Consider the following 288,358-nt stretch of genomic DNA (forward strand, 5'->3'; position numbering starts at 1 on the left):
GGGGGGGGGGGGGTTTTGGGAGGTGCTCATGGCTCCTGACTCTTGCTCAGGAAACTTTCCCCAGTGGTGCCAGGGGTTGTGCAGGGTAATTAGTACTGTCTCACCCGCAGTGCTGATCTCTAGGACCCACCAAGAGATCTTTTTTTTTACAATTGGATCAGTAACACTGTTAGCAGTTTTTGTTTCTTTGTTTGTTTTATCATTTTTATTTGGTTTTTGAGGACAGCTCTATCTGTCCAGGGCTTACCTCTGACTCAATGCTCAGGGTGAGGTCAGGGGACCAAATAGGATGTGGGAGATTGAATCCTGATGGCCAGCCCCTTCCACAAGGAATCAGTGTTTCATGTCTACAAAAAAAAATCCAGATGTTACTTCTACCACCAACCTTTAATGTCGTTTTAATTTCTTCACTTTTAATGTTAGCAAAAATTGATGTCATTTTTCATTAACTTGTTTATTATCTGTCCCCTCCCATCTTTTTTTTTTTTTTTTTTTTTTGGTTTTTCGGGCCACACCCGTTTGATGCTCAGAGGTTACTCCTGGCTAAGCACTCAGAAATTGCCCCTGGCTTGGGGGGACCGTATGGGATGCCGGGGATCGAACCTTGGTCACAATCTTTCCTTGGCTAGCCTTGCAAGGCAGACACCTTACCTCTAGCACCACCTTGCCGCCCCCCCCCCCCCCCGTCGCATCTTTGATTTGTTCATCATTCTATGCTCAGCCCCTAACAGTGTCTAACACAGTAGATTCCAAACGGGCATGGACTTTGATTTATATTTCGTTGTGCTTTTGGCTGGGTTTTTTTCTCTTTTTTTTTATTTCTTTTTCTTTTCTTGCAGTTTTTGGGCCACACCTGCAAGGCTCAGGAGTTACTCCTGGCTCTGCACTCAGAAATCACTCCTGGCAGATTCGGGGGACCACATGTGATAGCAGGGATCGAACCCAGGGGCCTCTGCATGCAAGGCAAATGCCCTAACTCTGTGCTATCCCTCCAGCCCCCTGCTTTTAGCTGTTGGAGGCACCCACAACAGTTGCAGCTCAAGGGGCTATTCCTGAGCCTGTGTTCTGGGACATTTGTGCCCAATCTATTTACGATAGCCCTTTAAGCTATCTGCCCCATCTGGACAGGTATTTGAAGAAAAAAAAATGTTTAGGAGCGTGGAGTGATAACACTGCTAGTGATAGCATAGCTGTAGGGTGTTTGCCTTGCATGCATGCGCGGACCCAGGACGGATGGTGGTTCTAATCCCGGCATCCCACATGGTCCCCCGTACCTGCCAGGAGATTTCTTTCTTTCTTTTTTCTTTTTTGGGGGAATCACACCCGGCAGCACTCAGGAGTTACTCCTGCCTCTCTGCTCAGAAATCATTCCTGGCAGGCTCTGGAGACCATGTAGGATGCTGGGATTTGAATCACAGTTCTTCTGCATGCAAGGCAAATGCCCTACCTCCATGCTATCTCTCCAGCTTCTGCCAGGAGATTTCTGAGCGCAGAGCCAGGAGTAACCTCTGAGCACCACAGGGTGTGACCCAAAAAAAATTAAAAAAAAATTTTTTGGGGCCGGGTAGGTGGCGCTGGAGGTAAGGTGTCTGCCTTGCAAGCGCTAGCCACGGAAGGACCGAGGTTCGATCCCCCGGCGTCCCATATGGTCCCCCCAAGCCAGGGGCGATTTCTGAGCACATAGCCAGGAGTAACCCCTGAGCGTCAAACGGGTGTGGCCCAAAAACCAAAAAAAAAAAAAAAAAAAAATTTTTTTAATTGGGGCCAGAGAGATAGTATGGAGGTAGGGTGTTTGCCTTGCATGCAGGACGGTGGTTTGAGTCCCCGGCATCCCATATGGTTCCCCGAGCCTGCCATTTCTGAGCGTTGAGTCAGGAGTAACCCCTGAGCACAGTCATGTGTGACCCAAAAACAAAAAAAATAAAATAAAATAAAGAGCCTGAATTACCCACTGATTCAAATCAGCTGCCAATGTTGGTTTAAATTTTGGTATCAGATAGTTTCCAGAGACGAGCCAGAAGTGATCCTGAGCATGGAGCCAAGGGTAAGCTCTAAGAGTGGCCAAAAAAAAAAGCAAATAAAAAATAAAATAAAATAGGGGCTGGAGAGATAGCATGGAGGTAGGGCATTTGCCTTGCATGTAGAAAGACTGTGATTTGAAACCCGGCATCCCATATGGTCCCCCAAGCCTACCAGGAGCAATTTCTGAGCATAGAGCCAGGAGCAATCCCTGAGCACTGCTGGGTTTGATCCAAAAACAATAAGTAAATAAATAAATAAATAAATAAATAAATAAATAAATAAATAAAATAAAAACATCCAACTAAGTTGTAGCACAGTGACTGTAGAATTAAGACCACTGAACCTCCTGATAGGGACTCCAGTTTGAACATCCTCCAGCCTTTCTGAGGGTGGGACAGGGTCTCAAGTGATCCTCAGGGGACCAGAGGCCACTCCCAGGGATACCCCATCAACCGGGTCAGCAGTTTAGTGCTAAGTCTCTAGAGTGATGCTGCTAGGATTCTGTGATGCCTACTGGGAGCCACCATGGTCACCCAGGTGGTACTAAGAGTCCTACAGGGCTATACCAGGTAATGTAGTGTGTCATATGATCATGTGGATCCAGGAACTGAACCAGGGTCTAGACCATGCCCAGCTCCTGTCAAACCTCTCCCCAGTGCCTCCTCTTTCTAATTAAAAAAAATTTTTTTACAATAGGGTTAATGTTGTTTGGTTCTCATCTCTTTACAATTCACATTCTTCCCTTTCCTGGTCACCTCAGTTGCTGTCATAAATAATCCAACAGGCAGAGAGATGGTACTGTAGGTAAGGGATTTGGCCTTGCATATGGCCAACCCACATTTGATCCTGGGAATTCCATATGGTCCCCCAAGCCCACCAGGAGTAATTCCTGAGTGCACAGCCAGAAATTAGCTTTGAATACTGCTGGGTGTGGTCTAAACACTAAAAACCAAATATCAATGGTGTAAGACTTCTTTCCTTCCAATCCTTTGTACTATTGCCCCCTTGTCCCATTTTTTCTTTTATTTTTTGGGGGGTGGGGCCACACCCGCAACACTCAGGGGTTACTCCTGACTATGCGCTCAGAAATCACCCCTAGATTGTCATATATGGATGAGACGCTGGGGGATAGAACTACAGTCCGTCCTAGGTTAACGCATGCAAAACAATCGCCCTTACTGCCTGTGCCAATGTCCCGGCCCTCCTTTGTCCCATTTTTTAATATCTAAGTGAGGTAATTGGGTATCTGTTCTCTAATTTATTGAACATACTTGGCTATGCTTTGGGCTTGTTCTAGGCGCTGTGCTCAGAGATCACTTCTGCTGCTTGGAGAATTACATGCAATGCTTGGGACTGAATTCAGGTCACCAATATAAAGCAAGCACCCTATCCTCTGTCCTATATCTCTAGTATCTCCCTTCGATTTTTTTCTTACCATAGTAACCTCTAGTTCCAGCCGAGTAGCAAGAGACAGGATTTCATCTGTTTTTATAGTTAAGGTAGTAGTCCATTGTGTATATATACTTGTTTCTTTTCTTTTCTTTTCTTTTTTCTTTTTTTTTTTGGAAGGGGGGGTGGAAGTTGGCACTCAGCAATGCAATGCTCAGGGGTTACTCTCAGCTCTGCATTTGGGAATTATTACTGCCAATGCTTGGGGAACCATATGCTATGTGGGAATTAAACCTGGGTTGACCACATGCAACGTAAGCACCTTACCAGTTGTAATCTCTCCAGCCCATACACCATATACCTCAATTTTATTCTTTGCTTTTGTGCTCAGGGATCACTTGTTGTGAGGTGTAGGGTTCCATATGGTGTGCTAGGAATCAAACCCCAGTATACTATAGTATATAGTATATACTATAGTATATATAGTACATAGTATATATATATAGTATATATAGTATATAGTATATATAGTATATAGTATATACCATACTTCAGTTACTTTACCCACTCATTTTGTTGTTGAGCATTTGGATTGTTTCCAGGTCTAAGTTATAAATAATGCTGCCAAAAACATAGGCACATAGTATCTTTTCCAATAGATTTGTTGTGAGTTATTCCATATTTTACTTTTTAATTAAGAAGTGGTCATAAAAAGCCTTTTCAAGATTTTACTGCCGGGTGTGACCCAAAACCAAAACAAAACAAAAAGCCTTTGCAAGATTTTACTTTTGGGAGGAGAGGAGGGTTTGAATCATTCTTGGCGGTCCTCAGGATTATGCTCGACTCTGGTAAAGTTCAGGGATTACTCCTGGCTCTATATCAGCGTTCATTACTGGCGGGGTTTGGGTTCATATGGAGGGCCAAAGTTAGTGATGGTGGATAGGACCTGGGTCAACCATGCATAAGTTAAGTGCCCTGCCTTACCATCTCTCAGGCACTACATTTTTTCCTTTTTAATTTCAAGGGGCCACACCGAGCTGCATTCAGGATTATTCCTGGCTCAGTGCTCAAATACCACTACCGGTAGTGCTAGGGGAGCAGTATGTGGTGCAGCAAAACAAACTAAGCATGGCCATGTGCAAAGCAAGCACCCTGTGCACTGTACTCTCTCCATTATCCCTATATTATCTGTGAAAACTGCTGCACATTTTCTAGGTCACTTAGTTAAGGAATCCTTCCATATAAAACCACCACAATTATTAATTGCTATTCGATTTCTGAATCCTTAGTGTGAAAACATTAATCACATGAGGCTCTATCCTTCCCTGCCCAGCCTACACAGCTCTTCTTGGTGACAAAACAGGGACTAGGGCTGAGCTCTTGCATGAGACATGAGGTCAAATGTTCAGCTTGTGGATTTAGCTGAATTTCATCCTGGTTTGAGACACATGATAGATCTTATCTGCCACCCTACAGAGATTTCAATATTACATAAGAAAGTTACCACAGTCATTGCTTTCCCTAACCAGAGTCATTTGTTGTTTGGAATGCTTGTAAACCTCTTGAAGTGCTTACTCCCAGGAATGGTCATTGCACTTTGCAACAGGAAATTAGGGTTTGAGTTGACCACCCAAGTTGGCACCGAGAGTCAGAGATCACCTCCAATAATGCAAGATGTAAAAGGAAGTTTATTCCACTAGTCAAGGTCCAAGTCTTATCAAACCAAGGGAGTCTTGACAAGGACCCTGAGTTAAATCTTCAAGCAGTATATATATAGAATTTTGCAAGCTTCAAGCTTCAACAACTCAAGCATTTCATTGGCTGATATAATAATGCAAGCATTTTATCCACCTGAACAAAAATCATATCAAAAATCACATCATGGCCGAAGAGATAGCACAGCGGTAAGGCGTTTGCCTTCGATGCAGAAGGATGGTGGTTTGAATCCCGGCATCTCCTATGGTCCCAGGAGCGATTTCTGAGCATAGAGCCAGGAGTAACTGCCTGAGCGCTGCCAGGTGTGACCCAAAAACGAAAAAAAAAAAAGTGTTGGGGCTGGGCGGTGGCGCTAGAGGTAAGGTGCCTGCCTTGCCTGCGCTAGCCTAGGACGGACCACAGTTCGATCCCCCGGCGTCCCATATGGTCCCCGAAACCAGGAGCGACTTCTGAGCGCATAGCCAGGAGTAACCCCTGAGCATCACCGGGTGTGGCCCAAAAAACCAAAAAAAAAAAAAAAAAAAGTGTTAAAAATTTTGGCCCGGAGAGATAGCACAGCGGTGTTTGCCTTGCAAGCAGCCGATCCAGGACCAAAGGTGGTTGGTTCGAATCCGGTGTCCCATATGGTCCCCCGTGCCTGCCAGGAGCTATTTCTGAGCAGACAGCCAGGAATAACCCCTGAGCACCACCGGGTGTGGCCCAAAAACCAAAAAAAAAAAAAAAAAAAATCACATCATGCTTAGAGTGGATGTCCTAATTTATTTCTGACTCAACTTTGTGTTAAGGGGTCCTTGTCTGGTGGAACATGTTCTTATCTGGTGGAACATTTGAACCCCCTAATTTCTCTATTTCAGCTAAACAAGGTGGGTCCTGCTCTTTTGTGTGTGTGTGTGTGTGTGTGTGTGTGCGTGCGTGCGTGCGTGCGTGTGTGTGTGTGTGTGTGTGTGTGTGTGTGTGTGCTTTTTAGGTCATACCCGGCAGTGCTCAGGGGTTTTTCCTGGCTCCATGCTCAGAAATTGCTCCTGACAGGCACGGGGGACTATATGGGATGCCGGGATTCGAACCGATGACCTTCTGCATGAAAGGTAAACGCCTTACCTCCATGCTATCTCTCCGGCCCCGGGTCCTGCTCTTTACAGGGTACATTTTACGTTTTTATGTTTGGATTAACACTCTCTGCCTATGGGGAAGTTATAGAGTATAAAAATATTTTACAGTGGCTTTACTGGGGTCTTAGGACCACCTTGGTCCTAGGTCCCGGGGGCTTTGGTTCTCAGTCAGTTAAGGAATCCTTCCATATAAAACCACTACAATTATTTAATAGCTATTCGACTTCTCAATCCTTAATTAATGCACATGAAATTCTATCCTTCCCTGCCCAGCCTACATTGCTCTTCTTTGACAAGACAGGGACTAGGGCTGAGCTCTTGCATGAGACATGAGGTCAAACGCTCAGCTTGTGGATTAAGCTGAATTTCATCCCGGTTTGAGACACATGGTGGATCTTATCTGCCACCCCACAGGGATTTCAAGATTCCATCAAGAAAGCTACCACAGTCGATGCTTTCCTTAATCAGGGCCATTTGTTATTTGGAAGACTTGTCAGCCCCTTGCAGTGCCTATAATCAGTGGTCCTCAAACTATGGCCCGCGGGCCACATATTGTATTTGTATCTGTTTTGTTTCTTCATTGCAAAATAAGATCTATGCAGTGTGCATAAGAATTCGTTCATAAGTTTTGTTTTTACTATAGTCAGATCCTCCAATGGTCTGAGGGACAGTGAACTGGCTCCGGGTTTAAAAAGTTTGAGGACCCCAGGATGGGCATTGATTGCACTTTGCAACGGGGCTCTCTGGTCTTTTGAGGGACAGCTCGTCCAAAGGCGCCCTGCTGGGGGCTTTCCCTAATTTGGAAATAAAGCTCTAGGCGGGCACCGAGCGACTTGGAAACTTGAGGAAGGAAAAAAACACTTTCCCTCGGTCTCAAGGCCCAGTAAATGGGAAAGGCGCCGGAAGCCCCGGGAACGGGCAGCCACGCGTGACGTCCCACCTCCAGCGCGAGTCCCGGATGAGGAAGTGGCGTAGACATCGAGTTGAGACGGAGGCCAGGCCAGAGCGGCCCGGGGCTGATGGGCGGACAGGGGGCGGGGCTTGGTGGGCGGAGCCAGCGAGGCTGCGCGGGTTCGCAGGTGAGCGCGCCGTGGCCGAGGCGTGCTGGCCCGAGCCGGGGAGCTGGGGGCCGGCGGCGCGGGGACTGCGAGGGCATCTAGACAAGGCGCGGGGGGACCCTAGAAGGGCTCCACTTTCCGGGCCCTGGGCTGAAGCGGGAAGGGACTCTGGAGCTGCGGGTGAGTGGTGCTCTCCGGGCGGGCCCGGCTTTGGGGAGCCCCAGGGATGTGGAACCGTGACCCCTGGTTCCATCACACTGACCCCTCCCTGGCTGTGTGTGCTTAGATCAGTCTCCGTTCCTCTCTGAGCTTCTGTGACCTTAGCTGCTCAAAGGGGCTGGGCTTGGGGTCCAGGGGAAAGAACTGCTGAGAATTTGTGCAGATGGAGGTTCAGTAAAGGAACCTCTTGTCTTCCTCTGATTTGTCAAAATTTTTCTTGCTCGGGATACTGATGGCCAAATCTAATTTAGTGGGAGTGCCTTCTCCCTCTCTGATTGACCTTGGGCAAGTCCCTTGCTCTTTGCAAAATGAGTGAGCTAACTTCTTGGAAGATCTATTCTGCAAGTTTGGGGTTTTTGGATGACTCTTCAGGGCCCCAGTCGCTAGAGCTTTTTCTTTTAGGAGGAAATAGAGAATAGCCTTCTTGCAAGGTGGGTTGTACCCTGGCCCAATCTAACCTTTGCTTTTTGGGTTCTGTAATTCTCTTTGTTTTCCATCCCTCCTTGCCACAGAAGTGATTTCATCCAAGGGTTTGGTGCTGCCTCTGCTGACTCTTATCAGTATTTTTACTTAACCTGAAGTGAAAGAGCAGCTCCATGGAAAAACTTGTCATTGCAGTCTTTGCATTTGTGTTTCAGTGGCGGAGAGGCAAGATGACTTCTCTCCCCCAAGCTTGGAACAGCTGAAGGAGACACGGGAACAAAATGAGAACAACAAAGGTCTACAAACTGGTCATCCACAAGAAGGGCTTCGGGGGCAGTGGTCAGTATTGATTGGTTCTGTCAGTTGTTGGCAGAGGTTCTGGTGTGTCCAGTAACTTAAAAAATGACACAGTGACTCCAGTGACATTCTAGGCAAGCCAGGAGGCACCTGAACTGAGTGATCTGGCAGATACCGTGATAGGAAGGAAGATAGGACCAGAGAACATAGGACCGTTTAAAAAGCATTCTGACTTTTAAGGAGCATTATGAATGCAGCTAGGTTACTACCTTGTGATTGCATTTTATTACACATTCGCTATATGAAGTTTCAGTCTGCCCTGGTTTGGCAGATAAGAGGAACTTATATTCAGTAAGAGAAGTAGTCGAGAGCCCGCAAGCCAGAGGATCAAAGCCTGAACTGTTGCCTGGCTCTCTTGCCTGGAGAGAAGAGGCAGGACACAGCACGTTGTCCAACACCAAACCAGAATCCAGAGTGTCAACTCTACCTCTGACACTGCCTTTGATCACTAACAACCCCCATCATTTACCTTATTGAAGAGGTCAAGCTTTAGAACAAATTTTTTTTTTTGCATTCTCATAAGCATTTGGGGTGTGTGTGTGTGAAGATAGGAAACACCTAGCCATATTACCTTTTCTGTTTGTTTGTTTTTGTTTTGGGGCCACACCCTGTAACTCTCAGGGGTTACTCCTGGCTGTGCCTTCAGAAGTCACTCCTGGCTTGGGGGACCATATGGGACACTGGGGGATCGAACTGCGGTCCGTCCTAGGCTAATGCAGGCAAGGCAGGCACCTACCTCTAGCGCCACCACACTGGCCCTCCATGTTACCTTTTTTATTGTTTTGTAAAGGAAGAATTTTTTCTGTTTGAAGAAACAAAATCTGGAAACTAGTCTTACACATGTGTATTTTTGCGGGGACCACCTAAATAGTGCTTGGGAGGGTTACAGAGGCTACTCTCTGCAATTCTCAGCCAAGCAGCTGGGTGGTTTAGGGCTAGGGCCTAAAGATGCTTTGGCCCTGTGGTGCATGACTATGTTAGTAGGGGTTGGGGCCCTTAGTACTCTCCCAATTAGTACTGAGAGGAGAGATTGTTTTGTTGGGGTTTGGACTTTGACCCCTGTACTTGTAAATCGTGCTCCCAGCTACCTAACCACACAGTTCTTTAAAACATTGTATTTCATGGTCTGGAGAGATAGCACAGCAGGTAGGGCATTGGCCTTTCATGTGTTTGACCTGGGTTGATACATGGCATCCCATATGGTTCCTTGAGCTTGCCAGGAGTGATTTCTGAGCATAGAGTCAGGAGTAATGCCTGAGTGCCTCCAGGGAAACAACAGCAACAAAATTGTATTTCAGGACTGGAGAGAAAGTACCATGGGTAGAACATTTATCTTACAGGCAACTGAACAGGATTTGATTCCCTGGTATCATTCCAGCCTCTGTATAAATCTTATTAGGAATAAGATTTTAACTGTGGACTGGAGATAGCACAGTGGTAGGGTGTTTGCCTTGCATGCAGCCAACCCAGGACAGACTGTAGTTTGATTCCCGGCATCCCATATGGTCCCCTGAGCCTGCCAGGGGTGATTTCTGAGCCCAGAGCCAGGAGTAACCCCTGAGTGTCTCTGGGTGTGACCCCCCAAATAGGAATAAAAACTGCCCAAAAGGGAAAACAGTATTTGTGCGTGTAATGTATATATGTATATATTTTGTTTTGATTTAGTGCCACACTGATGGTGCTCAGGAGTTATTCCAGGTTCTGTGCTCTGACATCACTCCTGGCCAGCTGAGGGATTCACTCCTTGTGGGCTTGGGAAGCCATAAGGGGTTTCAGGGATTGAACCTGTATTGACCATGTTCAAGGCAAACCTCCTACCCATTGGTTATTGAAAAAATTGATTTTTACCACACCCAGCAGTGCTCATAGATTACTTCCAGCTCAGTCTCTGGAGTTGTCCCTGGTGGTTCTTAGGAACTGTGTGGTGATCATCACAGTTTCTGGCATGTAAGACATTTGTAACTTCCTGTTGAACTCTCCAGTCCATTTTATGGTGCTCTGGGAATTAAGTAAGGGGATGTTTGTAAAGTATTTAGTAGAGTACCTGCTGATTTGTGCTACTTAATGTTGGAGGCTGTTAGAGCTAGAGAGCAAAATGGAGTTTTTGATGTCTCAGTCCACCCTGCGGGCAGGGTCCTAGGGGGTCGCAACTTAAGATATTCATTATATTGGGACCAAAGTGATAGCACAGCAGTAGGGCATTTGCCCAGCATCCCATATGGTCCCCTGAGCCTGCCAGGACTGATTTCTTAGTGCAGAGCCAGGAGTAATTCCTGAGCACTGCTCGGTGTGTCCCCCAAACAAACAAGCAAACAAAAACATCTATTATAATTACCAGGATAAGGATATACTGAATTTTACTATATTTAAAGCACAGTTTCTATCAAAACACAGGTTTATTTTACATATTTTATGACCTAATGTTGCCTGCACTTTTATGGAATGAAATTGAATAGATGGGGACGGTGAGGTGGCGCTAGAGGTAAGGTGCCTGCCTTGCAAGCGCTAGCCAAGGAAGGACCAAGGTTCGATCCCCCGGTGTCCCATAGGATCCCCCCAAGCCAGGGGCAATTTCTGAGCACTTAGCCAGGAGTAACCCCTGAGCATCAAACGGGTGTGGCCCAAAAAACCAAAAAAAAAAAAAAGAAATTGAATAGATAATTGAAGTTACTTTTTTGTTTTGTTTTGCTTTGTTTTGTTTTGGGGCCTCATCTGGTGGTGGCACTCAGCAATCACTACTCAGAAATCACTCCTGGCAGGCTCTGGTACCATATGGAATGCCAGGGACTGAACCACCATTCGTCCTGGGTTGGCAGCTTGCAAGGCCAACACCCTAAAGCTGTGCTATAGCTCCAACCCTAGAAGTCACTTTTTTTTTTTTTTTTTTGGTTTTTGGGCCACACCTGGTGACGCTCAGAGGTTACTCTTGACTCTGTGCTCAGAAATCGCTCCTGGCTTGGGGGACCATATGGGATGCTGGGGGATCGAACTATGGTCAGTCCTAGGTTAACATGTGCAAGGATGCCCTAGCTTGCACCATTGCTAGGGCCTCCCTAGAAGTTACTTTTTATTGTTTGTTTTTTTTTTTTGTTTGTTTTTTTTTGGGGGGGGTCACACCCGGAAGCGCTCAGGGGCTACTCCTGGCTCTACGCTCAGAAATCTTTCCTGGCAGGCTCAGGGGACCATATGGGATGCCGGGATTTGAACCACTGTCCTTCTGCCTGCAAGGCAAATACCATACCTCCATGCTATCTCTCCAGTGCCTAGAAGTTATTTTTGACAGGTGGAAGGATGCAGAGATACAGTTTGTCCAATTGTATACACAGTACGGGCAGAAGAGATAGCACAGTGGTAGGGCATTTGCCTTGCAGGAGCCCAACCCAGGATGAATCTGGATTCAATTTCCCACATCCCATATGGTTCCCTGAGCCTACCAGGAGCGATTTCTGAGTGTAGAGCCAGGAGTAAACCCTGAGCACAATTAGGTATGGCCCAAAACAAAGAAAGAAAGAGAGAGAGAGAGAGAGAGAGAGAGAGAGAGAGAGAGAGAGAGAGAGAGAGAGAGAGAGAGAGAGAGAGAGAAGGAAGGAAGGAAGGAAGGAAGGAAGGAAGGAAGGAAGGAAGGAAGGAAGGAAGGAAGGAAGGAAGAAAGAGAAAGAAAGAAAGGAAGGAAGAAAGAGAAAGAAAGAAAGGAAGGAAGGGAGGGAGGGAAAGAAGGAAGGAGGGAAGGAAGGAAGGAAGGAAGGAAGGAAGGAAGGAAGGAAGGAAGGAAGGAAGGAAGGAAGGAAGAAACCCAAAGTAGACAGGTTTTCTTTCATGTGTGTTTGGAAGGGAGCTAGTTGTCACCAGCCTTCTGCAGAATTGTAAAGGAAATCAATAAATATTCAGGGCAACCCCTTCCCTGACCTAACCATTCCAAATATGACTAGGTCTCTCATCCTGAAGAGTTTATAGCTTGATGACACAAATCTACAGAAAGGAAACGAGTTGAACAATTTGCCTTGAATGATAGAGCACAGCAGGTGGAAGTCTTGCTTGAGATGTATCCTGGGCCCTGTACCTATATCCAAACACCAGAGAGTGTGGCTCCTTCATCCTCCAAAAAAAAAAGAAAACTATAGGAAGGTGTATGAGCTCAGAGAACTTAGTTCTGAACTAAGTTCAGTGCTCTACCACCATGCTATGTAACCAGTCCCAGTACAATTTTTATTTTGGGGCCAAACCACTACATTGCTCAGGGGCTACTATTTCTAGCTCAGTTCTTAGGAGTCATTCCCAGAAAAGATCAGCGAGTCACAGTGCCTGGGACCGAACTTGGAACTCCTGCATGCCAAGCATGCAGTCCTTTGAGTTTTCTCCCCAATTCCCCACTCTGATAAAACTCTTTTATTTTTTTCCCCATCAATAAACTATTCTCTCTCATTTTTGGGCCACACCTGGTGGTGCTCAGGGGTTTCTACTGGTTCTGTGCCCAGAAATTATCCCTTGAATTAGCATCGATTTTAGATTCATTCAGTGCTTCCCTTTATAGGCTGAAAAATATTTTTTTGGTCTGATTATATTGGAAATGTTCATTTAATTTATTTGTCCTATTTATTTTTTATTTTTTTATTTTTTTGGTTTTTGGGCCACACCCGACTGTGCTCAGGGGTTACTCCTGGCTATCTGCTCAGGAATAGCTCCTGGCAGGCACGAGGGACTGTATGGGACGCTGGGATTTGAACCGATCACCTTTGGTCCTGGGACGGCTGCTTGCAAGGCAAACATGCCACTGTGCTATCTCTCAGGCCCCTTATTTGTCCTATTTTAAGCATACTAAAAGCTTGTGTTTTTCCCCAAAAATTTATATAGAAAAATCACTTTGTCTTTATGGTCCTGAATTTTTTTTTTTTTTTTGGTTTTTGGGTCACATTCGGCAGCACTCGGGTTACTCCTGGCTCTATGCTCAGAAATTACCCCTGGCAGACTGGCAGACTCAGGGGACTACATGGGATGCTGGGATTCAAAGCACCGACCTTCTGCATGCCTTACCTCCATGCCCCCAGTCCTGAATTTTTAAATTCAGACAAATCTGTCCCCTTCCCACCAACATGTATGAGGGTAGTAGGTAGTAGGTAACTCATGAATCCATATCTTTGTTTTATATACATGTAATATATATAGAACATATATATTTTTGTTTGTTTGTTGTTTTTTTTATTTTGAGTCATACCCAGCATCGCTCAGGGGTTACTTCTGGTTCCATGCTCAGAAATCGCCCCTGGCAGGCACAGGGGACCATATGGGATGCTGGGATTTGAATCACCATCTTTTTGCATGAAAGGCAAACACCTTACCTCCATGCTATCTCTCCGGCCCCTTGGTTTAGTTTTGGGGCCACACCCAGTGGTGTTCAATCAGGGCTTACTCTGGGCTCTACATTTAAAAATATGCCTAGTGGGACTCAGAGAACCGAATAAAACCCAGCTCAGTTACATGCCAGGCAAATGTCCTACCTGTTGTACCATGTAGTGTTGGGATAAAACCAAGCCTCTGGGAAGCAGAGCTTGTGTTCCAGCCTTTCAAGCCGTCTCTTGCACTCTGCTTATTTTAAGGATCTCTGTGCAAACTGATAGCCTAAAGTTTTCCCTTATCAGGCACCTGCCATCCAAAGTTCAGTGCCTTTTATTTGGCTTTTTGGCTTTGTTGTTGTTGTTGTTATATTGAGTTTTTGGTCACACCTAGTGTTTGCAGGGGAAGAGGTGCTATTTTGCTCCTTGGTTCTGCTCGTGTGTGTGTGTGTGTGTGTGTGTGTGTGTGTGTGTGTGTGTGTGTGTGTGTGTGTGTGTGTGTGTGTGTGTGATGCGATGCTCCCTGTGTGTGTGTGTGTGTCATGCTCCCTGTGTGTGTGTGTGATGCTCCCTGGTTCTGGTTGTGTGTGTGTGTCTGTGTGTGTGTGTGTCTGTGTGTGTGTCTGTGTGGCTCCTTGTGTGTGTGTGTGTGTCTCAGGCTCCTTGGCTGTGTGTGTGTGATGAGCCAGTTATTTAGCTCTATACCCGTGGGCAAGTCACTGTAGCTACTATGTTATTTCCTCCTTTTACTCTGATCCAAAGATTTTTGTGTGAGTGTACTTTATGACCCAATACTTGGGGAAAAAAAATTTTTTTAGCCACTTCAGCGGTAGGACTCTGTGCTCAGTGATCACTTTTGGTGGGGTTGGGGGGAACCATATGGAATGCCGGGATAAAACCCAGGTCAGCTGCAAGCAAGACAAGTGCCTTACTCACTGTACTCTCTCTCCAGCCTCAATTCTTTATTTTTTGGAGTAGGGGGTGGCATATGTAGTACTTCCTAGGGCTTAACTCCTGTCTCTGTGCTCAGCGATTACTGCTGGTGGTCATTGGGGGACTATATGCCAGAGGCATAGTTCCTTCAGCACTGTACTTGTCTCTCTAGGCCCTGGAAATTCTTTAAACTATAAATGTATATATAATGATTATGAGATCCTGTTTTTTTTGTTTGTTTGTTTGTTTGTTTTTGACTGGTAATAGATTCACATTGTTTGACAGTGTGAAGGACTTACCTAGAGGCTTAATTTCTAGTGAGCTATGGGTCACTTGTTAGAAGCATTGAGGTAGAAGCATTGACGTAGAAGAAAGAGCATAGATTCTGGAGATAAAAACATTGTATGACTGCTGGCCACTTGAGCAACCCACTAGCATTGCTTTCTTGGGCAAATCTAGGCCATCAAAATAAGTTTTTTTTTTTTTTTTTTTGGTTTTTTGGGCCACACCCATTTGACGCTCAGGGGTTACTCCTGGCTATGTGCTCAGAAATCGCCCCTGGCTTGGGGGGACCATATGGGACGCCGGGGGATCGAACCGAGGTCCTTCCTTGGCTAGCGCTTGCAAGGCAGACACCTTACCTCCAGCGCCACCTACCCGGCCCCCAAAATAAGTTTTTTATTTTTTTTCTTATGTGCGGGGCATGATCTGGGAGGGCCACATTTATCAGTGTTCAGGGCTTCCTCCTGGCTCTGTCCTCTGAGATCACTCTTTTTTTTTTTTTTTTTTTTTTTGGTTTTTGGGCCACACCCAGTAACGCTCAGGGGTTACTTCTGGCTATGCACTCAGTTGCTCCTGGCTTGGGGGACCATATGGGACACCGGAGGATCGAACCGCGGTCCGTCCAAGGCTAGCGCAGGCAAGGCAGGCACCTTACCTTTAGCGCCACCGCCCGGCCCTGAGATCACTCTTGACTGGATCAGAGCACTATTATGAGGTGTTGGAGATCAGATCTGCATCATCCGTTTACAAGGCGAGTGCCCTACCTGCTGTACTATCATCACTCCAGCCCTCTGAAATGTCTTGATTAGAAATGAGCCTTAGGGAACAGAATGATACATAGTGGGTAGGGCCTTTTCCTTGCATGCAGACCGGGTTTGATCTCCAGCATCCCATATGGTTCTCAGAGCCTGCCAGCAAGGATTTCTGTTTGCAGAGCCAGGAGAAACCCGAGTGCCACCAACCAACCAACCAACCAACCAACCAACCAACCAACCAACCAACCAACCAACCAACCAACCAACCAATCAGTTAATGAAACCATATCCTCAAGAGGGAGTAGTAATACCAGCCAGATGAGGTTGAAAACTTGCGCCACAATCAGTCACTCAAATGGTAGTGTTTCATGTCTGAGTCTGCTGAATTCCCTTTCAGATGATGAGCTGGTTGTGAACCCCAAAGTGTTTCCTCACATCAAGCTTGGGGACATTGTGGAGATTGCTCACCCCAACGATGAATACAGGTGAGACTCTCTGGAATCCAGGGAATGAACTGGGTAATCTTCAGTTTTCCATAGAATTTTGCTTAAGAGGCTTTGAAAAGCAAGACAGCGTTTGGATAGAAATGCTTTTGTAAATCCCTGTCCTTCAGGCTTGGGAGGGTCTCTCTCTCCCTTCCTGGAGCAGGATTTTTAGCAGCACGGGCGGGCAGCTGGCAGACCTCCGCATGTGCCAGCGGCCTTTTGGCCTGGCCTAGGGTAGGGGGTCCCGGACCTGGGTCACCCGGCCCCCCTCTCCCCCTTTCCTCCGGATCTCCAGGTGGGTTTCTGGGAGGAGCTGATGGGGCACCCTGGGTTTTTCCCCACTCCCAGGCCGGGTCTGGGGACCGGCCTAGGTTGGGCTTAAATCCCTGTCCTTCAGGCTTGGGAGGGTCTCTCTCTCCCTTCCTGGAGCAGGATTTTTAGCAGCACGGGCGGGCAGCTGGCAGACCTCCGCATGTGCCAGCGGCCTTTTGGCCTGGCCTAGGGTAGGGGGGGCCCGGACCTGGGCCTGACCTGCTCCAGGGTTGGCTTATAGGGTGGCGTTTGATCTGGGTGGTGGCAGATAATTGCTCAGCTATACTCAGGCTGTCACTGGCAATTTCATACCAGTCTACATTTTGAAACCGCGCGGGGGCTAGTGCCCCCGCGCGAACTTATGCTCCTCCCAACCACCAGTACCCCTGATTTACACTTCTTACCTTCAGTAACAAACAGTTTTAATCTCTGTCCAAAGACATACAGTAGATCTTACAAATCTCAGAACTATTTAGAAGGACATAAATCGAACACATATTGAACACATATATATTTTGAATATTTTATGATTATTTTCTTTAACTGCTGTAACTCTCTATATATTCTTCTACCATCATTTTTCTATCCACTTTTCATCTTGTCTTTTCTTTGTAAGCTGTATAGTAAGGATTGTTGGTGGAACTGTCCCTCAGTTTGATGCCTATGATTGAACTATGTCCTGGAAATTGCTGGTCTTGTTCCTATTGCCTCCAAATGCACCAATAACGCTTCATGGCATTGATCCTTGTTTGCATAGACACATTAAAATGGGAAAACACTATACATACAGATTAGTTATTATCTAATAAATCTCATTACAATGTACCTTACACCCTGAACATTGATATAATGACCTGGCACAGGCCTCAGATGAATGGGCATTCTCCATTCACACTGGAACCAGGCACGCTATCTACGAAACATCCAAGGTCTTTTATAGCAACAGTTGGAAGCAGTCCTCTACCAGGAAAGACACTACCAAGGGTCTGACATCGACCTCCTAAAAAGACACCTCCGTTTACACTGAGAAGACGTGACAACAACAATGACCTGCTCTACAGGACATGGTTCTCTCTATTGCCCCTTAAGTGTGAGATGAAACGAGAGAATGCTCTGCATCATCCTGACTGCTATAGGAGACATGTAGACTCCAGGATCTTTAATACAGAAGCATGATACCAACAACAGAGACTATGTGAGGAATGGAGGTGTATTGCCACTACAGACGATGACTTGAATTGGACAAACTAGTTTGCCTGGAGCCTAGAGTCAGTCCTGTGCCAGGAAACTTCAGGGGTAGGGTCTCCATCTATTTAGACCATAATTTGTCTTTCCATGTCCCTTATGTTTTGGTGGGCCTATGCAAACAAATGCCACTTTAATATCGTTTTTTACTATGGTCCCTTGACTCCAATCCTTAAGAAAAACAACCCACTAAAACTTTTGAGGTTAATTTAAACTAGTAAGCATGTGCATGGATCTAGATAAATGTACTTTGCCCTCAATGTTTAAAGAGTTACATAAGTCTAATATCTTTAGATTATATGGTGTGCTGCTAAGAAATAATATGTACTACAACGGGGGATTTGAGGGACAAAGTAATTGTATGGTACATGGGTTCAGTTTTGTTTTTCTTAATGTTCTTTGGCTGAAAGTATAAGGCTGGGATAGCATCGATGGGACTACTGAGAATCCTGTTTATGGGTGATTGGGCTTCCACTGTAACTTTACCCTGTCCTCTTTCTTTGCATCTTTGTTGTCATAATTAAAATAAAAAAAATAAAAAAAATAAAAAAAAAAAAAGAAATGCTTTTGTGCTCTTGGATTTGATAAACCAAGATTTTTGTCTGCTTTTGAGGCTACTCTCTCAGTGCACAGGGAGTCCTATTGGCCAAATTTTGCCATGGTGAGGGTTTTTATTACTATTATTATTATTTTATTTTTTATTTATTTATTTATTTTTTGGTTTTTGGGCCACACCCGGTAACGCTCAGGGGTTACTCCTGGCTATGTGCTCAGAAGTTGCTCCTGGCTCAGGGGACCATATGGGACACCGGGGGATCGAACCGCGGTCCATCCAAGGCTAGCGAAGGCAAGGCAGGCACCTTACCTTTAGCGCCACCGCCCGGCCCCTTATTTTTTTTTATTTTTTATTTTTTTTTGGTTTTTGGGCCACACCCGTTTGATGCTCAGGGGTTACTCCTGGCTATGTGCTCAGAAATCGCCCCTGGCTTGGGGGGACCATATGGGACGCCGGGGGATCGAACCGCGGTCCTTCCTTGGCTAGCGCTTGCAAGGCAGACACCTTACCTCCAGCGCCACCTACCCGGCCCCATTGGCTTCTTATTTTTTATTTTTTATTTTTTTGGTTTTTGGGCCACACCCGGCGGTGCTCAGGGGTTACTCCTGGCTGTCTGCTCAGAAATAGCTCCTGGCAGGGACCATATGGGACACCAGAATTCGAACCAACCACCTTTGGTCCTAGATAGGCTGCTTGCAAGGCAAACGCCACTGTGCTATCTCTCCGGGCCCATACTATTATTATTTTTTAATTTACTACAGTTGTTATTTTTTACAGATAAGTTGATAATGATTGAGATACAGTCATATAATGTCTAATAACCTTCACCAGTGCACATTTTCTGCTAGCAGCAGTGGTAAGGGATTATTTCTCCTGGCTTTGCTGAGTCTGTGCAGTGCTGCCATTCAAGCCTTGTCTCCCTGCCACTATATAGCCCTTTTGCTTCCCTGGTACTAATTGTATTTTATTTTGTTTTGGGGCCACACTGGGCGGCACTCAATGGTACTAGTGACTCTGCACTCAGAAATCACTTCTTCCGGGAAGTGTCCAGAGATATGGGTTCTTTCCTTCGTCTCTCCCTCCTTCTCTCTCTCCCTTTTTCCTTCCCTCCCTCGTGTAAGAAAGTTTGTTAGCTGCTTTAGCATCCCATTCCCCCTTTTTTTGTTTTTTGTTTTTTAGGCCACACCTTGCAGGGCTCAGGGGTTACTCCTGGCTCTACATGCAGGAATCACATTGGCAGTACTAGGGAGACCATATGGGATGTCGGGGGTTAAACTTGAGTTGGGTGCCTGCGAAGCAAGACCCTACCAACTGTACTGTCTCTCCAAACACCCTCTCTTTTATTTTCTTTTTCAGTCCTCTGCTCTTGCAAGTCAAGTCACTTAAGGAAGATTTACAGAAAGGTAAGAATTCTATTTTCTCTAAGATATTTATACTTATTGGCTCATAAACTACAAATAAAATCCTATTATCACAATATCAGGGAATACAATATAGTAGACCATTTACCTTGCATATGTGAGGTTCTTGGTTCAAGTCCTGACACTACGAATAAGTAAATATCCTGACACAAATGGATAAAAAAGACAAGAGGCGGGCCGGAGAGATAGCATGGAGGTAAGGCGTTTGCCTTTCATGCAGGAGGTCATCGGTTCGAATCCCGGCATCCCATATGGTCCCCCGTGCCTGCCAGGAGCAATTTCTGAGCCTGGAGCCAGGAATAACCCCTGAGCACTGCCGGGTGTGACCCAAAAACCAAAAAAAAAAAAAAAAAAAAAAAGACAAGAGGCGCCCGGATGGATAGCACAGCGGCGTTTGCCTTGCAAGCAGCCGATCCAGGACTAAAGGTGGTTGGTTCGAATCCCGGTGTCTCATATGGTCCCCCGTGCCTGCCAGGAGCTATTTCTGAGCAGACAGCCAAGAGTAACCCCTGAGCACCGTCCGGTGTGGCCCAAAAACCAAAAAAAAATAAATAAATAAATAAAATTGGGGCCGGGCGGTGGCGCTGGAGGTAAGGTTCCTGCCTTGCCTGCGCTAACCTAGGACGGACCGAGGTTCGATCCCCCGGCGTCCCATATGGTCACCCAAGAAGCCAGGAGCAACTTCTGAGCGCATAGCCAGGAGTAACCCCTGAGCGTCACAGGGTGTGGCCCAAAAACCAAAAAAAAAAAAAAAAAAAAAGACAAGAGGCAGAGTAATTTTTTCCTTATTAAAAGTGGTCAGAGGGGCCAGAATGATAGCACAATGGGTAGCGCATTTGCCTTGCAAGCATTCAACCCAGGTTTTTTTTTTTTTAAATTAATATCTTTATTTAAACACCTTGATTACAAATATGATTGTAGTTGGGTTTCAGTCATGTAAAGAACACCCCCCCCTTCACCAGTGCAACATTCCCATCACCAATGTCCCAGTCAACCCAGGTCTGGTCCCTGGCATCTCATATGGTCCCCTGAGCCTGCCAGGAGTGATTTCTGAGCACAGAGCCAGGAGAAATCCCTGAGTGCCTCTGGGTGTGGCTCAGAAACAACAACAACAACAACAACAACAAAAGTGGTCAGATTTCAAAGCTGCCACAGAAAATCTCGTTTGTTAGCATTTTGTAGGCACTGAAGCGATTATCATTAGTGTCACCTGGGTTTATCTTACTAGGTCAAGCTTTATGCTTCCAAACTTAGTGGCAAAGTGTACTTTCCTAAATGCTGTATAATTTGGGGGGAGAAGAGGGGTTGTTTGGATCATCCCTGGCAGTGCTTAGGGGTTAGGTTATTCCCAGCTCTGGTGGGGGTTGCTCCTAGTAGTGCTTGGGGACCACATAGTGCCAGGGATCAAATTGAAGTTGTACTGGGGTTGGCTGCATGCCAGGCTTGTAAATCCCTGTCCTATCACTCTGTCTTCCTCTTTTTTATTTGGACCTTCCAAGTGCTGCTTAGAAGGCCTGTAGTCCTGCTGTGGGGATTCTTGGCCAACTAGACTAGGGATTTAGTGCAAGGACCTGAGCATGGGATACTGCTCAAGCTCTGCAGTGCTGAGGATATCTGGGCCTCTCAGAGGCCCAGGGTTATGCTCAGTTATGCTGGGGACCTACAGGGGTGCACCTAGTGATTCATGTGGTTCTGGGAATACCAGTTATACCAGTTAACTACTATACTCTTTCCCAGTCCTTGGACCCCTTTTATATTCAAATTGATGGCACAACATTGTAGAAAGCATTTCCTGTGAGTTTCCTATAGTACCAGAGTTCAAAGATCATTGAAAATTTTCCTTCCTTCCTTCCTTCCTTCCTTCCTTCCTTCCTTCCTTCCTTCCTTCCTTCCTTCCTTCCTTCCTTCCTTCCTTCCTTCCTTCCTTCCTTCCTTCCTTCCTCTGCTTTCTTTCTTTTTCTTCTTTCTTTGTTTCTTTTCCTTCTTTCTCTCTTCTTTCTTATTTCTTTGCTTCTTTCTCTTTCTTTCTTTCTTTCTTTCTTTCTTTCTTTCTTTCTTTCTTTCTTTCTTTCTTTCTTTCTTTCTTTCTTTCTTTCTTTCTTTCTTTCTTTCTTTCTTTCTTTCTTTCTTTCTTTCTTTCTTTCTTTCTTTCTTTCTTTCTTCTTCTTCCTTCTCTTTTTTTTTTGGGGGGGGGGTCATACCTGGCAATGCTCATGGGTTACTCCTGGCTCTATGCTCAGAAATTGTTCCTGGCAGGCTCAGGGGACCAAATGGGATGCTGGGGATCAAACCCAGGTTGGCCACGTACAAGTCAAAAGCCCTACTCTCTGTGCTATCTTTTAGCCCCCCAATTGTTTTTAAAACATTTTCTTCCCACTCTTCCTCCCTTCCTTTTTTTTTTTTTTTTTTTTTTTTTTGCTTTTTGGGCCACACCTGGTTATGCTCAGGGGTCAGGGGTTACTCCTGGCTATGTGCTCAGAAATTGCTCCTTGCTCGGGGGATCATATGGGATGCCAGGGGATTGAACCGTGGTCCATCCTAGGTTAGCGCTTGCAAGGCAAACACCCTACTGCTTGCGCCACTGCTCCAGCCCTCTCCCTTATTTTTTATATAGGGGCCTCTCCCATTGGTGCTAAGGGGCTCAGGCCTGTTCCCCAGGTGCTTGGCTAACAGAATATTTCTGGCTGTGTGGTTCTCTGGGGAGACTCGGGGTATATCTATAGGGCTCAGGAACCCTGCAGTATTGGGGATTGAGCATGCTAAGCATGTGCTCTACTGGTTGAGCTATCACCCTAGTCAAATTCAATTTTTTTGTGGGGGTTGGGGAAGCTATATCTATTAGTGCTCAGGTGATATTTCCAGCTCCAAGGTTCGGAGTTCCTCTTAAGTGCTTAGGGGACCTGTACCTCCTTCCTGCAAACCATGTACTCCATTTCATTGAACTTATTCTCTGGCTCCAATTGTTTGCTTTTAGTTTGGAAGCCACACTCAAGAGTACTCAAGGGTTATTCTTATTCTAGTTTCTGACACTGCCTGGTGACCATATGTGGTGCTTAGGGTTTGAACCAGGGTTGGTGGGATTTAAGGCAAGTGTCTTATTCACTAGGTAAGACTCCAGGACCCCGTTTTTTTTTTTTTTTTTTTTTTGGTTTTTGGGCCACACCCTGTGACGCTCAGGGGTTACTCCTGGCTAGGCGCTCAGAAGTTGCTCCTGGCTTCTTGGGTGACCATATGGGACGCCGGGGGATCGAACCGCGGTCCGTCCTAGGCTAGCGCAGGCAAGGCAGGCACCTTACCTCCAGCGCCACCGCCCGGCCCCAAGGACCCCGTTTTTAAAATTTTTTTTTTTTTGTTTGTTTTTTGGGCCACACCCGTTTGACGCTCAGGGGTTACTCCTGGCTATGCGCTCAGAAATCACCCCTGGCTTGGGGGACCATATGGGACACCGGGGGATCGAACCGCGGTCCATCCGCTTGCAAGGCAGACACCTAACCTGTAGCGCCACCTTCCCGGGCCCCGTTTTTAAAATTTTTAAAAAAAATTAGCCTCAGATCTCAGACATTTGAAAAGCAAACTCTCTATAAACATTTTTTTGGGGGCCATACCCAGCAGTACTCAGGGAACATTCCTGGTGATGCTCAGGGCTAAACCCTATGTGGTGCCAGGAATCAAGCGTAGGTTTGACTTGCTGCTGTGTCTTACTTGCTATACTATTTCTCAGGCCTCAAGCTTTCTGAAATATTTTTTAGGGGCCTAAACCTGGCTGTGCCTTAGGTATTACTTCTTTTTTTTTTTTTTTTTTTTTTTTGGTTTTTGGGCCACACCCTGTGACGCTCAGGGGTTACTCCTGGCTATGCACTCAGAAGTTGCTCCTGGCTTCTTGGGGGACCATATGGGACGCCGGGGGATCGAACCGCGGTCCATCCTAGGCTAGCGCAGGCAAGGCAGGCACCTTACCTCCAGCGCCACCGCCCGGCCCCGTAGGTATTACTTCTGACTTATCAATCAAGAATTATTCCTAGGGGCTGGAGTGATAACACTGTAGGTAGGGTGTTTGCCTTTCATGCAGTGATCTGGGTTGGATCCCTAGCATCCCATATGGTCCCCTGAGCCTGCCAGGAATAATTGCTTAGTGCAGGACCAGGAGTAATCCCTGAGTGCTGCCTGGTGTGGCCCCAAACACAAAATTAAATAAATAAACAAACAAATACATAAAAGAATTACTCCTGGCTGTACTTGGGAATCATATGGAATGTTGGGAATCAAATGCAGATTGGCCACTTGGGAAGGAATGCACCCTGCCCACTCTACTGTGCTCCATCCCCCCACTCTCTAAATTTTTTTGTTGTTTTGTTTTGGCCCACATCTCGGTGTTCAGGGGTTACTCTTGCCTCTGCACTCAGGGACCACTCCTGCCGGTCGTTGGAGACTATAGGGGTACTATAGATGAAACCTAGGTCAGCTGCATGTAAGCAAACCCTATCTATTGGACTATCTCCCCATTCTCCTTTATAAATTTTTAATTCTTGAAAGATAATTTGTCTTGCTAATGGCAAATAATCAATTAGGTTGCTTGTTGAAAGTCTGAGTATTTATAGATTAGAATATATTCACCTTCTTTTTAGAATGTTATCAAATCCAGATTTGTATTTTATTATTATTATTATTATTATTTTTTTTTGGTTATTGGGCCACACCCGGTAACGCTCAGGGGTTACTCCTGGCTATGTGCTCAGAAGTTGCTCCTGGCTTGGGGGACCATATGGGACACCGGGGAATCGAACCGCGGTCTGTCCAAGGCTAGTGCAGGCAAGGCAGGCACCTTACCTTTAGCGCCACCGCCCGGCCCCTGGATTTGTATTTTGTTTCTTTTTTTTTTCATTTTTGATTTTTGGGCCACACCTAGCAGTGTTCAGAGGTTACTCCTGACTCTGCACTCATGGATTATTCCTGGTAAGCTCAGGGGACCATATAGAATGCTGGGGATACAACCCAGATTGGCTCCATACAGAGAAAGTGTCCTACTCAACCGTTTTATCACTCTAATACCCTGATCCCGGTTTTTGCCTCTCTTACAGAAACTATCAGTGTGGACCAGACAGTGACTCAAGTGTTTCGTCTAAGACCTTATCAAGATGTCTACGTTAATGTTGTAGACCCTAAGGTATAAATTTATTTATTGTTTGTTTATTTGTTTTGGGGGAAATACCCCAGCAATGTTTAGGGATTCTTCTGACTTTGCATTCAGGAATTATTCATGGTGGTGCTCAGAGAACCATAAGGGGTGTCAGAACATACACACATGTTGGCTGTGTGCAAAGCAAACACAATGTAGGCAACGTAGTTCCTGTTATCCTATCTCTCCAGCCCAGCTATATCTTTTTGTTTTTGGTTCTTTTTTTTTGGGGGGGGGTTCACACCCAGCAACGTTCAGGGGTTACTCCTGGCTCTACACTCAAAAATCACTCCTGGCAGGCTTGGGGACCATATAGGATACCAGGATTCGAACCATTGTCCTTCTGCATGCAAGGCAAATGCCTTACCTCCATGCTATCTCTCCAGCCCCCTAGCTATATCTTTATTAGGACTTGCAGATTTTTTTGTTGTTGTTTTTGTTTTTGGACCACACCTAGTGACACTTAGGTGTTACTCCTGGCTATGAGCTCAGAAATCGCTCCTAGCAGGCAAGGAGGCCATATGGGACACTGGGGATTGAACCGAGGTCCGTCCTGGGTCAGCCATTTGCAAGGAAAACTTCCTATCACTATGCTATTGCTCCGGCCCCAGAATGTGCAGATATTTTTGAACTGATTAACATCCTTCTTCAAGATTAGGTCTGTATACTTAGGGGTTACTACTGGTCTTCAACCAGGAATCATTCATGGTGAGCTCAGGCGACTATCTGGGATGCAGGGATTGAACCCTGCTTGACTGCATATAAGGCAAGAGTCCTACCTGATATATTATCAGTCTGGTTCCGAAGGTTGCATTTAAACCATTAGAGGTGGGGAAGTTAGTAAACAAAGTTATTTTCACCTACCAGCTGTGCTATTACTCTGGCCCCATACTTTCAAATAACTCTTTAATTATTAAAAATGTTCTGTTTGTTTTATGCTTTTGGTCCAAACCTGGTGGTTATTAGGGCTTATTCCTAGCTGTACCACTCAGGAACTTCTGGTGGTGTTTGGGGGACCAGATGGAATGCCCAATATCAAACCTAGGTCAGCTGCATGCAAAGCTAGTGCCCTGTCTACTACACTATATCTTAGTCTTCCAAAAAGTTATTTTTAATTTTGGCACACCAGGAGTTGCTATGGGACTTATTATAAGGCTTCTGCATGCAAACATGTGCTCATCCTATTGAGCTATCTGTCCTTACCCTAAAAAAATATTTATTTTCTGTTTTTTTTTTGTTGTTGTTTGTTTGTTTTTTTATTTTTGGGCCACACCCGGCAGTGCTCAGGGGTTACTCCTGGCTGTCTGCTCAGAAATAGCTCCTGGCAGGCACGGGGGACCATATGGGACACCGGGATTTGAACCAACCACCTTAGGTCCTGGATCGGCTGCTTGCAAGGCAAACACCGTTGTGCTATGTCTCCGGGCCCATTCTTTTCTGTTTGTTTTTGGCTTCTGATTTTGGGCCATATAGGTATTGCAATGCTAGAGAACACTCCTGGAGGGAATCATATGGGATGCTGAGCACTGAACCCAGATCTGCCATATGTAAGACAAGTACCTGACCTCTATTTAATTAGATAAAAAATATTTTTTTTTGGCCAGACATGGTAGTGCTTAAAAATTATTCCTGACTTTACTTAGAGGGTCATCAGTGATGCTGCAGATTTGATCTCTGGATTGGCTGCTTTATTTTATTTTATTTTATTTTATATTTTGTTTTTTGGGTCACACCTGGCAGCACTCAGGGGTTACTCCTGGCTCTACGCTCAGAAATCGCTCCTGGCAGCCTCAGGGGACCATATGGGATGCTGGGATTCAAACCACCGTCCTTCTGCATGCAAGGCAAAATGCCTTACCTCTATGCTATCTCTCCAGCCCCTGGATTGGCTGCTTTAAAATAAATTTTTTTGTTTTTGGTTTTGGTTTACACACTGGTATTTAGGGTTTATTCCTGGCTCTGCACATAGGAATCACTTTTTTTTTTTTGGTTTTTGGGTCATACCCAGCAGTGCTCAGGGGTTACTCCTGGCTCTGTGCTCAGAAATCTCCCCTGGCAGGCACTGGGGACCATATGGGATGCTGGGATTCGAACTACTGTCCTCCTGGATGTAAGGCAAACGCCCTACCTCCATGCTATCTCTCTGGCCCCAGAAATCACTTTTTTTTTTGTTTTTTTTTTTTTTGGGCCACACCCGGCTATGCTCAGGGGTTACTCCTGGCTGTCTGCTCAGAAATAGCTCCTGGCAGGCACGGGGGACCATATGGGACACTGGGATTTAAACCAACCACCTTTGGTCCTGTATCGGCTGCTTGCAAGGCAAACACCGCTGTGCTATCTTTCCGGGCCCAGAAATCACTTCTTGATAACTCAGGGGACCATATGGGGAACTGGGTCAAGCTGGTGCAAGGCAGATTCCCTTTGCTCTCCTGTCATTCCAGTCTTGTGGATTTGTTGCTTTTAAGGCAAGTGTCTTATCTGCTGCCACTACCTCTCTGGGCCAACTAAACAAAATTTCATAGGCACTATTCCTCCTAGTTCTCAGGGACCTGGGCCACTTCGGCAGAGCTAAGAGCTAGTAGTGGTGCCTGGAAACTATCAAGCCTAGACCTAACAAGGTTAGGGATCACTAGGGTTACACCCAGGGTAGGGGTGCTTTGATATGAAGTTTGGAGTCTTGCACTTCATAGCCTTATGGTCTTCTACTTATTTGCTCTTAACAACCCCCTTTTTTTTTTAAGCCTTTTTGATTTTTTTTACCCCTCATTTGCCTCTTCCTTTATAATGTTTTATTAATTCAGTTTTGCTTTGGGGCTATACCTGGCAGTGCTCCATGCTTATTAGTGGATCTGTACTCAGGAATCACTCCTAGTAGAGCTTAGGGAGCCATATGGGGTGGTAAGAATTAAACTGGGGTTGGCTATATACAAAGCAAGTACCTTGTTCCTTGTATTATTTTTCAACCCCATCCTCTTCTTTTTTTTTTTTTTTTTCCATCCTCTTCTTCTTTTCAATTTTTTTTTTTTTTTTTGGTTTTTGGGTCACACCCGTTTGACGCTCAGGGGTTACTCCTGGCTATGTGCTCAGAAATCGCCCCTGGCTTGGGGGGACCATATGGGACGCCGGGGGATCGAACCGCGGTCCTTCCTTGGCTAGTGCTTGCAAGGCAGACACCTTACCTCCAGTGCCACCTACCCGGCCCCCCACTTCTACTTTTTTTAAAAAAAGAAATTTGTTGGGGCCAGAGAGATAGTATGGAGGTAGGGCATTTGCCTTGCATGCAGAAGGACGGTGGTTCGAATCCCAGCATCTCATAGGGTCCCTCAAGCCTTGCCAGGAGCAATTTCTGAGTGTACAGCCAGGAGTAACCCCTGAATGCTGCCAGGTGTGACCCAAAAACGAAAAAAAGAAAAAAAAAGAAGTTTGCAAAGGCTGCTCTCTATAGCAGTTTGTATGTTTTTCTATTAAAATACTAAACTTTCCTTATTTTAATTTTCAAGGAATGACATAGCAATAACTGAAAAATAAAATTGTGGTTTAAAAGAAATGTTGGCATTATTTAGAGGAATAAGCACACTTCTCAATGTCCTATTTGTATGACAGAATTAAGACTTTAATACAGGGTTGGCACTCAGGTACTAATTGAACTGAACTATGATACAGATGCTGTCACATCTGATTGTACTCTTATCATCTCATTAGAAAGCTTCTTTTTTTATTTTTGGGCCATACCCAGTGATTCTCAGGACTTATTTCTTTCTTACTCTGGCACAGGAATCACTCCTGCCAGTGAGAAGAGACCATATGGGATATTCAGGATTGACATGTGTTGGCCAAATACAAGGCAAATACCCTACCTGCTATACTCTATCTGTCACTAGTCTTAATTTTTTTTTGTTTTGTTTTTTGGGCCACACCCGGTGATGCTCAGGGGTTACTCCTGGCTATGCACTCAGAAATTGCTCCTGGCTTGGGGGATCATATGGGACGCTGGGGGATGGAACGCGGCCAGTCTTAGGCTAGCGCTGGCAAGACAGACACCTTACCTCTAGTGCCACTGCGCTGGCCCTCCTAATCTTAATTTTTGATAGCACAGCGGTAGGGCATTTGCTTTGCATGCAGCTGATCCAGGATGGATGGTGGTTTGAATCCCAGCATCCCATATGGTCCCCCGTGCCTGCCAGGAGCGATTTCTGAGCCCAGAGCTAGGAGTAACCCTTGAGCGCCATTGGGTGTGGGCCAAAAACCAAAAAAAATTATTTTTTCATCATGAGTGCATTTTATCCTTTGACTATATAGTATGGCAAAATAATAGAGATTTGTATTTGTTTGTATTTTTTAGGATGTGACACTTGACCTCGTGGAATTAACCTTTAAGGATCAATATATTGGTCGTGGGGATATGTGGCGATTAAAGAAAAGTTTGGTATGATGTAATTATTTTTTGAATCTGTTAGCTTTTTTCTTATATTCTTTCTTTTTTTGTGTGTGTGTTTTTTTTCTTTTTTTCTTTTTTTTTTTTTTTGGTTTTTGGGCCACACCCTGTGACGCTCAGGGGTTACTCCTGGCTATGCGCTCAGAAGTTGCTCCTGGCTCCTTGGGGGACCATATGGGACGACGGGGGATCGAACCGCGGTCCGTCCTAGGCTAGCGCAGGCAAGGCAGGCACCTTACCTCCAGCGCCACCGCCTGGCCCCGTGTGTTTTTTTTCTTATATTCTTTTTTCCTGCCTGCCTTTTTTCCTTTCCTCCCTCCCTCCCTCCCTCCCTCCCTCCCTCCCTCCCTCCCTCCCTCCCTCCCTCCCTCCCTCCCTCCCTCCCTCCCTCCCTTCCTTCCTTCCTTTCATTTATTGTTTTTTGGGCCACAGCCAGCAGTGCTGAGAGGTTACTCCTGGCTCTGTGCTCAGATATTGCTCCTGGCAAGCTCAGAGACCATATGGGATGCTGGGAATAGAACTCAGGTCCATCCTGGGTCGGCTGCATGCAAGGCAAACACCCTATCGCTGTGCTATCTCTCTCGGCCCACCTTTTTTCTTTTCTTTTTTCTTTCTTTCTTTCTTTCTTCTTTATTGGTGGGGGGGGGGGGAAGCTGGGAATTAAACACAGGCTTCACACATTCAAGGTAAGTGCTCTAACACTCAGCCACATTCCTGGCCCTTGTAAGCATTTTTATTGGTTTTGGGGACATATCTAATTTTTTTTTGTCTGTTTTGAGACCATGCCTGTCAATGTTAAGAAGTTACTCCTCAGGGCCCGGAGAGATAGCACAGCGGTGTTTGCCTTGCAAACAGCCAATCCAGGACCAAAGGTGGTTGGTTCGAATCCCGGTGTCCCATATGGTCCCTCGTGCCTGCCAGGAGCTTTCTGAGCAGACAGCCAGGAGTAGCCCCTGAGCACTGCCGGGTGTGGCCCAAAAACAAAACAAAAAAAAAAAAACAAAAAAAAAAAGAAGTTACTCCTCGCTCTGTGCCCAAAAGTCACTCCTGGGGCCCAGAGAGATAGCACAGCGGTGTTTGCCTTGCAAGCAGCCGATTCAGGACCAAAGGTGGTTGGTTCGAATCCTGGTGTCCCATATGGTCCCCCGTGCCTGCCAGGAGCTATTTCTGAGCAGACAGCCAGGAGTAACCCCTGAGCACCGCTGGGTATGGCCCAAAAAACAAAAAACAAACAACAACAAAACAAAACAAAACAAAACAAAAGTCACTTCTGGCAGGCTCAGGAGACCATATGGGATGCCAGAATTCGAACCGGGTCCTCTGTTGGCCGCATGCAAGACAAACACCTTACCACTGTGCTGTTATTCAGCCCAATTTTTTTTACTATTAACAAAATTTTATTTAAAAAATGTTCGTTTTCGGGGCCGGAGATATAGCATGGAAGAAAGGCATTTGCCTTTCATGCAGAAGGACGGTGGTTTAAATCTCGGCATCTTATATGGTCCCCTGTGCCTGCCAGGGGTGTTTTCTGAGCATAGAGCCAGGAGTAATCCTTGAGCGCTGCCAGGTGTGACCCCCCCCAAAAAAAAAAAAAGTTTGTTTCTTTTCTTTTTTTTTTTTTTTTTTGTTGTTTTTTTGTTTGTTTTTGGGCCACATCTGGTGATACTCAGGGGTTACTCCTGGCTATGCGCTCAGAAATCACTCCTGGTTTGTGGGACCTTATGGGATACCAGGAATCAAACTGAGGTCTGTCTTGCGTTAGTTGCGTACAAGGCAAATGCACTACCACTGTGCTATTGCTCTGATCCTGTTTTTTTATTTTCTGATGTTAAAAGAAAAAGGTTAGGTAAATGTGTTTAACCAGCTAGGGACTGCTGTATTGTAAATATACTTAGACCTCTCAGGCTGGTTGTTCCCAGCCACAGTCTCCTCTTCTTTTCCTCCTCTAAAAACTAATGTGTGCCTTAGGGTCATTTCCTGAATGTAAAACCATATCTGCTATACTATTTTTCTGGTCCCTGTGTTTGTTTATTTATTTAATTTTTGTTTTTGGGCCATACCTGGTGATGCTCAGGGGTTACTCTCCTGGCTATGAGCTCAGAAATCACCCCTGGATAGGGCCGGAGAGATAGCATGGAGGTAGGGTGTTTGCCTTGCATGCAGAAGGATAGGGTTCGAATCTTGGCATTTCTTATTTTTTCTTTTGGTTTTTGGGCCACACCCAGCGGTGCTTAGGGGTTACTTCTGGCTGTCTGCTCAGAAATAGCTCCTGGCAGGCACGGTGGACCATATGGGACACTCGGGATTCGAACCAACCACCTTTGATCCTGGATTGGCTGCTTGCAAGGCAAATGCCACTGTGCTATCTCTCCAGGCCCGAATCTCGGCATTTCATATGGTCCTGAGACTACCAGGAACCATTTCTGAGCATAGAGCCAGGAGTAACCCCTAAGAGCTGCCGGGTGTGAACCAAAAACAAAAGCAAAAGAATTGCTCCTGGCTTGGGGGACCAACCATATGGGATGCGGGCAAAGCAGACACCTTATCCCTGTGCCAGCACTCCAGCCCCAACCCTATTTATTCATTTATATATTATTTATTTTATTTTGTTTTATTTTGGTTTTCCGGGCCACACCCGTTTGATGCTCAGGGGTTACTCCAGGCTAAGCGCTCAGAAATTGCCCCTGGCTTGGGGGGACCATATGGGACGCTGGGGTATAGAACCGCGGTCCTTCCTTGGCTAGCACTTGCAAGGCAGACACCTTACCTCTAGCGCCACCACGCCGGCCCCCCAGTATTTATTTTTAATTATATTTTATTTTTTGGTTTTGGGGTCATACCTGGTGGTGCTCAGGTGTTACTTTTGGCTCTGTGCTCAGAAATCACTCCTGGAAAGCTTAGAGGGACCATATGAGTTGCTGGGGATCGAACCTGGGTCAGACACATGCTAGACAATTGCCCTACCCACTGTGCTATCCCTAGGGCCCCATGTGTTTGTGGTTTCTTTTTTTTTTTTTGGTTTTTGGGTCACACCCGGCGGTGCTCAGGGGTTACTCCTGGCTGTCTGCTCAGAAATAGCTCCTGGCAGGCACGGGGGACCATATGGGACACCAGGATTCGAATCAACCACCTTTGGTCCTGGATCGGCTGCTTGCAAGGCAAACACCGCTGTGCTGTCTCTCCGGGCCCCGTATTTGTGTTTTTTTTTTTTTTTTTTTGGTAAAAAGGGTTCCAGGGGCCAGCGTGATAGCCCAGTGGGTAGAGTGTTTGCCTTGCAAGTGGCCAATCCAACTTCAATCCTCGGCATCCCATGTGGTCCCCCAGTACCACCAGGAATGACTACTGGGGACAAGTGCCAAGAGTAACCCTTGAACACCTCTGGTCTGACTCCCCCAAACAAAACAAAACAAAACAAAACAAAAGGTCCATTTTCTAAAATGAGAAGTTAGTGTCCTGTATTTAAATAAGAATGTCAATGTAGCTATGTGTGCAAACATAGGTAAAGCTAAGTACATTACTGAAGTTAATCACTTATTAGTCTACTAGTCTTTACTGTTGTTTAGACTTGCCAAGCTCTTCAGATCCTACTATTGTATCTGCCCCAGCAGGTTTTCCCATGGAACAAACTATGACTCTCAATTAAATTTTGGTTGTTAGAAGGAATAGATTAGAAAGCTAAAAGACTTGCTTTGTGGAAAATAATTTTGTGTGTGTATGAAATGCTTTATGGCCTTGATATGTTATTGAATGTTTCTCTCTCATCCCTTAGGTCAGCACATGTGCCTATATCACTCAGAAGGTGGAATTTGCAGGCATCAGGTAGATATGACATGTCTCTTGACTTACTACTTTAATAAATGGGTGTTGGATTTAGTGCAGCAACTGACTACAGCAGGTATTCAAGGCATTTGGTTATCCTTCATGAAATACTACTATGACTTAGAATGTTAGATCATTGAAGTTAAAACATACTCAACAAGAAATAAAACCCTTGCCTTGCAAGTAGCCGATCCAGGACCAAAGGTGGTTGGTTCGAATCCTGGTGTCCCTTATGGTCCCCCTTGACTGCAAGGAGCTATTTCTGAGCAGACAGCCAGGAGTAACCCCTGAGCACCGCTGGGTGTGACCCAAAAACCAAAAAAAAGAAAAAAAAACCCAGAGACCAGAGTGCATTGTGTTAGGTGTTTGCTTTAACATGGACAAATCCCAATTTGATTCCCAGCACCATGTATGCTTCTTTGAGCTCTCTCAAGAGTGATCCCTAAGTTCAGAGCTAGGAGTAAGCACTGAACACTGCTGTGCATGCCCCCCAACCAAAAAAAAAAAAAAAAACTAAACAGAAAACCAATTCTTCAAAATTTTATTTTAGATGGGCTATATATTTTTTTAGAGCTCAGCAATTATAGTCTAAGAAGTGACCAAGACTTAAGGAAAAGAAAATGCTACTTGAGTGATCCCTCCCAATACAAGCTGATCCCTCTGACCTGGTAGTCCAGAAAGTTCTGTGCTCAAGCATCACTTTTTTTTTTTTTTTTTTGGTTTTTGGGCCACACCGGTGACGCTCCAGGGTTACTCCTGGCTATGCGCTCAGAAATTGCTCCTGGCTTGTGGGACACCAGGGGATCGAACCGTGGTTCGTTCTAGTCTGGTGCGCTCAAAGCAGATGCCTGAAAGCTTACGCTGCTGCTTCTGCCCCTCAAGCATCACTTTAAATAGTGCTTCAGGGACCATATGGGATGTGCTGGGAATCAAACTCAGGTTGGCTGTATGCAAGGCAAGCAAGCACCTTACTATCACTCTAGCTTACATTCTCTTTTTTTGTTTTGTTTTGTTTTGTTTTGGGGCCTCACCTGGTGATACTCATTCCTGACTATGTGCTTAGAAATTGCTGCTGGCTGGGGCCAGAGAGATAGCATGGAGGTAAGGCGTTTGCCTTTCACGCAGAAGGTCATTGGTTTGAATCCCGGCATCCCATATGGTCCCCCGAGCCTGCCAGGAGCGATTTTTGAGCATGGAGCCAGGAGTAAACCCTGAGCACTGATGGATGTGACCCAAAAACCAAAAAAAAAAAAAAAACCAGAAATTGCTTCTGGCTTGAGGGACCTTAAGGGATACTGGGATTGAACCCAGGTCAGTCCTGGGTCAGCTATGTGTAAGGCAAATGCCCCACTGCTGGACCATCGTTCTGGCCCCCCCTTTTTTGGGAGGGGGCTCACACCCGGCAGCGCTCAGGGGTTACTCCTGGCTCTACGCTCAGAAATCGCTCCTGGCAGGCTTGGGACCTTAGGGGATGCCGGGATTCGAACCACCATCCTTCTGCATGCAAGGCAAACACCTTACCTCCATGCTATCTCTCTGGCCTCCTTTTTTTTTAAATTTGTTATTTGGATCACCCCCTGTGGTACTCAGGAGCTACTTCCAGCTCTGCTCAGGGATTGCTGTTGGTGGTGGATCATGCAGAATGTTGGTGGTGGAGATCATGCAGAATGGGGATCAAAACTGGGTCTCCTGTGTTCATTACACCTATCTCTCCAGCTTTACATTCTCACTCTGCAATGCAGGTGATTCACAAAGTGATGACAATTGGGCAGGTCAGGGAACCTCTCTGGTCAGGGAATCTCTCCTACTCCTCTTGTAAAATGAAAAGAAATGGTTGTTTTCCAATATTGCTGTGTAAAGGACCCGATAGTACATTTATTTAACTTTAGGCCACATTGATCTCAGATTTCTCTTATCAGTAATTCTTTTGTTTTATTTTGGGGCCACACTTGGTAGTGCTTATGGTGATCCCTGTGGTACGGAAGGGTCCATATGATGCTAGTGATTGAACTCAGGGTTCCTGCATGCAGAACTGGAGATATCTTTCAGTTTCCAGAAACAATATACTTATTATTATCATTGTCATTATTATTGTTTGGTTTGGGGGTCACACCTGATAATGCTCAGGGATTACTTCTGATTCTGAACTCAGGAATTACTACTGGTAGTGCTCAGGACTATATGGGATGCCAGGGATCGTACCTGGGTTGCCTTTTATAAGGCAAATACCCTACCTTCTGTACTATCTTTCTGGCTCTAAACTTTTTATTTTAATAGAATTGCAAGATAAGCATTTAGGAGGCACAAAGATCTCTGTTCAGTTGAGTCATTCTACTGAAGGTTTTTTTTGGTGGGAGGAGGGACTCACCTTACAGACTTTGTAGCTATTCTTCGTTCTGTGCTCATGCATGACCCCTGGCAGTACTTAGGGGCCATATGTGGTGCCAAGGATCAAATTGAGGTCTACTACATATGAATTCTTTATTTTAGGATCAATTTATGGACTTCTCTCTTGAAATCTCCGACCAGCTAATTTCTTTGGCTGTAAATAACTTAGCTACCTTGAAGTCACCTGTGTTTTTTTTGTGAATTTTAACAGTTGTTATAACTTGTGTGTGTGTATGTGTGTTTTTTTTCAGGGCCCAGGCTGGTGAGCTGTGGGTCAAGAATGAGAAGGTCATGTGTGGTTATATCAGTGAAGATACAAGGGTAAGGTTGCTTTTTGTTTTTGTTTCATTCTTTTCACAAACCATCATGTCTAAGTTCTGAAAGAAAAATAAAAGAGGCCAGTGAGACAGTACAGTGGGGCCTTGCTTGCATGTGGCTGATCTTGGTTCAATACCCTTCATAACATCTGGCTCCCCAGTCCTACCAGGAGTGATCTCTGACTGCAGACAGGTGTGACCCAAAACCAAACCAAACAGAAAAGCAAAGCAAAGCAGAGAAACAGACACAAAGCATAGTAATCATGACTACCCTCTTTTCAGGTGGATAACATTGGCAGGGACTCAGGCAGGTCTTTATTTGACAGTGAGTCTCTCCAGTTTGGGCTTATTCTTAATTTTATTTCCATCCCCGTTCCCCTCTGTCCTTTCCTGTCATTTTTTTGTTGATGTCCAATGGTCACATACCTGGTTATGCTGCAACAGAGATCATCACACATATGGTGTCACATTGGGACCACAAAATGCTGATGGGATTCTTACTTAGTGATGGAGTCCGTGTTGGGACTTGAACTCAAAGCAAGACAGGCACCCCAGTTCCCTGCTTTTCATTTTCTTCTTAGCAAGGGGTCTGTTTAATATCAGAAACAGTGGGCCCGGAGAGATAGCACAGCGGTGTTTGCCTTGCAAGCAGCCGATCCAGGACCAAAGGTGGTTGGTTCGAATCCCAGTGTCCCATATGTCCCCCGTGCCTGCCAGGAGCTATTTCTGAGCAGACAGCCAGGAGTAACCCCTGAGCACCGCCAGGTGTGGCCCAAAAACCAAAAACCAAAAAAAAAAAAAAAAACAAAAAACAAAAAACAGAAACAGTGTCCAGCTTTAGGCTTCCAAGTCCATTTGCACATGATGACTATTTCCACGATCAGGATGGGAGGACATCGCAGAGAAAAGGTTCCAAAGTTTTTAGAAGAATCTCCTCTGGCTCTCAGTTTTGCTTGGAAAATTCTAAGCTGAAGCTCCAAGAACATTTCTAATCTGGTGGAACCCCCTCTCTGTCTTCCTTTGTTCCCATTTCCCTGCCTCCCTGAAGGTTTGAAACCAGAGGTAAATTTCCCTCCCTGGATTCTTTGGGAATGTCTTTGGGCTTTTGCTACTGTATGATGTGTAGAGGATGCTGCTAAAGAAGCTACAAATTATAGGACAGCCCTGTAGAATAGAATCATCTGAGCCTGAATCACGGGAGTATTGTGGGTTGTGGGGCAGCAGCACTCGGGATGCTCCAGCTTTTTTTTTTTTTTTTTGGGCCACACCCGCTTGACGCTCAGGGGTTACTCCTGGCTATGTGCTCAGAAATCGCCCCTGGCTTGGGGGGACCATATGGGACGCCGGGGGATCGAACCGCGGTCCTTCCTTGGCTAGCGCTTGCAAGGCAGACACCTTACCTCCAGCGCCACCTACCCGGCCCCAAAAGAATTAGTATCACTTGTATTTTTTTTTTGTTTGTTTGTTTGTTTTTGGGCCACACTTACTCCTGGCTGTCTGCTCAGAAATAGCTCCTGGCAGGCACAGGGGACCATATGGGACACCGGGATTCGAACCAACCACCTTTGGTCCTGGATCGGCTGTTTGCAAGGCAAACACCACTATGCTACCTCTCCGGGCATCCAGCTTTTGAGCTTCAGTAGATACCCCCACCTCCTTTCCCCAGGAAGTCATGAGAACCAGAAATTCACCAGACAATGCCAGATGTCTTAGAGGGCCAAAATTAATCTCCAATTCAGAATCAGTGACCATTAGAGATAACTACTCTGAATTTACTTTTTCTGATTTCTTTGATGTTTACATATTAATAACATATCTGTGTATAATATTGTAATCCTAAATATTATCTTGTTTTGCTTTTTGGAAGGATGAGTGGAAATTTTCCTTTGTTCTTATTTTTGTTCTTGGGTCTTCTGATGTTCAGGGATTACTCCAGGTGGACTTGGGTGACCATTTGGAGTGTTGGCAATAAAACCTAGATCAGCTGCATGCAAGGCACTTACCCACTGTACTATCTCTCCAGCCCTCATACCTTTTATATGAAGGTAGCACCCATTCTCAAAGGGTGTATGGTCCACTTCTAATGATACTCAGCCATCCAAATTAGGTAAGGTGCTGAGGAATACTCAGGGCAATGCCAGTAATGTTCAGGGGGCCATGTGGTGTTACGATTTGACTTCTGGTTCTGGTTCTTGCCAGGTATATGTCACTGACTTACCTCATTGGTTCCTGATTTTATTTATTTTGTTTTTCTGTTTTGTTTTGTTTTGTTTGCTTTTTGGGCCACACCCGGTGATGCTCAGGGGTTACTCCTGGCTATGTACTCATAAATTGTTCCTGGCTTGGGGAACCATATGGGATGCCAAGGGATCGAACCATGGTCTTTCCTAGGTTAGCCCCATGTAAGGCACATACCCTACCGCTTGCTTGTGCCATTGCTCTGGTCCCTATTTTTGGGCCACACCTGGAGGTGCTCAGGGGTCTCCGCTCAAGAATCACTCCTAGTGGTGCTCAGGGGATCATATGGGTTGCTGAGGATCGAACCTGTGTCAGTCATGTGCAAGGCAAATGAAAATTTGTTTGATATATGTTGATGTTTGGCATCACTGTTGATGTATGGCAATTGTACTTGGACATGCCCCTAGGGAGCTTCTGTGGACACCAGCAGTGTGGGCCCATATCTGGCAGCTTGGCTTTGACATTCTATCACATATCCCCCCCCCTTTTTGTGTTTTTTGTTGTTGTTGTTGTTGTTTTTTGGGGCCACATCTGGTGGAGCTCAGGGCTTATTTTTCATTCTGCCTTCAGGGATCACTTCTGGCAGGCTTAGGAGACCTCAGTGGATGTTTGGGATTGAACCCAGGTTGGCTGCAGGCAAAGCAAATGCCCTACCTACTGTTCTATCTCTCTGGCTCTCCCAGTTTTTTAAAATACCAGTGTCTGGGATAAACTCTAGAACATCACACAGGCAAGACATGTGCTCTACCACTAAGTCACACCTTTGCCCCATTTTGCTTCTTTTTGAGGTCTTTAATAGATAGTTTTTTTTGTTTGTTTGATTGATTTTTGGTTTTTGGGTCACACCTGGCAGCACTCAGGGTTACTCCTGGCTCCAGGCTCAGAAATTGCTCCTGGCAGGGGACCATATGGGATGCCGCGATTCGAACCAATAACCTTCTGCATGAAAGGAAAATGCCTTACCTCCATGCTATCTTTCCAGCCCCTCTTTAATAGATAGTTTTTTGTTTGTTTGTTTCCTTGAGAATGTGCTTGAAAAATAAACCTTATCTAGTATATTGGGTTTTGGTACAACAGCATTTCAGCTAGAAGCAGCAGTTGTGATGGATGACGTTAGTGGTAACACAGGAGACAAGCAGGGACACTGACATCAGTTATGAAGTTATGAGATAGGATCTATCCAAGTCATGGAGGGTTGTGAGGGCCATTATATCTAGTTTTGAATTTATTCTAGGGGCCGGAGAGATAGCATGGAGGTAAGGTGTTTGCCTTTCATGCAGAAGGTCAGTGGTTCGAATCCCGGCATCCCATATGGTCCCCTGAGCCTGCCAGGAGTGATTTCTGAGCCTGGAGCCAGGAGTAACCCCTGAGTGCTGCTGGGTGTGACCCAAACACCAAAAAAAAAAAAAAAAAAAAAAAAAAGAATTTATTCTCAGAAAAGTTGAGAATCAACTAAGGACTTTTTTTTTTTTTTGGAACCACACCTAGGAATGTTCAGGGGTTACTCCTGGCTTTACGCTCAGTAATTACTCCTGGTAATACTCAGGGTCAGCCTTGTGCAAGGAAAACACTCTATCCGCTCTGGCCCCATCAACTACGGGATTTTAAGTGGGGGAAATAATTCGAGAATTTGGATCTTGTTATTTATTTGGCTTTTGGAGGTTCACATTCAGCTGTGTTCAGGGCTTACTCCTGTCCATATGCTCAGTGATCACTCAGGAGTGCTTGGGGGACCATATGTGGTACTAGGTATCAAAGTGGAGTTGGCCATAAGCAAGTCAGGTGCCTAAATCCCTGCACCATCTCTCTGGCAAGAATTATGTAATTATTGGATCAGTAACATGAGCCTACCAGGAGTGATTCCTAAGTACACAGCAGGTATGGCTGAGCATTGCTGAGTGTGGCCCAACATCCTGCCCCCCCCCTCCAAAAAAATTAATGTAATTATTTTGTTTCTGGTTTTTTTTTTTTTTTTTTTTTTTTGGCTTTTGGGTCACACCTGGCCTCGCTCAGGGTTTACTCCTGGCTTTACGCTCAGAAATCGCTCCTGGCACGCTCAGGGGACCATGTGGGGTGTCGGGATTCGAATCACCGTCCTTCTGCATGAAAGGCAAATGCCCTATCTCTCCGGCCCCTTGTTTCTGGTTTTATTTTTTTTGTTTATTTATTTTTGGTATGGGCCAATACCTGGCAGTATTCAGAGTTGACTCCTGGCTCTGCACTCAGGGATTACTTGGGCAGGGCTTGGGATGCTGGAAATTGAACCTGGGTCAACCTTTTAAAAATCTACTGGGGCCTGAATAATAGCACAATGGGTAGGGGTAGGACACTAACCTTGCATGCAGCTGACCTGGGTTTGATCCCTGGCACCCCATATCATCCTTTGAACCACCTAGGAGATATTCCTGAATATAGAGCTAGGAGTAACATTTAAGTATCACCAGGTGTGGCCCCCCCAAAAAAAAGTACAGTTCAGGGGTCAAGAGATAGCTCAACAGATAAGGTACTTGTTTTGTAAGCAGCTACCAGGTTCATTCCCTGGCAACCCATATGGTCCCTGAGCTCCACCAGGAGTAATCCCTGAGTTACAGAGCCAGGAGTGAGCCCTGAGTACCACCAGATGTGGCTGAATTAAAACCAAAAAGAGAAAACAGAATACCCAGTTCAGGGATTGTGAAGATAATACAGGTTTAGGTGCCTGACCTATGTTCAATTCCCGGTTACCACATGGCTTCTTGAGATTGCATTGCTGATTTGGTTCTGTAGACCTCTGAGCACTGCCAGGGTGGCCCTTGTGATCCCCAGCACTGCAGGGTTATAATAGGATCACATCCACGGGCTCCACACTGAATAACCAGCTGGACTGTTGAAGCATTGCTGAGAGGGCTGAGCCCCCGAGTACTGCTTGGGAGGCCCAAAAATAAATTAATAAGAAAATGTGCTTAGTTCAGTGGTATATCAACATTGTTGTGAAAAGTTATATGTTATGTTTTCTTTTGTGTATATGTGTTATATTTCATAACTTATACTCCAGTGATTATATGCAATGATATTTTTATTTCAGGTGGTGTTCCGATCTACATCAGCTATGGTTTACATATTTATTCAGATGAGCTGTGAAATGTGGGACTTCGATATTTATGGTACTGGTCCTAAGTGCTGGTTGTAATTGTTACCATGGAAATTTTTTGGTTTCTGCCAAGTTGGTATCTTTTTTTTGTGTGTAGGGTCATACCTAAAACATAATGCTCAGGAGTTCCTCCTGGTTTTGCACTCAGGGATCACTCCTGACCTGGGATTAAATTTATATCTTCTGTTTGTAAGGCAAGTGCCCTACCCACTATACTGTTTCTCCAGTCTAAGTTGATATCATTTTATTTCTTTATTTATATTTGGTGGCATACCCTGGTGGTGCACAGGGATTACTCCTGGCTCTGTGCTCATAAATCACTTCTGGCAGGCTCAGGGGACCATGTAAGATGCTGGGGATTGAAACCTGGGTCAGTTCCAGGTTGGCCGTGTACAAAACAAATGTCCTACCTGCTGTGCTATCACTCTGGTCCAGTTGATATCATTTTTTTTTTTTTTTTTTTTTTTTTTTTGTGGTTTTTGGGTCACACCCGGCAGTGCTCAGGGGTTATTCCTGGCTCCAGGCTCAGAAATTGCTCCTGGCAGGCACGGGAGGACCATATATGGGACGCCGGGATTCGAACCGATGACCTCCTGCATGAGAGGCAAACGCCTTACCTCCATGCTATCTCTCCGGCCCCCAGTTGATATCATTTTAAAGGAAGCTCTTATATTCTCTGAAAATGTATCCTATGGGTGAGGGAGATAGATCAAAAGGTGCTCTGTTTATGGGAATCCTGTGTTCATTTCTTGGCACCTGAGTTTTGCTGGAGTGACTCCCCAGTAGTGAGTCACAAGATACCCCATGTACTATGGGATGTGGTCTCTGAAACACAAAAAATGTATTATAATATTTTTACAAATCTGAGGCCAGAGTGAGAGTACAGTGAATAGGGCATTTACCTTGCAAGCCGCTGACATAGGTTAGATCCTCGGCATCTCATTGGTTTTCTGAGCACAGAGTGCAGAACCAGGAGTAAGTCCTGAGCAAACACTTTACCTGTCATACATACATTCTCTCTAGCTTCCTGTTGTTGTTGTTGTTGTTGTTGTTGTTGTTTTTTGGGTCATACCCAGCGGTCCTCAGGGGTTACTCTGGGCTCTACGCTCAGAAATCGCTCCTGGCAGGCACAAGGGACCATATGGGATGCTGGGATTTGAAACCGTCCACCCTGAATTGGCTGTGTGCAAGGCAAATGCCCTAATGCTATGCTGCGCTCTTTTCGGCCCTCTCTCTAGCCTCTTGACCTCTTTCTTAATGGCTAAGAGAGAAATTAAATTTAATTCTATTAAAATGTATACATTCAAGATTGGAGATAGTACAGTGGGTAGTTTGTTTGCCTTGCACACAGCTGGCCCGGGTTCCATCTTCCGCATCCCATATGTTCCCCAATAACTGTCAGTAATAATTCCTGAATACAGTGCCAAGAGTAACCCCTGAGCTTCATTGGGTGTGACCAAAAAGCTCAAAAGAAAAAAGTATACTACATCCAAACTATTTTTATAAATTTAGATCTTATTATTATTTGAAAAATATGTTATTAAACATTTTTTGGGGTAGTAGAACCTACCTTTTTCTCTGATCCTATTTCTGTTACTTTACTGAAAAGAGAAATTATCAGTAAGAAATAAAGGTTATCTTCACCCTCTCTTATTATTTCTTTTCAGGGGATCTGTATTTTGAGAAAGCTGTGAATGGTTTCCTTGCTGATCTTTTTACCAAGTGGAAGGTATGTTTCTTCTTATATATAAATCTCTTAAGTAAGGGCCTGAGAGAGAGCATGGAAGTAAGGCATTTGCCTTGCATTCAGAAGGTTGGTGGTTTGAATCATATGGTCCCCTGAGCCTGCCAGGAGCGATTTCTGAGCATAGAGCCAGTAGTAACCCCGAGCGCTGCCAGGTGTGACCCAAAAACCAAAAAAAAAAAAAAATCTCTTGAGTAAACATAACTCTGTAGATTTCAAAAACACACTGTTTGGGGGGGCAGGGTATTAACTCAATGTATTCTAGAGGTCTAATTTTGATTCCTGGCAGGGCACAGTCCCATAAGCACTACCAGGAATGACCCCTGAATACTGAGCAAGGAATAGCCTTTGAGCAACTTGATGTAACTCCAAAACCAAAAAAAAAAGAGCTAGCACAACAGTGGGGAGTTTGCCTTGCAAAAAGCCGATTCAGAACAGGTGTGGTTCAAATCCTGGCATCCCATATGGTCCCTGTGCCTGCCAGAGGCAATTTCTGAGTGCAGAGCTAGGAGTAACCCCTGAGCACTGCCAGGTGTGACCCCCCCCCAAAAAAAAAGAAAAAATAAGAGAGAGTGAGAGTTAAGTTGCCCTTAATTAAGATACCTTAGTTAAAGCCTAGATTTATTAGACTAGATTTAATAACCTGAAGATTAAAACAATAATTTGTGAAAAACTGACAGCTAATATTAATTTCCAATGAAAGCCTGACAACTTTGCCACTGAAAATCAGGAGCAAAGTAAGATGAGAGTGCCCAGACCTAGCAGTGGTTACTCCTAACTTTGTGCTCACAAATTACTCCTGGCTGTGCTTGGGAGACCATATCGGAGCTGGAGATTGAACCTTGGTTGGCCTTGTGTAAGGCCTACCTTGTGAAAGTACTACCTGCAGTACTATCTCTTCAGCCCCCCCTCTTTATTTTTTATTTTTAAGAATCAAGAAAGGGGACCTGGAGAGATAGCATGAAGGTAAGGCATTTGCCTTGCATGCAGAAGGATGGTGGTTCAAATCTTGGCATCCCATATGGTACCCTGAGCAAGGCAGGAGTGATTTCTGAGTGTAGAGCTAGGAGTAACCCCTGAGCGCTGCCGGGTGTGACCCAAAAACCAAAAATCAAAAAAAAAAAAAAAAAGAATCAAGAATTTTGGGCTTGGGATGTAACTGAAAGTGGTGTTGTACAGACTTTATATATCTGATGTCTTGAGTTCAGTCTCCAGCAATGCAAAGATTCATTGTATGCATCTCCAGCAGTGCCTTGAATTTAGTGTACAAGGCTACTGCATGGTCCTCTGTACTACTATGTGTGACCCTCGAGATAACTAACAAAACCCAGCAAAATTCACAACAAAAAAGAATCAAAAACTTGGTTTTAAGGAAACAACTCTGTTTTTTTTTCTTTTTGGGGCCACACCCTGTGACGCTCAGGGGTTACTCCTGGCTGTGTGCTCAGAAATAGCTTCTGGCTTGGGGCACCATATGGGACGCTGGGGGATCGAACCTTGGTCAGGTCAGTCTTAGCATTAGTGAATGCAAGGCAGACGCCTTCCCTCTTGCACCACCGCCCCGACCCAAAAACTTGGTTTTAAAGAAAGAAAAAAAATGAGTCGAATCTTGGGCAAAGCTGTTAATTAAGGAAGTTTGGTGAAGATTGTTTACTCATGTAGTCTATTGAATAATTTTAAGCTAATAAAATACAGTGGATAACAACATCAGCGTGGAGTTTAAGACATCCAAATCTAAAACAGGTGGTGGTAGAGATAATTTCAGTGTCAGTTAATATTTATTGACCATCTTGATCATACCAGGTATTGAAGTACAAGTATTTCAGCCATGTAATCTCACTTTTTACTTAGATACCTGATACACAGGCAGAGAAAATGCAGTTTATAGAGACTGGAGTAACTTTACCATGATTAATAACCTGTGAAAGCAGAAAAAGGTTGCAAATCTCAGTTTATCCTTCCATTCAGGGAAGTTCTGAGAATATAATATTTAGACCAGGGGTCTCAAACTCAATTTACCTGGGGGTCTGCAGGAGGCAAAGTTGGAGTGATCCTTGAGTGCAAAGTCAGTAGTAAGCCTTGGGGGCCGCAGGAAGCAAAGTTGGGGTGATCCTTGAGTGCAGTCAGTAGTAAGCCTTGAACATTGGGGGGTGTAACCCAAACAACTAAAACAAAACAAAACAAAAAACGATTCCTCTAGGGCAGGGCCACAAAATGTTGTACAGAGGGCCGCAAACGGCCCATGGGCCTCGAGTTTGAGACCCCTGCTTTAGACTGTTCTTTGCTTCTGTAATCCCAGGCTATGTCAACCACCATTGAATTTTATCTCTGATACAAATGAATGGTGAAAGTCTCACCAACCACTAATAAGGCTTTTAAAATGAATATCACTTACATCATTATTTGTCTTGTTTTGGGGCAATTATTGGCCATTACTCCTGGCTCTGTCCTAAGGGATTGTGGAGAGTTTGAGGGACCAATGGGTTACCAGGGTTTGAACCCAGGTTAGCTACATGCAAAGCAAGCACCTTTCTCATTCTACTGTCTCTTTAGCCTTGATTATTGCTTATATCAACATCAGGTAAATTTAGGACTAAATTTGAAATACTGGGAATCTGATAAATTAGTAATATGACATTTAAAAAAAATATGTAGTTCCAGGCTTCAATTCAGGTTTCTTTTTTTTTTTTTTTTTTTTTTTTTGGTTTTTGGGCCACACCCGGTAACGCTCAGGGGTTACTCCTGGCTATGCGCTCAGAAGTTGCTCCTGGCTTGGGGGACCATATGGGACACCGGGGGATCGAACCGCGGTCCGTCCAAGGCTACCGCAGGCAAGGCAGGCGCACCTTACCTTTAGCGCCACCGCCCGGCCCCCAATTCAGGTTTCTTTCATAATAAACAAGACTTACTCTTGGGTCACATCCCCAGCCCCTAATGGTTATTGAAGGGTAGTTTTTTTTTTTTTTTCTAGCATGTGCTTTTATATTTATCTAGCAGTGTACTTGTCTTATATTTAGGAATTTTTGTCCACTTGAGATATTTATCCTTGTAAGAAAATAGGATGGTGTGTAATATTATGGTAAATGCTAAATTTTGGAGTTTGTAAGTGCAGTTGAATCAGAGAGGGGGTTGGTCAGTGTAGGATGTTGTTTTTAAAAACCAAAGAGGAACTGAATCTGAATTTTCTGACTCAGTGGTGTAAGCCATTATTTCCTCTGTAAATACCCTACTTCCTGAACTCCATTGACACCTAAACTCCATAATAATGCCTGTTCTCACTAGTCAAAGGTCCCCTGACTATCCCAATTCATTGTTGTTCTTTGTCCTGGCTTTGATCCTATGTTTCTCAGAATTTATCCTCATCCTAATGACAATGATAAAAGGTTGGAGAATTTTTGATTTCTGTTTTTGATATTTCCAACCAAAACCTTTGTCTGGGTTCTTGATGTCTATTCCCAGCATGGTGTTGGGGTGGACCACTTGGTGACAAGGATCAGATTCAGGCCTCCCACAGTTTCACAATCAATTCAAATTTTCTGATCCTAGAATGTTCTTTCCACTGTAATATACAACTTACATGTGCATATGGTAACATTACTGGTGATATACCAGATAATGTGATGTTACCAGTATTGTATACTTCCTCAGAGCCTCCTAAAGTTGAGGATATTATATTTGTGCAGTTGCTTCATGGTAAATTAAATGAAATAAATCTTTTTTTCTACTCATGCTTAGGAGAAGAATTGTAGTCATGAAGTGACTGTGGTCCTGTTTTCTAGAACTTTCTATGATGCAAAATCTCTTGGTAAGTAGTCTTGTAGTTAATTTTATTAAGCCTTTTCATCTCACCCCTATCTGCATTCCTTGTCATCTTTTCCTTTACACTACTTCATCTTTTTCAACTTTTCTGTTGTGAAGACAAGGTTAAAAAAAATAACACAGTCTACCTTTGGATATAAAAAGTCTGTGACTGATCTTAAAACTAATTTAAAGGTTACATAATTATACTTATTATCATTTTGTATATGTATGATAAAAACCTTTAATAACCAAGAAAGGTTAACAGATATTAAATTTTTTTCAGTTTAATCTATGTGCTGTTGTCTATTTCAGATGAATTTCCTGAAGTAAACCGAGCCTCAATTCGACAGGATCACAAGGGTCGATTCTATGAAGATTTTTATAAGTATGTTTTAGTGCTTTGATATCCTTTTGTTCTTTTTTGTTTGTTTGTTTGTTTTGGGCCATACTCATTTGACGCTCAGAGGTTACTCCTGGCTATGCGCTCAGAAATCTCACCTGGCTTGGGGGGACCATACGGGATGCCAGGAGATCGAACCAAAGTCCTTCCTAGGCTAGCGCTTGCAAGGCAGATGCCTAGTACCACCGCTCCAGCCCTGTTTTTTGTTTCTTTTGGTTTTTAGACCACACTCGGCATTTCTCTGGACTTAGTAGTACTCAGGGAATATGCTACTAAGAATCAAATACTTTCCACTAGCATGCAAAGCATGTCTTCAACTTGTTGAACTATCTCTCTAGCCCTTTTTGTTTGTTTTGTTTTGTTTTGGGGGAGGGTCATACCCGGCAGCGCTCAGGGGTTACTCCTGGCTCTCTGCTCAGAAATTGCTCCTGGAGATAGCACAGCGGCATTTGCCTTGCAAGCAGCCGATCCAGGACCTAAGGTGGTTGGTTCGAATCCCGAATCCCGGTGTCCCATATGGTCCCCCGTGCCTGCCAGGAGCTATTTCTGAGCAGACAGCCAGGAGTAACTCCTGAGCACTGCCGGGTGTGGCCCAAAAACCAAAAAAAAAAAAAAGAAATTGCTCCTGGCAGGGTCAGGGGACCATATGGGATGCCAAGATTTGAACCACTGTCCATCCTGGGTCACTGTGTGCAAGACCAATGCCCTACCGCTTTGCTATCTCTCCAGCCCCCCTTTTTTTTCTTTAAAATGTCAGCCTTTTTTATTTCAGAATAATATTTGATTTGTAGCAAACTTAAAAAAGTTAATTCAGAGTTTTCATATATTCTTCACCCTTTTTCCCTATTAAAAGTTTCATCATTGATCGTTGACACTGTATGATCTTCCCAAGCATTGTCAGGTGTGATTCTAACAAACAAAAAAAACTTTGCAGAACCAAGATCCATTTATGAAAACTATGAAATTAGGGAGATGGCTCAGAAAGATTGGCGTGCATGCATTGCTTGTGAGAACTCTGGGCTTGATTCCTGGCTATACACTGAGCATCATTCTGGAGCATTGTTAGGTCTACCTAAGACAAAACAAAGAAACAGACTATGAGATTAGCATTGGTGTACTATTATCAACCCAACGTCAGACTGATTCTCGATTTCACCATATTTTTTCCCACATATGCACATTTTGCAGGTTCAAATTCAGTTCAGGATACCACATTGTATTTAAGCCTTCCAGATTTTGTGTTGGAAGAACATCAATCTCAGAGGAAAGAAGGAATAGAATGACTGTTTTCTTGAAACCTGGATTTAATGATGGTTGCCTTATTTGCTTAATATTTTTCAGATTCATTTTATTTCATTATTCATTTTATTTATGTTTTGTTTTTGGACCACACCTGGTGGCACTCGAGTTACTCCTGGCTCTGTGTTCAGAAATTACTCCTGACTGGGTTGGCATAATAGTGCAGCAATAGGGCATTTGCCTTGCATGCGGCAGATCCAGGACAGACCTAGCTTTTTCCCCGGTGTCTCATATCCCCCGAGCCAGGATTAATTTCTGAGTGCATAGCCAGGAGTAACCCCTGATCTTCACCAGGTGTGGCCCAAAAATCAAAAACCCCCCCAAAAAAAAAAAAATTCCTGGCAGACTCCGGACCAAATGCCTGGAATTAAACCTGGGTTGGCAACATACAAGGCAAAAGCCCTACTGTTGTGCTATCGCTCTGATTCCTTTTTTTTTTTTTTTTTTTTTAACCAGATACATTTTCTTTTCTTTTTTGTTTTGTGGGCCATACCCTGTGACACTCAGGGGCTACTCCTGGCTATGCTCTCAGAAATCACTCCTGGCTTGGGGGACCATATGGGATGCTGGAGATTAAAACCAGTTCCATCCTGGGTCAGCTGCATGCAAGGCAAATGCTCTATTGCTGTGCTATCGCTCTGGCTCCCAGATACATTTTATTTTTGAGTGAAATATAAATAATATAACATGTTACTGTTCATAGTTAAAGAATAGGGCATTTTTCACATATAACCATAATATCAAGCCAGAGATTGAACCCAGGTCGGCCATGTGCAAGTTAAATACCTTACCCGCTATGCTCTCTTTGGTCCCCATGTTTATTTTTTTATATTATTTATTGTTTTTTGGGGGGTGTTGGGCTGTACCTGGTGATGCTCAGGAGTTACTCCTGGCTCTGCACTCAGAAATTGCTCCTGGAAAGCCAAAAACAAACAAACATAAAAAGGTGCCAGAGCAATGGTGCACACAGCTGACCCAGGACAGACCGAGGTTCGATCCCCCGACGTCCCATATGGTCCCCCAAGCCAGGAGTAATTTCTGAGCACATAGCCAGGAATAACCCCTGAGCATCACCAGGTGTGGCCCAAAAACCAAACAAACAAAAAAAAAGGCATTGCTCTTGGCACGTTCAGGGGACCACATGGGATGCTGGGAACCAAACCCAGGTCTATCCTAGTCAGTCGCATGCAAGCATGCAAGGCAAATGCCCTGCTGCTAATCAATTGCTCCAGCCCCCACTTGTTTGTTTTTTATTTTGGGAACATATCAGGTGGTGCTCAGGGCTTACTCGTGGGGAACTCAGGGACCATGTGGAGTGTCATGGATTAAACCCAGGTCAGCTGTGTGCAAGGCAAATGCCCTACCTGTTGTACTGTTGTTTCAGCCTCTGGAAATAGTGTTAAGGTACTGTTGTGAATCATTTTAGGAGGTCTAGTTTGGGCTTGGGATGCTGTTTGTCTTAACCATCATCTGTGACTAGCAATTCAGCAATATCTAGAGACAATTTTTGTTTTGTTTTTTTTTTTTGAGTCAGACCTGGTGATGATCAGGGTTTACTTTTGACTCTGTGCTCAGGGATCACTCTTAGCAGGGTTTGGGGAACCTGATAGGGTTTGGGGATTTATCTGAGTCAGTTGCATGCAACCCTACCCACGGTACTATTATCACTTCAGCTCTAAGGGACAATTTTAATTGTCAAAATAGTGGAAATTTACGGGGCTGGAGTGATAGCACAGTGGTAGGGCATTTGCCTTGCATGCTGCCAAACTGGGGCCAACCCGGGTTCGATCTCTGGCATCCTATATGGTCCTCCGATCCTGTCAGGAGTGATTTCTTAGCGCAGAGCTGGAAGTAACCCCTGAGTGTCACCGAGTGTGGCCCAAAAACCAAAAAAGAAAGAAAATACAATATCTGGGGCCAGGGCTATAACATAGTGGGTAGGATGTTTGCCTTATACACGGCCTACCCAAGTCTATCTCTGGCATCAAATATGGTTCCCTGAGCCTGCCAGGAGTGATTTCTGAGTGCAGAGCCAAGATTAATGTCTGAGCACCACCAGGTGTGGCCCAAAAACAAAACAAAGAAAATACAATATATTTCTTTTTCTTCAGTAATAGAACTAAGGTATCTGATTGGTGGTGGAGGTGGGGGCAATACCTGGTGGTACAGGTACAACACAGTGCCAGAGAATGAACCTGGGACTCCTCTATGCCAAGTGCACACTCCAGCACTTGAACTTTCTCCCCAGCACTCAGGTGTTTTGTTGTTGTTGTTGTTGTTTGTTTATTTTGGGACCACCCCTAGCTGTCCTCAGGACTTACCTCTGGCTCTGACTTGGAGATCACTTCTGACACCTAACGGGTGTCAGGTATCAGGAATTAAACCTGGGTCAGGTGTTCTTTACATGACTGTAATCATACAACTATAATCATATTTGTGATCACGGTGTTTAAATAAAGATAATTATAAAAAAAAAAAACCTGGGTCAGGCTTGTGTAAGACAAGTACTTTACACACTGTATTAGCTCTTTAGCCCTAGTGGGTATTTGATTTTTTTGATAGAGGCCACACTCTTCAATAGCTGAGTGGGGCTCTGCATGTGTGTGCATGCTTGTGGGGTCACTGTACAGTAAAGGTGAGGGGAATATGCACTGTTAGATTGAACTTAGGATCTCACACATTCTAGGCATGTGCTCTACCACCTCAGTCATATTTCTGACCATAATCAGATGTTATCTTTTACAAATATTTTTCTCCCAATATATAACCTTTGTTGTTGTTTTGGGAGGAGGGTCATGCTCATGACTTACTTTTGGCTCTCTGCTCAGAAATCATTTCTAGGGGCCGGAGAGATAGCATGGAGGTAAGGCGTTTGCCTTTCATGCAGGAGGTCATTGGTTCGAATCCCGGTGTCCCATATGGTCCCCCGTGCCTGCCAGGAGCAATTTCTGAGCACGGAGCCAGGAATAACCCCTGAGAACTGCCGGGTGTGACCCAAAAACCACAAAAAAAAAAAAAAAAAAAAAAAAGAAATAATTTCTAATGGTGCTTGGGGGACCTTAGGTAGTATCAGGAATAGAACATGGGTTGTCCACATACAAGCATACTCTTTAATCACTGTACTAATTTCTCCAGCTCATCAGTTGCTTTATTATTTGTTTTTGTTTTATTTGAGGGGCCACACCCAGCTGTGCTTGGGGTTTACTCCTGGCTCTGTGCTCAAGGATTACTCCTGGCATGGTTTGGGGTCCTCCTTGTTGGTCTTCTCCAACCACATCAGAGGTAATCCCTGAGACAGAGCCAGGAGTAAGCCATGGGTACCATTATATGTGGCTCAAAAGTTTACATTTATATATAATTAATTCATTTATGTTCTTATGGGAACATGTGGGACCATAGATCAGTAGTGACGTCTATTAAAAAGAAAACTGAAGAAAAAAATCCTTATCTTTATATATTATAAAAAACTTTAATTTTTTTTTGTTTTGTTTTGGTTTTTTTTTGGGTCACACCCGGCAGCACTCAGGGGGTTACTCCTGGCTCTATGCTCAGAAATCGCTCCTGGCAGGCTCAGGGGACCATATGGGATGCCAGGATTCGAACCACCGACCTTCTGTATGCAAGGCAAACATTAACTCCATGCTATCTCTCCGGCCCCATAATCTTTAATTTTTAATAGCTGTAGCTTCTTGTATAATTTTTTGTTTATTTTTGTTTTGTCTTGTTTTGGGGTCACACCTAATGGTAGGGATTGAACTTGAGATTGAACATGGAAGGCATGTGCCCTACCCTTTGTACTATTTTGCTCAGGCCCTATAATTTCGTTTCTTTGTTAATGCTTGTTAAATGTATTTGTTTCATTACTTACTATCACATGGCAAATTCTCTATCATCTTCTTTCTTTGAAATTGTAAAGGCTAAAGACTCTACTGTCCTATATGTAATAGCTACTCAATTTTCTATTTTCTGATAATTCTTTCAGAGTGGTTGTGCAGAATGAGAGGAGAGAAGAATGGACGTCACTGCTTGTTACTATTAAAAAACTCTTCATTCAATATCCAGTGTTGGTTCGACTGGAACAGGCAGGTACTATATCCATGTGATAGGAGGTGTGGCAGGGAAGGATGTATCTGCTGGAGACTAGGAAACCAAGAGGTTCATGTTTGTTCCTTCCATTGCCATGTAAACTTTCTGCTGGTGAGGTTTCTTTTTCTGAGTGGGTCCAATTGTTTATTATATATGTATTCAATTCAACACTGTCCCTCTTAGGGGTGGAAAGGCTACAGAACCTGGCACTTCCCACTCTATTTTTTTCTGATTTTATCTTTTTCTGAAATAGTTTTTCTTTTTTTGTACCTTTTGCTTCAGAGGGCTTTCCTCAAGGAGATAATTCTACCTCAGCACAAGGAAACTACCTAGAGGCCATTAATCTGTCATTCAATGGTGAGTAAGAAACCCACTCTCCATAGTGAGTAGCCATTCTGCTAACCTCTCATGGTTTTGAACTTCTTTTTACTAATGTCCAGAGCCTGAGACCTAATGAATAATGCCTCCTGCACTTATCCCCCAAATCAAAAATACTACCTTTTCTGTTTTTTGAGCCATTCTCAGTGGTGCTCAGGACTTACTTCTGGTTCTGCAGTCAAGGATCACTTCTGACAGAGCTCAGGCATACATGGGGTTGTAGGAAATTGAACCTGGGTCATCCACATGTAAGGCAAGCACTTTGACCCCTGTTCAACCTCTTTAGCCCCAACAGTATTAACTTCTGATTGAATGGTTTTCATTGCCAACATTCAATCTTGTTTTTCTCATCTGTGTCTTTTGTTTGGGATCCACATATGGCTATTCTAAGGGCTTACTTCTGGTTCTGTGCTCAGAACCTGGCAGTACTCAGGGAAACTATATGGGGTTCCAGGTCTTGAACCCAGAACATACACATACAAGGCAAGTTTCTGATCTTGTTTATTAACTTCCTGGCCCTGTGTCTTTTAAAAAACATTTTTATTTGAAGTACTGTGATATACAGTAGTGTTAGTGACAGGGTTTTATATATTCACTGTTCTTACACCATACTCTTCAGCAGAGTGTCCTTTTCCCTCCACCAGTGTCTTAATGTCCCCCAGTCCTGTCATCTGTAACTGGTGGCCATCTCAGAATAAAGAGCTGAGGGAAACTCCCATTAATAATTAGCATACTAAAAGAAACTTTATTCTTAGTATTTTTCATTCAATTCTCAGTATTTTTTAGGTGTTTTTGTTTTTGGTGGGCCTCTCTTAGCTGCTCTTAGCAGTGTACAGAAGACCATGTGTCACCTAGGATGGTATGTGGGACTTCCACATTCAAATATCTACTGCAGTCCTTTGAGCCCTCACCAACCCCTCTTGGTGATATCTTGAGAACTTGTTTGGAGGTTCTAGCAGGGGTAAACAGCTATACTCTCAATTAAAGAATGATCCATCTTTAATTGGGGAAGGACATACTCTTTTTTTATCCCCCTATACCCCCCCTTTTTTTTAAGGGGTTACTCCTGGCTCTATGCTCAGAAGTCGCCTCTGGCAGGCACATCCCATATGGGATGCCGGGATTCGAATCACCATCCTTCTGCATGAAAGGCAAATGTCTTATCTACATGCTATCTCTCTGGCCCAGGATGTCCTCTTTGACCAAGTGCATAAGTTCAAGAGGGAGCACAGAGCAATGAGAGAGAAAGGGGTCACCCATTTAGCCAGCCAAAGCAGCCAGATCAATCCTAGCAATCAGTGGGTTAACAGATATCATAGCCAGATCACCCTTATATCCAGCTCTTGCTTATTTCTTGTTTTTGTTTGTTTATTTGTTTTTGCGGGGACACATCTGGAGGTACTTAGGAATTACTCCTCATTCTGCACTCAGAAATCATTCCTGGCTGTCTCGGGGACCATATAGGATGTTGGGGATTGAACTGGGTCGGCTGTGTGCAAGGCAAATGCCCTACCGACTGTGCTATTGCTTCAGCCTCATCTTGATTATTTTTTAATATACTATTTAAAAATTATCAAAGGGAACCTATGTTTCCTGAACTCAGTGAGTAAAGAGGTATAACATAAAAATGGGACTGTTGGGCCCGGAGAGATAGCATGGAGGTAAGGTGTTTGCCTTTCATGCAGGAGGTCATCAGTTCGAATCCCGGTGTCCCATATGGTCCCCCGTGCCTGCCAGGAGCAATTTCTGAGCATGGAGCCAGGAATAACCCCTGAGTGCTGCCAGGTGTGACCCAAAAACCAAAAAAAAAAAACCCACAAAAAAAAACAAAAAACAAATGGGACTGTAGCCCTTCCCTTCACTATCAGTCTACTTCTTAGACTTATATGAACTGTGTGATGTGTTATCTTCTAACAGTTTGGCCTTGCATTTAGTGTTAGTTAAGCAAATAGCAGAAACCTATTGAAATCTTGCAGACTAGAAGAGAAACTAGCTCTAAGAATAAGAGTTGGTGGACAGCTAAGAAAACTCATTTACCATATTAAGACTGTCAGGATGGGGATGACTTTGCAAGATGCAGCAGAAGAATTTCCTAGAACAGCATTCAACTTCCAGCTCTCAAGCTCTCTTTAGCATTATACCTCTACAGCTGATTGAGTTCATTCATTTGGAGCAGCACTGGCAGTGCTTCTCACGTATGTTTTTGAGGCGCTAAGAATTCTTAAGGTAGGGTCTTTATTTAGTAAATCTTTTTTTGCAGGAGTCACACCAAGGGGTTCTCAGGGTTTACTACTAGCTTTGAACTCAGAAATTACTCCTGGAAGGACTTGAGGGACCATGTGGGGTTCCCGGGATCGAACCTGGGTCAGCCACATGCTAAACAAGTACATTACCTATGATACTTATATTCCAACTCTGATGGAAGATAAGCCATGCTGGGGATTGATCCTTGGCTGACTGTATTCAAGGCAAACACCTTACTCAAATTAACAACTTTTAGGTGGAGCAATGGTATAGCAGGCACGATGCTTGCATTCTAAGCACTGACTTTCTTTCTTTCCCTGGCAGAAAATAAGTCTTTTGTCTTATTTTGAAGGCCAAACCCAGAAGTACTCAGGATTGATTTCTAACTTAGTACTCAAGGCTTACTTCTCTAGGTTCATGGGACCATATGGAATGCCTGGGACTGAATATTGGTCAGCCACGTACAAAACAAGAACCACTATAATATCTCTCCAGCCCCAAAGGCATTTTTACCTTTTCTTTTTTTTTTTTTTTTTAAATATGGAACGCTTCACGAATTTGCGTGTCATCCTTGCGCAGGGGCCATGCTAATCTTCTCTGTATCGTTCCAATTTTAGTATATGTGCTGCCGAAGCGAGCACGATTTTTACCTTTTCAAGGTATTTTTCAAGCACTTCTCAGGGACCTCCCAGAAGCATACATAAGTGGTTTTTTTTTTTTTTTTTTTTTTTGGTTTTTGGGTCACACCTGGCAGTGCTCAGGGGTTATTCCTGGCTCCAGGCTCAGAAATTGCTCCTGGCAGGCACAGGGGACCATATGGGGCGCCGGGATTCGAACCGATGACCTCCTGCATGAAAGGCAAACGCCTTACCTCCATGCTATCTCTCCGGCCCCACATAAGTGGTTTTTTAAAAAAAAAAAAAAAAAAAAAAACAACAAAAAAAATTTTGGAGCCACACATGGAGATAGTCGGGGTTTACTCCTGGCTCTGTACTCAGGAATTAGTCCTGGCAGGGCTGAAGGGACTTTCTGGGGTGCTGGGATTGAACCTAAATCAGGTACCTGCATGGAAAACACCTTACTTGCTGTACTATTGATCTGATTTCTGTTTTCTGAGTTATTGCTGTACCAAAAGTATGATAAGTTTACATTTAAGCAGTACCTGATATTGAACAGAAGGACAGGTATGCATAGGACTATCTTGATTTCAGGTCAGAATGTGGTAGGGGCTATAACAGAAAAATAAACAAAATTCCTTCAGAGGTCCCTGAGCAGTGTTGGAAGTAAGCCCTTAGCTTCATTGGGTATGGTTCAAGTCCTCACTCTCTTTCCTGATCTCTGTGCACCATGCTGCTCCCTTTCTTCACCCCCATGTGCTGAAAACAGAGGTGCTTGCCTATGATTGTTTCTGAAAAGCTGTGGCATTGCCATTAAAACATTTTTGCTTTGTTTCAAGTGTTTGATAAGCACTACATCAACCGCAACTTTGACCGGACTGGACAGATGTCTGTGGTGATCACACCTGGGGTGGGTGTGTTTGAAGTGGACCGCCTACTCATGATCTTGACCAAGCAGCGGATGATAGACAATGGTAATGACTTTGGGTTCCAGTGTTCTCTGTGTGTTCATAGCCCGAGTCACCTTATGTAACTGAGTTTTTCTTGATCCTTAGATTTTGAAGAGTTCTGTGGGTACTCTACAGAGTTCTATAAAGATGTAAAAAGTGTCAGGTGGCAAAAATAGATCCATGGGGTTGGAGAGAGAGCAAAGCGGTAAGGCATTTGCCATGCACACAGCTGATCCAGGATGGATGGTGGGTTGAATTCCAGCATCCCAGATGGTTCCTCATGCCTAGGAGCAATTTCTGAGCACAGAGCCAGAAGTAACTCCTGAGTGCCGCTGGTGTGACCCAAAAACAACAACGGAAAAAGATCTATTGTCTAGTTAGTTTGGAAAGTGATAGTTAATGTAGTTAAGTAGGCTCCTAATTGCAGGCTTTAATTTAATAGTTAGTCTTGTTTGTTTCTAAAGGGCATCATTGATACTGAGTTTCCTAAGTAAATTTGACCCTGGAAGTCCCTGTTGGTGGGGGTAGAGTTGAAATTCTTTTTTGGGGGGGTCACACCCAGTGACACTCAGGGGTTACACCTGGTTCTGTGCTCAAATCTCCCCTGGTAGGCACAGGGGACCATATGGCATACAGGGATTCGAACCACCATCCATCCTGGGTTGGCTGCATACAAAGCAAATGCCCTACTGCTGTGCTATCTTTCCAGCCCTCAAGTTTTATTTTTTTTTCCTCAAGGAACCACAGCCCATTAGCCCATCTTGGAAAATGCTATCAGAACATTTGGTGTCATCCTTCCTTCACGATGTGCCATCTTTCTCCAAGTCTCAGTTCTATTCTCCCCAATTTGGTTTATATATGCTATCTCTCCGATCCCTGGTTTATATTTTAGTAACAAAATGGATTTGAGAATGATAGCCCAAAAAAAATTAAAGTTTTTGTTTACTGGATTGTTTTGCTTTTGCTTTTGCAAAGATTATTTTATCTTTCTTTTTTTGTGTGTGTGTGGCTTTTGGGCCACACCTGGTGACGCTCGGGGGTTATTCTTGATTATGACCTAGAAATTGCTCCTGGATTGGAGGATCTGCCAGGTCTGTTCTGTGTCAGATGCGTGCAAAACGCCATATCACTCCAGCCCTTATTTGATCTTTCTTTTTTTTTTTTTTTTTTTGGCCACACCCGGTGGTGCTCAGGGGTTACTCCTGGCTATCTGCTCAGAAATAGCTCCTGGCAGGCACAGGGGACCATATGGAACACCGGGATTCGAACCAACCACCTTAGGTCCTGGATCGGCTGCTTGCAAGGCAAATGCCACTGTGCTATCTCTCTGGCCCCAATCTTTCTTTTCTTTTTTTAAAAATTACATTCAATAGTGCTTAGAGGGGCCGGAGAGATAGCATGGAGGTAAGACATTTGCCTTGCATGCAGAAGGACAATAGTTCAAATCCCGGCATCCCATATGGTCCCCTGAGCCTGCCAGGAGTGATTTCTGAGCAGAGAGGCAGGAGTAAACCCTGAGCGCTGCCGGGTGTGACCTCCCCCACCCCAAAAAATAGTGCTTAGGGAACCATGTAGTAGAATCTCTGTCTCTTTTTTGTTTTTTGAGCCACACCTGTTGATGCTCAGGGGTACTTCTGGCTATGCGCTCAGAAATCGCTCCTGGCTTGGGATGCCTGGGGAACGAACGCAGTCCGTCCTAGGCTAGTGTGCGCAAGGCAGACACCTTATGCCCTGTGCCACCACTGCTCTGGCCCCAAAATTTCTCCTTTAATTGAACTTCAATAACAGAAGCTTGGTTGTCTTTTGGCTATATCATGATCTGCAAGATAGTCCAAAGCTTTTTAACACCAAATAGTACAAGTATGATGGAATTTGCTAAAGAATGACATAGACAATCTATATCTGGTATTTCTGTTATACAGACAACCTTTGGTAGGTGTAACAAACACCCTTTCTCCTGTTCTCACTCAGAAACTACTCCAACCAAATGGGACATTCTGTAATGGATTTAATAGGACAAAACAGGTAGGAAGGGAGGGCCAGGTTCTTACAGCAATGCAATACAGAAATTCTAGCCAGCCCTCAATACTATTGCCAATATCACTCCAACCAATAAAACTCCAACCAGGAGCCGGAGAGATAGCATGGAGGTAAGGCGTTTGCCTTTCATGCAGAAGGTCATTGGTTCTAATCCCAGCGTCCCATATGGTCCCCCATGCCTGCCAGGAGCAATTTCTGAGCATGGAGCCAGGAGTAACCCCTGAGCACTGCCGGGTGTGACCCATAAACCTCAAAAACAAACAAACAAACAAACAAACAAACCTCCAACCAGTTACTCTCTACCAATAACTCTCCACCCCATGGTATTCCAACAAAGATTCTTAGGCACGCAGGGCGATTGCTTCGCAATTTGACACAGGGTTTCTAATTGAGTGGACCCTTTGCTCTTGATGTGACAGACCCCTTTCTTGGGATCAGTCTCCAAGAGGTAGGTATTACAGTGTATGTCAAGTCAGGTTTGTGGCATAGCCTAACCCAATTAAGTTCCATCCTTAATAGATTGGGGTACAGCTTTCTATTCAATGAATGTCTAATAGATACATGGCTCTTTTCTTCCACCCCTTCCAATGTTTTCTTCAATCTTTGTGTTTTTAGGAATTGGTGTGGACTTGGTATGCATGGGGGAGCAACCACTACATGCAGTTCCATTGTTCAAGGTAATTAGATTTGGGATTTGTTTACTGAAAGTACTGGGTTATAGATTGATCATGAGATTTATTTATTTATTTTCCTGCAAGAGAATAATTTAATAGAATAGAATAATAATAATAGGTTGGAGAGATAGCTCTGCTGGCTGAGTGCTTGCTTTGCATGTAGGAGATCTTTCTGGATCTCAACACTGCACAGTCCCCTATGCAAGCGACCCTAGAAAATAGAATTAGGAATAACGCCTAAGCGCTTGCTGAATGTGACCCCACAACAAACAAGCAAAAATAAGAACAATTTAACAAAAGGAAAATTGGAGCAGTTCACTATCCTACTTTTGTTTCTTTTGGGGGGGGGTCATACCCATTGATTTTCTGAGGTTTTCTACTCCCTTTGTACCTGAGGACCATGAGTAATTTGGACCTTCTAGGGGCTGGAGAAATAGCACAGCAGTAGGTTGTTTGCCTTGCACATAGCTGACCCAGGATGGACAGTGGTTTGAATCCTGGCATCCCATATGGTCCCCTGTGTCTGCCAGGAGAGATTTCTGAGCGGAGAGCCAGGAGTAATTCCTGAGCACCACTGGTATGACCCAAAAATAAACAAACAAACAATGGACCTTCGAAGTGCAAAGCAGATGCTCAACCCTTTGTGCTATCTCTCTGACCCTCTACATCTTAATTTTTTAGTTGATCCATTGTCTCATATTTTTTCTCCTTTTAGCTACATAATCGAAGTGCACCTCGAGATTCCCGTCTGGGCGATGACTATAATATTCCTCATTGGATAAATCATAGGTGGGTGTAATCCTGATTTATAGTGGGTGAAGAATTTCCTTTTTTTCTTTGTATGTATATATAAGTGTGTGTGTCCATATCCCTAAATATATTAGGGGCATTTAGGGATAACTCCTGGCCCTGTAGCTTAGAGGCAGCTCCTGCTGGTGATTTGCTGTGTCAGGGATCAAATTAGGATTGGCTATCTGCAAGATAGGCAACTTATCCCCTTATTTCTTCAGCTCTTTCATGCCATTTTCTCTTCAAGTCATTTATTTATTTATTTATTTATTTATTTATTTATTTATTTATTTATTTATATTTTTTGCTTTTGGATCACACCCGGCAGCGCTCAGGGGTTCCTCCTGGCTCTGTGCTCAGAAATTGCTCCTGCCAGGCTCGGGGAACCATATGGGATGCTAGGATTCGAACCACCATCTATCCTGGATTGGCTGTGTGCAAGGCAAATGCCCTACTGCTGTGCTATTGCTCTGGCCCCTTTTCTTCAAATCTATACCATAGGGGCTGGGAAGGTGGCGCTAGAGGTAAGATGTCTGCCTTGCAAGCGCTAGCGTAGGACGGACCGCGGTTTGATCCCTTGGCGTCCCCCCAAGCCAGAGGCGATTTCTGAGCGCATAGCCAGGAGTAACCCCTGAGCGTCAAACGGGTGTGGCCCAAAAACCAAAACAAACAAACAAACAAACAAATCTATACCATAAAGTCTTCATTTAAAAAATGTGGGCATTGGGGTCAAAGTGATAGCACAGCAGTAGGGCATTTGCCTTGCATGTGGCCAACCCAGGACAGACCTGGGTTTGATTCCCGGCATAGTATATGGTCCCCCGAACCTACCAAGAGTGACTTCTGAGTACAAAGCCAGGAGGAATCCCTGAGTGCCACTGGGTATGACCCAAAAACCACAAATAAGTAAATAAAATGCATCTTTAGAAAAAAAATGTGGACATTAAGGACCATCAATGTAACTCAGTAGTAGAACACTTGCCTAGGATATGTAAGGTCTTGGGTTTTATTCTAGCACTACAAAAAGATGAAAAAGGAAAGAAAGGAAAATTTGGAGACCAAAATTTTTTTGTTGTTTTGGGGCCACACTTGGCTTACTCCTGGCTTTGTGCTCAGGAATTACTCCTGGAGGAAATTGGGCTTCCATATGTGGTGCTGGGGCTCAAAACTGGGTTATCTTATGTGCAAGGTCTCATCTCTTCAGTATTGGAGACCAAAATGCTAACATTTGTTTAAGTCTTCACTATTATACAAAGCAGTAGAAGAAATGAAAGAACTGTTTTCTGAGGAAAAAACTAAAAGCAAATTTTGGGGAGTCTCAAGAGAATACAGAGGATTAGGCATTTTTCTTGCATGCAGCCAACCCTGGTTTGTTCCCTGGCACCACATATGGTCCCTTGAGCATGACTAGGAGTCATCACTGAGCACAGAGTCAGGAGTAAGTCTGAGCACAGGTACTTGTGGCTCCCAAAAATAACATTTAAAAAAGCAAATTTTGGAGGGCCTTTTTCAAGCATATTTCAAACTTTTTTTTTATTTTGGCTTTTTGACTTTTAGGTCACATCCGGCAGTGCTCAGGGGTTACTCCTGGCTCCAGGGCTCAGAAATCGCTGCTGGCAGGCTCAGGGGACCATATGGGATGCAGGGATTTGAACCAACGACCTTCTGCATGAAAGGCAAACGCCTTACCTCCATGCTATCTCTCCGGCCCCATATTTCAAACTCTCAAGACCACAGACAACCAACTTTGTATCTGATCACCTCCATTTGTAGGAAAGTTGCTTTGCCTTTTCTTTGGATTGAGGTGAAACCTTGGCATTCCTGTTGATTCCTACTCAGGAATGTTATCTATAATTCCTCTCCAGTGCCAGGGCCTTGACCTGATCCTCAGTTTTTGAACTACTGCAGTTAATAGTATTTGTACTGGGGCTGGAGAGATAGCAAGGAGGTAAGGCATTTGCCTTTCATGCAGAAGGTCATCAGTTTGAATCCCCATGTCCCATATGGTCCCTGTGCTTGTCAGGAGCAATTTCTGAGCGTGGAGCCAGGAATAACCCCTGAGCACTGCCGGGTGTGACCCAAAAACCAAAAAAAAAAAAAAAAATTTAGTATTTGTACTTCTAGATTTAGTTCAGTTTATCCTTGATTTTTTTTTTTTTTTTTTTTGGTTTTTGGGCCACACCCAGCAGTGCTCAGGGGTTACTCCTGGCTGTCTGCTCAGAAATAGCTCCTGGCAGGCACGGGGGACCATATGGGACACCGGGATTCGAACCAACCACCTTTGGTCCTGGATCGGCTGCTTGCAAGGCAAACACCGCTGTGCTATCTCCCCGGGCCCTTATCCTTGATATTAGGTTTGGCCTGAATCATTTTTGTTGTTTGGGGTGGGGCTGTCCTGCACATGGTTAGTTGCATCCTGGGCCTCCACCCAGTACTTGCCAACAGATGCATCCCCTGTTGTAATAGCTAAAACTGTGCAGACCTTCACTATATCCTCTGATTAACATAAATCCCTTCCACTCCATCTCCTTTTCTTTCTTTCTTTTCTTTTTTTTTTTTTTGGTTTTTGGTTTTTGGGTCACACCTAGCAGTGCTTAGGGTTACTCTTGGCTCTATGCTGTGCTATCTCTCCAGCTCCTCTTTTTCTTTCTTTTTTGTTTTGTTTGTTTTGGGGGGCCATTCCGGGTGGTGCTTAGGGGTTACTCCTGACTCAGGAATCACTCCTGTTGGGCACTGGGACCATATGGGATGCTGGGGGTGGAACCCTGGTTCTGCCATGTGCAAGGCAAACACCCTACCCACTGGACTATCACTTTGTCCCTTAATTCTTTTCTCTTTTTTTCTTTTTGGGCCACACCTGGTGGACTTGAGTTACTTCTGGCTCTGTTCAGAAGTTACTCCTGGCAGGCTTAGGGAACCATATAGGATTCTGGGGATTGAACCCAGGTTGACCATGTGCAAGGCAAATGCTCTGCCCGTTGTGCTTTCACTCCTTTTAGCCCAGTGGTTTTTCTTTTCTTTCTTTTTTTTTTTCTCCTTTTATGCCACATCCAGCATCACTTGAGCCATTCTGGCATGTTGCTTAGGGGCCATTTTAATTTTTTTGTTAAATAATAGAAGCATTTTTTTCTTTTGCTTTTGAATCACACCTGGTAGTGTGACCCAAAGGGCTTATTCCTGGCTCTCCACTCAGGAATTACTCTTGGGGGGTGTGTGTCAAGTAACCATATGAAGTCCTGGGACTTGAACCCAGATTGACTGTGTGCAATGCAAACTTCATACCTGCTACACTATGACTCCAGCCCTAAAAATAGACTTTATGTGAAGTTTCACATGGAACCCCAATATATAAAAATGAACAGAATTAGTGTTCTCTGCTCTTCTATAGCCGGATCTGATGTAGCATCCAGGAACCTCAAGGATGTGGGGTCCAGCATCTGTTACCACTGCTAGACATAGTAATCAGTGATATTTTTTTGGGAGGAGGACCAAATCCTCATGGTAGCCCCCATTCCTCGTGCTGAGCTTGCTAAAAATGAAAGCATTTTACATATGAAGATCTCTTATACTGTTTCTCTTTCATTCTACATAACTGACATCTATATTTCACTTTGACTTTCTGCCTAGCAGTGACTCTTTACCCTTCCTTTTCTTTACCTGTTTTTCCTCTAAGATATAGCCCCAACATGTTTTTTTTTTGTGTGATTTCAGACAGCCTATGGCTTCTTTCTTTCCTGACCTTTTATGATAGTGTTCCCTTCTTTGTGTTGTCTGCATGAAACCTAGCATTCATAGATGGCAGAGTACCACTTGGCTAATGCCTAAAGCTCCACTGACCTTTCTGCTCTTCATTTCTGTTTCCTGGCAACTCTGCTTAAGACCAGCTTGAAAATTTATCACAAAAAATGGATTTTAAATTTGAAGTAGATCTTTATCTTTTATCATCAGACATATTGCCTTCGTAGGATTGTTTATTCATAAATGAAGAAACAGGAGCTGGAGAGATCGCACTGAACTCATGCTTTGAATGCAAAAGATGAAGGTTAACTAAAACAAACTAAGTGAAGAATCAGTTTCATGAGCAAAGAAATGGTCATTTGGCTAGCTGTGTAAGGATGGGGTAGTCGCGTTATAATAATTCTTTGCCATCTATTTTTCTCTAAGGGAGTTCTATAAGATACCCTCTGAATGGTAATCTGTTATGCTTGTATGTGACTATATGTGACTAGTGATGCTCATCTTTGCGTGTTTGGTTTTTGTTTATTTGGGCCAGCCACATTTGACTATGCTTAGGTCTTACTTCTCTGTCTTTGCACTCAGGCATCAGTCTTGGTAGGACTTGGGGACTATCTGTGGTGCCTGGAATTGAACCCACATTGGCCATGTGTAAGGCAGGCACCCTACCCAGTGGGAGTATCACCCTGACTCCAATTGTGTATGTTGTCGTTGCATTTCCAGATAAAGTCACTTTAAGAAAGAGTGATTAGGGGCCGGGCGGTGGCGCTGGAGGTAAGGTGCCTGCCTTGCCTGCGCTAGCCTAGGATGGACTGTGGTTCGATCCCCCAGCGTCCCATATGGTCCCCCAAGCCAGGAGCGACTTCTGAGCGCATAGCCAGGAGTAACCCCTGAGCGTCAAATGGGTGTGGCCCAAAAACCAAAAAAAAAAAAAAAAAGAAAGAGTGATTATTGGTATATTCTTTCCCATAGAGATTCTCCCAACTCCATTTGAATTATGTAATTCCTTTCTTTTACTTTATGGCACATTATCTACCTTGGAGAGAGGCCCATATCTCAACCTGAGACTTATATTCTTGTGGCTTTTTTCCCACTCTGGAGAAGCCTGTATTTTCTCTTGAATATATATGTATCTCTCTTCTCTCACGTTTCTCTAAATTATACTATTTTAATTCCAAAAATAAAAGGAAGAAAGAATTAATTCACAAGATGCCTCTAGAATCTTTGTAATCTTGTGCTACTGTTATTTTTAAACTTTGGTTCAGACAGCCAGGGGTGTGGCTTAGCTGTAGAGCACATGTGCTTTGTATGTGTATGATCCTAAACTTGATCACAGGTTGATTTTGGGGGGTGGAGGGTTACACCCAATGATACTCAGGTGTTGCTCTTGCTCTGTGCTCAGAATTACTCCTGGTGGTATACAGGAGGCCATATGATGGCCAGTACAAAGGTGTGCCACTGGCAAGGCAAAGCCCTCCCTGCCATACTATCGCTCTGGCCCCCAGGCTGATTTTTTTTTTTTTTTGTAACAACAATAAAAGAAAGCACAGAGCAAAGAAAAGTTCTTGGTATGATAAAATATAAAATAGGAAGTTGAGCAGTTCTTCTTTCACTTATTTTACATACCAGTGGATCATTATTTTTCTTTTTTGGGCCTCTGTTTTGGGATTTGTAATCTTCAAATAGACATTCAAATCCTTTTGCTGATGAAAAAATAGTTGCTGTTAATTATACATATTTAATGCCTTCAACTTAAAAATAAAAAAGCTAAAAGTAAGCTGTTGCTCATGCATAGTTGTCTTGAAATTTAAATATTATAATTTCCTTAAGTTTTACTTGAAATGGGAAACTTGAAAATGCTTTGATTTCTCTTTCCAAATTGGCCCTCTGATGTGGTCAGGTGAAGGATGGCGCCACTTGTAGTCTGAATGGTGAGAATGCCTGAGACCTCCCTTTTACCTCTCCCTGTGAGCCTCCTTTGCTTGGGCCGCTCTGATAGGAGCAGGAAGGCCTGAGCTGGGCAGCTATGCTGTTCAAAGTGCTATTGTTGTTGCCCTGTGAGCAGGGCTATGTAAGAACAAGTGACATCCCCATGTTGAAGGCCAGAGACTTTTCTAAACTCATCAAGTCATCTGCATAGATAACCTAATGGCCTCACAGTATTATTGGCTAAGAGTGAACATTGTTCTAACTGTAAATTAATATCTGACATGTAAAACTGGAATTTTGAGGAAATGAGAGGTTGTAACTAAAATCTGTCAGGAGCTCATTAGGAATATCCCAGGACTGGATAGGTAGTGCAAGTTTAAGACACTTAGTTGTGGGGCCAGAGAGATAGCATGGAGGTGGGGCATTTGCCTTCTATGCAGAAGGACGGTGGTTCGAATCCAGCATCCCATATGGTCCCCTTCTGAGCGCAGAGCCAGGAGTAACTCCTGAGCAAAGGTGGGTGTGACCCGCCCAAAAAAAGACACTTAGTTGCCTTGCACATGGCATATGCATTTCCTCACAGTACCAGAAATGATTGAGTGATTCTCTGACCATAGAGCAAAGCGTAATCTCTGAACACTACTGGGTGTGGCCCATACCTCCTCCTCCCTCTTCCCCCAGAAAAGGGAGAAAAAAATAGAACATTACATGTACAGGTGAGACACTCGAGGCCCAGAGAGGGTAAGTTGGGTTTGAAGAAACATGTTCTTGGCAAAGACACAGCTATTGCTTTGACCCATTAAAATGCTGGCTTGAGATTTCCCCTTCCAAAACAGCAATTTCATTTGATTTAGTCTAATAGAAACTCATTCTCCTGACTGGCATTAATTTACGGCTCAGATGTTTTGCTTGCTAATGTCGGGAGAGTCACTCATCTGGTCTTGGGCACTTGTTTTGTTTCTAGATTATGGCTATTGTGAATATTGCTGCAGTGAACATAAGAATGTACAGGGCTTTTCTGCATGGTGGTTTTGAACTTCTAGGATATATTCCTAGTAATGGTATTGCTGAATCATATGAAAGCTCAAATTCTAGTTTCTTTGAGAAATATCTATATTTTCCAAAAAGGCTGGACCAGTCGTCATCCCTACCATCTGCTGTAAATCTTCTGGTGTGTCTTTGTATGTACTTTCCCTTTGTGTCTTGCTGCTTTCACTATTCTATCTCTATGGTTTTTTTCGTTCATTTGTTTGTTTTGTTTTTTTGTTTCTGGGTCACAGGCGGTGCTCAAGGTTATTTCTGGCTCTACATTCAGAAATCACTCCTGGCAGGCACAGGGGACCATATGGGATGCTGGGATTCGAACCAATATTCATCCTGGATCTGCTGTTTGCAAGGCAAAATGCCCTACCGCTGTGCTCTGGTCCATCTATCTATGGTTTTCATCATTGTGACTAGGATGTGCCTTAGAGTGCTTTTATTTGGGTCTCTTTTAGCTGGTACTCTTTGGTCATCCAAAATATGGGTACATGTACTCTTTGGCTCTGGAAATGTCTCAGCAATGTTTGACTGTTGCTTCTTCATAGGGGTTTATTTCCTGGCCCTGTGGATCCCCAGTGATTTTTATGTTGTTCCTGTTGAATTTATCCTGAAGGTCTATTGTCTCTATTGTCTCTTCACTTATTTTGAGGATTTTTGTTTCATCTTCTATTTATTTTTCTATTTATTTATTTATCTATCTATTTATTTATTTACTTATTATTCCTCTTTTTTTTGGGTCACACCCGGCAGCACTCAGGGGTTACTCCTGGCTCTATGCTCAGAAATTACTCCTGGCAGGCTCGGGGGACCATATGGGATGCCGGGATTTGAACCACCTACCTTCTGCATGCAAGGCAAATGCCCTACTTCCATGCTATCTCTCCGGCCCCCATCTTCTATTTATTTATTTTAAGGCTCTTTCCAACTTTTTCTGTTGTGTGGAAGCATTTTGCAGCTCATCTTTCAGCTCACTGATTCTGTCTTCAGTACTTGTTATTCTGCTGGTGAGGCTTTCCAGTGAGTTTTTCATTTTGTTTACTACTTTTTTTCAGTTTTGCTATTTTTTTTTTCTTGGTTTTTAGGTCACACCTAGTGGCATTCAGGGGTTACTCCTGGCTTTGCACTCAGAAATTGCTCCTGGCAGCCTCAAGGGACATATGGGATGCCGGGAATTGAACCACCGTCCATTCTGGGTTGGCCATGTGCAAGGCAAACACCCTAACACTGTGCTATCTCTCTAGCCCTAGTTTTGTTATTTCTATTTGAAGTTTTCTCATTTCTACTCTCATATCCTCTTGATCTTATTGGCTATCCATTCCATGATTTCTCTGAGTTCCTTAAATGTTCTCTAAAGTCCTTATTAGAGAGGCTTTATAGGTGGCTCATACTAGTTGGGTCTTTAGAACTACCATCTTTATTCATTAAGGGTTTTGGTGTTGTGTTGCTTTTCCATAGTGACCTTTGCATTGTGGTGGCGGTTTTTTGTTTTTGTTTTTGATTTTTGTTTTTGTTTTTGGGTCACATCTGGCAGCGCTCAGGGGTTACTCCTGGCTCTAGGCTCAGAAATAGCCCCTGGCTGGCACTGGGGACCATATGGGATGCCGGGATTTGAACCACTGTCCTTTTGCATGCTAAGCAAACGCCTTATCTCCATGCTATCTCTCCGCCCCCCCTTTTTTTTATAATGTGTTGAGAGGTGGGATTCTTTGACTAGAAAAATTGTGCAGCTGAGAGCAATCTTCTTTGAGTTAGTTCTTCTCTGAACTAACCTGTTCAAAACCTTTTGATCTTTTGATTCTAAAAGCTGCTTGCTTCCTGTGGCCACCACCGCCACTGCAGGTCACTGGTCCTTTCTGTCTCATGGCCACACTCTTTATTTTGGGGGTGTGTGGCCACACCCAGTGGTGTTCAGGGGTTACTCCTGGCTATGCGCTCAGATATTGCTCCTGGCTTGGGGAACCATATGGGACACTGGGGGATCGCACCGTGGTCCATCCTAGGTTAGTGCTGGCAAAGCAGATGCCTTATCGCTCTGAGCCACCACTCCAACCCATGGCCACACTTTTTTTTTTTTTGTGGTTTTTGGGTCACACCCGGCAGTGCTCAGGGGTTATTCCTGGTTCCATGCTCAGAAATTGCTCCTGGCAGGCACGGAGGACCATATGGGATGCCGGGATTCGAACCGATGACCTCCTTCATGAAAGGCAAACGCCTTACCTCCATGCTATCTCTCCGGCCCCCCATGCTCACACTTCTTGTCTGGGTACACTAACCTCAGTTCAAAATGGTTCTTTTGATTCCAAAACCTGCCCACAGCCTGCAGACTCTGCCACCACTGTTGACCGGTTCTTTCTGTTTCATGGCTACAGTGCCAGTTGCTCAATCCTCCATGGCTCCAATAACTGTAGCTACAGACCCAGCTCAGCAGCAGCTGCTCATGCTTCTTGTTCATTCTTATACCGAGGTCAAAACTAAGTCTCAAGTTTATTTTTATGCTTAAAACTATTTTAGGGAGGGCCCGGAGAGATAGCACAGCAGCGTTTGCCTTGCAAGCAGCCGATCCAGGACCAAAGGTGGTTGATTCGAATCCTGGTGTCCCATATGGTCCCCTGTGCCTGCCAGAAGCTGTTTCTGAGCAGACAGCCAGGAGTAACCCCTGAGCACCGCTGGGTGTGACCCAAAAAACCAAAAAAAAAACAAAACTATTTTTAGGGGTTAGAGAGATAGCACAGTAGATGGGCATTTGCCTTTCACACAGTCGATTCAGGATGGATGGTGGTTCGAATCCTGGCATCTCACAGGAGCGATTTCTGAGCACAGAACCAGGAATAACCCCCGAACATGGCCAGGTGTGACCCAAAACAAAACAAAAAAGCCAAACTATTTTTAGGAGGTTAAGTTTAGAGGTTTCTCCTGTCTTTTTTTTAGTTTTTTTTTGTATTTGGATCAGCCTGACAGTCCTCAGAGCTTGCTCCTGGCTCTGTGTTTAGGGATCACTCCTAGAGGGGCTCTGGAGACTCTATTGGTGCCAGGGATTCAACCCAGGTCAATTATGTATAAGGCAAGCATCTTACCACTATTACTATCTGTTTGGCTTCTCTGCTCTTATTTTTGTTGTTTGCAGGCTACACCCAGCAGTGCACAGAGCTTATTCCTAACTCTGCACTCAGAAATTGCTCCAGGTGGGGCCGGAGAGATAGCACAGCAGTAAGGTGTTTGCCTTGCATGCAGAAGGACAGTGGTTTGAATCCCGGCATCCCATATGGTTCCCTGTGCCTGTCAGGGGCGATTTCTGAGTGTGGAGCCAGGAGTAACCCCTGAGCGCTGCCGGGTGTAACCCAAAACCAAAAAAAAAAAAAAAAAAAAAGATGTTGCTCCAGGTGATGGTTATGTGAGATGCCAAAAATTGAACCTGGTCAGCTTCTTGCAAAGCCATATATGTGCTATCTCTCCATTTTCTTTTTTCTTTTGTTGGATCTTTGGTCTCCATCCATCAGTGTCCAGGACTTAGTCTTAACTCTTCGCTCAGGGATCACTCCTGGTGGGGTTTAGGGGGCCATATGAAATTCTGAGAATCGAACCCAGGTAGACCATTTTTGCCTTCTATTCTTGAGTGCCTTTTTCCTCACCCTTCCCCTCCTTTCTTCTTCCCTTTTCACCCCCTTTACCTCTTCCTCATCCTCTCCCCTACTTGCTTTGTGTGCAGGGGTCACTCCTGGCAGTGCTTAGGGGACCCTGTGGTGCTGATTATTGATCCAGTGTTGACCACATGCCAAGCCCACCTTTCTGACCTTTTCTCACCTTTCTGGCCCTTTCTCTTTGACTCATCTTTTTTTTCCTTTCCTTAGCTTTTCTCGATTACTGAAAGATTGCTGATTGCTTATCAATCAGTGAATGAATAGGACCACCCTTGAACCTAACATACTAAGTATCAAGGTGTGGATTTATTGCATACTAAAAGGAGGAGATTCAAATCCAGTTAGGAATCAGGGCTTATATGCATGAGATGATTCATGGGGGAAAAAAAAGAATAAGGTATTAAAATTATATTTAGTGGTAATAACAAAGGAAGTTGGAATGGGTGATATCCATGAATCTTGAGTCCAACACATTCATTTACAGGTCTAGGATGTCAACTGTGCTTTAAAATTTAAAGTGGAAGGGGGCCGGAGAGATAGCACAGCAATAGGGTATTTGCCTTGCAAGCAGCCAATCCAGGATGGATGGTGGTTTGAAACCCGGCATCCCATAGAGTCCCTCGGGCCTGTCAGGGTGATTTCTGAGTGCAGAGCCAGGAGTAACATTTGAGTGTGGCCGTGTGTGACCCATCCCAAAATTTTTTTTTAAGCGAAAGGTATTTACTTCTGTTTTATTTCTTGTTTATGTCTTTTATTTCTAACTTAGATAATGTTTATTAATTTTTTTTTTTTTGCAGTTTTTATACATCCAAAAGCCAGCTCTTTTGTAACAGTTTTACACCACGAATAAAACTGGCAGGAAAGAAGGTAGGTTTCACCCACCAGCAAACTCTTCAACAGACTGTCACTCACTAACCTAATTATTTTGATTATTGCTTCCCAAATGATTACAAATAGTTTAAGAAATATATCTCTGATGAGGCTGGAGCAATGGCACAGCAGATTGGCTTGCATTGCACTCAGTCTACCTGAGTGTAATCCCAATCATCCCATATGGTCCCCTGAGCCCACCAGGAGTGATTCCTAAGTGCAGAGCTAGGAGTAATTCCCCAAGCACTGTCAGGTTTGGCCCAAAAACCAAAAAAAAAAAAAAAGAAAAGAAAAGAAAAGAAATATATCTTTGAATGTCATAATTTTTTGGGGGGGGTGGGGGCATATCCAGTGACACTAAGGGATTTGTTGCTCAGGGGCTGCCGGGGACTATGTGGTGTCACCTGACCACTAGTGTATAATGCATGTGCCCTAGTCCTTTGAATTATCACCCAGACCCAGAACCTTATATATATATATATATATATATATATATATATATATATATATATATATATATATATATATATATATATATATATAATGGTTTAGATGTTGTACACAGCTGTGTTCAAGCCTGTGTTTATGCCATTCTCTATACTGAGGGATTACTCATGGCAGGGCTTGGGGGGATTATGTGGTGCCAGCGATTTAAACCCTGGTAGGCTGCATAAGCAAGTGCCTTATTCACTATACTATCTCATTGGTCCAGAGCTTTATATTTTTTAGGTTTAAATAAATGACAAGGTAAGTCCCAGACTTCAGGAAATATTTTTGGTAAAAGTACTACTATTTTATTATGCTATGCCTAGTTTATTCACATACTAAAGCCACTCAGATACAAGTGGGTCAAAGAAGTATAGGAACATGACAGCAATGGGAAAGTGTGATAAAAAGATTACATCTTAGTAGTAGTTAGAGAAAATGCAGATTTAGCACAGTGGTAGGGCATTTGCCTTTCACACAGCTGATCCAGGACGAATAGTGGTTCGAATCCCTGCATCCTGCCAGGAGCGATTTCTTAGTGCAGAGCCAAGAGTAACCCCTGAGCAGTGTCGGGTGTGAACCAAAAACCACCAAAAAAAAAAAAAAAAAAAAAGAAAGAAAAGAAAAAGATTAAAAGATTGGAGATTATTTTTCTACCTATCAAATATATTTAAAAACACATTAGTGGGGGCCCGGAGAGATAGCACAGCGGCATTTGCCTTGCAAGCAGCCGATCCAGGACCAAAGGTGGTTGGTTCGAATCCTGGTGTCCCATATGGTCCCCCGTGCCTGCCAGGAGCTATTTCTGAGCAAACAGCCAGGAGTAACCCCTGAGCACCGCCGAATGTGACCCAAAAACCAAAAAAAAAAAAAAAAAAAAAAAAAAAAAAAAAAAAAAAAAAACACACATTAGTAATTTGGGCTGGGAAGATAGTATGGTGGTTAAGCTTCTTGCCTTTCATCTGGCTTCCTCTGGTTTGTTCTCTGCCATCACATGTTCCCATGAGTACCATGAACACTACTGGATATGGCCCTTAAGTAATATACATAAATAAAATAAAATTCCAAGGAGGCTAGAGTGATAGCATAGTGGGTAGGGCATTTGCCTTGCATGCAGCCAACCTGGGTTTGATCCCCAGCATTCTATATGGTCCTCCAAGTCTTCCAGGAGTGATTCCTGATCATAGAGTCAGGAGTAACCCCTGAACACTGCTGGATGTGCCTCAAAAACAAAAACAATAAAAAAAAGTTTTAAAATAATTTTTATTTAACAAAATTTTTTAAACGAGAAAAAAAAAAAGAGGGGCCAGAGAAATAGCACAGCAGTAGGGCGTTTGCCTTACAAGTGTTAGTCCTTACAACAAGGACCAGTGTTGTTCAAATCCCGGCATCCCAAATGGTCCCCATGCTTGCCAGGAGTGATTTCTGAGCACAGAGCCAGGAGTAACCCTTGAGCAAGGCGAGCTGTGGCCCAAAAATCAAAAAAAGAAAAGAAAGAAATAATGTAAACATTTATGCTATTTGATCAGATTATCCCATTTTTTGGCCATTGTGATCTAAGGAAATAATTGAGAATATTGTCTACAGACTTTTTGTTTGTTTTTTCTTTTTTTCTTTTTATTAAGTATATAGTGAGGTTTTTTTTGGAGGGGGGCTACATCTGGATATGCTCAGGACTTACTATCAGCTCTATTATCGGAGATCACTCCTGGTGGGTATTCAGGGTACCATATTTGATAGAACCCAAATTGGCTGTGCAAAGCCAACCTGCTTTACTATCTCTCTAGTTCTGAAATATATAGTTTACATATATGTATATATTAAATATTAAATAAATATATATTGCTTTACAAAGGAATATGTTCATTAAAAACAATTGAGGTATGATGTTTACAATAGCATCAATGTCTTCATTTTATTATTGCAGAGTACTATGCTAGTACTTCACTAGATCTTATTCTAGTTTTAATTTATAGCAGTAAATGTTTGAGATAAATAAGAAAAGGGCTAAATTGTAAGTATGTATTTTTCTTTCTTGGTTTTTAGGCCACACCCGGTGACACTCAGGGATTATTTCTGGCTATGTGCTCAGAAATCGCTCCTGGCTTGGGGGATCACATGGGACGACCGGGAATCAAACCTCGGTCTGTCCTAGGCTAGCGCACGCAAGGCAGATGCCTTACCGCTTGCACCACCGCTCTGGACCCATAAATATGTATTTGATAGAATATATTTATATTCAATGTAATGCCTATTTAAAAATCAAGAAAGGGGCCAGACGGGCCCGGAGAGATAGCACAGCGGTGTTTGCCTTGCAAGCAGCCGATCCAGGACCTAAGGTGGTTGGTTCAAATCCCGGTGTCCCATATGGTCCCCCGTGCCTGCCAGGAGCTATTTCTGAGCAGACAGCCAGGAGTAACCCCTGAGCACCGCCAGGTGTGGCCCAAACCAAAATAAAAAAAAAAAAGAAAGGGGTCAGAGCAATAGCACATTGGTAAGGCATTTGCCTTGCACGCACACAGGACAGACGGCAGTTTGAATCCTGCCATCCATATGGTCCCCAAGGGGTGATTTCTGAGCACAGAGCCAGGAGTAACCCCTAAGCACCACTGGGTGTGATCCAAAAAACAAAAAAAATTTAAAAAAAATAAAAAAAATCGAGAAAGTTTTTGATGTTTTTGATGTAGGATGAAGGAAAAAGCAGGTTGTTGGATTTGTGAGCATCATAATAGGGTGATCTCACCTCCCTCCTGCTCATTTCTATAAGAGCAGAATTCTTCAGAAGTTTCCTTATTAGGGGCCCGGAGAGATAGCACAGCGGTGTTTGCCTTGCAAGCAGCCGATCCAGGACCAAAGGTGGTTGGTTCGAATCCCGGTGTCCCATATGGTCCCCTGTGCCTGCCAGGAGCTATTTCTGAGCAGACAGCCCCTGAGCACTGCCGGGTGTGGCCCAAAAACAAAAAAAAAAAAAAAGTTTCCTTATTAGGCTTATGTTACATTGCTGTATCAGCCATTTCTCCCCCCCCTTTTTATTTTTCCCCAGGGATTAGAGAAGTTAATATTATTCCTCTAGTAGGTAAAGTACTAATTTATTTTTAATTTATTATTTCTTTTGCTTTTGTTTTTTGGGCCACATTGGGTGGTGCTGAGGAGTTACTCCTGGATCTACACTCAGGAATCACTACTGGCAGGCTTGGGGGACCATATGGGATGCTGGGGATTGAACATGGGTCTGTCCCAGGGAGGCAGCATGCAAGGCAAACATCCTCCCTGCTATGCTATCCAGCTGTAAAGTACTAATTTAAAGGAATATGAGGATCCCTAAAATACACTTGGTAAAGTAATGAAGCATTAGCTTATAGTTAAGCATTAGCTTAACTTTGCTGACAAAGACCTTATGCTTTCAATTATGTCTTATTTTAAGAACTTATTTTAAATATGATCACTTTAGAGGAGAAAAAGAAATTTTTTAGAGGAAGTTAAAATGTCTTAAAACAGAGTTGTGTTTTTTTATTTTTTAAGTAAGTTTTCATCTACTTTTGAGTGACATTTCTACAAGTGGGTGATATAATGAATGCTTGGCTCTGGTGGATATAGGCAGACAGATAGGGGCGCTGTGCTGAAGGAAGAAGCACCAAGGAGTGATCCTTTGTTATGACTGAACAAATGCAATAGTTGGAAGAGATAGACTTGAATTTTTGATTCTGTCACTCTCTCGTTGCGTGACTTAAGTGAGTTCCTTATTTTCTCAAATTCTCTTAAATTTCCTTACCTGCAAAGCAGGATTCATGTCCCTGTTGGATAGATTTTGGGGATTAAGAAAGAAATGAAGGTGCTGGTGAGGTGACGCTAGAGGTAAGGTGTCTGCCTTGCAAGCGCTAGCCAAGGAAGGACTGCAGTTCGATCCCCTGGCGTCCCATATGGTCCCCCCAAGCCAGGGGCAATTTCTGAGCGCTTAGCCAGGAGTAACCCCTGAGCATCAAACAGGTGTGGCCCCCAAAACAAAAACAAAAAAAAAAGAAAGAAAGAAGTGAAGTAGGAAGTAAAGGATCCTGAAGCCTGACTTCATGGTAGATAGGAGTCAAATATTGACTTCTCCCTTTCCAGTAAACATAGGGAGGCCTTAGTCATGCTCTATGGCTGTCCTGGCTCCATATGTACCTTGTGATCAACTACTTTTAGCACAGTAAGAAGTGACTTATTATCTTATTATTTAATTTTACAGCCTGCCTCTGAGAAAGCAAAAGATGGCCGTGATACATGTGAGTATTTTTAAATATTTTTTTCATAACTTTTGAAGAGTTATAGCTAACCCTGGTAGTAAGGTTATGAGGCCACATGAAATGCTCACAGCCAGATGGAGAGATATGAGATCACTTTAAAGACCTTTGGCAGGTTCACTAAAACACACTCTGTTGTGTGTGTTTGTGTGTGTGTGTGTGGTGTGGTGTGGTGTGTGTGTGTGTGTGTGTGTGTGTGTGTGTGTGTGTGAATGTGTGTCTACATGCACACATTTTCCTCCTTATTGTCTTGGCTTCCTAATCAGTGCTCAGGAAGTCCAGAACCACTTTAGCCAAACATGTCTAATTGTGCCACAGTTCAAGGCAAGGCACCCTGTTTATTTTTGTCCTGCTAATTGGAAAATAGATAAAACAAACCTTGAGACTAGGAATGTGGCCCAGTGGTATAGCACAGTCTTTGCAAGTATGAGGCCCTGAGTTCAGTCCTTAATACTAGGGCAAAAATAAGAATATCTGTATTTCTTTTCCATAAGTCTATTGTAGTAAGCTGGTAAAAAAGAGTTTTTATTTTATTTATTTTGGTGTCAATAATTGAATCTAGACCCATACATGTAAACATACATGCTCTTTTAGTGAGCCCTATTTCTTAGAAAGGTTTCCTTTGTGTTTATGTTTTGGTTTTTATATTTTGGCTACAACTGACTTTGCTTGGAGGCTACTCCTGACTCAGAGCTTAGGGTTGCTACAAGAAATACTCCCAGATTTGCCTTTCATGCAGAAGGTCGGTGGTTCAAATCCTGGCATCTCATATGGTCCCCCGAGTCTGCTAGGAATGATTTCTGAGCAGAGCCAGGAGTAACCCCAGAGTACTGCCGGGTGTGACCCAAAAACCAAAACCAAAACCAAAAACAAAAAAAAAGAAATACTCGCAGAAGTAGACTATCTGGGCTAGGAATCATATCTGGGCCTTCTGTGTGCAAAACATGTGCTATAGTCTTTGAATTATATCCCCAGCTTTGGCTATGTTCTAGGATTATTCATAACTCTGCTCGGGATCATTCTGAGGGGACTCTGGGGACTGTAGGGAGTGCCAGGAATCACATTCTATTGGCCATATGCAATTCAAGTTTCCTACCTGCTATACTATTTCTCCGGCCTTATGCCCTAGGATGTTTTAGGTACTCTGTGTGTGTGTGTGTGTGTGTGTGTGTGTGTGTGTGTGTGTGTGTGTGTATAGTTTTTATTTGTCTTTAGGCCATACTGTGTGTATGTGTGTGTGTGTGTGTGTGTGTGTGTGTGTGTGTGTATGTATGTGTGTGTGTGTCCATACCTGCTAGTGATCAGGGTTTACTTCTAGCTCTTTTGGGGTTACTCTCAGCAGTGCTCAGTGGAACATTTGGTGTTGAGGATCAAACTCAAGCTCTCACTTGCAAAGCATGCACTCAACTCATTGAATTATTGCCTCACGTACTGAAGATGATATTTTAAAAGTGGGCAAACAGAAGAATGAAACACTTCCAACACTTTTCATAGTTACTGCTACATTTCTATGTTTTTTTGTTTGGTTTGGTTTTGGTTTTGGTTTTTGGGCCACACCCAGCAGCACTCAGGGGTTACTCCTTGCTCTGCACTCAGAAATTTCTCCTGTCAGGCTTGGGGAACCATATAGGTTGCCGGGAATCAAACCCAGGTCCGTCCTAGGTCGGCCATGTGCAAAGCAAATAACCTACTGCTGTGCTATCTCTCTGGCCCTGATTTTTATGTTGCTTCGACTTTTATGTCCCTTAATCTCAACAACCTAATAAATGGGTTATTAGCCCTTGGGAGAGTATGTTCCTGTGCCTTGCAGGTGAAGTCCTTGTAGGGGTGTGTTTGAAATGTATTTTGATGGCAAATTATATTTGTATTTTTCAGCTCTTGGAACTCCAAAAGAATCTGAGAATGCCCTTCCCATCCAAGTGGATTATGATGCCTATGATGCACAGGTGTTCAGGCTGCCTGGCCCATCGAGGGCACAGCGCCTCGCCACCTGCAGGTTTTTGCTAGATTCATTTTGGGGTGGAGCTAAAAGTTGTTAGAAGTTCAGGGAATGTTTCCTTTAAGTAGTAGTGCTTTTAACCTTGCTGTGTGAGACTGTGGATTCTAGCTCCAGCAATACATAACACACTAAGAACCAGTAGATGTGGCCTCTACAACAATTTATAAAAGAATTTAGTTAGGAAAATCTGATATGTGGTAGAAATCTTCAAGAAAACAAGCTTGAATATATTTTTATTTTTTTATTTATTTTTTTTTTTGGTTTTTGGGCCACACCCTGTGACGCTCAGGGGTTACTCCTGGCTATGCGCTCAGAAGTTGCTCCTGGCTTCTTGGGGGACCATATGGGACGCCGGGGGATCGAACCGCGGTCCGTCCTAGGCTAGCGCAGGCAAGGCAGGCACCTTACCTCCAGCACCACCGCCCGGCCCACTTGAATATATTTTGCATTGGGGCTGAAGAGAGAATTCAATTGGCTGAGGCTGAGGTCTGGGTTTGTTCCCTGTTATCTGAGGACTTCTTAGGAGTACTACTGTCTTAGTATAGGGCTTGATTTAGCCCATATCTCCTGAATGCCATCCTTCCAAAAAAAAAAAAAAAGTTTTACATTCCAGGGGCTGGAGAGATAACACAGCAGTAGGGCGTTTGCCTTGCAAGCGGCCAACCCAGGACCTATGGTGGTTCGAATCCTAGCATCCCATATGGTCCCTGAGCCTTCCAGGAACGATTTCTGAGCACAGAGCCAGGAAGCTCTGAGCTTCACCGGGTGTGGCCCAAAAACAAAAACAAAAAAAAAGACAAAAAAGTTTTGCATTTCAATAGACCAAATGGAGGCCTTACCTTATAGAACTTCAGTGGTTCTTCATTCAGGTTCATTCTACTAGCCATTTTCTTAGTTATGATTACAATGAAAGATTATTCCCCAAGGAGAGCATTTTTTGCTTTTCCTAGTTAAGAGAAGCAATTCTTTTTTTTTTTTTTTTGGTTTTTGGGACATACTCGTTGATGCTCAGGAGTTACTCCTGGCTATGCGCTCAGAAAAATCTCCTGGCTTGAAGGGCCATATGGGACGTCAGGGGATCAAACCACGGTCTGTCCTAGGCTAGCATGGGTAAGGCAGATGCCTTACCACTAGCGCCACTGCTCTGGCCCCAAGAGAAGCCATTCTTATATATCCTGGTAGGTCCAGTGGTACCATATGGGATGCCGGGGATCTAACTCAACTGGCCGCAGACAAGGCAGATGCCCTTCCTACTGTACTATCTCCAGTATTCTGGGATCTTTCTACTGGGCTAATGATAATATATATAGAATCAAGCGTCTGGTGTTTCTTTTTATTTCATTTTAATTTATTCATTTGCTCATTTATTTTGGTTTTGGGTTATATTTATATATAAATATAATATGTAATATATTTATGTTTGGCTTTTGGGTTATACCCGGCAGCACTCAGAGGTTACTCCTGCCTCTGCACTCAGAACTTCTGGCAGGCTTATGGGACCGTATGAGATGCCAGGGATTGAACCCAGGTCAGCCACATGCAAGGCAAACATCCTACCCATTCTGCTATCATTGTTGCCCTTGCATTTGGTGTTTCTTTGAAGTCTATTATTCCCAAATTTTTGGTTCTAAAACATTTTTTTAATTTTGTTTTGTTTTTGGAGTAGCCACATCTGACAGTGCTTTTTTTTTTTTTTTTTTTTTTTTTTTTTTTGGTTTTTGGGCCACACCCGGCAGTGCTCAGGGGTTACTCCTGGCTGTCTGCTCAGAAATAGCTCCTGGCAGGCACGGGGGACCATATGGGACACCGGGATTCGAACCAACCACCTTTGGTCCTGGATTGGCTGCTTGCAAGGCAAATGCCGCTGTGCTATCTCTCCGGGCCCTGACAGTGCTTTAAGTCCTGTACTGTCCTGCCCAAGCATCTGTTCTTTTGTCTTTGTTTCTTTCCTTACAGAACATACTTAGCTGCTCAGTGGAACTATGTCCTCCCATTCACAGTTCACACTGGGAATTGAGAAGAGGTTGAGATCACATCCTGCTTCAGTGTTCAGGGGCTACTCTTAGCTCTGTACTCAGGGATCAAATCTGTTAGTGCTTTGGGACCATATTTGGTATCTGGGATTAAATCAGGGCTGGCCATAGCAAAGGCCTCAGCCTTTACACTGGGACTTTTAATCAGAGATTTTCTAAGTATGTTGGGCAGGTGACACTTCAAAGCTTTGTTCTAGATTGGATAGTGTCCTTCACTTGGTCACTTGTCTCTTTGCCCGTCAGGTCTGTTCGAGAGCGGGAGAATCACAGTCGGAAGAGCAGCAGCTTCTGTGATGTCTCCTCCAGTCCTTCCCTGCCCAGCCGCGTGCTGCCCACAGAGGAAGTGAGGAGCCAGGCTTCTGATGACAGTTCCCTGGGCAGGAGCACCAACATCCTGATGATCCCACACCCCCACCTACACCAGTATGAAGTCAGCAGTTCCTTGGGTTACACCAGCACTCGAGGTCAGAGAGCTGAAGTATGGCCAGAGCTGGGCAATTCCCCTTCTATATTCAGGGATGGTGGGTAGGCGCGTGTGTGTGTGTGTGTGTGTGTGTGTGTGTGTGTGTCTGTGTGTGTGTCTGTGTGTGTGTCTGTGTGTGTGTGTCTGTGTCTGTGTATGTGTGGTGGTAATGTTCTATATTTTAATTATTTCCATACTAGTGCAGTGGGTACATATTGCCTTAGATGTGGGTATGAATTTATTCTCCTACTTTATCTCTTCCTTTTCCTCCATCACTCTATGTTCCTTTTCATATATTAAGTCAAGATTTTCTTAGGCCTAGCGTCAAAGGTCAAAGATACTTGCTTACAGACTTGTTTTCTTTGTGCCTATTTCAAAGAACCTTTGTGCTACATGCCACTCAGATTTCTCTTGCAGTTACCTATGCATTGAACCTTCACTAAGGAACCCTGGTGCTGCCTCTCCTGACTCTTATTTAACCATCTAGTAGTATTTGTTGTTAGAGCATCTAAGCCCCTCTTGACTTTCTTTGGTTTTTGAGCCACACCTGCACGGTGTTCTCAGGGCTTACTCCTGGCTCTGTACTCAGAGAGGAGATCACCTCTGGTGATCAGAATACTGTCAGGAGTGACACCAGGGCACCTGAGCATTACTCAGGTGTAGCTCAGGTGACTCTTATGTGGTTCTGAGGATCAAACCTTGAGTGTGCAAGGCAAGTGCTATATCTGCTGTACTATCGTATAATGGTATACTTTGAAATTTTTTAAGAGGGTTTTAAAGTGTGATAACTAAATATTCAAAAATATACACAGAAGAAAAAAACAAAACAAAACAAAAAAAACAAACCAAAAAAAAAAGGGACCAGAGAGATAGCATGGAGGTAAGGTATTTGCATGCAGCAGGTCGGTGGTTCAAATACCGGCATCCCATATGGTCCCCAGAGCCTGCCAGGAGCGATTTCTGAGGTACAGCCAGCCAGGAGTAATCCCTGAGTGCTGCCGGATGTGACCCAAGCAAACAAACAAAAAACAAAAAACAAACAAAATATACAAAGAAGTCCCCAAACCTTTTACTGATTTTCCCCAGTGTTAGCATCTTGTATAACAATAATATAATAGAGTTTCTCCCATTTCTCTCATTTTACATGCTCTCATTTGTATGTGTTCTGAGGGTTGTTGTATGTCTATTTCTGTCCAGTTTTATTGCTTTGTAGATGTCTGAAACAACCACAATTAAGGTACAGTTTTCTCAGTAATGGCAAGAATCCCTAGTGCTAACTCTTAAATTTGGTTGATTTGGAGACCACACTATGGTGCTTGGTGGCTACTTCTAGCCCCTTGCTTTGGGTTCCCACCTGACCATAGTTGGTGGACATTATGATGCTGTGAGAGTCAAACAGGCCTCCTGCATATAAAGCAAGTATTTGAACTTTGAGGTGTCTCTCTGGTCCATACCTTTACTCCTTTTTTTTTTTTAATCTTCCAAGTAATGCTTAGGGACCCTGATGCATTTCTGACAGCATTTTAATCATTCAATTCAGAAGCCAGTGATGTGACTGGGGGTTTCGAGATACTGGTAGCTACCAGGGTCACACCCTGCAGTGCTTAGGAAGCTTATGCAGGGGCAGGAATTGAACTGTTTCTCTACACCTTTATAGCCATTTCCTCCCACTAATTATTTTTCAAAATATATATCATTTTATTTATAAAACCACCTGTTGGTATTTTTATTTAAATTGTTTGTTTGGGGGCTTGCTATGCTATTGCTCCAGCCCCTTTTTATTTTTATTTTGTTTTGGGGTTACACCTGGCTGTGCTCAGGATATACTCCTGGCTCTACACTTAGAGATCACTCTTAGTGATGCTTGGGGGACCATTTGGAATGCTGGGGATCAAACCATGATCAGCTGTGTACAAGGCGAACATCCTAAACACTATCTTATCACTTCAGCCCTGTTTATATATATATATATATATATATATATATATATATATATATATATATATATATATATATATATATATATATATATATATTAGTTTTTGGGCCACACCCGGCGGCGCTCATGGGTTACTCCTGGCTGTCTGCTCAGAAATAGCTCCTGGCAGGCACGGGGAACCATATGGGACACCGGGATTCGAACCAACCACCTTAGTTAGGTCCTGAATCGGCTGCTTGCAAGGCAAACACCACTGTGCTATCTCTCCGGCCCCCCCCCCAATTTTTTTTTTTTTTTTAGATTTTGGGCCACACCCATCGTTGCTCAGGGGTTACTCCTGGCTGTCTGTTCAGAAATAGCTCCTGGCAGGCACGGGGGACCATATAGGACACCGGGATTTGAACCAACCACCTTTGGTCCTGGATCGGCTGCTTTCAAGGCAAACGCTGCTGTGCTATCTCTCCGGGCCCGATAATACCTAACTTTGAAACCTTTTTTTTTTCCCCCCAAAAAAAAGTGCCTTTATTTTGGGAGGGGGTTGGAGTTGAAGCCACACCTGACTCTGTGCTTCTGGTGGACCTTTGGGATTCATATGCAGTGTAGAGAATCCAACCAGGTAGACTGATGCAAGACAAGCGTTTTATCCATTGTTATCTCTCTGCCCCTCAAAAACTATTTTAATGGTTTCGGTGGTCTTTAATAATACTGTGAGTTTATTGGAAAATCAAAAAACTCATTGTAGGGGCTGGAGCAATGGTGCATGGTAGGGCGTTTGCCTTGCTCGCAGCTGACCTAGGACAGACCACGGTTCGATTCCCCGGCATCTCATATGGTGCCCCTAGCCAGGAGAAATTTCTGAGCATATAGCCAGGAGTAACCGCTGAGTGTCACTGGGTGTGGCCCAAAAACCAAAAAAATACTTTTTTTGGGCCCAGAGAGATAGCACAGTGGCGTTTGCCTTGCAAGCAGCCAATCCAGGACCAAAGGTGGTTTGTTCGAATCCCGGTGTCCCACATGGTTCCCCGTGCCTTTCAGGAGCTATTTCTGAGCAGACAGCCAGGAGTAACCCCTGAGCACTGCCGGGTGTGGCCCAAAAACCAAAAAAAAAAAAAAAAGAAATTTTTTTTTTCATTGTAATATGTTTTTAGCAGTTTATCTATTTATACTTATTGATTAACAGGACAGATTTCTTGATATCATGGAGCTTCCATCAGATGAACCAACTTTTTGACCTTGTTCAATGAACATGAGATACACAGAAAGTTGGTTATCACTCTGATGTCCAGCATGCTGCCTTCTTTTCTGTTGGATGGAATTGGATGGATAGATTGAGTCCAAATATCATGCCATCTCCCTCCCCAGTTAAGATTGGATATACTGATTTTTTTCATCTTACCCAGATTTTGGGGGTGGGTGGTGATGGTGGGTGTCTGTGCTTGGGGACTATTCTTGGCTCTCTACTTGGATTCTATTCTTAGTTGTGCTCAAAGAACCAAGTGTTGTCAGGGATTAAAACCATATGCAATGTAATTTATTTATCCTCTTCTTATCTCTTCAACACTATATTTTATTTTGTTTTTAATTCTTTTTGTTTTGTTGGGGGAGCCACACCTGGCAATGTTCAGGGATTACTCCTGGTTCTGCACTCAGGAATTACTCCTGGTAGTGCTCAGGGATATGGTATGTCAGGGATTGAACCCGAGTCTGCTGCATACAAAACTCTACCCTCCATACTCTTTCTTGGGTCCTAAGCCCCAGATTATTAAAAACCCAAACAAGGACCCGGAGACATAGTACAGTAGCGTTTGCCTTGCAAGCAGCCAATCCAGGACCAAAGGTGGTTGGTTCGAATCCTGGTGTCCCATATGGTCCCCCGTGCCTGCCAGGAGCTAAACTATTTCTGAGCAGACAGCCTGGAGTAACCCCTGAGCACTGCCGGTTGTGGCCCAAAACCCCCCCAAAAAAAAAACAAAAAACAAAAAAAAACAAACAAACATAGTACCATTCATTACTTACTCATGTACACATCTACCAGTTGATCACTGAGATAATGACAGAGGTTTCTGAATCATTCAGGGCCCTTGGGCTCTTTCCATCTGTATGCCGAAATAATGAATACTGGTTTTTTTTTTTTTTTTTTTTTTTTTTTGGTTTTTGGGCCACACACAGTGACACTCAGGGATTACTCCTGGCTATGCATTCAGAAATTGTTCCTGGGTTGGGGGACCATATGGGATGCTGGAAGATTGAACCACAGTCCATCCTAGGCTAGTGCGGGCAAGGCCTTACCACTTTCGCCACCACTCCGGTCCTGAATACTGGTTTCTAAAATAGTCAAAACAGGGAAAAGAGAATGGAGATCATGGGTGAAGATACAATGGGTCTTCATTTGGATTGTGTGAGTTATAGCTGTGTTCTGTTGGCTGGAATTAAGTTTTTTGGTCTCAGTGTTAAAGGGTTGAAAATCCATTATATTATCATTCTGTACCAAAAAAGAAATCATTTGGGTTTTGTGAACATCTTCTCTGTCTGTAGACTCTGTCTACCTTTCTTGTCACAAAATATTTATTTTTATTATTCCTTTCCCGCAAAAGATCCCTACCCGCTGCAAAAGGGAGACCAACCAAGTCCCATCTTTCACCTGTACCCAGCCAGCTCAGAGTCCAGGCCCTGTAATGGATGTGTGCTTTCTCTCCATTTGAGATGGGTCTAAATCAGGGGTCCTCAAACTTTTTAAACAGGGGGCCAGTTCACTGTCCCTCAGACCATTGGAGGGTCTGATTATAGTAAAAACAAACTTATGAACGAATTCTTATGCACACTGCATATATCTTATTTTGCAATGAAGAAATAAAATAGATACAAATACAATATGTGGCCCGCAGGCCATAGTTTGAGGACCACTGGTCTAAGTTAATAATTTAGGATTCAGAACCTCTCATGCTTCAAGTATTTTTATGTAAACCCAATATTTTTAGGAGGGCCACACCTGGAGACACTCAGGGGTTACTCCTGGCTCAGTGCTCAGAAATTTCTCCTGGCAGACTTGGGGGACTATATGGGATGCTAGGGATCAAATTCAGGTTGGCCGCGTGCAAGGCAAACGCCCTACTCCCTATACTATTGTTCCGGCCCTAAACCCAATATTTATTTCATTATAACTTGGTGACTTTATTTATTTTCTTGATCTCTTTCTCTGATGTCCAAGATTCTTGTCCAAGAATTCTAGTCAGTTGTCCTGCCTGTACTGGCTTTATTGTGACTGTGTGTTTGTCTCTGTGTTTCAAACCCATGATGACTAGCAGATGTCCTGGAAAACATGATGGAGCCACCTCAGCGAGACTCCAGTGCACCAGGGAGGTTCCATGTAGGCAGTGCGGAATCCATGCTACATGTTCGCCCCGGGGGATACACGCCTCAACGGGCACTGATTAACCCCTTTGCTCCTTCACGAATGCCTATGAAGCTCACATCCAATCGAAGGCGCTGGATGCACACATTTCCTGTAGGTAAGTAGGTTTTTGGGGAACAGTTTCTTCAGTTCTAGACTGAAGCACATAGTCTTGAACCTCAGCACTGCCCAACCATGTGATCCTGCTAAATGTTTTCATTTTTTCTCACCTCCAGTGCCCCACCCATAAGACGGGGTAACTGTGCCTTCTTTGCCTACCCTTGGGATTCTTTTTTTTTGGTGGTGGTGGGGCCACATGTAGTAGAGCTCAGGGCTTTCTCCTGACTCTGAACTCAGGGATCACTCCTGGCAAGCTTGGCGAACCATATGTCTTGCTAAGAAAGTAACCCTAGTAGGTGTGGGAGACCATCTGGAGGGCTGAGTAAGGCAAGTGCCCTAACCATTGTACTATTCCTCCTGGTCCCACCTCTGGTTTTCTTGCAAGTATCTTTGATAACTCATGGGAATGGGCTTTGATTATAACTGTCACTCCTGTGTCTACCTCGAGACTTTCTTTTTCTCTGCTTAAAAGGGATTAATCTTTGCTACCTGCTTTTATTCCCCTATTCTCATTCTTATTTATTCCTTTCTGTCCTCACACTTTTGTTTTTGGTTATACAGCTTGGGATACTTTTCTAGCAGGAAGCTCTGATAACTGAAAAAAATTGTTTTTCATGGGGCTGGAGAGATAGTACAGCAGGCAGGGTGCTTACCTGCACACAATTGGCTTTAGTTCAATCTCTGACATCCCATATGGATTCCTTACACAAGTAAGCCCTAAATACTGCCAAAGCTGACCCCAAACAGTATTTCTTTTTGCCAAATTGATGGGTTTTTTGTTTTGTTTCATTTTGTTTTGGCCTATATCTGGCATATATATATATATATATATACTTACTGGCACTGGTGCTAAGGGATCATTCCTGGAGGTGCTCAGGTGACCATATGCAGTGCCAGGTATTGAACTCTGGTTGACTGCAAGATAAGCACTATACCATTTATCTAGCCCCTGATCTTTTACCTTTTTTAACAAATATTTTTTCATTGTTTTTGTTTTGGGGCCATACCCATTGATGATTAGGTGTTATTCCTGTCTTTGCACTCTGGAATTATACCTGGGAGTGCTTGGGGAACTATATGGTATCCTGGTGATGAAACTTGGGTTGGCCTTGTATAAGGCTAGCGTTCTACCCACTGTACTATTGCTTTGCCCTCATTATCAATCCAATCTCTAATCTTTCTTTTTATTTATTTATTTTGGTTTTGGGGTCATACCTGGGGCACTCAGGGGTTACTCCTGGCTCTGTGCTCAGAAATCTCATCTGGCAGGCATGGGCGACCATATGAGATGCTGGGATTCGAACCATCGTCCATCCTGGATGAGCTGCGTGCAAGGCAAACGCCCTACCACTGTGCTATCTCCCTGGCCCCTCCTTTTTATGTTTTTCAGTGGGAAAGTGTACCCAGAAGTACTCAGATGCTATTCCTGTCTGACAGTGCTCAAGGGGCTAGATGGAGATTTGAACTAGGTTCAGTAACATTTAAGGCAAGCAAATTATCTCCTGAACTATCTCTCCATTCATCGTTTACTTACTTTTTTTTTTTTTTTTTGAGCAATGCTTGCAGTGCTCAGAGGCTACTACCCACAGAGTGCTCAGGAATTGCTCCTGGTGGTAGCTGGGAGACCACTCAGTGTTAGGATCACACCCAGTTTTCTACATACAAAGTATATGCTTCAAATTTTTTGAGTCATCTCCTTGGCCCACTGCTCATACTTTTCTTCTGTATTCTGTCCTAAAGAAGATGATAATAGGCTTTTAGAAAGCTGTGACTAAAATTAAACTTTAGCTTAATGGATTCTAAGAGGGCTGTGAAGGAACAGAGGCATTAAACTGCTAAGGTTTTTCATGGAAGCCATCCTGCTCTATGCCTGGAAATGCCTATTTTCTCTTGTACTTGCTGTACATGTTAAAAGTTAAATAAGTGAGAAATGAATTTGGTTTCTTGGGCTATAATTTAGGAGTCATTTGTACTCCCATCTGCTTCCTTCTCTCTGCCATTATGAATCACAAAACTTGTTTCTCTTTGGTGTACTTTTCTTTCCATTGTGAGCTGCCCCCGCTGGCTCCCCTCAAAATCTCTCATGAGAACAGTTGATGTTTCTTCCATGACCTTTAGTTTTTGCTTCTTGCCTTTTCTTCATCACCTATCATACACTTGTCATTAAGTCACACCACATCCTGTGTCTTCATTCTCCAGCCCTCCTAGCTCCTGCTAGCTAAAACTCTTTATCCCATTCTTAGACATTCTCCCTTTCCTAAGCAATCCCATGGACTCCTGTACTTGTTCACCCATATTTCTTCTACTCTGGTGACTTCTCTTTCTATTCCTGCTAACTTTATCTAACGTCAGCTCTAAAATGTCTTCTTTTCCTGGAAGTGTTTCTGAATAGAGCTGCCTAGTTCTGACTCAGCTCCTACTCTGCATCTCTTCTTTTGGACATTCAGTTATTACTGTCTTTTTTTGTTTGTTATTGGTTCATTTTGTTTTGGGGCCATACCTGGCAGTGCTCAGGGCTTACTTCTGGCTCTGTGCTCACGGATTACTCCTGGTGGGACTCAGGACCATACAGGATGTTAGGGATCGAACCCATGTTGACCTCATGCAAAGCAAAAACCCTTATCTGCCATACTATTACTCTGACCCCTGTTATTGTCATTTGTACTGTCCAGAGACCTTTGAGATGTTTTCCATGTTTACCTTCTCATTTAGTGTGTTTCAGTACTCTATGGACAGGCCCTTCCTCCTATATTTCTGTGTTTCTTTATGCCATCTCAGCTGCCAGGTATGGGTCAGAGGGTCTAAAGTCTTTCTTGGTTTGAACAAGAGTGTGAACCTGAGGCTCCACAGGAGGCTGTGCTCTATTGGGAAGAGGAGGGTCCTATCAGGGACCAGAGAACTATGTGGATAGTGTTCTCAGTGGAGTGCTCTTCTTCGAGCCTCCCCCAAACCCTTGGCTCAGCAGCAGCAAAGTTGGAAGCTGAATATTAGGTGCATGGCATTAGCTGTCAGGTGGGAATGATGCTCAGTGGTTTTTGTCTGGGTAGGACCATCGGGAGAGGCCATCCAGATCCATCACCAGACACGACAGAATATGGTGGAGCTGCAGGGCAGCGGGCAGAGGGACCCAACTCACTCCTCTGCAGAGCTGCTGGAGTTAGCCTATCATGAAGCTGCTGGAAGGTGAGGATGTTTCCAGGGCCCTGGATGGTACCTTGGGAACAGTTTCTGGCACTAGGATAATGTACAGAACAGACTGCTGATCAAATGTCTTTTTTTTGTTTTTTGTTTTTTGTTTTTTTGGTTTTGGGCCACACCCAGCAGTGCCAGGGGTTACTCCTGGCTCTGCACTCAGAAATCGCTCCTGGCAGGCTTGGGGGACCATATGGGATGGTGGGGCTTAAGCCAGGGTCAGTCCTGGGACAGCCATGTACAAGGCAAACACCCTAATTACTGTGCTATCACTATGATAGCACATAGACCCTATAATGTCATGTTTTTCATACCTGAAGAGACAGTGGGGTATTAGTACCTGCTTTGTATCAATCAGTACCTACCCTTACTGCAGAGCTCATGGCCTAATGTTCTGGCCTGAGATGTTATTTTGTTTCAGATATTATGTTATTTTATTTTTTGGTTTTTGGCTTTTGGTTCACATGAGGCTGTGTTCATTATTTATTCCTAACTCTGCACTCAGAGCCTCCTGGCAGTGCCCCGGGAGCATATATGTGGATCTTGAACCCCAGTCAAATGCATATAAGGCAAGTGCCTTTCCTGTTATACTATCTCTCTGGCCCCTAGATTTTATTCTAATAATACTCTGTAAACCTCAGAGATGAATTTCTTCTAACATTAGTCAAGGCTGAAAATGAGTTCTGAGACATTGACTTCATGCTGAGAGTTTCATGCATTCTGTCTATGTTTTTGTTTCATTTTGTTATTTTAGTTGTAAAACAATAGAAATCAGGGACTGTGTTTATAGAGGAAGTTAATTTATTTTTTATTATAATTTTAGGGGGGTTGTTTGTCATACACTCAAGGGCTAGTCCCAGCTCTGTGCTCAGGAATAACCCTGGAAGTGATCCAGGACCGTATATGGTGCCAGGGATTTAAACCATGGTTGTGGTCACTGCATCTGCATGCCCAGCAAGTGCCTTTCCTCCTATACCATCTGGAACCTAGAAATAATTTTTTTGGGGGGTCAACCCTACAGGTGTTTAGGGCAGAATCAAGGGACCATATGGAATGCCAAGTATCGAACTCAGGACAATCACATACAAGACAAGCACCCTACCTATCTCCAGCCCTAGAAGCAATTATTTTAAACCAGAACTCTGTGTTATAGGTTTTCCAAGAGAATCACTAAAGGAAGGACATTTAAGCCTCTATAGACCATACTGGACTCAGTTTTCCTCTGATGCTTTAGGACACTCTTTGGAAATAATTTTTGGCCACTTTTTTAGTCACCTTCATGTTCATGGTCTGGATGAGAAACCTGGCCAGGCATAGTATAGCACTTGATACCAGATTAACTTGGTTGTTTATTCTAGTACCTTACAACCTCCTGTTTGTGTTAGAGAAAGCAATGGTAGTCTAAGGTGGCAAATGGGAAGATAAGAAGATAGTTGAAGTGCCAGGGAAGGAGGTCACAGGAGATCAGAGCTGGCATATAGATTAAGTACTGGAATATGGATTTCAGCAGTTACTAGCCTAAATGCTGAATTCAAAAACAGGAAGTGTGTGTGTGTGTGTGTGTGTGTGTGTGTGAAACAGGAATTTTGAGTGTGTATGTGTGTCCCACATGACTATTCCCAACTCTGTTTAGGAATTGTGTGTGTGTGTGTGTATGTGTGTGAAACAGGAATTTTGAGTGTGTGTGTATGTGTGTCCCACATGATTATTCCCAACTCTGTTTAGGGGTTGCTCCCTGTGGTGCTCAGGGGACCTGATCATGCAGCCTCCCACTCCTCCACCTCCCCACAACATGCAAAAATATGCTCAGTCCTTTGAGTTTTCTCTCCAGCCTTTGGACTGTTTTAGATGAAGCCTCCTGGACTCCACGATGAGCAGGATAAAACGTAATGATCTGCATTAAGCCAAGCGGCTGGGCTCTGTTCTCTGCAGGCACAGCACTTCCCGCCAGCCTGGTGACGGCATGTCCTTCTTGAACTTCAGTGGACCGGAAGAGCTTTCTGTCAGCCTGCTTAGCAGCAATGGTACAGGTAACCCATCCAACAGGTTACAGCAGAGTTGGGCTGTTCAGAGCAGCTTCATATCGAGAAGCGACATGAGGAATGGGAAAAGCAGGGCCATGTCTATTCTGGGAGTGTTTCAGCCACAATTTTGGGTGACCTATTTAGAAGCAGTGCTGTATAATGCATGGAATTATAAATGGACTGCACATTACGTTTTTAGCTGAGAACACTTTGGTCAAACCACACTTATCACCAGTCCGTCGGTGAATCATGATAGGGAACTGCTGTTCAGGGCTGACAGAAAGAGTCTCTGTCATAGAGGAACTTTTAACTTTGTGTGTGTGTATGGAGGGAAGTCAATTCCACCTCCCATCCTCCCCCAAATAATCAGAAGGTCTTAGAGAGGAAAGACATGGTACCGGCAGTGAGGTGAAAGAGTGTGGCACAGTTGCCTTAGGGAAGTGGACATGCACTTCGTACCTGAAGGGTGGAATTTGGTTAGATGGAAACTTTGGAGGTGGGCATTTAAAGTGGTGTGGTGTGATGGGTGAATATGTGCTCACATTTTGTGCCTTCTGGATAGAATCTTGTCTCATCATCCCATGTGCAATCACTGTTAAATATACTTTACAGACGTGGCAATTTTATGCTCAGCGATATAGAGATATTAACTGAATCTAAAATTAGTAGCCAGGTGTCCTGGTACAAGATTACTGCTTTTCATGTGGATTTGTTGGGTTTAGTTCTGTTGGGTTTGGGGAAAGATAGGTTTGGAAGATTTTGGAAAACCTTTAAGAATAGATATGTACAATGAAAAAAAGAAGAATAGATATGTACAAAAGTGAGTGTAAAGAATCGGAAAATTGGGGCCGGGTAGGTGGCGCTGGAGGTAAGGTGTCTGCCTTGCAAGCGCTAGCCAAGGAAGGACCGTGGTTCGATCCCCCGGCGTCCCATATGGTCCCCCCAAGCCAGGGGCGATTTCTGAGCGCATAGCCAGGAGTAACCCCTGAGCGTCAAACGGGTGTGGCCCAAAAACCAAAAAAAAAAAAAAAAAAAAAAAGAATCGGAAAATTAAAAAACAAAAATGGAGCTGCATCTTCATGTCTTTGTTATGCATAAGTTAATATGCATCTGAGGGCCGGGAGTGGTGGCGCAAGGGATAAGGCATCTGCCTTGCATGAGCTAGCCTAGGACAAACTGAGGTTCCTCTGGCATCCCAAATGGTCCCCCAAGACAGGAGCGATTTCTGAACTCGGAGCCAGGAGTAACCCCTAAGCATCACCAGGTGTGGCCCCCCAAAAAATTTTGCATCTGAAACTTAGGTTAAGGAAGTCTGTAGCTAAAGTGAGGTAAAAAATGAGGTTTTGGGGAGCAGTGATGCAGTGGTGGGCATTTGCTTTGCATGTGGCTGACCTAGAATGGACTGCAATTCAATCCCCCGGCATCCCATATGGTTCCCCAAGCCAGGAACGATTTCTGATTGCAGAGCCAGGAGTAACCCCTGAGCGTCACTGGGTGTGGCCCAAAATCAAACAAACAACAAATAAATGAGGTTTTCTTCATTAATTGGTATATTCATGAATAGCATTTCTAGAGACCCATGTCTAAGGCTTGGAAATAGGGTTCTTTTCTTTTCTTTTCTTTCTTTTATTTATTTATTTATTTTTTTTGGCAGTGCTCAGGGGTTACTCCTGGCTCTATATTCAGAAATTGCTCCTGACAGGCTCGGGGGACCATATGGGATGCCGGGATTCTAACCATCATTTTTCTGCATGCAAGGCAAATGCCTTACCTCTATGCTATCTCTCCAGCCCCAGGAAACTTAGTTATTTTTTAAACTTCTTGGATTTTCCCTTCCTTCCTCACTTCCTCTCTGTCTCATTCCTTCTGTCATTACGTTTCCTCTCTTTTCTCTTCATTCATCTTTCATTTTAGGTGAAAAAAAACCCAAATGAATAAAACTTTGCAGATGAATTATCTTTCTTTTTTTTTTTTTTTTTTTTTGTGGTTTTTGGGTCACACCCGGCAGTGCTCAGGGGTTATTCCTGGCTCCAGGCTCAGAAATTGCTCCTGGCAGGCACGGGAGGACCATATGGGACGCCGGGATTCGAACCGATGACCTCCTGCATGAGAGGCAAACGCCTTACCTCCATGCTATCTCTCCGGCCCCGAATTATCTTTCTATGCCTTCACTCAGGGTACTGAAAATACTTGCTTGTCAGAATCTAACATGCCCCCCCTTTATTATAAAGACAGTGTTGTGTTGTTTTGCTACCAAGAAACCATTTCATATGAATCTGGAATTTGGGTGTTCTGGGCAATTTTGGGTAGAATTGCCTGACCCCAGATTATAGAAAGCTTTGAGGAGAGCTGCTCCAGGACCCACAAAACTCACCTTGAGCTGGTTTCTTTGGCATCATATAGCAAGGGAATTATAGATTCGGACATTCTAGCAGCAGGCTCTACTTGGTAACCCTGGAGTGATTTGGGACCTGGGAAAGTTTAGTGAGTCAGAAGATTCCTCAGAGAGAAGTTGTCTATATTAACTAAAAAAAAGAAGGAAAAACAGAGGAAAATATCAGAGAACTGTTATTCATTTGAGAATGTGTATGGAAGAACAATAACATGACACCAATTTGGAGTCCTCTGCGCTAAGGTTTCCCCTGGCATGTACACATGTTCCCACATACACACTTTTTTTTAAAAATCTGAATCTCTGGGGGCCGGGTGGTGGCGCTGGAGGTAAGGTGCCTGCCTTGCCTGCGCTAGCCTAGGACGGACCGCGGTTCGATTCCCCCGGCGTCCCATATGGTCCCCCAAGAAGCCAGGAGCAACTTCTGAGCGCATAGCCAGGAGTAACCCCTGAGCGTCACAGGGTGTGGCCCAAAAACCAAAAAAAAAAAAAAAAAAAAAAAAAAATCTGAATCTCTTTATCAACCTTCTTTCTCTTGTGCTCTTGAGCCATAGACCCATCTACCTGGAAATCTTCCTATTTAATTTTTATTAAAACTGGGAATGGAGGTGCACCTCTGGTACACAGAGGCCCCAAAGCTATACCTGATGGTGCTTCAAGTACCTTAGCCTCAACATATTAAAAATGGAACTCATGTTTTGCTATCTCTCAGCCTACCTTTTCCTTTTTTCTTTTTTGAACTCTGGCCCCTCATCTCCATTCTCAGTACGCTTGCTTCCACTCAGGCCCTTATTACTTTTTTAGTAGCCTTCTAAATGATATTCTTCCTCTGTTCTTGTTCCCTCTGATTCATCGTCTATCTTCCATCAATGATGATATTTCCAAATGCAAATTTAATCGGCCCTACTTTCCATATATAAAACCTTTCTTGGTCACAGTGGTAAAAACAAACAAACAACAAAAAACAAAAACAATTTTTCTGTGGTTCTTTTTCCTTTCCTTTTTTTTTTTTTTTTTTGCTTATTTTTTGTTTTGGGGCTACACCAAGCAGTACACAGGCTTACTCCTGGCTTTGATCTAAGGGATCACTCCTGGCAGGATTCAGGAGACTGTATGGGGTGCCAGAGATTGAACCTGAATCCAGTTGTATTTGCTGGCTATATTTGGTTCAATACTACTTGGGAATCATGTGGATTAAACTCCAGGGCTCCTGCATACAATGCATGTTTTAGTCCTTTGAACCATTTCCCTGGGCCCTGAACCTATGATCTTCGCTAATTGATGGTATGATCATTGATGGAATGTGCTATAATGAAAATGATCTGGACAGAAAGTCCCAGCCTTGCTCTTCATGACTTTTGGAGCTTAGTCTTTGGCCTTTGCTGATTTTCATGCTCTTTTTCTATATAATGGGCAGATCTTCACAGTATGTCTGTCTGCTTCACTGAGTTGTAAAGATCAAGAGTATCTGATTTATTAGGGCAGTATTTCCATGTTAGATTCTTTTTTTTTTTTTTTTTGGTTTTTGGTTTTTGGGCCACACCTGGTGGTGATCAGGGGTTATTCCTGGCTCCCTGCTCAGAAATCGCTCCCTGGTGGGCTCATGGGACCATATGGGATGGCAGGATTTGAACCACTGTTTGCAAGGCAAACGCTTTACCGCTGTGCTAACTCTCAGGCCCCCCATGTTAGATTCTTATTTTGGTCGAGATTGGTCTAAACAAGCAACTGGTTAACATTTTATTCATTTAAGAAAACAGAAAACAGGAAAACCTCATCTGTGACCCCCACCTTCTTTTCCTGTTCATCACATTTTGCACCATCTGCAGGCACTCACATTTTCCTGCACTTGGACATGAGTCAGATGTGAGTCATGGCTCACAGGAATGGTGTCTCTGTGGGTTTCCCTACTGGTCCTATCGAATTTCATTTTCACCTTGTTGCTGGGCCATGTACCTGTACTGTTCATTGGAACTGTGTGGATCCATTTGGAATTCTTCTTAGTTTTTGTTTTTGGGCCACACCAGCAGTGCTCACAGTTTACTACTGACTCAAAGTTCAGGGGTCACTTCTGGCATGGCTCGGGGGACCATATAGGATACCAGGGATTGAACCCAAGTCACTCCTATATAAGGCAAATGCCCTACCTGCTGTTCTCTGGCCCCTTGGTTTTGTTTTGTCCTAGGAATTCTACCCACATGCAATGCAAGTGCACTGCCACTGAGCCACATCCTGTACAGATAGTTTTCATTCCTTGTTTTCTTTTACTGGACACTAGTTCATCAGTTTTGTTAGTGTTAGTCCTTTGATTGGGAATAAGCACCACTGGGGGCCAGCGAGATGGCGCTAGAGGTAAGGTGTCTGCCTTGCAAGCGCTAGACAAGGAAGGACCGAGGTTCCATCCCAGTGTCCCATATGGTCCCCCCAAGCCAGGAGCAATTTCTGAGCACTTAGCCAGGAGTAATCCCTGAGCATCAAATGGGTGTGGCCTGAAAAACAACAACAACAACAACAACAAAAAGCAAATTAAAAAAAAAACAACCCAGGGAATAAGCACCACTGAGACTATTTTGAAAGAGTAAAACAAGTGGATGCCATGTTTTCTTTTTTTAGTATTGGGACTTAGAATCATAAATTGATGTTTATGTTAAATATTTAACAGATGGGGTAGGTCTAACTAGAGCACTAAAATAAAATGTCATTCTACTGATGCTAGAAGAAAGGGCCTCAGAGACTGGAGATTGCCTTACATGTAGCCCACCAGTTTCAATCCTGGTATCCCACATGGTCCCTCAAACATGAATGATTCTAAAGTATAAAGCCAGGAGTATCGCCAGAGTACCACTAAGTGTGGCCCCAAAACCGAAGTGGGGGAAAGGGAAGAAGGATGGGCTGCAAAGTGACTCATCCAATCTGGGTTGGGATGTTTTGGTTTTTTTTTTTGTTTGCTCTTGATATGATAGTTGAGGGACTATGCTATGATGAAAATGATATGTACTGTCTTATTTATTTATATATTTATTTATTTTTGGTTTTTGGGTCACACCCGGCGGTGCTCAGGGGTTACTCCTGGCTGTCTGCTCAGAAATAGCTCCTGGCAGGCACAGGGGACCATATGGGACACCGGGATTCGAACCAACCACCTTTGGTCCTGGATCGGCTGCTTGCAAGGCAAACGCTGCTGTGCTATCACTCTGGACCCGATATGTACTATCCTAAAACAAATAAAAAAGATCTTGGATTTTTTTTTTTTGTCCATTAACTATGTGCAAGTCAAGTCTACTAAGTCTTGTGCTTGCATTGGCAGCACCTATACTAAAATTGGAATGATAGAGAATATTAGCATAGCCCTTGAGCAAGGGAGACACACAAATTCATGAAGCATTAGATATTTTTAAATTAAAAAACAAAACAAAACAAAAATGGGGCCAGAGAGATGGCACAGCGGTAGGGCATTTGCCTTGCATGTGGCTGACCTGGGAGGGACCCGGTTCGATTCCCGGCACCCATATGGTCCCCCAGCCTGCCAGGGGCGATTTCTGAATGCAGAGTCAGGAGTACCGCTGAGCACCGCTGGTTGTGGCCCAACAACCAGTCAATCTATTAGTAGATAATTAAAGTTAAAAAAAAAAAGACTACTAGGTCTTGACCTTGGAATCAAAGCTGCTCTGAAAACCCTCTTATTGTTTGCCATTTTGAGCTTAAAAGGTTGCTTGGATCATTGTAAATGGAATAATTTCTTTTTATTTTAATTTTTTATTAATTTTTTTATTTTAGCGCCATGATTCCATACATGATTGTAGTTGGGTTTTAGTCTTAAAAAGAACACCCCCCTTCACAAGTGCAACCTTCCCACCACCAATGCCCTCCCATCTCACTCCTTCCCTACCCCCTGCCTGTATTCGAGAGAAATAATTTTTTTATTAGTGTGAGAGTTTCAGTTCTTTTTTTTTTTGTTTGTTTTGTTTTGGTTTGGTTTGGGGGCCATACCCAGCGGTGCTCAGGGGTTACTCCTGGCTGTCTGCTCAGAAATAGCTCCTGGCAGGCACAGGGGACCATATGGGACACCGGGATTCGAACCAACCACCTTTGGTTCTAGATCAGCTGCTTGCAAGGCAAACGCCGCTGTGCTATCTCTCCGGGCCCGAGAGTTTCAGTTCTTACAGACCAAAATTTTGTAAAGGCTTTCTTTAAAACACACACACACACACACACACACACACACACACACACACACACACACACACACAACACAATAGGCAGGGATCTGGGCATATATGTTACCTTGGTACATGATGCCTGAGCACATGGTGCCTGAATCTCCCCTCTTGAGATGTGGGCTTTTGTTCTTTCCTGCTGGGTTGTGTACCAGGCCTCCTTCCACCTTTGGCGAAGCCCGTGCTCTCTATTGAGTGTTACTTGTTTCTCTCTCTCTTATCCTCTTCCTTCCCTTCCTTAGTATTTACAGATAGAACCTGTCTTTTACTTAAAAAAGAGAGAAAAAGAGAGAGAAAATCTGATGGTCAAACTGAGCATCCAGAACTATAAGGTGATGTGTTAATACTTCACCTTTCTTTGCTCAGAATGTTTTGGAAATGATAGTTCAGAAATTGAGCTCATACCAGTTCTCAGGCTGAACACGAAAATCCACCTCATTGCTTCTTTATGTTGCTTTTCGTTGAGTGAAAATGGATGTGGTCAGCCAAGAAAGCTTTTTCAGAAAATTTATCTCCAAATGGTTTTGGCTGTTGACAAAGAACAGCTAACATTTTCAGCAACTAAAAACTTTGCCCAGATGGATAGTCAGGAAATAGACATTTTGTAGATTTTGGCAGAAGGAGCCCTCTCCTCATTTATCCTCCCTGCCCTTCTGTACCCTCACCCTCCCTCCCTCCCTCCCTCCCTCCCTCCCTCCCTCCCTCCCTCCCTCCCTCCCTCCCTCCCTCCCTCCCTCCCTCCCTTCCTTCCTTCCTTCCTTCCTTCCTTCCTTCCTTCCTTCCTTCCTTCCTTCCTTCCTTCCTTCCTTCCTTCCTTCCTTCCTTCCAATCCCCTCCCCTTCTCTTCCCATCCTTCTTCTCTTGTTCTGCCAAGCAGGCCTAGTGGCTCCACTGATGATTATGGTAACAGGGCTGTTGGTTCTATGCAAGGGACCAAGAATGGGATGCTGTAGTGCTGGGGATTACACAGGCCACCTGGTGGTGAGCAAGGGCTTCTAGACTTTATCTCATGGTGTTTGGGGTGTGGTGACAAGAAACAAACTTGGACATATGTTAGGTATGTGATTTAACTTTTGTACTATCTCTTGGCTTCTGAGCCTGGTTCTTTATCTGTGGAAAAAGGATTAACACTTACCATATATCTTTATAGTATGGTTTAGATTAAATGGAACACAAATTGACAATAAATTATATTTTGTGATGATTACTAATTTTTTTAACTATGAAAGAAGGTAGTTAAAGTCCAAGTTTAGTGTTAGAATTGTTTTGGTCAAGTGATATCATTAAAAAAAAATTTTTTTTTGAGTTTTGAGTTTTGGGATCATATTTAACAGTGATTAGGGCAGTGCTTTGGGGCCATATATAGTACCAGAGATTTAAACCAGGTTCTGTGGTTTAACTGCTATACTATCTCTATGACTCTCTTCTTTAAATGCTTTTTTATTTTTTTTTTATTTTTTATTTATTTTTTTTTTTTTTTTTGGTTTTTTTGGGTCACACCCGGCAGTGCTCAGGGGTTATTCCTGGCTCCATGCTCAGAAATTGCTCCTGGCAGGCACGGGGGACCATATGGGACACCGGGATTTGAACTGATGACCTTCTGCATGAAAGGCAAACACCTTACCTCCATGCTATCTCTCCGGCCCTAAATGCTTTTTTAAAAAGTATCTATGGTATGGGCTGGAGAGATAGCATGGAGATAGGGCATTTGCCTTGCATGCAGAAGGATGTTGGTTCGAATCCCGGCATCCCATATGGTCCCCCTAGCCTGCCAAGAGCGATTTCTGAGCAGAGAGCCAGGAGTATCCCATGAGTACCGCCGGGTGTGAGCCCCCCAGTAAAAAGACCCCCCAAAATGTATCTATAGTTGAATTAATTCTTCTTCTTTGTTTTGTTTTTAACCCGGTGGTGCCTAGGGGTTACTCCTTGCTCTGCACTCAGAAATCGCTCTTGGCAGGCTAGGGGGACCATATGGGATGCCGGGATTCGAACCAACATCCTTCTGCATATGGGATATCGAGGATCGAACCTAGGTCCATCTCGGGTCAGTTGCATGCAAGGTAGCATAACCCTACTGTTGTGCTATTCCTCCAGCCCCCAAATTCATTCAAATTCATTCTTCTTTTTTTTTTTTTTTTTTTTTTTTTTTTTTTTTTTTTTTTTTGGTTTTTGGGCCACACCCTGTGACGCTCAGGGGTTACTCCTGGCTATGCGCTCAGAAGTTGCTCCTGGCTTCTTGGGGGACCATATGGGACGCCGGGGGATCGAACCGCGGTCCGTCCTAGGCTAGCGCAGGCAAGGCAGGCACCTTACCTCCAGCGCCACCGCCCGGCCCCAAATTCATTCTTCTTAAAGTACAAATCTTTGAGTTTTGACAAACATAGTCATATAACCATCGATAAACATATCAAGATACAGAACCTTACTATTACCTCCAGATTCTTTGTTTTGGTCTTTTATTTAACTTTGCTTGCATCCCCATTTCTCTATCACTGGTCAGTTTTCTGTTCCCCTGTTTCACCTTTCCTTGTATGGCATGCACATTAATCCACATTAATCAGGTCACATGTAAACCTTTGAGTCTTGACTGCTTTTGCCCTTTTTTTTTTTTTTTGGTGGCGAGTCCACACTCAGTGATGCTTTGGGGTTACTCCTGGTTCTACTCTCAGGAATTATTTGGTACCATATAGGATTCTGGGGATTGAACCTGAGTTGGCAAACACCCTACTTGCTATACCATCACTTTGATCTTTATGACTGCTTTTACTGTATATATATTGTATCTGAAATTCATGTGAGTTGTTGCATGTATCACTAGAAATGTTCATTTACTTAATTTGCCCAGTATTCCGTTGTATTAAGGTGCTAGTTTATCACTCAACTATTTGAAAGACATTTAGATTGTTTCCAGACTTTGGCCACAATGTTTTAGTGACTTTATTCAGAATAAGGTCACTAAAATAGTGTTTGAAGAGCAGGATTGGTTTTTTGTGGGGGAATCACACATGGCGGAGACCTCATGTAGTATTGGCATTTGAGTCAGGGCCATAGATGCAGCCTCATGTTAGGCAAGTACTACCTCTCTTGCTCTGGGATAAGCTTTGGAATGAACATGTTTTTCTTTCTCTTGGAAGGTTGTTCATTGGAATGGTAAATACATATATGTTTTGAGTTTGTTTTGTTGTTATTGTGTGGGTCCCACACAGGGGCCATATCTGGAGGTATTTTGCTTGGTAGTTGCTCCTGGTGATGCTTGGGGAATCATATAGTGCTGAGAATTGAACCCAGGACCTCCACATTTCAAAGCATCCACTCAGCCTGTTGAGCTATCTCTGGTTCTACACAATTAACATTTTAAAGAAACTACAAAAACTGTTTTTCAAAATGCTACCCCATTTTATACTCCTACCATCAATGAGTGATTAAGAGTTTCAGTTTCTCCATATCCGTGCTAGACTAATGTGACGAGCCATGCTAGCCCTTCGGAGAGGTATGTAGAAATATTTCACTGTGTTTTTTAATTTACCATTTTCCTAATTGTTAATGGTTTTAATCATCTTTTCATTTATTGGTTTGCTGTCTGATAGGTGAAATGCTCATTCAAATTTTTTGCCTATTTTCTGGGGGGCTGGGAATTTTGAGTTTGCATTTGAGTTTTGAGTTTGTTATGCGTTCTGGAATTAGTCCTTTCCAGATATATATTATCTGTTAATATTTTCTCAGGTTATAGCTTGTCTTTTGAAAGATTTTACAGGGGCTTTCTAAATATTTGTTATGTTATAAAAGATTCAGATGACACAAAAGTATTTAGCATAAAGAAAACCACAGTATCTGTTCCCTCCTACCTCCTCCTCCAGCTTTCTTTCTGGAGATGGCCATTGTAGGCAGTTGCTAAGGATCAGTCACATCAGTTGCATTTCAAAGAATCTTCCTTATTTTTCTTGCAGTCCAGGTTAAGGGTAAACTATTTTTCTCTAAAGTAGTGAGTTTTGATATCTTATCCAGAAACTCATATGAATTAAGGAAGAAAATTCTAGATAAGGATGATGATTGAGTAAACTAGATTTAAATAGGTGGTTTTATATTTGCTAAAGGTTGCTCAGAATAGTTCAGATGAATTTGGAATATATTCGTTTTCTTTTCTTTTTGGCTTTTGGTTTTTGGGCCACACCCCGGTGACACTCACGGGTTACTTCTGGCTATACGCTCAGAAATCGCTCCTGGCTTGGGGGACCATATGGAACACTGGTGATCGAACCAAAGTTTGTCCTGGATCGGCCGTGTGGAAGGCAAACACTACCACTGTGCTATCTCTCCAGCCTCCCCTTTTTTTTTTAATTTGTGGGGACAGTGGTTTTCACTCTCCAGCTAATGAACTGGCACCTGTCTCCAGGCTTTAAGAAGCTGTTCTACAGGTGTTTAGAAGTTGACAGTGTCCCGTAGGAAGTAAGTAGTATAAAATATGGGCTAAGGTTGAAGTTGTTTTCTTCTCTTCCACCCCCGCCCCCCTCATCCCCACCTCCTCCATTTTCAGTGGCTCTAACACCCATTTCTTTTTGTTTTTTGTTTTTGTTTTTATTTTTTTGGGGGCCACACCCTGTGACACTCAGGGGTTACTCCTGGCTATGTGCTCAGAAATTGCTTCTAGCTTGGGGGACCATATGGAATACCGGGGATTGAACCAAGATTTGTCCTGGGCCATCTGCATGCAAGGCAAACGCACTATTGCTCTGGCCCCTATATTTATTTTCTTAAAATAAGCAATAGTTGGGGCCAAGAGATAACATGGAGGTAGGGCATTTGTCTTGCATGCAGAAGGATGGTGGTTTGAATCCCAGCATCCCATATGGTTCCCCGAGCCTGCCAGGAGCGATTTCTAAGCGTAGAGCCAGGAGTAACCCCTGAGCACTGCTAAGAATGACCCAAAAACCAAAAAAAATTTTAAAAAGAGCAATAGTTTGCTTATTTGTGTATGCTTATGTAGGTAGGATTGTGTGTGTGCGTGTGTGTATACATGCTCTAAAGGTCTTTTTGTGCAAGGATAATTTTGGTAAATTCAGAGTAAAATTTTGGTTCATTTGCAAATTATGGATTGCTCATTTCTCTTTGATCCTATTGTGCTGTTTTGCAATACACAGAATTTGAACTTAGTTCAGCATTTTTATTTTTAGGAACAGATTGGGGCTTTTTCAACAATAGCTTATCAGAACTTCTTTGCAGAATGAGTCTCATTAAAACAAAATTTTTTATTTTCCCATAGGTATGAATCCTAGGACCCAGAACAAAGATTCACTAGAGGACAATGTTTCTACCTCTCCAGACCCAAGTAAGAGGGTGGCAGACTCTGGGTGGATGTTGGGTGGTGATCAGAGCATGAGAAAATAAGAGGAAGAGAAGTAGCTAGAGAAGAGGAATCTATAGGAAGAGAAGTCTGGAAATCTGTTCCAGAAGTTTGAGGTTACTGGAGGGCAGTGGACAAGGAAGGCTTTTAGCTGCTCTGATGGAAAGTGAGAATGGAATAGCCAAATGACTTGTCCCTAAATGAGATGAGATTCAAAGGGCCTATTGGATAAGCAGTGGCATCTCCATTTGGCTCTTGTGTCTGTGACAACTGTCTACTTATAATGTTGGGAAAAAAGTCAGAAAGAATAGGAAGTGAAACTATTTCTTGTAGTCAAAATTGTCTGATTAAAGTAGCTGCATAGTAAGGAAATGAAATATCCATTAATAGTAAAATGCCAGAAAAAGAATTTGCTCCTTGATAGACCTTTTTTGACTTAGCTGTGACCAATGTATATACACACTGAGTCTTTTTGTCTCCACTTAATACATTTTCGGGTTTCCAATATTAGTCATTTTTCATGTCTATCTTATTCAAATTGACATTCAGTTGGAATAATTACATCTTATTGGTGTCCTTAGGTGGTTTTTAGGTTTTCTTATTTCTTTCTTTTTAGCAATTGCAAAAGGAAAAAGAAGAAAGAAAATTCAATGCATGGTACAATTGGTGTATTTTCTTTTTTCAGCTCACATTCTTGGACTATAGTCCCCCAAATATGGTCCAACAGATATGATTATAGAAAAGGGTAAATGGACAGAGAGAGCATAACAATATAGCCCTCTTTTGCTTCCAGCTTCCCTGCTGTAGTTTTGTTTAGGTCTCTTCCTTGTGTTTTGGTGCGAACCAGTAAGGAGGAGCAAACTCACTCTAGGTCTTCACTATAGGGAAAAATTGGGTTGACTAATTGGGCTACTCTGGGCTCTATTTTGAATTCTTGAAGTGTTAATGAGCCAGTAAGTGTATTAAACACCATTGATTCAGGGACTTGAGGAGAGAAAGAAATGGGGAGTTGCCAATCAATGGACATAAAGTTTTTCTGATACAAAAGAAATAAGTTCTAGACAAATGTTGTACAACATTGGGCTAAGTTAACAATAATGTATTGTATACTTCAAATTTTGTTAAGAATTAGATTGCATGATGGATTTTTACACAGTATGGCTAGGTCTGGGGCTCCAAAGTAGACAACATAGTTTGTTTTGTCTAAGACCCTAGGTTGGATCTGTGTTAAAAACAAATAAAATAAAAACAAAAATAAATAGGGGCTGGAGCAATATCACAGTGGGTAGGATGTTTGCCTTACAATGCGGCCGAGCCAGGTTCAATCTCTAACATCCCATATAGTCCCCCAAGGCTGCCAGGAGTTTTTTTTTTTTTTTTTTTTTTTGAGCACAGAGCAGAAGTAACACCTGAGCACAGCTGGGTGTGTCCCAAAGGCCAAAATAATAAATAAATAAATAAGTAAAGAGCTCTTACACTAATAAAACTCAGTAGAACATAAGATCTCTCTGTAATCCTTGAGCTGGGTCTCAGCAGATAAATGTTCTGCTCTTGGAAGGTGGCATGGGGCCAGTGAGATCCCGGGCTGTTTTCCACGCTGCATACTGTGCAAAGACAAAGTCCCACTTTAGATTGAGAGCTCAGACAGACATATCTTATTTCTGCTTCATATTGCTCTCTAGTATGGAAGATGGAAAAATACTTTAACCTCAATTACTTGAACTTGGTGGTTCTTAACCAGGGATGATTGTGCTCCCAGTGAGCCATGTAACTGCTGCATATATTTTCTGTTTCTATAACCAGCCGATGCCACTGGCTCCTAGTGAGTACAAATTGTAGGGCAGCCCTACACAACAAAGAATTACCCAGTCCAATATGTCCGCAGTGCAAAGGTGTGGGAAACGCTGCTATAAAGCCAAAGAGCAGGCAATTGCAGACAGGCGTAAGATGTGAGGCTCAATTCTGTCCGTCGTTTCTCGATCTTAAAACTGCCCCTTGAAAGTCCAGCTCTTAATTGCCACAGACACCCTTCCTTGATTTCCCCTTGTGCCTTTTTGGATTTGTGACTTATTTTGCAATTCTGAAGTATTCTTGAATTCCGGCTACTGCGTGCTGTTTGCTCCCAAATCCAGCTGAGCTCTCCTTTCCTGCCCAGCCACCCTGCAGACCTCCAGAGAGGCTCTGGCTTGAGCTTCCTTTCTGCTCTTGGAATGTTTGATTTGCTTCAACGTATAACTCTGCCTGCCCTGCGGTAACCCCACTGGCGTTGCAGCTGTAGCTCACAATCAGCAGAAAATAAGTAGTATCAGCTGTGGATCCTATTTGCATGATGGGATCGGATAAGCACATGCACTGCTGTTGTCTAACAGACTCTGTTTCTCTTTCTCTTTTTTCCTCCCTTGCCCTTTGCCTCGTCTCCCTCCCTTTCTTTCCTGGCTAATTTGTCACAATTCACTGTGAACTCTTCTTCCCTCCTGCCCACCTCTCCTTCCCACCCACCATGTCCCACACCTGCCCTGGTGACCACACATACCTTTTTCTCCTGTGACACGAGGCAGTTCTGACACTGTCTGCTCCCCCTGTAGTGCCAGGCTTCTGTTGCACAGTTGGAGTGGACTGGAAGTCTCTCACTACTCCGGCTTGCCTCCCCCTCACCACCGACTACTTCCCTGACCGCCAGGGCCTGCAGAATGACTATACAGAGGGCTGTTATGATCTCCTCCCGGAAGCAGACATGGATAGGTGAGTGTCAGAGGAAAGCACTTCCTGTTTGCAAGAGGTTCAGGTATCTCTGGTTCTGCATGGAAAAGCTGATTTGTCAAACAAATGTTTCCTTTTATGTTGAAAATTGTTTGATAGAACAACTGGCTTATTCTTGCAAGTTCTCAGAGCTCAAGAGTTTAGAGTTGGGGCTGGAGAGAGAGCATGGAGATAAGGCATTTGCCTTTCAGGCAGAAGGATGGTGGTTCAAATCCCGGCATCCCATATGGTCCCCCGGGCCTGCCAGGGGTGATTTCTGAGCACGGAGCTGGGAATAACCCCTGAGCGCTGCCGGATGTGACCCAAAATCCAAAAAAAAAAAAAAAAAAAAAAAGAGTTTAGAGTCCTGAAGTGTTCCTACCCCCTTTTAGCCATGTCTCTTCCTTGAACATTTCTCTTATTCTCTCATGTGCTTGTTCTAAGCACACTCAGTCTTTTGTTCTAGTTTTGGTGCTGGAGACCCGACTCAGGACCTCATCTATCCAGTGCCTGTGATCTTCATCTGAGTCCTGGTCTTTTCTTTTTCTTTTCTTGAGGGAGGGGCACACCTTGTAGCACATAGGGGTTATTCCTGGCTCTGTACTCAGAAATTACTCTGGCAAGCTTGAGGTTTGCCAGGGATCGAACCCAGGTATGCTACATGCAAGGCAAATGCCCTACCTGCTGTGCTATAGCTCCAGTGCTTGCTTGCTTTCTCTTCCTTCTCCTTTCTTCCTTCCTTCTTCCCTTCGTTTTTTTTTTTTTTTTTGGGGGGGTGTCACACCCGGCATCGCTCAGGGGTTACTCCTGAGCTCTATGCTCAGAAATCGCCCCTGGCAGGCTCGGGGGACCATATGGGATAACCGGATTTTAACCACCGTCCTTCTGATTGCAAGGCAAATGCTTTACCTCCATGCTATCTCTCTGGCCCTCCACCAGATTTATTATTGATCTAGCCCTGGTCTTCTTTTCTAAGATTACCAACTTGAGCATCAATTCACCTGCCGTTTTCCCACCTCTTTGATCTTTTCACTCCAAACTGGTATAGAGATTTTGACTTGTCACCATGGCTTAGGTATAAGGCTCAGTTTGTGTGGATGAAGCACATAGAAAATGGAACTATACACTCAGTACATGGAAGTGTCACATGCCCATACTAATGGGAACAATTGTCTGTTGTTTTTTTTCTTTTTCAGGAGGGATGAGGAGGGTGTACAGATGACAGCCCAGCAGGTGTTTGAAGAATTTATCTGCCAGCGCCTCATGCAGGGCTACCAAATCATAGTGCAGCCCAAGGCCCCAAAACCCAGCCCTGCTGTTCCACCACCACTGAGCAGCAGTCCACTCTATAGCCGAGGTAAGATTTTTCTTTGGATTTTTGTTTTTTCTCTTGTTTACTACATTTAGGCAGTAAGCGCTCAATATGGTATGGAAGAGATCAATTTAGAGGTGTTGTTTGTCAACACAGCTCTTTCTAAATTTTACTTAGTGTAAAGAATGAAGGTTCAGGGGCCAAAGCAATGATGAAGCATTTGCCAGTCAGGTGGCCAACCTGAGTTCAATCCCCAGCATACCATATAGTCCCCTGAGCCTACAAGTATTATTATTTATTGTTTAATTTTTTGGTGTTTGGGCCACGCCTAGCAGTGCTCAGGGGTTACTCTGGGTTCTGCACTCATAAATTGCTCCTGGCAGGCTCAGGGGACCATGTAGGATGATGGGGATCGAACCTGAGTCGGCTCCTTGCAAGGCAAACTCCCTGCCACTGGTTACTATCACTCTGGCCCTTCCTTTTTTTTTTTTTTAATAATTTTTTTATTTAAGCACCATGATTATAGAAATGCTCATAGTTGGGTTTTAGTCATGGAATGTACAGCACTCCTCACCAGTGCAATTTTTCTACCACCAATGTCCTGCATTTCCCTCCCCCTCTACCTGTGCCTGTCTCTGGGACAGACATTCTTCCCTCCCTCTCTCTCATAACTATCATTGTCATGGTAGTTGTCATGCAGTTAGTATTCTAATTGCTCTCACCATTCTTTGTTTTTTTTTTTTTTTGTTTATTTGTTTGTTTTTGGGCCACACCCATTTGACACTCAGGGGTTACTTCTGGCTATGCGCTCAGAAATCCCCCCCGGGACGCCGGGGGATCGAACCGTGGTCCGTCCTACACTAGCGCTTGCAAGGTAGACACCTTACCTTTAGCGCCACCTTCCCGGCCCCAAAAACTTCTTTTTTTTTTTTTTTTTTGGTTTTTGGGCCACACCCAGCAGTGCTCAGGGGTTACTCCTGGCTACCTGCTCAGAAATAGCTCCTAGCAGGCATGGGGGACCATATGGGACACCGGGATTTGAACCAACCACCTTTGGTCCTGGATCGGCTGCTTGCAAGGCAAACGCCGCTGTGCTATCTCTCCGAGCTCACCACTCTTTGTGGCAAGCTTCATATCATTGACTGGTCCTCCCAGCCTTCATCTCTATTGTCTCTGGATATTATTACCATACTCTCATATATATATATATATATATATATATCCTACAGATGAATGGTACTATTCTATGTCTATCTCTCTCCCTCTAACTCATTTCACTCAGCATTATAGTCTTCATGTCCATCCATGTATAGGCATATCTTATGTCTTAATTTTTCTTAATGGCTACATATTATTCTGTGTGTAGATTACCACAGTTTCTTTAGCCACTCATCTGTTGTTGGGCACATGGGTTGTTTCCAGATTCTTGCTATTGTAGATAGTGCTGTGGTGAATACAGGAGTGTAGAGGGCATTTTTGTATTGTGTTTTTGTGTTTCTAGGGTATATCCCTAGGAGTGGTATTATTGGATCATATGAGAGTTCAATTTTTAGTTTTTTTGAGGAATGTTTATATTATTTTCTAGAAAGGCTGGATGAGATGTCATTTCCACCAGTGAATGGGAGTTCCTTCCTCCTTGCATCTATGCCAACACTCATCTTGTTCTTTTGTGATGTGTATCTGTCTTTGTGGAGTGAGATGATACCTCATTGTTTTTTTTGATTTGCATCTCCCTGATGACTAGTGGTGTGGAGCATTTTTCATGTCTTTTGGCTATCTGTATTTCTTCTTTGAGGAAATGTCTGTTCACTTCTTCTACCCAATTTTTTTGTTTGTTTGTTTTTGTTTTTGGGCCTCACCCAGTGATGCTCAGGGTTTACTCCTGGCTATGTGCTCAGAAATTGCTCCTGGCTTGGGGGACTATATGGGACACTGGGGATAGAACCCAGGTTCATCCTGGGTCAGCCTCGTGCAAGGCAAACACCCTACTGCTGTGCTGTCGCTTCGGCCCCTTCTCCCCAATTTTTGACGGGATTAGTTATTTTTTCTTGATTTCTGTCAGTACCTTGTATATCTTAGATATTAGCCCCTTATTAGATGGGTATTTGGTGAATAGTTTGTCTTATTCCATGGATAGCCTTTGTATCCTAGTCACTGTTTTCCTTTGAAATACAGAAGCTTCTCGACCTAATGTAGTCCCATTTGATTATTTTTGCTTCTACTTGCTTGGACAGTGGTATTTTCTCCTAGAAGATGCCTTTAGTCTCAAAATCATGGAGTATTTTGCCTATATTTTCTTCTATATGCCTTATAATTTTATGTCTGATATCAAGCTCTTTAACCCACTTTGATTTGACCTTTATGCATGGTGTCTATGTTTGCTTTTATGCATGGGACTAAGCATTTGCCCCCAACACCATTTGTTGGAGATTCTTTCTTTGCTCTACTTTGTATTTCTTTCCACTTTATCAAATACTAATTGATTATCTGGGGTTATTCTCTGAATACTCAAATCTATTCTATTGATCTGAGGGTACAACTCTGTATTTGAGGAAGACAGTATGACCAAGTTTAAAACTGTTACAGCTTGGTTTGGGCAACACTTAAGGAAGAGCTGGCAGCTGAGCCAAGAATGAATTTTCAAAGTTCATAGTGAACATTCTAGACCCAAGACCTGAATTTATTTCTAGCACAGAGCTTGATGCACAGCAGGTTCTCAGATATAACCTAACTTCGCTTGTTCTATTTCTCCTATTCTGAATTCATCTTTCTCTTGTTTGTTCCTGATGCTTAGAAACAAGAACAGGTCATCTGTGAGTGGCAGAGGATAATAAATGACAAAGACCTGGTGATGCCAATGGAGTTTGAGCCAGGCTCTGGAGAGCGCTTCTATAATAAGTCAGGTGTCTGAAATACGAAAGTAATGGTCATTTTCCTTCAAAAATCAATGAGCAGCCATTAGTCTGTTTCCTCTTTGTAGCTAAAAAGCTCTCTTCTAACCACTAAGCTCAAAACCTCAGATCATCTTTGGCCCCATTAAAAGTACTCTGACCAGGAGGAAAAGTGTGAACCTGTCAAAAGGAGGACACTGGTCCCATTGCTTACGATAAGTCTCTGAACTGAAAATGGATTTTTTCTGACATTTCTCTGACTGGATTTTTTTCTCACACAGTCTAGTCAGATTCTAGATGCTTCTGAATATTACTATCTCTGAGTACCAAGACAATTTCAGATTGATCTTTCTTTTTTTTTGTTTTTGGGTCATACCCGGCAATGCTCAGGGGTTATTCCTGGCTCTACACTCAGAAATCACCCCCGGCAGGCTCGGGGGACCATGTGGGATGCCGGGATTTGAACCAGCAATCTTCCGCATGTAAGGCAAACGCTTTACCGCTGTGCTATCTCTCCGGCCCTCAGATTGATCTTTCTATCCTTCATTATGGAAATCACAATGTCTGATCAATGAAAACACATGTTAATTTTATTAGTGTTTTTGGAGCTCTTACTCCAAAAATGCTTTATATCTCTGGGTGGGGCAAGTATCAGTAGTCAGACTAGGAAATATAATTGTATGTTGTGATAAAGAACATAAAGGAAAAGTGAAGGGAATGTGAGGCTATTTAATGTGGGAAGTAATCTGGTCAGGAGCATCAGGGGTAGTTTCCTTGAGGGGGTGGCATCTGAGATGAAACAAGAGGCATGCGTAGGAGTTATTTGTGGATGTTATTAGGAGGGGCAAGTTTTGAGTAGACAAAGGAAAATGAGTGACCGACTGGCTGATATGTACAATGGCCCTGAGGCAGAAGGCACCGTCATACTTGTTTTTGAAAAGGGCACAGGGAGTCACCTAGAGACAGGGCCAGAGATGTCAAGAAATGCAAACCTCACTGGACTGTGTAATATATTTTAATTCTAGGAGTAGAGGAATGAATTTATCTTTGGTGTCACTGGCCCTCCACACAGACCACTTGCTTTTCTCTGGAATACCAATTAGTTTCCTTCAGAGGCCTGAAACTCCACCACTGTCAGTTCTTTTTATGAGCTAATTGATCAGGGGCTGCTTACTTGACTGTACCCTTTCTAGTTGTTCTCCCTTGGTAAATGTGTTTATTTTTAAAATAAAATTGGAGGGGCCCACATGCAGTGACTCTCAGGTTACTCCTGGCTTGGGGGATCATATGGGACTCCAGGGATCGAACCAAGGTTCGTCCTGGGTCAGCTGCATGCAAGTCAAATGCCCTACCACTGTGCCATAGCTCCAGCCCTGTTTTTTTTTTTTTGTAAATTTCTGTGGTAACAGTAATGGTACCCCTGTTAATACAATTAGTGGATAAGTAACCATCATACTGAGCCTGTGCTATTCCCTCAGATTTACTGAATACCAGTTGTGTGTGGGTATTATTCTAGAAGTGAATCGGACTGCAGCAGCCTGTCTTCAGAGTTTCCAGTGTATCAGGGGACACAGATACTAATTGTGACAAGTCTTGTGAGGTTTAAAACAGTACAAACTAACTGTGCTAACCTCATTTAGCATGGGTTCTCAGGGGATCATGCTAGAGGCTTGGGAACAGTATCTTGTGTCATTGCTGCATGAATGAAGGAATGCTGGGGTGGAAGCAAGCCCTCTTGCTGTGGGAAGTGAGACGCAGAGAGATTTGGTATCCAGATGATGGAGCTGGCAGATAAAAGGGCTAGTACTTAATCTGGGGTCCCTTGGCAAATAGAACCTTGTATCCCTTTTTTGTGTTAAAACCTGGCCTTATTCTTCTTTTTAAAAAAATTGGGGGACGGAGAGATAGCATGAAGGTAAGGCGTTTGCCTTGGATGCAGAAGGACGGTGATTCGAATCCCGGCATCCCATATAGTCTCCCGAGCCTGCCAGGAGCAATTTCTAAGCATAGACCCGGGAGTAACCCCTGAGCACTGCTAGGTGTGACCCAAAAACAAAAAACAAAAAAAAAGTTGTTTTTGGGACATACCTGGCTGTGTTTAGGGCTTATTCCTGGCTCTGGGCTCAGGTATTGCTCTTGGTGAGGATCAGGGGGATCATGTATGGTGCTGAGATTCAAACCAGGGTCAGCTACATGCAAGGAATGTGCCTTTAACCACTGTTCTATCTCCCTTGCTCTGGCCTGATTCTTATATGCAGCCTTTACTGCTGCCTCACAATCATTTGGGACATTTCCATCTCACAGCGAAGATCCTCAGTTCCTACCACTTCTTGTCTTTTGCTCCCTCTTCCATGCTGCTGCCACTGTGTAATTCTCACTATGTTCCTGTGCTCCAGTCAGTTCAATTTGTTTTGTTTGAATACTTGATACGGGCATGTTACTTTGTTGGGTGCTTCTAGAAATGAAAGATGAATAAGGTTTGGGCCCTGGTTTTCTGAATTTGTAATCTGGAAGTGTATGAGACACTTATCAGGAACTAAATGCTGAATGAATGAATTCAGACTACTGCGGGAGTCTGTTCTCTTTCTGGCAGAAGTGACAGTCAGTACAGACCTTGATTGAGCCATAGGACTTGAAAGGTGGAATTCTAAGGGAAGAGAAGGCAAAGCAACTGAAATAACTGCTGAAGGGAATCACAACTAAAAGTAATGGTCATTTAAGACTATGAGTAGTGGGGATTGAGACCAGATAGCTAGGTTGACTATCACTGAGGGACCTGGAATGCCAGAGGGTAGTGTGGCCTTGGGTATGGAGTTCCATTGAGCATCCCACAGTAGACTTCAGCATATTAACATCTATTCCAAAACTTTCCTTGTCAGGGGCTAAGCATTCATGCTCTGAGTGTGATAACCAATGTCTAAACACTTTTAGGCTCTGATCTACTGTTTTCATAACAGAAAAAAAAAATTCTACCATCTTCAGGACTGTTTCAAAAAACAAGAGTCACTTGTTTCCATAAAACTTTCCCTCCAGATGAAGTGATGCCTCTTAGGCTTCTCCTTTTCTGGGGCAGCCTGAAAGAGAAGTAATGACCTGTTAAAGGAAGAGCCCCAAGCTAGATGGAGGAAATGATCTATTTCTTTCCATTAGGCCTTGTGTCCCGGAACCGACCTGAGGAGGAGGACCAGTACTGGCTGAGTATGGGCAGAACTTTCCACAAAGTGACACTGAAGGATAAGATGATCACAGTGACACGATATCTTCCTAAGTGAGTCTTTATATATTTAAGTTTTCCACTTTACGCACTGTATTATCTCTCCAGCTCCAGCAGTGTTTTATCTTCTAAGATTACTATAAGATTGCTGTCACCTTCTTCTAAAAAGGACTTGGCTCGGTGTAAGGTGTTTAACTAGGTTTGTGACAAACTATTAAATATGTAGGTGTGAAGCTGTAAGAACAAGGATGATTAAGATCTCAGCAATCTCTGTTACCATTCTCTAGGAAAAATTGGTTACTACTGTTAAGGGTTGAATTCCCAGGATGGTGCTTTGTATATTGGGAGAGAAAAATACAGGATAAATGGGAGGTGACTTCTTTGGATTTCTAGGCCTCTTCTTTATTTTCCAGGTACCCTTATGAATCTGCCCAGATTCACTATACATACAGCCTCTGTCCTTCCCACTCTGACTCAGAGTTTGTCTCTTGCTGGGTGGAATTCTCTCATGAACGGCTGGAGGAATACAAGTGGAATTACTTAGATCAGTATATTTGTTCTGCTGGCTCCGAGGACTTCAGGTCAGAGACTGTGATTTTGCTGTGGGGTATTTCCTGAGTCTAAGAGTTCTTTTCTTTTTCTTTTTTTGGTTTTTGGTTTTTGGGTCACACCCGGCAGTGCTCGGGTTACTCCTGGCTCTCTGCTCAGAAATCGCTCCTGGCAGGCTCAGGGGACCTATATGGGATGCCAGGATTTGAACCACCATTGGTCCTGGGTCAGCGCTTGCAAGGCAAATGCGCTACCGCTGTGCTATCTCTCTATTTTTATTTTCTTTTTCTAATGGCAAATGATATCCGGAGTAAAAGCACATCTTCCTTGGGCTAAAAATCTGTGATACTATGAATAGAGGGTGATGTCTGCACCATGGTGTAAACAGTTGTGCTTGAAGATAATCTTCAAAGTATGTGTGTTTTATGTTTATTTTAACCCCCCCACCCACACACACACATTCCACCAGCCCTTGGTGATGTGCTCTGAATGGACTTAACACAGATCACGTTCTTAACACTTCCTTGGATCTCTGTGGTGTCTGATTTAATGATAAACGTTGGGTTTCCAAAGATGGAATACATGCCAGGCATATCCCCAACCTTATTTTAAGTTTGTATGTTTGTTTTATGACTTGTGATGATAAACATCTTCAGTTGGCCTGTTCACAGAAACATTTTTACATCTCCGGAATAGAAAGTAAAAGCAACTTTTGTGTGTACATGGTCTGCCTTTGGAACTTGTGTTTTTTTTTTTTGTTTTTTTGTTTTTTTTTTGTTTTTGGGCCACACCCGGCAGTGCTCAGGGGTTACTCCTGGCTGTCTGCTCAGAAATAGCTCCTGGCAGGCACGGGGGACCAACTTTGGTCCTGGATCGGCTGCTTGCAAGGCAAACACCGCTGTGCTATCTCTCCGGGCCCGGAACTTGTGTTTTTAATAAGCCCACTCACAGAGAGGAGACCATCCTGAAGCAACTCCCAAGAGAGGACTAAGTTGGCCTGTTTATTGAGAACATATTTACTATCCACTTTTTCTCACTACCAAGTCCTTTTCTTCCCTTGGGCCCTCCATAGCTTAATTGAGTCTCTGAAATTCTGGAGAACCCGCTTCCTGCTGCTGCCAGCCTGTGTCACTGCCACCAAGCGCATCACAGAGGGCGAGGCACACTGTGACATCTATGGGGACAAGCCCCGGGCGGATGAAGAGGAGTGGCAACTCCTGGACGGCTTCATTCGCTTTGTGGAGGGCCTAAACCGGATTCGTCGGCGCCATCGTTCGGATCGCATGATCCGGGTAAGGACTCTGGGAGCTCCTTGAAAATGTCTCGGGAACTTCTTCACTGGCTGGCTCATCTGCTCCACATCATCCAACCTTGATTGTGTTGTTTTGTTTTTGTTTGTTTGTTCGTTTTGTTTTGGGGCCACACCCGGTGTCGCTTGAGTTACTCCTGGCTATGTGCTCAGAAATCGCTCCTGGCTTGGTGGACCACATGGAATGCCAGGGGATCAAACTTCGGTTCATCCTAGGCTAGTGCTTGCTAGGCAGACACCTTACCTCTAGCACCACCGCTCCAGCCCCAATCCACCCTTGATTGTAAGGACAAGGCATTGTGATCTCTGCTCAGACTGCTGGGAGAGGATCAGGGTCCAGACTGAATGGCAGGGTTCTGTAGCATGAGAATGTGCATGAAGAGTAAAAGTGGAATTACTTAGAATTACGAGTATTGAGCACCATTGCTTGCTTGAGTGATGATGCTGGAATGCTAAGTAGAGGGCAATGCAGCCATATTTGCTTCCTCTTACATCTCCTTATGGATTTTGTATTTGGGGCTACTCCCAGAGCTATATTGATGTCTGGAGGATAGTAGCGTAATAGCTGGACATGTACTGAAGGTCACAAGGTGCCAAGGATAAAACTCAGAGCCTCACACGTGCAAAAGATGTGCTCTACCCCTGGGTCACAGTCCTGGCCTATTTATTTGAGTTTGAGTTCACAACCAGTGGTGCTCAGAGTTTACTCCTGGCTCTGTGCTCAGAGATCTTTTCTGGCAGTGCTCTGGGGACCCATATATGGTGTCAGGGATCGAACTGGGTCAGTCATGTGTAATACAGGCACCTTAACCCCCATACTATCTCTTTGTTCTCCCTCTTATTTGTTTGTTTGGAGGTTATATCTGGGTTGCTCAGGGGCTACTCTTCAGTCTGTGCTCAGGGATTGCTTTTACTCATATTCTGAGGACTTCTCATTCACTGCCGGTGATCTTATGTACACGGAGTATTCAATCTGTTATTTTGAGTGATTGCTTCAGCCCTTCCCTGTCCTCTTATATTACTTCTACAGTTTACTTATATTATTTCTATCACCCTTGAGCACTCATTCAACCACACAATATCAAGTGAGGACATTGAGGCTCAAGGAGGGGCTACTCCAAAGATACCCATTTGGGGCCGGAGAGATAGCATGGAGGTAAGGCATTTGCTTTGCATGCAGATGGATGGTGGTTCGAATTCTGGCATCCCATATGGTCTCCTAAGCCTGCCAGGAGTGATTTCTGAGCTTAGAGCCAGGAGTAACCTCTGAGCGCTGCCGGGTGTGACCCAAAAACCAAAATGAAAAACAAAAAAACAAAGATACCCATTTAATAAAGGAAAGGTCTGAGATTCAGCATGGATTTGTGTTTGTGTGATGTCTGAACAAATGCATCACGGTCACTATACTGTATTGTTCTGTCACTCCAGAGCAAATTCTTTGTGCTATTCTTTGCAGTCACACTCTCCTCTTACCTCTAACCTCTGCCAGTTATTGGTTTCCCATCACTATGCTCTTGTCTTTTTCAACTGTTTTATGAGTAATCAATATGTAACCCTACAAGAAAGATTCTTTTACTTCTTTACTTACATAAAGGCTTTGGGATTCATCTGTGTTTTTCCTTGTCAATAGTTGGCAACTTTATAACTTCTTGTATTTTGAGCCACAGCGAGCAGTGCTCAGGGGCTACTTCTGGTTCAGTGCTCAGCGGTTGTTAATAGTGGTGCTTCTGGCACCAAATCTGAGCCTCTTGCATGCAAAACTATATGCTCAAATGTTTGAGCAATCTCTCTGGTCCCAATAGTCTATATTTTTTTAATTGCTGAGTAGAATTTCATCATCATTCCTGGTATTAGTTTGTTGGTTTATTTGTTAGTTTTGGGAAGGGACCACACCTAGTAGTGCTCATTACTAGATTTTATTCTGGGATCACTCCTAATGAAGTTCATGGGATCAGAGGGGGTGCAGGGGGTAAAAATGGGTGAGCTGTGTATAAGTCAAATGCCCTGCCTATTGTATTATATCTTTGTTCTCCATACCCCTATCAGCCATAGTTTTGTTTTTGTTTCTTAATACGGGGCCGGGCGGTGGCGCTAAAGGTAAGGTGCCTGCCTTGCCGGCGCTAGCCTTGGACGGACCGCGGTTCGATCCCTCGGTGTCCCATATGGTCCCCCAAGCCAGGAGCAACTTCTGAGCGCATAGCCAGGAGTAACCCCTGAGTGTTACCGGGTGTGGCCCAAAAACCAAAAAAAAAAAAAAAAATCTTAATATTAAGTTTAATGTTCTTTTCCTCTTGAGTACTTTCTCCTTACTTTATATTATCACTGATTATTACAGAGCTTGTAGAGGATTTTGAACCTTGACTTTAAAGTTGGTAGTAGAGACTAGAGCAATAGTATGGGGGGGGGCATTTATTTGTCTTGCGCACAGCCAACTTGGATTTGATCACCTTCGCTCCATTTGGTTCCCTGAACCTTCGAGGAGTGATCCCCAAGTTAAGAGTCAGAAGTCAACCCTGAGCCAGGTATGGTCCAAAACCAAAAATAAATTTTAAATGAAGTTAGGTAACAAGGGGCTGGAGTGACAGCACAGTGGTAGGACATTTGCCTTGCACTCAGCTGATCAAGGATGGACCTTGGTTCAATCCCTAGTGTCCCATATGGTCCCCCGAGCCAGGAGTGATTTCTCAGCCCATAGCCAGGAGTAACCCCTGAGCATCACAGAGTATGGCCCAAAAAGCAGAAGAAAAAAAAAAAAAAAAAGCAAAGGTAACAAGTATGAATTCCAACCCTGTTGGATTTTGGGATAAGTTATTTCTAAAACTTCATTTCTTATGTAAATTAGGTATAACATTATTTTCTAAAACTGTAATAGGAGTCAAATGAAATAATATGTGGAAATCACCTCAAAGAGGCAGTTTGGATACAACAGACATCTGGGTCACTTAATTTAAGTGAAAAGCTGATTTTTGGTACCTAAAGAGACCTAAAGGAACCTGTGTTCCTCACTCTGTTAACTGGATTCCCAGAGTCTGCAGATAAACGATAAGGTGACATGCACTGGGGTATTTCCTGAGGGGTCCAAACAAGGACTGATGTCTTTGTCTCTGCTCTGTCTTTTAGAAGGGGACCACCATGAAAGGCTTGCAGATGCCTGGACCCATTGCCACCCACTCCCTCGAGTCAACTGGCCCTCCTGTTGGCAAAAAGGGAACTTCAGTGTTGTCTGCCCTGTTGGAGATGGAGGCCAGTCAAAAGTAAGTATCTGGAAAGAGAAAGACTCGTGCTAGCCTTGCAGGTTTGAGGGTTGTTAGTTGTCCACTCTGCAAATAAGGTGAAGTATGATTTCTGTCTGCAAGGATCCTATGATAAATAGATATCTACATGGAAAGAAAACTAAATTGTTAATACCTGATAGGATTCAAACAAAATGAAATACATCAAACATTTTTACCATCAGTCTGGAGCTTAATTTGAACTACAGATACATACGGTTTGTTCCCCAAATTATTTTATTTATTTATTTATTTATTTGTTTGTTTATTTATTTATTTTTGTTTTCTGGGCCACACGCTGTTATGTTCAGGTTACTCCTGGCTATGCGCTCAGAAATAACTCCTGGATCAGGGGACCATATAGGATGCCAGGGATCGAACCAAGGTCCATCTGCATGTAAGGCAAACACCCTACCGCTGTGCTATCGTTCCAGCCCCTGATTTTATTATTAGAAAAAAAAATCTTTTGGTGTTTGTGCCATACCTGGCATTGCTCAAGGACTGCTCCAAGTGTTGAGCTCAAGGGTCAGAACCTGGGCCTTCTTTATATAGTGCATGAGCTCCAACCCCTGAGCTATCAGCCCTGTTTGTTTCATTTTTAAATTTGGGGAGGGGTACATGTCTGCAGATATTCAGAAGCTACTCCTAGCTCTGTGCCTAGGGGGACACTCCTGAAAGTGTTTGGGGATCACATGCAGTTTCAAGGCCTGGCTGTATGTAGTGCTAATACCATGTACTATTTCTCTGACCCTATTGAAAAATTAATATGATGATGATTATTTTTATTTTGGGGCTACATCCAGTGGTGATCAGGAGATACTTCTTGCTATACACTTAAGAATCACTCCTTGGGGCTGGAGAGATAGCACAGCGGTAGGGCGTTTGCCTTGGCTTTGCATTCAGAAGGACGGTAGTTCAAATCCTACCATCCCATGTGGTCTCCTGAGCCTGCCGGGGGGCGATTTTTGAGCATAGAACCAGGAGTAGCCCCTGAGTGCTGCCGGGTATGACTCAAAAACCAAAAAAGAATTACTCCTGACAGGTTCAGGGGCCATATAGGATGCCAGGGATCGAACCTGGGTCAGCCACATGCAAGACAATTACCCTATTGTTGTACATTGCTCTGGTTCCCCTATTTAAAACTTTTTGTTCATTAAAAATTTTTTATGGGGCCGGAGAGATAGCATTTGCCTTTTATGCAGCATCCCATATGGTCCCACGAGTCTGCCAGGAGTGATTTCTGAGCATAGAGCCAGGAGTAACCCCTGAGTGCCACTGGGTGTGACCCAAAAACCAAAAATGAAACAAAACAAAAAAAAATTTTTTTTTATTATTCTAAGGCCAGAGCAATAGCACAGCAATAGGGTTTTTGCTTTGCATGCAGCCAGTCCAGGATGGATAGTGGTTTGAATCCTGGCGTCCCATATGGTCCCCCAAGCCAGGAGTAATTTCTTTTCCTTTTTTTTTTTTTTTTGATTATTACTTATTCTTTTTTCTTTTTTATTAATATCTTTATTTAAACATCTTGATAATATCTTTATTTAAACATCTTGATTACAAATATGAATGTGATTAGGTTTCAGTCATGTAAAGAACACCCTCCTTCACCAGTGTAACATTCCCACCACCAATGTCCCAAATCTCCCTCCATCCCACCCCACCCCCACCTGTACTCTAGACAGGCTTTCCAGTTCATTCACATGGTTATGGTAGTTCTCAGTGTAGTTATTTCTATAACTGCATTCACCATTCTTTGTGGTGAGAGAAATAATTTCTAAGCTCATAACTAGGAGTAATCCCTGAGTGTCACTGGGTGTGGCCCAAAAAACAAAAACTTTTTTTTTTTTTCATTATTTTTTGGGGTGACACTTAGCAGTGCTTGGATCTCCTGGTTTAATGCAGTACCAGGGATGGAGACCAGGGCTCCTGCATAGAAGGCTCCTGCATAGAAAGCATATGCTCAGCCCTTTGAGCTATTCTATCTGGACCCTATTTTTGTTTTGGCGATAGATTTTTGTTCTCCTGTTTGTTTTGTTTTGTTATGGGGGCATACCCAGTGAAACTCAGGAGTTATTCTGCTGGCTCTGCACTCAAGAATTACTCCTGGTGGTGCTCTGGGAATCATATGGAATGCTGGAGGTCAAATCCAGATTGGCACATGCAAGGCAAATACCCTACTTTCTGTACTATTGATCCAGGCCCCCCTTTTTATAAACCACATCTGGCAGTACTCAGGACCTACTGCTCCTGACTTGGTATTTGAGGGTTTCTTCTGGGCTCTCTGGAGATCATGTATGTGATGTTAGGAAACAAACCTGAGCAGCATACATGTCAAGAGTGTGTTCAGCCCATTATATGTAGAAAATATGAACTATAAAAGTGTTTGTTGACTGATAAAGGAAGGAATACTGAGAGCATATGATGCTTGTGACGCAGGGCAGCATATTCGAGAAAACTAGACCTGGTCTCTTTGTCATGAAAGTCCACATCTTGCCTAGCCAGCTAGAGCCAGTGCTCATCAGACTTTCATAAGTAGCTACAATGAGCAGGCGATTGGGCCTTGCGTGCAGTGGGAGAGGCAATTGCAAAATGTGGAGTTGGAGGCCTGGCTGTCTTCACATGGTCTTGTAGCAAGGAATTTTCTTTGAGTTTTCAGATTTATTTATTTATTTATTTATTTTGGTTTTTGGGCCACACCCTGCTCAGGGATTACTCCTGCTATGTGCTCAGAAATCGCTCCTGGCTTGGGGGGCCATATGGGATGCCAGGGGGGATCGAACCACGTCCACTTAGGTTAGTGCGTGCAAAGCAGATGCCTTACTGCTTGTGCCGCTGCTCCGGCCCCTAGTTTTTAGAATTTTATATGTACTTTACTGTTTTGTTTTGGGGCCACACAAGGCATTGCCTGTGAGCTTCTCCCGGCTTCGTGCATGAAAGACACTCCAGCAGTGTTCTGAAGACCATGTGATGTTAGTGACTCAACCAGGGCTCCTATGTGTAGAACAGTACTCCAGCCTTTGCACTAGCTCCCCAGCCCATTATTATTATTATTTTAACTTGATATAGGAATGTTGAACCACAATCTGCCTCTAGCAGTGCTCACAGGACCATATGTGGTACTGGGGATTGAACCAGAGTTGTAGCCAAAGCAGCCACGTACAAAGTTAGTGCTTTATTTGTTAGATTATACCTCTGCACTCCCTTTTTTTTTTTTTTTTAAGTCACACCAACACCACTCAGGGGTTGCTCATGGCAGGCTCAGGGGACCAAATGGGGTGTTGGGATTTGAACCAGGGTCCATCCTGTGTTGACTGTGTGCAAGGCAAACGCCTTACCACTGTACTACACTCTGTCTCAGCCCCTTATTTCTTTTTAATTACTATTGTTTTGGTAGTATGTCTAACAGCACTCAGTGGTTCTTCCTGGTTCTGTGCTCAGGATCCTTCCTGGCAGTGGTCAGGGGACCATAACTGATGGCTGGGAACGGAACCAGGGTCAGCTTTGTATCTTAACTTCTTTACTATCTCTCCTTGTTTTTTAAATTTAATGTAAATTTCTTTTTATTTTCTTTCTTTTTTTGGTTTTTGGGGTTACTCTTGGCTGTTTGCTCAGAAATAGCTCCTGGCAGGCACGAGGGACCATATGGGACACCGGGATTCGAACCAACCACCTTTGGTCCTGGATCGGCTGCTTGCAAGGCAAACGCCGCTGTGCTATCTCTCTGGGGCCCTTAATGTAACTTTCCTTTTTTTTTATTTTTGTTTTTTTGTTTGTTTGTTTGTTTGTTTTTGGGCCACACCCGGCGATGCTCAGGGGTTACTCCTGGCTGTCTGCTCAGAAATAGCTCCTGGCAGGCACGGGGGACCATATGGGACACCGGGATTGGAACCAACCACCTTTGGTCCTGGATCGGCTGCTTGCAAGGCAAACGCCGCTGTGCTATCTCTCCGGGCCCTAATGTAAATTTCTAACTTGAAAAATTAGTAGACAAACTGCTATAGCAAATCCCTGTTTACCTTCAGTTTATTTATTTATTTATCTATCTATTTATTTATTTATGGGCCACACCTGGAAATGTTCAGGGTATCAAACCTGGGCAACCATGTGCAAGGCAAGTGCCTTACCTGTTATAATATTGCTATGGCCCCTACCTTTATTTTTTAATTTAATGTAAAATTTCAACTTGAAAAATAAACTAGTATAGCAAATCTTTGTGTACCTATCACCCAGCCCCTATGACTAACAGCTAATGGCTGATAAGGTTTCACTTATATTATACTTGTTCTCACCTTCCTTTTTATTTATTTATTTAGTTTGTTAAATTATTATGGGGACCACACCCAATACTGCTCAAGGGGCCATGAAGTACCAGGGTTAGAAAACAGGACGTGGGGCCGGAGAGATAGCATGGAGGTAAGGCGTTTGCCTTTCATGCAGGAGGTCATCGGTTCGAATCCCGGCGTCCCATATGGTCCCCCGTGCCTGCCAGGAGCAATTTCTGAGCCTGGAGCCAGGAATAACCCCTGAGCACTGCTGGGTGTGACCCAAAAGCCAAAAACAAAACAAAACAAAACAAAAAAACAAACAAACAAAAAAAAGAAAACAGGACGTAACACATGCAAGATACACTGTTCCTAGACCACATCACTGGCCCTTATTTTTCTTTTATTAAATTCCAAATATCACATCACTTAATCTAGACCATTTCAGTGTGTACCCCTGAACATTAAAATCTTTTAAAAAATCAATGGGGCCGGGCGGTGGCGCTGGAGGTAAGGTGCCTGCCTTGCCTGCGCTAGCCTAGGACGGACCGTGGTTCGATCCCCCGGCGTCCCATATGGTCCCCCAAGAGGCCAGGAGCAACTTCTGAGCGCATAGCCAGGAGTAACCCCTGAGCGTCACAGGGTGTGGCCCAAAAACCAAAAAAAAAAAAAAAATCTTTTAAAAAATCAAAAAGCTGTAATATCATGATTTACCTAAATGCTATAATTTACCTTAGAGCAAATGCTCATTCCCATGAACAATCCAGTCAGTTTCTTTGACTGATACAGGGTTTTCAGAGGTGAAAGCCAGTGACATGCCACAGGAGACAGGAACCCCTGGCAGGCTCATAATAGTTCATCAAGAGGCTGGATGGAGGGCAATGATATCCTAGAAAAGAAAGGAAACTGAGGAGAAGTGAAGAACAAAGTGGGGTGCTGGAGGAGTAGATGAGAGGAGGAGAGCTGGGTAAGGTTGTTCTAGTTACTCAAAGTCCTAGGTTTTCTTCAGAAAACAGTTTAAACGAACCAAGGAAAGACCCTAGAACTCTACCTGGTAGAGTCTTGTAATGAGTCATACACAATCCTTTCCCCCTGGAAAAAAAGAACAAGGAACATATGTTGCTGGGAGGGGTGTGAAACTGGAGGTGGGGGAAATCTTAATTTAATTTGTCAGTGAGTCATCATTCCTTACACTCCAAGGAGCCTGCTTCTGCTCAGCCTGGAAGAAGTGGGATAGCTTGGGAGAAAGGGGTGGTGTCCCCTTTGAGCGTAGGGTGAGACTTCTCAGGTACCCCATGGCAGGAGATGATGGGGCTATGGTGAACTCAAGACCCAGGCTTGCCCCCGGGGATTGCTCCTGGTCATGTGGTGTGTTTTCTCAATGCTGGTGGCACAGTGCCAGTAGCCAGACCTTTATATAATGTTTGCTTACACAGCAGTTTCTTGTGTATGTACTTGCCTTTTTCTTTTGCTGTATCAGGCAAATCTAATTTTGTTTCTTATGGAAAGTAAGGTATAAGCACACGAAGAGGAACTCTTTAAGTTAAAAAGTTTTATTGAGGAAGTATAGAAATTCTGGGTAGAGTATGAGAGAAAGGAGAGCCAGTGATCAGTGATGAAAGGAAAGAGAGATAGGAGAGATAGAAAGGAGGAATGTAAGAGAGACAAAGAGAGAGCCCGCAGAGATAGCACAGCGGCGTTTGCCTTGCAAGCAGCCGATCCAGGACCAAAGGTGGTTGGTTCCAATCCCGGTGTCCCATATGGTCCTCCGTGCCTGCCAGGAGCTATTTCTGAGCAGACAGCCAGGAGTAACCCCTGAGCACCGCAGGGTATGGCCCAAAAACCAAAAACAAAACAAAACAAACAAAGAGATGAGAAATGGAGACGAGATTATGCACTCTGACCTAGGATGCATGGGACCCCAGGGTGGGGCCCATTACCAGTGAGGAATGGGAAAGGGGGTTTTTCTATCCACACCTAGCAGTACCTAGCAGTACCACACCTAGCAGAATTTACTACCTGGGTCTATATTCAGGTATCACTCTCAGTGGTGCCAGGGATTGAATCCGATCCTACTATACTATATCTCTGACCCCAAAGAGGATTTTTTTGCTTTTGTTTTTGTTTTTAATGGGTTTATTTTTTGGTTTTAGAACCACACCTGGCAGTGTTCAGGGATTACTCCTGGCTCTGTGCTCAGCTGGCAGGCTTGGGGAGCCATATTAGGATGCCAGGGATCAAACATGAGTCTGCCACATGCAAGTTAAATGCCCTACCAACTGTTCTATCCCTCCAGTCCAAGGAATTTTATTTTATTGAAAATATTGTAATTTACAAAGTCCTACATTAGGGTCAATCCCAAAGAATTTTTTTTAATGGCATCTAGTTCTGACAGCATACCGTAATGTGTTGATTTCCATTTTCTTCCATTCAGTGTTTGTGTGTGTGTGGGTGGGTGGGTATTTTTGTTTGTTTGTTTGGTTGGTTTTTGGGTCACACCTGGCTCTTCGCTCAGAAATCACTCCCAGTGGACTCGGGACCATATGGGATGCCAGGATTTGAACTGGGGTCCATCCTGTGTTGGCTGCACGCAAGGCAAACATCCCACCGCTGTGCCATCACTTCGACCCATTGTGTGTGTGTGTGTGTGTGTGTGTGTGTGTGTGTGTGTGTGTGTGTGAAACAAGATAGGTTTTTTTTGAAACTTACTTAGAAATATATGAGGAGGGGCCAGAGAGTTAGCATGAAGGTAGGGTGTTTGCCTTGCATGCAGAAGGACAGTGGTTCGAATCCCGGCATCCCATATGGTCCCCCTAGCCTAGCAGGAGCGATTTCTGAGCGTAGAGCCAGGAGTAACCCCTGAGCGCTGCCAGGTGTGACTCAAAAATAAACAAACAGGGGCCGGGCGGTGGCGCTAAAGGTAAGGTGCCTGCCTTGCCTGCGCTAGCCTTGGATGGACCGCGGTTCGATCCCCCGGTGTCCCATATGGTCCCCCAAGCCAGGAGCGACTTCTGAGCACATAGCCAGGAGTAACCCCTGAGCGTTACCGGGTGTGGCCCAAAAACCAAAAAAATAAATAAATAAATAAATAAACAAACAAACAAAAAAAAATGAGATGGGGGGGGGGAAATGAGATGAGATAAAGAAGAGAGAAGTAGATGTTTAAAAGAGAATGCAGGCTTCTCCAGAGTAGAAATAGGCAAATAAAGAAACAGACAAGCAAGTGAGGTATGTGTTCAAGGGAGAACACTGCTTAAGGAGCAAACCTCCTTCCATCTTAATCTGCGACATTTCACATTTCTGTGGGCACCTATAGAAAAGAACCCTCGAGTTTCCTCCTTGTGCTGATCAGCAACATGGATGGAAGCAGTATAGATGGTAGGTGGTAGTCAGTAGGCATCACAGTTCCTTTTAGAAGATTACCCAATGACAACCCAATCTGACCAAGGAGAGAGCAAGAGAGACCCCCCCTTCAGTGGCATTGGTCCCTGCTGTGAAGTTTGGCCAGTGTCAAACCTTTCAGTCAAAAGGTATAGGTTCTCATATGTGTTCTCACATATACATGTTTACTAACTAGAGCTGGATGCTTTGTAGTAGTGTCCTTCCTCTCAAACTTACTCAATTTGCCTCTAAGAACACAGATAGGGCCTTAATCTCTGAATTTGTGATTTCTAGTCTATGAGTCACTGTAAGGAAGGCAGGTTAGTAAATGGGGGGATTGTAATATGTATCAGAACATCCATCTGAGGGGACATGGGCTTTCTGCCGCTTATGTCAGTCACCATATGTGGAGATGAGGCTTAGAGGAAAACACAATAATGTTTTAGGGAGTGATGTTGTGATTTCAATGGACTAGGGAAAAAGTCAAACATTTATTATGCTTTTCCTTTTTTTTTTTTTTTTGTCTTTTTTTAGTCACACCCGGCGATGCTCAGGGGCTACTCCTAGCTTTGCTCAGGATGCCTTCCTGGCATGCTCAGGGGGCCATATGGGATGCCGGTGACCGAACTCAGGTCGAGCGCTTGCAAGGCAGACATCCTACCCGCTGCTCTATGCTTTGGCCCCTTATTATGCTTTTCCTATATGAATTGTACTTCAGGGTGACCCAGTAATTGGTGTAGAGAGATTTCCCTTTTGAAAAAATATTTGAGGAAGGAAGGAAGGAAGGAAGGAAGGAAGGAAGGAAGGAAGGAAGGAAGGAAGGAAGGAAGGAAGGAAGGAAGGAAGGGAGGGAGGGAGGGAGGGAAGGAGGGAAGGAGGGAGGGAGGGAGAGAAGAAAGGGAAGGGAAGGAAGGAAGGAAGGAAGGAAGGAAGGAAGGAAGGAAGGAAGGAAGGAAGGAAGGAAGGAAGGAAGGAAGAGAGGGAGGGAGAGGGAGGGAGGGAGGGAGGGAGAGAAGAAAGGGAAGGAAGGAAGGAAGGAAGGAAGGAAGGAAGGAAGGAAGGAAGGAAGGAAGGAAGGAAGGAAGGAAGGAAGGAAGGAAGGAAGGAAAAAAAATATTTAAGGGCCAAAGCAATAATACATAAGGAACTTGTCTCAGACACAGCTGGTTGAGCTTAATCCAGGGGTCTCAAACTCATGGCCTGCAGGCCATTTGCGGCCCTACGTACAACATTTTGTGGCCCTGCCCTAGAGGAATCTTTTTTTGTTTTTTTGTTTTGTTTTTTTGGTTTTTGGTTTTTAGGCCACACCTGGTGCTGCTCAGGGATTACTCCTGGCTGTCTGCTCAGAAATAGCTCCTGGCAGACACAGGGGACCATATGGGACACTGGGATTCAAACCAACTACCTTTGGTCCTAGATCGGCTGCTTGCAAGGCAAACGCCGCTGTGCTATCTCTCCGGGCCCTCTTTTTTTGTTTTGTTTTGTTTTAGTTGTTTGAGTCACACCCCCCAATGTTCAAGGCTTACTACTGACTTTGCACTCAAGGATTTTGACTGCTGCGGGCCCCAGGTAAATTGAGTTTGAGACCCCTGGCTTAATCCCTAACACTGCATATGGTACCCCAAATCTCACCAGGAGTGATCCCTGAGAACAGAGGCTAGAGTCATTCCTGAACTATGTTGAGTATGACCAAACAAAAGATCTTTGCGTTAATAGGTACAGGAGAAATGTTAAAATATTATCATGGTAATTTTTGAGGAAGTAATGGATCTAGCAGAGAATATCAGTGATAACTTTCATCACCAGAGGGAAACTGTTAAGCATTATGGGTCTTCTTAAAGAAGTATACAACACACTTAGGAAGAATTCTTGCCCAAAATCAAACCTAGGTAATCTCAGTCCTTTACTCAACTTGAGATGTCAGTAAGTGCCAGACACAAAAGAACATGATAAGCAGTAAAGAGATATAGTTACATCCAGACTGTAGATATAAGGACAAATGAGCTCCTTTCCTATTTTTGTCATGCCAGTGATCCAACCAGAGCCTTATACATGCAAGGCATATGCTCTACTACTGAACCACACCCCAGACTCATTTGACAAATGCATTGCAAGAATAAGAGATCAGGGTCGGAGCAATGGCACAGCAGTAGGACATTTGTCTTGCACACAGCTGACCCAGGAAGGACTGCAGTTCGATCTTGTCTATATGTCCCATATAGTCCCCCAAGTCAGAAGCGATTTCTGAGCACATAACCAGGAGTAATCCCTGAGGGTCACATATGTCTCCCCCAAAAAAAAGAATAAGGAGAGATAACTAATAGCTTAAAGAAGACATAATGTATTACAGCGCATTAGTTAGACATTAATTGAATTCTCTTTGCCACAAAATGTAAGAAACTATTTTTGATGGGGCCGGAGAGATAGCATGGAGGTGTAAGGCATTTGCCTTGCATGCAGAAGGATGGTGATTCGAATTCCGGCATCCCATATGGTCCCCTAAGGCTGCCAGTAGCAATTTTTGAGCATAGAGCAGGAGTAACCCCTGAGCGCTTCTGGGTGTGACCCAAAAACATAAACAAAAAGAAACTGTTTTTGGGGAAACATTCTCCCCTTTTTACTGGGGCATCATGATTCACAATACTGTTAATGATAGGTTTATGCTTATATCCTTCTGATACCACACCGTCTCCAGAGTGTCTGCTTCCCCCGACTGGCATTGGCCATTGGCATTCCCCCAAAAAAACTCCTTCTCTACTCCTTCCACAAGGTTCAGTTCAATAGACAAACTCCAGTTCTGATGCCTTTGTCATTTGTTATTGATCGGGGAAATATTTGATATTTTAAAATTTTATGAGTGGAAAGAATTATGACATAAGTCGTTTTCTTTTAGACAGTATGTACACTAAAAGAAAGTGTTCATGGGCTCGGAGATATAGCACAGCGGTGTTTGCCTTGCAAGCAGCCGATCCAGGACCTAAGGTGGTTGGTTCGAATCCCGGTGTCCCATATGGTCCCCCATGCTGGCCAGGAGCTATTTCTGAGCAGACAGCCAGGAGTAACCCCTGAGCACCACCAGGTGTGGCCCAAAAACCAAAAAAAAAAAAAAAAAAAAAGAAGAAGAAGAAAGTGTTCATGATAAAAAATATGTATGCATTTTGCTTCAGAATAATTAGAGTGGGTAGGTATGTGCCATAGATGGGATTGCTCTAAAGTATGTAATTTGGGGTGCTGGGCATGAAGTGGTTCATTATATTGTGCTCTTTTGGTACATTTGATATTTTTTCCATAATAACTAAAAAAAGAGTTTAACAGGTTACTATGGAAACAGAGTTTTAGTCTTTATTATGTGATTATTTTATGGCCAGTAACAAAAATGATAAAATTTAAGACTAAAGAAGTGTCTTTTGGGCCGGAGAGATAGCATGGAGGTGAGCCGTTTGCCTTACCTGCAGAAGGACGGCATCCAATATGGTCCTCCAAACCTGCCAGGAGTGATTTCTGAGCGTAGAGCCAGGAGTAACCCCTGAACGCTGCTGGGTGTGACCCAAAAACCGAAAACCAAAAAAAACAAACAAACAAACAAAAAAAGAAGTGTCTCAGAGCAGAATAGATGGTGTTGAACACCAGGTGTTTATTAAGCTGAAGTCTTGGGCTTAAACAAGAGCCTTATATGTTGAGTGGTTGGGGAGAAAGGGTGGATGGAGGGAGAAACCAGGATGTAATGTAGGGCTAGAGACAGTACAATGGGTAGGGCATTTGCCCTGCACGTGTCTGACCCAGGTTCAGTGCCCCTGCTGCTAGTCTGCCAAGGTGATTCCCTAGTGCAGATCCAAGTAAATCCTGAGCACTGCCGAGTGTGCCTCCCCTCAAAACAAAGATGTAATGTAGCCCCAAAGGAACCACATAGGAGGGGCCGGAGCTTTGGAGTCAGTACAGCCTTCAAAAATGGCCTGGATTGGGTTGACATAATCAGACCTTTTTCCAACCTCATTCATTATTCATTGTCTCTGGGCAGCCCGAAGAGGGGGGTGTGCCATTCTGCATCTGGACCTAACCCTGAAGGGACTGCCTCTGAGCAGGCTGGTTAGCACACTATAGCTATTACAGTAGCTAGTTAGCTACTATAACAACGTGACCACAGCAGAGAGCCCTGAGCAGTGCCTCACACATGAGAGGTATACTACAATAATAAGTGAGATATTTAGACCTTCATGTAAGAAGCTGGAGTAATAGCCTGGCACAAGGCTGACCTGGGCTCAATTTGCAGCATCTCATATGCTTCTAAGTGATCCCTGAGTGCTAGAGGCAGAAGTGAGTCCAAAAACCAGGGGAAACAAAAAAAGACTTTCGTGTGAGCCTTCTGAAGTTTACCAAATGAAAATACAAAGATAAAGCAATTTGAATTGGGATTGCTTGAGTGATACTAGTTTCAGTAGTTTTAGCAGAACAACTAGGAAAATCAAGAGGAAGGGAAGCATTTACGTGCATTCAGAGCTGGAATTGGATAAGACAGCACAAGACCCTGGTTACCTTGTGTTAGGGGGTATTTCCTGTGAATTGAAGGAATGGAGATGAGTGTATGTACATTTTAAAGACACATTTTCCCCCATTTAGTTTATGCTACATATTAATATGTAGCAAATCCTGGTTTGCAGAGTATGTTTTTTACTGATGAACATATTAAAGCTGAGAAAACATCTTTTTAGAAAATTAAAATGGTGTTCATGAATGGAGTCACTCAAATCATTTCGCTTGTCTTTTCAAAGTCATATCACTATTATGTACCAGATGCTTTTTGTTTTTTAAATTTCGGAATCACATCCAGCTGTGCTCCAGATTTACTCCCAGCACTGTGCTCAGAAACCACTCCTAGTGAGGCTCAGGTACCAATGTGGTGCCTCAGATCAATCCTAATTGGCTGCACGTAAGGCAGCTCTCTACCTGCTATATACTATCTCTGTGGCCCAGATACTTTTTAAGTTGGGTTATTGTGTAATATTTAAAAGCACATGAATGATTATTCAGGGCAGCAAATCTAATTAAGGCTGTCCTCTTTAAGACCCAATAAATCAAAGCAGAACTACATGTTTGAAAGATGACAGTGACAGAGCAGTCTTCATTTTATCCTAGCTAACACAGGTCCTTCCCCAGGGACATAAAGCATGCCTGCAGTCATCTATTTTTCCTACTTTCAGGTGCATGGGAGAACAGCAGGCAGCAGTGCACAGTGGCAAGAGCTCCACCCAGCCAGCTGAGAGCAGTAACGTTGCTATGACGCCCACCTACGTGGATAGCCCACGAAAGGTAAAGAACCGCACCGCACGTCAGTGGGGGAGCTGTTTTGTGCTCTCAGAGGCTCCTATGGAGGCAAAAATGAATTGCTGTTCAAATCTAGGGTTGACTGTGAATGAATTCAGCTCCATCCCTTTTAAACATTGCAGTTTTTTTTGTTGTTGTTGTTGTTTTTTATTGAGGAACTTTGCTCAAAGTTGTAACTTCTTCATAAGTGCAGACGTAAGACAGTTGAGCTAAGTCACATTGGTCGAGACCCAAATCTAGCTTGCATTTGGCCATCTGTTTTTCCTTTAGCTACATCTTTGATTCTCCCAGAGGGGAGGCAGAAGCTACTGAATTTGCCTTCCATGAGAGCTACTCCTCTTTGTTAGTAAAATTCCCATTATTTTGCCAAGACTCCTGAAGAACACAGACAACGGGAGCAACTGAGGGAAAAAAAAAACAAACCTGAGCAGTTAAGACCATTCTATGGGGGATAGCAAGTATCAAAGGGCAGAAAACAGCCAGGTCAGATGATTTATATAGATTTGACTTTATCAACCCTTCAACAGGGAGGCTCAATATGTTAGTTCACCTGATGTCACAAGGTAAGTTGATTCTGTCTCATCTGATATCTGTCACTACGAAGTGAAGGAGTTTCAATAGATGTATTTATTATTCAAAAATGTGACAAATTTTACTTTCATATTATGAAAATTTCCTCTTGTCATTAAATTTCCTCTTTTCAAGAGCAATAATAGTACAGCAGGTTAGGCACTTGCTATGCATGCATCTGATTCGGGTTCTATCCCCAGCACCCCATATGGTCCTCTAATCACTGCCAGGAGTTATTCCCAAATGTAGAGCCAGGAATAACCTCTGAGCATTGCTGGATGTGGCTCAAAAACCAAAACAATGGGCCTGAGTGGTGGCACAAGTAGTAGGGTGTCTGCCTTATACGTGCTAACCTAGGACAGACCAGGGTTTGATTACTTCCTAGAATTAAGACTACTAAGACATAGAATTAAAATATGAGAAAAATGAGGTTATAGCTTATAGATTGTAGATCCACAGCATGAAGGTTCAAAAGCACCAATAATCAAACACTAGATTGCTATTTAAAACACTCTTTTTTTTTTGAGGGGGGGGGCATACCCGGTGATGCTCAGGGGTTACTCCTGGCTATGCACTCAGAAATCGTTCCTGGCTTGGGAGACTCTGGGGGATCGAACCACAGTTTGTCCTGGGTCAGATACATACAAGGCACCATCACTCCAGCCCCTAGAACACTCTTCTAATATGACAATAGAATACTTAAGTTTGCATGATTGGCCATCAGTCATATTAGATGTAGATTCTTAAAGTAACTAAGGATAAGAAAAAGTGTTATAAAATGAGGAATTCTGGCTAATATATTCAGAAATGACTGACAGGAACCAGAGTGATAGTATAGCTGATTATTAGGCATTTACTTTATATGGGACTCTCCCAAGTTTGACCCCCTGCATATCCCATATATCCCCTGACTACCATCAGGAATGATTCCTGAGTGTAGAGTTAGGTGTAACCCCCCCTGAAAATCGTCATGTGTGGCCCAAACTCCCACCCTCACATACACCAGTGTCTAAAAGTATCAGCAGTCAGGAACTTGTAGTAGGGTGTGTATAGGACTGTTTGAATTTGCATTTCCATAACCAAGTGTTTCCTTGGTTTGTTAATTCAAGTTCGTTTTTGCAGTATCTTGTGGTAAATGGCAGCCATCATGATAAAATGAACAAATATTTTTTCATATTTTCATCCAATATTTCTTTTTTTTTTGGTTTTTGGGCCACGCCCGGTAACGCTCAGGGGTTACTCCTGGCTATGTGCTCAGAAGTTGCTCCTGGCTTGGGGGACCATATGGGACACCGGGGGATCGAACCGCGGTCCGTCCAAGGCTAGCGCAGGCAAGGCAGGCACCTTACCTTTAGCGCCACTGCCCGGGCCTCAATATTTCATCAATTTCTATTGAATAAAAAGGGGCCGGAGCGGTAGGCCATTTGCCTTGCACACACTAACCTAGGACTGACTGCAGTTCGATTCCCCGGTGTCCCATATGGTCCCCCAAGCCAGGAGCGATTTCTGAGCACCTAGCCAGGTGTAACCCCTGAGCGTCACTGGGTGTAGCCCAAAAAACAAAAAGATAAAATAAAAAAATAAAATTGTAGGAAAGCATGGACTTTCATTATCAAGTATATGTCTCTGATATTAAAACATTGGAATTTGGGACCAGAGAGATAGTAAGGCAGTTGCCTTGCTCGTAGCTAACCCGGGTTCAATCCCTGGCATTCCATATCATCTCTCAAGCTCTGCTAGATATATTCCAAAAATAAAACAAAAAAGAACAAAAAAAAATCATAAGATGTAAAAATATTATGAAGGTGCAGAAAGATATTTCTTTCTCTTCTGATTTTCAGGCCACATCAACCTACTCCTGGCTCTTTACTTGGGGAGCCATTTTGGACTCCCACATTCAGGGCATGCACTCAGCACACTGGGCTGTTTTTCTGATCCCACAGAAAGATAATTCTTGACCTCAAGAAAGAGGAAAGGAGGGATCTTTCAAAAACTTTATTTGAATGCCACACAAACAGGGCAAGGATGGATAGAAGCTTCAGGAAGTTCTTCCTACTGAATGCATACATATTTGATGATATGTAGCTCAGTTCCCTAGTGATTTTTTTTTTATACAACCAGTGGAGAAAGCACTGCTGCTTCTGTATCCCCTGTTTGCTTAGAAAATTAAGCAATTACTTTCCCCGCCTGAATCTTCTTGTCCTATCTGGCTGCCATGTTGAGTCATAAGCAGAAATGAAAACCACAAGCCTCTTTGTATCTCTCCAAGAAGGTTGCTGGTCACTCAGCCAGATGGGAAGCTGGCTGCCTCCTGCCCCTGAAGGCTTTCCCCCAACCCACATCACTGCTCTACAGCCTTGCTCTTGGCATAAAGTCTGAAGGGAGTTCAGAGCTATGAGAGATGGGGAAAGAAAGCATCCAAGCCAGGTTCTGAGACCAGAGAGAGCTTGGACACACCTAACCAGGTGCTTTCTCCCACACATATAGGAATATGGGACATTCTTCCCAAGAAGGATGGAATGGGGCTGGAGTGATAACATAGCAGTAGGGCATTTGCCTTGCACGCTGCCTATCCAGGACTGACTCAGGTTGGATCCCTGAGCCTGCCAGGAGCGATTTCTGAGTGCAGAGCCAGGAGTAACCCCTGAGCACTGCTGGGTATGGCCCCAACCCCACTCCCAAAGGTATGAGTTCCAGCTAATGCTTTGCATTTGAATATTATCTTCTTCTTCTTCTTCTTCTTCTTCTTTTTTTTTTTTTTTTTTGGTTGTTGGTTTTTGGGTCACACTCTGCAGCGCTCAGGGGTTACTCCTGGCTATGTATGCTCAGAAATCGCTCCTGACAGGCTCAGGGGACCATATGGGATGCTTGGACTCAAACCACCATCCTTCTCCATGCCAGGCAAGCACCCTACCTCCATGCTAACTCTCCAGCCCTGAATATTCTTTAGTAGTGCAGTTCTTTGTCTCTCTCCCTCTCTTTCTTCCCTATCAATCTACTTTCTCCTCTCTATCTCCCTTTTCTTTTCTCTTCTCTTTCTTTCTCTCTGACTCTCTCTCTCTCTCTCTCTCTCTCTCTCTCTCTCTCTCTCTCTCTCTCATTTACTCTCCTCCTACTAGCCCTAGGTTCTCCCCATCCCTCCTATTTATTTTTATTTTTTTTCTTTCATACTCCTGTCCTTCCCCTGATGGTTCACCACTGGCCCACATTTTGTTCCTTCGCTTCTTTGCTGCTGTTGCTGCTGCTGCTACTGCTACTGCTGCTACTACTGCTACTGCTGCTGCTGCTGCTGCTACTGCTGCTGCTTCCTCCTCTGACTTCAGGATGGGGCCTTCTTTATGGAGTTTGTCCGCAGCCCTCGAACAGCATCATCCTCCTTCTACCCACAGGTCAGTCAAAATCTAGATCCTAACAGTCCATGCATGCCCCATCCTGTCTGCAGAAACCATGAGTTATCTTTCTGCTTGGCACGGGACAGATAGAATTGGGCTGAAACTGAATGGAGGAGCAGTTGAAATTAGATTTGGTCTCTGGGGTGCATTTCCCTATCTGCAGTGTTTGCTGCAGCAAAAGCAGTAGAAATAGTCACTATAAGGCCAATATTGGTGGGCTGGAGAGGAGGTGCAAGAGCTGGAACACATGCTTTGTGCAGGAGTTCTGGACACTGTCCCTAGCACCATAGTCACACAAGCTCCACCCACAAGTAGGGAGTTTAGGGAAGTCTTCAACTACTTCGGGGTGTGACTCCCCCAAAACCACATCCCTTCCCTGTCAAATAAAAAGGTTGACTGTTCTCTGTCTACCTGTTTTTCTGGCTGCTGTGGAGAAAGACTGCCACACACTGTAGATTTATTTCCAGGGGCTATTGTTCGTATATTAAAAGGAGCGTGAGAGCTAGGGTATTAGTACAGCAAGTTTTACCTTATACATGACTGAACTGGATTTAATCCAGATTTAATCCCCTGCATCTATATGGTACCCGGAGCCCACCAGGAGTAAGCCTTAAATACTGTTGGGTATGGTAACCTTCCTCCTCAAATCAAAACCAAACAACAAAAAATATTTTTATCAAGCTCTTTGAAACATGTTTAAGAACCTATCACTTATTTTCCAAGTCCAACCAAGTAAATTTATAACCCCTGTGACAGAAAATGGTGAAAGCTGTAACCATTTTGCATTCAGGCATATGCCTAGTGGTGGCTCATATCACCTGTTGACTTCCCTTCCTCATTTATCAAATAGAAGCTTTGGACCAATTCTTTATGCATCCTTCCAGCATTGCCATTCTTCAGTTATTATAGTTCAAGCACATGGTATTGTTGCCTTTCATCCTTATGACCTAACCTGTGAGTTAAATAGAAATGTCATCCCACTTTCAAAAATGTCATTATTTTGGTGAGCTGGAGAGATAGCACAGTGGTAGGGCATTTGCCTTGCAAGTGGCCAACCCAGAACCACAGTGGTTCGAATCCCGACATCCCATATGGTCCCCTGTGCCTGCCAGGAGTGATTTCTAAGCAGAGAGCCAGGAGTACCCCTGAGTGTCACTGGGTATGTTCCAAAACACCCCCCACAAAAAAGAATAATCACACTATATGATTATGGTGCATAATGGTTATATAGTTGTTACATTAGTGTTGATGTTTATGTTCCAGGATGAAAGACCTTTCACCAATGTTCTAATGTTATTTCTAAATTTATAATACATTTATATATACTTTTTATATATAAATTTATATATAATTTTATATACAATTATATATAATTTTTATATATAATTTTTGGGTCACACCCAGCTGTGCTCAGGGGTTACTCCTAGCTCTATGCTCAGAAATCATTCCTGGCAGTCTCAGGGGACCATATGGGATGCCAGGATTCGATCTACCATCCTTCTGCATGCAAGGCAAATGCACTGCCTCCATGCTATCTCTCCAGCCCCTATATATACGTTTTTATATATACATCTACATATATAATACACTTATGTATTATAATACATAATACATTTATAAATGGACCTCCTGACTGTAATTACCAGTAGAAGTTACTATTCTTTTTTTGTTGATTTTTTTGGGGGGAGAGCGGTCACACCCATCAGCGCTCAGGTTACTCCTGTCTCTACGCTCAAATCGCTCCTGGCAGGCTTGGGGGACCGTATGAGATGCTGGGATTTGAATCACCGTTCTTCTGCATGCAAAGCAAACACCGTACCTCCATGCTATCTCTCCGGCTCCAGAAGTGACTATTCTGACAGCTGTTGAGATACTGGGTTTCCTGCCCTCTGTAGAGGTCCCTCAGTAAATGGATGTGACTTAGTTACAGAGCTTTGAAAGAGTTGGATGAATTTTATTTTGTGCTGCAAGCCAGGAAGACTTAAGAAGCTCAAGTACAGTGGCAGGAGAATTCTTTTTTTTTTTTTTTGGTTTTTGGGTCACACCCAGCAGTGCTCAGGGGTAACTCCTGGCTGTCTGCTCAGAAATAGCTCCTGGCAGGCACGGGGGACCATATGGGACACCGGGATTCGAACCAACCATCTTTGGTCCTGGGTCGGCTGCTTGCAAGGCAAACACCTCTGTGCTATCTCTCCGGGCCCGAGAATTCTTATTGAAATCAGAAAGCCAAAAATTGAGTTCTCACTGCCGGATGTGGTGGCGCGCACTTGTAGTCCCAGCTACTCGGGAGGCTGAGGCCGGAGGATTGCTTGAGTCCAGGAGTTCTGGGCTGCAGTGCGCTTTGCTGATCAGGTGTCCGTACTAAGTTTGGCATCAATATGGTGACCACTCCGGGAGCGGGGGACCACCAGGTTTCCTAAGGAGAGGTGAACCGGCCCAGATCGGAAATGGTGCAGGTCAAAGCTCCCGTGCTGATCAGTAGTGGGATCGCACCTGTGAATAGCCACTGCACTCCAGCCTGAGCAACATAGCGAGACCCTGTCTCTTTAAAAAAAAAAAAAAATTGAGTTCTCACCAACTCTCCCACTCCTGTAATGAGAGCTTTACAAAAATGATCTTCCCAACAACCTAGAAGATGCAGCTCTGACCACCATTTTCTGGGAATGAGGAAACTAAGAATATTATGTGGTCAGTACTTACTTCAGCAGCACATAGACTAAAATTGGGTTGATACAGAGAATATTAGTATGACCCCTGATCAAAGATGACATGCAAATTGATGAAACATTCCATTTTTTTAAAGGGATGTTATGTCATCTTAAGGCAGCTGATATTGGTGAAAACTTCTGTGGCATAGAGGGGTCAGTCGGTACTGGAGCCTTCATTATTCCTTCCTCAGGCCAGTGGGGACCTTACCTGTAACCTGTCAACTCCTGCTTCTTCCCAGTGAACTGTATGACTCTGGTACATGCCTGAGTCCCAGACCAACTATCTCTGACTTTTGAGTAGAGAGGAATATTACATTTTTGGCTTAAAACTGACCTGGGTTGGACATAATTTTTTTTTTTTTTTTGGTTTTTGGGTCACATCCGGCGGTGCTCAGGGGTTTCTCCTGACTGTCTGCTCAGAAATAGCTCCTGGCAGGCATGGGGGACCATATGGGACACCGGTATTTAAACCAACCACCTTTGGTCCTGGACCGGCTGCTTGCAAGGCAAACGCTGCTGTGTTATCTCTCCGGGCCCCGGACATAATTTTAATCTTTACTTTCTAACAGACCACCAGAAAAATATATTTTTTTTTATTTTATTTTGTTCATGGGCCAAACCCAGCAGTGTTCGGTGGTTACTCCTGACTTTGCACTCAGGAATTACTCCTGGCCATGGTCAGGGGACCATCTGGGTTGCTGGGAATCTAGCCCAGTTCAGTCGTGTGCAAAACAAGTGCTCTACTATCTTTCCAGTCACCAAAAAAACATTTTTTTTCTAAAACAGTGTGGATTTAAATTAGAATGTAACATTGAAAAAAATCAAGGTGGGCCGGAGAGATAGCATGGAGATAAGGCATTTGCCTTGCATGCAGAAGGATGGTGGTTTGAATCCTGGCATCCCATATGGTCCCCCGAGCCTGCCAGGAGTAACCCTTGAGCACTGCTGGATGGGACTCAAAAACCCAAAAAAAAAAAAAAAAAAAAAATCTAGCCTTGGATGGACCGCGGTTCGATCCCCCGGCATCCCATATGGTCCCCCCAAGCCAGGAGCAACTTCTGAGCGCATAGCCAGGAGTAACCCCTGAGCGTTACCGGGTGTGGCCCAAAAACCAAAAAAAAAAAAAAAAAAAAAATCAAGGTGCTAGAAGAAGGGAATTGTTTTATAAATACTTTGATATCCTCACAGCTTCTGGGTTAGAATTGGTAAGAACACAAAATTTGTATTAGAAATAGTGGAGAGGGGGGCGGAGAGATAGCATGGAGGAAGGCATTTGCCTTGCATGCAGAAGGACAATGGTTCAAATCCCAGCATCCCATATGATCCCCCAAGCCTGACAGGAGTGATTTCTGAGTGTAGAGCCAGGAGCAACCCCTGAGCACTGCCAGGTGTGAAGCCAAAACCAAAAAAAAAATAGTGGAGAGAGATGAGATATCTGGAGACATTGTAAATAACTACCAAGGGAGGTTCAAGAGACACATGATTATTTATTTATTTATTTATTTATTTATTTATTTATTTATTTATTTATTTATTTATTTTTGGTTTTTGGGCCACACCCGTTTGACACTCAGGGGTTACTCCTGGCTATGCGCTCAGAAATCACCCCTGGCTTGGGGGACCATATGGGACACTGGGGGATCGAACCACGGTCCGTCCTATGCTATCGCTTGCAAGGCAGACACCTTACCTCTAGCGCCACCTTCCCGGCCCCACATGATTTTTTTTTAAATAAACATAGGGGCTAGAGAGATAGTATGGTGAGTAGGGCACTTCACAAGCTGCTGAATTGGTTTCAATCCCTGCACTCCATATGGTCCTCTGAATCCCACCAGGTGTGATCCCTGGGTGCAGAGCCAGAAATAAGCTCTGAGCACCACTGGGTGCAGTCAAAAAACAACAACAAAAAGTTACCTCAACTTTTGGGGCTAGAGATACAGTATAGCAGGTAGGGTGCTTTCCTTAAATACTACTTACCTGAGCTTTGATCCCTGATACCATATATGGTTCCTGCAAGACCCTAGTACTGTTCCTTGAACACATAGCTAGGAGTTATTCCTGAGCATTGCCAGATATGGCCTCCCATATGGTTCCTGAGCCTGCCAGGAGCGATTTCTGAGCGCAGAGCCAGGAGTAACCCTGAGCACTGCTGGGTGTGGCCCTCAAAATAAGAGAAAAAATAAAAGAAAAGCTCCCCAAGACACATCCTAGTCACAATGACAAATCCCACAGATAGGGATAGAATATTGAAAGCAGCAAAATTAAAAAGAGAAATCACATTCAAAGGAGCATTCTTAGGATTTGCAGCAGATCTGTCACAAGAAACCCTCAAGGCCCAAAGGCAGTGCTGGGATATAGTGTCAAAACTTAATAAACTGAATTCTTTGCCTAGACTACTTCACCCAGACTCACATTCAGGTTTAAAGGAAGGATACTTAGCTTCACGGATAAACAACAGCTCAGAAACTTTACATACTCAAACCTAGCCTTAAAAGACAAATTGAGTAGTCACCACCATGAGAAAAAAAAAAAAAAGACAAGCTGAGAGGTCAACTTTAAGACAAGACAGATCAACAGATATACCAAATGCAAAAAGATGACACTAAATCCCATGACAATTATCTGTCTCCATGGCACACCCATTCATTATAAAATACTCTCAACAAGATAGTAATGGAACTTTGTTCAGTGTTGTCAAAGCCTGAAACCATAAGGTATATAGAAGAAAACATAGACAAAACACTTCATGGCATTAAAACTAAAGGCATTTTCTTTTTTTTCCCATACAATCTTTATTTAAGCACCATGATTACAAGCATGATTGTAGTTGGGTTTCAGTCATAAACAGAACACCCCCCTTCACCAGTGCAACATTCCCCACCATGAATGCCCCCCCCTCCTCCTCCACTCCTGCCTGTATTCGAGACAAGCATTCTACTTCTCTCACTCATTAAGATTGTCATGATAGGGGACCGGAGAGATAGCACAGCGGCGTTTGCCTTGCAAGCAGCCGATCCAGGACCAAAGGTGGTTGGTTCGAATCCCGGTGTCCCATATGGTCCCCCCGTGCCTACCAGGAGCTATTTCTGAGCAGACAGCCAGGAGTAACCCCTGAGCACCGCCGGGTGTGACCCAAAAACTTAAAAAAAAAAAAAAAAAAAAGATTGTCATGATAGGGGACCGGAGAGATAGCATGGAGGTAAGGGGTTTGCCTTGCAATCAGACGGTCGGTGGTTCGAATCCCAGCATCCCATATGGTCCCCTGAGCCTGCCAGGAGTGATTTCTGAGCATAGAGCCAGGTGTAACCCCTGAGCGCCGCTGGGTGTGACCCCCCAAAAAAAAGATTGTCATGATAGGGGGCCAGAGAGATAGCATGGAGCCTTGCATGCAGAAGGATGGTGGTTCAAATCCCAGCATCCCATATGATCCCCTGTGCCTGCCAGGAGCGAGTTCTTTTTTTTCTTTCTTTTTTTTTTGGTTTTTGGGTCACACCCGGCAGCATTCAGGGGTTACTCCTGGCTCTACACTCAGAAATCTCTCCTGGCAGGCTCGGGATCATATGGGATGCCGCGATTCGCTCCACTGACCTGCATGCAAGGCAAACACTTTACCTCCATGCTATCTCTCCGGCCCCAGCCAGGAGCGATTTCTTGTTGTTTTTTTTTTGTTTTGTTTTTTTGGTTTTTTGGGCCACACCCGTTGACGCTCAGAGGTTACTCCTGGCTATGTGCTCAGAAGTCGCTCCTGGCTTGGGGGACCATATGGGACGCCGGGGGATCGAACCGCGGTCCGTCCAAGGCTAGCGCAGGTAAGGCAGGCATCTTACCTCCAGCGCCACCGCCCGGCTAGGAGCGATTTCTGAGCGTAGAGTCAGGAGTAATCGCTGAGCGTTGCTGGGTGTGCACCCCCCAAAAAAAATAAAAATAAAAAAATTTTCATGATAGTTGTTAGTGTAATTATTTTCCTAACTGCACTCATCACTCTTTGTGGTGAGTTTCATATTATGAGCTAGAGCTAGTCCTTCTGGCCCTTATCTCTATTGTCTCTGGGCATTATTACAATAATGTCCTTAATTTTTTTTCTTACAACCCATAGATGAGTGAGACTATTCTGTTTCTATCTCTCTCCCTCTGACTTATTTCACCCAGCATATTAGATTCCATGTACATCCACATATAGGAAAATTTCATGACTTCATCTCTCCTGACAGCTGCATTATATTCCATTGTGTATGTAAATGTACCACAGTTTCTTTAGCCATTCATCTGTTGAAGGGTATCTTGGTTATTTCCAGAGTCTGACTGTTGTAAATAGCACTGCAATGAATATAGGTGTGAGGAAGGGATACTTGAATTATATTTTTGTGTTCCTAGGGTATATCCCTAGGAGTGGTATAGCTGGATCATACAGAACTCAGTGTCCAGTTTTTTGAGGAATATTCATATTCAAAGCAAATCTGAATGATAATTTAGCTTTCAGTATTTTTCGTAAGGTGTTTATTTTATTGAGTTTTCTTTTTCCTTTCCCATAGGCCTCCATTTTCTTCTGGCTTATAGAGTCTTAGTTGATAGATTTGCTTTGAATCTTCTGGACTTTGCTTTGTATTTAAGCTCCTTTTTGATCTTGTGGCTTTTAATATTCTCTCTGTCTATGGCTATTGTCATTCAGATTAAAGTGTGTCTTGGAATTTTTCTTTTTGGTTCTGTTATTTTGCTGGGACCTTTTAGGCCTCTTGTATTTTTGTGCCTGAACTCAGTTGTGGGAAATTCTTAGCTATTATTTCTTTAGCTAGTGGATTTTCACTGAACTTGTCTTCCTGTAATTCAGAAACTATAGTGATTTTTATTTGTTACTGTACTCTTTTCCTGGCCTCTGGTGTGCTTATTTCTTTTGAGACTTTTTTTAAATTTTTTGTTGTTTTCTCGAATCTTCTCATCATGGAGCACTTTGATCTTTTTCAACGTTGCCATAATTCAGAGGTTTCTTTTAATATCACTTGCCATATTTTTCATTCCTATCATTTATGATCTTAGTTTTCTCATTTCTGCTCATAATCTTTTGGTTGTCTTTGGGTCACACCCAACAATTCTCAGGGGTTATTCCTGGCTCTGCACCAAGAGTTAGTCCTGGTGGTGCATGGGGAAACCATATGGGATGATTATGATCAAATCCAGGTTGGCTGCATGCAAAACAAGCTCCTTACCTACTGTACTATCCTCTTTTTTTGGTTTTTGGGCCACACCCGGCGTTGCTCAGGGGTTACTCCTGGCTGTCTGCTCAGAAATAGCTCCTGGCAGGCACAGGGGACCATATGGGACACCGGGATTCGAACCAACCACCTTTGGTCCTGGATCATCGGCTGCTTGCGAGGCAAATGCCGCTGTGCTATCTCTCCGGGCCCCAAATTCTTGTGCCTCGCTACTATGCCATCGTTTCTTTTTTTTTTTTTTTTTGTGGTTTTTGGGTCACACCCAGCAGTGCTCAGGGGTTACTCCTGGCTCCAGGTTCAGAAATCGCTCCTGGCAGGCACGGGGGACCATATGGGACGCCGGGATTCGAACCGATGACCTCCTGCATGAAAGGCAAACGCCTTACCTCCATGCTATCTCTCCGGCCCCGCCATCGTTTCTTTAACTCATTAAACATCCTCAGCATGGTGCAACTAAAATCATTCTCTGAGAATTTAGAACCAGTTGGTACTGGTAGTCTTCCGTGTTGTTTTTACTTGTTTAATTTGGTGGGTTTCTACTGTCCTCATCATTTTTGCTGTGTTCCTGCTATGCTGAGGGTGTTGTTTTTGTAGTTTGCTTTTTTTTTTTTTTTCTGGTTTTTGGGTCACACCCAGCTGCGCTCAGGGGTTACTCCTGGCTATATGCTCAGGGGGACCATATGGGATGCCAGGATTTGAACCACTGTCCTTTTGCATGCAAGGCAAATGCCATACCTCCATGCTGTCTCTCGGGCCCTTGTAGTTTGCTTTTTTTGTTTCCAGATTTTTTTTGTTTGTTTTTGTTTCTGGGTCATACCCGGCAGTGCTCAGGGGTTACTCCTGGCTCTACGCTCAGAAATCGCTCCTGGCAGGTTCAGGGGACCATATGGGATACCGGGATTCGAACCACCGAGCTTCTGCATAAAAGGAAAACGGCTTACTTCCATGCTATCTCTCCGGCCCCTGTTTCCAGATTTAAAATAAGAATACAAAGAAAAAGGAAAAGAAGAAAGAAAAATTTAAAACAAGAATGAAAAAAAGTATAGTAGCAAGCATATTTGCAAAAATTATTCTATTTCCTATGAAGTCATTAATACAGTGACAGAAGGATTAGTAAACTCTTGTTAGTTGTTCATTCTGGATGACAGTATCAAACAAATGAAGTCCAGAAATCCAAAGCACGATTACTGATACTGCCGCTTTAAGGGACATGTTTTCAGCTGCCAGGCCTTTTGGAAGAAGGAAGATATGGGGGAGGGTGCCCACACTTGTCTTAAAAAAGCCCTGTTGGGGGCTGGAGAGATAGCACAGCAGTGTTTGCCTTGCAAGCAGCTGATCCAGGACCTAAGGTGGTTGGTTCGAATCCCGGCGTCCCATATGGTCCCCCGTGCCTGCCAGGAGCTATTTCTGAGCAGATAGCAAAGAGTAACCCCTGAGCACCACCGGATGTGGCCCAAAAAAACAAAAAAACATACAAACAAAAAAAAGCCCTGGTGATAGCAGCCCAAATACTGGCATACATGAAGTTTGGTCAGATTGCTGTCCCCGAAGAGAATTTTAGAGGGGTGCTCAGGCAGGGCCATAGGCAAAACAGTGATTCTGGGTTATGGATGCAGCAGGCATGGCTTCAGCAGGACAGGGGCTTGGTCCACCCTCTCCTCCCGGGATTGCCTGCTTTCTGCTGTGTGATCCGTGTACTCATGGTTGTTCATGGTTTGATTTATGTCTTGTTCGAATAAAGAGTGAGAATATGGAGCTGGTTCAATGCTAAAATGGCTACTGCATTTGTTGATGTGGTTATTGTAGAATTACATATTATAGAGTCCTTGATGGTGGTGGATGGAGGGTGAGGCCTTTCTCCTCCAGCCCAGAGCCTGCGACTTTTTTGGCCTGGCCTGCGGGTCTGCTGGTTCAGGGTATATCGGTGGGGAAATGATCCACAGGCAGTCATGAAGTTTCAAGAGACAAGGTTTTATTACAAGCCATAGCCACCATGTGTGGCCTCTAAGCTAACCTTTTAAGCAGGCTCCATCAGCAGTCCTGCACCTCAACCCGTTTCTTATCCCTCCATGCTGCCAACTCCTCCTGCCTCATCTTTTTTTTTTTGGTTTTTGGGCCACACCCAGTGATGCTCAGGGGGTTACTCCTGGCTATGCACTCAGAAGTCGCTCCTGGCTTGGGGGACCATATGGGACACCGGGGGATCGAACCGCGGTCCATCCAAGGCTAGCGCAGGCAAGGCTGGCACCTTACCTCTAGCGCCACCGCCCGGCCCCCTCCTGCCTCATCTTGCTGAATCCTTTTACACCCCTGAGGCAGCACTGCTGTTAGCTTTCAAAGACCCCTCCCAGAAATGGGCTGGTCTTACCATCAGGTAAGATTACACAGGAAGATGGGGAATGGTGGGGTGACAGTTATAGCTCAGGCTTCTGGGATGAAAGAAGGTTTGGGGAGAGGGTGCCCACAGTCAGTCCAAGAAGCCCTGGTGATATCATCCCAAATATTGGTATACCTGAAGTTTGGTCTGATTGTTTCTAGCTTTCAGCTGCATGGCTGGTGTACCCATGATTTTTCACAGGTTGGTTTATATCTCTTTCCATAAAAGAGTGAGTCTATGGAGCTGGCCCAGTAAGATCATGGCCAAGAGAATTCTGTAGCTTCAGAAGATGTATATAGGATTCTGGGGTCCCTTTACAGTGCTCAAAGTGTCTTGGAAGAGCCAAGTAACTGGAACTAGGAACTAGCCCACTTATTTTCATGTAAGACAAATCACTGTCACCTCCACTTGCTCTGGCATAGTTGGAGAATTGGGCTGCCAGGTCTGGCAACTTCAAGGTGGCTATCCCCCAACATAAGTTAGTGGGGGCCTCTGATGGACACAGGAATTGGAAGGCTGGCCTATGATGGCATCTTTTGAGTTTGGTGCTGTCTCAGAGCATCTCTATTAGTGCTTTCTCTCCTGCCTTCTCCACAGCTTTGAATGTACAGGAAAGTGGGAAGAGACCCAGAATTGGTATTACTGATAAGGGTTTGCTTCATTAACTAAATGTTACACTTAATTTTTTTCTGTTAATTTCCCCTTTCTGTTCTGGGATCCAGCCCAGGACACCTGCCTCACATTTAGACTGCGAGATCTTCTCAATATTCTTTGGTCTATAGCTTCCTGCCCACCCCCTTCAGTCATTGCTTGTTTTGGTTTTGGTTTTGGTTTTTGGGTCACACCCAGCAGCATTCAGGGGTTACTCCTGTTTCTGTGCTCAGAAATCACTCCTGGCAGGCTCAGGGGACCATATGGGATGCCAGGATTCGAATCCAGGTTCATCCTGAGTTAGCCGTATGCAAGGCAAATTGCCTTACTATTAATCCGGCCCCATGAACTGTCAATTTTTTTTTTGTTGTTGTTCTTTTGGGCCACACCAGGTGTGGGTTACTCTTCTCTATGTGCTCAGAAATTGCTCCTGGCTTGGGGGACCTTATGGGATGTCGGGGGATCGAACCATGGTCTTTCCAATGTTAGAGCATGCAAGGCACACACTCTACCACTTGTGCCACCACTCCATTCCCAGGAACTGTCAATTTTAAGGAATCTTGGCCAGTTGTTCTTTAGAATGCCTTTGAATCTAATTTGATGTTTTTTTTCTTGGTTAGACTGCAAATTAGGAGTTTTGGAAAAAAAAAAAACTACAGAAATGGTACTCAAAAGATAGTATAGAGGGTAGGGCACTTTGCCTTGCATGTAGCTGACCCCATTTAATCCTCAGCAGCCCATATGGTCCCTCAAGCCTCATAAGGAGTAATTCCCAAGTGCAGAGCCAGGGTTACTCCAGAAAAATGAAGAAATCCAGAGATGAGGTATCGTTCTCTCTCTCTCTTTTTTTTTTTTTTTTTGGTTTTTGGGCCACACCCAGCGGTGCTCAGGGGTTACTCCTGGCTGTCTGCTCAGAAATAGCTCCTGGCAGACAGTGGGGGGGCGCATATGGGACATCGGGATTCGATGGTCCTAGATCAGCTGCTTGCAAGGCAAACGCCCACTGTGCTATCTCTCCGGCCCGGTATCTTTCTCTTTGCTTCATATCAAAGCATATATATCCTTCATATCAAAGGATATGTTGATGTGGTATCTGTCAGATAACTCCACTGTGAAATTGTGGTTTCTCTTTCTATACATTCCTTAGAATCAAGTCACTAAACCAAACCCACTCAAAAGAGGAAGGGCACAGGGTGGAATTGAACCACAATTCCTGGGAGAGAGAATCTACTTAATTAAATGGAATTTCTATTAGGGAGATTTAGAATGTGGGAGGTGGGTGAGGGTGCGTGTGTTGCAGGCAGGCAGACAGGCATTGAACGTAGGACTGCGCTCTAGCAAAGCATGTGCTCTGCCACTGAGTTGCAGACAAACCAGCTCAATCTGGAAGATTGTTTTATTTTGTTTTGGGAAGTTTCATTTGAGCCATATTCACCTGTACTCAATGGCCATCCCTGATTCTATGTTCAGGAATGATCCCTGGAGTACTTAGGGGACCACATGCAGTGCTGAGAATCAAACTGGGGTTGGCTGAGTGCAAGACAATGCCTAAGTTCTCCAGTCCCATGTAGATTTGGGGTGAAGTTTCTAAGATGAACTGCATCTAAAACCAACCACTCCCTTCACCTGGCTTCTCGCAAATCTCTGGAAAAGACTGCCCTTCTGTTCCTCGGGCTTCCCTTTCTCTATATTCAGATCTTTTCAGGTAGATTATGGATAGGTGGGAGAGTGAATGCAATCACTGGAATTAAAATATTCTGGACAGGTAAATTCAGAAAAATGTTGGATATAATCTGTGTCTTACCTAGAATTTTAGGCTAAATTCAGCCCTGAGCTATTGGTAGCAAAGAAAGATAGGAGACATCTGTTTTAGGATCCAGAGTGGTCATAAGATAAAGAGAAGCCATTTGCTCAGAAAGGCAGAATTTTTTCTTGGTGATAAATGTCTGAGAAAATGCCTTGTACAGCCTGTGGGAGGTGGATATTGTGTGATACAGAGCAGGCATAAGGAAATTAGGGAGCTAAATCCTGTGGTAACAGAGTCATGCCCCTCAATTTACATAATGCTGTGGCATTTTCATGCTCCATTGAATAGCATGAAAGGCAATGTAGCTCACAGGACCTAAATAAAATATATATTGTCTAGTCCTTTTCCCAAAGCCATTGTTTAGGAGGTAGCTCTTTAACCAAATCCCTACTGCAAAGAGAACTTTGGAAATAATGTAAGTTGCTGGAGCCCCCTCAGTTTAGACAGGTAGGGCGGTTCTCAGGATGTGGTAGATGAGGAGTGAACCAATGCAGGGGTCTGAAAGGCAATAGCAAAGCGTTGTCCTATGCAAGTAAACAGGTTTAGATCCCCTTTGTCCATTTCTAACTGAACCTTACAGTATCATTGTACCTGTTGCTAAGTCGTGTGGTGAGGGGCAGATGGTGATTGGTAACTGCAAGCTGTATCTTACTGCCTTTCTCTGTATTGATAATGATCACAGTGTCTGGATGCCCCCCTTTTCCTTTTTTCTTTTTGCAAATCATAGACTCTATTACAGGAGAGAACAAAATGGTTCTTTCCAAAATAGGATTAGCTTTGTCTCCCAGGGGACATTTCTTATTATCTGGAAGACATTTTCATTTGTCATCACTGGGATATGTCAAAAAAAAAATGGAAGTATTACATTTTGGAGGTTTCTGCTCAACATTGTACAGTATATAAGATAGTCTCCCTTCACCCCCACCAGCAAAAGACTTATCTGTACCCTACTGTCAAAAGTGCAGAGGTTGAATTTCCCTGTTTTAGAAGTTTTGTGGGTAGTGGGTTTTTTGTTTTGTTTTTGGGCCACACCCAATAATTCTTAGGAGTTACTCCTGGCTCTACATTCAGAAATTGCTCCCTGGGCTGAAAAGATAGCACATCTGTAGGGCATTTGCCTTGCAACCCAGGACAGACGGTGGTTTGATTCCCGGCAATCCCATACGGTCTCCCAAGCCTGCCAGGAACAATTTCTGAGCTCAGAACCAGGAGTAACCCCTGAACGCTGCCGCCGGATGTGACCCCCCCCAAAAAAAAAAAAAAACAAATTGTTCCTGATAGGCTCGGGGAACCATATGGGATGCCAGGGATCTGTCCTGGTTGGCCACATACAAGGAAAATGTCCTACCGCTATGCTATCTCTCTGGCCCCAGAAGTTTTTTTGTTTTGTTTTTGTTTTTTAATTAACAAAAAAATCTGATATTCTCGGACTCCATTTTGGAAGTACTCAAGAATACCTTAGAAGGAAAAAAAAAAAGGAACACCATAGGAGGTGGGGCTGAGAGACTGGGAGTTGTATATTATTCCAGAAGATGCTCCAGCAGAATTTATTGTCTCCTCTTCATGTCCTTGCTGTGGAGGATACAGCTTGCTCTTCAGGACACTTAAAGAAAGTATATGGCACCATTATATGAGGCAGCATCTGGCAGCTTCCAGGAAGGACCTTTAGGGTCTTTAGGGGAAAAGATGGTTTCTCTCTGGGGCCTAATGTGGAGTGACTGAGAAGGGGAACAACCTTTGAAATGACCTTCAAAGTTGGATGGGCTTCTTGTGTGTAGTGGGAAAAGGACTCCCTGGGTGAGGAGTTTTTTATTTGTACGTGGGCAAAATAAAATCCACCTTTGGCAGGCAGAGCTCATGGGAGCACAAGTTGGTGCCATTTGTACAGGACTCCTTCCTTCATGGTCGTACAGAACCCTTAGGTAGATTCTTTGGGTAGCTCATGGGAAGACATGAAGAATGTCCAAGTAAATGAGCAGTGGAATTGGAGCTGTTCTGTAGGATGATGGAAGTGGGAGTGATTCCCAGTTTGGGGTAGAGGCTGCAGTCAGGGAGATAGATGGTCAGGAGACTGTTAGACCCCTCATTGAGTTGAGGTTGGGGGTTGTGCATGTACCTGAGTGAGGGCAGCAGAAGGCACTTCTTGGAGGTGCACATGAGTTGCCAGAGGAGAAACCACAGGGGAAGTGAGAGGGGAGCTCATGGATCATAGGTACCTGGGCTATCAGAAGGCTATTTACTTCTGACAGAAATGGAGGATAGGGGCAGGAAAGGGAAAGCCCTGGTAAATGGAGGTGCCTACCATGAAAGACCCACTGTCTTTCCCTCTCATTAGGAATGAGCCTTCCTCCTACCTTCTTTATTCTTTCTTAGTCAAGTTCAAGTTATTTTCTTATTTTATACATTGTATTTATGTGGCACTGGGGATTAATCCACGTAAGGCAAGTGCTCTACCACTGAGCCAATTTCTATATAGTTTCTCTTTACTATAAATATTGGGGTTTGAGTCAGGTCCATAAAGTATTTCTTTGGTCTTAGAAATTATGGTAAATACTGACCTCTGGACTCTCTTTATTGAGGATGCAGGAGTTTTCACTAATCTGATGGAAGGTGGCACAGATACCAAGAATGGGTATCAGTTATAGACTCGGGCACCAGTGGGACAGAAGTGAGAAAAACAAAGGAATTTTGCATATTAACAGCCCTGAAGAGATGTTTGTTGTTGTTATTGTTTATGCATTTGTTTTGATTGTAAATTTTTAAATCTATTTCAGGTATCTGTGGACCAGACAGCTGCACCACTGCTGGACAGCTCCAGTTTGGGCATAAGTGCAGGCCAGTCTGTGGACAGAGTCAACAGCCAGACTGTTGGGAATTCCCAGAACACGGGAGAACAGGGCTTCACCTCCACAAACCCCAGTGAGAGCAGGTGAGACTCCTAACAGTGCAAATTAAGCTCCTGGGTGGGGTGTGGGGGCATTCTAAGTGTGGAAGTCAGAAGTCCAGAGTCCTAGGTTTATGTTCTGCCTGGATTGAGTTCTATTCAAGGACTCCTTCTCCCCAGGCCAACCAGAGAGCAGCAGAGGATGGGCTTCTGCCTTGCCTACTACAGGCTAAAGAACCCCATATGACACAGAAATATCAAGAGAAAAAAAAAATGCCAGGAGAGGGCTTCAGGAAACTGCCAGAACAAATCTGTCCTGAGCACCATATGACAAAGTACCATCAGTATCTTCCACTCCAAGGAATGGTGAAAAGGATTGCTGCTGCTGATCGAATATGACGATTTTTTATGGCTTCCCGAATCTTCAGGGAGGCAAAGAGAGGCTGCTTGGGTCTCATTTGCTTGAAGAAGCGCTCTAGCTTTCAATTGCTCTTGGCAGATTGAAGAAACTTCCTTTCTCATTTTCGTCCCTCCTGTGTTTGCTGTGTATTCTTGCCTCAATCTGATCTTGTTGGCTCACTGAATGATATAAGAGACTTGACTTTTGTGCCACCTGAGAGCAAAACTGGGACAGTCCACCCTCCTCACAAGTCACTCTCTTCCCTCAACAACCTATGTTTTGTGCTGCTTATACCTGCCTCTGGCAACCCTGCAGCTGATTACTCTGGCCTGGTGAGTGGATTTGAGAGAGGCTGAGGCAGGCTGAGTTTTTCTACTTTCTGTCTCCTCCTGTCTGAATCCCCAGGCTTTTCACTTCTGCCTGAGGGGGAGATAAGAATGGCTCTTGTGCACAGGAAGGGTATCTGTGTTCCATTCTCTGCTTCCTCCTTGCTTTCGACTCTTGTAAGAAAAAGCGAATTGGGATGTTAGAGCTAGAGGTGAGATCTAAAATTATATAAATCAAAGCCAATGACTGAAAATGACAGACTTGATTCCCTGCTGTGATAAAGAACTTATTGGGATTGGTACTGCCTCTCAGGAATTTGAGCTGTGTCTTAGAAACATCACAGAAGCTGATTTCTCTGACACTGAAGACATCACACAAATGGAATGGCCTCTTGTTCACACACTTACCGCAGGGCTTCATGCAGAAGTTTATTTCTAGGGTCACTGGCCTTTAAAAAGAAAGGTCTTTTAAAAAAAAAAACAAACTGAGGGGCTGGAGAGTGAAGAGAGAGCACAGCAGTAGGCTGATGCAGGACGGACCTGGGTTTGATTCCCAGCATTCCATATGGTCCCCCAAGCTTGCCAGGAGCCAATCCTGAGTGCAGAGCTAGGAGGAACCCCTGAGCACCTCTGGGTATGGCCCCAAAACAAAAAAACTAACAGAAAAATCCCTGAGATCCTGAAATATTTTAGTGGTTGTGGAATCCTGGATCAAGGAAACAAAAGAACCTACAGAATTTACAGATAAGTTCATGAACTGGCCCGATGTGTGGGGCCATGTTTGGCCATGCCCGTTGACCTAGGCTCAGTTTGTGAGTATTAAGTTGTTTTAAGGAATCATACTACCTTCAAGAAATTCAGGGGCCAGGCGGTGGCGCTGGAGGTAAGGTGCCTGCCTTGCCTGTGCTAGCCTAGGACGGACCGCGGTTCGATCCCCCGGTGTCCCATATGGTCCCCCAAGAAGCCAGGAGCAACTTCTGAGCGCATAGCCAGGAGTAACCCCTGAGCGTCACAGGGTGTGGCCCCCCCCCCAAAAAAAAAAAAGAAATTCAAGCAGGACTTTCTAGAATGATTTGAAGTCTGGAGTCAGAAAAACCTGGGTTCAAATAAGATGTTGGTGTTCTGCAGTCTTTAATGTCAACACCCTCCACTTAGCCTGTGTTGATACCATTGTTTTGTTTTGTTTTTAATTTTTATGTAAACCATTGTGATTTACAAAGTTATTCATAGTTGGGCTTCAGACATACAATGTTTCAGGACCAATCCCACCACCAAGGTCAACCTACCTTCTATCAATGTTCCCAGAGTCCATCCCATGCAACCACATCCTAACCCCCAGCCTGCCAACATAACAGGCCCCTTTTTATTTTGGTTTTTAAAGATTGAGTCTCATGTTTTCACTGTTGTTGACACTGGGAACCATCTGCTAGGGATGGAACTTGGGCTGGCTGTACTATTGTTCCAGCCTCTCATATTTGTGCTCTGTTTTTTTTGTTTGTTTGTTTTTTTGTTTTTGTTTTTTTTTTTGCTTTTTGGGCCACACCCAGTGACGCTCAGGAGTTACTCCTGGCTATGCGCTCAGAAGTCGCTCCTGGCTTGGGGGACCATATGGGACGTCGGGGGAATCAAACCGCGGTCCGTCCTAGGCTAGCGCAGGCAAGACAGGCACCTTATCTCTAGCGCCACTGCCCGGCCCCTGTTTTTTTTGTTTGTTTTGTTTTGGTTTGGTTTGGTTTTTGGTTTTTAGGCCACACCTAGTGATGCTCAGGGATTGCTCCTGGCTTGGGGGACCATATGGGATGCCAGAGAATTGAACCGCGGTCTGTCCTAGGTTAGCTTTTGCAAGGCAAGGCCTTACCTCTAGAGCCACAGCTCCAGCCCCAGACTTGTGCTCTTATACTTTGTTTTACTCAAAACAAAGATTATTCCTGGTTTCTTTGTATCTGTTGTTTACATCTTGGTTTTACCCAAAACAAAGGTATTCCCCATCTTCTTCCTTTACACCAAGCCCTTTGACTTGTAAAAGTCCACCTGGATACATACTTTTATCTCTCCCTGGACCCTCCTACCAGTTGAATTTGAACTGGTCAATAAAGATAGTTGGTTTTGGTGGGCCCAGAGAGACCATGAGGTGAAGCCACCCAACTTCATGATTCTTTCCTGACTGGTTTGGTTTATTAATTTGCATGTGATCCTATTTCAGACCAGCTCACCTGGGGTTAGAAATGCAGCTTGTGGATTTATTTTTATACTTGATGGTGATTGCAACCTGTTGCTTTGCTGACTTGAGGCTCTGTTTTAGCTTTCAGCAGCTGGCTGCAAGCTCACTGACATCTTCCTCTACCCTGGCCGAGATCCTGGAAGCCATGAAACACCCCTCGTAAGTGGCTCCTCTTGCTCACGCACTGACGTGTGTGCACACTCAACGTGCATGCTGTGGGGTTTTGGCTGTTGTGGGGCTTCCTGCAGGCTGTGCTCAAGCACTTTGGGTAGGTGGGTCCATACTGACTATGGCTCACCTGTTGTGAGATCTCAGGCTACTTCCTTAACCTCTCTGAAACTTTTGTTTGGTTTATAAAATGGGGAAAAACCGACTGGGGTTTTGGGCTAAATGAAATAACTATGCAAATTACTTCATAAAAAACTTAACTAGTATAGAGCATCTTCGAAGATCAGATCCTTTAGTCTACTACCCCTTCCTCCCCCCAACAACCTCTTTTGTTTCATTATCAGGAGTCTCCTGGGTCTACAGATAGTGTTGAGAAGTTGTGTCAGGGCCTTCAGATGTCAGACTTCAGCGCTGTAGTTGGAGCCCTTTATCATCTTTTTCTGCTCTTTATCACCCTTCATAGGACAGGCATCCAGCTGCTCTCTGAACAGAAGGGCCTCTCGCCATGCTGCTTCATCAGTGCAGAGGTGGTGCACTGGCTGGTGAACAACGTGGATGGGGTGCAGACGCAGGCCATGGCCATCGACATCATGCAGGTGAGATAGCAGGGCAGGGCCAGCAGAAGGGTCTACTCAGCTGCCCAAGATGCAAAGCCTCCCACTGAAGTTTGTGCGCTTTTTAGTCACAATGTCTGCAGGTTAGGGGAAGGACCTGATTTGAATCCATGTGAGAAGTGTCTGGAGCTCTTGATGAAAGAGGTCTTGCTTTGAAAGACAGCCTGCTTTGACTTAAAAGTCTGGCAGCTTTTATTATTTGAATTGAAATGTTATGAAAGGAATTTCATGCTTTTTGTTTTTGTTTTTGGGCCACATGCAGCGGTGCTCAGGGGTTACTCTTGGCTCTGCACTCTGGAATTGCTCCTGGCAGTGCTCAGGGGCTATCTGGGACGTTGGGGATCAAACCCAGATCAGCTGCATGTCAGGCAAGCTTCCTACCTGCTGCTATATTATTGTTCTGGCTCAGGAACTTTATGCTTTTGAACCTCTAGACTTGTGAGAGTATTCCCAGGGAATGCCCTTCACTGACCTCTGGCCCATTGTTCCCCTCTCAGTGCTTCAGTCAGGACTGAGTTGAATAAAGACTGCCTCAGTGTAAAACTATGTACACTCTGTATATACTTGTCAGACTCATCAGAGAATGTGTCTTGGTGTCATTTGCCTTCTGCCTTTTCTGGACTATTTGAGGACAGGGCCACCTTATTTTGTTGTTTTGTTTTGGGGTCATACCTACTGGTGCTCAGGGCTTAGTCTTGGCTCTGCATTCAGGTATAGCTCCTAGCAATGCTTAGGGGACTATATGGGATGCTGAGGATCAAACTCAGGCTGGCCACTTGCAAAATAAACGGCTTACCCACTGTACTATCTCTCCAACCCCTGAGACTACTCTATCATCCATTTCCATGTCATTGGTGCCTGGTATGTTGTTTGGCACCTGGTACACCATAATAAGTGTCTGAATTCTTAGTTGCACAGTTGAGAACTGGAATAAAACGTGAGAGGAGAGAATTGGCAAGATTTAATTGGATGAGGCGTTCACACTATTCTGGCTCTCGGTGGAGATGGGTAGTTTCCTGACCAGCTGGTTTGTCGGTGCTAAAATATAGGCTCCGTAATTAAATTGGTCAGTATATAACCCTCAGTTCTCTCTTTGAATAGACCAGTATAGGCTGTTTTGCATAACTTTTGCCTGATTACTATAATTACATTCTTCCCTGCCCCCAATCACAGTTCTTGTTCACATAATGGAACGCAATCAGCAGTTTAAATTATCTCAGATACAAATATTAATACAGACAGATATAAAAGCATGCTTTTGAGTCAATAAACACTTTACAAAATAATAATAAAATTGCTCCCTTTATTTAAAGTAAGATCTCTTAAATATACATTATATTCTTTTTAGATTTTTGTTTGTTTATTTTTGGGCCACACCTAGAGATGTTCAGGGGTTCCTCCTGGCTATGCAATCAGAAATCGCTCCTGGCTTGGGGGACCATCTGGGATGCCAGGGATTAAACCCAGGTTTGTCCTGGGTCAGCCACGGCCTCTTTAGATTTTTTTTTTCTTTTTTTTGTTTTTGGATCACACCCAGCAGCACTCAGGGGCCTCTCCTGACTCTATGCTCAGAAATCGCTCCTGATAGGCTCGGGGGACCACATGGGATGCCAGGACTCGAACCACCGTCCATCTGCTTGCAAGGCAAATGCCCTACCTCCATGTTATCTCTCCACCCCCCCTTTAGATATTTTTAATAAAAAACCTAGAAAGGGGACTGGGAAGATAGTACAATGGGTGGGACACTAGCATAGTAAGATTAAACCTGGATTCAATCCCCAGCACTGCATATCATTTCCTAAACTTGCCAGGCCTGATTCCTGAGCACAAAGCCAGGAGTAAGCCCAGGTATCAAATAAGTAAATACCAGAAATATTGTAATTTATTCTGTTATATATTAAAATGTTATTTTGGGGGTTCTCAGTACTAAAGAGATATTCCCAGAAGGACTTGGGTGACTTGTCTTGCCCAAGATTCAATTTGGGGCTTTTACATATAAAAAATGTACTTCAGAGCCCCTTTAATGGGCTGAATTGCATACCTGGTGGTGCTCAGAAACTTTTGGTTCCCAGTGAAGCTGGAACCATGTAGGGCCTGGATTAAACCCAAGACTCTTTGCATGTAGAACGTTGATTCTGAGTAATCTTCCTAGTTCTACTTTAAAAAAGATTTTTTAAGCAACTATATGTTGAGGTTGGAACATAGCAGGCATGGTGTTTGCCTAGCATGAAGCCAACCCAGTTTTGATCCCCAGCATCCCATATGGTCCTTTGAACACTGCCAGGAATGACCCCTGAGCACCACCTGTGTGGCCCAAAAAGTACCAAAAAGAGAGAGAAAGAAACAGAGAGAGAGGGGCCAGCGTGGTGGCACTAGAGGTAAGGTGCCTGCCTTGCCTGCATTAGCCTAGGACAGACCGTGGTTCGATCCCCCTGTGTCCCATATGGTCCCCCAAGCCAGGAGCGATTTCTGAGCGCCTAGCCAGGAATAAACCCTGAGTGTTACCGGGTGTGGCCCAAAAACCAAAAAAAAACAAAACAAAAAAAACAAAAAACAGAGAGAGAGACAGAGAGAAACTATTTGTCAACTTAAAATTATTTGAAAAACCTGGGGCCAGCGAGGTGGCGCTAGAAGTAAGGTGTCTGCCTTGCAAGTGCTAGCCAAGGAAAGATCGCAATCGAGGTTCTATCCTGGCTCAGAAATTCCTCCCATGGAGGCAGAGAGATAGCACAGCAGTGGAGTATTTGCTTTGCAAGCAGCCGACCTAAGACAGATGGTGGTTCGAATCCTGGCATCCCATTTGGTCCCCCAAGCCCGCCAGGAGTGATTTCTGAGCACAGAGCCAGAAGTAACCCCTGAGTGCCACTGGGTGTGGCCCAAAAACCCCCAAAAATAAAAGAAATCGCTCCTGGCATCTCTCCTGGATCGGCTGCATGCAAGGCAGATGCCCTACCACTGTGCTATCTCTCCAGCCTCCTGAGATTTTGTTTTTTTTAACCCCCACCTGGCCGCCCTGAGATTTTTTTTTTTTTTTTAATATAAAAGATACAAAGTTTGGAGGCTGGAAGAGATAGCACAGTGCTGTTTGCCTTGCAAGCAGCCGATCCAGGACCTAAAGTGGTTGGTTCCGGCATCCCATATGGTCCCCGTGCCTGCCAAGAGCTATTTCTGAGCAGATAGCCAGGAGTAAACCCTAAGCACTGCCAGGTGTGGCCCAAAAACAAAAAAACAAACCAAAAAAAAAGATACAAAATCATTGTTACAAAATGTTAAATTGGGGCCCGAGCAGTAGCACAGAGGTAGGGCATTTGCCTTACACACAGCTGACCTGGGATGGATCCCTTTCGATTCCTGGCATTCCATTTGGTTCCCGAGCCTGACAGGAGCAATTTCTGAGTGCAGAGCTAGGAATAAACCCCTGAGCGTCACTGAGTGTGCCCCCTCCCCCAAAAAAATATTGACTTATTTTATTTCTGGAGGAGGCACACCTGGTGGTACTCAGGAGTTACTCCTAGCTCTGTGCACAGGAATCACTCCTGGTTGGCTTTGGGGACCATATGGGATGCCCAGGATTGAACCTGGGTCAGCCTCCTACAAGGCAAGCACCCAACCTACTGTTCTATCACTCTGGCCCTTATATTTTTTTGACTGTGGAATGGTCTTTATAGACTTTATACTTTTCTTTTTGTTTGAGATGTCCGATGACATTGTAATTTACTTTTGTTTTTTTAAATGTAATTTTTTTCCAGGCACAGTATTTAGCATTTTTCTGATAATGGGTGAGGGGATAGTTTCAGGCATTCCCTTAATTTTAGACATAACTGAGGGATATACCTGTAAACTGTCTCTGGAGAGATTTCAGTGTCTCATTGTCTCTCCTTCTAGAAAATGCTGGAAGAGCAGCTCATCACGCATGCATCTGGGGAAGTCTGGCGGACATTTATCTACGGCTTCTATTTCTACAAGATAGTAATGGACAAAGAACCCGACCGAGGTCAGAGATGAAGCTGATGCCTCCCACGGGGGCAGGTGTTTTTCCAGTGACTTGGAGCTTTCTCAGATCCTGTGCAATACTGTATGCTGAGTTGACAAGACTGTCAGCTCCCTTGGGTGTCTGTATTTAAGCATTTCCAAAACTCATTGAGGTTTCTCAAAGCTGCAGACAGTTTGGGGGGAATCAGGTATGGAAGGAAGATAACCCTAAAAGAGGCCAAGGAAGCATATTTAAGGAAATCTTTATGGGTCATCTTGAAATATCTATTTCTATTGTAGTTTTAAAACTATACCAGTGGTGCTTAGGGCTTACTCCTGGCTTTGCACTCGGGATCACTTCTGGCAGGTCTTGGGGCTATATAGATTGCCAGGGATTGAACTTGAGTCAGTCACAAGTATCCTACTCTCTGTACTATCTAGCCCTTGAAAGCATTCCATTTTTTGTTTGTTTGTTTTTGGGTCACACCCAGAAGCGCTCAGGGGTTACTCCTGGCTCTATGCTCAGAAGTCGCTCCTGGCAGGCTTAGGGGACCATATAGGATGCCGGGATTTGAACGACCATCTGTCCCGGATCGGCTGCATGCAAGGCAAATGCTCTACCACTGTGCTATCTCTCTGACCCCTATTTATTTTGTTTGTTTGTTTGCATTTTTGGATCTCACCTGTTGGTACTCAAAACTACTCTTGATTCAGTGGTTGGGAGTTGCTCCTGGTAGTGCTAAGGGAATCAGGTGCTGTGATCAACCCAGAGCTCCTGCATGCCAAGCAGACATTCTAGCCCTTTGAGCCATCTCCCAAACTCTTAGGGATAATCTATTTTGGATGATTTCACTATGTTGACATAACATAAAATTTAACCATTTTAAGTGAACAATTTGGTGGCCTTTATCTAGTACACTATCAATAGCTTTGTTCTACCATCACTTCTGTCAGATTTCTGACTGGTGTCATCACCCTGAATGGAAACTGCTCTCACTAGCAGTCATTCCCAACCTTTCCCTGATTGCTTTCCATCTCTAGAGATTGGACATTTAATTTGAGTGGAAGCCTCCCTGTGGCCTTTTTTGGGTCTGGCTTCTTGCATTCAGTGCTGTGGCTGCACAGGCAGAGCCTGCAGTAGTTTTGAATTAGAGAGGAAGCAGGCATAGATGCTGATGGCACCCTTTCTTTCCTCTGCTTTCCCAGGGGCCCTACAGCAACCCACCTGGCACACGACAGCTGTGGACGATTTCGCCAGCTTCCAGCGCAAGTGGTTTGAAGTGGCCTTTGTGGCTGAAGAGCTCCTGCACTCAGAGATCCCCGCTTTCCTGCTGCCATGGCTGCCTAGCAGACCCGCCTCGTATGCAAGCAGGCACAGCTCCTTCAGCCGGAGCTTTGGTGGCCGGAGCCAGGCAGCTGCACTCTTAGGTACACTTTCCTGGTGGGGCTTGGGGAAGTCTGGGAGACTTCGGGGAGCTGGATCAGAGGGAGGAGAATGGCAGCCACAGAAATGATATTCCTGCCATCAGAGCTGTCTCTCTGGCAACTCCTTGGTTGGTCTTGTGGGCTGACTGAGTGGACTGGGCTTGTGTCTTTGCAACCAACAAACAGTATTCAGTTTTCAAATCAGGGTGCAGTGTTTAATATGTCAGGATCAGAGTGTTCTCTGGGTCTTATTGCTGGTTAAGAGAGCTTTGGTCGGGCCCGGAGAGATAGCACAGCGGCGTTTGCCTTGCAAGCAGTCGATCCAGGATCTACGGTGGTTGGTTCGAATCCCGGTGTCCCATATGGTCCCCCGTGCCTGCCAAGAGCTATTTCTGAGCAGACAGACAGGAGTAACCCCTGAGTGCCGCCGGGTGTGGCCCAAAAAAAGAGAGAGAGCTTTGGTCCAGAGACCTTCCTGCTCAGAAGAAAGGACCTCAAGGATAGTCTTTGCCAGATACCCCAAGCATGACCCTCACCTCTGCCCTTCCTCCCCAAATAACCCCTCCATCTCAGGATATGTAAACTCAGACATTCTTTAAATTTTATCAGCCCTGAGCTAGGGCTCAGCTCCAGCTTATTGCATTAAAGGATATCTGATGGGAAATGGAAGATAGGATTGAGAGGCTGAGCTATGAGCCACTTCAGAAAATGCAGGTCTCAGGGGCCAGAGATAACACAGTGAATTTAAGGCAGTTCTCTAGAAGATGCAACTGATGAAACATCAGTGACATTCCACCTACCTTCTGAGTCTGCCTGGAAATACCAGCTAACTGGGCATCTTACCTCGCTGGCAGAATGGAAATGTGAAAAGTTCTCACCATTTCCAGATCCTCAGAAGAACTTGGAGAAGATGACTCCTACCTGCCTTTCACCCTTGTTGGGGACTGACCCCAGGTGAACAGGCTGGAAGTAGGGATATCAGAAGGATTAAGAGAAGAGACAAAAATAAAAGAAAATGTGGGCTCAGGGGCTCACAATCTCAGAGACTGAGAGCCTTGACTGTCTTCCATATACAGTATTTAGTTATCTGTTTACTTACTTACTGGTTTTTGGGCAATGCTCAGGGGTTACTCTTGGCTCTACACTTGGGAATTACTCTTCTCTATGCTCGGGGCACCATATGGAGTGCTGGGGATCAAATACTGGTCAGCCTTTGACAAAGCAAACTCCCTACCCACTGTACTATCACTCTGGCACCATTTTATCCATATACATACTGTATTTATTGCTTAGAATCAGTAATCTGAAGGAGAACAACATACTATAGTCAAATGCCTAACTATCTTGATCTCTCCGGGCTAGACTGAGGGTCTTACTATATCTGGATGAACATCATTGTTGTAATGCTCTTCATCTAGCGGAGTTTCTTCCAGGACTGGGAGCAAAGATAGAGCAGTTATAGGACCTCTGCTGGGGCAGCATTCCCCTTCCAGGCGCCAGCATTGTGGGTTTAAAGGTCCCATAAACTACCCATCCTGTTCATCTTCTTTATATGCCTAGTCCCTAACATGCTCTGACCCACATACTCGGTATTGGGAGTGAGAAGTGAGGTAGGAGCAATTCTTATCTTTTACATCTTTGATATCTGGGGCCAGACAGATAGGACAGTGCCTAAGGCAGTTGCTCAGTATGCTGCAGACACAGGTTCAGTGTCCTTGAGCACTGCCTGGAGTGATCCATGAGCACTGCTGAATGTGGCTTAAATACCAAACAAACAAAATACCTTTTATTTCTGTATTTTTCTGTATTTATTTGGGAATAAAATGTATCACACCCTGTGGCGACCTCTCAGCACTGTGCTCAGTTGTCTCTGGAAGAGGGAGGATCTCTAGTACTGGGGATGGGATGAGAATTGGTCACAAGCAAGACAAGTGCCTAGATCTCTGTACTATCACTCCTTCTCCCGGTGACTCTTATCTCCTGAGGTCTAGATCAAGATACCTCATACTTCCTCTATAAACCTAAGCCATTCAGACTGGAGTGATAACACAGCATTTAAGATGTTTGCCTTGCACAGGGCTGACCTGGATGTATCCCTGGCATTCCATCTGGTCTCCCAAGCCTGCCAGGAGTCATTCCTGGGCACAGAGCCAGGAATAACCTCTGAGCGCCGCCAGATGTGGCCCCAGAACAGAAAATAAACAAACAAAAAAACTAAGCCATTCTGGGGCTAGAGAGATAGCATGGAGGTAAGGCATTTGTCTTTCATGCCGAAGGTTGGTGGTTCGAATCCCAGCATCCCATATGGTCCCCTGAGTGCTGCCTGGTGTGACCCAAAAATCGAAGGAAAAAAAAAAAAGAAAAACTGAGCTGTTCTAAGCACCCACTACCCCCAGGATTTAATATCAAAGTCTTGCCCACCTGAAAGAACACATAGTAGGCTTGTTCATTTTATGCCGTCAAGTGATCTGACTATTTTTTAGAAGCAACAAGGTAAACATTAAGGCAGTGTCGTGATCCATGAGAGAAGCCAGCGCAAGGTAGGAAAATCACAACCCCAAGACGCAAAGCAAGAACTTAGGAGTGCAAGGCCAGAGTGTCCTACCATATGTGACTGTACATAGTCAACCAGGGTTTGATTTCTGACACTTACATGGTCCCCCAAGCCCTGCCAAGAGTAATCTCTGAGCACAGAGCCAAGAGTAAGCCGAGTGGGGCCAGAGAGATAGTATAGCGGTAAGGCATTTGCCTTAGACGCAGAAGGATGGTGGTTCGAATCCCAGCATCCCATATGGTCCCCTGAGCCTGCTGAGAGCGATTTCTGAGTGTGGAGTCAGGAGTAACCCCTGAGCGCTGCCAGGTGTGATCCAAAAACAACAACAACAACAAAAGAATAAGCCCTGAGCATAGCTAGGTATAAACACCCCCCACCAAAAAAGAAAGAAAAATAACTTGGAGGTTTAGTGCTGACCGGTCATTCACTACCTTGGATATGGGAAGCTTCTCAACCACTCCTGGCTTTACCCCTATCAAGCATTCTTTGGCCCTGCCTTAGAGCCTGCTTTTTTCTTAAACAAAAAAAGCTAAGGACTTTCGCTTTTCTTTTTTTTTTCTTTTTTTTTTTGGGGGGGGGCACACCCGTTTGATGCTCAGGGGTTACTCCTGGCTAAGCGCTCAGAAATTGCCCCCGGCTTGGGGGGACCATATGGGATGCCAGGGGATCAAACCTTGGTCCTTCCTTGGCTAGCGCTTGCAAGGCAGACACCTTACCTCTAGCGCCACCTCGCCAGCCCCAGACTTTCACTTTTTTTTTTTTTTTTTTTTTTTTTTTTTTGGTTTTTGGGCCACACCCGGTAACGCTCAGGGGTTACTCCTGGCTATGTGCTCAGAAGTTGCTCCTGGCTTGGGGGACCATATGGGACACCGGGGGATCGGTCCAAGGCTAGCGCAGGCAAGGCAGGCACCTTACCTTTAGCGCCACCGCCCGGCCCCCAGACTTTCACTTTTCTAAGTTGCTAGACGATAAGTCTGGAAGCTAGGTGCACACTGGAGTGAAACTAGAGAGTCAGCAGCCCACTCTCTTGAGACTAAGATAAGTTCCTTTATGATAATGAATCAGGTTGAAGAGCAAAGGCATTTCCTGGCATGTATCTGACCCCTGTTTAATTCTTAGCACGTCATGATCCAGCATAGAACTAGGACTAGCCCCCAAGTACTTCTGGGCATGACTAAAATCCACAAATAGATAAATATCGATTTTTTTTTTTTTTTTTTGGTTTTTGGGTCACACCCCGCAGCGCTCAGGGGTTACTCCTGGCTCTATGCACAGAAATTGCCCCTGGCAGGCACGGGGACCATATGGGATGCCGGGATTCGAACCACCGCCCTTCTGCATGCAAGGCAAACACCCTACCTCCATGCTATCTCTCTAGCCCTTCTAGAGATTTCTTTTTTTTTTTTTTTTTTTTTTTTTGGTTTTTAGTTTTTGCGCCACACCCGGTGATGCTCAGGGGTTACTCCTGGCTATGCGCTCAGAAATTGCTCCTGGGTTGGGGGACCATATGGGACACCGGGGGATCGAACCACGGTCCATCCAAAGCTAACGCAGGCAAGGCAGACACCTTACCTTTAGCGCCACCGCCCGGCCCCTTCTAGAGATTTCTAAAGCAGGCTTTGTCCCAGCAGCAAATGATTTTAATTCATCATCTCAGATGCAAAGATTCATATTTTTATTTCTTTTATTTTTTGGTTTTGGGGCCACACCTGGCAGCGTTCAAGGGTTATTCCTGGCTCTCTTCTCAGAAATCTCTCATGGCTGGCATGGGGGGACCATATGGGATGCCGAGATTCAAACCACCATTGGTCCTAGGTCAGACGCTTGCAAGGCAAACGCCCTACCGCTGTGCTATCTCTCCAGCCCCAGATTCATATTTTTAGAGTTCACAAAATCAAGGCTTCAAGTAATGAAGTCATTTGCTCAGCACTGTGTACCAAGGACTGCAGCTGGAGTCTCTGCCACTGGCTCCAAAAGGCAAAAGACAAAGCCTGGCAAGATGTGAGATGATTTGCACCTGCCCTAGCTCTAGAGGTGGCCACTAGCCTGACAGACACAAAGGTCCCAGTTCCTTGTTATGACCATGAAGTTCTCTGTTTCATGTGGTTCTCTGCTCCTTCACTCTGATCTTTCCTGAATGCTCCCTTCAGTCCTGACATTGGCAGTTTATGTCCCACCAGGACATAGAATTGACTGATCCCATCCTTTTCATCTCCACCATCAAACTCCTATGTTCCCTCATCCCACAGCACACAGCTGTCAAATCTCTTCCCTCTGGTTCCTACACCCCACCTTAGTCCCCTGTACCCCAAGAAAAATGAACCAAGCAGATATCAACTCCAGATCCCCAGCCTGCCATCTGCCCTTCTGCTAGCCACATCCACTCTCTTCAGCCTTCACTGTGGATGAGCCACTGAGCACTCTGCTCTTTTAAGGCCTCCGTGTACTTGTGCAGAAGACATTCCATGCCTTTGGAGGCACCTGGGGTGCCCCATTCTCTGAATGTTCCCTCTTTGCTAAAGCAGCTCTGTCTATAGTCTGCAGAAAAACACCTCCTCTTGCAGGCTAACGCAAGGTGAAATGAAGTCGAAAAGCTCAGGTGAGGTTTCTGGTTTTTGTTCATTCCCTAGTCTGGAATAGCTGTTCTCAGGATTATAGGGAACCTTCACATTGTAGTCTAGTGGTTCGTCCTCAGTCTTGGTTTTCTCTCTCTCTCCTCTCTCTCTTCTCTCTTTCTCTCCCCCCTCTTTTTCTCCTTTTCTTCCCCCTCTTTTTCCTCCCCACTCTTTCTTTCCCTCCCTCCTCTTTCCTCTCTTCTCTCTCTCTTTCTCTCGTTTCTTTAGTGTCACATCCTCCTGGGGCTTGCTGAGGGTTGTACATAATGTCATGGAGTCAGGGGTCATGTTGTGGTGCCAGGATCAAGCTTGCAGCCTCAACCATGCAAGGCAGCTATTATCATGGGGAGCTCAACCCAGCACCAGGTCTTGTTTCTTGTACCCTGTTAGGGCTGTTGGTCCCATAATGTCTGATCTTCCTGTCAGCAGTTCTCTTGGGGGAGGCCTCCCCATCATAGGTGAGAATTACCAGGCCTGTACATGGCAGTACTGAGAAGGCCATATCATGCTGGGGATTGAATTGACACTTCAGCTGCTAGGCATGTGCTTCAGACTTCTTTTTTTTTTTTTTTTTTTTTTTTTTTTTTGGTTTTTGGGCCACACCCAGTGTTGCTCAGGGGTTACTCCTGGCTGTCTGCTCAGAAATAGCTCCTGGCAGGCACGGGGGACCATATGGGACACCAGGATTCAAACCAACCACCTTAGGTCCTGGATTGGCTGCTTCCAAGGCAAACAACGCTGTGCTGTCTCTCCGGGCCCGTGCTTCAGACTTCTAAGCAAGCTCCCCATTCCTAAATGATTCTTAGATTTAGCTCTCAAGACCTTTGCCTGTATCCCTCAGCTCCCCAATTACTCAACATCACCAAGTCTCTAGTTATGTTTCCAGAAGCATCTCTTCCAGTTTATCAGCCCCCACCCTCTTCCAAAGCTGCTTATCCTTCGATTTCTGACTCCACCCGGACTTTGCCTTCCACTCTGAGACTTGCCCATTCATCCACTCCTGACTGTAGGTTCTGGAAGTTAAAGTGTTCGGCCAGTGTTCCCTGCCCCCACTTTTGCCTTCCTGAGTCATCCCTTCTACTCTAGTAGTCAAGGAGGCAGAGAGAGAGCTCAGTCAGCTTGATGTTCCCCATTGCCCTTCCCTTTGGCCAGTTCGTCAGCAAATTGTCTTCCTAATATCGAATGTCAACTTAAATCCAGTATTGATCGCATCAATGATTCCTGGCCCAGTCATTGTCTTCTCCTGCTTGCATTATTGAACTCACTGCTCTGGGGCTCTTCTCACTTGCTTGTCCTTGCTCCCCTCACACCCCCACTCCCTCCAATCCATTCGCCTCAGGAATCAGACCTTGTAAGATAAATTAAGTTCTTTTTTTGTTTTTTTCTTAGTTTTCGGGCCACATCCAGAGGTGCTCAACTTACTCCTGGCTTTGTGCTTAAGGATCACTCCTTAAGGGACCATATGAGGGACTATATGGGGGGCTGGGGATCTAACATAGGTCAGCCATGTGCAAAACAAGGGCCCTGGGTTTGCTTCTTTCTGTGAGTAGGTCTCTCCCATGGCTCCAAGTACCCCTGAAATCAGTCAGTCTGAGCAGCCCTAGTTTTCACGGTGGATCTGGTACACTCTGCCTCCTGCTCTCTGAGTCCCCACCCTGGCTTTCATGTTCCTCAGGAACATACCAGCACCTTCTACTCTGGGCCCTTTCTTCCTGCCTCTGCTCTAAGATCATGGAATGAAGGAGGCTTCCCCTGCACTGCTAACCCCTTCCCCTGCTCTCTAGTCTCTTGGAATTTAGCAGAATGATGAATTTTGCTTTACTCGCTGCCACTGCTATCTCTTCCACAAATGGACAGAATTCAGCAGAACTGGGGAAAGCTGAATTTGGCCTTTCAGTCTTTGAGTCAGCAAACTTTGTGATACGAAGCAGAGAATTGTCACAGAGATCTGAACACAGCTCCAGCTTACTAGATGCACTCTGGCTTGGGTTGCTTCACCACTTCTGGAAAATGCCTGTAAAGCCACTTCTGCCACTGTGCCCCACTTTGCTTCATCAGTGCTTTTTTCTGAGGGGGGGGTCACATCTGTCGGTGCTCAGTTATTACTCCTGGGAACCGGGAGTGATAGCACAGTAAGCAAGGCATTTGCCTTGCATGCGGATGACGCGGGATTGGACCTGGGTTCAATCTCCGGCATCCCATATGGTCCCCTGAGCACCACCGGATGTGCCCCAAAAGAAAAAATTAATAATTAGTATTATTCCTGTTTTAGTGCTCAGGATCATTTCTGGCAAGGCTAAGGAGGAAAACCATGTGTTACGGGGGATCAAACTTGGGTTATGTGAAGGAAAGTACCTTAACCCCTTAACCACTGTACTTTTCCTCTTGTTTTGTTTTTCTTTTGTTGTTTGTTTGTTTGCTTTGGGGCCATACTCGGAAGTGCTCAGGGACTATTCCTGGCTCTGCACTCATAAATTACTCCGGGCAGTGCTTGGGGGACCAAATAGGATGCTGGGACGCAAACTCGGGTCAGCCACGTGCAAGGCAAATGTCCTACCACTGTACTGTTGCTCCAGCCCCTCCTTCTTTCTTTTTCTATCTTGTTTTGGGCCTACCCCCAGAAATGCTCAGGACTTACTTCTGGCTCTGCCCTCAGGAGTCACTCCTTTTTTTAAAATGTCTTTATTTTGGTTTTGGGGCCATACCCAACAATGCTCAGAGGTTACTCCTGGCTCTTTGCTCAGAAATTGCTGGCTCGGGGCCGGAGAGATAGCATGGAGGTAAGGCATTTGCCTTTCATGCAGAAGGTCATCAGTTCAAATCCCTGCGTCCCATATGGTCCCCTGTGCTTGCCAGGAGCAATTTCTGAGCATGGAGCCAGGAGTAACCCCTGAGCACAGCCGGGTGAGACCCAAAAACCAAAAAAAAAAAAAAAAAAAAGAAATTGCTGGCTCAGGGGACCATGTGGGATTCCGGGAATTGAACCTGGGTTTCTCCCAGGTTGGCCACGTGCAAGGCAAACACCCTACCACTGTGCTATTGCTCACTCCTGGTGGTGCTCAGGGTACCATATCAGTCAGGTGCTAGGGATCGAACCCAGGGCAGTAAATGTACCAGGCCAGATTATACATCACTCTGGCCCCTCTCTGTCTAGTTTCCATGTGAACATCTGCATTTCCTTTATTTCTTCAGCAGGCTGAGGAACTTTCCCATGACCCCTGAAGACCCTTCGTCTTCAGCTCAAGACGAGATCCCTGTCATTTCACTTTAACCCATGGTTCTTAATTCTTGCATAAATTGTGCTCCAAGCGGAACAACATATGGAAAAATGTCATATGGCCCTTAAAGAGGGGGAGTTGTGGAGAAGCAAGGGGATCCTGTCGATGGCTGGTGTTTTTAGTCAGGCTTACTTGATCTGTGTGTGAGCACTAAGGGTCATTGACTCTGATGCTAGGCAGAAGCCTGTGTGTGCACATGCTTGCTTTGATGGCCTTCTCAGTGGTTTCCATGGGAGCTGTAGTGGAATTTCATCCCATCTGCTTCCTTTCCCATCACTCCTCCCATAGGAAGTGGTTTCTTTTTCCTTTAAACCCAGCCTGTTATCACTAAATTTCAGCAGCTAAATTTCTCTCCAGAAACAGCCCTTAGACCTTTGTCTAAGATACTATGTCCCAGCATTCTTTTCAGGTTAGGAATTAGATTTTTACTGTGTCATTTACTTTAGCAAGAAAGATCTGTTTTCGAAAATGGACTCTCGGGGCCGGTGAGGTGGCTCTAGAAGTAAGGTGTCTGCCTTGCAAGCGCTAGCCAAGGTTCGATCCCCCGGCATCCCAAGCCAGGGGCAATTTCTGAGCGCTTAGCCAGGAGTAACCCCTGAGCATCAAATGGGTGTGACCGAAAAACAAAACAAAACAAAGAAAACGAAAATGGACTCTCTTCATTGCAATTTTTTTCCTCTGGAAAAAATTATTGGCAGGATTTATAGAGGAAAGAATGTAATTATCATTTATGACCAGCCCTTTTCATTTATTTGTGTTGACACGTCACTTTTTTTTTTTCTTTTTTTTTTTTTTGGTTTTTGGGCCACACCCCGTTTGACTCAGGGGTTACTCCTGGCTATGTGCTCAGAAATCACCCCTGGATTGGGGGGACCATATGGGACGCCGGGGGATCGAACCGAGGTCCATCCTACGCTAGCGCTTGCAAGACAGACACCTTACCTCTAGCGCCACCTTCCCGGCCCCGACACGTCACTTTTTTTGTTCGTTTGTTTTTGGGTCACACCCGGCAGCACTCGGCTTACTCCTGGCTCTGTGCTCAGAAATCGCCCCTGGCAGGCTCTGGGGTCCATATGGGATGCCGGGATTTGAACCACTGACCCCATGCATGAAAGGCAAACGCCTTACTTCCATGCTATCTCTCCGGCCCCATGGCTGCAGAGTTTAGCAGAAATGCCAAAGTGTGGCCTATGGTCTTGTCAGGGTTGGCCCAGGGTAGCACCCATCTCCCTCCCCAATATCCTATATTGCTGGTCTGTGATGTTTCAGCAACACCTGAGGCTCTGGCAGGGACAGCACCACTTCCTCTAAGTTCATCCACACGCATCTCTCTTAACAGTCTTAGGATGAGAAGGGACTGTGGAGCACCTTATTCCAAACCCTGACATGTGGACATTTTCCATTTTTCTCCTGCTAAATGGGTAGCCAGATGCCCCTTTAAAATCCCCATAACATATCTCTCTCTCTCTCTCCCTCCCTCTCCCTCCCTCTCGCTCTCCCCCTCCCTCCCTTCATCCCTCCAACCCTCCTTGTCTCTCTCTCTCTCTCCCCCCCTCCCTCTCTCCCCCTCCCTCTCCCTCTCTCCCTCTCTCTATCACGGGACAGCTGGGTTGCATTGAGGCCCTTTAGGGCCTCCCTGAGACTCCTTTTTTTTGGGGGGGGGTCACACCCGGCTGTGTTCAGGGAGTTACTCCTGGCTCTATGCTCGGAAATCACTCCCGGCAGGTATGGAATGGGATGCCGGAATTTGAACCACTGTCCTTCTGCATGCAAGGCAAATGCTTTACCTCCATGCCATCTCTCCAGCCCCCTGAGATTCCATTCTTTTACTACCTTGGGTCACCGATTTCTCTTGTGGGGTCATTCCTTGCTTCTGTCACTATTACCAGATGGATATTTAACCTGCTGCTCCTTTGGGTTTTTATATATATTTTAGATTTACCACCTCTAAGGTAAATAAGGTTCCCAGGTAAAAAAGTGGCTCTCATAGAACTCAAGTAGTGATTTCAGAGAACTCTCCAAAAGCTACAACTCAGTTGAGCTTGCCTCTCACTCAACTTTGTATGCCATCTGGACTAGAGCAATAGTACAATGGTGAGGTTGTTTATTTTGCATGTGGCCAATCCGGGTTCAATCCCTGGTATCCCATATGGACACCTGATCCTTCCAAGATTTACCTCTAAGCACAGAGCCAGGATTACCCCTGAGCACTGAAGGTGTAGCCCAAAAACAAGACAAAAAAGTATTGTTTACCTGCTGTTCTATCAGTATTGTTCACATTACCCTGAACAGTGATATCTGTAGCCTAGAGCCTAGAACCTAGAACTTAGCTGTGCAGTGGCATCTTTCGTAGGGGTTCCCAGACCAGCCTGTTCTGAACCTGACAGAAGAGAAGAGATCAAAGAGCTCGCTGCTGGTGTCCACCAGGTGTCCTTCCTCTCAGGACCAGAAGCTTTTGAAACCTTGTAAGGACAATACTGTCTCTGAGGCCAGAGAGCAAAGCTTTCTTCTTGATTTGTGCTGTGAAGTAAAGGATTATGCTGACAGTATCATGAATCAGGATAATCAAGACATAGAGGCCTGTTTTGTTTCAATGGTAGTGGTGATCGTGGTTGAGGTGTTAATATTTGGGGTGGGTCTCACTTGATTGTGGTGTACACATACTTGGTTCAAGTTGCACTTACAATGGTACCATTGTTGACAACTGCAGTGTTACTGATTGCACATGATCCTATGAGACTGTGCTAGGGATTGAGCTCAATGCCTCACACTTGCCAGACTGACACTGTGCCTCATTGCAGGCTTCCAAAGTTAGGTTGATGAGGCCTACAGCATCAGAGCTGCTGAGTTCTTTATCATGTTTGACAGGGAGCCAAATAGTATCCTTTGGAATCAGGATTGAACATGGATGAGGAATATATAACAGGAGCAAGAGGAAAGGAAGAGTTGCAAGTGAGAGTGGCTAAAGGAGAAGGCAGGAGAAGCCCATGACACCTTTTCATCTGCATTCATTTGCTTCTCAGCCCGTCCTTTGTGCAGCAGTGATGGAGGGTGGTGGGCAGACACCTCTAGTTTTCAAGGGGATAAGCCAAGGAAGTAAAGAAGCATTCTCAAGAATCTATGGCTTGATGAAAGAACCTATCTCATGCTGGCGCTGAGATCTTTTGACTGAATCAGGAACATCCCCACCTTTCATGTTCTGTTTTTGTTTTTGTTTTTAACTTGTAGTGCCAGGAATTACGCTCAGAATTTTGTGCATGCCTCATGAGTCACAATTCCACGCATGGTTTGTTTTTTGGGTTGTTTTTTTATTGGGGGGGAGGACACCCTATGGTGCTTAAAGGTTACTCCTGGTTCTGATTAAGGAATCACTACTGCCAATGTTCAGGGAACTATGTGGGATACTGGGGATCAAACCCAAGTAGGCCTGCTTTACTATCTCTACAATATCTGCACATTCTGGCTTTAAAAGAATGATAAGGTTATACAACAGTCACATGAATATGAGTCCACCTAGGTACATATATTGTCCTCACTGTGACTCCCCAACAGAAGTTCTGCAAAACTGCTGATACATGGGCTGTTTTTGTCCTTGTCAGAGATAAAAGCCACCCAGGGTTTGTACCTATAGATCCCACAAGTAAGCTGACAGTTCCTGATAAAGAGGTGTTACTAGACTCAGGGGCACTGGACATGATAGACTGGTCTGGCAGTGCCTGGCCAGAGCAGAATCCTCCTGGTCTTCTTCTGGATCTGTTTCAGGCCTTCAGTCTCTTCAGGAACTGCACCATCATGACCCATCTCTAAACCATCCCAGCCTCAGCTGAATAGGATTTCTCTCAGTTTTTTGTTTTGTTTTGTTTTGTTTTGTTTACCACATCCAGCCAGTGTTCAGGGCTTATTTCTGTCTCTGCATTCAGGATTCACTCCTGGCAGGAATTAGGGACCATGTAGGGTGCTGGGATCAAACCCAGGTCAGCTGCATGGACGGCAAGCACTGTATCTGCCATACAAATCATCCAGCATTGAGTAGGATTTCTGAGCAGGCATCCCTGACAGGCCAAGCTAGTTTGATACTGCCCTGAAATTCCTACATCGAGTAAGATATTAAATCTTCCTTTATAGGAGTTTTCATTTCTTGAGAAAAGATGATAGAATTTGAGTTTAAAAAAAAATGGAGCCGGAGAGATAGCATAGCAGTAAGGCATTTGCCTTGCATGCAGAAGGTCGGTGGTTTGAATCCCGGCATCCCATATGGTCCCCTGAGCCTGCCAGGAGCGATTTCTGAGCATAGAGCCAGGAGTAACCCCTGAGCACTGCCGGGTGTGACCCAAAAAACAAAAAACCAAAAAAAGAAATAAAAATAAAAAGACTTTTTTCATAGAGTTTAGCTTCTTTGTCTAATTGTATTTCATCCTGGGTATCTGGAGGAAGACCTGGGGTTCAGCCTGGCTAAGGGAACTATCATCATGGCCAAGGCCATTTCCCCATTTGGACTGCTGGTTCCTCAGCTGTACATGAAGGAGTTGTGTTAGACTAGAAGGAAGTAAACTACCCCTTAAGCAGCCAGGTCTGCCTATTGTGGGTTTTTTTGGGTTTTGGGGGGGTTTTTTTGTTTTTCTTTATTTTGGTTTTTGGGTTACACCCGGCAGTGCTCAGGGGTTACTCCTGGCTCTACTCTCAGAAATTGCTCCTGGCAGGCTCGGGGACCGTATGGGATGCCAGGATTCCAACCACTGTCCTTCTGCATGCAAGGCAAATGCCCTACTCCCATGCTATCTCTCCGGCCCCTAATTTGACTTTTTTTTTTTTTAGAACACTTTTAGGTCCACAGCAAAAATGAATGGAAAATAGTTTCCAAGTGCTCCCTGTTCCCATGCACCCACAGAATGTTAAACTGGCAATAAAGGAACCTATATTATCACATTTCTTCCCAAAGTCTTTGGTTTAGTAAGTGTCTGTCCTTACAGATTCATATAGGAGTGTTGCACTGCCCAAAAGTCCCTTTGTCTTTGTAAATAAATGTATTTATTGGAACCCAGCCAGTCCATTCACTTACATAATGTCTGTGGCTGCATTTGCACTCTGAAAAGCAGAGTTAAGTAGTTGAGAGACCATATAGCTCGCAAAGCTTAAAATATTTATCATCTCACCCTTTACAGGAAATTTGTACCCTTCTCTTAACTAACTAGATGATTTCCAGGAAGCTTCTAGAATCTGATGTTTTGTTGCTGCTGTTGTTGGATGATTTTGCTGTTTCATTCTGGATACTTAGCTGTTTGTTCTTTCTCTTTTTTTTCTCTTTTGGGACTTTCCCTATGTGCTGACTTAGCTGCCACTGTCCCTGAGCAAAGGACAGTCACCCTGGATGTCGATGTGAACAACCGCACCGACAGGCTGGAATGGTGTAGCTGCTATTACCATGGCAACTTCTCCCTGAACGCAGCCTTTGAGATCAAGCTTCACTGGATGGCAGTGACCGCTGCGGTCCTCTTTGAGATGGTGAGAGCTTTGGGATTGGGGCCTGTGCTTGCCTGCCTTGAAGAAGGGCACAGTGGAGTCTACACTGAAACTATTGCTACTTCTTTTTGGTTTTGTTTGTTTTGGAGCCACCCACAGTGCTCAGAACTTGCTCTTGTCTCTATGTGCAGAAATCTCTACTGGCAGTGCTCAGAGGATCGTATACAGTGCTCAGTGAAACTGGAGTTAGCTGCTTACAAGGCACATGCCTTACCCCCATACTATCTCTCTAGCCCCTTCTTTTCCTTCCTTCCTTCCTTCCTTCCTTCCTTCCTTCCTTCCTTCCTTCCTTCCTTCCTTCCTTCCTTCCTTCCTTCCTTCCTTCCTTCCTTCCCTCCCTTCATTTTTGGGTCACACCCAGTGGTGCTCAGGGGTTCCTCCTGGCTCTGCACTCAGAAATCGCTCCTGGCAGGCTCGGGGGACCATATGGGATGCCGAGATTCGAACTACAGTTCTTCTGCAGGCAAGGCAAATGCCCTATCTTCGTGCCATCTCTCCAGCCCCTTTTTTATTTTTCAGTTTAATCTCTAATTACCTCTCACCTGGACTATTAAAATATCCACTTAAACAACTTAATCAGAGTAAAAATAAAATAAAAATCAAATTATCAAGACAGATTTTTCAATCTAGTGATACCTGGAGCCAGATATTCTCTATTGGGACATGGGGAAAGCTGACCTGGTCATTCTGGGATATTGCTTTGTATCCCTGGCCTCTTCACACTGCATACCAGTGACATGCCTTTCTTGTGACAATCAGAAATATCTCCAGATATATTTAATTCTCCCAGAGGAAAGGAATATTGTCCACCGTTGGAAACCTTACCCATTGGGTCCTGGTACTTGTGTTTGCAAGCAGCCTCCTAAGTATGGGGCTGATATACTTCAGAAGTTCTGTGCACATACAGAACCATGGTGTCTTCTTCTTTTGCACAAAGATGGTAGCCTGGGATATATACTATTTATATTTTAGCTTTTCTATTTTCTGTAGATCTTTAGTATCACTATAAAAAATTCTTCCCTCTAGATTATTGGGTTTTGTTTTTTGTTTTGCTTTTTTGCTTCCAAAAGTTAAAGAATATTCTATCTCTTGTTTGCATCATAACTTATATAACCACCTTCTATTAATGACCATCACTGTTTTTATCTGGCTCCCAACACAGAGCATAAGGGGAAATTTTGTTTTTTGTTTGGGGGGGCCACACCCATTTGATGCTCAGGGGTTACTCCTGGCTATGTGCTCAGAAATCACTCCTGGCCTGGGGCGGTGTGGGGACCATATGGGACGGCTAGCTCGCAAGGCAGATAGATGCCTTATCTCTAGCCCTCTAATGCTACCACTCCGTATTATACCTAGAAAAATCCTCACAAATGGTGCTTCTGCTGGTACCTAAAGGGTGGAGAACAAGACTACTCATTGGCCTACAGTCTCTGTAGCAAAGCATTAGACAGCCCAAATGTCATAAGTATGGAATTGGAGAAGTCCAGCCTAATCTGGTCTTCTGCCTCTCTCATCCTCCTGATGCCCTGTCCTCTCTTTCTCTAGTAAAATACATTCAGTACTCCAGCAGTAAAAAGCCAGTACTAGCTATTGCCCTGCCCTTGTCCCTTCTCCACTATTTACAGACTCAGGCCTCCTTGGCCAAACTGTCAGTATCTTTCAAGAGCCTTCTTTCAACCACTTGTATTGTCTACTGTACTTATTATGGACTCTTCCTTTCTGCCTTTCTTTACTGGCTTTCTTTTTTTCCTTTCTGGCTTTCTTTTCTGGCTTCATCTTTACTCCAATACTAACCCAAAGCATTTAACTCATCACACAGTTGAGAGCAGCTGGAAAGTTAGTTCAGAAAGAGTAGAGAGAGAATCAAGGAAATGATCAAAGACTTGATGAGCACAGCACTGGCTGCCAACAAACAGTTAAGTTTGTTATAGACTCAGGGATCCACTTTTGCTTCAGAAGTCCATATCCTAGGGAAAAGGTTGGCCTGGTCTCTCTATCTGCCTTCATGTGGCTTTAGCACCTTTAAAGAGAGATTTAGGTAGGAGTGACAGCACAGCAGATAAAGCACTTGCCTTGCACATGGCTGACCTGGGTTTGATCTCTGGCATCTCATCACTGACAGGAGTGATTCTTGAGTACAGAGCTAGGAGTAAGCCCTGAGCACCAGGCATGGCCCAAAAAGCATGAGATGGAGACGGGGGTTGGGTGGTGGGGGTGGTGGGGGTGGTGGCATTCAGTCTTCCTTTTCCCTCTCTCCTTCCCTTTCTCCCCTTCACCCATTCTTCATCCATCCTTCCTTTTTTTTCTTCCTTCTTTCTATCTTTCCTTCCTTTCCTTCTTTCCCCCTCTCCTGTCTCTTCTGTTCTTCCTTCTGTCCTCCCTTCTTTTGTGCTAGATAACAAACCCAGAGCATCATGCATTTTAGACATCAGTACTCTACCACTGATACATTCTCAGTCCCAGGAGAACATCCTTAAAATCCAAATACATTTTTTAAAATGTCAGCTGCCATCCTGCTCAACTTACAGAGCAGACCAGCTCTTCCCAGCTGGTCTGCTCTGGAATGACCTCACCCTCTCAGCAGCACTGACCAGCTCACTGCAGGCTGTCTTCTCTTCAGAAGCCACATAGTCCCACCTCCACCAAAGTACTTCTGGGTTCTTACATGAAGCCAGTTTAGTAGAAAGGAGCATTTTCTTTTTTTTTTTTTTTTTTTTTTTTTGGTTTTTGGGCCACACCTGTTTGACTCTCAGGGGTTACTCCTGGCTATGTGCTCAGAAATCGCCCCTGGCTTGGGGGGACCATATGGGACGCCGGGGGATCGAACTGCGGTCGGTCCGTTCCTTGGCGCGATTGTAAGGCAGACACCTTACCTCTAGCACCACCTTCCCGGCCCCGAAAGGAGCATTTTCTCAGAGGAATTAGAAACTGTCTTTTGAAAGAGCATTTTCACATTAGTTTATGTAAAGCCCACTGGAAGTGGCTAGTCCTTTTATTATTTCAATGTAACGATAATGTTTTTAGAACTCCCTAGTGTAGGTTAATTATTAGTTAAGGCAATATCTACCATATTTGCCGACATATGAGACGACTGGGCGTATAAGACGACCCCCTAATTTTGCAGTTAAAACATAGGTTTAGGCCTATATTCGCTGAATCAGACAGAACATTTCTGTGCTGCAACTGTATGTACCACAGTGAGCCAATCACAACAAGCAAAGGCTCAAAGATTATTCCATAATAGACTTCCTCTCTGACGCTGGCCAATCTGAGCAGACTTTTTACAGTGTAGATTTGGATCCAGAACATTGTCTAATTTGCATGCATAAAAAGCCTGCTTGGATTGGCTGAGTTAGAGAGGCAGCCTTGCAGTGATTGGTGCAGAATCGGTTGGAAAATTCGTTTTGTGGCAATATTCAGACAATTTTCGTTTAGTGGCATCGGGATATACTCGGCGTATAAGACGACCCCCAATTTTCAGTTGACTTTTTTTTGTTTCAAAAGTCGTCTTATACGCCGGAAAATACGGTACATTCATTATACATAATACTCAGATATGTGTCACATAAAATCAAGAAATTAGAGCTTACAAATTATCTTGGTTTTAGTTGTTTATGTGAGTGCTGCTGGTAGCAAAATGTAAGCATACCTCTTTTTCTTTTTTCGTTTTTGGTTTTTGGGTCACACCCGGCAGTGCTCAGGGGTTACTCCTGGCTCTGTGCTCAGAAATCACCCCAGGCAGGCATAGGGGACCATATGGGATGCTGGGATTCAAACCACCATACTTTTGCATGAAAGGCAAACGCCTTACCTCCATGCTATCTCTCCAGCCCCATACCTCTATTTTTTTAAACACAGTCATACTTATTTAAATTAGGATGTGGCCCAAATCCAAATTGTATTTTATTAGATACTGTTTTATGGAGATCTCATTTGTTTGCATTAACGTTTTTTTGTTTTGTTTTGTTTTGTTTTTTTGGGGGCCACACCCGGTAACGCTCAGGAGTTACTCCTGGCTATGGGCTCAGAAGTTGCTCCTGGCTTGGGGGACCATATGAGACGCTGGGGGATGGAACCACAGTCCATCCAAGGCTAGCGCAGGCAAGGCAGGCACCTTACCTCTAGCGCCACCGCCCGGCCCCTGTTTGCATCAACTTTTAAAAACAATATACAGGGTCAGAGTGATAGCTTAGCGGTAAGGCATTTGCCTTGCACACAGCCTACCCAGGACTGACAGTGGTTCGATATTCCATATGGTCCCCTGAGCCTGCCAGGAGCTATTTCTGAGTGCAGAGCCAGGAGGAACCCCTGAGCACTGCCGGGCATGACCCAAAAACCAAAAAAAAAGTATCTCGGGGGCATGGGATCAGAGCAATAGCACAGCAGTAGGGCGTTAGCCTTGTACGCAGCTGACCCAGGATGGACCTTATGGTCATATGGAGCGATTTCTGAGCGCATAGCCAGGAGTAACCCCTGAGCGTCACCAGTGGGGCCCCAAAACAAACAAAAGTATCTCAGTAGGGACCAGGCTGTGGCGCTAAAGGTAAGGTGCCTGCCTTGCCTGCGCTAGCCTTGGACGGACCGCGGTTCGATCCCCCGGTGTCCCATATGGTCCCCCAAGCCAGGAGCAACTTCTGAGCGCATAGCCAGGAGTAACCCCTGAGCGTTACTGGGTGTGGCCCAAAAACCAAAAAAAAAAAAGTATCTCAGTAGATAGAATGCTTGATAGTTTTTGTTTTGTTTTGTTTTTGGGTCACACCCGGCAGCGCTCAGGGGTTACTCCTGGCTCCATGCTCAGAAATCGCTCCTGGCAGGCTTGGGGAACCATATGGGATGCTGGGATTCAAACCAATGACCTTCTGCATGAAATCCAAACTCCCTACCTTCATGCTATCTCTCTGGCCCATGTTAATCATTTTAAAGTCCATTTGGGCCAGAGATCTAGTCAATATTTAGGATTATTGCCTTGCCATTTATTGACCCAGGTTTGATGCCAGCATCCCATATAGTCTCCAAGCACCACTGGTGATTCCTGAGAGACAGTAATAATCCCTAAGCACTGCCTGGTGTGACCACCACCACCACCATTAAATAAAGTGTATGCTTCATATGCTCACACCTGGGTTCAGTCCCCAGCACCCTAAGTGAATAAGAAAATAGGCTGAAGAGTTGGTTCACTAGATAGGAGCACATATTTCTTTTTTTTTTTTTTTTTTTTTTTTTTTTTTGGTAGTTTTTGGGTCACACCCAGCAGTGCTCAGGGGTTATTCCTGGCTCCAGGCTCAGAAATTGCTCCTGGCAGATACGGGGGACCATATGGGGCGCCGGGATTTGAACCGATGACCTCCTGCATGAAAGGCAAACGCCTTACCTCCATGCTATCTTTCCGGGCCCAGGAGCACATATTTCTCCCACAGAAGGCCAAGGTTTAATCTCTGGCACCCCAAACTCCCCCAACTCTCTTGAGAGTAATCCCGTCAGCACTGAACTAAAATAGTCCTCCTCTCCCTCAGAAACAACCAAAAAATAAGTATAATTTGTAAGGAAGCCTCTTTAGGCAGAGGAAATTGTTGCTGTTAAGAAAATGTTACTGCTGGGTAGGGCTTTGATGCCCAATAGCTTTTCTTCTGTCAGTTCATGAAACCACAGCATGGCTCTCATTCTTGTCCTGTCAGGGCTTATCGCTTCTGGCCAGAGGTCACCGTCATCATCTTGCACTTGGCATCATGCCCATGAGCCAGCCTGGTGGATCGTTTTCCTATTTAATACTTTAGATGTACATTTTTTATAAAGGGCAAAAGTAGAATGCCTCATCTATCCTGTGACCTTCCTCCAACATCCTATAGAACAAGAAGGGCTCTTACAGGAGGCAGGAAATAGCTCTCTCCAGACTCTTCCTTCCAGAAGAAATACTGACGTTGCAGAAGCTCTGGGGTGCTCCTTACAGTGCCTCTTGTGTGTTTGCCAGGAGTTCCGACAGCACTTTTCCTGCCCGAGACTGATTTGGAACCATCAACTGTCAATCACCAGACATGCTGGGTCGATATACACACCGCCACTGCAGCAGTTTCGCTGCTCAGGAGGGGCTGCCTCTTGATTGCATGAACTTGCAAATAACACTGTTTGCTTCTGTGCTTCCCACCAGGTCCAGGGCTGGCATCGGAAAGCCACCTCCTGTGGCTTTTTGTTAGTCCCCGTTTTGGAGGGACCCTTTGCACTGCCGAGTTACTTGTACGGCGATCCACTGAGAGCTCAGCTCTTCATCCCTCTCAACATCAGCTGCCTGCTCAAGGAGGGCAGCGAGCACCTGTTTGACAGTAAGAGATGCTTCTTCTGAGGGTCTGTCCCCACTAGTAAGGGCCTCCAGTTCTCTCCTCCTGAACTAAGTGATTGAAGTTTGCCTCAGCAATCCCAGAGAGATTGATAAAACCTGGTGTGGGATCCTGGATGTGAGAGAGCCTTATCCCCCCCCCCCCCCCTTACACCAGAAGAGGCCCTGGGGTCCTCACCTCTCCAGTCTGTTTTCCTGTATAAATGGTCTGAGCTATGGAAACTTGATCCTCATTGGAGGCTTGAAGCTATGATTCCATATGCAGAAGAATTGAAAAAGGATGAGGCTGGAGCCAGAGCAATAGATAGGACAGTCAGGTAGGGCATTTGCCTTCATCCAGTAAATCTGGGTCTGTTCTTGGTACCCCAGATGGTCTCCCAAGCCTGTCAGGTGTGACCTCACTTTTTGCAAAAAAAATGTGGGTGGTATCAGAAGCGAAACAGGGATTTATGGTGCAAAACCAAGGGGTGCCTATAGCCTCGCTTCTCAAGGAAATCAGCTCCAGGAGACAACAGGGCCCAGGCCCACACCCTTCCCATGCCTCTACCCCGGGCCAGCAGCATTCTGACGGCAGGCCTGTGGCATACCAAGGCCTCTGCAGGAGGCCTGCTTCACGCAATTTTGTATCCCCAAGTGCTTCTGGTGGTGAATGAGTAAATGACTGGAATTCATCAGTGTTCTTCCTGAAAATGAAATGGCTAGCACTGCTGCTGCTACATCAGGACCCATTTAGTTTCTCAGAAATCATAAATATAAAAGAAGTACTTTTACTCACCAAAGGAGATGCTTTCTTCCCATCCCTTCTGTGCTGTGGTTGGTGACAGTAAACCCCAGACCATGAGTGGTCTCACCCAGGTTGGGGAGACCCTAGTATTGGACACAGTGTTTTGGCTGATAGGTGCCATGTGAGCCTCACCTGAGTGTTTTTATCCCCCTCCTGACATACACATTCTCATTTACCCACACAGCATGGCTGAGCAAGGACCATTTTTGCAGTCTTGAAATGCCACGTGATGGTTTGTGTCTAACAATGTGAAGCCAGACACCTCCTGTGGCTGCGTCTAATACTTTGAGAGCACAGAGAGTTTTCCCACCCACCCACCTTTCACACTCTTTGGGGGGCCCCCCATGCTGTGGCAACACAGGACTGCTCAGCAGCTGGCCCTGAAGGACATTTTTGTCTGAGCTAATGACTCTCTGTCTCTTACTATATAATTCAGACCAGCAGCCTCTGTCGGTTGCCATGGTTACAGCTGAAGTTTAAAAGAATAATGATCCGAGTGACCGGAGCAATGGCACAGTGGTAGGACGTTTGCCTTGCATGCAACTAAGCCTAGGACATACCGAGATTCGATCCCCCAGTGTCCACTATGATCCCCCAAGCCAGGAGCGATTTCTGAGTGCATAGCCTGGAGTAACCCCTGAGCATTACAGGGTGTGGCCCCAAAACAAAAACAACCAAAAAGAATGATCCAAGTCTTTTCATCTGTTTTCTTGCCTTCATGCCAAGTTTTTTTTTTTTTTTTTTTTTTTTTTTTTTTTTGGTTTTTGGGCCACACCCGGTAACGCTCAGGGGTTACTCCTGGCTATGCGCTCAGAAGTCGCTCCTGGCTTGGGGGACCATATGGGACGCCGGGGGATCGAACCGCGGTCCGTCTCCTAGGCTAGTGCAGGTAAGGCAGGCACCTTACCTCCAGCGCCACCGCCCGGCCCCTCATGCCAAGTTTTTTCCAGTTTTCTCCCCTTTCAGTAACCATGAATTCAACATTGTACAAATGTGACAAGAATGTGCTTAATTATAAGTATGTTTTTCTATCAAAGCCACCATCTTTTGTTTTGGTGGGTTGTTTTCTTTTTTTTTAACCTGGCGGCACTGTGTTTATAAACATGTTCATTGTTGGGTTTCAGTAATAAAATGAAATGTACACACCTCCACTAGTACAACTTTTCTGCCACAATGTCCCTCATTTTTCCTCCTCCCCCACCGCCTGCCCATCTTCGGGACAGGCATTCTATTTCCATATCATTGTCATAGTAGCTGTTCATGCAGTTATTTCTCTAAGTGCACTCACCATTCTTTGTGATAAGCTTCATATCATGGGCTGGTCCTTCCAGCCCTCATCTCTGTTATCTCTGGGAATTATTACCATTTTGACTTCTACTTTTTTTTTTTTTTTTTTTTTTTGGTTTTTGGGCCACACCCATTTGACGCTCAGGGGTTACTCCTGGCTATGTGCTCAGAAATCGCCCCTGGCTTGGGGGGACCATATGGGACGCCGGGGGATCGAACCGCGGTCCTTCCTTGGCTAGCGCTTGCAAGGCAGACACCTTACCTCCAGCGCCACCTACCCGGCCCCCGACTTCTACTTTTCTTAAATCCCACAGATAAGTGAGACTATTCTTTTTTGGTTGGTTGGTTTTTTTTTGTTTTGTTTTTTGGGCCACACCCGGTGACACTCAGGGGTTACTCCTGGCTATGCGCTCAGAAATCCCTCCTGGTTTGGGGGACCATTTGGGATGCGGGAGGGTCTGTCCTAGGCTAGGCTAGCGCATGCAAGGCAGATACCTTATGCCCTGCACCACTGCTCCGGCCCCTAAATGAGACTATTCTGTGTCTGTCTCTCTCCCTCTGCCTAATTTCACTCAGCATAATAGTCTCCATGTTCATCCATGTATAGGCAAATTTTTATGACTTCATTTTTCCTGAAAGTTGCATAACATTCCATTGTGTAGATGTACCATAGATTCTTTAGCTACTCATCTATTGTGGAACATCTGGGTTGTTTCCAGATTCTGGCTATTGTAAATAGAGCTGCAATGAACATAGGAGTTCAAGAGGGCATTTTTGTGTTGTGTTTTTGTGTTCCTAGAGTATAAAAGCCACCATCTTTAATCTCTCCCTCTCTTTCTCTCTCTTCTCCCCCACCCTCTCCCCAGAACCTCAAATCTATCTAAACTAAAAATCATCCAAGTGTAAAAGAGTAATAACAAGCCCTCTGTGGAACCCTAGGTTCTTGTCAGTACTGCCACAGTCCAGTAGCCCCAGCACAGCCAATTGCTGTGTCTCCTGCCTGGGTCTTGCTGCTTCCTTCACTCTGGGACCCCATAGGAAGAGGGAACAGAGAAGCAGGTGGGGGGGGGGCAATGATATTGGCAATGGGAGTGGCCACTCGTGTGCTCTACTCTGCCCCTCACTTTCCCCAAGATTGTTCTGAAACATTCATTCCAGTTTCCCAAACTGTTAAACTTGTACTATTGTAATTTTGCCATTTTCCTAGTAGGAAAATACAAAATTATTTTATTGTGTTTTGTTCTTAGAAAGCAGATAACATGCATTTGAAAGTTGCCTTTGTGTTTGTACTTTGATATAGTATCTCTTTCCTACTTGGCAGAGGAAGTCATTGGAAGGAGCCTTAGAACCGGACCTGGTAGCTCAGGCTGGTGTCAGAGGCCTCCTCTTTGGACCCATTCTGGGCCTCATTTGAACCAAGGAAAGGGAGGGGTGGTGAGGCCACTGTCACGTTCTTCGGGGTTGCCTTCCTCTGCATAAGGATTCTCGGAAAGCAGACCCTGTGGGTCAGAAGTGCTGCCAAGAAGGGTGAGAAATCCAAAGACCAGACAAGAGAGAACTACAAACCATGGGACTGCCCTTCACCACTTCTATCTTTTTCCCTTTCAGGTTTTGAGCCAGAAACATACTGGGATCGAATGCACCTTTTCCAGGAAGCCATAGCACACAGGTTTGTCCCTTTGCCAGAGGGCCTGGTAGGAGGCCCTATGTGTGTGTCTTGAGAAGCAGTCACTGAGGCAAGATCCAGTGTTTTTTTACTTCTGGGGAAATTAATTAAGTCCCCTTCTGACAGATTTGCTGCTTGTCACCATTGGCTTCAGAGATAAGCACCTCTTCAGTTCCCAAAACTGTTGTTCTATACTCATTACCTTCTTTTGGAGGGAAGCTCATAGACTTCCTCCTTGACTGCCAACAAGACCCTGAGCTCAGCTCACCAGGAGCTGATCTGACCTGGAAACTGCTGTAGTCTGTGGAGAGGCACTGGGACATTGCTCAGAAGGCTGAAGTCGCTTTGCTTGCACCAGTGTGTGTGCTAGGGAAAGCCTTTTGGAGACTTAGCTGCCCACTTCTCAGGCATGCCAGCCTTGTCTCTTGAGCATCACCAACTCAATCAGTATCTTGCAATAGTCATGGCAAATGTAGAACCTTGTGCTTTTGCCTCAATAACCCTCTGGCTTTCGCTTCCTCAGCATCCATTGTCCCTCATCCAGCATCCCAGAAGCCCCTAGTAGCTGATGAATACTCACCCCAGCCAGCTGCTGAGTTTACTCCGCAGGTCTGCATATGCACAGCACTGTTAGTGCGCCTTACTGACTGCAGATCACTCATGGCATGCCTTGCTGGATTAAATCTGCCCTTTTTATCCTTTTAAATATTGCATAGTTATGGGGCTGGAGTAACAGTACAACAGTTAGGGTACTTGCCTTACACATGGCCAACTTGGGTTTGATCCTCTGTATCCTTATGGTCCCCTGAGCATTGTCAGGTGTGGCCCAAAAACAAACAAGCAGATTGTCAGAACCCACTCCTAGAAGTGCCCAAAAGCTTACTCCTAACTCTTTGCTTAAGGATCAGTCCTGGCAGGGCCCGGAGGAGGAATTATGGATGCTGGGGATTGAAACAGGGTTGGTTGAGTGCAAGGCAAGTGCCTTACCTGCTGTACTCTCAGGCCCCACTATTACCTCTGATCGATTTTAGATTAGATCGTAGTCTTCTTCTCCATATGACTGCCCTTTCCTCTTCAGCCTGCTTTCCAGTCTTGGAGGTTGCTCACACATACCGCTAACTCATGTATCACGGACTCTGCTATGCTGTGTCCCTTCTAAATCAGCTCCTAGTCCCCACCCAGAACCATTTCCTGTCTCCCTACCTAGACCCCCCCTATACCTTTACCTTTTCTCAGCTTCCCCTTTCTCCCTCCCTACACCCACATTCATCTTTCCCCTTAGATTGTCCCTTCAATCTGTCCAACTCTTACACTAATAGAGGTGTTGATGGGAGCTTCCCTAGAGAAAAAAGATAGAGTTTAGCAAAGTGCTTTGCCCAGAATTGTTGGACACTTATACAGAGGCTCTTTCATGGAGTGGAACTCTAGATGGAAAATGAAACATTTGTGGCTTTGAGATGAAACATTAGCTCATCCCTAAGTTCTATCTAACAGCTAGAAAGCCCTGCTTTCCTGGACGTCTTTGCTCTGCCCTCTTGGTAAATGTTGACTTCCCCTGGACACTGAGCTTGCTATAAGTCCATCCCTTTCCCAGGGACAGGACAGAACCCCTTATTCCTCACTTCCATTATAGCTTATATTTCCCATGAATTCCCTGAGTGGCCAGCCTGGGGGCCAAGCACTATGTCATTTCCTTGATGAAAAAAAAAAAAATAATAAGGGGCCGAGAGATAGCACAGCAGTAGGGCATTTGCCTTGCACACAGCCGACCCAGGACTGACAGTAATTCGATGCCCGGCATCTCATATGATCCCCCAAGCCTGCTAAGAGTGATTTCTGAGTGCAGAGCCAGGAGTAATCCCTGAGCACCACCAGGGCGTGCGCTCACGCACAACAACAAAAGAAACTCAAAAAAAAAAAAAAAAAAACTATTTCCTGGCAACCTCAGAAAGGAATGAAGATTAGCCTGACAGATTATTTGGGACTGTAGAATAAAAGGCAAGTGAAACAGCCATTCCTAGCAATGCTGAACCAGTGCATTACCTTTTCCATTCAATATATATCTATATATGGGATCTGGAGTGGTGGTGCAGAGCGGTAAGGCATCTGCCTTGCCGGTGCTAGCCTAAGATGGATCATGGTTCGATCCCCAGCGTCCCATATGGTCCCCCAAGAGCCAGGAGCAATTTCTGAGCGCATAGCCAGGAGTAACCCCCTGAGTGTCACTGGGTATGGCCCAATAAACAAGCAAACAACAACAATAACAACAATATATATATATATATATATTCACACACAAACATATGTATATGACTTCTGCTCTTTACTAATTAATCCTCAGATGGGCTGGGAATGGAGCTCAGCCCCAGTTTTGCATGTGAGACACAGGGCTAGATCCCTGGTACTGCACACAAAGATTCTCCTATCTCATGCTGCCATATTATAGTGAGGCTCCAGCAGGGAACTTGGAATCAGAACAGATGGGTACTTCGCCTCCTCTAGTTCTGCCTGCACCTCCGCCCTCCCTCCAGCAGCCCTGGTTCCCCACACCTATTTACACATCGTTTGCAGCACTCTTCAGGTAGAGCTGAATACATGTGCCTTATAGCCAAACCAGGAATAGAACAAGCTGTAGATGAGACATGAGATAAAGCAAGCCATAGAAGTAAAGTGACACCCCCATCCCCTGCCCTTTCCACAGTGGGGTAAAGCAGAAAGCCCAGATTGTTGTTCCTGAAACTTCAATTCCTATCACTTCTAGGGAAGCCTTTCCTGAGAGTCCACTGTATGTTAAGTATTTTGTTTCTTTTGGAGGCCACACCCAGAGGTACTCAGAGCTAATTTGTGGCTGTGCTCAGAAATTACTCCTGGTGGGGTTTGGGAGGCCATACGAGATGCTGAATTTCAAACCCAGATCAGATGCATGCAAGGCAAATGCCCTACCTACTATACTATCATTCTGGCCCCTTCTCTGTGTTTTTAATGTACTGAAAGGGAGAGTGTGTGGCTAGCATGAATTACAACAAGGTCTCGTTCCTTCTGAAGCTGATAGTCTCGTGAATGGGGATGCCTGGACTACATGGCCAACATGCAAGGCTGATTCCAGGGAGAGGGTGAGAAAGGGGGCAAGATGGGGCAGGACAGGTGTACTGGGATAGGATAGAGTCAGATCTGAGTCAATGGCGGGCAGAGGTGTATACATTAGGATGCTGGCAGATGAAGTGCAGGAGAAAGAGTGGTCAGAGAGGTTGCCTGTTGAGTGCCTGAAGCCGATGATGAAAATAAGCCTGAACCCAGCGCTTCACACATCCAAGGCAGCACTTGCCCATCACTTTACTTCCTTGGTTTTGAGTGATCTATCTCTAAGGAGACCTTTCTTTTTTTTTTTTTTTTTTTTTTTTTTTTTCTAGAAAAGGAGACCTTTCTAGAAAGAACTCAGGCTGGTAGAGAGATGCTGGTAGTCCCACTTGCTCTACTTTCCCTTGAGCTAAAGAATCATAATTAGCATGTCTTCTGTCCTTCCCTTAGGTTTGGGTTTGTGCAAGATAAATATTCTGCCTCTGCATTTAACTTTCCTGCTGAGAACAAGCCTCAGTACATCCATGTTACAGGTGAGCAGCTGCACTCAAAGTGGGGTGGGAGGGGTGTCCCCATGTAGACGGGGGTTGGTCCTGTGCCTCAGCTTCTTGCTGTTGCCCCAAATCTGTGTCACAAAACTAGCCCCTGTAGGGGCCGGGTAGGTGGCGCTGGAGGTAAGGTGTCTGCCTTGCAAGCGCTAGCCAAGGAAGGACCGAGGTTCCATCCCCCGGCGTCCCATATGGTCCCCCCAAGCCAGGGGCGATTTCTGAGCACATAGCCAGGAGTAACCCCTGAGCGTCAAACGGGTGTGGCCCAAAAACCAAAAAAAAAAAAAAAAAAACTAGCCCCTGTTGACCCAGCCCCAATCTGGTGGGGGTGACACGGGTACCTCTCGGGCCCCGAAGCCCTACCTGGTGGCTGTAACCTGGGTCCCTTCTGACACCCACTTTATACCTGGTGAATATAACCTTAGTCCCCCTCTGACAGCCCCCACCTGGTGAGTATGACCTGGGTCCCCCGCTGATCCCACCTCCCACCTTGTGGCCATGACCCGGATCTCCTTTCAGGAACAGTCTTCCTGCAACTGCCCTACTCCAAGCGCAAGTTCTCAGGTCAGCAGCGGCGGCGGCGCAACTCCACCAGCTCCACTAGCCAGAACATGTTCTGTGAGGAGCGGGTGGGCTACAACTGGGCCTACAACACCATGCTGACCAAGACGTGGCGCTCCAGTGCCACGGGAGATGAGAAGTTCGCCGACCGGCTGCTCAAGGACTTCACGGACTTTTGTATCAACCGTGACAACCGCCTGGTCACATTCTGGATGAGTTGCCTGGAGAAGATGCATGCCAGTGCCCCGTGAGGCTGCCTGAGTCAGAAGGACGGGAAGGTTCCAGTCTTGCTATTGATATTCAATAGGATCAGTCAGATTCTGGGCATCCCAGGGCAGCCAGTAGCTGTCAAAGAGGGGACCCGAGCCTTGGTGACTCCCCCCAATGAAGTATCCTCCACTCAAGGAGAAAGTACTGGAGGTAGCTTGTTCCAAGAGCTGTTGGGAGGCCAAGATGGTTGGGGCAGAGGTTTCAGCACTGAGAGGAGGAGGCAGACACTCCTCCTGAGTGTCCTTGGAGGGGCCAGCTCTTGTGAGTGGCCGCCCTCCCCCATCCATGGGCTGTTCGGAGCCAAACCTGCCATTGCCTGCCCAGAGGTATGCACAAGATGTAAGATAACTTTGTGAAATAATGTACCATATGCTCATGCCAACTGTACATACCTGTATATAGCAGAGGAGGAATAAAGTGCCATGTGCAGCGTCCTGGCCAGCACGGTTCCCGGCAGTACTGGTTCTGTCTGGGACTGGGCAGTCGTGGCCCTGGGGCCAGCCCTGGCTGTGAGAAGGATTCACATGTCTTGGAGTCTTTGTGTGTGTGTGTGTGTGTGTGTGTGTGTGTGTGTGTGTGTGTGTGTGTGTGTGTGTGTGTGTGTGTGTGTGGTTTTTGGGTTACACCCGGCAGTGCTCAGGGGTTATTCCTGGCTCCAGGCTCAGAAATTGCTCCTGGCAGGCACAGGGGACCATATGGGACGCCGGGATTCGAACCGATGGCCTCCTGCATGAAAGGCAAACGCCTTACCTCCATGCTATCTTCCGGCCCCGTCTTGGAGTCTTTGATGTTGCTGAAATATGTCTTTCCACAGGCCCGGGGGTCAAGGCAGGCCAAGTTAGCAGTCAGGACCATGGCTGAGAAGTTTCTGGCTGAAGCAGGTCAAGGTGAATCTTGGGACCAGCTGTGGCTGGCAGATTCAGATGATATGGAAAACAATCCCATGGGAGACTTTTCCAGGCTCAGACCCAACAATGTACCTCAGCCAGGGTGCTCTGTATAAACCTCTTCTAGTCGCTTCCAGTCATGCTCCCTTTTTGCCTTAATCTTTTCTCCTCTCCTTTACTTTTTTTTGGGGGACCACACCTGGTGGCACTCAGGTGCCACCTGCCTCTGCTCTCAGAAATGATTCCTGACAAGCTGGTGGGGGTGACATATGGGATGCTGGAGATCAAACGTGGGTCAACCATGTTCAAAGCAAACACTGTACCCGCTGTGTTATTACTCTGGCCCCTCCATCTCCCCTTTTTCTTGCTGAAGAAATACAGCATGAGCGAACAGTGCCAGAAAGAGCTCAGATTCCTTATGCATTTGAGTTTGAGTGAATTTTTTAGTTACTACCAATCAGGAAAACTTTTTCTGTTGCCAGCTTCTTCCCAGCCTCCTTGTATGGTTCTGTGATGCCATGTGCATCGCAACTTCCAGTTTAAGAAGCTAAACTCTAGCTCACCAGGGGGACAGAAGGAGGTGAGGTTTGACAATTACCTTTACTTTTCCCTCCACCACTCCATTAGGAATTATCATCAGTTCTGTACTTTTACCTTCTCAATCACTTCCAAATCTACCTCCTTCCTCCCCTTACTGCCATGCTAAGCCTGCCACTCATTGGTCTACATTCTCTTGCAAAGATTGACGAGCCTCCTAAGGCATCTCCTCTTTGTCCAGGTCATTCTCCACTTGGCAGAGTCCTTTTGAAAATTGCTCTGATCGTGCCTGTCACAGTGACTTGAGCTTCCAATCTTCAGCATGACCCCATACAAGCTGGTCCTGGTATTAGAGTAGCTCATTGGAACAGGCTGTTCGTCTGCGTGAAACATAGCTACTCTCCACACACCTTCCCCTTAGTGCCTGCCAGTTTTCTTTCAGCTCTTCACACAAATGTCACTTCTCTAGGGACACAGCAGGACACCTGTGACATCTGCCCACGGCACCTGGTACTTTGCTAACAGTTCTCAGCACATTTACACTCTGACGTGAGAGAAACTTGCCCGTACTATTCATCTCTTTGTTCCTATACGTGTAGCATCATGGTAGATGGCTCGGAAAATGGATTTGGATTCAGCACGGGGAGCAAAAGAAGCCTGGCCTTGAAGTCATGCCTTAGTGTTTCACTCAAATACCCCTTTTACTGACTGGGATTACGTATTGTCTCTGGAGCACTACTGGATGATGTGGCCCCTTACAAAGTCAAGAGTCAAAAACCAACAACAAAAAAAGACTCTTGTTCCAGCCCACCCCCTACAAGATTTAATAAAAAGGGATGCACTCTGCTTGGGTGCTTGAGGAATGAGAGAGGGAGGGACATGCAGTAAATAAGAATAGACTATGCTCGGGGCTGGAGCGGTAGTGCAACCAGTAGGGCATCTGCCTTGCTAACCTAGGACGGACTGCGGTTTGATCTGATGTCCCATATGTCCCCCAAGCCGAGGATGATTTCTGAGTGCATAGCCAGGAATAACCCATCACTGGGTGTGGCCCAAAAACCAAAATGACAACAACAACAAAAAGAATAGACTATGCTCTTGCCAGGCCTAGAGGCCTCATCTCCGTGCTTCTGGCCTGACGTTCTAGGATGGTGCTGGACACAGCAGCCACCGACCTGTTTGGGTCAGGCCATATGGCACAGTCACTTGTGAGCCTCATTGTCCCATGTGGAAGAACCACCATTACCCCTTGCCTCTTCCAAACATGAGCCAGGAAGAAAAGCCTAGATCAAAGGAGCCAGAGTGATAGTACAGTAGGTAGGGTGTTTCCCTTGCCTGTGACAGCCAAGGTTTGATCCTCCCAGATGGTATCCCCCAAGCCCTGCCAGGAGGGATCCCTGAGCGCTGTTAGGTATGACCCCAAAACAAAGTTGGGTAGAAGAACCAGCCAGCCAACTAAAATACCAGGTCACATATCCTGCAAAACGAAGCTAAAACTGCCTGCTTTGGTTCCCAGGGCCTTAGAGGCAGCGCCACCACTCTGATCAACTTTGTTTCCACCCATGTTCCCACGTCTTTTTCTGGGGCTTTGAACCAGTCCTCCCCTCCTTTATTCATCCTGCCTGTCCCAAGGACTCACCCATTCCCTTCAGCCCTGCTTCCCAGGGCAGAGCCCAGCACAGAAAAGGTTTGAATTATTAGAAATGGGGAACTTGGGGCCCGGAGAGATAGCACAGTGGTAGGGCGTTTGCCTTGTAAGCAGCCAACCCAGGACCAATGGTGATTCGAATTCCAGCATCCCATATGGTCCCCCCGTGCCTGCCAGGAGCGATTTCTGAGTGCAGAGCCAGGAGTACCCCTGAGCACTGTCAGGTGTGACCCAAAAACCAAGAGAAATGGGGAACTTGTGTGCAGAGATTGAAGCCCCAACCAAGTGGTGGAGAACAGAGAAAACAGTTGATGGCCAAGAGGATCTGAGTTTAAATTCTAACCCAGTCAGTTAGTTGTTGCCTTTTTTTTTTTTTTTTGAGGCCACATCTAGTGCTGGTGAGGCTACTCCAGGCTTAATGTTCAGGGAAGCTTTTATTGCCCGGAATTGAATTGGAGTTACTTATGCTCCAGGCTTTGGAGCTATCTCCCTTATCATTTTTCCGTGGCAGAATTAAAGATGGTTCTGGAGTTTGTTCCTCAACTATTGCCTATCAACAGATTAATAAATTTCCTTTCTCCCTACCCTCCCATGTGTAAACATGCTCACATACTTACACACATACATACAACTCTCTGAATATTTCTCTTCTGGGCTTGTATCACTAATTATTTGCAAACTGATTTCAGATCATTAGCTTGAGAATTTCTTCTGGCAATTTCCTAAGTCAAGTGAATGAATGAGTCAGTGAAATTAAGAGGATGAGATGCATATGGCCAAGCCCAGACCCAGCAGAAGAGGATACAAATCTTAAGGCTCAAACCTTAAAAGGATTTTTTTTTTTTTTTTGGTTTTTGGTTTTTGGACCACACCCTGCGGCACTCAGAGGTTACTCCTGGCTCTACACTCAAAAATCGTTCCTGGCAGACTCGGGACCGTATGGAATGCCAGGAATCAAACCCAGGTTCGTCCCAGGTCGGCCATGTGCTTTACTGCTCTGCTATCTCTCTGGCCCCTTAAAAGGATCTTGATGGGAGCTCATCTGTCTCTCTAAATTGGGTTACAGGAGGAGCTTACTCATGCTAGTAATGCCTAGACACATGTGGCCTGCCTTGGGTGTCATCTCCCCTCCCACCTTCCCAGGAAGGTGGCGATGAGGGTGTCCCAGTAACCTGAGCCTGAAAGAGTGAATCTTGGAGATGCACTCAACCTTTCCACTTCCCCAAGATAAGGAAACCCGCCCTCGAGGTAGAACTGGAATGAAGACCAAGTCCTCTGGCTCCCAGCCCAGAGCTTCACTCAGCACCCCGTTGCAGTTAGTGGCCTAATGGTGACGGGAGCTGGCACGTAGCCAGACGGAGAGTCCAGCAAGGCCACTTCCCAGCACATGACCCTGAGTAAGGTCAGGGCCTCTCAGAACGCCCGTTTCTGTAAGATGAGACAATCGTTCCCCGGTAGTGAAAAGCTCACCCGGAGTGTGGGTCAAGAGCTCATATCCCGGGGGTTGGAGAAATAGTGCAGTGGGGTAAGGTGCTTGCCATGCCTGGTTCTATCTCTGGCATCACATATGGTCCCCTAATCACTACTAGGAGAGATCTCTGAGTCTCGCCCAGTATAACCCATCTCCTCACTCCCTAAAATAAGAAGTTCATGCCTGGAATGCAGTGCTCCTACTTTTCTGTATTGGCTGACAGTCTTTACTTCTTTGGGTCACACTTGGCAGTGCCTCCTGGCTCTGTGCTCAAATATTGCTCCAGGCAGACTTGGAGGACCATATGGGCTGCTGGGAATCGAACCGGGTCCGTCTGGGGTTGGCCACGTGCAAGGCAAATGCCCTATCGTCATGCTATTGCTTTGGCCCCTTGACCAACGATCTTGCCAAATCGCTATGAACCCCAGGGGTTTAAAGAAGGATTGAAATAGTAAAACTCTCCCAGAGGACGTGATCCTGAGTCTTAGGGGATGTGGAGTCAGATGGGTCAGAGATCCAGAGTAGGGTTCCCACTCGGTCAAGGGGTGTTCTCCTCTGTGCTGTGGGAGCTCCACCTTAAGCTAGAACCAAAGAGCCTCTACTGGAAAGTTCCTTGTGTTGGCAGAGGCTCCTCATAGCCAAGAGTGGGAAGACAGGCCTCCTGAGCATACTGACCCTGGCTCCTGTCCATCCTGTGGAGCAGTTGTTGCCTGAGGCCGGGTGACTCAGGAGCTGTACCTCAGCTTCAGGTTTTGCTGAGGAACACACAGGCACTGGCAACTATGTGCTGGCACCTGTCTCTTGGGCATATAACTGAATCTACATAGGGAAAGGAACCATACAGGGACAGAGAACTCAGGAAAAGAAGTGAGAATTAGGGCCCGGAGAGATAGCACAGCGGCGTTTGCCTTGCAAGCAGCCAATCCAGGACCAAAGGTGGTTGGTTCGAATCCCGGTGTCCCATATGGTCCCCCGTGCCTGCCAGGAGCTATTTCTGAGCAGACAGCCAGGAGTAACCCCTGAGCACCGCCGGGTGTGACCCAAAAAAAAAAAACAAAAAAACAAACAAACAAAAAAAAAAAGAAGTGAGAATTACATGGGACTAGAAACAAACTAAAAATCCTTCATGGCGAAGAAATTGCTGGATCAGGCCCCACCATGATTTGTGCTGCTGTGTGCAAGACCTTGCTAAATCCACATGCTCTGCAGCTCCTCAGAGATTCCGAGGTAGGAGGCCAGACTGCACAGTAAGCAGATACTCTGGTTCTGCTCTCCATCGTTCATTGGAGGAAACCCCACCCCAGATTTCTTCCCTTGCTTCCTTCACCTGGAAATCCTATTCTCGGAAGTCTCAGATACCTGAAATAATGAGTGATCCATTGCTTGAGTTGGTTGCTGTATCTGAGGTCAGTGGATTTCAATCCTTTTTATGGTCTACAGATTGACTACAGTCCTGAACTGGAGATTGGAAGTACTGTTGCGAGTGTATGTCTTTTTGTTTTTGTTTTTGTTTTTGGGCCACACCCGGCGGTGCTCAGGGGTTACTCCTGGCTGTCTGCTCAGAAATAGCTCCTGGCAAGCACGGGGGACCATATGGAACACCGGGATTCGAACCAACCACCTTTGGTCCTGGATCGGCTGCTTGCAAGGCAAACGCCGCTATGCTATCTCTCCGGGCCCAAGTGTATGTCTTTTTATCATGCCAGTTTACCAGTCCTCATCATACCAGCTGAGGGGGTGCAACCCAATACTACACAGAGCTGGGGAGTCAGGATTGTGGTACCCAGGACTGTGGTAGTCTGCCCATTGTGCTGTCCTTACCTCCAGGAGGTATGGATCCCTTTAACTGTCACTTTTACATGTGACATAGCCTGGTTGGGAGCCATGGTCATGCCCCTCCTCTCTTCCCTCTTCATCTGGCCTGGAAGGAGTCCCTTACTTCTGTATGCAAGTAATTCAGGCGCCTTCCAGCCTGAACTTTGCCTAAGCTGGCCTGGCATTTGCAAGTGGCAGCGGTGGGGGCAAGCAGGTGCTGGGCTCCATCCTACCAGCTTGTGGCCTGACCTCAGCTTCTCTGGCTGCAGCTCTGTTTTCTCCATGACTCAGCACAGTGTCTTTCCAAGGAGGAAAATCTCCCAAGGGATCAAAGGAAAGCATAAAGGGTTAGGGTGAAGTGGTAGTTGCTCTGTAACTCCTGGTAAAAACCCTTTCTCTCTTGGCCCTGGCCTGCCCTCCCTCCCTCCCTCCCTCCCTCCTTCCCTCCCTCCCTCCCTCCCTCCCTTCCTTCCTTCCTTCCTTCCTTCTTTCCTTCCTTCCTTCCTTCCTACCTCCCTTCCTCCCTTCTTTCTTCCTCCCTTCTTCCCTTCCTTCCTACCTCCCTTCCTCCCTTCCTTCTTTCTTCCTCCCTTCCTCCCTTCCTATAGCAGGCCTCAGCAAGAACTACTCCCAGCTTCTTTCTGGAGGTCTCTTGACTCCCTGCATGCAATCATGCACCTAGGGCTTTGAGCTGTCTCCCAGGCAACTGATCTAGAAGATACCAGGGACAGGGCAAAATTTCAGACCTTTTTTGTTCCCCCTCAGGAGGCTGAGCGCTGAAAGCTCCTGTGAGACGCTCCCACAGCAGCTCGTGGACCCTTTGAGCGAAGCTGAGTCTCTAAAGCCCTCTCTGGGCACTTTGAATTGCACCCAGTTCCACTTACGTTCAGACAATTGCACCCAGTTCAGCCAATGTCTCTTCAGATACAGAAAATGTTATTTTAAGCCCAACACCTCCTGGGAGAGGAACATTTTCCTAATGCCTTTGATGTTCCTCCAAACCTTGTCCCTCACAGTCTGGGTCCTTCTCCCCATAGTCTGATCATCTGGGAAAGACATGGTCAGGTGCTCTCAGGGACTTGTCCTGCCTGTCCTCGAACTCTGTGCCCTTCAGGACCTGCATAATTGGGACCTTGAGAGAGGCTGGTATGGCTTAGCCAGCCTCAGGCCTGTCACACTTAGTTCTGATGCTGCCTCTGAGCCACCCCTAGGAAAGTGCTAGAGGAAAACCAGGAGCTTGCCAGCGCTTCTCATCATCTGGTACCTCTGATTTACCTTTATAGCAGAAGCCAGCCCCTTCAGCAACAGCTCACTTATCCCCTGATGTCAGAGTATTGAAGGTAAACAGCCCAATTTGAACTCTGACTAGGTTTGGAGGCCACACCTGACAGTGTTCTGGGATCACTCTTGGTGTGGCCCAGATGACCATAAGCTGGGAGTTGAACTGAGGTCAGGTTCAACAAGACAAACACCCTGCCTGCTGTAATTCAGCCCCTGAACTGAATTATTTTGTTGTTGTTGTTGTTGTTTGTTTGGGGGTCACACCCAGCAATGTTCAGGGCTTGCTCCTGAATCTGTGCTCAAGGATCATTCTTGAGAGAGCTTTGGGGGTGATATGGGACACCAAGAATTGAAGCCAGGTGGGCAGTGTGCAAGGCAAGTCTTACCTACTCAATACATTCTGACCCCTGAACTGAATTCTGATGAGGGAAGAGGACTGACCCTGGGGGAAGTAAATCATTTGTTTCTTGGGGCTGGAGCCATAGTGCAATAGGTAGAGCATTTGTCTTGTATTCAATTGACTTGGGTTCTATTCCTGGTGTCCCAGGAATAGAGGTGATCCCAGAGCCAGGAGTAAGCCTAGAGCACCACTAACAAAACAAAACAATAAAATAAATTACTGACATCTAGAGTTAGGGAATGTTTTCAGTTCCTGGGGGCAAACTAGAGAAACAAATGACCCATTTGTTACTCATTGTTCATTGTCCAATGAGTCCAATGACTCATTGTCCATGAGCCCTGAGCCAACCTGGCCTTCTGCAGACATCCCAGGAGAATGGCCTAACTCGCTGGCCAAGCTTTCCTCCTCCTGGCCCCACATCTGAGTAGAACAGATTTAAACCTTGGCAGGGTCCTGGATGGTGGTGTCTGGCATCTAGAAGGGGTCAAGGAGCCTCTTTCATAGTTACTTCCTCTTTAAAATCCCAGAAATTGCCCAGCCTTGGTGCCAAGGACCCAGGTAGCCCTGAATTAAACCTTCATTGGGCCTCAAGTTTGAAGGTGGGATAATAGCAAATTCTTCTCTTCATCCCATTGGTCATGGCAAAATTCAGAAACTGTTCAGTGGTCAATGCTGCCCAAGTGATGCAAAATAACTTTAAAATAACTTGAATATTGGAGCCAGAGAGTTAGCATGGAGGTAGGGTATTTGCCTGGCATGCAGAAGGACAGTGGTTTGAATCCTGGCATCTCATATGGTCCCCCCAGCCTGCCAGGAGCAATGTCTGAGCATAGAGCCAGGAGTAACCCCTGAGCGAAGTGGGTGTGACCCAAAACAAACAAACAAAAAAAACAACCTTGAATACTCCCATATGGAGGTCAAGCATCCTCTTTGTTTTTGGCCCCTCAGGAGTCACTCTTTTTTTTTGTTTTTGGGCCACACCCGGCGTTGCTCAGGGGTTACTCCTGGCTGTCTGCTCAGAAATAGCTGCTGGCAGGCATGGGGGACCATATGGGACACCGGGATTCGAACCAACCACCTTTGGTCCTGGATCAACTGCTTGCAAGGCAAACGCCGCTGTGCTATCTCTCCGGGCCCTTAGGAGTCACTCTTGACTGCACTCAGGTGAGCTTGAGCTTGGAGGAACTTTATAGGATGCTGGGGATCAAACCTGGTTGGTTGTGTGTAAGGCAAACGCCCTACCACTGTACTATCATTTTCGCTTACGTTGGGAGTTTTGGGATGCACCTAGCAGTATCTGGGAGCTTCTCCCAGCCCACAACTTAATGCTGGGGTTGCGCCTGCTGTTACCTCAGGGATATTTGGTATCAGTAGTTGAACCTAAGCCTCCACATGCAAAGCTTGTCCTGTAGCTCACATGAACTTGCTTTTGTATTGAACCTTAAACAAGTTTATGTCCTGTGGGAGCCTGAGGACAGTCTGACAAAGGTGGTAGGTGTGTACCCCACTTTTTAGAGGAGACCAGAATCAGGGAAGTAAAGGAACTTATCAGGCTTCCTGAGCACACACACGTTAGAGGAGGGAATCGAACTCAGGGATTCCCATCCCAGGGCTAATGCCATAGAGAGGAAGGAGAGTGTGTGACTTCTAGGGATGGTGAGGGAGTTTGGGGTCGGATCTCCCACAACAGCAAGGCTGTGGCTCTCCAGGGCCAGATTCAGCACTGGCCACCATCCTTGTTAATCTGTCGAGGACCACACACCGCCTGGGCTCTGACACAGGATGTGTCTCACCTCAAAGCAGAAGTGAAATGGAATGCACTTCCCTTTCGAGCAAGAAGCAAGTCTCCATCTCTCCAGGAAGCAGGGCCCAGCAGCCACCCCTGGGGTCCTCCCTCGCCTTCTCTGTACACGCCCATGGTCTGGGTTTGTGTGCCTCTGACTGAAAACCACTTCCTGTTTAGGTTTGAGGAAAATGGCTCTATTTATCTTTCTTTTCCTTTCTTTCTTTCTTTCTTTCTTTCTTTCTTTCTTTCTTTCTTTCTTTCTTTCTTTCTTTCTTCTTTCTTTCTTTCTTTCTTTCTTTCTTTCTTCTTCTTTCTTCTCTTTCTTTCTCTCTCTCTCTCTCTCTCTCTCTCTTTCTTTCTTCTTTCTTTTCTTCTTTCGTTTCTCTCATCTTTCTTTCGCCTTTCTCTTCTTTCTTCTTTCTTTTCTTCCTTTCTTCTTCTTCTTCTTTTTTTTTTTTTTTTTTGGTTTTTGGGCCATACCCGTTTGACGCTCAGGGGTTACTCCTGGCTATGCGCTCAGAAATCGCTCCTGGCTTGGGGGGACCATATGGGACACCAGGGGATCGAACCGTGGTCCGTCCTACGCTAGCGCTTGCAAGGCAGACACCTTAACTCTAGCGCCACCTTCCCGGCCCCTCCTTTCTTCTTTATTTCTTTAAGATTTCTTTCTTTCTTTCTTCTTTCTTTTCGGGAGGGTTGGTTTTTGGGCCACACTCGTTGACGCTCAGGGGTTACTCCTGGCTATGTGCTCAGAAATAGCTCCTGGCTTAGAGGACCATATTGGACGCTGGGGGATCAAACCTCGGTCTGTCCTAGGTTAGCCACGTGCAAGGCAAACGCCCTACCACTTGTGCCACCACTCCGATCCCTTTCTTGATGCTCAGGGATTATTCCTGGGTCTGCACTCAGGAATTATTCCGGACAGATTTGGGGGACCACATGGGATGCTAGGGACTGTACTTGGGTCAGCTGTGTGCAAGGCAAGTGCACTTCCTGCTGTACTATTACTCCACCCCTTTCCTTCTATTATCATTATTTTTGTTTTAGGGCCACACCTAGCTGTGCTCAGCACTTATTTCTAATTCTGTGGTCAGGGGTCACTCCTAGTGGTGTTTAAAGGGCCATATGGAGTTCTAGGGACCAAATCTGATCTCTATTTATTTATTTATTTTTGCGGTGCTAAGGATGGAACCCAGGGCCTCACATAGGCAAGACCCAGCTGCTCCCTCTCAACTGCAGCCCCAGTCCTAGGCAGTGGCCTCTAAGTCCTGGACTCCCAAATCCCCTGCATTCCCAGACTGCATGAGGGACATCCACTCACACTCATTCGTTGTTCACACATTCAATCGCCGTTTGCCTGTCTACAAATATGCATTCAGAGTCATGACTGGGCCAGAGAGTTGAACATGGCTAGCATGTGCTCAACCCAAGTTTGCTCCCTGGCATATACCCCCTAAGCACGATGACTATGACCTTTTTCCCAATCATTGCCTGGACAATGCAAGGATGAGCAACCCCCACATCCTCAGGTCCAGGCATTGAACTGTAATTCTGGTTGGTGGAATCTCCAGGTTTATCCCCCAGTCCTGAGCACTTAGTGACCACTTCCCCCACCCCCAATAAAACAATAAATGGAGCTGGAGAGCTAAAGCATAAAGGCTGGAGCTGTCACAGGCCTTTTGGTTTCTGTGTTTGTTTGTTTTTGGGTTTTGGGTCACATCCGGCAGTGCTCAGGGGTTACTCCTGGCTCTACGCTCAGAAATCGTTCCTGGAAGGTTCGGGGGACCATATGGGATGCTGGGATTCGAACCACTGTTGTTCTGCATGCAAGGCAAATGCCCTACCTCCTTGCTATCTCTCCGTAAAAAAGAGCACAGGCTTTTTATTCAGGAGCCCTAGATTCAATTCCTGGCACCATATGGTCCCCCATGCTACCAGAAATGATCCTGGGACACCAATCCAGTGCCCTGAGCACTGCTGGGTGTAACACAAAAACCAAAACTCAAAGCAAGAACCACTTGCATACCACCACACACATCACAATGAATATGACTATAAGAGCCTGACTATGAAAAATGCTTCAAGGGCCAAAGAGAAGCTAGCAAAGGTTAGGGCCCAAGCTGAAGTGAGCAAGAGACTTTAGAGTCTCCCCAGCAAGGCAGCAGAGAATGGGGGGAAGCAGTCCTGGTTCTTACCCAACCTGGTAAGAAGCTGCCATCCCTTAGGGCCCAGAAAAGAGAGTCCATGTCTGCCAAGCGGGAATTCCAGACCAAAGCATGTTGGGGCTGGAGCGATAACAGTGAGTAGGGCATTTGCCTTGCAGGCTGCCAACCTAAATTCCATCCCAGGCATCCCATATGGTCTCCTGAGCCCTCCAGGAGTGATACCTGAGCACAGTTCCTGAGAACTGCTGGGTGTTCCCCCTTCATAAAAAAAAAAAAAAAAAAAAAAAAAAAGTGGCCAGAGTATATAAACCCTGGTTGGCCTACAAGGGCCCTGCCTGATGAAACTGTCAGAGTCAACAGTCTGGGCCCAGAGAGATAGCACAGCGGTGTTTGCCTTGCAAGCAGCCGATCCAGGACCAAAGGTGGTTGGTTCGAATCCCGGTGTCCCATAGGGTCCCCCGTGCCTGCCAGGAGCTACTTCTGAGCAGACAGCCAGGAGTAACCCCTGAGCACCGCTGGGTGTGGCCCAAAAACCAAAAAACAAACAAACAAACAGAGCCAACAGTCTGGGCCCAGGAGGGCAGAGGCATCCTGTCACTCTCAGCCCTGCCTCCACTCACCCCGGCACAGGGAGGTGCCCACAAGTGGAGCCACTGTTCCGACTGTTGACACCAAGTGGGGCCACAAACTCAGGCCTAGATCGGCTCCCCTGGGGTGGCCACCTCGAGACTCAACACACCGGCCTGAGCTCCCACTTGTGCTGCTCTTAGATCACTGCCTAGAGCCAGCTTCGGAGGCAGCCTGGGAGCTTGCCAGTCCTCAGAGCTGTGCTTCCCTTTTCTCTCCCCACTGTGCCCCAACTCCAGCTGTATAGCCTGATGGGTCGGCAGTCTCTGGGGCCTGCGGTGGTGGCACAGACCTTGAGCTGCAGCTTTCAGGACTGCATTAGCCTAAAGTCCCTGCCCAGATCCCTCAAAGGAATCACCCACAGGGCACCCACACTCGCGGTGGGGGTCATCGGCCTCCATGCCTAGAGAGCAAAGGTGAATTAGGGGGCGTGTCAACCAATCAACAAATAACATGTCAGAGTCACCAACTCAACTCCCGGTTGCCCTGACCTTTCCCGTGCTCCACTCAAACAGGGAGGTTGTGGTGTCTTAATGGTATTTTGTGTTTCCTGCTGGCTGTGCAGGTAAAAAAGCAGATGGAACCCAGGTGGGTGAACCTAAGCTTTGGCTCCTTCCTGGTGCCAGTGGCTACAAGAACTGCTGCCTCCTTTCATGGGGGTCCAAGAATAACCAGCTGGAACCACCTCAGCTCCTGCCCCTCACTTTTTTTTTAGTTCTTGTTTTGGCTTTTGGGCCACACTTGGCAATGCTTGGGGGTTACTCCTGGCTCTGCACTCAGGAATTACTTCTGGCCTTGCATGGAATTACTCATGGCTGGGGACCATATGGGATGCCAGGGATTGAACCTGGATCAGTCTCATGTAAAAGGCAAGTGCCCTTCACTGTAATATTGCTGTGCACCCCTCCCCACCTCTTTTTAGTTTCCAATGAGATACATGTCAGGGGTCTCAGTTTAACTCTTCTCCAGCCCTGGGCCCCCTCGAACTCCAACTCACATGTCTGGACTCCAACTCTGACTCCTTTTCCTCCTCCCTTCACTTTCCCCTTTCTCTTCCATATTCATTGTTTTTGGGGTTACACCCAGCTATGCTCAGAGCTTATTCCTGACTATATGATCAGGTTTTGTTCCTACCATGCTCAGGGGACCATATGTGGTGCCAGATCAAACCTGCTATACTATCTCTCCAACTCCATCTGGAACAATAGCACAGCCAGTAGCATGCTTTCCTTGCACATAGCCCACCCAGGTTCCATCCCCAGCATCTCATATGATCCCCTGAGCCCACCAGGACAGATTCTTGAGTGCAGAGCCAGGAGCACCTGAGCATTGCTGAGTGGGGTCAAAAACGAACAACCAAAATCAGAAAGCATGACTAAGGACTGGAGCAATAGCACAATGGTAGGGTGTTTGCCTTGCATGCAGCAGATCCAGGATGAACCTAGGTTTGTTTTGATTTTTGTTTTTTGGGCCACACCCGTTTGATGCTCAGGGGTTACTCCTGGCTAAGCGCTCAGAAATTGCCCCTGGCTTGGGGGGACCATATGGGACACCGGGGGATCAAACTGCGGTCGTGATCTTTCCTTGGCTAGCACTTGCAAGGCAGACACCTTACCTCTAGCGCCACCTCGCCGGCCCCCATGGACCTAGGTTTGATCGTTGGCATCCTATATGGTCCTATGAGCTTGCCTGGAGCAATTTCTGAGCACAGAACTAGGAGTAACCCCTGAGCGCCACCGGGTGTGGCCTCAAAACAAACAAAAATATCAAAAATCATGACAAGTTGCCCATGCTTTGATGTATCTTTGTTTACCCAGACTCTTCCTAAAGCCTCCCTACTATGCTCCATGCCACATTCTTCCATTTAGGTTTTCGTGCCAAACCCACAATTCCTGAATCTAATCCATTAGAAAAAAATTTGTTAAAATAGGAGCTTTCGGGGCCGGAGAGATAGCACAGTGGTGTTTGCCTTGCAAACAGTACCAAAGGTGGTTGGTTCGAATCCCGGTGTCCCATATGGTCCCCCATGCCTGCCAGGAGCTATTTCTGAGCAGACAGCCAGGAGTAACCCCTGAGCACTGCCGGGTGTGGCCCAAAAACAAACAAACAAAAAAAATAGGAGCTTTCTCATGGCTTTCTCATTTTGCCATAAAGAACTTCTCACTACAACCAACAAATCATTTTGTACTCAGGGTGCTGGGGCGGTGGTGCTAGAGGTAAGGCATCTATCTACCTTGCCGGCACTAGCCTAGGACGAACCACGGTTTGATCCCCCGGCGTCCCATACAGTCCCCCTAGCCAGGAGTGATTTCTGAGCGCAGCAAGGAGTAACCCCTGAATGTCATAGGGTGTGGCCAAAAAAACAAACACGCAAATAAATAAATAAATATCTTGTACTCAAGCAACAGGCTGTGCCATTTCCCTGCTTTACCCCAGCTTCAGTGACTCCCCAACAATTCCAAATGAAGCCCCAAGTCTTTGCTGTGGCACACGGATCCCCGCAGGGCCTGGGTGCCTAGAAACTTCCCTCCCACGTTCATCTGCCCCTGCTCACTCAGAATGGCCCGTGTCCTGTTTTCTGTTCCATAAAGATGGGGAAGGGCACTGATGGATGCTCTTCTCTAAGGTCCCCTGTCACCATCAACTCTTCCCTCTCCTAGAAACCCTGGAAGCTTGGTCGCTTCCTCAGTTTTGGTGGTGTCACTTGTCATCTACTCCAAGAAGCCTGCCTTGATTCTCTGTTTAGAGCTCCACTGCCCTCTGCCTTTTGCTGCTCAGCCGACTGCTCATAACCTTGTCACCTCCTGGAATCATCTGTGCCCCTCTCCCATTTGTACGATGATCTTTTCTCCTGACTTCTGCCAGCTAGAGACAGGGCCATGACAGCCCCGTGCCCAGAGTCCTCCGAGGAAGGCACAGCCCCCGCCAGCAGAGACAAACCCATCATGAGGGCCCGTGGTGGACAAGTCTGTCATGCTTTCTGAGCTCCACTTGGCTGTCTCGGGATGTTTTTAGTTTTTCCTTCCCTCTCAAAACAGGGAAATTAGAGTGTTCTGAGGCCAGAGTGCTCTGGGCTGGTTTTTCTGGCTGATGTTTTTCCTTAATTGAGCTGAATAATTTTCAGCTAAAAAATTAATAGCTTGATTTTTCTGGAGCTGAGCTCCCCTGCTTTAGAGCCGAGCTGTGCCACCCATGGCCAAAGGAAAAGAAATGCAGGGACGAAGCTGGGAATTGCCGCCAAGAGAAATGAACCCACAGGTTGTCTGATCTTTTGTGTATCAGGATGCCCTTTCTTTTATGAAACAAGGGTAATGGAAGGTGGCCATCGTCCTTGCTTGGCACATCACCTACTTCAAAAAATTTTTTATGACATCTTCTACTGCTTTGTGGACAGGGGCTGAGAGTCTGGATTTCTGAGTTCTGGGTCAGCGCTCCCTTTCATCCTTGGAGAGGGTGGGACTGGAGTGACAGCAGAGCAGCAGGGTGCTTACCTTCCACTTGGCCAACCAGGGTTTGATCCCAAGCATCCCATATGGTCCCCTGAGCACCACCAGGAGTAATTCCTGAACACAGAACCAGGAGTAACCCCTAATCATTCCCAGGTGTGACTGAAAACCAAAAAAAGTAACAACCTTGGAGAGATTCTCTATGAGGGAGATGGGAGCGCAAGCTGCAAATAGGCTGACCAAGAAGCCCGCTTGCTCTGCTATCACAGAATTGTCACCGGGTACTGCTTCTGAGACATCCTAGCTGGTTTAGCATGACGCTTCTGGGGGCCAAAGAGATAGCATAGCGGTAGAGCATTTGCCTGGCACGCAGCCGATCCAGGACAGATAGTGATTCGAAACCTGGCATCCCATATGGTCCCCCGAGCCTGCCAGGAGAGATTTCTGAGCACAGAGCCAGGAGTAACCTCTGAGTGCTGCCGGGTGTGACGATCCCCCCCCACCCCCCCAAAAAAAAAACAACTTCTGGCCTGGGAATAGGCTCAGCATTAGAGTTTGATGTTCAATCCTTTTAGCCTGCCCTACCTCCCAAAAGAGAAGCTTCACACTAGAGCTGTCCTAACAGGTTGAGGGAAGCTGCATTCAAGTAATTGGATAATCTCTTGGGACATAAGGGGGGTCAATGAGGGAGTTTGGTCTCATTCTAACCGATTTGGTTTTTTTGTTTGTTTTGGTTTTTGGGTCACACCTAGCGGCACTCAGGGGTTACTCCTGGCTCTGCACTCAGAAGTCGATCCTGGGAAGCTCGGGGGACCATATGGGATGCCAGGAATCGAACCGGGATCCATTCTGTGTTGACCGCATGTAAGGCAAATGCCCTACTGCTGTGCTATCGCTCCAGCCCAACTGATCTGGTTTTTGCTTTTTTGGGGGGTATTTTTTTTTTTGGTTTTTGGGCTACACCCAGCCATGCTCAGGGGTTACTCCTGGATGTCTGCTCAGAAATAGCTCCTGGCAGGCACAGGGGACCATATGGGACACCGGGATTTGAACCAACCACCTTTGGTCCTGGATCGGCTGCTTGCAAGGCAAACGCCGCTGTGCTATCTCTCCGGGCCCAACTGATCTGTTTTTTTTTGTTTGTTTTTGGTTTTTGGGGCACACCCAGCAGTGCTCAAGGGTTACTCCTGGCTCTATGTTCAGAAATTGCTCCTGGCAGGCTCAGGGGACAATATGGGATGCTGGGATTCGAACCACCATTCAAGGCAAATGCCCTACCTCCATCACTCCGGTCCCTGATCTGGTTTTTTTTTTTTTTTTTTTTTTTATTTTTTTTTATTTTATTTTATTTTTTTTTTGGTTTTTGGGCTACACCCAGCCATGCCCAGGGGTTACTCCTGGCTGTCTGCTCAGAAATAGTTCCTGGCAGGCACGGGGGACCATATGGGACACCGGGATTCGAACCAACCACCTTTGGTCCTGGATCGGCTGCTTGCAAGGCAAACGCCACTGTGCTATCTCTCCGGGCCCCTCATTATTTTATTTTATTTTATTTTATTTTTTTCTGATCTGGTTTTAATACCAGTTTTGCCATTTACTCTCTGTACCTGAATCTTCTGCGTGCAAAGCATGTGCAGAGGATCAAGTCTGATGAGTCATTTTCTTAGCTCTTGTTTATCTTGGTTTTGGGACCCCACCTAACTATGCTCAGGGACCACTTCTGCTGGTGCTCAGGGGATCATAGATGGTGTTAGAGATTGAACCCATGTCAGCAGTATGCCAGGCAAGAGCCTTACCCACTGGTCTATCTCTCCAGCCCTTCTCTTAGTTTTACAAGGGGCAACATGGCCAGACCAGTGGTAGGGGACCCCTGGGGTCAGAACGAGGTATTCTTGGGGCCCTAAGGTGCCAGGATGGAAGTCAGGGCTTTACACATGCTAGACCTGTGTTCTATTGAGTTCTCGCCCCAGCCCTAACATGAAGCAGTTTAAGGGCAAGGACCAGCCAGAATGACCCAAACTTATGTACCGAAAGAGCAGGCATGGGCAGGGTGATGGGGGAGAGTGCCTGGAGGAAATGACAGTGCACTGCAACTTGAGACTGCAAAAGGCTCTGTGTAAGTGAACAGGAAGGAACAGGAAGCTGCCCAGGACAGATGACAGAGTTTTCTGGCCCCTGGTACAAGTGAGAGCTAGAACTCGATCTTTGTTTTTTGTTTGTTTGTTTTTATTTATGGGCCACATTCCGTGACACTTGGGTTACTCCTGGTTCTGCTACTCAGAAATTGCTCCTGGCTTGGGGGACCATATGGGACTCTAGGGATTGAACCAGGTCTGTCCTGGGTCAGCAGTGTGGAAGGCAAACGCTCTACTGCTGTTCCATTGCTCAGGCCCAAATTTGCTATTTGCTTAAAATATTTATTTATAATATTTGCTTCCTGTGGTTGCTGCTGCTGCTACTGCAGTGACCTAGGGTAGTGCACCTATCTGGCTGTGAGACTGTCAGCTGTGGTATGTGCTGGCATCCACACTTAGCTGCGGTATACTCACTGAGTTTTGTGCATCCTCATTTGTGGTTTTGCTTGGGTGCACAGTTTTTGGTTGTTGTTTTGTGGGTTGCACCTCTAGTGTTCAGGGACTACTAACTCCATGATTGGGCGACCATGTGGTATAGAGGATTAAATCAGGGCTCCTGCATGCAAAGCATGTGCTCCAGCCATTGGCACTGTCTCCTCAGCCCCAGTGAAAGCACTTTTAGTTGAAGCACATCAGTGATGGTTTTGGTGTTCACCAGATGTTGCATTTCCTGGGGCCAGAATGATTGTACAGTGGTAGGATGTTTGTTTGTTTGTTTGGTTTTGTTGTCACACCTGCTAGCACTCATTGTTTACTCTTGGCTCTATGCTCAGGAATTACTCCTAGCAGGCTCGGGGGACCATATGGAATGCTGGGGATCAAACCAGGTTGGTTACATGCAAGACAAAAACCCTACCCACTGTGCTATTGTTCCAATCTCATTGATAGTATGTTGAGATTTTTTTGTTTTTGGTTTTTGGTCACACCCAGCAGCGCTCAGGGGTTACACCTGGCTCTATGCTCAGAAATCGCTCCTGGCAGGCTCAGGGGGCCATATGGGATGCTGAGACTCGAACCACTGTCCTTCTGCATGCACGACAAATGCCCTACCTCCATGCTATCTCTCCAGCCCCCCATTGATAGTATGTTTGCCTTGCATGTAGCTTACCCAGGTTTGATCTCCAGCAGTCTATATGGTCCACTGAACCTGTCAGAAGTGATTCCTGAGCTCAGAGCCAGGAGTAAACCCTGAGAACTCCAGCATGGCCCCCAAACAAACAAAGATCAGACATTGCATTTTCTGGCCATGGTGCTCACATATCTTTTATTTGGGGGGGTAGTGGGCACACACGGCAGCAGCAGCGCTCAAGGGTTACTCCTGGCTATGCACTCAGAAATCGCTCCTGGCAGGCTCAGGGGACAATATGGGATGCCAGGGATTGAACCTCCCCAAATTTCCTGCCTAACTCACCTGGATTGTGAGATCCTTCCTGCTGGGAGGGGGTGGTGGTTGGTAATTAAGAGTGGCCTGGGGGGGGGGGGAGAGGAAGAGGGAGATACAGCAAGGAAGGACAGAGACAGCATGGATGCAGAGACAACACGATGGATGGAGGGCAGCTGACGGAGGCTGCTTAAGAAATTTATCTTAGGGGCCGGGTAGGTGGCGCTGGAGGTAAGGTGTCTGCCTTGCAAGCGCTAGCCAAGGAAGGACCGCGGTTCGATCCCCCGGCGTCCCATATGGTCCCCCCAAGCCAGGGGCGATTTCTGAGCACATAGCCAGGAGTAACCCCTGAGCGTCAAATGGGTGTGGCCCAAAAACCAAAAACCAAAAAAAAAAAAAAAAAAAAAATTTATCTTAGCTGGGGCCGGGCGGTGGCGCTGGAGGTAAGGTGCCTGCCTTGCCTGTGCTAGTCTAGGATGGACCGCGGTTCGATCCCCCGGCGTCCCATATGGTCCCCCAAGAAGCCAGGAGCAACTTCTGAGCGCATAGCCAGGAGTAACCCCTGAGCGTCACAGGGTGTGGCCCAAAAACCAAAAAAAAAAAAAAAAAAAAAAAAAAAAAAGAAATTTATCTTAGAAGCCATGTGAGATATGCACATGGTGGGTAGGGCCTTGTAATAAAGCTGGATGTCTTCTGAAACTATTTGACTGCTGTGGATCATTTCCTCACCATTATCCTGAACCCACAGACCCGCAGGTCAAAGGGACTGCAGGCACTAGGCCAGGCTGAGAAAAGCCTCACCTTCCATCCATCTGCACCACTAGCACTCTTTATAATTAATAATAATGCAACACCCAGGTCTGTCCCATTTGGCTGCATGCAAGGCAAATGCCCTACAGCTGTGCTTTCTCTCCGGCTCCTCACATATCTTTTTTGGTGAGATGTTTTGCCAGGGATGTCATCCCTCCCTTTATTTATTTGACTGGCATAGTAAAAAATTTCTCATGGGACCAGGAATGGCAGACTTATAGCAGCCAGGTTCAGATAGCCAAGATGTTAGACTTGCACTTAGCACCTGTGCAGCTGAAGACCAAACAATTGCAAGGCAGGTGCTCCAAGCCATTGTGCTTTACACCCAGGTCCACGTAACAGAACAGGACAACCACTGAAACAGAGAACCATGGTCTCCATGGTCCTGTATGTGACCATCTTACTGCCCATTAAAGATGCCTATTGTACAGTGATTGAGGGAGTATTGATAAACTAGAGGAAGATGCGATTAGAGCTGAGTGAACAGTGAGAAATGAAAGCATGCATCTATATTCCCTTAGGACACCTGCCCATCATCTTTTTTTTTTGGTTTTTGGGTCACACCCGGCGTTGCTTAGGGGTTATTCCTGGCTGTCTGCTCAGAAATAGCTCCTGGCAGGCACGGGGGACCCTATGGGACACCGGGATTTGAACCAACCACCTTTGGTCCTGGATCGGCTGCTTGCAAGGCAAACGCCGCTGTGCTATCTCTCCGGGCCCTCCTGCCCATCATCTAATATTCACAAAGCACATTATCATTTTTAGGCAGGGCCACACCCAGCAGTGCTCCTGACTCTGTATTCATAAATGACTCCTGGCAGGCTAGAGGACCATATGGAATGCCTGGAATTGAACCGGGGTCAGTCCAAGGTTGGCTGTGTGCAAGGCAAATGCCCTACCGCTGTGCTTTCACTCCAATCCCACAACATACATTCTCAAACACATCCAACTATCCACACACCAGCCATCTAGCCTACACTTATTCAACCATATTCCCATCTATTCAAATATACATAGTTGCATCAGTTTATTCCAGGCAAAAAGCAAGACAAAGACATTGGTTATCTTTATAAAATTTAAAAGCAAGCAGGGTAAGGCTTACATATCTGAGTCAAAATAATTATGCCAATGTGAAATTGCAACTGTAAATAACACTATAGCTGAAAGATGTAGGTGCTGCCAGCGAAACCCAAAGCAGGGTGATTTAACCTGTCAGAGAGAAGCCAAGAAAGACTCCCAAAGGAAGTAACCATTGAAGTGAGATCTGAAGATAAACGAAGCATGGGGAGGGATGGGTATTGCAGGAAGAGAGGACAGAGTCTATGCAAGTCTATGCAAAATGAAATTTGACAGAGAAGGGACTTACAGACATGGACATGGGTTTTTGTTGGTTATTGAATAATTGGTTTTGCCTTTGGGCCACTCCATAAGTGCTCTGGGCTTACTCCTATTGGTGACCATGGTACCATATGTGGAGCTAGAGATCTATCCAGGGTCGAATTCACACAAGGCAAGCACCTTACCCACTGTACTATCTCTTCACACCCTAAACATAATTATGAGTTTTGACATGAGAAAGTGTAATCAGAGTTGTATTTTTTTGGGGGGTGCTTATCTGGCAATGCTCAGGGGTTACTCCTAGCTCTGCACTCAGAAGTCATTCCTGGCAGGCTCAAGGGACCATATGGGATGCCAGTGATCGAAACCGGTTCCATCCTGGGTTGGCCATGTGCACCGCAAAAGCCCTACCGCTGCTGTGCTATCACTCTGGTACCCAAGTTGTCTTTTATAAGTGTTTCGATGTAGTGATAGGAATGGAAGTGGCTGATTGACTAGGTGAGTATAAAGGACAGGGCACTGCTGAGAAATGGGGTTAGTTGCTGAGGAAAACCATGATGGAACCCTCATTTGGTGGAAGTGGTAGAGAGGGGAGGAAAAGGGAGAGAATGGATTCTGAGGGTAATTTAGTATTTAAAATGGTGCTGGGTTGGCTAGGAAGAATGGGAGCAAGGGTTTGTCTGGATAACACCTTGGTTTCTGGATAAAAGTGTTGCCAAGCAACAGATGAAAGCTGGGAGGGCGGGGGAAGGACTAGGATGTGCTTTCCTCTGCATTGTTATTATGCCCACTGTGCACAGTAAAGGGGGTTGGGAAGACAGGAGTCTCCAGCACCCCAGCTGCCCAAGGTGAAAGAGTAGATATGAGTATACAAGGTGTATTGCAGCCTGAAGGAGACTCAAAGCTTTCAGTCTTGGCTCTGTGTCCAGGTAGCTGTGTGGCCTTGAGGGGGCATTCACCCCTCTGGGTCTCAACTCTAAAATTGTCAGTCTTGGGACTGGAGTGATAGTACAGCCATAGGGTGTTTGCCTTGCACACAGACCCAGGTTTGATCACCTGGCAGAGACCCAGGTTTGATCACCGGCATCCCATATGGTACCCTGAGCGTGCCAGGAGTAATTTCTGAGCACAGAGCCTGGAGTAACCCCTGAGCACTGCCAGGTGTAGCCCCAAAACAAACATACAACAACAAAATGTCAGTTTTGAGGTCATAGCAATAGTACAGCAGATAGGGCACTTGCCTTGCAACTTAAGTTCAATCCTCAGCATCCCATATAGTTTCCAGAGCACCTCTAGGAGAAATATCTGAGCTTAGACTCAGGAGTAACTTTGGAGCATAATTGGGTATGTCCTAAAAATCAAACCAAAGCAAACAAATAGATGGGAAAAAAATTGTGGGTCTTGTCAGCTTGGTACTGGGAGGGTACAAAATAACCTGTGTCTTAGGTTATGTCCATAGGGACTTCTTCCTGAGAAGTCATTCCTTGAAGAGCCACTTCCTCCAGACTCTCCACTGACCCAGCATCGTATCTAGAAGTCAGGATCTGAACTGAGTCGGGGGGGGGGGGGGCATGCTCAACCTCCTTCCACAGAGAAGGATGTACCCAAGCCCGACCCTCCTTTCTCTCTCCCCCACTGTCTAGTATAGCAGAGAAAAGATGGAGCAGTGCATGCAAAGTCACACAGCTATGTATGGGTGGACGCACAAGGAGGGTGCGTGAACTCCACATTCCTTCCCTTACTTTGGGGGTAGTGATTCTTTTGCAACCTCTCCTAGGACAGAGGCAACTGGGGAGAGTGCAGAGACCAGACACAGGCAATGCTGAGCATCTGGGAGAAGGGGCACAGGAAGCTGTGCCAGCAAAGCTGAGGCCCCTTTTGCCTTTCTGGAGATGTTTCTTATCACATGGCCCTGTCCTGACTCCTGAAGGTCCTCCCAGGACTGCTAGATGCTCTCTGAAATAAAGGGATGCAGAAACCCCAACCCTACCCCCCTTGCAAATGAGACAGAGACAAAAAAAAAAAAAAAATTGGAACCTCAGGGCTGAGGTTTCCATGGTGGCTCCACTCTGCCGCCCTTCCCATTGGCCAGGCGTCTGCTCTGGCCTCAGCATCAAAGGCTCAGATACTCAATTCCTTCCTGATTGGTTAGACTGTGCTGCAGCACCATGGCAACAGGGTAGAGGGACCAGTCTTTGCAGGAAGGCCTGGGGAGGAGCTGAGGAGATACAGAACACTGTGTGCAAGAGGGGCAGAAGGAAAGAGATAGCTTCCCCCTCCTCCCTCCGTGGGGCACAGGAACGCCTCTTCTGGGTTGCAGGGTTCTGTGATGCTGGTGGGATTCTTCCCTTTAGCTCATCTACCTGATACCAGGCAGCATCTTTCCAGCTTCTTTCTTACTCCAGACCTCCTACATCCTACAGAGACAGACCAAGGCTTTGGCAATGCCAGTGCCATAACACTTGCTCAAAGTTGTGCAAACTACAAGACAGGATTTGAACCTATGCTAGATTGCTTGATCTACCAGATTCAGGGGATCCTTGCAGCAGCCTGTTTCCCAGAGGAAATTTTGGTTTTCCCAGCCGTCCTCCTTTTATTCACCAAACAGCTAGCGCTTCCCACATCATTCTCCTCTCTGATTTGTTATCTGATTCCCCCAACAACTCAGTGAGTTTAGTAATTCAGGCTGAAAGATCCACATTATCCATGAGTCTAGAGAAGGCAAGGGATTTGCTCCAGGTCATACAGCAGGGGTCTTCAAACTACGGCCCGCGGGCCACATATTGTATTTATTCCCATTTTGTTTCTTCACTTCTAAATAAGATATATGCAGTGTGTATAGAAATTTGTTCATAATTTTTGTTTTTACCATAATCTGGCCCTCCAACAGTCTGAAGGACAGTGAACTGGCCTCCTGTTTAAAAAGTTTGAGGACCCCTGTCATACAGCATATCATTGCTGAGTCCAGGCCAGGGTTCTACCACCAAACCACCGACTGACTCTCCATACCAGGTGGCCTGGACTCAGCAATGATATGCTATATGACACAGAGCAAATCACTTACCTTCTTTGGACTTGGGTCCTCATCCCAAGGAAAATTCATGTTCCCTGTTCAGATTCATTCTTCATCTTTAGCATGGAATTAAATAATAGTCCCTTTGCCTCTGCTGTGAAGATCAGAGATTCAGTGTTTGTTTTGGGGATATATGTTTGTCATATCTGGTAATGATCAGGGATCACTTCTGGCAGTGCTCAGGGAACATGAAGTGCTAGGGATCAATCGAACAGGGCCTCTTGTATGTATTCAACCCATTAAGTTATCTCTCCAGCCCCCCAAGAAGGAGTTTTGGGGGACCACATCTGGTATTTATGTAGAGCTTACTCCTGGCTCTGCACTCAGGAATCAATCCTGGTAGAGTTTTGAAGACTGAACCCAGATAGGCTGCATGCAAGGCAGTCACCCTTCCCCACTGTACTATTACTCCAGCCCTCCTCAAAGAAGGTATTCTTTTCTGGGGAGAGGGGGTCCCACCTGGTGGCACTCAGGGGTATTCCTGGCTCTGTTTTCAGAAATTGGTCCTGGCAGGCTCGGGGGACCATATGGTATGCCGGGGATCAAACTCGGGTCTATCCTGGGTCAGCAGTTTGCAAGGCAAATGCTCTACTCACTGAGCTATCGCTCTGGTCCCAAGGAAGGTATTCTTATGGCCACTTCAGAGAACAAAGAACTGAGGCTTAGTGTTAATGTTTCCCATCTTCCTAATTCCACAGGGCAAACCTGGAATGCAGTCTAGGTCTGGCAGTTCCAGTGCCTGCCCTCACACTGTCTCCAGGGAAAGTCTCCCAAGACCCCCTAATCTCAGTGTATTTCTTGCTCCCTCAGGATACAATCTCAGTGTAGGTCCCATGTAGGGACCTGCTGCCCAGTTCTCCAAAGTAAACCAGAAAGAAACTAAAAACAGGATGGTGCAACAACAAACGCTCCTCTGCTGGGGGCTGAGTGTTTAGCAAGCTCTTTTCTCATCCGTATGCGTCCCACAACCCCCTGGAGTCTCTGCAGGGCCCCTCTAGCTCTTGGAGCCTGCAGCTCTGCCGCAGTGAAAGCCACATTAAATATTAACAGGGCGACTCTGGCACCAGTGACGTAGGTTACGGGGCGCCTGAGTGAGGTCTGCAGCAGCCTTGCTAAGGTGAAGTGTGGGGAGTGGAATTCAGCTGGCTCCGAGGCTGTCCCCCAGGGCTGGCTGTCAGGACTCCGAAAAGATGCTGCTAATGTAAGGCAGGGCAGAAGTCCAAATGCTTCTCTCTCCTCTTCCTGGCTGACTCAGAGTGCTGGTGGTCTACTGATGCTGATGCACAATCTTCCGACAAATATTTATTGAGCACCTACTGTACGGCCTACAGAGCTAGGCTATGGAGACTGAACCATAGCATGACAAGGTTTGCATGTCAGTGACTGACAGAAGAGAGGGAGAAAGAATCCTGATGCAGAAAGGTGAATTTAGCATAGTAGGGCAGAGCGAGTGTCTTCTTCAGCCAAAGGCTGAGAACTCTTCCCAGAAGGCCCAGAGCTGTGTTGAGACCTGGAGAAGTCCCCCCACTAAGGAATGAAAGAGGGGGTGCTAAGTATGTTGGGCAGAGGGATGGGACCTGAGGCCAGACCGCTGTCCTGCTCCTTCTATGCCTATAATCAGCCAGTTGGGTCCCACCTTCCAGAGCTGCTTGAGAACCAGGTAGAGCCATTGAGGTCAGTGCCACGAGTCACAGTGAAGCCAGAGGTTGTGGTTATGGAAACAGGTTTAGCTTTTGTCGAATTCTTTCTGCTGACTAGGACTCATCCCTGCCTGTGGTGAACTGAGAACTGGGGTGGCACATAGAGCTACACCATAACTTGGACTTTTTGCCTTTCTCTCTCTGGCACCTCAAACCCTTGTCTCAGCTCAGTGAGACCCTCACCACACATTCCAGAGTGAGGACTGGCTGCAAATCTACATTGGTCTCAGTCTTCTTCTTCTTCTTCTTCTTCTTCTTCTTCTTCTTCTTCTTCTTCTTCTTCTTCTTCTTCTTCTTCTTCTTCTTCTTCTTCTTCTTCTTCTTCTTTGTTCTTTTGGGCCACACCCGTTGACATTCAGGGGTTACTCCTGGCTATGCGCTCAGAAATTGCTCCTGGCTTGGGGGACCATATGGGATGCCAGGGATCGAACCTCAGTCCACCTAGGCTATCGCGCGCAAGGCAGAAACCTTACGCCCTTTGTCACCACTCCGGCCCCTTTCTCTTTCTCTCTTCCTTTTTCTCTCCTCTCTCTTTCCCTCCCTCCCTCCCACCTTCCCTCCCTCCCTCCCTCCCTCCCACCTTTCTTCCCTCCCTCCCTCCTTTCCTTCCTTCCTTCCTTCCTTCCTTCCTTCCTTCCTTCCTTCCTTCCTTCCTTCCTTCCTTCCTTCCTTCCTTCCTTCCTTCCTTCCTTCCTTCCTTCCTTCCTTCCTTCCTTCCTTCCTTCCTTCCTTCCTTCCTCTGCCACACCAGTACACCAGCCCCTGGTGGATGTGTGATAAATGAAATATGGACCTTGTCTTTGGGCACTTTCTAAGGAACTGGGAAACTAATGGTCTAAGGTGACAGAGTGAGTTTTTTCATCAGAATGACCTGAGTTCATGTTTTAAACCTGCCCCTACAAAGTACATCCCAACTCTGGAATTGGGGGGATGGTAGTGGTGATGGTGGGGACCATGTAACTGAATGCAGGAAAGAAAGAAAATCCTGCAACTCTAAAAGGTTTCAGAACAGGAGAGGACCACAAATGAATTCAAGATTAACCACTTAGTAATCACAGTGTGTTTCTGGCAACATTTGTACATGTTTTATTTCTCAGGTGAAAGGGAAAAAAAAAAGTAAGAATTCCTAAGCTATTTGACCTTGGGCAGATGAGCTGCTGTTTCTCCATCTGCTTGATGGATCTATGAAGAATGCCCATCTGAGAGTTGGCTCAAAGGACTAAATGAGAACTTATTAGACTAAATTACAGAGCAGAGTGTGTGATGCCCTGTAGCTGACCAGTAAACCTCGATCCATGGGTAATAACGCCATGTAGGTGGTAGTTAACAGGAGAGACAGTGGGGTGGGCAGAAGAGGGAGGGTGCTCTGTAGAGGAGGTCAACTGCCAGTAGAGAAGCAGCAGAGAATGAGGGGTGGGATAGGGAAGAACATTCCAGGTTGTTGAAACGTGTAGGCTCTGGTGAGCCTAGAATGTTCTGAATGTCCTAGAATGTGTGCAGGGCCAGGAGAAGGCTTGGACCTTCCAGGGACTGTGCCCCTTGAGACTGGCTTCGACTTCCGGTTTCTGCCTTCTGCAGCTTTGATCCTCACAGATCCTTTTGTTTCCTGAGTTGGGGCCAGCCTCTCACTGACTACAAGAAGACAGGCGTCTGTGGCAATCTGCTCGCCTCCTACTAGCAGGGGAGAAGATGTTTTTTAGCTCAATTGCCTGGCAGGAAACCTGGGTGAAAACTTAGCAACCCTCTTCCTGACTTCTTCTGGTATGGTTCAAGAGCAGTTGCTGACAGTTATGATCAGAGCTCAACAGCCAAAAGATTATTCTCAGGCTCTTAGAGGGTCAGGGGTAACAGAGGGAAAAAGTGAGGAGAGAAGAGGAGGCCAAATGCCTGGTACTTGCTCCCTGATTGCTGCTCTTTAGGTCTTAGATTCTTTACCTGCAAATTTGAATTCTGATCAGACCTTAATCGAGTGGGATAACAGTGGAATACTAGGGCCAGAGATATAGTACAGTGGGTAGGGCATATAACTAACCCAGGTCTGAGAGCCAGCATGGGCCCCTAACCAATGCCGGGAGTGATCCCTGAGAGAAGAGCCAAGAGTAAATCCTGAGCACAGCCTGATATGGTTTAAAAATAACATCAGAGGCCACAGTGATAGCACAGCGGTAGGGTGTTTGCCTTGCACATGGCCAACCCAGGGCAGGCCTGGGTTCGATCTCCGGCATCCCATATGGTCCCTCGAGCCTGCCAGGAGTAATTGCTGAGTGCAGAGCCAGGAGTAACCCCTGAGCACTGCCAGGTATGGCCCCCAAACAAAAACAACAACAGAGCCAAAACAAAACAAAAATATAGTGGAAACCACTGCCCCATATCTGCTGCAGAAGAGCAGGTGCTAACAAATTAACCTTCTACTGCATATGTAAACGTGAACCAAACATGTCCTCTGAAGTGTCCCCATTTATTTATTTATTTATTTTTGGCCACACTTGGTAGTGCTCAGGATTTATTCCTGGCTCTACACTCAGGAATTACTCCTGGCTGTGCTTGGGAAACCATATGGGAAGCCCAGGATCAAACCCGCATCAGCCCCTGCCAGCATCCTGGCAGCCTCAGAAATGTCCAATAGTGAAATGCTCCCAAAGTTTAGAGCTAGAAAGAAGAAAGAAGTCTATCATCTACCAGTGTGGCAGTCTCTCATTTTACAGATAAAGAGATCTAGTCCAGGCTGGGGATGGCTCAATAGCTGGAGTACATGCTTTGTGTGTGGAGCCCTGGGTTCAGTTCCTGGTACTGCATGGTCCCTGAGCACTGCTAGGAATAACCCTCACCCACCCACCCCTCCCAAACACCATGCCAGAAATTCAGGCTGAGAGAAGGGAAATCATTTTGAGGTCTTGCCTCAGAGCAACATTATTATTATTATTATTATTTGGTTTTTCGGGCCACACCCATTTGATGCTCAGGGGTTACTCCTGGCTAAGTGCTCAGAAATTGCCTCTGGCTTGGGGGGACCATATGGGACGCTGGGGGATCGAACCACCGTCCTTCCTTGGCTAGCACTTGCAAGGCAGACACCTTACCTCTAGCGCCACCTCGCCAGCCCCAACATTATTATTATTATTATTATTATTATTTGGTTTTTGAGTCACACCCGGCAGCAATCAGGGGTTACTCCTGGCTCTATGCTCAGAAATCACCCCTGGCAGGCACAGGGGACCATATGGGATGCTGGGATTCGAACCACCATCCTTCTGCATGCAAGGCAAATGCCTTACTTCCATGCTATCTCTCCAGTCCCTCAGAGCAACATTATACTTGCCCACATGGGCCCACTAAGTGTGTCCCACAATGAAACGAGGCATTTTTCCAGATGGTTCCAGTAGGAGAAACCTACTGGAAAATTTTGGCTAAGGAACCTGATCTTAACCACCTGCAGAACTGAAGCAGAAGGGGCTGGAGTGATGGTGCAAGTGGTAGGGCGCTTGCTTTGTGTGCACTAACCTAGGACAGACTGCGGTTTGATTCCCTGGCATCCCATATGGTCTCCCAAGCCAGGAGCAATTTCTGAGTGCATAGCCAGGAATAACCCCAGAGCGTCACTGGGTGTACCCCCGTCTCCCCCCTCCCCCCCCCCCCCAAAAAAAGAACTGAAGCAGAAGTCTTTTCACTCTCATTTGAACTGGGCTTCCATGGGTGAAAGTACCTCCACCCTGACACAATTACACTCCTCTGAGTCACAGAGGGCAGTGCCTGGAATGGGGATCTGAGTGCCACCAGCTCACAGATTGCAGCTACCAGGACATTTTCACACTTCTTAATGCCAAAAGCTGCCTTGGGAGCCGATCTGCTCTTCGAGTGGGCTTTGAAAGACTGGCAGAGGGCTCTGAGGAGCCTAAAATCTGTACACTCTGACTGATCTTAGGAACAGAGGGATGGGCATGTGATGTCAGCAAAAGGACACTGAGGACAAATGAAATGGCAGAAAGTGGGCCTGAGTGGGAGGATGCCTGAGTTCTTGGGTGAGTGTAGGTCCGTTCTGTGTCTCACGTTCCTCACCCACAGAATGGAGAGAACCCCTTTCCTCCAAGGTTAGAAAGACCATTGAGATAGCTAGTATTGGGGATATTTGGTCTGCAGACTAGACAGAGAGCCAGGCCTTAATCACCAAGAACTGCTGTAGATGATGGTGCTGCTGATGCTATTTTCATTGACTCAGTCTCAGCCAGGTCCCCTGTGCAGCAAGGGGCCTACAACTGGGGCAAATAAATAAATTGGGCCAGCAATAGCACAGCGGGCAGGGCATTTGCCATGCACGAGATCTACCCAGGTTCTATCTCCAGCATCCTAAATGGTCCCCTGAGCCTGCCAGATATAATTTCTGAGCACAGATGCAGGAGTAACCCCTGAGTGCTGCCAGGTATGCCTCCCAACACCCCTTCCCCAAATAAATAAATAAAAATTGGAATCCTCTCTGGGAAACACTGCCTCAAGGTGGGTGCTCCTCTAATTCTAGGCATAGCCAGGTGGAGAGCAAACATCTCTCCTGCCAGAACAGGACTTCTGGGTAACCTGTTCCTTGCTGAACAGATTTCCCAGGGAGGTCAGTGTCCCAGGGTTCCTATGACAGAACCAAAACGTGCTTTTTCTGGGATACCTAATAAATGGGCTCTGGCAATGCTTGGGAAATGCAGCTGAACATAAGGGATGGTCATTACGGGGGCTCGGGCTGGGAAATAGGAGGAAGCCTAGCCTAGCAGCACTAGCACTGAATGGACACCACACATATGTACTTGGTGATCCCAATGTATGTTTGCCAAGAGAACTCAGCAGGTAACAGGCAGGACAGGGCCTCAGTCCATATCCTTCTGTTTCAGAACTGCAGACACCCATGGGAACATACGTGGGGATTTGCATTGCTCCCTAAATCAGATTTTATACCAAGTGAGACTTGGGGGATCTAGTTCCTGCCCCAGAGGTACTGCTTTGAGTTCTTCAGCAGCAGCAGCCTAGTGAATCATCCATTTCCTCCCAGAGCTTGGGGCCCTCTTTGGTGTCCTTCAAAGGTCTTGTTTCTTTCTTTTTGATTTAGTTTTGGGGCCACATCTGCCTCTATGTCGGATCTCTCCTGACAGGAGTCAAAGGATAGTAGGTAGTGCCAGGGATCAAAACCAGGCCTTATCTTTCGTGTTATCTCTCCAGCCCCAGAGGCCATGTTCCTTAGTGAGATAAACCCTGGGAGTAGGTGACCTGTCAAAGGTGGTTGTCGGGGTCTCCAGGCAGCTTTAGGGGAGCTGGCTGCTTGCTTTCTCCTGGGAATTGGTGATAGAGTGTGCTACAAGAGCTGGTTGGTGCTTATCATAATGAGTGACCACACCTTAGCTCTTCACAACTCACACTACCTTGTAGTGGAAGGCCTTTTTGGCTGGGGTGTCTGACAAACATGAGTCCAGATATTTTTTTTTGTTTGTTTTTGTTTTTAGGCCACACCCGGTGACACTTAGGGGTTACTCCTGGCTATGTGCTCAAAAATTGCTCCTGGCTTGGGAGACCATATAGAATGCCGAAGATCAAACCAAGGTCTGTCCTGGGTCAGCCGCATGCAAGGCAAAACACCCTACCTCTGTGCTACTACTCCGGCTCCAGAATCCAGTTCTTAGCTCTGCTGCTAACCTGCTGTTTTGTTGTTCAAGTCAAGGAAGGCTTGTCTGAGTCAGGTTCTAAGCTGTTAAATGGGAGTGGACAGCAGATCTATTTGACATGGGTATCTCAAGGCAAACTAATAACTTGCCTGTCACTGCAGAGATCCCCGCAATTTGAGGAGAACCTGGTGACATTCCTCCTACTCTAGGGCAGGTGAGGAGGAGGTTGCCCAGAAGAGGAAGAGGGAGGGAAGTAGAGGATTGGGCACAGCTGAGGAATCTCCACACTTCAGACCTGCTAAGGAGGTGGAAGAAAATAGCAGAGCAGCAGAGGGGAAGCTGTGAGAGGGCAGGGGGAGGAAAGCTGAAAGGACAGCCTGTTGGAGGAGTGAGCAGTTGTGTTCAGTGCAGCCACAGGGACAAAGTGACCTTGACTTTGAATAATAGAGGGTCCCTGAGAAACTGAGGATGGAGGGGAGGAAGGTCAAGGGGAGCTGTTCAGGAATGAAGACAATGAAGTTTGAGGAAGAAAAAGAAAACTTCCTGATAGAACTAAAAACCCCATTGGATTTTTATGAACATCAAAATGTTGTTCATAAGCAAATTTGGTTAGAATGCTTCAGGGCACATCATCCTGCAGCTTCTTGATGAGTCTCAGTCCTACAAGTTTAGAAGAGCTGGGACTCTCATTCTTCTAATTGCTGGGAGGCACTGGAGGCTGCCTCAGGCTGCTGGCTTTGCTCCCTACTTTCCCTGGAGCCCCACCCTCCTCAGGGTGGGGTGAAACTATAAGATTATCAAGCTTGCTCTTGAATGATAGTCACTGGGGAAAAGATCAGCCTGGTTTGTTAACCTGAATTCTATTTGCAGATAGCAGAGGTGACTTCAGAACACGAAGTGGGGGAGGGGGGGCTTCTCCAAGATCCACACTCAGTGCTGTGGCTTCACTGTAAGGAGAAGAAGGCCCTACAGGCAGGAGGCCTCAGCTCTGCTCCCTTGAGGGTCAAAGTGGAGCCAGTTTCCTTCCTCCTCCTCCTCCTCCTCAGGATGAGAGGTTGGTCTGCTGTGACTCTGGTTCCCCTCAGCTCTGACCTTTAAGATTTCTCCTTGAGGGGCTGTAGAGATAGCATAGAGGTAAGGCATTTGCCTTGCATGCAGAAGGACAGTGGTTTGAATCCTGGCATCCCATATGGTCCCCCTGAGCCTGTCAGGAGTGATTTCTGAGTGTAGAGTCAGTAGTAACCCCTGAGCGCTGCTGGGTGTGACCCAAAAACCAAAATAAATAAATAAATTCAAAAAGTCAAGGGGCCAGAGAGATAGTACAGTTGTAGGGCGTTTGCCTTGCATTCAGTCGACCCAGGACTGATGGTGGTTCGAATCCTGTCAATCCATGTGGTTCCTTGAGCCTGAAAGAGGTGATTTCTGAGCCCAGAGCCAGGCGTAACCCCTGAGCACCTCTGCGTGTGACCCTCCCCCCAAATTCAAAAAGTCAAAACCAGGGGCTGGAGTACAATGGGGAGAGCATTTGCCTTGGGGTCAACCCAGGTTTGATCCCCTGCATGCCATGTAGTCCCCCAAGCCTGCCAGGTGTGACTCCTGAGCACAGAGCCAAGAGTATATTTCTGCATGCAAACAAACACATAAACAAACAAAAAAGTCAGAATCAGAGCTGGGGGTGTGGCTCCATGACAGGGCACTTGCCTTGCTTGTGTGAGGCCCTAGATTTAATTCCTGGCACTGCATGGGCCCTTCAGCATCTTTCAGTAAGAAACAAAAACCTGAAATTTCTTCTATTCAAGCCTTTATGGCATCCCATCAGAAATGAGAAAGACCCTGTCCTGTAAGCGAGACCCAAGTTTCTGAATTAAAGGAGGCAGAATCAGAGCCTTTGGATGACTTCCTGTTGTCCAATCCTCCACAAATCAGACACAAAAATGTTCTAGAGGGCTGCAACAGAGAAGCTCCTCTTGGCCTGCCCATCTCTTCTGAGACCAGGACTTCAAGTACATGTGTCCGTGGTTCACCTTCCCTGCAAGAGGCCCCTCCTCCTTCTCTGAAACTTTGTCATGGGGAGCTAGTACAGTGTTTCTCACTACTCCCACACAGAGCTGGCCCTGCAACAGGCTTCAGACCATTCCAACCAGCACAATGGCTCTCTTTGAGGGAGATGCCTCGTAAGGAGGCAGGTACAGTTAGGGCACATGTCCCCTTCTCAATGAACATTTTTCCTAAATCAAACAGAAACCAGACAGAATCTCAGAAGAGCCTTCAAAATTTTCATTTTGTTTTTGGGCACACCAGTACTCAGGGATGACTTCTGGCTCTGCACTTAGGGATCACTCCTGGTGGGTTCAGGGAACAAGATGGGGTGCTAGGGGCCAGACCTGAGTTGAACTCATTCATTCAAGTCAATTGCCTTATCTGCTGTACTACCCCTCTGGACCTAAGTCTTCATTTGGAGGAATTCCAGGCTCTAACAGCCCTTTGAGTTAACCTGAGAAGTATGCATGTGATTCTGTCTAGTTATTGCACCCCAGGAAAAAGCTAATGGTGCATAGTTTGATGCCGATGAACTCCAGAAGGCAGACCAAGTAGCTACGTGGGTTAGGTGGCTATTTCTCTAATAGACCCACATTGGGACTAACAGAGGGGCCAGGAAATGAGGGGCTTGATGATTAGTCGGTTGGTTTTCGAGGATGAGAAAATGCATTAAGGCTCTATGATGAGTAAAAGGAAGTCACTAGAGGGTAGTCTGAATATCTACCCTGTTTCAGGAAAGAATAACAAAAATATTAGGGAAATACAGAGATCCTCAACCAGAGGCAGGAACAGTCTGAACCGATTCACTTCAGGAATCAATGTGCCCTGAAACAAGGACAATTCAAAAGTTATCTCTGGGACCCCAAATTCCTCTAAGTCAATTTGTTGATCTCACTTTCCATGTATTTAATCCTCAAAAAAAAACAGAGTCTAAGGAAAAAGATTTGAATAGCAAGAGCAGGCCTATATGATATATGATGTAAAGTTTATCATCTGACCCAGGCAGATGATAGCAGCTATGATCAGTAGCCCCCTACAGTTCCAGGGAGCCCCAGAGGCCCACTGTCAGCAAGAGAGCTATTTTAAACTCATCCATTCAGAAACAGGAAATGCTTCTGCTACAGGCACACCACCGGATTCTTGCCTTCACCGGAGTCTTGCCTTCATTGTAAGAAGGACGGCTGGAGCGATAGAACAGTGGATTTTATCTTGCATGTAGCCAGCTTGGGTTTAATCCCCAGGATACCCCAAGCCCACCAGAAGTGATTCCTGAATATAGAACCAGGAGTAAGCCCTGAGCACTGCTAGGTGTGGCCCAAAAGAACAAAAAAAAAAAAAAAAAAAAAAGGGATAACACCCATCTCTGCAAGGGATGAGGTTAATTCCTGCACTCCAAATCATGCTGCAAGAAGGCTGAGATGCTCAATGGCATCCTTGGTAGCTCCCTGCTCTGAACTGGCCATTACAATAGCTGAATCTTGAGTTACCTTTGATGTGGCAGGTAAGTATATTAATTAATTGGGGAGGCACAATGACTTATTCAGGCCTTACTCCTGGCTCTGAGCTCAGGGATCATTTACAGGCAAGGTTCAGGGGATTGAACATGGGTTGGCCGTGTGCAAGACAAATGCCCTACCCTGGAATATTAATATTAATTAATATAAATGCCATAGCCCTAGGAATATTAATTTCTCAGCTTGATATGGGAGCCACCTACTCTGTCCTCATTGCATCTTTTGAACTTCTTGAAGCCAAATTGTGTGAAATAATGGGGGAAGATGAGGTACCTCGTAAGAGGAAATTTACTCAACCACTGTGCAATTACCAGGATGTTCTCTTTACTCACTCTTTCCTGCCTATCCCAGAATACATAACCCTTTCACTACAGAGGTTTATAATTTCCACCTTGGGGGCTGCTATCCAACTCTCTCAACCACGGGGAGAGAGACTTCATGGGAATTTTGACTCTTACTCCTACCTCAAAAGTCCCAGATTTCTCTTAAAATTTTGCCGTAAACTCTGTGGTGTGGAATCTGGAATACCCAGATGTGCTCTAAAAGTCACTCTGGTGAAGATCAAAGCAAAAACAGCCTATCCACATAAGCAGGTCTCCCACTAAGCCTGAAATAAGAGAAGGGCTAAAACATCTAATAGAGAAATCTCTAAATCATGTATTAATAGTGCAAACCCTCAGCTTTCCAGGGAAGAGGCCAAATGGTAGATAGAGACAAGAGGAGGAGCTCAGAGTAGCCAACGTCAGGCAGCAGCTGTTCTGTTTTGGTGAATCCATTAAACATCTTAGCCCAAGTATCAAGCAACACTTCCAGGTCTACAGAATTAGAGCAATTTTCTTTCTTTCTTTTTTCCTACTCTATACTAACTCCTACTACTACAAAGCTTAATAGAATTCTGAATTCATCTCTCCAGGATAAAACCAGTTCTACCCACATGAATCAGTGACGAAATCCTGACAGAAATTATTATTTCTGAGCCAGCTTATTCCTGTGACCTACTAAGAATCTAAAACTCCTTTCGAAGAATAAAAAAGGAGGCTGAAGAGAAGTACAGCAGGTAAGAAGGAACTTACCTTGCACCTAACCACCCAGGGTTCTATTCCTAGCACCGCATATGGTCCTCCAAGCACTGCCAGGAGTAATCCCTTAGTACGAAGTCCAGAGCACTGCTGGGTCTGGCTTTCAAACAAACAAAAAAATTTTTTTTCCCTTTGTCTAAACTACCAGTCTTTCTCTTTCAGACCTTAGTGATTTCAGAACTCAAATCATGGCTAGAACTCTACCAGAAAATTAAATAAGGAACTGAGCCATAGCACAGAGGGTAGAGTGTTTGCCTTGCATGAAGATGTTTGACTTCTTTTTGATTGATTGATTGATTTGATTCCTGCAACCCATATTGCCCACCAGCTCCATCAGTGATCTCTGAGCACAAAGCCCAGAAATAGGCCCTTAGCACTACCAGATGTGGCCCCCAACCCAATAAATAAATTTTTTAAAAAAGAAAATTAGTAATCTAGCATGGGTGTTCCCTCCTTCACACAGGTAAACTCACACTCTTTCCAACAGGAAGAAAGATTATCAGAAGATTATCTCACGACTTTCTGACCCTTAAAGATGTAAGAAGGTGATGAAGAGATAGGATAGTGGGTAGGGTGCTTGCCTTGTACGCAGCTGATCCCGGTTTGATCCCTAGAACCTCATATGGTTCTCTGGGCTTGCCAGGAGTAATCCCTGAGCTCAGAGCCATAAACCCTGAGTATGACTGGGTGTGACCCCAAAATAAAACAAAAAGACAAAACAAAAAAATATGGAAAAAAACAACAACAATTGCCACTCTCACACCATTATTACTGTATTTTTTTATTTTATTTTATTTTATTTTTTGGTTTTTGGGCCACACCCGGCGGTGCTCAAGGGTTATTTCTGGCTGTCTGCTCAGAAATAGCTCCTGGCAGGCACAGGGGACCATATGGGACACCGGGATTCGAACCAACCACCTTAGGTCCTGGATCAGCTGCTTGCAAGGCAAACACCGCTGTGCTATCTCTCCGGGCCCATATTACTGTATTTTTTTTAACTCATTTTTTTTTTTTAATAAAAAGAGGGCTTACTAAACTTTCTGCTGGTGCTTTAAAAAAATATGGAAGAAGGTGAAATCTCTGTGGGAACAAAGCAGGCAGTGTGGCCTGGAGAATTGGCAATGAATTTCAAGTGAAATGAAAGCAGAACCAACTCATACCCTACAAGGGGATGGTTCAGCAGACCTTCCTTTCTTCCTCCCTCCTTCCTTCTTTCCTTCCTGCCTGACAGCTCCTGACAGACCCTAAAAGACCAGCTATGGGGAAGCAGGGACACACTGTCCATCTTGTCTTGGTGTCACCCACAATCTATCATTCCAGGGAACCTTCTTTCTCTTTACCCTCAAGGGGCACTCCCATTCTGAGAGTTGTCTATATCCCAACTTGTGGTGTATAGTTCCTTGACAATGCTCTCTCTCCCCACTCTGGAGCAAAACGTATTCACTCTGGAATGTATTTATTCTTCTCCCCTCCCTTAATAAAAATTTAGGGGGATGTAGACCACACCAGGTGATACTCCAGGCTATTCTTGGCTTTGTGCTCAGGGATTGAATACAAATTGGTCTTGTGCCTTACCCCCTGTACTATCTCTCTGGCCCCTAAATAAAAATATTTTTAATTCACTATTTGCTTTCCCCTGGAATTCTTTTCTGTTAGAATAGACATGCCCCTGGGCTGGAGAGATAGCATGGAGGTACGGTGTTTGCCTTGCATGCAGAAGGGTGATGGTTCGAATCCCGGCATTCCATATGGTCCTCTGAGCCTGCCAGGAGCGATTTCTAGCGTAGAGCCAGGAGTAATCCCTGAGTGTTGCCGGGTGTGACCCAAAAACCAAAAAGGAAAAAAAAAAATCGCTCCTGACAGGCTCAGGGGACCATATGGGATGCCGGGATTCGAACCACTGCCCTTCTGAATGCAAGGCAAACGCCTTACCTCCATGTTATCTCTCTGGCACCCATATATGTATACTTTAAATTTTTGGGGGGGGGTCACACCCGGCAGCGCTCAGGGGTTACTCCTGGTTCTACGCTCAGAAATCGCTCCTGGCAGGCTCAGGGGACCATATGGGATGCCGGGATTCAAACCACCAACCTTCTGCTTGCAATGCCTTACCTCCATGCTATCTCTCCGGCCCCATATACTTTTAATTTTAATAACCATTGGTGCTCAGAGCTTACACCTGGCTCTGTGCTGGGGGATCACTCCTGGCCAGGCTTGGGGAATAGTCCCGTGGGAGCTGGCAAGGCAAGCGTATCTCTCCAGCCCCATCCTCAATTTTTTTTTCTTTGTGGGGGGGGCACACCCAGCAGCTCTCAGGGGTTACTCCCGGCAGGCACATTTTAGATATTAAGGTTTCTATAAATTGTCAAGTGGTTCAGCCCTGTGCCTGATAGTAGGAGGGACCCTCAGCAAAAAGATGCCAGAAGTAGGACTGGCTTAGTTGACCAGCCAGTCACTTCTCTGCAAAAAACTGCTCCAAACCCAGGATCACCATTTCAGGCTAGGTCACGTTGTGTGCAAGTTATTCACCAGCTCCATATGCAGACTGGGTGGTGAGGACTGAGGCTCTATCCCTGGGCTGGCTCGCATGTGTCTTGTATGGTTATTTGAGTAGGACATCGGTCCTTCCTCTGGTGCAATGCATGTCTAAGGCCATTAATATTAAGGGTGGCACAGTCCAGTAGCCTGATGGGTGTAACCGTGTGTGTGTGTGTGTGTGTGTGTGTGTGTGTGCAGTAGCCTGATGGGTGTAACCGTGTGTGTGTCCAGTAGCCTGATGGGTGTAACTGTGTGTGTGTCCAGTAGCCTGATGGTTGTAACCGTGTGTGTGTGTGTGTGTGTGTGTGTGTGTGTGTGTGTGTGTGTTGACCCTAAAGGCCGCCTGGACGGGTGTAGGCCCAAAGCTCAGGGTGTGGTGAGACTTGGAGGGGAGGTCCAGGCGAGTCTGCCTCACAGGGCCCTGGAGGGAAGGAGGGGAGCACGCATCCTCCTGGCTTCTCCAAGCAGTCGGGCTATTTGTTCTCTGGGTCCTTCTCCAGCCAGACTCTCACCTGGCCTCGGAGGCACTTTTGCAGGGTGGGGCTCCGGGCCCTGCAGATGACACCCTGCCTCTGCCCTCTCCACCTCCATCCATCCATCCATCCATCCATCCATCCATCCATCCATCCATCCATGCACCTTTGCGGCGCTGCAAACTGCAGCAGTCGCCAGGCGCCTGCGCGCTCCCCGGGCGGGGCGCGGCTATTTATAGTAGGTGACGTCACCTTGAAATAGAAGCGCGCGGGCCGGCCCGCCCCGCCCCCCTTCCCAGTCGCGGCGTCCCCACTGCGCAGGCGCCGGGCGTCCTTCCGCTCCGCCCCGCCTCGCCCCGCCCCGCCTCGCTCCCCTCCCCTCCCTCGGCGGCGTCGGCGGCGCGAGCCAGTTGCGCGCGGGGCGAGCCAGGGAGCGGGCGTGAACGAGGAGCGAGCGGCGGCGCTGCCTGCAGCCTCGGGGGCCGGCGTCGCGGCGAGCCAGTGCGCGTGCGCGGAGCCCGGGCGCCGGGGGAGCGAGGACGAGGAGCGAGCGGCGTGCTGCGAGGCCGAGCCACGAGCCACGAGCAGCGAGCGACATGGGCGATCGGGAGCAGCTGCTGCAGCGGGCGCGGCTGGCCGAGCAGGCGGAGCGCTACGACGACATGGCCTCCGCCATGAAGGCGGTGAGCGCGGCCGGCGGGCGGGCGGGCTGGCTGTCAGCTCCCTCGGGGGTGTTCCCGCCGGCGCCGCGCTTTTCCCGCCATTTCCTGCCCCGGCCCGACCCGGGTGGAAGGGCCTCGGGGGGTCCCGCTGCAGCAGGAGGGGTCGGGGGAGGCCGGGGCGCCCCATCCCAGTCTCCAGGGCGTGGGGAGCAAATAAATGCACGTCGCTGATGCGAGGGAGGGACTCCCCGTTTCCACCTAGCACTCCCTAATTGATAATGCAAGATGGCCTAGTGAGTGGCGCTTTGCATCCCTGTCCCCTCTGTGCTCAGGCATGGGGAGACCATGCTCGCTGGCTTTGTGCGAGCAAAACGCACCCTTGCATTGTACTTAGGGGGCGCGGGCGGGGGGCTTGGGGCTCCCCACTTTCAGATCTAGATGCCATCAGGACGTTCCAACCAAGCCCCTGCGTGTCTTTGCTCTCCCGAGACCCTCCGATCCGACCCCTTCTTTGCAGCCCGCTTTGCTTTCCAGCCCAAGGAGTTGGGGAGTCGTGGCCGGCCACACCCTGGCGAGCCAATGCCTCGGACTCGACACCACCTGCACCTCCGAGACTTAGGGTTCCCCCCCCCCCCCCCGTTCTTCTCCGCTCACTAGCCCCGTGTCTCCACGTTTCTTTTATTTTTTTGCTCTTTTAGGTTGTCTCTCAATGAACCTTGCTTCTCTCTGTGTCAAGGTCACACAGTTGTTAAGAGAGCTCCCGCTGCGGCCACTAGCCTGCTGCTTGCTGTGTGTCACATCCTCTGTCTGGCCAGGCCATCCACCCTCCTCTTGAGATGGGGAGGAGGAAGAGGGGCTCACCCCAGGCCTCCCCCTCAGCTTACAAAAAGATTCTGGAGGGCTGCAGAAATGTCTGCTGGAACCGGCTTTTGGCAAGTTCTAGGGGCCTTCACCTCTTGGGAAGAAGAGCACATCTGCCCACTAGGGCTGGGGAGGGGAGGTGATAGAGCAGTTTGGAAGTTACGGGTCCAGAAGAGGCTTCCCAGGTCCTTTGCAAAAACCTCTAAGGCTTTTCGCTGTTTATATCCAGTGGTTTGGCTGGGGGACAATATTTAGGATAATCCAGGTAAGCTACACTTGCAGAGTCACTTGACTGTGGTGTCTGTATGGAACAAATTGACTAGCTGAGTTTGGAAGCCACCACTGCAGCTCAGTGCTGGATTCAACAGGATCACGATTTGAGAGCCGGAGCAAATGGCCTTGCAGCCAAACCCAAGTTTGTGACCTGTAATTCTGGGGCTCTTCTTTAAGGAAGCAAATGTAAGCGTATTGGTTTTGCAATTTTTTTTTTTAACAGAAATTGGACTGACTACATTTCCTTGGGAAGGGCCCTTGAGCTTAGTAAATTTTTTTTTTTTTTTGAGCTTAGTAATTTTCTTTGAGACGAAGCCTCTCTTCATCCGTGCCACCCCCTTACAGTGAAAAGGGCCTCGTCTGCCCGCAAGTAGTTGGCTTGGGGATTATGGTGACTGAGTCCTTTTTCTCCTCCTGGGTATGGGGCTCGAAGAAGACAGCAGTGTTACGAACCCTTTGGGGAAAGGGCTGGGGCTCAAAGAAACGTGACTTGAATAGAAAACTGAATAGAAGCTAGAAGAAACCTAAGTAAGGAGTGAATGAAGACATATGGCTAGATGGACAGACATAGTTTAGGGAGAGGAAAAATCTATTTTCAGGTCTTCATAAATTGACTTGAAAAATGCTTTTCCTCAGCTAGCTTCAAGACACAAAACCTAGATCCACAGAATTTTTCTTAAGTTTTTCACACATTGACTGTTGGTTTATCCTGCTGGCACCTCACACTTTGATACAACTTAATTACAACAAATTAGAGTGTGAATATGGTCAACTTGTTAAGGAAACTGCAAGCTAATGGACCCATCCATCTGAATGAGTATTTGAAATGATTACTGGGCTAGCTAACCACCCAAGTGATAAACCTTTCCTCATGGGATCGCCTATTAAAAAATATGAACTTGGGGGCCAGAGAGATAGTATGGAGGTAGGGTGTTTGCCTTGCATGCAGAAGCACCGTGGTTTGAATCCTGGCATCCCATATGGTTCCCCGAGCCTGCCAGGAGTGATTTCTGAGCGTAGAGCCAGGAGTAACCCCTGAACGCTGCTGGGTGTGACCCAAAAACAAAAATAATAATAATAATAATAATAATAATAATAATGAACTTGGGAGCCAGAGAGATAGTATAGCCAATAATATGCTTGCCTTATACATGGCTGGCCCAGAATTGATCCCCAACATACAGTATACAGTGCCTCAAGCCCTGTGATCCTTGAGTGCAGAACCAGGAGTAAGCTCTGAGCAACTGCTGGGTGTGGAAATACTCCCCCTGCCCCCCATGAAATTAAGTTGAGCCAGAGAGATAGTTCAGGAGAGGAGATGAGGCACTTGCCTTATGTGCCACTGTTTTGGCCACTCCTTTGGACTTCATCCCTGGCACCACATATGGTTCCCTAGCATTGCCAAGGGTGATCCCTGAGCATACAACCGAGAATATGTCTTGGACACCACTAGGTGTGGTCCCCCCCTTAAGAAAACCATGATTTTTTGTCAGTATGCCTCCCCCTCCAAAAGGACCCAAAGGGCTTTGCATGCAAGAGGTCTGTGCTTGATCGTTGGCACTGTGTGGTCTCCTGAGCTCTGCCAGGAGTGGCTTTGAAGTATTGCCAGGAGTGTGGGCCCTGCCCTTCGCCTTCAATTATTTGAGGGTGACTCTAAATGATATTTGTGTGTGCTTGGGTGTTTGGGCCACACACAGTGGTGCTCAGAGATCTACCTTGATTGGGCTCAGGGGACCATGTGGGATATCAGGATTGAACCTGAGTGGGCTTTTTGCAAAGCAAAAGCCTTAACCACTATTTTTCCTGCCCCAAAATGTTTTTTTGAGAGATCTCCACAGGGCCATTTAAAAGCTATTTTACCTTCGAATCCCGGTGTCCCATATGGTCCCCTGTGCCTGCCAGGAGCTATTCCTGAGCAGACAGCCAGGCGTAACCCCTGAGCACTGCTGGGTGTGGCCCAAAAACCAAAAAAAAAAAAAAGATTATAAAAGCTATTTTACCTGCCATACTGATACTTTTGTGTTCAATTCATTTTGTTTTGGGGCCACACCCAGTGACACACAGGGGTTACTTCTGGCTATACACTCAGAAATCGCTCCTGGCTTGGGGGACCAAATGGGATGCCCGGGCATTGAATAGTGATCTGTCCTAGGTTAGTGCGTGTAAGGCAAGAGGCCCTACCACTTGTGCCACCGTTCCCGTCTGTGTGTCAAATTCCTTTTTTTTTTTTTTTTGGTCACACCCAGCAGTGCTCAGGGGTTACCCCTGGCTCTAGGCTCAGAAGTTGCTCCTGACAGGCTCGGGGGACCATATGGCATGCTGGGGTTTGAACCACCATCCTTCATGCAAGTCAAATGCCCTACTGCCATGCTATCTCTCTGGCCCCATATCAAATTCTTAATGAGACTGCTCTAGGTTGGATGCGACTGAGTGAGATCTTTGCGACGCCACTGCCCAGACTCTGGAACTGACTGTTCTTGGTTTCAAGCCCTCTGAAGTGTAAAATTAGTCCCTCAGTTAGATTTTGCAGCCCTGCCTTCCCTGCTCTCCCCTCCACCAAAAAATTCTTATTGGGAACAGTGGTGTATACATATATTTTTTGGGGGGGGGGTTTGGGTCACACCCGGCAATGCTCAGGAGGTATTCCTGGCTCTATGCTCAGAAATCGCTCCTGGCAGGCTCTGGGGACCATATGGGACGCGGGGATTCGAACCACCGACCTGCATGAGAGGCCTTACCTCCATGCTATCTCTCTGGCCCCGAGTGGTATCTATTTTTCATCAATTGAGAACAGCAATTCCCTGCCTCACCCTATAATTAGAAGAGGCAAGAAATATTGTTGGTTATGATGGAAGCTCTATTTATCTCAAACCTAGTTGCTTACAGTGAGTGTAAGAGTGCAGGGGCCGGTGAGGTGGCGCTAGAGGTAAGGTGTCTGCCTTGCAAGCGCTAGCCAAGGAAGGACCACGGTTCGATCCCCCGTCCCATATGGTCCCCCCAAGCCAGGGGCAGTTTCTGAGCGCTTAGCCAGGAGTAACCCCTGAGCATCAAACGGGTGTGGCCCGAAAAACCAAAAAAAAAAAAAAAGTGCAAAGAATCATTGACAGATTCTAGAGCTGAAGTACTACATTAGGCTCTAACAAAGATGCATGATCCATAGTCTCTATGAAAAGGGTCTAATACTGAGGCCAGAGCGATAGCACCAGGGAGGGCATTTGCCTTGCCTGGGGCTGACCCAGGTTCAATCCCAGAAATCCCATTTGGTCTCCTGAGTCTGCCTGGAGTAGTTTCTGAGTGCTGCCAGGTGTGGCTCAAAAATGAAAAGAAAAAAAAAAGGTCTAATGCTGTTTTATATGCACTCTAAAATGTCTGTAAAGTGGGCAAAAAATGTTAGTGCATAAGACAAGTGACAGAGAAATGGGATTGATTCATCAGTAATCAGGTAGATTTCCAAGTGACATCATGGATTAGAATAAATCAGTCCTGTCTTGCCTCATACACTCTGAAAAGGATTAAGTGGGTAATTGTGAAATTGTAAAACAAATTGGTAGCACATGGTGTTTACGTTTTGTTTTATTACTGAGGCAAAAGTAGTTTACAATAGCATAGATGTTTGAGGTACAAATCTATCACTGTCTTTTTTTTTTTTTTTTCTTTGTGCCTTCCATTCTGTTTATCCAGTATAGTTTGTGTCTCTGCTGACAGAAAGCTGATAACTTTTTGAAGGGCAGGGTGAAACACATACTTGAAAAAACTTAAAGACCAAAAATCTTAAGTGCAGGAAACAAAGTGATAGTTTAAGGAAACAGGAGTTGGAGCGGAAGAGGCACTTGTCCCAGCTAGTGGCACCAGGCTCTTACTCCAACAGCTGGGAGATTATGAGAAGTGGAAAGTAAACAGGTGGTATGTAAAGCGAGAGCTCAGCTTTGTGGCCTGGGCGAGCGCATAGCCTGTGTTGTAGACAGCAAAATGTTTAATTTAAAATTTTAAAGGTGCTTGAGATGTTAAACAGTTTCCCTTATTTCTACTGAAGTGGGACCAGAGGTGGGGCCCTAGTGATAGCACAGTAGGTAGGGCATTTGCCTGGCACACAGCTGACTTGGGTTCAATCCCTGGCATCCCATATTGCCCTCCAAGCCTGCCAGGAGAAACCCATGAGTGCTGCTGGGTGTGGCCTGACATTCCCGACACTCCCCAAAAAAGACCAGAAGAGCTTGTGGGCCGGGTGCATGGCATGGTAAGCTGGAGGTCTGAGCTGTATTCCCTGGCAACTTTGGGGTAGCCCCAAACCCAAAAGCCTGTTTTCTCACCTTTGGAATTTTATATTGATAGACTGCAGCGTCATATATTTCCAGAAATAGTTTGGTAGGAGATATGCTTTGCATGTAACCATCTAAGTTTATGGAACTTTATTATGTTTTATTAGTTACTCAGTAAATGGTAACTTGTTTCATGTGCAGTTCTCATTTGATCAGGTCTAGTGGGCAGAGTTTATAAGTATTTTACAAATGAGACTGAAAGATCTATTTTCTTGACAAGTTGTATGGGTCATATTTGAGCTCATAGGATCAGAGTTCAGTTTAGCTGCCAGGAAGTAGTGAGTACACTTCTCACAAGATTAGTATTTGGTTACCATTATTGATGACTAAACTCCAAGGATTATATGTAGCATTCATAATTAAAATACTTCAATTTAGTAGATAAGTTATTTTTGCCAAGTTTGATTAAAAGCATCACCTACAACTTAGCAGGTATTAACTTATGCTGAGGAGCAGAAAAACCAAAATCAAGGATCATAATGATAATCTAGGGTTAAGGTTTTGCACATTGCTGACCTGGTTCTACTCGTGGCACTTCATATAGTCCCCCAAGCACTGCCAGGAGTAAGTCCTGAGCCAGCAGGGTGTGGTGCAAACATGCCCCAGGCGTGCCCCTCTCCCTAAAAAGGTATGCACTTACATTTCTAGTGTGTGGGATTGCTGAGGAACCAAATTTAGGAATGTCAGAGTGTAAAATTATGAAAGGATTTTATGTCCTTGGCACCAGCTATTCCATTTTGCCTTTATCATTGTATATGCTTGTTAAATCCTTGAATTATAGTCTATAGGTTATTAGTAAAATTTCCTGTATCCAAGTTGAAGTTGTTGGGGTTGGAGCAATAATAGCACAGAGGGTAGGGTGTTTACCTTGTATGCGGCTGACCTGGCTTTGATCCCCATCATCAAGCAATGCCAGGAATGACCCCTGAATGCAGAGCCAGAAGTAACCCAAGCACTGCTGGTTGTGTCCCATAGCCAAAAACAAAAAACAACCCATATTGAAGTGGAGTTGCGTGCGTGAGTGCTTTCACTCCATTAGAGTGTCACTCAGAGTGCCATCCCATCCCACCCCACCCCAAGCCATCTCTAATAGGTTCAGCTTAGAATGGGTAGTAAGGGCCCGGAGAGATAGCACAGCGGCGTTTGCCTTGCAAGCAGCCGATCCAGAACCAAAGGTGGTTGGTTCGAATCCCGGTGTCCCATATGGTCCCCTGTGCCTGCCAGGAGCTATTTCTGAGCAGACAGCCAGGAGTAACCCCTGAGCACTGTCGGGTGTGGCCCAAAAACCAAAAAAAAAAATAGAATGGGTATTAATTGCCTGAATTCTTCAAGTTGAGTGTCTGGTCTTCAGGAACTGCAGCTTACTGCAGCTTTACCTTTCTTCAACGAAGTTAGGGAGGTGTCCTTCTAGGCCTATCTAGTGCCTGGTAATGGGGTGGTTGGCCAGCCTGGAACCAGTTGGAATTCTCACTTTCAGGGACAAAGAGTTGACCAAAAAGCGATGTACAGGATTCTACTGAAGAAATGTCAAGATTTTATGATGTGGCTATGTATACCTACTTGTTCCTGGGAACCATTTTCTTCTGTTATAAAACCCTTATATCAAAAGCAGGCTTGTTGGTAGCCATGTGGGTGTGAGTAACTATAAAAAATGGGTTAGTGATGATTATGGTGTAGCTCTGGAGGGTGGGAGAGATGTACCAACCCCACCTTTGGCATTATCACCAGCCACCCAGGATGGCATTTTTGTTTGCTCAGGATTACTTAGAGGGTGGATGTTTCCCAGATTAAGAACTTTAAGATTTCCCAAATTGTCCCTGTGCTATTTTGGGCAGTGGATCTATTTTTACTCACAGTTTATTGCCTTATGAGCTGGTGGGAGGAGGTCCTTAGGGATTTCTGAGTAAGCAAATGGTGTCATCGAAAGATAAATGCATTAGTAGCAGACCAGGTTACTCCTTACTCTAGTCTGGGAGCAGAAAAATGGGGATCGGCGAAATGAGAACCCTGTAGTTTTGAGGGGTTGTAAGGGGCAGAGTCTGTTAGTTCAAATTTTAAATGGGGTGGGGGGAGGTCCCCAAGACACGATATGGCTTCATGAAGTATCTGACAGCGGCTATTTGGAACAGCTGATGAGTGATAGAAATCACTGTGGAAACTGATCTTGGAGTAGAAAGGTTGAGAACCGTAGTCTGAAACATTCTGACTCTATTGTGTTTCTAATTAGAGCTGCTTAGAAGTTGAAAATTGTAGAGATCAAAGTAAGTCCTCATAGAAACTGCAGATGGTCAGCTGCTGGTTGAGTATTTAAGTGATGGAACTAAGTATTAGTCTATTGCTTTCCTTTCTGTTCCGTTGCTTTCCAGTGTCCAAGTGAGTGGCTGAACTGTCCTTAGACCACCTGCTTCTGTGTTTTGGGACATAAAGGGGTGGGAACTGGTGTCAACTTTAACAAAGGTTATTTACAATAAATACTGGTAAACAGGATTGGTTGGGACGCTTTTGTTTTAATAGGCCACCTGATGTCATTTTGTTCTATGCTTTTTCAGGCTGGGAAAAACGGCCGGCTTTTCTTTGTTCTCTAATCAAGTAATAAAACTATTCATCCTAAAAATGTCCTGCGTTAGCTGAGTTGTAATCGAGGATTATTAAAAATACTATATTTAAATGTAGCCAGTTATTTCCTAGTTAGGTCCTGGCCAGGGTTCTGAGAACAATACTTGCTTGCTTACTTAGTCACCCTCAGCTGATGCAGATAGTGATTCACACAGACTGGCAGGCGACCAGAGGGTTGTTACATAAACACTAATACTTGAGCAAATAATTTGTGTGTGTGTGTGAAGGTGTCACTGTAAATATTGCCCGGAAGCCTTTTTTGAATAGTTTTATTTGGAATATTTTCTTTTTTGGGGGTGTTTGGTTTTTGGGTCACACCTGGCGCAGCTCAGGGGTTACTCCCGGCTCTTCACTCAGAAATCCTCCAGGCAGGCATGGGGGACCATATGGGATGCCGGGATTCGAACCACCGTTTGTCCTGAATCAACTGCGTGCAAGGCAAATGCCCTACCACTGTGCTATCTTTCCAGCCCCAGAATATTTTATTTTCTCAGTGAAAAATGAAGTCCTCCCCCAAAAAGAAAAGAATAATGAAGTCCCCTAATCTACCGATACACCCAAATTCCATTTACACTAATAGTAACATTCTCATGCTTTATTTTATATTTTTTTTTTTTTTTTTTTTTGGTTTTGGGCCACACCCGGCGGTGCTCAGGGGTTACTCCTGGCAGTCTGCTCAGAAATAGCTCCTGGCAGGCACGGGGGACCATATGGGACACCGGGATTCGAACCAACCACCTTTGGTCCTGGATCGGCTGCTTGCAAGGCAAACACCGCTGTGCTATCTCTCCGGGCCCGCTTTATTTTATATTTATATTTATTTATATTCTATTTTATTGCTTAGGAAAACTGGGATCCTAGCTGAGGTCTGCTTACAGGCATTCATTGGAAGTGAAAGCAAGTGGAGTTAGATGTCCCCCAACAGGAATTGAAGGGAGCATGTAATTTGGATTTGCAGAGAAGACTGCCTTGACAGGAAGCATGGAGACCTCATATCTGTAAGGGAGTGACGAGCCTGACATGTAGGCAGCCCTCCTGAGAATCGGATAGGTGTGGTGGGTAGAAAGAAAAGGGAAATTCAGTGATTGTGTGGTCAAAGGAGAGACAGGCCAAAGTTGTGCAGCAAGAGAGTAAAAGTAGGGAAATTAGAAGAAGTATTTGGTTTGGAATCACTCCCAATGATGCTTGCACCTAGAATTTTTTGTTCGGGGTGTAACACACTCATTTTCTTCCCATACCCCCATATAAACTGCCTCTGTTTTAGGGCCACATCTGTGGTACTTGGGCCAATTTTGGTTCCATGCTCCTGAGACTATGCAGAACTGGGATCTTAACCCAACCCCCCCAAATTAATTAAAATTAAAAATTATTTTATTTTATTATTATTGTTTGTTTGTGGGTCACACCTGGCAGTGCACAGGGGTTACTCCTGGCTCTATGCTCAGAAATTGCTCCTGGCAGGCTTGGGGGACCAAATAGGATGCCGGGATTTGAACCACCATTCTTCTGTATGCAAGGCAAATGCCCTACCTCCATGCTATCTCTCCAGCCCCTATGTGATATTTTAATTAAATAAATTATATTTACCGGGGCCGGCGAGGTGGCACTAGAGGTAAGGTGTCTGCCTTGCAAGCGCTAGCCAAGGAAAGGACCATGGTTCGATCCCCCGGTGTCCCATATGGTCCCCCCAAGCCAGGGGCAATTTCTGAGCGCGTAGCCAGGAGTAACTCCTGAGCATCTAACGGGTGTGGCCTGATAAAGCAAAAAAAAAAAAAAAATTTATATTTACCAGTAGGTCATATAATTGACGAGATACTCTTTTATAGAAGATATAGGCTCTTTTAGCAAGTTAATCATTTTGCTGAGACACAGGCCAATGTTTTGAGTTTAAGCCAGTATTAGTTTACAAAAGTGCTGCAAATTTAGCCACTTAAAACAAATTTATCACCTTTCAGTTTTAAAAAGCCTGAGAAAAAGGTAAAGGAGGATGGAGTCTTGCTCTCAAAAGGCCAGAGGGAATGCATCTTCCTTGCTTCTCTTAACTTGATGAATCCTGGCTTTACTTGATGTTCCTGACCAGTAAACAGCGCTCTGATCTGCCTCCAACACATGGTGTTTTTCCCTTTGAGTATTTGTGTCTCTGACTTCCTCTCCTTATAAGGAAACCAGTCATTGCAGTTAGGGTCCACCCCAATGGAGTATGACTTGATTTTAGCATGATTACATCTGTGGAGATCTTATTTCCATATAAGGTCACGTTCCCAGGTATCAGGGATTGGGCCTTTAACGTGTATTGGGGACACAATTCAACAACCCAACGAGGACCAGTGTCTTCTTTCTGTTAACTCCAAAAAGCTGGCTTGCTTGAAATTTGCATCGGGAAACTAAAGGCTATTAAATCTTGTGAAATTTAATATTTCCATTTAAAATAATTAGTGCTCTCAACCTTGAGGTCTGGTTGGGTTTCTTAATAGATATGTGAATCACTAGTCCTGCAGAACCAGGAGTAACCCCTGAGCAGTGCCGGGGTGGCCCAAATACACCCTCAAATAATAAAATATGAAATGAAACAATAAAATTAAAACAATGAATAAAGTAATTAATTGTATGGCCTGTTTATTCAGAATATTTTTATCATTGTGACTGAAGCTCAAGGCTTTTGGCCTACCCTAATAAACCCACTTACCTTAGAACCAATCCGTGATTATCTTTCTGCCAAATCCTCTAATAAATGAAGGTAACATCTTAGACAGCCTGCATTAGTAATTTCTAGTGCCTTACCACTTCCTCACTGCAGTTTCAAACCCTTCTCAATTTAAGAGATGTGCCGCATTGGTTCTTGGAATTAGCTGCTTTCTAGTCCTCCTTTGGGGAAGGGCTGATTACTTTGAAGGGATTTATTTTTCTTCCCCAGATTTTTGGGTGAAAATTTCAGTGTTGCTCTTTTTGGGGTTTTGCAGGTGACAGAGCTTAATGATGAGCCGCTCTCCAACGAAGACCGGAACCTCCTCTCTGTGGCCTACAAGAACGTGGTTGGTGCCAGGCGATCTTCCTGGAGGGTCATCAGCAGCATCGAGCAGAAAACCATGGCTGATGGAAATGAAAAGAAATTGGAGAAAGTCAAAGCTTACAGGGAGAAGATTGAGAAGGAGCTGGAAACAGTTTGCAACGATGTCCTGGCTCTGCTGGACAAGTTCCTCATCAAGAACTGCAATGATTTTCAGTACGAGAGCAAGGTGTTTTACCTGAAGATGAAAGGTGATTACTACCGCTACTTGGCAGAAGTAGCTTCCGGGGAGAAGAAAAACAGCGTGGTCGAATCTTCTGAAGCTGCCTACAAGGAAGCCTTCGAGATCAGCAAAGAGCAAATGCAGCCCACACACCCTATCCGGCTGGGCCTGGCCCTCAACTTCTCTGTGTTCTACTACGAGATCCAGAATGCTCCCGAGCAGGCCTGCCTCTTAGCCAAACAAGCCTTCGATGATGCCATAGCTGAGCTGGACACACTAAACGAGGATTCCTATAAGGACTCCACGCTCATCATGCAGTTGCTACGAGATAACCTCACCCTCTGGACGAGCGACCAGCAGGATGAAGAAGCAGGAGAAGGCAACTAAAGAACCTTCTGGTCCCTGGCCCTTCCTTCACCCACCACTCCCATTATCACCGATTCTTCCTTGCCACAATCACTAAATATCTTAATGCTAAACTTCTCTGTATTGGCAGCACAGCTATTCAGATCTGCTCTCCTGACCCTTGGGAAGCAGTTTCAGATAAATCTTCATGGGCATTGCTGGGTTGGATGGTCACCGTGAGCCCACCTGAGCTCCGTTTTCGAATATTGCAGACAAGTGCGTGCTGAATGAGGCATTTGATTATGCCTGCTAGTCTCTAAGAAATCCAGGGGAAAGCAATGGGGAATTTTAGAAAGGAGAAATAGCCTAGGAAGGCTACAATTGATATTTAAACGATCCTTTTAAAACAAGCTGATAGTGTTTTGTTAAGCTGTACATCTTGTGCATGCAAAAATGAATTGACCCTTCCCCCCTCTTTCAGCTAATGGAATACTGTTAGGGAAGCTGATCCAAGAAGAGACCTTGCTCCTTTTCATCAGCTTTATAATAAACTGTTTAACGTGAGGTTTCAGTAGCGCCTTGTTTTGCCTATTTAAATTATGAAGTGCGCACACCTTCTTTCCAATGCAATGCATCTAAAGTTTTGATACTTGTAACTTTTGTTTTGGTTGCAATTGTTTAAGAATCATGGATTTATTTTTTGGTAACTCCTCAGCTATTGTCCTTGTGTATCCTGATTAGGCCCATGTCAATCACGATGGGTGATTATGAAATGCCAGACTTCTAAATTAAATGTTTTGGAATTCAATGGGTAAATAAATGCTGCTTTGGGGATATTACCTCTCTGCGTATGGTCTTGATTTTGTCTGCTGCAAGTTACTTAACTAGTTAATCATAATTTGGTGTTGGGTATATTAAGCAATAGAGCATTTTAGTATGATTTTTCCTATAGTCTAATTCTACTGTACATGCTAGTGCATGGATAGCCTTATAAATTAGGCTGGAGTATAGGTCAGTTGTAAAGCAGATTTGGTCCCCAATAACATACAGACAGAAAGACTAATTTTGGGGGGTGGTGTGGTGGTTTTTGGACCGCTACTCTGCCCTGTCTGTATGAAGCTGATGAATTTTGCCTTTTGGTTTAACTCCCCAGCCCCAAAGACTCGTGAGTTATTAGTGACCCCGACTAACTTTATCTCATTCACTTTGCTGACAATTGGTACTTAGTCTGATGTCTGAACACTGAAGTGCTGCTGTCCATAGGTTAGTCTTTAAACTTGAGAGGATGTTGGTTAATACTTAAGGTAGGGGAATAAAGGGATAGTACCAGTGGGTAGGGTGTTGCTTTGCATGTGTCTGACTTGGGTGAGCTCTGAGCACAGTATGGGTTTGACACCCCCCCCCCCAAAAAAAAGGATGCATAGTAGATATAGAACTATGTATTCAAATTTTAAAGCTATTTCTCAAATTCTAAGCTATTCTTTCTGATGTAATGATAAAGGCACAAACTGGATCCCTTAGCCCTTAGCGGTAATTTGGAAATTCTTCACTTAAAATACAGAGGTTCCCATCAGAGTTTCAAAATGAAAAAAAAAAAAAAAAAAAAAAAAGGGCCCGGAGAGATAGCACAGCGGTGTTTGCCTTGCAAGCAGCCAATCCAGGACCTAAGGTGGTTGGTTCGAATCCCGGTGTCCCATATGGTCCCCAGTGCCTGCCAGGAGCTATTTCTGAGCAGACAGCCAGGAATAGCCCCTGAGCCGCCGGGTGTGGCCCAAAAACCAAAAAAAAAAAAAAAAAAAAAAAAAAGTCTCATCCTATTGCTGTGTTTTGAGATTCAGCACCCTCAGTTGAACCCTCAATTTTTTTTTTTGTTTTTTGTTTTTTGTTTTTTTGGGCCACACTCAGCGGTGCCCAGGGGTTACTCCTGGCTGTCTGCTCAGAAATAGCTCCTGGCAGGCCCGGGGGACCATATGGGACACCGGGATTTGAACCAACCACCTTAGGTCCTAGATAGGCTGCTTGCAAGGCAAACACCACTGTGCTATCTCTCCGGGCCCAAACCCTCAATTTTTTGCGGGGGATGTTTGGGTCATACCTAGCAGCGCTCAGGGATTACTACTGGCTCTATGCTCAGAAATCGCTTCTGGCAGGCTCAGGGGACTATATGGGATGCTCGGATTTGAACCACCAACCTTCTGCATATGCAAGGCAAACACCTTCTCTCCATGCTATCTCTCCGGCCCCTGGACCCTCAATTTTTATGACCTTCAATCGGGTGCCCTTGAAGGACTGACTGCTTGCATAAGTGGATTGGATCAATTACACAAAAGTCTTAAATACTTTCTGCTTGGTGCTGGACTGGTGGAAATGGCCCTGACCCAATCTTTGTCCTTGGAATTTTATTGTAGGTAGAGCACAATTTTAATCATAGGAGGTTAACCTATTTTCTCATTCTGAAGTGGAGGCACGACCCATCTGCTAATAAATACCCCTTAGGAAACCTGTTTTAATATGTCCTAATTGCAAGTTAAAGTGGTTACTAAGTTTCACTTCAATTAATGGGTCAGGTATTTTAAAATCTAAGCTTAATATAGCTGGGACACTTGGCTCTGGAAAATAGTAGATATTCAATTTTTTTTTTAATTTTTGTTTTTGGGTCACACCCGGCAGCGCTCAGGGGTTACTCCTGGCTCTATGCTCAGAAATGGCAGGCTCAGAGGACCAAATGGGATGCTGGGATTCGAACCACTGACCTGTATGAAAGGCAGATGTCTTACCTCCATGCTATCTCTCCGGCCCCAGATATTAGATTTATAAAGTACCCTTTTGGGGATAGAGAGATGAGTGGGTAAAGCACTTGTCCTGCACACTGGACCTAGGCTCAATCCTTGGCTCTGCATGTAGCCCTCCCAGAACTGCCACCCACCCTGAATCCATCTGGATGTGTCACACATACAAAACAACAAAATAAAAAATGCCATTTACAGTGCCTAAAACATCTGATGACATTTTGTGCATGGTTTTGCCTCACTTTTCAGCAGAAGCTATGGACTTCTAGAAATCACAGAATTGGTAAGCTACAGAAGATGGCCTTTGCCTGACATTCTGACTCACTTCTCACTGGACTCTATTATCATCACCAGCTGCCAAAGTTCTGGCAGCCCCGACAAGCCACATGAATTTTGAGGCTCAGATTTCTCACTTTTCTAAGGGTAGGATTTAGGATGTATATTTTTGGAGGTTGAGGAGTTGGGCCACCCACCCAGCTGTGCTCAGGATGGGGTTGGGGGACCATATATCATACAGAGGATTGAATCTAGATTGGCCACATGCAAGCACCCTACCCACTCTATTCTTTCCTGGGAATGACATTTCTTTTTTTGGGGGGTGGGGGGTCACACCCAGTGATGCTCAGGAGTTACTTTTGGCTATGCACTCAGTGTTTGCCTTGCAAGCAGCCGATTCAGGACCAAAGGTGGTTGGTTCCATATGGTCCCCCGTGCCTGCCAGGAGCCATCTCTGAGCAGACAGCCAGGAGTAACTCCTGAGCAACGCCGGGTGTGGCCCCCCCCCAAAAAAAAATTGCTCCTGGCTTGGGAGACCATATGGGACGGTGGGGGATCGAACCACGGTCCTTCTAGGTTAGCCATGTGCAAGGCAAATGCCCTACTGCTGCGCCACCGCTCTGGGACAGTTTTTTGATTTTGGGTTTGGGGCATACACAGCAGTGCTCAGGATTTATTCCTGGTTCTACACTCGAAAGATTACTCCTGAGAGAGATTGGGGGACCATATGCTTTGCCAGGATTGAACCCAAGCTGGCTGCATGCAAAACAAGTACCTACCCACTCACTGTATTACTGTTGTGGCTCTTTTTCTTTTAGTTTTTGGGTCACATCAGGGGTTACTCCTGACAGGCTCGGGGAGCCATATGGGATACCAGGGATGAACCTGTCCCGGGTTGTCCTCATGCAAGGCAAACCCTACCCCTGTGCTATCACTGCGGCCCCAAGAAATGACATTTTTTTAGGGGGGGGTCACATCCAGCAGTGCTCAGGGGTTACTCCTGGCTCTACACTCAGAAATTGTTACTGACAGGCTTGGGGGACCATATGGGATGCTGGGATTTGAACCACTGCCCTGCATGCAAGGCAAATACCCTACCTCCACTCTATCCAGTCCCGAATGACATTTCTTAACAAGGAAAACATTAGGGGCCGGCATGGTGACGCTAGAGGTAAGGTGTCTGCCTTGCCAGTGCTAGCCTAGGACCGACCGCGGTTTGATCCCCGGCGTCCCATATGGTCCCCCAAGCCAGGAGCGACTTCTGAGCACATAACCAGGAATAACCCCTGAGCCTCACCAGGTGTGGCCCCCCACCAAAAAAAAACACACACACACACACACACACAAGTAAAACATTAGAGGAATGAAGCTCATATCTAATAAAATCTAAGCCCAAAATGGGCTGTCCTATTTCAGGCACTTTCTACTATACAAAATGGTTTATTTTTTGTTTGGTTTATCCCTAATTGGTGAAAAAGTCCTAGAAAAGTTACAACAGCTAGATGCTAGTTTTTTTTTTTTTAAGGGGGCTACACTCAGTGGTGGATAGGGCTATTTCCTGGCTCTGCTTAGGGATTATTCCTGGCATTGCCCCAGATGGCACATGTGCAGGGTATGCACCCTATCACTCCAACTCCACGACATGCTGTCTTTTCTGGAACCTCTCATCTGGCTAGAAGCCTGACTGGTGACTTGGCCAGTCTGCATTATCCTCCTAAGTAACTACACATCTATCTCCTAACTAATTCTAGCTCATTGTCCCAAAGTTCATCTCCCATGCCATTGTGGAGGGCAGAAACTACCAGGAAGGAGAGGGGAAATGATGTTGCTTCCTGTGAGTGACAGCAGTTACTCTACTAAGTATGCTTCTACATGTGTTTTCTTTCCTTCTTTTGCTTTTTGGGCCACACCCAGCTGTGCTCAGGGCTTCTTCCTGATTGTGCACTTCTGGGATCACTCGTGGTGGTGTAAGGGACCATATGTGATACAGAGGATTTAATCTGGCCCCTGTACATGTGCTTTCATGTGCTACATGTGAAAGCTAACAGTTGTTTATGGTTTGAGTGTTTTTTGGATCACACTTGGCGACGCTCAGGGGTTACTCCTGGCTCTTCACTCAGAAATTTCCCCTAGCAAGCATGGGGGACCATATAGGATGCTGGAATTCAAACCACAGTCCTGGATCAGCCGCATGCGAGGCAAACGCCCTACCGCTGTGCTATCTCTCCGGCCCTGCTAACAGTTGTTTAGGTTACAACTCTATCCAAGAGACTCCAAGAAGGAAGGTGATTTCACTCTGGTCATGCATTGTTCCAAGGTCCTGTTTCTTTCACAAATCTACTGTCTTCAGATAGAGATTTCTCTGTTCCCTCTATTTGTCTCTTCATCCAGATCAATTAATCGATCTTGCTGCTTCCTCCATCCCCATCCAGATATATCCAGCAACATAGAACTTACCTTTTTTTTTTTTTTTTGGTTTTTGGGTCACACCTGGTGGCGCTCAGGGGTTACTCTTGGCTCTGCACTCAGAAATTGCTCCTGGTGGTGGTGGGGGGACCATATGGGATGCCAGGATTCCAACTGCCAGCTCTCATGGGTCGCCTGCATGTAAGGCAAATGTCCTACAGCTGTGCTATCTCTCCTTCAGACCTTAAATTTTTTATTTTCCTGGCCAGAGTGATAGCAAAGCAGGTTGGGCGTTTGCCTTGCACGTGACCAACCTGGTTTCCATCCTTGGCATCCCATATGGCCTCCGAGCCTGCCACAGTGACTTCTTAGTGTAGAGCCAGAAGTAACCCTGAGCACTGCCAAGTGCCCCCCCAAGGACTTTTTCTCCTTTCTAGAATCAAGTTTTTTTTTTTTTTTTTTTTGGTTTTTGGGCCACACCCAATGACGCTTGGGGTTACTCATAGCTATGCGCTCAGAAATCGCTCCTGGTTGGGGCCAGAAAGATAGCATGGAGGCAGGGCATTTGCCTTGCATGTAGAAGGACGGTGGTTCGAATCCTGGCATTCCATATGGTTCCCCAAGCCTGCCAGGATCGATTTCTGAGCATAGAGCCAGGAATAACCCCTGAGCGCTGCCAGGTGTGACCCCCCCCAAAAAAAAGAAAGAAATCGCTCCTGGCTTGGGGGGACTATATGGTACGCTAGGGGATCAAACTGCGGTACGTCCTAGGCTAGCTTAGGCAAGACAGATGCCTTACCGCTTGCGCCACCACTCCGGCCCCTAGAATCAGTTGTTTTCATTTGGGGGCCATACCTGATGTTGCTTAGAGCTGACTCTTGGCTCTGTGCTCAGGAATCATTACTACATTCTAGCAATGTTTAGGGAACCATATACAGTGCTGGGAATCAAATGAGTTGGCTATGTGCAATGTAGTATCTGATCTCTATTAGATCCTATAGTATCTAATCTCTGACCCTCTAGAATGTTGTTTTTCTCCTAGCCCATTCAAGTTCTGTCTGTAAAATCCTATTTTTCTCTGCCAGCTACTAGGAGCCTCTCTGGGTTCTTGTACTAGGATATATACAATGCCACACAATGATATTTGTCAGTGTCTTCCTTTAATAAACACCTTGACCTCCCACTTTGAATAAATATTAGGGTGCTTGCTTCAGCAGCACATATACTAAAATTGGAATGATACAGAGAAGATTAGCATGGCCCCTGCGCAAGGATGACACGCAAATTCATGAAGCGTTTTATATTTAAGATTAATAAATTAAAAAAATAAATATTAGGCAGGATGCTAGAGATATGGTGGATTACATGTTCTCATAGGACTTACCCTCTAGTGGAGGAGATACAGTCAAAATATTTAGGAAATTATTACAAAATAATGGGCTGGAATGGTAGCACAGCGGTATGGCATTTGCCTTGCATGTGGCTGACTCAGGATGGACATGAGTTTGATCCCCAGCATCCTATATGGTCCCCCAAGCCAGAAGTGATTTCTGAGCACAGCCCAGGAGTAATCCTCGAGTCCCACCAGGTGTGGACAAAATAACCCCAACATTATTACAAAATAAGAAAATAGCTACAAAAATGTCACAGGTTCATCTCTAGCGCCTCACATACAACTCACCATCAGAATTTGTTGACTTTATGAGTATTGTAATTGAAGCCAGAATTTTTTATTTGGAGACTAGCCCTTGGCAATGTTCTGAGCTTAATACTCTTGACTCTGTGCTCAGGGATCACTTCTGGAGGTGCTCAGAAGACCATATTTAGTGCTGGAGATCAAACTGCTATTGGTTAAATGCAAGGCAAGTACCTTAATGACTGAGCTATATCTTTGGCCCCTATGAGGCCAAAACTAAAAAAAAAAAAGACAAAAATGAATCCTTTCCCTCTTCCCATACTTAAGTAAAATGAATCTTTTGAGGTCTCCAGCTTGGTTCTAAGATTATTTCTAAACTGGCCTTGAGTAAATCCAGGTTGCTAATAGTCTCTCAAAACCAAGTGGGTGTTTTTGGTGGTCTCTGGGCGTCTCCTTTTTTGTTTCTGTTATTTTCAGCTGTACTGGGACAGTTCTCATCCTCTTCCTGGCCCTTTTTCCTGCAATCCTCACCCACTTCTCCCCCTTTTCCTTCCGCCCTTCACTTTTGTCCCTACTGCATCCGCCCTCCACCCCCCTTCACTTTCCTGGCCATCCCTTAGTCCCACTGAGATGGTTGCCATGGCAATCATCTCCTGGAAGTGACATCACTTATCTCCTAGGCAACTGTTTCCAGGGCAGTGACATCATTCAATCACCATGGTAACCCTCCAGGAGGACAATTCTGCAATGACAGTTCTACAGTGGGCAAACAATTCTTATGTATTTCTGGGTATTGGATGCAATGTAGAGAGAATATTAAAAGAAGAAAATTATCTCATGGGCTTGCAGAAATCAAATTTTGACTTATAGGGGAAGAGTAGGAAAAACAGCTCTGGGGTGGACCTTTTCTTTTCAATAAGTAGACTAACTACAATATCACTAAATGGTTTACTTGAGTGAGAACCAAGGTGCCATTACTATTTATATCAGGATGACTGGGAAATACTGGACCCCCTAAAGAAACTAGGACATATGGCCCCTACCCATATTCCATCAGGTACCTGACATCACTCCCTCACTTCTAGCACATCTATGACCACTCATTCTTCTTTTTTTTTTTTTTTTTAAGGGGGCACATCCAGTGACACTCAGGGGTTGCTCCTGGCAGGTTTGGGATCATATGGGATGCCATAGATCAAACCCAGGTTGGCCATGTGCAAGGCAAATACCATATCCACTGTGCTCTCACTTCAGCTCCAGCACTGACACATTCTTCAGTGTGAGAATTGGGGATCCTCCAGTGACAAAAGGAAGGTAGGTGTCCCAAAGGAGCACACAGCTGTGTGTGTGGTGTGGCCAAGGTAGACCTGCAATCAATGAAAGCAGAGGAGTATGCCAAGTACCAGGTTAGAATGGAAGGAAGACATGATTCTCTTTGCTTTTTGTTCATGAGAGAACAAAAAAAGAGCTTTTCTTCAAGAACAGACTTTTTGCTGGAGATAGAAAATGTTCATATTTTTTTGTTTTGTTTCTTTTTTTGTTTTGTTTTGGTTTTTGAACCACACCCAGTGATGCTCAGGGGTTACTCCTGGCTACACGCTCAGAAATCGCTCCTGGCTTGGGGGATCATAGGGACGTGGGGGATCGAACTGCGGTTTGTCCTAGGCTAGCGCGCACAAGGCAGACTCCTTAACAATTGCGCCACTGCTCCAGCCTGATATTAGTATTGTTAAAACTCACCTTGGCTATTTTGTGAATCAGAGTGTGAAAACAGCTTTCCCAGGAGAGAACTTGGATTGAGGAAACTTGGGTGGTGTCAATCAAATGAATATAGTGGATATATTTGGGAGGACATACCAACAGGATTTGTTGAAGGACAAGAAGATACAGGGGTGAGGGTAAGGAAGTATGACACAAAGGGGTGGCATGAGTGATTTGGGAGTGGGGAATGACTTTGCTGTTGTCTAAGCTGAGGAAGTAGGATGGACTGGGATGAAGGGAGGCAAAAGTGACAGAGTGCAACATTAAAGGAGGTCTGAAGTTTCTGGGTAGAACTTTTAAAAGGGTGCCACTGAGCTAGAGGGATAGCACAATGGTAGGGTGTTTGCCTCACATGTAGCAGACCCAGGACGGACATGCATTTGATCCCTGGCATCCCATATGATCCCCTGAGCCTGCCAAGAGTGATTTCTGAGTGCAGAGTCAGTAGTAACCCCTGAGCGCCACTGCATGTGGCCCCAAACACAAAAATAAATAAATAAAATAAAAGGGTGCCTCTTGACCCTAGTAGATAGCTCAAAGGACCAAGTGAATACTTTGCATGAGGGAGACCAGGGTTCCATCCCTGACACCACATGCAGCCTGAGCATTGCCAGGTATGATCCCAAAACAAAAGAGAAAATAAAAGATTCCTTTTTAAGTTTAGTGTTACACCGTTCTTCTCTGGATTCTTGTGTATGGTGTATAAGATCAGTATTTTACATGGACCACAATAAGTCTTCTATTTTTCCACTTTTTCTTTTTTTTTTTTTTTTTTTGGTTTTTGGGCCACACCCGTTTGACGCTCAGGGGTTACTCCTGGCTATGTGCTCAGAAATCGCCCCTGGCTTGGGGGGACCATATGGGACGCCGGGGGATCGAACCGTGGTCCTTCCTTGGCTAGCGCTTGAAAGGCAGACACCTTACCTCCAGCGCCACCTACCCGGCCCCAAGATATTTTCTTTTTTATGAAGGCTACACCCTGATATACTTAGGTCTTCCTCCTGATTTTGCTCAGGGATCAGTCCTGGTGGAGTTTGGAGGACCATATGGAGTACTGGGGATCAAACCAGGTTTGATCACAGGAGTCCTATCTACTATCTCTCTGGCACCCATATGAGAACATCTGATTGGAACCACTGATCTGTTTGTGTAATCAGATAAGGATGTGGGGTGATGGTGGGATATCAGATCACTCATGCCTGAATAGTACAGTGGGTGCTTGCTTGCTTTCCACCTGGCCAACCAGGGTTTGATCCATGGCACCACATCCCTGACCACTGCCAGCAGTGATCCCTGAGTGCTGAGCTAGGAATAAGCACTGAGCATAGCCAGGTGTGACCCAAAATCAAATCAAACCAAATGAAAAACACCCCCAAAATAGATCACTATAAGCGGAGCCCCAGGCTCCTCCAAAACTAGGACCTGGAGAGGTGTGGGTCTGGAAACAACCATGTATGCTGGAAATAATCCACACAGTGAAAGGGTGCAAGAACGGATTCAGGAATTCCAACACTCAAGCCAGAAGTTCCATCAGACAAGTCTTCTGATCCTAAGAAGAAAAGCAGCTTAGTGGAGGAAGATGGAAGAATGAGCCCTTTCCTTCCTGAAACCCAGGTTTTTATTAGCAAGAGCCAGACTACACCCTTGGGTGGAGAAGGAATATCAAGTAGGGAGGGATCCAGTAATCCTATCACCAGATCACACCCTAGGGTAGGGTATGAATACTGATTAGGGTAGGACCAGTAATCCAACAGATCACACATGTCCTATACAAACATGTTAGATGATTGCATGTACTCTATGAAAATGAACTCTATAGGCTAACCAATCATATTACATATGCAAAACAGGGCATATAATATTATCAGTCTCATCCTTCCACTTCCTCTTCTTTCTAGCTTCTTCCTGTAGTCAAAGAGCAGGATTTTCTCATCTATCTATCTATCTATCTATCTATCTATCTATCTATCTATCTATCTATCTATCTATCCATCCATATATCTATCTTTCACTTCTTTCTAGCTCCTCCCTGCAGTTGAAAGAGCAGGATTTGGGGTCAGAGAGATAGCATGGAGGCATTTGCCTTGCACACAGAAGGTCGGTGATTTGAATCCTGGCATCCCATATGGTCCCCTGAGCCTGCCAGGAGCAATTTCTGAGCATAGAGACAGGAGTAACCCCTGAGCACAGTCCCCTGAGCACTGCCGAGTGTGACCCAAAAACCAAAAACCAAAAAAAAAAAAAAAAAAAAAAGGCAAGATTTTCTCATTATTAATCTATCAATCAATCTGTCTGTCTGTCTATCTATCCATCCATCCATAATTCTATCTTGGTTTTGGGGCCACACCTGGTGACACTCAGAAGTTATTTCTGGCTCTTCACTCAGAAATCACTCCTGGCAGGCTCAGGGGACCATATGAATGCCAAGGATTGAACTGGGTCGACCTCATGCAAGGAAAATGTTCTATTTGCTGGGCTATTGCTCCAGCCCCTCCCTCATTTATTTATTCATTCACCGTCAAAATAAAAAGTTATGGGCCCGGAGAGATAGCACAGCGGCGTTTGCCTTGCAAGCAGCCAATCCAGGACCAAAGGTGGTTGGTTAGAATCCCGGTGTCCCATATGGTCCCCCGTGCCTGCCAGGAGCTATTTCTGAGCAGACAGCCAGGAGTGACCTCTGAGCACCGCCGGGTGTGATCCAAAAAAAACTAAAAAAAAAAAAAAAAAAAAAAAGTTATTCATGATTGGATTTCAGGCATACATGGAGGGGGGGAATTTGGGCCACACTCAGCAGTATTCAGGGGTTACTCCTGGCTCTCCTACCTTCAGAAATTACTCCTGGCAGCCTCTAGGGACCATATAGGATGCCAGGCATTGAACCCTGGTAGACCACTTGCAAGGCCCATCCCACTGTGCTCTTGTTCTGGCTCCTCAGGCATAAATGTTTGAACACTGATCCCTTCTCCAGAGTCCACTTCTCTCTGCTAATATGACCCCCACCTAGTTTGCTTCTATAAGATGCGCTTTATTTTTTTTTTGGCTTTTGGGCCACACCTGGTGACCTGGCTCTGCACCCAGAAATTGCTCCTGGATTGGGGGACCTTATGGGATGCTGGGGGATCAAACCGCTGTCTGTCCTGGGTCAGTGCATGCAAGGCAAACACCCTACTGCTTGTACCATCTGTGCTTTGCAATAATACTGATAAGGTTTTATAAATTATGCTTTATCACCTTTCAGCATTTTTTAGGGGCTGGGAATGATTTCTGTTGAAGAGTAATAATGCGTAACTCTTTTCGTAAGATGGGACCTTTATTTTCACCAAGAAAGGTGGAGAGAGTAGGCTGTTGGCTTGAGGCTTGGTGTTAATGTGTGCCGGCTGCTTTGCTCTCCCCCAGCTGGAGTTCTCCTGGGAGAGCACCTCCTTCTTGGCACTACTCTCAGCTAAAGAAATTGAAGACCTCTAAGCCCACCGAACTAAGTTCCTCCAGATCATGTTTTACCAGCCTCCTAAGCTTCCTGGTAAAAGGAGGGAAGGAGAGGAAGTCAGGTGATTTCAGGGCCGTCACCTTCTTGGTCTTTCCTACCAGCATTTGAACTGAGACTGAACTGAGAGCCTGAGAACATGAGAACTCCAGAACCATTTTCTTTCCATCACAGATGTTCTTAGTTAACCTTTAAGGCGCTTCCCGGAGCAGGCGGGCTTCAACTTTCTTTGTAAAACGGCTTCTGAATTCCTACTCCGTAGGTTTATGCTGAGACTAAATGAGATGGGTAAGGTGCCTGTCAGGGTGCAACGTAGACTGCGATTGATAAATGTTAGTGACTTTTAGAGTGATGGTGGGAGTGTGGGTGTAGACATGACACAGGGCCTGTGGGAAGGAGGCGGGAGGGGGCAGGGGACAGAGTGGTGGATGAGCTGGCTGCTGAGGGAGAAGCCTCCTCCTCACCAACTGGCTCCTGGAGACAGCATGGCTTATAGCCCTCATTTCCAGTCCCCCACCTGCTTCAGGGGGAGGATGACAAGCCTGGCCTCCTTAGGAAAAGGGGTTGGTAGAGAAAACGTGAAGTCTGAGCTGGGATGTATGTTTAACTAGATGAGTGGAGGGATTACGCCTCTATTCCCCATCTACCTTCTAGCTCTACTCTAAGCCCCAACATTAACTAGCCTTGGCTGTTACTATGGTTTCCAGCTACATGAACAGGAAAAGCACAAATCACCTTGTGTTTTTGTTTGTTTCTTTGTTTGCTTGCTTGCTTTTCCCACACCTAGTGAGCAGTGCTCAGGGGTTACTTCTGGCTCTGTGCTCAGAAATCGCTCTTGGCAGGTTCTAAGGACCATATGATATCGGCAAATGTCCTACCCACCCACCCACTGTGCTATATCACTCGTCTCTCTGTCTCTCTCTGTCTCTGTCTCTCTGTATGTCTCTGTCTCTGTCTGTCTATCTGTCTGTCTGTCTCTCCTGGTTTTTAAGTTACACCCAGCAGTGCATAGGGGTTTCTCCTGGCAGGTTTGGGGGACCATATGGGATGCTGGGATTGAACTTGGGTCAGCTGCATGCAAGGTAAATGCCCTATCCACTGTGCTATTGCTCCAGCCTTTCATCTTGGTTTTAAAAGGAGTGAATGAGGAATTGATCCTGATATCACAGTACACATAGACACACACTTGCATATACCCTACCTCCCAACCCAACACTCCTTTTTTTTTTTTTTTGGGTCACATCCAGCAGTGCTCAGGGGTTACTCCTGGCTCTATGCTCAGAAATCGCTGCTGGCAGGCTCAGGTGACCATATGGGATGCCAGGATTCGAACGACCATCCTTCTGCTTGCAAGGCAAACACCTTACCTCCATGTTATCTCTTGGGCCTGCCACACACTCCTTTATTCCTCTGTGTGTCAGTCAGAACTTAATTGAAGAAATAGTACCTCTGGTAGTTTCAGGGCCTACTGGTCAAGTCAGAAATCCTTATATCCACCCTGAATTATCTCAAGGGTCAAAGTTGCTATCCCAGAGGCAAATTTTCTTTGTCCTTTGGTAAGCTTCAACTTTCGTGGCAGTGGTTAAGCTTGAATCACACTGGTTGCAATGCTGAGTGTTGTATTCATTAGTGTTGATGATTCAACCTAGGGCCCCACACAAGTGAAACATGGATCATCATGGAGCTATCCCCAGTCCACCTCAGCTCTGCTCTTAAAGCCCTTCACAGATCGAACTAGACCTATTCAAATTATCTAGACTCATTTTCTTTGATGCAAATTGATAGTGAACTTCAATTACATTCCTAAAAGAGCTTCATCAAAACATCTAGGTTGGTGTTTGAATAACTGGGGACTGCAATTTATTACAGTATGCCTACTAAAAAGGAACACTGAACATTTAATGCTGGTTAAATGAATAACTGGTTTATGACTAACTTGGTAAATCACGGTGTTATAATAAAAGGTAGAGAAAAAAGGATCATCATACTCAGATAGTAGTTACACATAGTTTTGGAGGTCTGTGGGATGCCTCCTTTCACTGATGAGTCTATTTAGCACTGTGCTAAGTGATTGTCATGCACTATATTTTTTTTGGGGGGGGGCCATATCCTGCAGCTGCTCTCAGGGGTTATTTCTGGCTTTGCGCTTTGCTCCTGGCAGGCTCGGGGGACCATACGGATGCCAGGGATTGAACCCAGATCCATCCCAGGTTGGCAGTGTGCAAGGCAAACGCCCTACTGCTGTGTTATCACTCCGGCCTCTGTCATGCACTGTTTTATTAATTCCTAAGTACCCTATAAAGTTGATGTTTTCTGTTTGCTTGTTTATGTGCCAAACCGGGTGGTTCTCAGGGGTACAACTAATGGTGCTTCTGGTACCATGTGGTGACAATGCTTTGGGTTTACTGTTGATGCTGTGCTCAGGAACTTCTTCTGACAGTGCTCAGAGACCATATGGGATGCCAAGGATCAAACCTGGGTTGGCTGTGTACAAAACAAATGTCTTACCTGCTGTATTCTCTAGCTTTGTACAACTCTTTGAATGACCTCTCCAACTCCGGGGGTCCTTGTTCTGGATTCTGCAGGGGAGGAATCCTAGCCTCAGCTAGTGAGGGGACTCCTGCCTTTTGGATGCAGGACTGAGTGCATTTGTGCTTCAACAATTCAACCTCCTTCTGCCTTGTCCTTATCTGCTGGAGCCACACGTCAGGTCAAACCGCCCAGTCCTACTTCTTTCACCTAGGAATTCCATCTTCCTTGGTCTTTTCCTTTAGGGACTAAAGGGAGGAACCGGGACATTTTGGGAACATTTTTTCCCCGGCCTTTGCTGCCACCTAGGGGATTTGCTGGTGTTCACCTTACTAGCCAGCTGGACAGTGGAATTTCCAGGGAGCACACCTGCGTGCCGGTGGTGGGATAAAGGAAACCGGGATCTTTGCTCACGGGACCGCATCCTCAATGCGGACTCAATCACCTTAGAGGACCCAGGCACTTGGGAGGACCTGGAGGTGAAGGACCGGGGACCAGCAAGGAACCAAGCTGGGAAAAGACCCGCCCCGACGCCCCGCCCACAAACCCCGCCCCACCCGACGCGCCACCACTGGCTCCGCCCACACAACCCCGCTGCTCCCACCAGCCCCGCCCTCTCCTGGCTCCACCCACACAATCCCGCGCCTCCGATAGGCCCGCCCTCCCCAACGCTCCACTACTGGCTCCGCCTACAAACCCAATCCCGCCCTCCCATCAGCCCCGCCTTCTTTGACGCGCCACACTGGCTCCTCCCACAGCCCTGCCCTCCCCGACGCGCCACTACTGGCTCCGTCCACAAACCCCGCCCTCCCACCAGTCCCGCCCTCTCCGATTGGCCACCGCTGTCTCCGCCCACAACTCCGCCCCGCCCGACACTCCACTACTGGCTCCGCCCACACAAACCCGCCCTCCCACCGGCCTCGCCCTCTCCGACGCGCCACCATTGGCCCCGCCCACACAATCCCGCGGTACGGGATTACTACGTAAGTACTAGCCCCGCCCCGACGTTTCACTACTGACTCCGCCCACACAACTATGCCCCTCCCACAAACCCCGCCCCTCAGACGGGCCACCCTGACCCCGCCCACAAAACTGCAAAGCCCCGCCCTCCCCGACGCTCCACCGCCAGCCCCGCCCACACAGCTCGGTCCTGCGGGTCCTCGAGGGTAGCCCTGGGCTGGGGTTGCAAGCCGCGCGGGTGGGCGAGGTCCTTCGGGTCAGGAGACCCTGCGCGAAATTCCGATCCTGCATCCAACCTGCCAGCGCCCAGCCCATCAGCGGGTCAGCCACACAATCTGTAGGTCCTGCAGCTTCTTGGGCTTTTCGCAGCTGGGTTTTTGCAGCGCCCGCGTTGCTCGTTGCCTTGTGCACAAGGAGGGTCATTGGGATGGAGGTTAGCGATGGGAGAAAATAGAAGTCAGGGTGCATTTTCCCCTGGAATCTCCCAGACACTTGAGGGAAATGTTTTTTTTTTTTTCCCCCCTGAGCAAATGGGCGAAAAGTAAGTCAGGGCTGGGAGAAAACTGGGGTTTTCACAGGAGGAGTGGGGTTCCTTGAATCTCTATCCATAGAAGGCTGTGCTTCTCTTGAGCCTGGCAAAGTCCTGCTCCTCTCTGACCAGAATTCTGTAATGGCCAGGAGCTTGGACTCCAGGATCTCTGAGGCTTGGGACCTGAGGGAAGGGACATTTCGGGGTGAGGTGGGGAATCCTCTTCCTTCCCAGGACACTGTGGAACTAAGTAGGCATTAGAAACTCAATCTAGTATCTTCATTTTTGCTGTTATTATTTGGGGTTGGGGTGTAATACTAGGTGGTGCTTAGGGATTACTCTTGGTAGTGCTGGGGATTGAGCTGGGTTGACTTACGTAAGAGTTGAGTGCTTGGGGCCGGGAAGGTGGCGCTAGAGGTAAGGTGTCTGCCTTGCAAGCGCTAGCGTAGGACGGACCGCGGTTCGATCCCCCGGCGTCCCATATGGTCCCCCCAAGCCAGGGGCGATTTCTGAGCGCATAGCCAGGAGTAACCCCTGAGCGTCAAACGGGTGTGACCCAAAAACCAAAAACCAAAACAAAAAAAAAAAAGAGTTGAGTGCTTTACCTGCCACTCTCTCTCTCTGAGTCCAAACCCTGCTGTTTTTTAATTGGATGGTGAGGTTTGACCAAGTAGTACCTGGGAGGGTTAAAATGTATGGTCAGGAGCTGGAGCAATATAGTGGGTAAAGCTCTCTTGCCTCGAACAAGGCCTACTGGATTTGGATCTTCAGTATCCAATATGGTCCCACGGACAGGTGTAATTCCAACTGCAGAGCCAGGAGTGAGCTCTGAGCATCGCCAGGTGTGCCACTCCCCCTAAAAACAAAACCAAACAAAACCAGAAGGGGCCTTATCATGTGCTTATTCCAGAGGGTATGAGGTGAGAGTAGGTCCTAGCAATGGCAGCTGGGTGTGAGAGACCCACCGGCCCTGGAGGAGGGAGGGAAGGAATGGGGAAGCTGTAGAGGTCTTTACTCCTTCCTTCCTTCCTTCCTTCCTTCCTTCCTTCCTTCCTTCCTTCCTTCCTTCCTTCCTTCCTTCCTTCCTTCCTTCCTTCCTTCCTTCCTTCCTTCCTTCCTTCCTTCCTTCCTACCACATCTAGAAATGCTCAGGGCTTACTCCTGGCCCTGCACTCAGGGATTACCTGGGGAGATCAGATCATATGTGGTACTGGGGAATTGAACCCAGATAGGCTGTTCCATTTACTAGAACAGAGTTAAATTAGAAAGGGAGGACTTGAGCGATAGCACAGTGGTAAGGCATTTGCTTTGCACGTGGCCAACACAGGATGGATCTTGGTTTGATCCCTGGCATCCCATACCCATATGGTCTGCTGAGACTGTCAGGAGCAATTTCTGTACACAGAGCCAAGAGTAACCCCTGAGTGCTGCTGGGTGTCATCCAAAAACCAAAAACCAAAAAAAAAAAAAAAAAGGAAAATAAATTTTCCTTTGATGGAGATTAAGTTATAGTGGAAGGAGATCAAAAACAAACAAGTAATTTCAGGGAGTTGTGAGTGCTATAAAAAATACAAAAATTGGTGTAGAGGCATGCAGCATGCATGTCTCCATTATCAAGGCAGGCACACTCCAGATGTGGCTTTTGGCTTTCCTGGTGCAGTGTCCAATTTTTTCCCAAGAAATATCTCAGTCAGAAGGCCCGTTGGAGAGGTTAATTTCTTTTTTTTTTTGGTTTTTTTTTTTTTTTTTTTGGTTTTTGGTTTTTGGGCCACACCCTGTGACGCTCAGGGGTTACTCCTGGCTATGCGCTCAGAAGTTGCTCCTGGCTTCTTGGGGGACCATATGGGACGCCGGGGGATCGAACCGCGGTCTGTCCTAGGCTAGCGCAGGCAAGGCAGGCACCTTACCTCCAGCCCACCGCCCGGCCCCTGAGGTTAATTTCTTAACCCCTGCGTGGATTACTGGCTATATTTCTGACATGGCTGTGACATTATATTTCTCTTTTCCTTTTATTTGATTCTTGTCTCCTTTAACTACAGTAATTTGGCCTTAGTTATCCTGCAGTCATAAAGAAATTTCAGTACCAAAGAAAACTGCTAGAAGTTCCCTGCTGGCTTAGTATATTTGCAACTCAAGGTCCAGCCAGCTACCTCTCTTTCTGTCAGCCTATTTACTTCCAAAGGCCAAGTCAAAACATAGCATCTTTAAAACAATGGTCTTCTTTCCCTGCCTTTGAGCACCACAGCAGAATGACTGCCTCAGGGACTTTCCCTGTCACTTTGAATAATTCTGCACCCCTTCCTTTAGTTTTATCTCTTTCTATTACCAGATCATAGGAAGTGGGTCTTAGCCCCTAGCTAGAATACTATTTTCCTCAGGTTAATATTTGTTTCTGGAGAAAACCAGGATTTCCTGCTATCCCTTAATTTATATCAGTAATGACTCCTAGGGCCAGGTACTACTTTGATATATAAGAAATTAGCCTTCCTTTTATCCTCTGCCCTTTGTTCCCCTGAAAATGCCTTGCATACAGAGTTGTGCTTAAAATGTCATCGGCTGAAAAGTAAAGTTGTCTCTCATCTCATAGACGTGGGTCCCCATACAATGCATTTTGTGTGGTCTCAATTATTTTATATTTCATATTCGTCCGCTCGTGTATCTGCTTTCTTCCAGTGAGGATTTTCTAACCTCACTAAGGTTTTGCTTAGGGACGCAAGACGTCTGCAGTAATTTGGAGCCGGAGAGATAGCATGGAGGTAAGGTGTTTGCCTTTCATGCAGAAGGTGATTGGTTTGAATCCTGGCATCCCACATGGTTCCCTGAGCCTGCCAGGAGCAATTTCTGAGCATGGGGCCAGGAGTAACCCCTGAATGCTGCCGGGTGTGACCCCCCCAAAAAAAAACCCCAAAAAAACCAACAAAAATTATAGGACAGAAAGTGATCAATGACACAGAGGGTCGTGAGTAAAGCTACTTTGTAACCTGCATGATGAGAAGAAACCAGCCATGAAATAAAGCACTTTATTTGTTTGTTTATTCATTTGAATTTGGGCTATACCCGGTGGCACTCAGGGGTTAGTCCTATCTCTGTGCTCAAAAGTTACTCCTGGCAGGCTTGGGGGGACCATATGGGATGCCGGAGTTCGAACCCGTGTCTGTCCTGGGTCAGCTGCATGCAAGGCAAATACCCTGTTGCTGTGCCATCGCTCCAGGGCCCTCTAGTGTTATTTGACAGAGACCTCAGGGCTCATTTCTGGTGGTATTCAGGGGATATGCAATGGCAAAATATAACTGGGCCTCCTGCATGTGAAGTATAAAGTCTAGTCCATTGAACTATTAATATCTCCAGTGTCTGTTTAGATTTTATTAGAAGGCATTGGGAAGTTGGTGGTGGGATGGAGCCAGAGAGAGATATGACAACCTCTGGGTACCTAGTTAGATGATAGAATGAGAGGGTAAGATACTGCAAAAGTCCAGGCATGAGGATGTGAGGAGAAGGAAGAAATATGAGGTTTCTGTGTATGGGGTGGGAGTGTAGAAAAGATGGTTCTTAGGATATTGGTAATAATGCTCTAGGTTGAGATAGCATGTCTTGTAGAGATATTTTTGGGGTAAAGGTGGAGAAGATGGTTTTGGAGAGTTTATGGAAATTTCCTTAGATAGGCTCTAGGAAATGCTAACAAGCTGGCTCTCTTGAGCCTGAATCAGGGAGAGGATTGTTTGGCTTCAGGATTAGGGCAACACTGGTTAGGCCAGCAAGGGGGCAGTGCTGTTCAAGGCATAAAACTAAGCTGCCCACAATGATCTTGAGCTTGGTATCTCACATATAGCTTGTCCGAACTGAGAAGCCTACAAGATTTTAAGGATTTATTATGGAAAATTAACGTAGAATCTTTCATTAATGACATTTTATTTATGTTTCCATTCAGATGTTTCTTTCCAGTAAAAGGGTACACTTCCAAATTTTTTTTTTTATTTTGGGTTACACCCGGCAGCGCTCGGGTTATTTCTGGCTCTATGTTCAGAAATCGCTCCTGGCAGGCATGGGGCACCATATGGGATGCTGGGATTCAAACCACTGTCCTTCTGCATTCAAGGCAAACACCATACCTCCTTGCCATCTCTCCAGCCCCACTTCCAAAATTCTAAATTAACCAATGGACCATAAAAGACTGTTTTTTTAAAGACTTTTTTTTTTTTTTTTGTTTTTTTGGGCCACACCTGGCGGTGCTCAGGGGTTACTCCTGGCTGTCTGCTCAGAAATAGCTCCTGGCAGGCACAGGGGACCATATGGGACACCGGGATTTGAACCAACCACCTTTTGGTCCTGGATCGGCTGCTTGCAAGGCAAACACCGCTGTGCTATCTCTCTGGGGCCCTAAAGACTATTTTTTTTTGGGAAAAATGAAGTCTTAAAATTTGCTTATACATGCATGGTTATGGAAATTATGATTTTTTGTTTTTGGATCACACCTGGCAACGCTCAGGGGTTACTCCTGGCGATGCTCAGGAATTACTCAGGTTACTCCTGGCTCTGCACTCAGAAACTGCCCCTGACAGGCTCAGGGGACTATATAGGATGCTGCAATTAGAACCATCTTCGATTCTGGGTTGGCTGCTTGCAAGGCAAATGCCCTACTGCTGTGCTATCTCTCCGGCCCCAGTTATGGAAATTATTATGCTGATCAAAATGAATCAGAGGGAGAGGGATAGACATAGAATAATTTCACTCATTTGTGGGATATAAAAAAGATGGTATGGTAATAATATCCAGTAACATTAGAGAGGAGGGTCAGGAGGACCATTCCATGGAAGGAAGCTGGCCACAAATACCAGAGGAGTGTAGAGGAGGGGCAGAGAAGAGACCACTATGTCAATGATTGTTGGAAATGATCACTTTGGACAAGAACTGAGTGCTGAAAGGAGATAAAGTGATATGCATGATACCTCTTAGTAACAGTATTCTAAACCACAGTGTCTAAAGGGAAAAAAAGGAGAGAGAGAGAAAGAGAATGTTTGCTTTAGAGAAAGGCAGGGTAGAGGGCAGGAGGGCGGGCAGGTGGGAAACTGGGGGCATTGGTGGTAGGCAATGTGCACTTGAGAAGGATGTTGAACACTATATGACTGAAACTTATGAACAACTTTGTAACTGAAAAAACCCACTGTATTATGATCAGCTTTGTAAATAATGGTGTTTAAAGAAAGAAAATTTAAAAATATTAAAAATGTAATAGTTCAGAAATTAAAAATTAAATTTGTGAGCTGGAGGGATGGAGAGATAGTACAGAGGATCACCCCCTCCCTCCATTTGATCTCTAACTACACAGATGGTTCTCTGGATGCCCCTAGAAGTGATCTATGAGCACAGAGCTAAAGGCAAGCTTTGAGCACTGCTGAGTATGGCCCAAAACAACAACAATAACAACAAAAATCAATTAATTAAGTAAATAAAATTTACTTTAGTACTTGCATTGTATTGTGCAGTGCAGCCTGAGAGGCTGAGACTTTGTAGGATAGAGTTGATCAGGACACTAGAGGGCAGCAGTGGTTAGGAAATTGAGAGGCACCTCTGGTGAAGCCCATCCTACCCCCTGAGCGGGTGCCCATTGCTGGAGAGCAAAACTGCAATGCATACTCTCGACTTCCCAGCTTCTTGGCTTTCCCAGTTGGAATTAAGGAAGAGGGGGTTCCAGTGTGTGGCTAATATAAAGGACTGAGAAGGTGCTGGCCCTTTAGCTGTTGTATTTGTATTCCCTTCATATCACCCCTGGCTGACACCATCCAGCCAGTGGAACATTTTTACCCCTTGGGCTGAGCAGCCAACTAGCAGGTGGGTGGTCAAGGCAACCAGGGCCATAAAGCGCTCAGTGATTGATTTATCAGAAAGAGAAGTGACTGCAACCTATTTTTAGCCATTAACATTCTAACTACCTTGTTGAAATGGCCTCAAGTGTTCTTAGTTGGAAGGAAAATGGCCATTAGGGAAAAAAAGCAGTGAGATTATTTGAGGTGAAAGTGTGAATTCCCCTCAGGTTGGTTTGATGTGACTTCTGTGAGTTTCAAGGTATGTTAGATTGTTTATTGAGCTGTTCTCAGAGAATACATAGCCAAGTGCTTTACTGCAGAGGACAAATGTTTGTGGGGAGGGTGAGGGCGAAGGGGAGGGAGGGAAGGCTTGAGAGAGGGAGGGCGAGGGATAGATACATAGAGACCCATGAGTGATCAGAAGAGATAAATGAATGCTCCCCATCTCCAGTTTCCTCCCTCCTTCCCTCTATTTAGCTTTGAACACAGAGAAGGTATTGCTGTGTGGCACATGGCAGAGGGGCAGGATTTGACCATTCATTAGAGGGATACAGCAAGGTTTTCCTAGACATGTGAGACAGTAGGAAAGAGTATGATTTAGAATGCTCAGGGGTTTGGCTAGAATATTGTGCTTTGTTTCTGGGAAAAATCTGGTGATGCCACAGGGACAAATGTGGGATCTCAAGCATTGAACACAGATCAGCCCTGTGCCAGGCAAGAGCTCTATGCATTATACTAATACTCTGGCTCCAATTGGTTTTGGGATCATACCTGGCAGTGCTCAGGGCTTATTCCTGACTCTTTACTCAGAGATCACTCCTGGAGGGTTCAGGGGACTGATTATATGGGGTGCTGGGTTCAAACATGGATCAATTGTGTGCAAGGCAAGTGCTCTACCCACAGGACTATCCTGCCCTCAACAGTGAAAATTTAAGCCAATTAAATGTCTTAATGTTCACTGTTTGGGTAATATTTATATCTTTATACTAATGCCAGGGTTGAAAAGAGGAAGGGACCTATGAAGGCAATGGTACCTTGCATTTATTAATTAATTAAATTCTGCTCTAGTCCTTATTTTATCTATCTTCCTGAATTCTTTTTGTTTGTTTTTGTTTTTGGGCCACACCTGGCAGTGCACAGGGGTTACTCCTGGCTATCTGCTCAGAAATTGCTCCTGGCAGGCACGGGGTGGGGGGTGGGGGAGACGACGAAGACACACCATATAGGATGCTGGGATTTGAACCACCTTTGGTCCTGGGTCAGCTGCTTGCTAGGCAAATGCCCTATTGCTGTGCTATCTCGCTGGCCCCTATCTCCCGGAATTTTTGTGAGAATTAAATATGACAGTCTACTCAAATACCATGTGGGTTCTAAGTACACTTTCTTTGTTAATGGGGGAGCATAGAGAATTTTTCTCAACAGACTAAGCCTCTTTAACTAGATTGGCATCTTGGCAGACTTGTGAATTATTTACTGCAAAAACCCATGAAAAAGTCATCCAGTGAGTTCAAAGAAAGGGTGAGGGCTAAGGAGTTGCCCCTCCCTGAGATTTCCTGCTCTGACACCTCTGAGAGTTAAGCAGGGAGAGAGTTGCTGGGGTAGAAAGGAGGCGAGCAATGAAGGGGAACTCTGCCTCAGCAGCTCGTGGGATTGGTAAAGGTGATCTTCTACTTTTGTTTGGCCAAGGCCTGGGTCCATCTTGGTGGAGAAACTAATGCATATGCAGAGTGATATAAATATCCCTGATATCCATGTAGTAAAATTAAATTTTTTTTAAAATTTAGGCACTTTTTTTTAGGGGGGGAACACATTCGGTGGTACTTAGGGATTACTCCTGGCTCTGTGCTCAGAAATTGCTCCTGAAAGACTTGGGGGACCATATGGGATGCCGGGAATCAAACCGAGTCCCTCCCAGGTCGGCTGCATGCAAGGAAAAAGCCTTACTGTTGTGCTATCTCTCCAACACCTGGCACTGTGATTTTTCAAAGTTGTTGATATTAGAGTTTCAGGCACACAATGTTCCATCTCCGATTCCACCCCCAATGTCCTTATCCCTCTACCAGTGACCTCAGGTTTTGTCCCCCCTCCCAACTTCTTGAGAGAAACCTTTAAGTTGAATTATTGTGGCTTGATGCCTATGCTTATAGTAGTGTTGGCTCTAGCAGTTCAGATGTATACAAACACCTTGCCTCTACACAATGAATGAATCCAGGGCCTCTGATCCTTGCCCCTAGATTATTTTCAAACCTATTCAGGTTATATATGAGATTCAACTCACAGATCATAAAATTAACATTTCAGTGGGGCTAGAGTGATAGTATAGTAGGGTGCTTGCCTTGCATGTGGCGATTCAGGTTTGATCCCTAGCACCCCATATGGTCTCCTGAGCCAGAATAAACCTTGAGTAGTTCCTGGTATGGTCCCAAAACAAATAAAAAATAACCATTTTAGGGGCTAAAGAGTATCACAGGAGGTAAAAAAGTGCTTTCTCACATGTGGCTGCTTCCAGTTCAATGACTGGTTTCTCAGTCTCTGGAGCCCTGAAGCCTCTCTCAGTCTCTAGAGCACCACTGGAGTCAATTCTAAGCAGAGTCAGGAATAGCCCTGGAGTGGTGTGGCACTACCCCAAGTTAACCATTTACTTTATTTTTATTGTTTGGATTTTGGGCCACAGCCGGTGATGCTAAAGGGTTACTATAGGCGGTGTGCTCAGAAATTGCATATGGAATGCTGGGGATCAAACCTGAGTCTGTCCCAGATCAGCAGCGTGCAAGGCAAACACCCTACCACTGTGCTATTGCTCCCCCTAATTAACCATTTTAAGGGCTTTAACTCAGTGGTACTTATCACAGTTACACTATTGTTTAGTTATTACCTAAGATCCAAAATATAAAAGGGAAATGTACCAATCAGCAGTTAAATTCTATTTATTCTCCCCTCAGCTTTAGCAGCCACTGATGAACTTCTTGTGTCAATGATTTTTTTGTTTTTTTGTTTTTGGGCCACACCCGGTGATGCTCAGGGGTTATTCCTAGCTATGCGCTCAGAAGTCGCTCCTGGCTTGGGGGACCATATGGGACACCGGGGGATCGAACCGTGGTCCATCCAAGGCTAGCATAGGCAAGGCAGGCACCTTACCACTAGTGCCACCGCCCGGCCCCAAGGATTTTTAAATTTTTTTTTTTTTTTGGTTTTTGGGCCACACCTGGCGGTGCTCAGGGGTTACTCCTGGCTGTCTGCTCAGAAATAGCTCCTGGCAGGCACGGGGGACCATATGGGACACCGGGATTCGAACCAACCACCTTTGGTCCTGGATCGGCTGCTTGCAAGGCAAACACTTCTGTGCTATCTCTCCAGGCCCGGATTTTTAAATTTTTAATTTAATTTAATTTAATTTAATTTTTTGTTTGTTTTTTTTTTTTGGTCACACCCAGCAGTGCTCAGGGTTTACTCCTGGCTCTATGCTCAGAAATCACTTCTGGCAGGCTCGGGGGACCATATAGGATGCTGGGATTCGAACCACTGACCTTCTGTATGCAAGGCAAATGCTTTACCTCCATGCTATCTCTTCAGCCCTGTTTTTGTTTTTTGGGTCACACCCAGTGACACTCAGGGGTTACTGCTGGTTATGCGCTCAGAAATCACTTCTGGCTTCTTAGGGGGCCATATGGGATGCTGGGGATGGAACTACAGTCCATCCTAGGCTAGCACTCAGAAATTGCTCCTGGCAGGCTCGGGGGACCATACGGAATGCCAGGATTAGAACACTGTCCTTCTGCATGCAAGGTAAATGCCCTACCTCCATGCTATTTCTCAGCCCCCCAATTTATTTTTTTTAATTTTATTTATTGTTTGATTGATTGGGTTTCGGCCACATCCAGCAGCACTCAGGGGTTACTCCTGGCTCTACACTCAGAAATTGCCCCTGGAAAGCTGGGGGCCATATGGGATGCCAGGAATGGAACCAGGTCCCTCCCGGGTCAGCTGCATGCAAGGGAAATGCCCTACCACTGCACTATCTCTCTGGCTCTAGCCCAATTTATTTCTTTATTCCTTAAAATTTTTCTTTTTATTTGGTTTTTGAGCCACACCCGGTGATGCTAACGGGTTACTCCTGGCTATGTGCTCAGAAATTGTTCCTGGCTTGGGGACCATATGGATGCTGAGGGATCAAACCGTGTCCATCTTAGGTAAGCCATATGCAAGGCAAATGCCCTACAGCTGCGCCACCGCTCTGGCCCCTCCTTAAATTTTTTTTAAATTTTAGTCCTTGTGATTTACAATTTAGCACTACTATCAGAGATAGGGCTTCATGCATATAAGATTCCAACACCCTGTCCCAACCAGAGTATCAGTTTCCCTTACCATTATCTCTGTGTTTCTCTGCATCCTCTCCTCCCCACTCTAACATGCACTTCACATATCTGTAAAATGCAAATAAAATCAAAGCAACATGAGCTAAAAAAAAAAAAGTAACATGAGCTATTACGTCACAGTGAGACTAGTACACATAACAAAAAACAGTGAAAGTAAGGTTTGCAGAGATGAGAAAAAAAAAAACTTTGTCCACTGCTGGTGGTAATGCCAACTTTTTATTGTGGGGGTCACACCTGGCAGTGCTCAGGGGTTATTCCTGGCTCTGCACTCAGAAATCACCTTTGACAGGCATGGGGACCATATGGGATGTGGGGATTCCAACTACTGTCCTTCTGCATGCTAGGCAAACACCCTACCTCCATGCCATCTCTCTGGCCCTAATGCCAACTTTTTTGGTTGACCTTTCTGGACAAGATCCAAAACTGAGCTTCTATCTGATATAGCAAATTGCACTTCTGGGCATCTACCCCAGAGTTCTGCAAACTAGATTTATTCCTTTATTTATTTATTATTATTTTTTTATTTTTTCGGGCCACACCCGTTTGATGCTCAGGGGTTACTCCTGGCTAAGCGCTCAGAAATTGCCCCTGGCTTGGGGGACCATATGAGATGCCGGGAGATCGAACTGCGGTCCTTCCTTGGCTAGCGCTTGCAAGGCAGACACCTTACCTCTAGCACCATCTCGACGGCCCCTATTTATTTATTATTTTTGTTTGTTTGTTTTTGGGCCTCATCCGGTGATGCTCAGGGGTTACTCCTGGCTAAGTGCTCAGAAATCACTCCTGGCTTGGGGGACCATATGGGATGCCCAGAATCGAACCCAGGTTTGTCCTGGGTCAGTTGTGTGCAAGGCAAAAGCCCTACCACTGTGCTATCTATCGCTCAGTCCGTAGATTTATTCCTAATGATAGCACTCTGGTGCATTAAGCTCACTGTGGCCTTCATTTGCATTTTTCAATGGTTTGGTGATGTTGAGCAACACGGTACTTGTCATTTATTGTTCTCTTTCTTGAGCTGAATCAAGGTTTGTTTGGGTAGAATCAAGCCTGCCAAGAGAAAAATATCACCAAGAGGAACTTCTTAGTTGTACATCTTAAAGATGCATGCATCTTAGAGGTAGGTGTTCAGTGCACCCTTAGCTATAAAGATGCTTTTATTTTAAACCTGGCTGATTTGTCTCTCAGGTTTTATCAGAAAAACTTGGCCTTGAAAGTCCCCTGGAGAATTCTGGAAACCAGTCAACCATAGACACTGAACATATAATCTAAGTGCAATTTCTGCTTCATTCACTCCGGCAAGGCCTCCTCTGCCTGACCTTATCTCTGTCCTTGCCTTGGGTTTGGGGCCTTTGCTTCCAGACTGCATCATGGGGTGGGGTGTGGGGTGTGGGGTAACAACTGTTTCTTCCTGGGCCCGGAGAGATAGCACAGTAGCGTTTGCCTTGCAAGCAGCCGATCCAGGACCAAAGGTGGTTGGTTCAAATCCCGGTGTCCCATATGGTCCCCCGTGCCTGCCAGGAGCTATTTCTGAGCAGACAGCCAGGAGTAACCCCTGAGCACCGCCGGTGTGGCCCAAAAACCAAACCAAACCAAACAAAACAAAACAAAACAACTGTTTCTTCCTTATCAGGAATCCCTGTCCACTTTGATGTCACTGAATTCTTTTTGCCTCCTACTCATAAAAAGTATCTCGAATTTCTTGGTCTCCTACTTTTCCTAGATTCACCTTCTTAGTTTTGGGTAATCTGGATTGGCAAACTTCCTTATGTTGTGCATTCATGTTCTGGAGCCTAATTTGATCCATAGCAGCTTGTAACCCTGTGAGCATTGGGGAATGTGGCCATGGAGGCCCCTGAGCATCACATCTTGGGGCTCTCTCACTGAGGGACTAGTCTGGAAGGCTGACTATTGCTAGGAGGGGTCCCAGATCCTTTGAGCATGATGGAAGGATTTCCCCCCCCCCCCGCCTCCCCAATATATATATAGCTTTTGGGTTATATACCTAGAAGTGTTTTTGGGTTGGAAGTAAGGGACTATTTATGATTCTGTACTTGAGATGCTCCCAGCAATGCTTAGAGGACCTAGTGATGCTAGGAATCAGACCCCAGGATTCCTGCACTCAGGAAAAGCATTCCCGAAGAGCATGAACTCAGCCTGTTGAACTCTCTCTCCAATGTTGTAAGAAAGCTTCTTAGAGTAGTGGAGGCTGTTTGACCTGTCAGTAGAAGGGCTTCCTGGATTGCCTGAAACATTCTACAGAGGATGCTGGGCTCCCTGGTGAGTTTTACATTTCCAACCCCTTCCCCTAAACCCTAAACCCTTTCACCTTTGGGTGGCTCTCTTCTTTGGTAGGATGTGGAATCCTGCAGGTATTGTGGCACCAGAGATGGATGCCTGAGCAGGTGACCTGCCACCTTATCTCTCTACCCCCATCTCTCTGCCTTTCTCTTGTTCACATCTCAGAGCAAAAGAACCTGGGCCAAATATTAACTGTGAAGCCATAAAACCACGTGAAGCTCAGGTGGCTTCCAGTGGCCTGGACTCTCTGTGCCCTGTTATCAAGGAAACTGCTGCCTCACCTTCTTGAGGGTGGGGAGAGTGGGGTGACCTGGCAGAGCAGGTGAGCAGAGGATGCCTCTGGTGCCTGAGGCTCTCATGGAGACTGTTTAGGTTCTGACCTGGAGGCCCAGCAGCCACTTTCAGCACCAACAACTATCTATGCCTTTTCCTGTGGCATAAGGGGTTTCCCTAGTCTGTTTGAGCCCCAGAGAACCCCATTTCACAGACTTTTCAGTACTGAAACAATGTTCTTGTCCCTTAAACATCCTTGTGTACACCTATTCTTAGTTCTTAGTTAAGTTTTAGTTACCCCCAGACCTTTGTATAGTATCCCTCATGGCATCTGAGATGAGTGAATAAATCTGTATGACTTTCAGGAATATATTTTCTTTCTTTTTTTTTTTTTTTAAATTTTTTAATTTTTGGGTCACATTTGGCAGTGCTCAGAGGTTGGTTCTATGCACAGAAATCGCTCCTGGCAGGCTCAGGGAACAATATGGGATGCAGGGATTCGAACTACCATCTTTCTGCATGAAAAGAAAATGCCCTACCTCCATGCTATCTCTCTGGCCCTCAGGAACATATTTTCAAGAGTTCCAGATTATATACATGGGTGTCCCCATTGATTTCGCTCTCTCTTTTGCTTGCTCTCTGTCTCTGTCTCTCTCTGTCTCTGTCTCTCTGTCTCTGTCTGTCTGTCTATCTCTCTCTGTCTCTGTCTCTCTCTCTCTCTCTCTCTCTCTCTCTCTCTCTCTCTCACACACACACACACACACACACACACACACACACACACACAAATCCTTGGGTACAGCAGCATTGGTGCCCCTGGCTGGGAGAGTCATATATACAGGAGTATGCACCTATGTTTACAGATCCTGCTGAACAGTAAATGTGATGGCTATGATGAAAGAATACATGGCCTGGGGATGCGGGACAAGGCAAAACCAATATTCCTATTGGGAACTCCATTTTCAAGTTGGGGCTTGACATTTACCTACATCCACAACTCAGACATCTCCCTGCCTGAGAAGCAAGGTGCCCAAAGAGAAGAGGGGATCACATCAGAGCAAGTAGAACCAAGTCTAGTGTCTTCTGGCCCCCTGCAGTCTCTTGGAGTAAATATATTGCTTGAAGGCTGCCTGCACCATTGTTCTCTCCCAGGCTGATGATTTAATGAAAGGGACATGAGCAGGGAGCCTTGGGCTCTTTGATGGTGCTGAGCTGAGGTAATTACACCAAGACCATTAATGGCAACACCATTATAAACATGTCACCTTAATTATAATAAATCAAAATGGGGGGGGGCCTTAGATTCCAAAGAAGTAAAACCCTAAGTAAGTAGAACCAGTTTGAAGATATTAACTCTGTGTGTTTGTGTGTTCATGTGTGAACCAGGATGGTTCACAGGCTTTGAACACTTAGGAACTAAAAGAGTTTCGAACTACTAAGGAAGTTTTTTAGTCATCAGGGATTATTTGTCAGCTGGCTGGAAACCATTTTATTGTATTATTATACTTTTTCTTAACTTTGTTTTTTATTTTCACTGTGGTTACTGATTACTAACCAGGGCCACTCCTGGTCAGAAATTAGGGTCACTTCTGGCAGTGCCTATGTGGTGCTGGAGGTTAATAAATCTAGTTCACCTGCATGTAAAGCATGAACTCCATTTCATTGAGCTTTCTCTTTGGTCGAGAAAAGCAATTTTATTAATCAATCAATATGTTTAGTACTGCTTTGTAGACATTGTCATGGGTTTTATCTATTTAAGATCACCTCATCTATTCATGCGCTGAGTCAGAAAATACTATCATTTATTGTTCTAGACAAAATACTTGATACTGGGATGCACAGATAAACAAATGAGACAAGGTCTCTGTGGCTTACAATCTAGCTTTCTTTCTTTCTTTCTTTCTTTCTTTCTTTCTTTCTTTCTTTCTTTCTTTCTTTCTTTCTTTCTTTCTTTCTTTCTTTCTTTCTTTCTTTCTTTCTTTCTTTCTTTCTTTCTTTCTTTCTTTCTTTCTTTTCTTTTCTTTCTTTTCTTTCTTTCTTTTCTTTCTTTCTTTTTCTTTCTTTCTTACCTCCATGCTATCTCTCCAGCCTCGATTTACAATATTATTATATATATTTTTGTTTGTTTGTTTGTTTTTTTGGCCACACCCATTTGATGCTCAGGGGTTACTCCTGTCTAAGTGCTCAGAAATTGCCCCTGGCTTGGGGGGACCATATGGGATGCTGAGGGATTGAACCGTGGTCCTTCCTTGGCTAGCGCTTGCAAGGCAGACACCTTACCTCTAGCGCCACCTCTCCGGCCCTGATTTACAATATTATTAATAGTGATTTTATGTGTATATAATTCTAACACTGCACCCATCTTGGTGTACCCACCTTTCCCCAAGGCCCTAAGGCTCCTCCTTTTCAATGTCCCTTTACCCCAGAAACTTGGTTCTGTGGATCAGTTTTTCTGTTGTGTTGCTTTTGACCCTTTGTTATTACTTTGCTGTAGTAACACTTTTTGTTGTTGTTGGGTTACATCTGGCTGTGCTCAGGGATTACTTTTTGACTCTGCACTCATAGATTACGTCTATATGGCTCTGGGAACCATATGGGGTGCCTGGGATTAAACCCAGGTCAATCATGTGCAAGGCAAAAGCTCTATTCACTGTATAATTAATTGCTCTAGCCCCAAAATCTTGGCTGATTTTTTGTCTTTTTTTTTTTTGTCTTTGAGTCACCCAGTGGTGCTCGGGTTACTCCTGGCTCTGTGCTCAGAAATTACTTCTGGAAGGCATAGGGGACCATATGGGATGCCGGGATTTGAACCACTGTTCGTCCTGTGTCCTGTATCTGCTGCATGCAAGGCAAATGCCCTACTGCTATGCTATCTCTTGGCTTCTGATTTTTTTTTTTTGTCTTTTGCTTTTGTGTCATACCAAAAGTGCCCAGAATTTATTTTAGGATTTGATCTTAGGACTCACTCCTGGAGGGTTCAGGGGACCGTATGAGGTGTCAGGGATAGAATCTGGGTTGACTGCATGCAAGGTAAATTCCCTACAAGTCTCACATATTAGAGAAATTATGCTGTATCTATCCCTTTCCTTCTGACTAATTTTACTAGTATGATATACTATAGTTTCATCCCTGTTGTGGAAAATTGCATGGTTTTGTTCTTTCTCAGGGCTACATAGTATTTCATCATGTATACCACACCATCTTTTTTTTTTTTTTTCTACACCCACGTATACTAAGGGATCATTCTGGGCCAGGGTTGAGGGATCATATGGGTGCTGGGGATTGAACCTGGGTCAGCTGCATGCAAAGGCAAGTGCTCTACTCACTGTGCTATCCTTCTGGCCCCATATACCACAGTATCTTAATCCATTTATCTGTACTTGGGTTGTTTTCATATCTTGAAACTATATTGAGCACTGCAAAGAATATAGGTGTGCATTAATCCTTTTGAATTAATTATTTATTTTTTGCTTTGTAGATAGATGCCAATAAGTGGTATCATTGGGTCATATGTAAGTTCTATTGTTTTTTATTTTTTTTACAGAACTCTATTGCTTGCCACAGATATTGAACCAGATGACATTCTCACCAATAGTGAATGCAGGTTCCTTTCTCACCACAACCTGCCAGATAGACTGTTCCAGACTTTCTGATATTCTGATATGTGTCATTTTCACTAGCATGAGATGATATCTTTTAATTTTTTTTGGAGTCACACCCAGCAGTGCTCAGGGGTTACTCTTGGTTCTACACTCAGAAATTGCTCCTGGCAGGTGCAGGGGACCATATAGGATGCCGAGATTTGAACCACCAACCTCCTGCATGAAAGGCAAACGCCTTACCTCCATGCTATCTCTCCAGCCCTGAGATGATATCTTTTTTTTTTTTTTTTTTTTTTTGGCCACACCCGGCGGTGCTTAGGGGTTACTGCTGGCTGTCTGCTCAGAAATAGCTCCTGGCAGGCACAGGGGACCATATGAGACACCAGGATTCGAACCAACCACCTTTGGTCCTGGATTGGCTGCTTGCAAGGCAAACGCTGCTGTGGAATCTCTCCGGGCCCGTGAGATGATATCTTAATGTTGTTTTATTTTGCATTTTCCTGATCAAGAGTGATCATGAGCACTTACGTGCTTGTTCATTTACTTTCTCCTTTACATTTTTTGGGGGCCATACCTGGTAGTTTTCAGGGGTTACTCCTGGTTCTGCACTCAGGACCATAAGGAATGCAGAGGATTGAACTTGAGTCATCTATGTACAAAGCAAATCCCTATCCACTGTATTATTGCTCTGGCCTCACTCCCTATTTTTGGATTGGGTTGTTGAATTTTTGTGAGTGCTTTATAGATCTTGGATAATAAGCCTTTATCTGATGTGATGTGTGCAAATATTTTCTCCCATTCAGTAGGGTGTTTTTTTTTTTTATTAAAACTTGAGTTTCTTTTGCTGTGCAGAAACTTTGATATGATGTAGTTCTGTTTAATTTTGTTGTCTTTGGCACTGTGGTTACAATCTTGAAGACAGAGCTCTGTGGCTTATTTCCTGGAGGGTTCTGTGTTGTTTTCTTTGGAATATTTTATGGATTCTAGTCTCATTTTGGTCTGTAGTCCCAGCAATATAGTTTTCTTTACCCATATATTTTTCAAAACCAGTCATAGATATTAGTGAGCTGAAGGTCATCAGTAAGATCACAATGACTGCATACAGGGCAATGAGCTCACCACAACATCACTACTCTTCACCCAGCTGAAGTTTAGGTGTTTTAGGTAGGAGCCCTGTGCTAAATAAAATTGTTCTTTAAGTTTCCTGGTATTTTATTTTCATGCTCTTTATTATTTATTTAGTTTTTGTTGTTGGTTTTAGGTCATACTTGAAAGCCATACTCCTGGTTCTGTGTCCAGGGATCACTTTAAATGATATATTGCTCATAGCACCATATGTAGGATTGAGAATCAAACTGGGATCAGCCTTATGAAAGGTCATTCTTTATCTTTTATAAGAAAGATTGGGGCCGGGCGGTGGCGCTAGAGGTAAGGTGCCTGCCTTGCCTGCGCTAGCCTTGGACGGACTGCGGTTCGATCCCCCGGCGTCCCATATGGTCCCCCAAGACAGGAGCAACTTCTGAGCGCATAGCCAGGAGTAACTCCTGAGCGTTACCGGGTGTGGCCCAAAAACCAAAAAAAAAAAAAAAAAAAAAGATAGTTTTTTTTAAGTTTTTTTTTATTTTTGGGCCACACCCGGCATTGCTCAGGGGTTACATCTGGCTGTCTGCTCAGAAATAGCTCCTGGCGGGGCCGGGCGGTGGCGCTGGAGGTAAGGTGCCTGCCTTGCCTGCGCTAGCCTAGGACGGACCGCGGTTCGATCCCCCGGCGTCCCATATGGTCCCCCAAGAAGCCAGGAGCAACTTCTGAGCGCATAGCCAGGAGTAACCCCTGAGCGTCAAATGGGTGTGGCCCAAAAAAAACCAAAAAAAAAAAAAAAAAAAAAAAAGAAATAGCTCCTGGCAGGCACAGGGGACCATATGGGACACTGGGATTCGAACCAACCACCTTTGGTTCTGGATCGGCTGCTTGCAAGGCCAACGCCGCTGTGCTATCTCTCCGGGCCCGAAAGATAGTTTTTTAAAATTGAAATTTATTTAGGAAGATATGAGGGAAGGAAAGAGAGAAGTGTGTGTTTGAGAGAGGACACACGCTTCTCCAGAGTGGAAATACCATATTTATTCGAGTATAATACGCATCCATGTATAATGCGCACCCCTAATTTTCGATTAAAAATCAGTATACAATTTTGTTTCACACCAAGTATTGTAATTGAAAAAAAAAGTTGAACATGTGCAGCCATGATAAAAAACAATTTATTGACAACGTAAACTGGTATAAACACAATACCGAAATAAAATGACCAGTAACAATATTTATTCAAAATGCTTCCAACTCAGATTCATCATCAGATACACTAAAGAGTTGTTCCCATTCTTCTCGAGTTAATTTTTCTTCAGTGTCCCAGTTGGCAGGAGCATCAGTTTCTCCAGTTTCTTCGCTTTCTTCTGAGTCTGAATTCCACAGCAGGTCGTCTTCTGTGCGTCCATTTGATTGCTGATGCCTGTCTTCCAAAAACTCTTGATGATCATTTGTTTTGGTATGTATTCCCATGATGTTTTAACCCAGGATGTCACGAGAGATAGGCCAGGTTTTTGAGTTTCTTTTTTTTTCATCGCCCCCCAAAAAAGCACAGTGCAAACTTACAATTCGCCTGTGCCCTCATTGGACCGTCTGCCACTAACACCCCACCCCAGCCCTCGTTTATAATGCGCACCCAAACTGTGATTTCTTTTTTTGGTAAAAAATTCTGCGCATTATACTCGAATAAATATGGTAAGCAAAGAAACAGAGATTGAAAAGTCAGATACATGTTCAAGAGAGAAAATGAACATGGCTTGGAGAGCAAACAAGGGCAGTATCTTAACCAGTTGACTTTCTTCCTAGTTCTCAAGTTCTCATATGCTTTAAAAAAAAATAAATATTTGGGGCCAGAGTGGTGGTGCAGCAGTAAGGCATTTGCCTTTCTTGTGACTGACCTAGTACAGACTGTGGTTCGATCCCCCAGTGTCCCATATGGTCCCCCAAGCCAGGAGCGATTTCTGAGTGCATAGCCAGGAATAACCCCTGAGCGTCATGAGGTGTGGCCCAAAAATAAAGAAAAAAAAAAGAATATTTAATGACTATTTGCTGGAACCAGAGAAATATATGGGTAGGGCAATTGCATTACAAATGTCCATCCTGGGTTTGATCCGTGACATCCCATATGGTCCCAGAGCCTGCTAGAAGTGATTCCTGAGTAAGAACTGAGAATTACTGGGTGTACCTCTGAAACAAACAAATAAGACAGGATATTTTTTATTTCATTGTTTTAATTTTGTCATTAATTTCTAGAATATTGCCTATATTGTTGTTTCATGCTGCTATGCCATGCCCACCTGAAAGTGCCAGGATCCTTCCATCTTCATCCCAGGTTCCTTCCCTCCCATTCCTATTGCTATCAAACCACAGTTTTGTTTGACCCTATCTCAGGGTTGCTGAAAAGCATATCAGGTATTCTGGTATCCTCAACAATGTACCATTGTTGTACTTATGTGTAGAAAGAAAAGCACAGTTGAATCCAGCGCAGATGAATCCAGCACAGTTTCTACCCCTAAGGGAAGAAACCCTAAGCTAAGAAGGAGGAGCATGCAAAGGAGAAGCCAGTAGAAGTCCAGGAAGTCGAGCTAAGCATCGTTACTAGGTGAGAGCCTGGTACAGAGAATTGTTAGGGGAGACTGTGGGTTGGCACAGGGCCTTGGGAGTCAGAAAAAAAATTCATAGAAGTGAGGACTGTGATTGTTAGTGTTTTGTTGGGGAAAGTGAAAAGTTGGGGTGAGTGGCCAAAGCTCTAAAGAAGGTGAGAAGATGGCATCTGGACCCTGGAAAAAGGAGGAGACAATACCTCACCTGTTATGAATGGTTAAGATTAAAAGGGCAAACAAGAGTAACCAAGTTAATTGTTGAGTCTTTTCTGGAACAGGTCCACTCCAATGGCTAATCTGTTTGACCAAATTGCTTGGACTCTGTCCCAGGCAGAGAGAGGTACATACGGTTGGAAGATCCAGACTAGCATAATCCCTTAAATCATGGTTTTCTGGAGGCACACTTGAGGCTAGGAAGGGCCTAAGAAGGATTTGAGTTTCACAGGGACCCAGAGCAAAGCAGGATTAGAGCTTGAGTTTCCCAAGTCTAGGTTATGATCCACTGGACTTATTTGCAGGCTGGCTCTAGAGGCTCTTTTGCAGGTCCAGAAGAATGTCTGACCCCTGCCTTGGAAATACAACTGTACAGATTTGTTGGTGGTTTCTGGGCACAGAGCCCAGGTTTGCCCACTGGCTGGGGTCCTGCAAAGAGCTGAGCAGACAGTTCCCTGTGCCTGAGGAGTTTAGAGGTGACCAGGAGGCCTTCTGTGTTCCCGCCGGGCTAACTGACTGCTAACCTCCCCCTGGCAGAACTCCATGCTCTGTTTCTATCTTCTCTGAAATGCTGTTGTGCTCTAGGAAGGGAGTGTGACATCCAAGGTCAGCTGTGCAATCAGTCAGGGTATTTGGGTGAGCAGAACCTTTGTGGAGAGTATTGTTAGGAAAGAAAACCTAAGGGTTGGGGCAGGAGAGATAGCACGGCAGTACAGCATTTGCCTTGCACGTGGTCAACCCAGGATGGACCCCAGTTTGATCTCAGGCATCCCATATGGTCCCCTGAACCTGCCAGGAGCAATTTCTGAACGCAGAGCCAGGAGTAACCCCAAAGAACAGCCCGGTGCAGACAACAGGAGGTTACAAAGTACACAGAATGTGATCAGTGAATTTTCAATCTGGTGTAATTTTAATAAATTTGTTAAACATAGGACATAAAATTGAATTTGGAATTCATGCAGGCATTTACATTTTCCCCCTTTATTTATTTATTTATTTGTTTGTTTTTTTGGTTTTTGGGTCACACCCGGCAGTGCTCAGGGGTTACTCCTGGCTCTATGCTCAGAAGTCACTCCTGGCAGTCATGGGGGACCATTTGGTATGCCAGGATTTGAACCACTGTTCTTCTGCATATAAGACAAATGCCCTACCTCCATGCTATCTCTCTGGCCCCTCTCTTTCATATTTTTGAGTCAGACTCAGTAGTACTCAGGTTTTCCTCCAGGTTCTGGACCTTACTTCTGGTTTAGATGGTGCTCAGGAGAAACATGGTTGACTGTGTACAAGACAATGCCTAAATCTGCTATCTCTCCGACCTGGCTCTATTTTTTGAGGCCATAACAAGATTTCTCAAAGCAGGTAGCTTAAGATAATAAAAATTTATTCTCCTATATTTCTAGAGACTAGTTTCTCCAAAACCAGGGGCTTAGCAGGGTAGTCCTGCTCTGGTAAGCTCCAGGGAAAAATCTTTCCTGATTCCCTGGACATTCTTTTGTAGATACATCCCTCAAATATCTGATTTTGGGTTTGTCACCTGGATTCTTCTGGAGTGCCTGCATCTCTGTTTTAAAGAACATTATTGGATTTAGGGCCCACCTTACTTCAGTTTAACCTTATCTTATCTAATCACACCTGCAAAGAATATTTCCAAAAAGATCTTATTCCGAGGCCAGAGAGATTGTAAAGTGGGTAAGGTGCTCTTCTTGGCTTGTGACCAATCCCAGTTTGATCCTTGGCATATAGTTCCCTGAATGTTCCTAGAAATGATCCCTAAACATAGGCAGGAGCAAGACCTGAGCATTTTTGTGTTTGGCACCAATCCACAGCCCCAAATTAAGATATTTCTTTGTTTTGTTTTGTTTTTGGGTCACACCCAGTGGTGCTCAGGGGTTACTTCTGGCTCTGCACTCAGAAATTGCTCCTGGCTCGGGGGCCCATATGGGATGCTAGGGATTGAACCCAGGCTCATCCTGGGTTATCCTCATGCAAGGCAACCACTGTACTATCTCTTAGGCCCTGATTGTTGGTTTCTGAGGAGTTTGGGGGTACACTATTTAACCCAGCATAGACAGAATAGCTGAGACCAAGATAGAGAATTTGGTTTTTGAGAAACTCAGTGATTTCGCCCCACCCCCCCTGCATACTTATCAATTCTTTCATTCATCAGATATAGTGAACATTTCTTGTGTGTGGGCATAGTGCTTAATAGGACAGACTTCGAGTTTTTTGTTTTGTTTTTGGGTCATACCCTGCGAAGCTCAGGGGTTAATTCTAGCTTTGCTTTCAGAAATCGCTCCTAGCAGGCTCGGGAGACCATATAGGATGCTGGGATTTGAACCACTGTCTGTCCTGGGTTGTCTGCATGCAAGGCAAATGCCCTACCACTGTGCTATTGCTCTGTCCTTAGAGTTCGAGTTCTTTTGAGTTTAGTGTGGTGGGGAGAGAAACATAACTAAATAATAAGACAGACATTTGATGAGCACTCTAGTTGTGTTTTGTTTTTGTTTAAATTTTTGCTTTGGGGCCACATTGGGGGCACTCAGGATTACTCCTGGCTCTGTACTCAGGACTTACTCCTGATGATGCTTGGAGAACCATAAGATTTGCTGGGGATCAAACCCAGGCTGAATGCAAGGCAAATTCCCTCCCTGCTCCAGCCAGTGTGTTGTTAAAATTACATGCTATGGCAACAGGTAGATGAATTGTTCTATAAGGAGAGAAAACTAGAAGAGGAATACTTTATTTTATTTTATTTTAATTATTATTTTTTTTTATTTTTGGGTCACACTCAGCAGCACTCAGGGGCTACTCCTGGCTCTACGCTCAGAAATCACCCCCAGGCCAGGATTATCGAACCTAGATTGGCTTTGTGCAAAGCAAATTCCCTACCCACTGTACTATCACTCTGCCCATAGACTAGAAATTTCTTTTTGTGTGTGTCACATCCAGCAATACATAGGGGTTACTCCTGGCTCTGCACTCAGAAATCACCCCTGGCAGGCTCAGGGGACCATATGGGAAATCCAACCTAATCCCAGGTTCATCCCAGGTATGCTGCATGCAAGGCAAACACTTTACCACTGTGCTATCTCTCTGTCCCTGAGATTAGAATTTTTATAACCAGTCATCACATGTTGCTTTTATCTTGGACCTTTGGGTAGAATAAACAACTTCAATTAAAACACACTATTTCCTTTTGCCCAATCAATCTTTAATTATCTTACCACTCATGAACCTAAGTGGACAGCACATTAACAAAGAGGAATGATTTTTTGAATCAATTTATTGGCAGCACAGTGTTCTAAGGAAACAGTTCAATAGATGCACAGATAGTTCCAGGCACACACTGGCTGCTAACTGTAAGCATGCACACGGTGTCTCCCAGAGTGCAGACCACATACATCTGTGTGGGCTCAAGCACTCCCAGGGATTGCACATCCTTGCAAAGAACCTGCTGCATGCCCAAGGCTTCTTTTACACACAGACATTAAGAAAAACAAAAAAGGGCCCGGAGAGATAGCACAGTGGTGTTTGCCTTGCAAGCAGCCGATCCAGGACCAAAGGTAGTTGGTTCGAATCCCGGTGTCCCATATGGTCCCCGTGCCTGCCAGGAGCTATTTCTGAGCAGACAGTCAGGAGTAACCCCTGAGCATCGCCGGGTGTGGCCCAAAAACCAACCAAACAAACAAAGAAACAAACAAACAAAAAATCTGCTACTGCTACTTATTTCTATATTGCTAGTAAGTCTTTTCTGTTTTTGTTTTTATTTTTGGGCCGCTTCTGACAGTGCTCAGGGATTATTACTGGTTGTACACTCAGGAATCACTGCTGATGCACTCTGAAGATTGGATGGGACACTGAGGAATCATGAGGAATTGGACCTGGGTTGGCCGTGGGCAAAGCAAATGCTCTACCTGCTGTACTAGCTCTCCGATCCTTTACTGCTACTAATTCTATTACTATTCCTCCTCTTGTGCACATTCACTGAGTGCTTACTGAGTGTGGTGGGGATTGTGTTAAGCATGTTACACCAGTGTTCTTCAACCACAGGTTTGCAGACAGGTGCAGATCTATAGGTGTGGGAAGGTTGTAAAACTCTGGTCTCCTACCTTGGTTTTAACTGCTAGTCTCTGGACCAGTTTGCTGGATAAGTGTGGTTGGCTGTGTAAAAGGTTGGGGAATGCTGTTTTTTTCTAATTGTCATCACAACCAGATGAAGCAGACATTGGAATCCTCTTGCTTATATCTAGGAAAACAGTGAAGTTGTGGGTACATGCAGATTTCCCCAGGAGTACACATGTACAGCAAAATTTGGAAGCTTGCTTATGGTCATATGTTAATTAGATTTTTTAAGTGTAAATAAAGTTTTATTTACATCACCCTGTGTGCAGTTTTTATCTTCCTTCACTCTGGGATGCCTAGAGAGAGCAGAGAGCAGGTTTTCAGTCAGGGGTGGATGTGTGTGGTGACGAAAGGACCGGAGAACTGTTCAACGACACCAATATTCGAAGTTCATGCAAAAGCAAGGGGTTTATTGTTCAAGTATACATGCATGAATGGGCACCCAGCATGACCATATGGCTAGAGGCTGAGAGCCCTGATCACAAATCCAGCAGTTCTTTTATAACACTCCAGTACAATAGAAAATTTACAGAACACAGCAGGTCTTTTCTTGTTAAGTTTTTTTTTTTTTTTTTGGTCACAATGGCAGCACTCAGGGGCTACTCCTGGCTCTACATTCAGATATCGCTCCTGGCAGGCTCGGGGGACCATATGGGATGCTGGGATTCAAACCACTGTCCTACATGCAAGGCAAATGCCTTATCTCCATGCTATCTCTCCAGCCCCTCTTTAATATTGTGAGTCTTCGGGGCCGGGAAGGTGGCGCTAGAGGTAAGGTGTCTGCCTTACAAGCGCTAGCCAAGGAAGGACCGCGGTTCGATCCCCCGGCGTCCCATATGGTCCCCCCAAGCCAGGGGCGATTTCTGAGCACATAGCCAGGAGTAACCCCTGAGCATCAAACGGGTGTGGCCCAAAAACCAAAAAAAAAAAAAATATTGTGAGTCTTCATTTCTTGTGTACATTATACTCCCCCCACCCACACCCACCCACACAGACACACAGAGGATGCACAGAGAAGGGACAAGAAGGATCTGAGGGCTGTCCAGGGGAAAAGGAAAGCAGGAGAGTGGAGTTTATATCTTCTGTGGTTGTTGTCCTCTGTTTTACTGGGTGCTTCTATAACAAGGGGTTACTGCTCCACACCTTTTTCTTTTCTTCAGTGCTGAAATGAATCTCAGGCATTGAGGTACAACGCTAATGGGGATACTGCTTTATTTGGCACACACACACACACACACACACACACACACTCAGATCTAAGAAACACTGTAATGCTTAGGGTTTACTCCTAACTCTACATTCTGGAATTACTCCTGGTGGTGCTCAGGGATTCAACCTGGGTTGGCCATATGCAAGGCAAGTTGCTACCCTCTGTACTATGACTCGACCCTGAACACATTTTTTGTTTTGGGCCATACCTGGCAATGCTCATAGATTACATCTGTACCCAGGAATCACTCTGGGTAGTGCTCAGAAAACCAGATGGATGCTGGGGTTTGAATCTGGGTTGATCGCATGCAAGACAAGTGCTCTACTGTACTATTGCTCTGGACCAAAATACTGTTTTTTAATGAATAATAATAAAATTCTGCCTGATTCTACAAGCAAATTCCAGAACTGTAATCAGCCTCCTGGGCCCCTTACCTTTTTGTATTTCTGCAAACCCTTTTGTTTTCTTTTTTGTTGTTGTTGTTGTTGTTGTTGTTTTGTTTTGTTTTTGGGCCACACCCGGCGGTGCTCAGGGGTTACTTCTGGCTGTCTGCTCAGAAATAGCCCCTGGCAGGCACCGGGGACCATATGGGACACTGGGATTCGAACCAACCACCTTTGGTCCTGGATCGGGTGCTTGCAAGGCAAACGCTACTGTGCTATCTCTCCGGGTCCTGTTTTCTTTTCTAACAATACTCTCCACAAAGGATCTGCTCACCCCATTTACCCTGAGTAATTGGCAGCTGACACACAGCTGACCTTGGATGTTATGCTCCCCTCCTAGAGCACAACAGCATTTCAGAGAAGATGGAAACAGAGCATGGAGTTCTGCCAGGAGGAGGTTAGCAGCCAGGTAAGTTGGTGGGAACACAGAAAGCTTCTTGGTCACCTCTAAACTCCTCAGGCACAGGGAACTATCAGCTCAGCTCCTTGCAGGACCCTAGCCAGTGGGCAGACCTGGGGCTCTGTGCCCAGAAACCACCATCAAATCTGTACAGTTGCATTTCCAAGATAGGGCTCAGACATGCATCTGGATCTGCAAAAGAGCCTCTAAAGCCAGCTTGCAAATAAGGTCCAGTTGATCATAGCCTAGACTTGGAAACCCAAGCTTCTAATCCTGCTTCGCTGTGATGTTGTTGTTGCTTGTTTGAGGCGTCTGCATGTGTGGTTGTGCTGGCACAGGGTTCCACATGAGGTTAGTGCTCGAAAACTCAGCCTTGATGCTTGCAGGGAGCTGAGCTGGAGCTCATAGGGGTGGGTGCTGTCTGTGGGAATTTCAAGTTGTGGTATTCTCATAGGTTGAACACTTGAACTGCAGTGCCTACATATTTCTGGTTGTGATGTGGTCAGAAATTGCTTGCAGTACTGGAAGTCACAAACAGAAGAACTGCCAGGAACTGTCCTTAGGGTTTGTGGGTGGTGCTGGGGATCCAACTTCTGACCTCATATTTGCAAGGTATTAGTCCTTTGATCACCTTAGTGTGTTTTTCTTTTTGGAGGGAGATTGGGTCACACTTGGCAGTGCTCAAGGATTTTTCCAGTAATGAGCTCAAGGATCACTTTTGAGAGGGGTGTGTGTGTGTGTGTGTGTGTGTGTGTGTGTGTGTGTGTGTGTGTGTGTTGTATCACACCTGGCAATTTAATAGTTTACTGCTGGCTCTGATTAGGGACCACTCTTAGTAAGGGTTGAGGGACCATATTTGGTGCTAAGGATTGAACTTGGGTCAGCCACCTGCAAGGCAAGTGTTATGGCCTCATAATAAGATGGCCTCATCTCTCTGCTCTTTGTATCACATTATGTGCTCAAGACCCTCGAATCAATGCCCTGTTTTACTTAAGGGTCACCTCATTGTTCTCTTCCCAATCTGGTGTTCTAGGATTTGTATCTCCCTCCTCTCCTCCTCTCACCCCTATCTGGTATTCTAGTGTCTGTAATCCAGAGTTTATGAGAAGATACTTAATGAAAAAGATGTGAGGAAATCTAACCAAGAAAAGACAGAACTTTCATGGCTTTGTCTGTAAAATGGTGACAGTATCTATGTGTGTGTGTGTGTGTGTGTGTGTGTGTGTGTGTGTGTGTGTGTGTGTGTGTGTATGTATGAGAGAGAGAAAGAGAGAGAAAAGAGCAAGGGCATTTGCCTTGCTTATAGCTGACCCTGGTTCGATCCCTGGCATCTCATATGGTCCCCCAAGCCTGCCAGGAGTGATTTCTGAGAGCAGACCCAGTACCCAGTAGTAATCCCCGAACGCCACTGGGTATAAACCCAAAACCAACCAAAAAAAAAAAACCCAAAAAGAAAAAAGAAAAAAGAGAATTTAATGGAACAATGAACATACTATAAGAGAAAAAGGAATCAAGTAAAGTTACAGAGTTTGCAGATTGATATAGCAAAGGGCTGAGCAAGCACGTTGACTAGAGGCACTAGCTTAAAAGTTCTCAGGGTCAGGAACTACATACCTCAGTGTTCTCTTACCTCAGTGTTCAGCACACCATTCAGGCAAACACCTCTCCAAAGTACATCCCCAAGTAATACTTGTTGAGGAGCAGGAGAGATAGTACAGCAGATAAGGTGTCTGTAGAAGACCCAGGATCACAAATGCCCTTGTGCCCTGCCAGGAGTCACCCCTGAGCATGGAGTCAGTAGTAAGTCTGGAGCACAATTGGGTGTGGCCCCCAAGATGGAAAATTGTTACCCCTCCCCAAATTTCATATGCTAATATCACCTGTATGGTCAGACCCACCTATAGCTGGGAGGGGTCTGCAATGGGGAATGATGGGAGGGGAGAAGAAGAAAGGCAGCAAGGAATCATGGAGGGCAGCAGAGAGAGACAGCTTGAAAAGGCTTACCTAGAAGCCGTGTGGGGAAATGCTCATGGCCGTTAAGGCTAAAATAAAACTGGCTGACTCCTGAAACTTCATCTGACTGTTTTTGAATCTCTCTGCCATTATCCAGCAACCTGCCCGCCAAGGGACTACAGGCTCCGTGCTGAGAATGGCCTCACCCCAACTCTAAGACTCTATATTCTAAATTAATTCAACAGAAAAATATTGTTGAAGAATAGACGAAACCAGGTAGGAAAATCAATGAAGTGATAGTACATAGTACAGCGTGTGAGCCAGGACCAAAAACCAGAAGAAAAGAAAGAAATTTACAAAGTCACTACAGTATATGTTCCTTCTTTCTTTCTTTTTATTTTTGGGTCAAACCCAGTGATGCTCAGGAGTTACTCCTTGCTCTGCATTCAGAAATCACTCCTGATGAGATTGGGGGACTTTATGGGATGTTGGGTCAACAAGACAAATGCCTACTGTCTGTACTAACTCTCTGGCCCCATTCTTCATTCTTCTCTCAGAAATCCTCCCCAGCCAGGGCTCCAGCTCTATTTTTTTGGTTGGTTGTTATTTTTTCTTTCTTTCTTTCTTTTTTTTTTTTTTATCCACCCAGTGGTACTCAGGGGTTACTCTTAGCTCTGTGGTCAGGGATCATTCCTGGCAAGCTGGGGACCATATGGGTGCTAGGAACCTAACCCAACAAGTGTCTTACAGTCTCTACTATTGCACCATCTCTACAATCTGTTTCTTTCCCTTTCTGTACTTCCAGGAAAACCTTCCCAGCAAGAACTAATGAGAAACTGTGGGGAGGAAACAAGAGGTCAGGAAACAAGGGATCAAGAGGTCAGGAAACAGGGGATCAAGGTTTCACACTGATTTAAACCCTGCCTGACTGTGGCCCAGCCCTTTCTCTCATAGTCGATCTCTCTCATGGTCGATCCTTAGACTTTCTCTCAGCTTTGCCTTTCCAGGTTGGAGCCAATGCTTTCAGTCTCAAAGTCACCAGGACTTCTTCCAAAGATATTTGCATTTCAATGTGAGTCACAGCTTTAGGCCACTGGAAGGAATGGCTGGTGGTGAAACCCTAGGCTTTCTCTGTGGCTGAGGGAAGTAGTTCACTCATCACACCCTGTGGAAAGTACAGGGGAGGTGGATCCTGAGCCCAGCCTCAGAAACTCAGCAGCTGCTCGATTCAGCACTGACTCACACTCAAGGGAGGACAGAGGAAGGTGGGGGACCCCAGTAGTGGAGCCTTGTGCTGGGTTGGGCTGAATCCCAGTGGGTAGCTGGAGTAAATGAGCCTGAGTTCCCTGACAGCCCCTGCATATCCCCAGGAAGAAGTAGGCCCAATGGGTAAGACATAAGGATTGTAGCAGAGTTGGGCACTGGAGAGCAGGGAGGGTTGGAAGGAGTTTCCCTTGCTTTGCTGGTTTGTGACTTGGGCAAAGTCCCTTCTCCCTGAGCAAGTTTCCTTTTATAAGATAAGGGAGTTGAACCCTATGGTCTTCTTCCACTCTTGGATCACCTGACCCTTCCAGTTCCAAGGATTCCACATAACCTTACTTTGTTCTTGGACATTTGTCTTACAGGAATTCCTTCCTTCCTTCCTTCCTTCCTTCCTTCCTTCCTTCCTTCCTTCCTGCCTGCCTTCCTTCCTGCCTGCCTGCCTTCCTTCCTTCCTTCCTTCCTTCCTTCCTTCCTTCCTTCCTTCCTTCCTTCCTTCCTGCCTGCCTTCCTTCCTTCCTTCCTTCCTTCCTTCCTTCCTTCCTTCCTTCCTTCCTTCCTTCCTTCCTTCCTTCCTTCCTTCCTTCCTTCCTTCCTTCCTTTCCCTTCCTTCCTTCCTTCTTTCCTTTCCCTTCCTTTCTTTCCCTTCCTCCCTTCTTCCTTCCTTCCTTCCTTCCTTCCTTCCTTCCTTCCTTCCTTCCTTCCTTCCTTCCTTCCTTCCTTCCTTCCTTCCTTCCTTCCTTCCTTCCTTCCTTCCTTCCTTCCTTCCTTCCTTCCTTCCTTCCTTCCTTCCTTCCTTCCTTCCTTTCTCTTTCCTTTCTCTCTCCAGCCCTTGTTAGTAATTTATGTCTTTCTATTCAAATCTTTACTCATTTAGAAAATTTAAGAAGGTTTTTGTTTACGAAGGATGAAGTAATTGAGTTTAACTTGCTGTGGCTTCAGAATTCCTTGAAGTCCTCTAAAACTGATTTTATTTTTTAGGTTTTGTGAACTCTGCAAACCTCTAATTTCAGACAGAGTTGAGTAGAAATACTTTCTTCAATTTGTCCTGGAACCACTTTTACTTTCCAGACAAGGTGTTGTACTTTGAGCAAACAGGCAGATTAATACCCGACATAACTTTTTTTTTTTTTTACTGTACCTTTTGTTAAAGATCAAAGCTCAGAGTTAGACTGGGTTTCACATCTGTTCTTTCCTTCATATATATATTTGGGTCACACCCGGCAGTGCTCAGGGGTCACTCCTGGCTCTAAGCTTAGAAATCGCTCCTGGGATTCCTCCAAAATCTGGAAATTGAGCTCCCATTCGACCCAGCTATTCCACTCCTAGGGATATACCCTAAGAACACAAGAATACAACACAAAACCCCCTTCCTCACACCTATATTTATTGCAGCACTATTCACAATAGCCAGGCTCTGGAAACAATCAAGATGCTCTTCAACAGATGAATGGCTAAAGAAACTGTGGTACATATACACAATGGAATATTACGCAGCCGTCGGGAGAAATGAAGTCATGAAATTTTCCTATACATGGATGTACATGGAATCTATCATGATGAGTGA

The 288,358-nt window shown here is 45.3% G+C and overlaps 2 protein-coding genes and 4 non-coding genes across 6 annotated transcripts; 5 read left to right on the top strand and 1 right to left on the bottom strand.

Moving 5' to 3' along the window:
- Positions 1–7,339: 7,339 nt before the first annotated feature.
- On the top strand, positions 7,340–189,165 carry DEPDC5 (DEP domain containing 5, GATOR1 subcomplex subunit). Its single transcript, XM_049788917.1, has 43 exons — positions 7,340–7,474; positions 8,152–8,275; positions 15,991–16,078; positions 19,548–19,594; positions 24,691–24,776; positions 29,131–29,214; positions 32,993–33,042; positions 35,682–35,751; positions 41,050–41,128; positions 42,783–42,844; positions 46,595–46,664; positions 46,973–47,045; positions 52,342–52,445; positions 52,728–52,802; positions 56,524–56,658; positions 59,290–59,351; positions 60,064–60,137; positions 71,278–71,347; positions 76,062–76,098; positions 77,992–78,112; positions 80,392–80,612; positions 85,856–86,059; positions 89,109–89,244; positions 91,186–91,283; positions 103,147–103,212; positions 105,813–105,969; positions 107,163–107,323; positions 113,320–113,437; positions 113,797–113,964; positions 115,005–115,224; positions 118,362–118,495; positions 131,355–131,463; positions 135,372–135,437; positions 150,968–151,122; positions 154,106–154,183; positions 154,656–154,788; positions 158,692–158,800; positions 159,985–160,206; positions 173,983–174,152; positions 180,316–180,487; positions 184,181–184,241; positions 187,767–187,849; positions 188,384–189,165. The coding sequence occupies exons 2-43, from the start codon at positions 8,218–8,220 to the stop codon at positions 188,674–188,676; spliced, it is 4,779 nt and encodes a 1,592-aa protein (XP_049644874.1). The 5' UTR covers positions 7,340–7,474; positions 8,152–8,217; the 3' UTR covers positions 188,677–189,165.
- On the bottom strand, positions 55,602–55,708 carry LOC126031562 (U6 spliceosomal RNA). The gene has a single exon (XR_007503394.1). It is a non-coding gene; the product is annotated as a U6 spliceosomal RNA (small nuclear RNA).
- On the top strand, positions 96,961–97,065 carry LOC126031809 (U6 spliceosomal RNA). Its single transcript, XR_007503635.1, has one exon. It is a non-coding gene; the product is annotated as a U6 spliceosomal RNA (small nuclear RNA).
- LOC126031812 (U6 spliceosomal RNA) lies at positions 138,133–138,239 on the top strand. The gene has a single exon (XR_007503638.1). It is a non-coding gene; the product is annotated as a U6 spliceosomal RNA (small nuclear RNA).
- A 39,758-nt stretch (positions 189,166–228,923) lies between the features above and the next one.
- Positions 228,924–241,623, top strand: YWHAH (tyrosine 3-monooxygenase/tryptophan 5-monooxygenase activation protein eta). The gene is made up of 2 exons (XM_049789017.1): positions 228,924–229,161; positions 240,170–241,623. The coding sequence occupies exons 1-2, from the start codon at positions 229,075–229,077 to the stop codon at positions 240,824–240,826; spliced, it is 744 nt and encodes a 247-aa protein (XP_049644974.1). The 5' UTR covers positions 228,924–229,074; the 3' UTR covers positions 240,827–241,623.
- Positions 241,624–247,456: 5,833 nt separating this feature from the next.
- Positions 247,457–247,563, top strand: LOC126031599 (U6 spliceosomal RNA). The gene has a single exon (XR_007503432.1). It is a non-coding gene; the product is annotated as a U6 spliceosomal RNA (small nuclear RNA).
- Positions 247,564–288,358: the final 40,795 nt, after the last annotated feature.

The sequence above is a fragment of the Suncus etruscus genome, chromosome 15 (assembly GCF_024139225.1).
Source record: "Suncus etruscus isolate mSunEtr1 chromosome 15, mSunEtr1.pri.cur, whole genome shotgun sequence".
Lineage (NCBI taxonomy): Eukaryota > Metazoa > Chordata > Mammalia > Eulipotyphla > Soricidae > Suncus > Suncus etruscus.

Coding starts and splice junctions, on each gene's coding strand:
- YWHAH (XM_049789017.1), top strand. CDS start 229,075: ATGGGCGATCGGGAGCAGCTGCTGCAGCGGGCGCGGCTGGCCGAGCAG. Junction 229,162..240,169: donor TGGCCTCCGCCATGAAGGCG/GTGAGCGCGGCC, acceptor GGGGTTTTGCAG/GTGACAGAGCTTAATGATGA.
- DEPDC5 (XM_049788917.1), top strand. CDS start 8,218: ATGAGAACAACAAAGGTCTACAAACTGGTCATCCACAAGAAGGGCTTC. Junction 52,446..52,727: donor GGTTCGACTGGAACAGGCAG/GTACTATATCCA, acceptor CTTTTGCTTCAG/AGGGCTTTCCTCAAGGAGAT. Junction 105,970..107,162: donor CCGGAAGCAGACATGGATAG/GTGAGTGTCAGA, acceptor TTTCTTTTTCAG/GAGGGATGAGGAGGGTGTAC.